The sequence below is a fragment of the Lepidochelys olivacea genome (assembly GCF_965140295.1).
Source record: "Lepidochelys olivacea isolate rLepOli2 genome assembly, chromosome: 7".
Classification (NCBI taxonomy): domain Eukaryota; kingdom Metazoa; phylum Chordata; order Testudines; family Cheloniidae; genus Lepidochelys; species Lepidochelys olivacea.
Window position 1 is genome coordinate 69,054,345 of NC_140417.1, and position 267,027 is coordinate 69,321,371.

Consider the following 267,027-nt stretch of genomic DNA (forward strand, 5'->3'; position numbering starts at 1 on the left):
TTGCAGCAGTATTCAGGAACTGCAGGGTGTAAAGGTGTCAGAATCTGGCCCTCTATTTGATCCACTTTAATTACTTCTAAGCAGGTAGCGCTGGAAAATAAATCACTGCCTATAGAAAGATGCTACTTAATAAGAGGGCTCATTCAGAATTTGGTCTAAGCAGAAAGAATCCAAAGAAAACCCACAATTATTAAACAAAACAAAAAACTGTGAAAAAAAGTTGTATTCACGGATTGTTACGGACATTACAAATACTGCCATGTGATGCCAAGATATAATATGCACCCTGGTGGACATATGTATAACAAGATCAACAGTTCATTTCAAACCAAGTGATCAGAATGGGAGTGAATGAAATAGCAAGTAGGTACTGTGTTTCTATTGGTGTGATAGGGAATTAATGGCTCAAATTATTAACCAGCATGTTAAGGGCCACAGTCTCGTGTTTTAGCTGTATTTCCCAATTACATATCAAGGCTGAGATTTTCAAAACTGAATAAGGGATAGGACATGGAGACACAGCTGCCATTAAAATTACACAAATATGCATCAATTCAGAATAAATTTATACACTGCAACACGGGAATCCAAACCTCTAAATACTTATTCACACAAATAGTTCCATTTACTTTTATGCGACTATTTACATAATTAAGGATAGCTGCATGAATCAAAGTTTGTAGGAATGCGTCCCAGACTATTGATGCTCTACTGTTGTGTTTTTATAGAAAAGTTCTTTCTAAAACAGGCAGATGCCAATAAACAGCATAAAACTATCAACATGCATGGGCAATAGTATAGTTTTGGGTTTTCAATATTTATTTGCCAACAGAAATCCAAGGCTATTTTACATATTTTTTACTTGTTGCTACAATGCAGCATTTTTAGCACTTTGCAAAGATGCATTTAACCTATCAGCCCTATGCCACTTTCCAGCATGAAATTAAAGCATGATTCAAAGTCACTGAGAATCTTTCTGTTGACTTTAAGGGATTGACCCAAAGACACTAATGCACTGAAGTGAGGAATCAATAGTAGAGAGTGCAGAAAGAGCAAAGATTTTCTTGGAGAATTTCATTATGAATCGATGGTGTTAAAAGCACAACATTTTGACACATTTCTGCTCAGTGGCAGCTTTGCCACATGAACAGAGCAAGTTAAACTAGGACAGGAAAGTATTTATTGCATGACTGACCTTTGCCTGTAGAGTCTACATATTTCCTAACTTATAAAGGGTAGAAGAAATCCTAGAACTAGCTTTAGCATAGATTAATTATCAAACTGCTAAGATATCCCAAAATCTCTCTTTCATCCCAAAACACAAAAATATCAATTAAAAAAAACATATACTGAATTTGTAATGGAGTAATATTTTATTATATATTATTGATCTTAACTGAATGTTGACTGCTCAACTAATATGTACTGCTACAAGACACTGAGGTGGAAAGAAACCTTTTTATTTTATAACCAAGAGTCATCCAGTTTCTGAATTCTGATGTCTTTTCCAGACAAGTGTCTATTTAGAGCAGGCAAGTTAACACTCTTGACAATCAGCAACAAAGCACCATCATTTCCTTGTTAAAAGTAATCTGATTAAGAACAGAAGAAGCCATTTGAATAAAACTTGAACAATCAATATCCAGCTCAAACTCAAAACAAATTTGGATTTTTTAAAGGTTTTATAGTTTGTGTTTTTTATAAATAGACATATCTGCTCTTCCTGGGTTCAATTTGGAACATACGTAATGAAATAAAGAAAAAAATACCGTAATTGTGGAATTTTTGCCCAGGAGAAAACCAGAGAATTTTGGAAATCTCACAAGAAAAAGGAAATCTCTTTGGTCAGGAAATCAGGCTAAATTCAGATATGATGATTATCTGATGCCTATTTGAAGTGAACTTCAAAACCTTTTGAGGTTTGCCCATTACTAACAAGAATTCATCAGATAACACCTTTCATTTGAAAGCATTTTGGACTCTATCCTGCAAGGTACTGAGCATTGTAGCCCACATACAGCAAAGCACTTAAGCATGTGTAAAATTTTCAATACATGAGTAATCCTATTGATCCTAGAGAACTCAGATCAAGACCTTTATTATAAACAGTGTACGTACAGGAATCACTTCTTCCACTAATGAAATGCAACTAGTTCTGGATGGAAGCGGTAACCGATCTAATAAATGAGAAGAGGAGAATTTTTGGACAATGACATCAGGATGAATCCCTAAGGTTACTTCTAGAGCTTTAATATTTAATATTCATGAAGGCCAGTCAGGATATTAGGATTTGGGATACTTCTCTGAAAGTACCTTATCTAGTGAACTACATGGAATTCAGTGTATCATCTTTAGAAGAGATTAATTGTCTCTCCTGGTTCCACTGAATCCAGGTACAGTATTTACAACCTGATGCACAGAACACTAATGAATTAGTAATCAGTAGCAAGTCAAATCAGTTTTTCCCAGAATTTGAATGATATTTATTTTTATGATATTTGCCTTAAATTAGCTGCCTTAAAACATTTTATCTAACTCTCAAACCCCCAGGTATCATTGATAAATTCATTCCATATATTAAATACACAATTACAGTAAGTCACTAAACTTCAGGAATCGACTTTTGTATCAGTTGGGTTTTCTTCCTCTGATTCAGCCGTGATATTCATTGCAGCCTAATAGCAAAAGAAAGAAAGAAAGAAAAAATTACTCACCAATATTAACAGAAATTGATAAAAAGTGCTACAAACCAAAGCAAACAGAAACAGTGTTTAGACAACCTTCAGCAAGACTATGCATTCTCCTATTCAGTGAAATAACACTTTAGTTTTTATTCACCTCTACCATCAACAAGACAGACTGTATAGAGACAATTATCCCAAGCTAACAAAGGGCACTGAAGGGTGCAAGTGTGTACAATACTGTAAGAATATTGATCTGGTCCCACAATTTTTAAGTAAACTCACTGACAATATCTTTCCAGAATGCAAAAAGAATGTGTCATCACCAGACTAATGCTTACACAACTGTGAACCTAATTTATATGCCTAACACTGGGTAATGACATAGGTATATGGCTACACATATAATTATTACTCATTTGTATATCTGATTACCCAGTGTGCATGTGCAAATGCAGTAATAACTACACACCAAATATGCCTGCAGTTGCATGCATACGATTACATGAGCTTAACTGTGAAAACCTGACTTCAAATGTATTCTTAGCTACATTAAAAATAAGAGCCACCTGTAAAACATTTGTAAAATAACAGGCTGTTATTACATGAAAAACATGTTAACAAAAATTCCTCATACAATGTAAAGTCAAAGCTGAAATTACATTACTGACAATAAAATAAGATGGGCAAGACAACTTAATGTAATTCAAAGAAAAAAAAATCTGGCAACAGCATACTGGAACTACAAACAGTCTTTACCAGTATCTTGACTTAAACAATCAATTAAAACAAAATATATTCGGTTACTTAAAGACTTCTTATTTCAAAAATGTTGAATTGAAAAGTGGGATCTAACACATTCTTTTGACCATCAAAAGACATATGTAACTGGATACATTTGACTACTAGTGGCTGGCCCAAGAGATATTGTTATTCACGCTGCGATGACTTGCACAAGTCAAAATTTGATTCATGTTCTCTCACTTCCCTGTAGTGACAGATGCAAGGAGTATTGTGAGAACCGTGTGCTTTAGCACACCAGGAAAAGAAAGAGCCTCTAATTACTCTCAAGATTCACCTCCAGCTGATTAAATTAGCACTTATCATAGCCATATGATCAGAGAGGCAAGGGGAGGCAGCTGCTCCCCTGGGAATATTGAAACTTTCATTTGGAAAAAAATGTTGAATGTACAAAGTTTGAAATTTAAGGATTTCCTTTACCACATTGGCTCCATCACCGTTTCCTCAACTGCTGAAACAGGGGCACAGCTGGGGGAAAATGAAGCAGGGCCAGAGAGTTCCTATAATCAACTCATCCTTGGCTGTGGGAATGGCCTGTGGGGGCCAGTGGCAGCCAACAACCAGAGAGCGTATTCCAAAGGCTGCTCTAACATGCACTGGGGATCAAGCTCTCTTCAGGAGGTCTGGAAAATACGGCCCAAATACTCTCTTTTAGGCCATAATGGAAGTACTGACACAGCCTTAACTGTATAGGCATCAGTGGGGACAGAAAAATCTCTATGCAGGGATTACTTAGACTTTTTTTTCCCCTGGTACTTACATCAGATTGCCCGCTCTCATCTATCTCCTCAACTCGGGTCAAATTAGGGGCTCCATATTTATCTGTAAGCTCAGCTAATGTCCTTGATTTATCCTCCAGTTCCTACAATTGAATTACAAAGCTTCCTGTGAGTCATTAGTAATTCTGTTAATTTTGTCACAAATGTATTTAAGAACTCTGAATATATGTCAAAGAACCTTAGTATGCATTAAACTAATGAAAATAAACAGATGCCATAGAGTAGAGATTTATGGAAACAAAGCCCTGGCATAAATAAATTAAGTGTGAAAAAGGCTTAGGAATTACTGTTAGGGCTAATATTATTATTAGAGGAGTTTAAACAATTTTAGGTTTTCATGTAGTATAAAGTTTGATATTTAGATAGTGATACATTGTCAATATTTTGACAAAATGATCTGAAAAAAGTGTTCTCCTTTAGATTGTGATGAACCCCATATACTAGAGGCTGGTCTATACTTAAAAGTTTTATCAGTATAGTCATGCCAGTTGGGGTGTGATTTTTTTTTATGACATACCTGTAAAAGCCGTATGTAGACAAAGGTATACCAACAGAAAGATCCCTTATGACGGTATAACTTATTTTGCTTCACAAACCAGAATAAGCTATATTGGTATAAACACTTTTATACTAGCATAAGTGTATTCAGAGTAGGAAGGTTTACTGTGTTAGGTACACAAAGCTAAAGCAACAAAACTGTTAGTGTAGACAAATCTTAGGTGTGTTTGCATTTACAAATAACATTCACTTGTGTTCCCATTTAAACAAAAACACTCTCATAACCATAACTAAGGAAGACTGCAGCACCACTAAGCAAACAAATGTATAATAAGCTGCACTCTGAAACCATTTATACTTGGTTACGAAAAATATACCGAAGAGACTGATAGTCCAGCCCAGTGTCTAACTCGGGAAGTTTGAAATGAAGCTGGAGGGCTAGACATGCATCCCAGAAATGTTCTTTCACAGACTTTGACAGTTTGGTCAAATGTCCATAGGCTAAAAGTAAACATACACAATTCCTGCACTGATCAGGGAGGATGTTTGACATCTAAGCATAGATCTTGGAAAAGCTAGTTGGTGATCTGTGACATTATCTAATTATTATTATTATTACTATTATTATTAACGGAAGTTTGTCAGACCTCTTCAGCTTTTTGCTGCAAGGACAGCTCTTCTGCTTTCTTTTTCTCTACCCTTTCTACTTCCAGCTGAGCCTCCTCACGTTCTTGTTCCAGCTGAGCCTGCAGTCATTTTATGGAAGCAATATAACATGGACAAATTGAGAAAAAAAGTCAAACTACAGTAGGATGACCTATGTTGGTGTTAAAGTTTACAAAGCAGAGGTTTTATATACAGTAACTCCTCGCTTAACGTTATAGTTATGTTCCTGAAAAATGAGACTTTAAGCAAAACGATGTTAAATTAATCCAATTTCTCCATACGAATAAATGTAAATGGGGGGGTTAGGTTCCAGGGAAATTTTTTTCACCAGACAAAAAACTATATTATGTGTGTGTATATATATATACACACACACACACGCACAGAGAGTATCAGTTTTAAACAAACAATTTAATACTGTACACAGCAATGATGATTGTGAAGCTTGATTGAGGTGGTGGAGTCAGAAGGTGGAAGAGGGTGTGATATTTCCCAGGGAATCCCTTACTGCTAAATGATGAACTAGCACTTGGCTGAGCCCTCAAAGGTTAACACATTGTTGTTAATGTAGCCTCACACTCAACAAGGCAGCACGAATGGAGGGAGGGAAGACAGCATGGGAGATAGAGACACACACCCTGTGTGTGGGAGAGAGAGAGAGATGCACATTGCCCCTTTAAGTATGCTGATGCCACTCTAAGTACACTGCCTATTTAAGTATATCAGGAAGTTGAGACAGCAGCTGCGGCCTCAAGCTCTCTCCCTCCTGAGCCCTGTCCTGTCCCCACCCTGCTCTATATGGAGAAGGGGTAAGCAGGAGGGGCAGGAGCAGGAGGACACCCTGACATTAGCCTCCCTCTTCCTCCCTCCCTGCACAGCAAGCAGGAGGCTCCCGGGAGCAGCTCCAAGGCAGAGGGCAGGAGCAGCATGTGGCAGTGGGGGGAGGGACAGCTGAACTGCTGGCAGTTGATAGCCTGCTGGGTGGCTGCGGCACAGGGAACTTAGGGGAGCGGGGAGCTGATGGGGGGTTGCTGGTCAACCTTAGTTCCAAGCCCCCACCAGCTAGCTGCAACGAGCTGCTCTTCCTGCAAGCAGTGGACAAAGCAGGCGGCTGCGAAACAACTCTATAAGGGAGCACTGCGTAATTGATCAGCAACACAATGAAACAACTTTAACCAGGATGACTTTAAGTGAGGAGTTTGTATGTACTTTTTTTCCGAGGGACAAGATGGATGAGGTAATATATTTTATTGGACCAACTTTTGTTGGTGAAAGAGACAAGCTTTCGAGCTTACACAGCTCTTCTTCAGGTCTGGGAATTACTCATAGTGTTACAACAAAATACAAGATGGAACAGATTGTTTAGCATAAGTAGTTAACATATTTCAAGGAAGCTTAAATTCATAACTTTACTAGACACTAAAAATCATGGATTGAATAGAGACACTAGATTTATGGCTTATTGCAACAATCACCCACTAGCAACCCCCCACGTTCATTTTCTCCCCATGGTTGGAGGGATGTTAACGGACCACTTTACCTTGAATGGTCCCTTGAAGTATGTGTTAACTACTTATGCTAAACAATCTGTCCCATCCTTACAGTCCTTCGTTTTCAGTTTTTATTTTATTTATTTTTTCCCGGGCATTTATCGGTGTTTATTACTGTAACAACAAAAACTGCTGAAAATCAGTGCAAAAACTTTTACTAATTTTTCTGGGTAAATAGTGGGATTTATTTTAGTGGACAGAAGGATAGGGAGGAAAAGCATTCAATAGATTAATGCGTTCATGAATGGAATTCAATGTGGTTTACTGCAGAACTAAAACAGAACTCAAAACACAATGCCACCTCTGAGTTCAAGAAAACAATATATCGCTAATCCCCAAATAAAGCTTTTCATAGGAATAAGCAGCTTACTGTTGTAGACTTAGAACAATTAGTCTATAAATATTTACATTTAGTAATTGGGCCCAATATTTTAAAATATTTATAAACACTCATTGTGAGGTCCTTCAGTGTAATTTCCAAAAGTCCTGCGTAGCATAGGCTTACAGCAATATTATTTTTAAGCAGTCTTTGCCCAGGCCCATTTTCCTACAGTCTTGGATGTAGCTGAATTTCAAAAATACTCTCTCTATATCAACCGAGACAGGTGGGACACTGAGGATGCGAGAGAGAGCACGGCTCAAAGTTGGACAGTCAGTGTGGTGGATTTCCCAGTATTCAAGAGGAATTCAACCATGATGGCATGGTTGTCTGGGGAAGGCATTGCCATATAGGCACAGAATTCACTTTCTAGTTTTGTACTTTCTTCTTTAGAAGCCACAAAAGGGGAGATTATACAAGCATACTCTTTAAATTTATCAGCTGAGGCCACCCTTTACGATGAGGGTCAAACAGCACAATGACTTTCCAGAATGATGAGTCTCTCTGAAAAGCTGTAGGGGACATATTGCGAGCATCAGTAGCTTCCCACTTCTTTGACAGCTCTTCATAAAAACTTTTGAAGGCTTTTGCAAGCTGGTCCTTCTCAGTGACTGGCAACACAGATATGAAAAAAAAATTTCTGGAATCTCCCCAGATGTGCTTTTGTGAGAAAGTTCTGCTGAGAGATTGTTAACCAGAATGCCAGACACCTCTGTATTAGAAAATGCAACATCTGTTAAAGAACTCGATTTCAATTTCTTCTGTGCTTCATGTAGTGGCTGAAGTGTTTCAATCAGGAATTTGAGTTTTGTACAAACGTGTCAAGGTTCCTCCCCCACTCTGAACTCTAGGGTACAGATGTGGGGACCTGCATGAAAAACCTCCTAAGCTTATCTTTACCAGCTTAGGTCAAAACTTCCCCAAGGTACAAAATATTCCACCCGTTGTCCTTGGACTGGCCGCTACCACCACCAAACTAATACTGGTTACTGGGGAAGAGCTGTTTGGACACGTCCTTCCCCCCAAAATACTTCCCAAAACCTTGCACCCCACTTCCTGGACAAGGTTTGGCAAAAAGCCTCACCAATTTGCCTAGGTGACTACAGACCCAGACCCTTGGATCTTAAGAACAATGAACAATCCTCCCAACACTTGCACCCCCCACTTTCCTGGGAAATGTTGGATAAAAAGCCTCACCAATTTGCATAGGTGACCACAGACCCAAACCCTTGGATCTGAGAACAATGAAAAAGCATTCAGTTTCTTACAAGAAGACTTTTAATAAAAATAGAAGTAAATAGAAATGAAGAAATCCCCCCTGTAAAATCAGGATGGTAGATATCTTGCAGGGTAATTAGATTCAAAAACATAGAGCACCCCTCTAGGCAAAACCTTAAGTTACCAAAAAGATACACAGACAGAAATAGTTATTCTATTCAGCACAATTCTTTTCTCAGCCATTTAAAGAAATCATAATCTAACACATACCTAGCTAGATTACTTACTAAAAGTTCTAAGACTCCATTCCTGGTCTATCCCCGACAAAGACAGACTATAGACAGACACACAGACCCTTTGTTTCTCTCCCTCCTCCCAGCTTTTGAAAGTATCTTGTCTCCTCATTGGTCATTTTGGTCAGGTGCCAGCAAGGTTACCTTTAGCTTCTTAACCCTTTACAGGTGAGAGGAGCTTTCCCCTGGCCAGGAGGGATTTCAAAGGGGTTTACCCTTCCCTTTATATTTATGACAAAAGGCTTTGCCTAATTTCTTACATAGTTGCTTGAGATTTCAGCTTTATGGCTTTTCCACTGTTGAACTCTTTGTGATGTAAAAGTTGCATTAATACACCTATTGCATTCTGAACACTCAGTGCAGCCAAATACAGACTAAACCATCTTGTTGGTACAACTTGAACTGAAATGCTGCATTCAAGTGCGATCTCTTTGCAAACATCATAGAAGATTTTTATTTGAATGCTTGAAAACTGCACCAGCATCTATTATGAAATTTTTTAAATCGGCCATTCTGGGAACCTCTGTTGCAAGAGAGATAGTAACATGCAGCAGGTGAGCTGGGTAAGACAAAGCAATTTAGGTTTTTCATTCAGCTTTACATCTTATGTGAACTTCGCACAGTAAGAAGCCGAGTCAGAATTCACTGTAGCTCAAATCCTTCCATAAAAGTGCATATTCATTTAAAGTTTTACTGACACAAGCTGCGACTGTTTGACTGCTGACTTTACAAACTCCATATCTGCCAAAATGAGTGTAGGCTTCTCCAAAACAAAATGAAAAATGAAAACAAAATCACCAGGATTGGGCGGTCGAGAACATCTGACGAGTCATCAAAAATCAAAGAACTAACTGTATTTCCAATCAACCTCTCTTTAATTTTGGTGGTCAGAGCAACATCATTCTCCTCCAAATATTTCTTCGTCATATTGATTGAATTTGGCAAAGATTTTGCTGTTGGACAGAAATTTCATATAAAATCCTCCAAAGGACCATCAGCAAGGCTTAGCGGCTGCACTGTAAAGCAGATGGCATGTATAAATTACTTATTAGATCATTTTGATCTCACTCTTGCCGTGCCCAGATGAATGCTGATTCCAATGTTTGCTTGTTTCTGTTTTCACCTTCTCGTTTTAGTCTTAAGTGTCATTTGCTCTCCAAATGTTCTTTAGTCCGGTTGGCCTGAGTGTCGGCTATGATGCCACACCATTTGCAGCACATACACTCAACTTCATCCTTTTCTCACGTTTTTGTTTTTTTTTAAACTTTTGAATACTTCCTTACATTATGAAACATATTCTCATTTTCATTTTTTTCCCATCTTTAAACCGTTATCTGCTAACAGCTTGAAATGTGTACACGGTGGATGTGAGATTCATCAGGACATTCAGATGTGCATGCACTTCAGAGCTTGCGTGCGTGCCTGTTTGTTTATTGTGTGTATTTTCTAGACTAATATATAGCCTTAGTTCAACAGGCAGCTTTCCGTATACACACAAACTAATGTATTATCATAATACATATATCTCATGCAATGTACTGTATTTTCCTAATAAAACACGGGTTTTTTTGTATGTTTGAATGATACAGAAAAAAAGAATACTACTTTTTGTAAAACCCGAGATTTTTTAAGTAAAAATCGGTTTAAATTGAAAATGAAGGGACTTATCCATCTTGTCACAGTATTTAGCTGTGACATTCTGGGTAAGTTTCCCAGACCTGAAGAGGAGCTCTATGTAAGCCAAAACCGTGTCTCTCTCACCACCATAAGTCAGTTCAGTGAAACATATTACCTCACCCATCCTCGTGTGCAACTGACACGGCTACAACAACACTGCATACTTTTTCTTCATCATTTACAATGTATTTTATGCTTGAAAACATAAACCTACAATAACTGAAATAATAATAAGTTTAGATTTGCTGAAATATCAGGTGACTCAACAATCTTATCAGTTGTGGACCAGAATGGAGAGCAAGGTCTTTTGATTGTCAAAGGGAAAACGGAATAGACAATTGAAGACCTTAACCTTCCATACATCCCTCACACACTCTCATTAAAGGTCAAATCTAATGTTCATTTGAAGACAACTAGAACTCATAAGAATTTAAGACCCAGATTTTAAAGGTGTTTTAGGTGCTACTGCATTCAGCGTTGCAATGTCTAACTGATTTAGGTGGCTAAATCTCATTTCAAAAGGGATTTAAGCACATAGGAGCCAAAATCTCATGGACAGTCTGTAGGGTTTAGGTTCCTAAATGCCTAATCTGTCTTGAAAATGAGATTTAGGCTCCTAAATCAGTTTGCTGTTGCAATGCTGAACACATGAACGTCTACATACCTTTAAAAATCTGGGCCTAAGGTCTTTGCTGCCATCATATATCAGAAATTGCATAATTTAAGTATATGTAATGTTTTATTCATTAACACTTATGGAGAATCAAATAGTACAGCAAAAACCTTGTTTTATTTGCTGTAATATTTTGTGAAAATATATTAACAAACATGACCACTAAGTCCAAAAGTAGCATTCAAATGCCTTTTGGCCATATGCATTCATACAGAGCACATGTATGTGCCCAGAGCTAGTCGTTCAAAACAGTGACCCACTCACAACCAGTCCCTTGAAAAATGTGAATTTACTGTGGCAGAGCTGAGGGGAAAATTCTTCAACAAATAACTTATTTAATTAATTTAGCCTTTTCTTTCTTTGTGAGCCACCTGCAGGTATAACATCATATTCTCATATGTATTAATTATTTGAAATGCTTCATGAAATTCTTCAGCAAATAATTCGGTTTTCAAACTGTTAAATTGAGAATTTAAAAGTATAAAAGAATATACAATATGCAACTCATGCTATAACTTATACAGCTAAACTAATGAGAGCAGCATGAGTTTAAAATTGTGTATTTGATTGTCATATGCTTAGATTACACTTTTATGGTTAATTATGTAAGAAATCCCAATCTGGGAATGGCAACAGTACCATGTGATATACAAACAGGGCCATTTCAGACACTGCTTGTTCACACAGGTGGCTTTGGGTCATGGGGGGCAGGGGTCTGCTCTACCAAGGCCAGCTAGCAATGTGGGTGTAGTCTTTACTTCTCATGTTTCAGTTCTATATAATGTCACATACAAATGGTTTTATGCTGAAATAACTCTACTGTGATGATAAATTGAGCCTCATGAAGAATCAGGACATATCCTTAGCCCATGCTATCCCAGACCACAGATTTTCCCTCCTTTTATTTAACAGGAAACCTCCATCCGCTAATCCCGACTTTTTCCACAAACACACAATTTCTGGATACATTCCCTATTACCTCCCCTTCCCATATGCAGTGTTAGAGCAGAGCAGTTGGGCCAAATAACATGGAGAAGGTTACACATTAAATTGCAGACATGCAAGTGGAGCCCAGTCAAATAATTGTGCAGTGGTTCCCTAGATTTGCTTGAAGCTGCCTTTATATGTAACTAACCAACACAGTATAAATTATGAAATTTATATTCAAATATACATCCGAAACATGCATTTTACAAATATTGAAACATTCACTTTGCATGATGAACACTCGTAACAGTAAGGCTCAAATGCTCACATAATTTTTGTTGAAAGCAAACATGACAAAAATGCATACATGATCAAATCAAAATTCAACGTCCAATTCAAACAAATATTTGCAAAAAAAAAAAAAAAAAATTTCTCAGCTCTAAACTCCACATAGGATACGAGGCTTAGTCACGGATCAGGGAACCACAGTGGATGTGTTCCATAACCATATAATGGCAACCACTTATAAAGTTGTATGTGTGTATAAATTACAGATCTGTTGATTGTCTGCCACTACACAGGGAGTAGTCCAGATCTACTGAGTACACCTAGCATGTGCATGGACAGTAGGGCTGTCAAGTGATTAAAACAATTAATTGTGATTAATCGCGGTGTTAGTAATAAAATACCATTTATTTAAATATTTTTGGATGTTTCCCACATTTTCAAATATATTGATTTTAATTACAACACAGAATACAATGTGTACAGTGCTCATTTTATATTTATTTTTTATTATAAATATTTGCTCTGTAAAAAACAAAAACATTTTATTTTTCAATTCACCTCATACAAGTACTGTACTGCAATCTCTTTATCACGAAAGTTGAACTTACCAATGTAGAATTACATACAAAAAATAACTGCACTCAAAAATAAGACAATGTAAAACTTCAGAGCCTGGAAAGTCCACTCAGTCCTACTTCTTGTTCAGCCAATCGCTCAGACAAACAAGTTTGATTACATTTGCAGGAGATAATTCCACCCGCTTCTTATTTACACTGTCACCTGAAGTGAGAACAGGCATTCACATGGCACTGTTGTACCCGGCGTCGCAAGATATTTACATTCCAGATGTGGGAAAGATTCATATGTCTCTTCATGCTTCGACCACCATTCCAAAGGACATGCATCCATGTTGATGTCGGCTTCTGCTCACTAATGATCCAAAGCAATGAGGACTGACGCATGTTCATTTTCATTGTCTGAGTCAGATGCCACCAGCAGAAGGTTAATTTTCTTTTTTGGTGGTTTGGGTTCTGTAGTTTCCGCATCGGAGTGCTGCTCTTTTAAGACTTCTGAAAGTGTCTTCCACACCTGGTCCCTGTCAGATCTGGGAAGGCACTTCAGATTCTTAAACCTTGGGTCAAGTGCTGTAGCTATCTTTAGATATCTCACATTGGTACCTTCTTTGCACTTTGTCAGATCTACAGTGAAAGTGCTCCTAAAACGAACATGTGCTGAGTCATCATCTGAGACTGCTATAACATGAAATATATGGCAGATTGTGGGTAAAACACAGAGCAGGAGACATACAATTCTCCCCCAAAGAATTCAGTCACAAATTTAATTAACTCACTATTTTTTTAACAAGAATCATCAGCATGGAAGTATGTCCTCTAGAATGGTGGCCAAAGCAAGAAGGGGCATACGAATGTTTAGCATATCTGGCACGTAAATACCTTGCAAATCTGGCTACAAAAGTGCCAGGCAAACGCTAGTTCTCACTTTCAGGTGACACTGTAAATAAGAAGCAGGCAGCAGCATCTCCTGTAAATGTAAACAAACTTGTTTGTCCTAGTGGTTGGCTGAAGAAGAAGTAGGACTGAGAGGACTTGTAGGCTCTAAAGTTTCACATAGCTTTGTTTTTGAGTGCAGTTATGTAAGAAAAAAAATCTACATTTGTAAGTTGCATGTTCATGATAAAGAGATTGCACTACAGTACTTGTATGAGGTGAACTGAAAAATACTATTTATTTTATCATTTTTACAGTGCAAATATTTGTAATAAAAAATAATATAAAATGAGCACTGTACACTTTGTATTCTTTGTTGTAATTGAAATCAATATATTTGAAAATGTAGAAAAACACCCAAAATATTTAATAAATTTCAATTGGTATTCTATTATTAACAGTGCAATTAAAATTGCGATTAATCATGTTTAATTTTTTTAATCACAATTAATATTTTTAGTTAGTTGTGTGAGTTAACTGCGATTGACAGCCTTAACTGACAGGCAACTATACATAATGAACTCCAGCACCCGACAGACTACTTGTAAGTTGCTGATGCTCAGAGAAGCCTTAAATTGGGTATTCTTTGCCTCTCGGTTCTGCATTATTTAAGGATATCATACTGCAAAGTCAGTTTCCCTACTTAACCACTTCCATGTTCTGGATGGTCATGTCACTTATTATTTGACACATAGACACTATGCATATCACATTATAGTGCTTTTATACTGCATTATTGTAACACCATTATATGGACATATGCAGTACGTCACCATAAAATACATACCTAGGTTGGTTCCAGTGTTATGAATAAGGCTGCGAGTCTGTCGTGGAGGTCACGGAAGTCACGGACTGTGTGACTTTCAGAGACCTCTGTGAATTCTGCAGAGGCTGGAGCGACTGGCCTGGGGGTCAGCCACACCGGCTGCTGCTGGAGCAGTCTCAGGTCACTACACTCCCCCACCCCCGAAACAGCAGGAGTTTGGGTGTGGGTGGGGCTCCAGGGCTGGCGTGCAGGAAGGGGTGAGGGCTCTGGGCAGCTCTTACCTCGGGGGACTCCCTGGAAGCAGCAACATGTCCCTCCCTCGGCTCCTTGGCGGAGGCGCGGCCAGGCAGGTCTACGCACTGCCTCTGCCTGCAGACACCACCCCCGCAGCTCCCACAGGCTGCAGTTCACAGCCAATGGGCGCTGCAGAGCCAGCACTCAGGATGCAGACAGTGTGCAGAGCCCCCTAGCCACGCTTCTGCCTAGGAGCCAAGGGACATGTCGCCGCTTTCAGGGAGCCACGCAGAACCAGGTAGGGAGCCTACCAGCCCCACCAAACCTCCTCCCCCATCCAGCACTAGCGAGGGTCCCGGACTGCACCCCATCCCAGAGCACCTGCGCTGCCCCTTGGGCCACCCCCCACCCCAGAGCCCCATGGAACTACTGGGCTACCCTCTTCCCCCCCCGCCCCCCCCCCACCCACCGAGCACCCAATATTTAGTCAGGGGTATATAGTACAAGTCATGGTCAGGTCACGGGACATGAATTTTTGTTTACTGTCCATGACTTTTACTAAAAATACCAGTGATTAAAACGTAGCCTTAGTTATGAGGCGTCAATGCCACAGTATTATCTGCTAGAAATTTTAATTACTTTTATTATTGACTATATTATGCCATACCTGCTGCTCCTCTGCAAGTTTCTGCTGGATCGTGAGTTCTTCCTCCTTCATTTTTTCTAACATTTCCAGTTCTTTCAGGGCCTCCTCACGTTCTTGCTCCAGTTCAGCCCTCTCCTGCTTCCTCTGTCATTGCATGATATTGACAAATCAGAAAAAAGATTAACTAATATTGGCTATATTGTCATTAAAGTTTGTGAAAGAGTAACAGTAATCATTTTAAATGCAGAGAGATCCACCTCTTGTTCTTCATCTAAATTTCTCCTGTATTTGTAAATCCAGTATGCCAGGTACTCTATTGGGTCTATGGGCCGATGCTCTACCACTTCTGCAAGTCCCTTTGCCAAGCATATTCCTAGGCATCTCTTGAGATATTCAGAGTCCATTCACAGCTCCTGAAAAATGTAAAGGAAAACAGACACTAAACAGTGATTCCTGATTTAAACTAAAAAATATTTTAAGAATTACTAACTAGACCATATCAAATAGTTTGTTGCAAATAGTTTAGCCAAGAAATTCAGCCTTTTTTTTTTTTTTTTGTGACTGCTCTGTGAAGAGGTTGTGCATTGTATTAAAGACAGTGTTATCTAGTTGACAAGGCACTAGGCTAGGAGTCAGGATTCACAGTTCTGCCACAACCTGCTAGATAACTTTGGAAAAGGTCATTTGTGTCCATTCCCTTCTCACCCCTTTGTCCATCTTGCCTATTTAGACTGCAAGCTCTTCAAGGCACAAACTTTCTCTCACTGTGTGAACAATGCCTAGAACCAGGGGTCCTAATCTGAGTTGGGGCCTATAGGCACTGCAGTATTACTAATAATAAATACTAATTTGCTCATTTTTTACAAGTGTTGAATACTTTGTGCATGAACATTGATCATAGAGTTTTTGAGCTGGTTTCAATGAATATTTACTATTCATACTTTATGAGCTAGTCACGTAAGTCACATGCTGTTGTGTCTGCTCCTTGATCAGATGGCCTAAGCTTTATCAACTGGAATTCCTTTTTCCGTTCACAAATTATCTGTGAATATTTGTAAGTATCAGACTAATGTGGGAGTAATTAAAACAGCTTTGCAAAATGGCCACAAGAGTAGTCCCAATAGAAATGCTCTCATAAACAGATTTTTATTCACACTAGGATTTGAAAGATTTTGCTTCCAGCAAGAATTCTTGTGAATAAAAGCTTGTTCTTCTGTGGCTAGGTGAATAGAAGTCATGAACACAATCAAAACAAATTGGTAGGTTATATCCATAAAAATCTTCGTTAATGCTGCCTGACTGACAAAGAGCATGCACACGTCTGATGTATTTTAATCAGAAAACGAAGTGGGCATGCACTTTCATGCACTAAATCATCAATATTATATGCCAGTATAGTATGATTTGAATAAAGCAAGAGAAATTGGAGGAATTGTCACAGATTGAAGTGTCATTAGATGAGGTTTTGGAATGAACTGATAAACTTAACAGTAACAAGTCACCGGGACCAGATGGCATTCACCTAAGAGTTCTGAAAGAACTCAAATATGAAATTGCAGAACTATTAGCTATGATTTGTAACCTGTCCTTTAAATCAGCTTCTATACCCAATGACTGGAAGATAGCTAATGTAATGCCAATATTTAAAAAGGGCTCTAGAGGTGATCCCATCAATTACGGATCAGTAAGTCTAACATCAGTACCGGGCAAATTAAAGTTGAAACAATAGTAAAGAATAAAATTGTCAGACACATAGAAAAACATAAATTGTTGGGCAAAAGTCAACATGGTTTCTGTAAAGGGAAATCATGTCTTACTAATCTATTAGAGTTCTTTGAAGGGGTCAACAAACATGTGGACAAGAGGGATTCAGTGGACATAATGTACTTAGATTTCCAGAAAGCCTTTGACAAGGTCCCTCACAAAAGGCTCTTATGTAAATTAAGTTGTCATTGGATAAGAGGGAAGATCCTTTCATGGACTGAGAACTGGTTAAAAGACACGGAACAAAGGGTAGGAATAAATGGTAAATTTTCAGAATGGAGAGGGTTAACTAGTGGTGTTCCCCAAGGGTCAGTCCTAGGACCAATCCTATTCAACTTATCCATAAATGATCTCCAGAAAGGGGAAAACAGTGAGGTGGCAAAGTTTGTAGATGATACTAAACTGCTCAAGATAGCTAAGACCAAAGCAGACTGTGAAGTATTTCAAAAAGATCTCACAAAACTAAGTGATTGGGCGACAAAATGGCAAATGAAATTTAATGTGGATAAATATAAAGTAATGCACATTGGGAAAAATAAACCCAACTATACATACAATATGATGGGGGCTAATTTAGCTACAGCTAATCAGGAAAGAGATCTTGGAGTCATTGTGGATAGTTCTCTGAACACCTCCACGCAGTGTGCAGCAGCAGTCAAAAAAGCAAACGGGATGTTCAGAATCATTAAAAACGGGATAGAGAATAAGACGGAGAATATCTTATTGCCCTTATGTAAATCTATGGTACGCCCACATCTTGAATACTGCGTACAGATGTGGTCTCTTAATCTCAAAAACGATATACTGGCATTAGAAAAGGTTCAGAGAAGGGCAACTAAGATGATTAGGTGTTTGGAACAGGTCCCATATGAGGAGAGATTAAAGAGGCTAGGACTTTTCAGCTTGGAAAAGAGGAGACTAAGGGAGGATATGGTAGAGGTATATAAAATCGTGAGTGGTGTGGAGAAAGTGAATAAGGAAAAGTTATTTTCTTGTTCCCATAATATAAGAACTAGGGGCCACCAAATGAAATTAATGGGCAGCAGGTTTAAAACAAATAAAAGGAAATTCTTCTTCACACAGCGCACAGTCAACCTGTGGAACTCCTTGCCTGAGGAGGTTGTGAAGGCTAGGACTATAGCAGGGTTTAAAAGAGAACTAGATGAATTCATGGAGGTTAAATCCATTAATGGCTATTAGCCAGAATGAGTAAGGAATGGTGTCCCTAGCCTCTGTTTGTCAGAGGGTGGAGATGGATGGCAGGAGAGAGATCACTTGATCATTACCTGTTAGGTTCACTCCCTCTGGGGCACCTGGCATTGGCCACTGTCGGCAGACAGGATACTGGACTGGATGGACCTTTGGTCTGACTCAGTATGGCCATTCTTATGTTTTTATTATCATTTCATTTGTTTTGAACATTTTTAACAATCTTTCTGACTAAATTACATTTAAGGAAACAACAAACTCTCTTAAACATGGCTCATTGTCGATTAGTTTTATAGAACTTCAGACGGAATGCAGAATTAGATATACATAACTTACCAGTTCAGAGAGAATTTATTAAAATATATACAGGGAAGCTGTACAAGGGACCACTCCTATTAGGTAAATACCTCTCTTACACCTGCCTGTATGTATCCAAAACACAGAGTATAATTCTGCTCCATTTGTTTCAAAATGTAATTTCCATGAAGCAGCAGTTGCTTAACATGGTTTAGCTGTAGGAAATATTCACTGATCTCCAGTTACAATAGTACATGATCACTACAGTTTTCCTTATAGTGCTAAATTCTATTAGTTCTTCTCAAATAGTCCCAATTAGCTATTTTCTGTCCTAAATACACACTTCACTGAATTCAATGTGGATTCTAGAAGCGACTTAGAATTTAAATAATTTCTGTGTATGATCCATTTAAGAAGAAGAAAACAGACCTTATCTAAAGGCAAGTCACACAAATGCAGGAAGGAAAACTCGTTTCTTGACACAAGGGAGATGAGAAACATCACAGACTATTCCTTCCTCCTAGTCTCTTGCACAGACGCCCCTTAGGTATGCTCCCTGTTAAGTTCAGATCTTACTTTCTGACACACTGGCATATATCAGTGTTTTGTCACAATGTACCTCCACAGAATGCACATCTGAACACACTTACCTCCTGAAAATTCTATACTTTCCTCTCACCTCAAAGGATTCTGCAACCCACTCTTCAAATATATTTAAATTCTTGGCATGGTTTGCACACTTTGGTTTTGGGATGCTTGATTCTTGTTTAAACCATTTCTTCAACAAAAGAACAGTTAGGTATGAGACAAGTACAGCATAAAGGGCTTCATTTATGGCCATATGTCTCATCTATGCCACTCATGAGATTAAAAATATATTGACTCAGAATGCACAGTTTTTGTTTTCCTACAGCCTCATGTCAGCTTTCTTTTTTTTTTATATATTTAAATATTCTAGTTTGAACTAACTAAACTAAGTTTTAAGCATGTATATAAGTTTTGTATGATCAGGATAAGATATATTACTACTATTACAATACTGTTATATGATATAATAATGATATGACTATAACGATCATAATCCTTGTTCTGGAATTTGTGTGTGAACATTGACCAAATATTGCTTATTGTAGGTACAGTTCTGAAATCACCGTCTGTTTAGTATATGATTCCCAACGCTTTGGAAGGAATAAAAGGTCGCAGAAAAAAATAATAGTTTGAACACACTTTCATTTTAGAACTCAAAATACATTTAGCTTTTTGCTACCATCTGCAAAATATCAGGTTTTTCTAAATCTTTTAGTAAGCCCTGGCCCTTTAGATCCAGTTGAAATTGAGGGTCAAATTGGAAAGCAAAAAAATATCAAGTGTAAAGAATATTTGTTACGTAGATACAAGGATAATAGCTGCCTTCCAAATACTTAAGCATCATAACAATGTAAAAGACCTTGTGAACGTTTTATTCAGGCCAAGAGTGTTCACAGTGCAATCTGTGGTGTGTTAAAAGGTAATTTAGGATTGTTCTCTTCCTATAAATAAAGAATGAAGGTAAAAATGATCATCTGTCAGTTTTTAATACTTGTGAATGGAGACAAAAAGCAACTCTTTCCAGGAAGATGCAAATGCAAGCAAAACTATGGTTGTGTGTATTTGTGTTTTGATTTTCAACAGATGTAGCACTATCCAGCTTGGGCACCCTGGGTTTAGATCAATGGTTTTCAATCTGTGGACCCCGCGGGGGGGGAGGGGGGCAGGGAAGGAAAGAGGTGTCCACAGACTATGCCTAACATTTCCAAAGGGGTCCACTCCTCTATTTGAAATGTTTTAGGGGTCTACAAAGGACATAGGGTTGGAAACCGCTGGTTGATCTGATTTGTTATGAACCAGCATGATGACCCTGGAGGGTGGGGGGCGGCTGCTGGGAGACAGGTGACCAGTGACTGCGGCTGGTGCATTGTTGCTGTGAACGGACTGGAGGCGGTTTGGGGAACAGGAGTTTGCTGAGAAGGCCCCGCAGACGCGCATCGGCAGGGCAGAGCCACCCGCCCAGGGCCCCTGGCCGCTCCCCCGCGCACACGACCCTCCGGGCCCCCTTCACGAGGGCGAAGCCGATTGGAAAGGTTCCCACGTTGCGGCGCCGCGCACAGACCAGATTCACTGGAGCGGAGCCCCGCCGGGGAAGACAAGGCCCGAGCCCATGTCCCCACCCTGCTTTCCCAGGAGGGGGGTGGGGGGGCACGACCCCCTGCTGCGGCCTGGGAGCCCTACCGGGTGCGTTCGCCAGCTGGCAATAGAGCGCGCGCCAGCGAACCTCCACGACCGCGGCGCGCGTGATGAGTAGACGGGTCTGGGCGGGCGAACGAGCGTCCAGCGTGGGAAGGGGCCGCCGGCCGTTGCTCCGACGCTTCGAGAGGCGCGCAGCCGCAGAGAGCACCCCCCAGCGCGCGCGGAGTGGGAGGGGCGGGCTCGGGAGCGTCCCGTCGCTAGGCAGCCGCCCGGTGACCCAGGCGGTAGGATTGGTGGTGGGGCTGGTGTTGGGGGCTGTCACGTGAGTACGGTGGCGGGGTTAACCCCGTCGGGGCTGGGCGTTGGCAGAACATCGGCTTGGCCTGGGGGCAGTTCGCCTTGGAGAGCCGGACACGGTGGGATCCCGGCGTGTGCGCCGGAGCGGGGGCGCAGGGTCCTGCCCCTCTCGGCGAAGACTGCGGCCCCGGCGCGCTGAGGGATGCGGGGAGTAGTGCCCGGCTCTGCGGGACGCGACCGCGCTCCGCCCACCCCTGGGCGGCGGCGGCATCGCAGCGGGCGTCTGGTGGGGTCAGCCCCGGGCACGCAGCCTGGGGCGGGAGTGATAGTGGGGCTCCAGCGTGCAGCCCGGCTCGGGAGCCTGTCACCCTGCGGTCAAAGGACTGTCCCGTCCCCTACACCTGGGGGTGAGTGACTGATCTTTACACAAGAGAAACCTCTGCTACTCTCACTCGTGTAATACCAGCAGCGTGCCACCTCCCTGGCTGCTCATTGCGGTAGCTACCCATGGGGAAGGTAAAGAGCCCCTGGTCTGTTCCTGGAGAGGACAGAATAACCCCAGTAACCTGGACAGGAGGGGCTCTCACTCAAGCAGACTCCGGTGTACAAGACTTACTCCTGGTGGAATTCTACAACAAAAAATTAAAAAGTCTGTGCACAGTGTTTTAAAATTCTGCATATTTTATTTGTCAAAATAACACCATATAATCACACCAGTTTCAATTAGTTTAGGTCATTTATTTCAAAATAGCTGTCAGCAGGTATGTCTGTAACAATACAGACATGAAAAAAGATTCAGGAAATGTTTTTTTGACAAATAGATTCCTTACTAGGTGTATTAATACAGATCTCTGTGTAATAATTCATTTAAACTACAATACAGAACAATATTTCCTGCACCCTTCAAAAGCAAAAGCTTGGGGGAGTCAGGGGTAATGGAGGAGCTGAGGGAGAGGGAAGTGAATTGCTGGGAAGGAGCCTGGGTGTGAACTTGGAGGGTTGTGGGAATGGGTGGGAAATGAGGGTATGGGTAGGAAAAGTATGGAATAGGTTTTTTGTGGGACGGGAAGGATTGTTAGGGAGCTACCCCCCTCCAGACCCTGGTTGACCTCTAGCATCTCTCATTCAGTCAGGCACTTCTGCCCCGTCCCAATGTGTTCCTGCACTCCCAGTCCACATGAGTCCCTCCTGTAGAAGTGCAATACAGGGACTTTCACCTCTAGAGAACCAAGCTGGTAGTAACCGAAAGTGTTTACCAGCAGATGTCTTTTCAATAGGTTATGTGAAGTGAGTTGCTGGTATCAGTATAGTGTTGTTCATCTCACAAAACCAACAGCTCAGTTGCCACCTTTCTTAGCTGTGACATCCAAGAATGTATTGGCCATTAAGGCTGAATTACTCCTTTACTACCAGAAATTGTTCCCCATGTCAAGGTTGAGATGTATCACCAAGGAGAGATTTGCATGACCACCAATGTCTCTAAGGTGCCACAAGTCCTCCTTTTCTTTTTATGAAACCTTTTGTTAGTGCACATGTTCTCACTCAATAATGTCTGAAACATTTCAGTTAATATACTGGTGCAGCGCTTGGTAGAAGATAAGAATGGATACAGAGTACCTCAAGAAATGCATAGGAAAATGCTTAACTGAAGGACTTGCAGAGGTGGCAGAGCATCGGCCAGCAGACCCAATTAATTATCTGGCATACTGGCTTTACAAATACAAGAAAAATTTAAATAAAGAAGAAGAGGTGAATTTCCTTCCATTTTAAAAAAATCTTTTTTGACATTTAATCCCAATATGGCTGATTTTAGTTTCCATATTTTGTCATTGGTCAATGTCATAATTTTTCTGCAACACTAGAGGAAGGTAGAGAGGGCCCAGCTGATAAAAGATCATGCAAAGGCCCTGATAGAACTGGAAGTGGTACAAAAACTGAAAGCAGAAGAGCTCCTGATCAAGCAGAAAACTGAAGCACATTATCAGGTCTGGCAGAATTTAATCTTGTGTACTACATTTTAAAACTGAAATCTTATTATCTTTACATGCTTTTGAAAATTGAATATTAATAAAATTATTTTATATTTTAATCTAATAATGCAATAGTTTTAATCTAAAATGAGGTTTTTTACATTAAAAAATTAATCCTCACAATACTCCTGTAATTAGAATAGATAGGTAAATCATTTGTATCCCCATATTACAGATAAAAGAAAAGGAATTCTCACAGTGTCTCCAACTACCTGGCTAAATGGGAAATTTAGATTATAATCCAACAACTCATGAAAAAAACACACCCCTGACCGACATAAATTTCACCAACAAAAGCACTGATGTGAACAGCATAGAGGGGCTACATGAGAGGCCTTATAGCGGCATAGCCACAGCAGTACAGCTGTACCGCTGTAAGGTCTGTAGTGTAGACATAGCCTGAGCGGTGACTTGGTGACGGTATTAGAGAGACAAGGTGGGTGAAGTAATATCTATTATTAGACCATCTTCTGTTGGTGAGAGAGACAAGCTTTCGAGCTTACACAGAGCTCTTCTTCAGGTCTCTTGATTACAGTATGTAAGCACCTTCGCAGGGAGAAGGGTACTAAAGGACTCTTTGATCTAGTGGAGACAGGCATAACAAGAACCAGTGGCTGGAAACTGAACCCAAATGAAAAATTAGGCACACATTTTTAACAATGAAGATGATTCACCACTGAAACAACCTACAGGGAGATAATGGATTTTCCATTTCTTGATGTCTTCAGATCAAGATTGGATGCCTTTCTGGAAGGTATACTGTAGTCAAACACAAGTTACTGGGTTCAATACAGGAACAACTGGGTGAAATTTAATGGCCAGTGATACACAGGAGATCAGACTAGATGATCTAATGGTCCCTTCTGGCCTCCAAGTGTTATGAATATGACTTAAGAGGTCTAACCAAAACTGCTTTAATTGCTGGCAGCAGCCTTTGGTTAGTCTTCTCTAGGGCAGTGCTTATCAACCTTTTTTGGGCTCAGGACCCGTTTGTAACTGTTTATGGCTGGGATCTCAAACTCAAATCACCATGAGGGCCACGTGAGGACTAGTACATTGGCCAGACGGCCACATCACTGAAACCTTTTCATACAACAATACAAAAGTATAGTCAAAAATGAAAAAATGAAGAGTAATATAGCATGCTATTAAAAGTCAATGTATTAACTTTTTTTAAATCCTGAATCTTTTTTTTTTAAATCCTGAATCTCAGGATTTTATATATGGTCAATATTTAAAAAAAAAACATCATAAAACAACAACTGGAAGACCTTTATAGCCTATAGGATTTCTATTTAAGTATGTACAATAAAGTACCTGAATTTGAAGGTATCTTATTTAACATGCTGAAGTTAAGCCAATGAATAAATTTAAGTTCAATTAATAAAAATCTTAGTATGTTTGCAGACAATTCACAAAGAGGAAGAAGGCTGTAATGACTGAATAGTTCACCCAACTCTGCTGTCAAACAAGCACCTTCTCCTGTTATAATGGTAGCATAAATGTTGCTCCCTCTACCCCGGCCCTGCCCTCACTCCACCCCTTCCATAAGGCCTCGCCCCTGCCCCACCTCTTCCCACCCTTCCCCACCCCCATTCCAACCCCTTCCCCAAAGTTCCTACCCCAACTCCGTCCCCTTCCTGCCCCTATTCCAACCTCTTCCCCAAATCCCTGCCCCAACCCCACCTCTTCTCCGCCTCCTACCCTGAGCGCGGCATCCCCACTCCTCCCTCATCCCTCCTGGAAAGTTCTAAGTGCTGCCAAACAGTTGTTTGGCAGCAGGAAGTGCTGGGAGGTTGGCGGAGGAGCAGGGATGCAGCACGCTGGGGGGAGGGAGGAGGCGGGGGAGGGGAGCTTGGTTGCCGGTGGGTGCAGAGCATCCACTAATTTTTCCCCCTGGGTGCTCCAGCCCTGGAGCACCCAGGGAGTTCGCACCTATGATGGGCCGCAGGAAATAACTCCGCGGCCGCTGCATGTTTGAGACCCCTGGTTTATGGCCTGTCACAACCTAGGAAATAGTCTGGGGGTGGAGGCCCTGGGGTAGTTTTGGTTGGGTTCTGCCCCCTTGGGGCGGGGTAGAGTGGTCCTGCCAGCACTCACCCCACAGTGGCAGCTCCTGCAGCTCCTGTGCTGTGGGGCTGGCTAGGCTTGGCTTTTGGCTCTGGCCATTGCAACGTCCAGGATTGTAGCACTGCTCTGGTTTGGCTTCGCCCACCTGACTAGACCAAATTTGTGTGAGTTGTGAACTGGCCCATGGGTTTGCAGTGCCACTCGCTCAAATTTGACCTACCCAGACTCCCGTCATCATGACGGCTGAGCCAAGCCTGAGTTGCACTGGGACCCCGGAGGTTGCAGTGCTTGCAGCAGAGAGACAAGCCCAGCCAGCCGCATGGGCCAGGAGCCACGGGAAGCGCCACACTACCCTCTGCAACATTCTGGTGACCCAATTTTAGGTCCTGATCCACGGGTTGAGAAACCCTGCTCTGGGGCAGTGTGATAGGGTCTGCGGAGGGCCAGGTGATCTAGTGGGTGTGAGATAACCAGGATACAATCTAAACGAACGAGTAGATGTGTCACCCCTGCCCTCTAACCTGGGGAGCCCTTTACAGGGCATTGCTGCTATGGCTTCCAGTCAAGACTGCTCACAAACACCCTCTAGCATGTAAGTTAATCTGAGCTATCTCTAAAAAAGAACAGGAGGACTTGTGGCACCTTAGAGACTAACCAATTTATTTGAGCATAAGCTTCCGTGAGCTACAGCTCACTGCTACTCTGAAACCTGAGCTATCTCTGTGTGCACCTGAATTATACTGCAGGGTGACCCTCTCCCACTCCCAGATTTTTCCCCAGAAAGGTAGGGTCTTGTACTGCCCAGCTCTATCCTGGACAAAACAAGCTCGTATATAAAGTCTGTCATTTTATTAATAGAACTGATATGCACTAATCTTGTTATCTCAAATGGAGTTACAAGAAAAATACAGATAAAACACAACTATTGCCTAACTTAGCAAGCCACGTTAAATTCAAAGCAAAGTTTTTCTCACCACATGTTCTCAAAAGTCTTACTGGCCAAACTCCTTAGACCAGGATCCCTTGTTCCATGTAATGACTGCTTCCATTGTTCCTACTCATACTGTGAATCGACTGGGGAGAGGGAGCAAGAGAGAGAGAGAAGGAGGAGAAAGGGAGCCTGGGGGTGTCAGTCCAGTTCCTTACCTGTGTGTATGGGCTTAGCTTTGCCTCAGGGTTTCAGTGTCCTTGCCCTCTTTTTACAGGGAGTGAAGGCGGTGGAGAATGAGGCTTATACACTCCTGCAGCAGGGGCACTTGATAAGGGAGCCCAGGTCCTTCAATTCCACCAGGCTCTGACTCAGTCAGTGTCTGGCCCTCGGAGTTACCAGCTGGGTCACTTCCTACCATCTGTCTCTCCCCATCGTTCCAAGTACAATATAAGATAACAAAAGGGAAAAAAAGACCTTCAACCCCAACGAGGCTCTGTCCCCTTCCTCCCCGGGAGACTTCTTCAAGACCCTTGTTCAGGAGCCCCCAGGAAAGGTCTGACTTCCTCCCCAATCTAAGTTGGGTTGCTCCCTTTTAAGCTTCCTCCCCAGCCAGGACATGCTGGTCTGGAGAAATGGGGCTACCTAGGCCCAGTATTGTCCTTTAACCCCCTTTGAGCCCAGTGTGGGGTTTGTGCATCCCATCAGAGGCTCCCAAAGTCATGACGATTGGTGGAGTTGAACCAGAGTTAGCCATGGCAGGAAATTCCCCAATGCAGATGAGACTCCAGGGGCTGGCTCTCCATGACTTGCGTGGCATCTCACAACCAGCAACATGAGTGAAGTTGGACATTGCAGAAATGAAGAAAAGAAGTGTGAGCTACTGGGAGATAATGTGCTGAATGTCCTACTTAGCCTGCCAGTTTGAAGTTCTCAGCACTAAGGGCTGGTCTACACTACACAGTTAGGTCGACAGAAGGGAGCCTTATGTCGACCTAATTATGTCAGTGTCTACACTACAGCCTTTCTCCTACCAATGTAAGTGCCCTACTGCACCGACATAATAACTCCACCTCCACGAGAGGCGTAAGGCTTATGGTGGTGTAGTTAGAGTGACACAGCATCTGTGTAGACAGTGTCCCTCACATCGGCTGTCTTGTCAATTTTGCGGCTTCTGCCATGAAATTGACAAGAAAGCCAGGCAGCTAGATCCCAGCTACCCCCTCCCGGTCCCTGCTGGGAGCCGGGGCGAGAAGGGAAGCCAGCTTCAGACTCCACTCCCATATGTGAGCCAAGGTGAGAAGACTGAGCTCCTCTTCCCCGCCCCACCCAGCCTCCCCCTGGTGAGGATATGCACCACTGACCCAAGGAGAGTGGTGTGGACATGCATCACCACAGTAATTACTGTGGTGGCTGTAAGTCAACCTAATATAGGTCGACTTAGATTTGTAATGGAGACATACCCTTACTGTTAAAGAATTTAGAAAAATATTCTGTATAGGGCTAATCCTGCTCCCACTGCAGTCAATGGCAAAACCTCATTGGGAAAGAGATGAGGCATGTAGTCTGTCTGTTTCTCTTTTTGTTTGTTTGAATCAAATGTAACTTTTATCATAGAAGATCATTATTGAACAGTATCCAAGAAAGATGACAGCAGAACTGATCAACAAGTCTGGAACCCCTAATTTGGCAACGGTTGCAGAGGTTGATGAGACTGTTATTTAGAGTAAGTATTATACCTAACAATACAAATAATGTCTAAACAGTTTTTCTCACCACATGTTCTCAACAGTCTTACTGGCTCCATTCATAGGTACTACAGTTAATGTTCCTTAGTACTTTGCCTCCTTTAGTCCATGATTACGTGACACACTTTGAAAAAGTGGGTTGACATACACCACTAGACAAGCACCAATCTTTAATCAAATATAAGAATGACTTCAGCAACCTCTTTTTTATGTAGATAATTTTGTGTTTTAGATATAACATGATTTGTCCGTAAAAATGTTTTTCTATAAAACAAGAAAACGTATGGCTACAAACAAGTAAAAAGACAGTCAACTTTTAATCTGCCTGGGAAACAATATGCTGGAAATGTGCTGCTTTTTTCAGTTTAGTTAAGGAATAGAATGTATCATAGTTTTGTTATTTGTGGGACTTACATTATGAGCCAGTTTAAAGAATGAAAATGTTCCTGGAAGAATTTTAATGTAAGAAAACCCAGCTAAACTTGAGTAAAAGCCATGTATTTAACAAAAAAAATCACAAAGGTAATTTAAGTTTTGCAGCCAAATGTCTGAGTGTCTTTTTAAGTAATGTTGTGCCATAGCCTGATTAAAGCTAGAAATTTCCAAAGTAAGGTAGTCTGACTCTATTTCCTTGTCTGGGGTGGCCAACCTGTGGCTCCGGAGCCACATGCGGCTCTTCAGAAGTTAATGTGTGGCTCCTTGTCTAGGCACCGACTCTGGGGCTGGAACTACAGGCGCCAACTTTCCAATGTGCCAAGGGGTGCCCACTGCTCAACCCCTGGCTCTGCCACAGGCCCTGCCCCCACTCCACCCCTTCCCGTCCCCTCCCCTGAGCCGGCCTTGCTCTCGCTCCTCCCTGCCAAACAGCCTCCTGCATGCCACGAAACAGCTGATCGGGAGGTGCGGGGAGGGAGGAGGCGGTGCTGATTGGTGGGGCTGCCAGTGGGTGGGAGGCACTGGGAGCAGGGGGTTGGGAGCGGAATTGGGGCTGCTGACTTATTACTGTGGCTCTTTGGCAATGTACATTGGTAAATTCTAGCTCCTTCTCAGGCTCAAATTGACCACCCCTGTCCTTATCTATTAATTCCCTAGCTCACATTCATACACACACCTGAACCTTGTCACTGCAGTGCAGGCTCTTTGTGAACATCAATAGTTCTGTTGCAGGTGGAGGGCTGATGATATGCCTTTTTAAACAGGAGCGATACCTTATGAGTGTAACAAAATTGTAGTTTGAAGCAGACACCCTAGCATGAAACATATAGCAAAAATCATCAACACCTGGGACCGTGGACTAATCTCTTAAGTCACTGTCATGGATGGTATCTACACTCACAGATATATGTCTCTAGTTGGTGGTGGGAAGAAGTTAGGGGAGGGAAAACCTGACCTTAAATAGAATCGGTACACCTTCATCCAAAAAAAGGGAATATGCATTCAAAAAGCACACAGCCATACAAGAGTGGGAAAACATGGGATTAAAATCAAATTCTATATTGCCAAATGAAGAATAGTCATGGTTTTTGATTGCGTGGACAATATTATATGAATAGAAAAGAAACTGGGTAAATATACTGCATACTGACAGAATAAACTCATGTACACTGATTGGCTGTGAACTAGAGTTCCTTGTGCAACAAAATTTACCTGTTGGGGTCATGAAGATACCTCTCCAGAGTGTATCAGAAATTAAGGAAGCAAATAAGATGCTTGGTGTGTTTTTAAAAAGCAACAAACTGTTCTAGCTTAATGTTAACCTCTGCAATTCACTGTCACAAGAAGTTCCTACTCCTATCTAGTCAGAGAAGCTGCTTGAGTCCCATTAGCCTGCTGACATCAGAAGCATTTCCTGTTTCCATCTTTAAAGGGAGATGGATAGTTACAATGAAAATAAGTGGAGAAAATCTTGGATTTAAAAGAGAATTGTGCAAAATTCATTCTTTTCCTCCTCTCTGAAAACAAAAGCGACCTAGTTATTCTTTGGGTTTTTCTTTTTCTTTGCTGTCTCACTCTGAAATATTTACAGGAGCATTACATATATGTTATGTTTAAATCGTAAACTCATTAAGTTTTAATTTCAGCACATGAATGAAAACTTTATTTTAAAAAGTTTAAAGGAAAGTGCTGAGAATAACAAATTTCTTGTTATACTTGTTATGAAACAATAAGTTGTAGTATTAGATAAAAGCCTAGAAGATGAAGGCAAAAGGATGGTAATATTGGTGCCCTGGGAAACGGGTATATGGCTAGTGGGTGAAATCACTTGTCATTGGCTATTGAAGAGAGATCAGTGGGTGAAGTTATAAACTATTAGGTAGAGGGGGACTTGGTTTGCTAAAATTCAGAAATGTCAGATGTCCTGTCCACATTTTAAAAACATGGCTAAACAAAGCTATCTGGCTAGCTCAACTTTCTTTGTCTTCACAATGTTGAATTCATGAGGTAATTCTTTCTCTTGTTAACTGGAAAATGGAATAGCTGATATTTAATACTGTAAATGAGTGATTTACGTTTATTGATTTCCAAACATCATTTATCTGACTCAACATACCTAATATGAAAGAAAGACAAGGTGTGTGAGGTAATATCTTTTATTGGACCAATAGTTGGTGAGAGAGACATGCTTTCGAGCCACAGAGAAGTCTTCTTCAGGTCTGGGGGCAGGTGTACATTTAAAGCACTGCACTGGCGCAGCTGCAGTGTTTATTACTAAATGAAGATGCTCCTATGCTGACAGGAGAGTGAGTCAGCATAGTTAATCCATTTCCACAAGAGGAGATGGCTATGTTGATGGGAGAAGCCCTCCTGCTGACACAGTGCTGTGTACAACAGGGGACAGGTCGGTATAACTACATTGCTCAGGAGTGTGGATTTTTCACCCCCCAGAGCGACGTAGTTATACCAGTATAAGTGTGTAGTGTAAACATGGCTTGGCAAAGGTACTCTCAGCAGGCAAGTCTACACTACAAAATTAAGTCGACCTAAGTTAGGTCAATGTACAGCCACTGCCATAATTAAATTGCTTTTGCATGTCCACACTACACTCCTTCTTACAGCGGTGCGCATTCTCACCAGAAGCCCTTATACCTACTTAACTGTCAGCATGGGGCACTGTGGGACAGCTTCTGAAAGGCAGCAACAGTTGATGTAAGCAACAGTGTCTACACTGACACAGGATTGACCTGTCGACCTAAGCGTTATGTCTGTTAGGGAGGTGGAGTTAAGTCAGTGTAGTAGGTGAGTTACATCAGTGGGAGCTACATTTTAATGTAGATGCTTACAGAGATAGGTTGACCTAACTCTATAGTGTAAACCAGGCCAGAGTCACAGCACAATTGCAAGGTGGAATAGATAGTTTATCGTAGGTAGTTAGCACATAATGTACGGGACCATTCTAGAGTGGCCAATTAACACCTCTGCAGTCATAGGATAAAAAGAGGGGTTTAATGGGTTACAGATTGTTGTACTAAGCCATAGATCCAGTGTCTCTATTCAGACCATGATTTTTAGTGTCTCGCAGAGTTATGAATTTAAGCTTCCTGCCTTATCTTTTGAAAGTGTTGTGCAGGTTTCCTTTGAGGACTGATAGGTCAGAAAGAGAGAGATCGCTTTGTGAAAAGTGTTTACCCACAGGTGATAGGGTGTTTTTTCTTATAATTTTCCTTTGTGAGTTCATTTGAGAGCATAGTGTTTTTCTGGTTTCACCCACATAGTTGCTATTGGGGCATTCTGTGCACTGGATGAGGTTTACCATGTTGTGATAGGCATATGTAGAATCCATGGATCTTCAAAGGCGTGTTGTGTCGGGTGTTGACCATTGTAGCAGTGGAGATATGTCCACAGGTTTTGCATCCGTTGTGCTGGCAGGGTCTGGTGCCACTTTGAGTTGGTGTGTTCTTGTCTCTGGGGAGCTAGCTCCTGATAAGCTTGAAGAGCTTGGGGGTTGTTTGGAAGCCAGAAGTGGAGGCTCAGAAAAGATTTCTTTCAGGATGGGTTGTAGCTGTTTGAGGTTACCCCAGTATGGATTCCAGTGTGGTTTGACAGGTGACAACTAGATGTGTGGTCAGAGGGGGTTTTATTTCTGTATTGAAGCATGTTTTCTTGGGGTATTTTGGTGGCCTGTTACATAATGTGATCTTTGTTTGGTGATGGCAGGTTTAAATGTGTTAAGGTGTATATTCTGGACTTACTCCTCACAGGTATCTGAATGCCTGGCTGCAGGTAACAGATTTCTTGATGCATATAATATGAAAGAAGTAGTTAGAAAAATAAAGACACAATGGACTGAGGAAATAAACAAATAATTGTTACAAAGTTAAATATAAGCATTATCAAGAGTTAAGTAAGTTAAGTTACTTAAGCATTATCAAGAGTTAAGTAAGTCCAAGAGTTAAGGACTGCTAAAAATCACTGAAAAAGGAGAATCAATGAATAAACAGCAATCCTGCCTTTTTGATATTATACATCATTCTTTATTTGTGGAAATAAATATTACAAAACAGATAATAATATGATTTGATTATTTTGCCAAAAGTGTATTTGTTTTTGATTGTACACAAAAATTCATTCTTTTCATACATAGAAAGAAAGAAAGGAGAAGGTTGTCGACATTTTGGCAGATGGTAAAGCTGTGGAAACAAACCAGGAACCATCAAAGGACAAACCTGACAGGAAAGACGGCTCAGTACATGAATGAGAATGAGCTGAATGAATCACTAACAGGACATCTCATGAGGGAGCTTCAAATGAGAACACTGCAAGCAAAGATCCCATAAAGCTTTCTGAAATGTCTGGTAGAACACAGCAAACCTAGGAATGAATAAGACATGAAAACCAAAGACATAGTAGTTTCACATGACAAGTATGAATCCAGTGAAGAACTGAAATTAATATAAAGACAAAAAATAAGGTATATGAATTGACTAAATTATCTTCCTCTTGTGTACAGTACTCTGGAAATTAGTAGGAAAGAGTCTTCCTTTCTGTTCATGATGGTCCACAGATACTAAGGCCCTGATCCTGAAATGTAATATGTGTGTGCAGACTGGTGTCTGTATTTGCATGGGAAAGTAAAATAAAGCAGTGCACGATAAAAGACTTTGGAGCACTTTTTTCTTTAAACTTTCTGTACCTCTTACATCCTTGCATTCTACACCACCTATTATATTGATTTTTAAAAATATGTCCTGGCAAATATAATGACACTACTAATTTTGTACTCATATTTAATGGATCCAATTTGATTACTGTATATGTAATTGCTAATTTTGGAAATAGTGCACCCTTTAGAACAGTTCTTAAAGTGGTAGACTTTACTAAATCTCAGTCACAAAGCAAATGAAACTGGCATCTTTACATTTTGCCTGTGAAACAGTATCCTGGATTTCTAGTTAAATAATTGCATAAAATATCTTCTGAATAATTCTACTGTGCACCTGCTAAATTTAGAATTTGTTTTAACTGCTTCAAAGTTTTTAATAAGGTTTTAGCACAGCTCCTATGGCCAATCATATTTTAAAATCTAGGTTATTAAAAGCTATTTTATCCTGTATGTTCAGTTGTCTATAGGTTTTTTATGATTATGCATACTTTGGATCCAATTTGAATGAGGGAAGTGTCAAAAATCATGTTTTCTTGTATGTATTCAGGAGGCCATCAAAATAATTTGGATCAAAAGTTGTTGGAGTTTTTCCTCAATAAAAATGTACCATTTAAAAGTTTCATAACACACTTATGCACATGACTTTAGACTAGAGAGATGGAATGGAAGAGCCTCAGTCACAATCTCCAAATAGGCTTTTCACATTGTAAGAAATTCCAGATGGGGTAAGGGAGAGGAGAGGAAGAGAAGGATAATTTATAGCTGATCGTACTTCTCTAGAAGGGCATTCACCATTAATCTATTTTACAGCCCTCATTTGCATGTAACTTCCACTGAAGTCAGCTGGAATTCTGTGAAGCAAGCCCTAAATCTACAATTAGCAAACAAAACCTAAATACAATGACAGTTAAGGTAGTAAGTGGCAGGACACAATCCGTCCACCCCTAACGTTAGAATCATGGAAATAAGAGGAAAAACTTGTGTCCTTTCCACCTTCATATTACATACAACTACAACACATGATAGCACAGGGGTTCTCAAACGGCAGGTCGTGACCCCTCAGGGGGTCACAAGGTTGTTACATGGGGGTCACAGCAGCGTCACCAGGCTCTCGCCTCTTCCCGCAGCTCCCATTGGCCGGGAACGGCAAACCGCGGCCACTGGGAGCTGCGGGCGGACATGCAAATGTAAACAAATGGTCTGGCGGTCCATCAGTGGCTTGCCCTGATGGGCTGCATGCGGGCTGCAGGTTGCCCACCACAGGTCCATACTGATTACAGGTTCTGCTGAATAACGATCCAAAGGAGAGCAGACCAAAGCATGTTCATTTTCATCATCTGAGTCAGATACCACCAGCAGAAGGCTGATTTTATTTTCTGGTGGTTCAGGTTCTGTAGTTTCTGCATCAGAGTGTTGCTCTTTTAAGACTTCTGAAAGCATGCGCCACACCTCGTCCCTTTCAGATTTTGGACGGCACTTTCAATTCTTAAACTTTGGGTCGAGTGCTGTAGCTACCCTTCGAAATCTCACATTGGCACCTTCTTTGCATTTTGTCAAATCTGTGAAAGAATTCTTAAAAAGAACATGTGCTTGGTCATCATCGGAGACCGCTATAACACGAAATATATGGCAGAATGCGGGTAAAACAAAAGAGGAGACATACCATTCTCCCCCAAAGAGTTCAGTCACAAATTTAATTAATGCATTGTTTTTTTAACAAGCATCATCAGCATGGAAGCATGTCCTCTGGAATGGTGGCCAACGCATGAAGGGGCATATGAACGTTTAGCATATCTGGCACGTAAATACCTTGCAAGGCCAGCTACAAAAGCGCCATGCGAATGCCTGTTCTCACTTTCAGGTGACATTGTAAATAAGAAGCAGGCAGCAGTATCTCTCATAAATATAAACAAACTTGTTTGCTTATCGATTGGCTGAACAAGAAGTAGAACTGTGTGGATTTATAGGCTCTAAAGTTTTACATAGTTTTGTTTTTGAGTGCCTTTATATAACAACAACAAAAATCTACATTTGTAAGTTGCACTTTCACAATAAAGAGATTGCATTACAGTACTTGTATGAGGTGAACTGAAAAATACTTTCTTTATCATTTTTACAGTGCAAATATTTGTAATCAAATATAATATAAAGTGAGCACTGTACACTTTGTATTCTGTGTTGCAACAGAAATAAATCTATTTGAAAATGTAGAAAAACAACCAAAAATATTTAATAAATTTCAATTGGTATTCTTTTAACAGTGTGATTAATCACAATTAATTTTTTTAATCAAAATTATTTTTTTGAGTTAATTGCATGAGTTACCTGTGATTAATCAACAGCTCTACTTATACGTAAGGAAATATTCAGGCCAGTTTAAACTCAAAATGAGGCAGAGAGTTTGTCATTAAAAAGGACTGCACTAAAAGACCAGTAAAATCTTACCAAATGAATACATCATAGTAGAAGTTCAAAAATATATAGACGAGTTCATACCGATGGGACAATTTACACTTTTTATTTTGAACTAGTAGATTTCCTCATAGGTAAGGAATGAGTATATTCCATACAAAATTTTAGAAACTTGAGTTCCTCTAATTAAGTTATAACAAATGTACATACAGATCATATCCCCTACAGCTAACCCCTGAACAGCCTTCTTGCAACTCTTATCATAGAGGGCTTGTGAAGTGGCTTTTCATGGTTGTAGGACTAACTCCACCTCCATCCCCTTCCTGGTCTCTCTTAATGCACCCCATTAGATGTCAGGCCTCATGCCCTTGCCTCTCCTGGGATGGAATTCCACAAATCTCCCACTCTTATACCACGGCCTGGGCTACAGTATCCTATGTCAGGTTTCAGAGTAGCAGCTGTGTTAGTCTGTAGCCGCAAAAAGAAAAGGAGTGCTTGTGGCACCTTAGAGACTAACAAATGTATTTGAGCATAAGCTTTTGTGAGCTACAGCTCACTTCATCGGACATCACTTCACAAGTACTCCTTTTTTTTTAGTATCCTATGTATTAACTGTATTTACCCAGGAGATGTGACAGAATTTGGCACCTGTGGTTCTTCCTTCTGGGAGTCTGTGATTAGTGTGAAATTTAGTGATCAGACAACCTTTTCAAAATCAGAGCACTGTTTAATACTAGGAACAAAGCATTTAGAGAAAAAGGATTTTGAAACAGTCAACCAACATGCATATCCATCTTAGTTAAATCCTACAAACCCAGCTTCTTCAGATATCCCAGGAGGTGCCTGTGTCAGTCTGGTTTCTCCCAACAATTCCCCAACAACTATCTGTTATACCTGTTTAACCTGTTATAGTCCTTTTTGATCCCAGGCCTTGGCCCTGCTTCTCAAAGCCAGTTCTGTAAGATGGATGGAATCAGGAGGTAAAATATTAAAAGTTAATAGTTTGGGCATTGTCTCTCAACAACACAAGTGTTTTTTCAAGGGATGGCTTATCTTCATCCATTCCATTTTCTTTCTGCTTGTTTTTCTTATAGCACGCTATTACACTAAACCAATGTACAGTATTCATACAGTAAACTTCCCAATAACATGGTCAACATAGCATACAACATTCATAAATTATCACAGAACTGCTCCACAACTCCCTTTGGTGTGAGGGGTGCAGGTAGGAATGTGGGGTGGAGGGCGTAGGAGTTCCCGTTTGGTGCTCAGGGTGGGGGTGAGAATGTGGGGGGTGCAAGAATCAGGGCATGGTGTGTGGGGGCGCTGGGTATGTGTGGGGAGTGCAGGAGTCAGGGCAGGGGGTGTGTGAGGAGGGTGCAGGAGTCAGGGCAGAGGGCTGGGTATGTGTGGGGGGTGCGGGAGTCAGGGCTGGGGCCGTGGGGGGGTGCAGGGGTCAGGGCAGGAGGCTGAGGTGTGAGGGGGTGCAGGGGTCAAGGCAGAGGGCTGGGAGTGTGTGTGGGGGGGTGCAGGGGTCAGGGCAGAGGGCTGAGTGTGTGTGGGGGGATGTAGGGGTCAGGGCAGAGTGCTGAGGGTGTGGGCTAGGGTCGTGGGGGTGCTCCCAGCCTCCTTCCCAGAGCGGCTCACGGCAGGGGCTGGAGGGGATATGCCCTGATTCCACTCCCCTTCCTCAAGGCCCCGTCCCCACCTCTTCTCTGCCTCCTCCCCAGAGCAGTGAGCATGCTGCGGCTCCACTTCTCTGGGCAGGAACCCAGCACATTGGGGGAACAGGTGGGGGAGGGGGGACCTTGCCTGCCTTGCAGCAGCAGCTGGCAGGCCCAAGCTTCTTCACCCTGCCTCTGCAGGGGGGCGGAAAAGAGAGGGCCAGGGCAAACAAGATTTTTAATGGCACACTGCTGCCTGTCAGGGTCCTGGCCTGGGTTCGGCAGCGGGCTGAGTGGGGCTGGTGGCTGGGACCTGGCAGGCAGCAGCGTGCCATTAAAAATCGGCTCGCGTGCCGTCTTTGGCACACGTGCCATAGGTTGCCGACCCCTGGTCTAGGTTTAGCGAGCCAGCCAATTGATGAGTCAGATAATGCCAACTCATCACAAATATTGTCAAATATCCTAGCAAGAATGATCTGATGTCAGTGGCAGCCTACATTTTTGATTGCATCACTGTGCCAGTCTTTCATTTTTTAGAAGTGAATTTCAAGGTGTTTCACATTTTTCCTGAATTAGAATAACTCGGTGGTTAAGTAACCTGCTTTTTGTAGTTAGGCATATCTATCTAAGACAGAGGTTCTCAATCAGTGGGGCATGCCCAACTTTCTAGGGGAGTACTAAATTTGAGTGAGTCGCATTGTGAGCCACCTAAGGTCACAATGCCCCTAAATTTGGCCGGGCTGCCCCTCCTTCAAGATGCCAGGATGCAGGAGCTCCTTCAAGAGGGAGAGGTAGACCAGCCAACTTTTTAGCCACATTTTAAAAAATGCCAACTTGGGATGTGATTAAAACAAGATTGAGAACCTGATTTAAGGCTAAGTCTATTGGAGTTTATAAAGTCTGTTTTGTTACTGCTCTAATAAATTAGAGCTTTAAAATATGAGATTAAATAAAATATGAGATTATTTAAAATATGAGATTATATTTAACCAATCAAATGCCCAACCTTTGCAGTCATAATCAGTGGCAAAAAACTTCTGGCCTGTGCTCCCCTTCTGGGGGGCCAGAAAGGAGAGGCATGTGCATAATCATATACGGCTCCAAAGAGTTGGCTCATTATTTATTTTACCAGACAACCTTACACGATGACCATGTAACACAAGGAAAATAAATCATTGCAACTTAGTCAATCAACTCACAATCCCATCGAGTACCACTAAAACCCAGCAGTTAGGGAAGAAAAATATATTTCCTTAATGGCTACCTACATTTCCCAGAATGAAAGATTGCATTACACTATAATGTATGATATTTTAAAATCATCTTTCTCCATTTTAATGCATCAGTAGTCATAAGTAATGGCTGCCACGTGTTGATTTTAAACAAACAAATACATTTGTCACGTGTAGAGTGGTAAATCTGTAAAATTTATTAGTGTAACTGCATTGCAGCAGTTAATGAGGAAACTGGAGGTTTTAGCAGTAAGGAAGGGACACTTTGATAGAGCACATGGTACTGGGGAAGGAGCAGCAGGCGGTCTGAGTTTTTAGCAGTTGGCTAAGGTTCTATCATAGCCAAACTCACCAATCCAATGGTGGGGTTTTCTCTGTTCTGCAACTGGAAGCAAGACAAGATTTAAAAGATTTGCTGTTACATCTTGTTATTTTTTTCAATAGTCTGCATGTTCGTGTTACATTTTTGATAAATAAACTCTTAGGATTCTTTTTATTTAAGATCATGGTAGAAGGGTTGGTTTGTTTTTTTTAAAAAAGTTGTGAAAAACTGATCTTTATTTTCCAGAAATATACAAACTTATTCTCTCATTTCTCCATCTTCTTCTTCTACTCCTCTGATGTATAGGACATTGTTACATTTTATCAACGCTTCACCAAGGTGTCCTGACAATGCACCATCTATGTATTCTTCTGTGTTTGCAAGCTGCATGTTCATGTAGCCATTGACAGAGGCCAGGTAGCCCTTCAGAGTAGCAGCTGTGTTAGTCTGTATCTGCAAAAAGAAAAGGAGTACTTGTGGCACCTTAGAAACTAACCAATTTATTTGAGCGTAAGCTTTCGAGAGCTACAGCTCACTTCATGGGATGCATGCTGTGGAAAATCTCCCCACTGTATTTTCCACTGCATGCATCCCATGAAGTGAGAGCTACAAAGCTTATGTTCAAATAAATTGGTTAGTCTCTAAGGTGCCACAAGTCCTCCTTTTCTTTTTGCAGTTACCCTTGTACTCCATCCCCCACTTCAACTTCCCCATCACCAGCTTCCCCCTCGGCCTGTTCAGGAAGGGCTTGGGGTTCAGGGGCAAGCTCATGGTAACGCGGCCTGGCACAACGCGGCGGTAAAAACAAAAATTCATCGCAGGGCCGCACATGGGCCCGCTGGAGTTTAAGAGACAGGCAGGAAGGATAGGTGAATTTCTAAGTCAATTTGACGTGGTATTACTATAATCAACCCCCAAGTATTTTTTTTGGCCAGGTGATGTCGCCACTAGTTAACAATCCAGTGGCAGATCAGTCTTCTGTTCGTTTTCTCATTATAACTCCAGCTTTCTAGTTTAGAAGTTCGTATATATGTACACGAGTGAATGATTAAAATATTAGAGAAGAAAATGGGTTGTGTACATTTCAAACAGAACCAGTCAACCGTAACGAGTAAGCGGATTGGGTTACCTACGAAGTTACTGCGGGCGTACAGGGGCTGGTCCCGCAATGTGCTGCACAGGGGCAGACCGCCCCACCTCCGACCGCACCGTTTCAGCGTGAAGTCCGGCGGCGGCGGGGGAGTTAGGCGGAGATGGAGGCTGACTTTACAGGCTTAGTAGCCAGCTAGGGCCACGCTACGGCCCTTTGTTCATGCCTGGCACCACAAGTGTGACACAGGGGCAGGCCCTTCAGCTGCACCAGCCCAACGCCCCCCGCCTGCGGGCCCCCCTGGCACCGGAGCTGACACCCGCCGCCATGGCAGGAGCCGCAGCGAGCCCAGCCGAGGCCCGGTCACCGCCGCTCCTTTCTCCCCGTCAGCATAACTGCGCCGCCGCCGCCGCCGATCCCGCAGCAACCTACGCCCAGGCAGCGACTAAGAGTGCGCGTGCGCGCGGATGTGACGCACTCCGCCCCGCCGCCATCTTTCTGTGCTTTCTGCGCACGCGTCACCTTGTCGCGCACGCGCGCTAGGCCCGGGCAAGCTGGCCGGCCCGACGAAGGGGCTGACCCTGACCATGGCGGCGGCAGAGGCTGGGGCCCTGCCCGCTGAGCAGCGCGTGGGGCAGGTGGTGCTGCCGGGGGACGTGCTGCTGCTGCCCGCCCACCCCGAGGCGGATGGGGAGCGGCTGTGGCTGGGCCCGGGCGCCGCTCTGCCGGGCCGGTTGGTGTGCGGGCCGGGCCTGAGGAGCTGCGGGGCCGGGCTGCTGGTCACCAAGTGCGGGCTGCTGCGCCACCGCCAGGCGGGCGGGGCCGGAGGCGGCTCCGGCGGGGCCTACTGGGTGGACTCCCAGCAGAAGCGGGTGAGAGCGCCGGAGCTGGCGGGGCGGGGCCAAGGAATGAGGGGCGGGTGGCGCTGCAGAGCGGGGGCTGGCCGCAGTGGTGAGCTGGAGCCGGTTCGCTGGAACCGGGTGTTACATTTAGAAGCCCTTTTAGAACCGGTGGAGGGACAACCGGTTCTAAAAGGGCTTCAAAATTTAACAGCTGGCCAAAAGTGGCACCTTAGGCGCAGACTCCATGGGTGGTTCGGGGCTGGAGCACCCATGGGGAAAATTTGATGGGTGCAGAGCACCCACCGGCAGCTCCCTGCGCTGTGCTTGGCCCCAGCTCACCTCCGCTCCGCCCCTGAACGCACCCTCTTGCTCTGCTTCTCCATCCCTCCCCCCCAGGATTCCTGCAAATCAGCTGTTCGCGCTGGAAGCCTGGGAGGGCTGAGAAGCAAGCAGAGGCTTTGAGCTGGGGCGGGGAGCGGTTCCCTTGTGTGACCCCCGGGTTACCTGCTGTGGCGCGGGCAACCCTCCTCGTGCCCCAGCTTACCTCTGCTGTGCCTCCCTGGGCCTGAGCGCGAAGCCGCAGCTTGCTTCTCAGTCCTCCCAGGCTTCCCCCGCGAACAGCTGATTCGCAGGTGGGGGGGGGGCAAAGCGGGGCAGCGTGTTCAGAGGAGGAGGTGGCGGAGCGGAGGTGAGCTGGGGCTGGGCGGGGGGTGGGGAGCTGCTGGTGGGGGCTGAGCACCCAGGGAGTCGGTGCCTAAGGCGCCACTTTTGATATGATCAGTGGGTGAATGGCCGCTCCCTCTGTTCCCCCCCAACTACGCTACCCTGCTCCTAAGAGCCAGAGGGACCTGCTTGATGCTTCCTGGGAGCTGCCCCAGGTAAGCACCGGCGGGACTCTCCACCTTGCCCGCAGCAGGTCCCTCTGGCTCTTAGGGGCAGGGCGGGGTGGGCACCCACTACGGTGGCCCACGAGACCCTCTTGCCCAGTTCTGGAGGCAGTCAGGGGAGGGGGGTGGATGGGGCAGGGGTCCCGCGAGGGGGAGCATCAAGGAACACAGGGGGTTGGTTGGGGCAGGAGTCCCAGGGGCAGGGGCTGGCCATGACCCCCTGGTGGGGTGAGGAGGGTTGTTAAGATTTTGGCAGCTCGACACTGGCTGTACGTGCCTTTCCCCTGGTGGGCTTCGTGTGGCTCTGCGGCCGGAGCGCCTTGGCAGAAGCCCAGGTAAGCTGGCTCTGAAGCTCACCTTTGCTGCCGCGGTCCCTCTCTCCCTTCCCCTCGCCCCATGTTCTCACTCTCCAGGAGCTGCAGCTGGCTTCCTCTTTAAAGCTCAGTGTGGCACCCTTCATTCAGAGCTTCAAAGTGGCAGAACCGGAGTGGAAACCCCTTCCATTGCTTTCCTTGGGAATTGTGGGGCTGCAGCCAACATCTGGTGTCCATTTATTCCCGTCCACACACAAATTACTACTATAGTGTGCCACAATGGCACGATTGACTAAAATCTGTTTACGATGCTGCTTATAATCCCCAACTTGAAGGCTAATGTGGCACAGGGATCAGTCCTTGTAAGGAGTGGTGCACGCTGTTGTTTTGTTACGTGGAGGTCATCCACAACTGTGTTCTTGTAATAACTAACCCTTCCATAACACTGTACAGTTGTATATCCAACGGTGTACATAAGTTGCTGCTCTAGGGCCACATAAGTACCAGGCTTCGAGCGGTAATTTACTACTGATGTGGTTGTGAAAGTGGGAGTGCTACCCTATACAGGGTTTTTCTGCCCTTTGCTGCATGCAACAAACCAGCTAGATATGTTCCTTGTTCCGTTGAGTGTTGCAACTGGTAGATGAGGTCGCTAGAGGTATCACTGGTAAAAATGCACTGCTGCTGGTAACAATGGGAGATTTTTTCCTCCCCTTTGTGCCAAGTGTGGGAATCCTCTCCAGCATCTAAATTTACTCAGAAGACTTAACTGTAATCTCATGTGGAAAGAAGGGGGCTGAGGAGGTACTAAAATAACCTCACTTGATGCAGGCTGCAGCAACTGGTGGGATATGGGATAGTTGGCCAAAATTTCTCATAATAAACTTCTGTTAGGTAGAGTTGCTAGTTACAGAAATAGAAACATGGCCGTAATGGCTGAAAAGTTGCTATGTGGCTGTAAACTGTTATTGGTGAAGCGGACTGTGACCCTATTTGGTTGCAAACTCTCAATTCTAGCAGTAATGTGGAGAAGGGGCCTCCTAAAAGAGAAACCATCCAAATATTAATTAATGTAATGTTTTTGCTCATTCTGCTGCCATACTGAAATAATATCTTTCTGATGTGTAAATTGTTGTCATAACCTTAATGGAGAGTTAATGCTGAAATTTAAAGAAGATTTAAATGGCACTACTGATTATTTCGCTAGTCATCATGTTAACGGAAATTTGTAGATACAATAGAAGTTAAAAATGAAGACTGTTATTTCTAATGTATCCCCTGTTACTCTAGGATTAGGGTTGTCCCTTGTGAATTTGCTGTCGCTTCCCCTGAAAGAGAGACGCAATCAGGATGTCTTTCTGCAATTTTTTGTTACAGTCCAAATTTTATAGTGTTAATCTAAGGGCTTGTCTTCACTGTACTCAAAGCTAGGTTAGTTCCAGTGAGAGTGACCACCACACTGGAAAACAACACTGGAGTTACACAGAGTAATTGGATTTGCTGCTGGTGAGACTCTTGTAATTTGAGCTGTTGCATTCACACAGCATTACTAGATTCAGAATCACTCAAGCATCAACCCACCCACTCCCTCAAAGGGTCAGCTAGCTTGAGCTTAAAGCAACAATTAACTTGAGCTAGAGATTTGTGTGTGGATGGAAGTCAAGCTAGATAAACTTGACCTAACTGCTGTGAAGACACATCGTTAGGGTATGTCTTTATTACAGCTGGAATGTGCTTCCCAGTGGAGGTAGATAGGTGTGCTCGCTCAAGCTAATGCACTAAAAATAGAAGTGTGCCAGCAGCTAGTCTCCTGAGTACATACCCACAGTGTCTGGTATTATAGTACTGTGCCTTCTAAAAATAGAAGTTCATTTTGGTACTGTAGCAAGATTTTTTTTTCAGCAACTTATTTTGCAAATAAGTTTGGTCACTCAGCTTCTTTGTACACAATGCTTGTGTGTGTATGTATGTGTATATACATGTAAAAAGATATATTCATTTCTCGTATATGTCTTTTGTTTTCATTTTCAGTATGTCCCAGTCAAGGGAGATCATGTGATAGGCATAGTGACTATCAAGGCAGGTGACGTATTCAAAGTGGATGTCGGTGGAAGTGAGCAAGCTTCTTTGTCCTACTTGGCATTTGAAGGTGCAACCAAAAGAAACAGACCAAATGTGCAGGTAATGTTCTTGTTATATATATTGGCAGTATTGAAACCTTTAAAGTATTTTGTTTTCACTTTCTTGCAAAGTAACTATTTAAAATTTACTCAAATATTTGTCTGTATTCCTTAGTCATAAGATGTTCTGATATATGATAGATTTTCCATGACATGCACAAAGTTTTCTGTAGTAGCTTTGTTCCCTTCCCTTTTTCCTTGGCCTTTTTGTTGGGCTCTGGCAGAGGTCGTCAGTTAGAGATCCGGGATTTTCTTCTTTTGATCGCTGATCGTCATAGCAATATGTGCCAGACTTTGCCATTTGTTGTACAGAGGATGTATCTTCTCATAATATCACAGGCAGAAGATGGCAGTTCTGTGGTAGAACAGCCCTTCAAAGAGACAGTCTGAGATCAGTTTACGCCTAAAATTCATGTTTTATAAAACAGGCTCTTACAAAATGTGATTGTCACGCTGTCTGGAGTAGCGCCCGACTGGGAGTGTCTACTTCAGGGCAGACTGTCAAACAGGGTAGGACCCCCCCTTGTCCCCCCCAACCTGGTGATGTGTTCTATAATTAGCTTTCACCAAGCCAGTAACAAATGTAAACTCCAGGATCACTGCAACAGTCTTACCAGGGAATCACAGACATTGGCACTGACTCCGTGGGTGCTGTGGGGCTGGAGCACCCATGGGGAAAAATTAGCAGGTGTGCCACTCCCACGGTCAGCCAAGCTCCCCCTACGCCTACTCTCTCTTCATCCCCCGAGCGTGGTGTCGTCCCTGCTCCTCCCCCTCCCAATGCTTCCCACCTGTCGCCTAACAGCTGTTCGGCAGCGCTTAGGACCTTCCGGGAGGGAGGGAGAGGATTGGGGACATGGCGCACTCGGGGGAGGAGGCGGTAAATAGGCAGGGGAGGGGTTGAGGGGAGGGGGAGGGTGGTGCAGGGGTGGACAGGGGCGGGTGGGAGTTGAGCACCCATGGAGCAGAGGGGAAGTCGGTGCCTATGATCACAAACATTCCCCTTAGAGTCTCCAGCCTATTTTGCCACTCAGACAAGCTGGACTAACAGTCAAAAGTCAATCCACGTTCAAGTTGCTTTCAGTCCAAGAGACGTTTACCGAAGATAATTTGGTACCCTAGATCTTATACCTAAGACAATGCCTGTAGCCAATCCTGTAATAAACTATCTAAAGATTTGTTAACTAGGAAAAAGAAATAAGAGAGTTACTTACAGGTTAAAGCAAGCAAGTGTGTACATATAAATGAGTTATAACCTAAATCCTAAGAGCATGAGAGTTTTAATGATCTGTCACTGAAAGTGTCCTTCGGGGCAGACCCAGGGGTAAGCCCTGGGGATCTCTGCCTCAAGACTTTGGCCCTGTCAGTTCAAAGCTAACAGCAAAGAGGGAAACAGAACATTTTCCTGTGACTTTATTTCCTTCATTCAGCTTCCAAGTCCGCAGGATGAGCTTCCTTGCACATTGCATTTCCAAGATGGGATAGGGCCAGTGATGAGCTGCCAAAATCTTAACAACTGGTTCCCTCCTCACCCCACGAGGGGGCCAGGCCCGCCCCTGGGACTCCTGCCCCATCCACCTCTGTCCCCTGACTGCCTCCAGAACCGGGCAGGAGGATCTCGTGGGCCACTGTAGTGGGTGCCCACCCCGCCCTGCCCCTAAGAGCCAGAGGGACCTGCCAGGGGCAAGGTGGGGAGTCCCACTGGTGCTTACCTGGGGCAGCTCCCAGGAAGCATCCGGCAGGTCCCTCTGGCTCCTAGGGGCGGGGTAGCGTAATTAGGGGGGGAACAGGAGGAGCGGCCATTCACCCACTGATCACATCAAAAGTGGCACCTTAGGCACCGACTCCCTGGGTGCTCTGCACCCACCAGCAGCTCCCCACCCGGCCCCAGCTCACCTCCGCTCCGTCGCCTCCTCTGAACACGCTGCCCCGCTTTGCTTCTTCCCCGAATCAGCTGTTCGCGCGGGAAGCCTGGGAGGGCTGAGAAGCAAGCGGCGGCTTCGCGCTCAGGCCCAGGGAGGCGGAGCGGAGGTGAGCTGGGGCACGAGGAGGGCTGCCCGCACCGCAGCATGTAACCCATGGGGGCGCACAGGGGAACCGCTCCCCGCCCCAGCTCACCTCCACCTCCCTGGGCCTGAGCGCAGAGCCGCTGCTTGCTTCTCAGCCTCCCCCAGGATTCCCGCGAATCAGCTGTTCGCGCGGGAAGCCTGGGGGAGTGGAGAAGCAGAGCGGGGCGGCGCGTTCAGGGGCGGAGCGGAGGTGAGCTGGGGCCAAGCGCGGGGCAGGGAGCTGCCGGTGGGTGCTCTGCACCTACCAAATTTTCCCCGTGGGTGCTCCAGCCCCGAAGCACCCATGGAGTCAGCGCCTAAGGCGCCACTTCTGGCCAGTTGCTAAATTTAGAAGCCCTTCTAGAACTGGTTGTCCCTCCACCGATTCTAAAAGGGCTTCTAAATTTAACTGGTTCCAGTGAACCGGTGTGAATCGGCTCCAGCTCACCACTGGATAGGGCCATTAATTAGTTCAGAAGTTCAGTGCAAACATTTTCAAGGTTATTAAGAAAAATGTAGATATTTTCTTATAGCATAGAACAGGGTTTCTCAAACTTCATTGCACCACGACCCCCTTCTGACAACAAAAATTACTACATGACATACTACATTTGTCAGGGGGGACTGAAGCTTGAGCCTGCCTGAGCCTCATCACCCTGGGTGGAGGGGGCTGGGGGCCTGTAACCTGAGCCCTGCAACTCACGCCTGGAGCCCTTGGGCTTCAGCTTCAGCCCCAGGCAGTGGAGCTTGGGCTTTGGCCACATGTGGTGGGGCTTGGGTTTCGGCTTCAGCCCCAGACCCCAGCAAGTCTAACAGCAGCCCTATCAACCCCATTAAAACAGGGTTTTCCAGCATCACAGTGACATCAATAGAAATGTTTCTGTCTTTAATATTTAAATAGAAACTATTTTCTTTAGTATATGTATCCCAGTATTGCTGCATCCTGTAATATTCCATAACCAGAAAGTAAAACTGAAAAGCAAAGAGAAAAGAAGACTAACCTATTTTCATTATCCAAGCTGAGTGAAATGAAAAAGTAAACTATTTAAATTATGAAAGTAAGTTATGTTTAAAAGCCTTCTGTTTTAAATCTAAAAAGGAGTGAAAAGATGAGGAAACTGGTTTATTTTTAAAAATACCATATATGAGGTTTGTGGTGAGTGTTGCTTTAAAGGAAAGTCTCTGCTACATACACGCAGAGTTCCTTTTGCAACTGTTGAGACGGCAACCCTATATAACTGAGCCAAGGAGTATGTAGATAATACGAGTTAACACCTGTAGCATCCACAAGACATGACTGCACTGGAAGAATGGATAAATGTTGAAAAATAAACTGCTTATATATCTCGATCTACTGTTGCATAACTGTGTATTTTTGTAAAGAACCTAGGGACGAGTTTAACCAAAAAGATATACAGACATGATACAGTTTCTCTGAACATTTCCCATCGCTTGTTTTAGGTGGGAGATCTTATTTATGGTCAATTCATTGTAGCCAATAAAGACATGGAACCAGAGATGGTCTGTATAGACAGCAGTGGAAGAGCGAATGGAATGGGAGTAATTGGACACGAAGGCCTGTTGTTTAAGGTTTCTTTAGGTCTAATAAGAAAGTAAGTATTACAATTTTTAACTTTCCAGGAATGAGAGAGAAGCTGAATTTTGTCAATTTTTTGAGCTGTGACAGATGAGTGAAACTCTTCATCTTGATGAAAACTGGTATGCACCCTAATATTTAATGCTTTAGCATTGGATGTCCATAACCAGCAGGTCTGAACAGTATAACATGTGGAGTAACAGATGTGTATTATATTGTTCTTAGGGCACATATTGTCAACATTATTGCCTGACAAAGTTGTTCTTTGTGGTCCTAAGTTTGTAATCAGCATACAAATATAATATAATATAAACAAGGGGAAACGAACAATAAAATACAATAAGTAGAAACCAACAGATGTCACAAAACTAAAAATGCTCCTCTCTGTTCCTCAATTACAAACTGGCATTTTAAATTAATAAGCCTCTGGTATGTTTGCTGTTTCCTTGAGAAAGTTGTACTCTAACCATATTCTACTATAGACTTTACCTTTTACTTTATTACGTGGTAATGTATTGAAGTGGAATTTCTTTTCTACTTGATCTTCTTGCTACATTATTTAGAAAATATTGTGAACCCAATCCATCAGAAACTTGCTTTTGTCACCTATGGAGGCTAATCTGTGGCTCACGAAAGCTTATGCTCTAATAAATTGGTTAGTCTCTAAGGTGCCACAAGTCCTCCTTTTCTTTTAGTGGTGAAGTAGAATCTGTATATAGCAATTGGTTTGAGAATGACATCAGTTCCTTGAACACAGTCTTCACCCAGCCTTCAGTGGCATTCTCAAGCATCCTTAGAAGTCTCTCTTCCAAAGAGTACCAAGAAAAGGACTGTGAAGAAACAAAAAAAGAATTCCGTTTCCTCCCTCCAAAAGCTATGCAGGGGATGAGAGAAGGAAGGGGCAATAGCAAAAAATACCCTCTATTGTTCAAAGATTTTTAATTAGCACCTCTTCCTCATACAGTCTGGATGAACTGTTACAGGTTAGAATAAATCCTATTTTCTGCTCAGTCGCAAATGAGGAGCTAAAAATCAACTTAATTAAGTCTGGTTCACAAACACTAGACTATCTTCATTATGATTGTTGCATGGTGTCACTGCAGGATACATTTTGGGGGGATTTTAAAATTTAATCTTAACTCTTAATTTCCTCTTGGTTTTGGAATTTTTTAAAATTAAACTCATACATGAGCACTAAACAAGAAGTTCAAAATGTTACTATGTTATATTATAATAAAGTTTGAATCCATGTTTTCAGCTCGGTTCAGCCTTAACTATTGAAGTTGCTACAGATGCCTTCATACTACTAGTGGTATTAGCAGTAGTCCTGTCATTGACTAGCAACACTGAAATGTATTTGTTACACAATAATTTCTTCTTCTGCCATCCCTTTTACTTTGTTTTCAGGCTTTTAGCTCCCAATTGTGAAATCGTTCAGGAATTGGGACAACTCTACCCTTTTGAGATAGTGTTTGGAATGAATGGAAGAATATGGGCAAAGGCAAAAACAATTCAACAGACTTTAATTGTGGCAAATATCTTGGAAGCCTGTGAGCATATGACAGCAGAACAAAGAACACAAGCATTTGCCAAACTATCAGAGAGATGATGTAAAGAAAACATCTTGGGTTCTTTTCAGTCTTTGCAATGATTGTAATATTTTTGTATTCAGATGTATATTAATAACTCATTTTTAAACTTTGTGTGTCTCCTATTTAATTTTTCCCCTCTTTCCCGATCCTTCAGTCTGTTTAGTCTTCTGTATTCAAGCATTCTTTTCACTTTCTTAGCAGCAGTGTTTGATTATTATGAAACACAAAGATGTAATTTTTAAAGTCTCTCACAATAGTGTCACTGGAGAGCATGCTTATTTTTGCAACACAGAATTTAGTAGCAACACTAATTCTTCCATCACATGAGAGCAGAAAACGCAGTTGATCGCCTACATGCATTTGGTGTTCCTTCCACTAAGAGGTTCTGTATATAATTTTTTTTCTGGTTCTTCAAGCTCATCATGTTTTAGGCCTTAATATATTAACTTTTAAAGAGCCAGTTCTGCCTTTTTTTGACAAAAGATCTGGATGGGACAGGCCAAATGCTAAAATAGAATGTGAGAAAGACAAGAGGATGGAAGTTCATGTTCCTTTAATAAGCTACGTGGGAGGTAAGGCACTAGAAATGACATACTGAACAAAAACCCTGTTGATCCAGAATTACATGATGGTTCAAACATCCTTTAAAGAAAAAGCCAAGCAAATTGCTGCATACTCCTAGAAATATGTGGCTAGCAATAGTTGAGAGAAAAGATTACAATGTAAAATACATCATCTTATGCCACAGTGATTAGTAAGTGTTCAAAATTGATGCGATTATAGTGCTACATAGCCCTCCATGGGGAACACTTTATTCCCTGAGGCATATTTGATTTACCCTTATTTTAGCAGACACAGCTGCAAATACTGTTGGCCATAAAATTATTCAGCTCTGTTTGAATTCTTTCCACAGGCATGACTCAGACTTCTATGGAAGTAAATTCCACAGGTTGGATATACCAGTGCTGTGTGATGTATTTGTTCTAAACTTGTTTGCCACTGACTGAGTGACTGTCTTGTTATCAGACTGCATAACCAAAGGACCATCAATTTTCATTACAACCTGCTGTTGTCTCTTGTCTTGCACTTAGAGTGTATGTTCTTTGGAGCAGGGATGATCTTTTTGTTCTGTTTGTACAGTGCCTGGCACAATGGGGTCTGTGTCCCTAATTGGGGCTGCTGTGCATTAGGATAATACTACTAATAATCTTAAATAGCCCTGAATAACTCATGGTGGGACATCAGGACCTTGTTCAGACTTCTACAGTTGTCCCTCATCCTGTGAGTTTCTGTTAGTTAAAGCTTACTAATTCACAATCACTGATTCCATTGCATACCAATCTGGTGGTGTATAAGCCTCAGTCAATTTTATCCTACAGTAATATGTTCAGAAGCATGCTGAGTCAGTCATGCTGCATACATGAATCCCTCTCTGGCTTCCAAAAGATAGGGATTTAGAAAACGCCCTTCTTTGGCTCTTGACAATAGGGTTTTAACCTTTGCCTTCCAATCCTGGTTGAGAGATGAGACCTACTCATTCTTTTGCAAGATTGTGAGGGGATCTCAGTGGCTTCTTTGCCTGGCATTTTGTTGAGAGGGCAAAGATATCCTAGAAATTCCTCCTCTATCTTTTCATGAGGGGGATACGGTTCTTGCTGGCGCTTCCTATGACCCACCACAGAGGTGGAATTGATGCGAAAACACCAGTTGATCTTTGGGTTGAGCATGGCCAGTGGTGCTTATCTCCTTATCTCCCTTGTTCGTGGAGGGAGCTGAAGAGTGACCTTTTTAGCCAGTGCTAAGGCTGAAGGCTCGGAGGCATAATTTTCTATTCCCATACCAAAGGTGATGGATTCTTTGGAGTCCAGTGCTCAGTCTTCCTAAATTTGGAAGCCCCTCTCCAAACAAAGGACCTGGATTCTGCGTTAGAGTGCCATTTTGTGCTGTTTGCATGCTTGACTTCTGGCTTTCCTTCTTTGTGATTAAAAAGGGGGAAAAAAAGATTGTTTAATCAGCTTCTTTAAGCAAAGCACTTTCTCCAAAGCATGATATGTAATAGCAGGACTAATCAAGAAATGGAAATAATAACATAACATGAAAGGCCTCGGGATGCTGTACACTCATTGCAGGTTTCTATCATAACATTGGGAGTGTTGTCCTTTTAGTATTGATGATGTGTATCTGTTACAAATCTTAGTGATGAGCTATGCAATGGCAATTTAAGGAAAAACTGAGCAAGTGCTACATGGAAAGTTTTCAGAAAGACATTCTTCAAATGCAGTCAAGCATGCTGCTGTGGCTACAGATTATGCAGAACAAAGGAAAATAAGGCAGGCTGGGTTTTATTTTTATTAGAATTATTAAAAGCTCTGACAGGAAAAATACTGTTTGTTCTTTAATGTTGGTATCTGCCTGGTCTGTGCAGTGTTTTCTCAGCACATTTCATGCAGAATTGTTATTATCTAACACAATTTTTAATGAAAAACTATTGTGTAGGGTTTGAGGGGTTGTAGTGGAAAACTAAATTATCACTGATCACAAGGAGCCTCTGGCACTGAGATAATGAACACAGCAGGGGTGCAGTTAAAAAAATTAATTTAAAAAAAAATGTGTTTTCCAGGCATCTTTCCTGCAGTGACCTAGATGCCTTTCTACCATCATATAGGAAGTAAGGCAGTAGGAGCCCAAAGAGGGCCAAAATAACTTCTGGAATAAGATAGTGAAATTCCTCTAACTGCAGAGGAGCTGAACCCTTTCCCCAGTGGAGAATGTGGCCTAGAGCCCTTGTGATGAGGGGGTCTGTTAGCCATGGTGTTTCTAGTCTTTTGGCTCTAACATTTACATTATGCCACTGGGCCCTTTTTATTATCCTGGATCTACCACTGAACTAATAGTTTGAAGTTTTCTCTTTGCAGTGTAAAATTAAGAAAACTGCCTTACTTGAACTCAAAATACATTGGCTCACTTTTTTTCCCCTGATGTAAGTCACATGAACTCAATTAAGTTGCACTGGGGACTAATTTTGTTTAATTTATGCCCCACCTCTCTGCAAAAAAGTTTAATTAGGAAATGTGTGAAAAGCTCTGGATAATAGATTTCTACAGTAAGTAAAACTCAAAGAACAAAAAAGCTGAAACTACCTATTAAGAGATGCTCATTGCTTCTGAGGAATAAAACTGTCAACTCGATCTGAAGGGCTTAACTCTTTAGTAACCAGTCTTGTAACTTTTGTAGTCTTCTCCAGATACGGAATTTTAATACAAAAAGGTCGGTCTTGGTTTGTTTTGTTGCCTTCCTAAGGCAGTATAATCTAATGATTAAAATGAAGGCTGCAGCTGCAGGAGCCCAGGGTTTTGCCTTTTGACAAACAACAGGGTCAGCCTCTTCTAATGCTGTACTATGATAGTTCTCAGGGTACCCAGCAATGAGAGTTGCTTGTTGCTGCCCTGCCTCCAGGAGCAGAGAGACTTGTTTGTGCTTAAGTGGGTGCCAGCTCCCTGACACCACCAGCCTGTTAGTCTCCCAAGCACTGTCCTCTGGCAGACATTATTTTGCTCTACAGGCACTGTTCCCTCTAAGCTGTGCATGTGTGTGCATGCACACAGATCCTAAACCCTGTGCACACAGTGAAACACCGCACGCACAAAAATTTGCCCAGAAGAAATTTTTTGTGCCTACGGCCTGTCAAAAATTAGAGGGAACATTATCTGCAGGCTAACAATAAGTGCACTCTAGACCGAGAGTCCCTTTGAAGTCTTCCCCTGTAGTGTCCAGTAGAACCCTGTGTGGCACTTCTTTTAATCCCACTCCAGGTATTATGCAGCAGCTCCTGCAGGACCCATGGGATCCCAGTCCCACTGCAGGGTTCTACACTCGTCCCGTACAGGGCTCTAGGTTCCAGTCCTTTATCTACTCACTACAGAAATCCTAGGTTGGCTGTCTCCAAGGGAAAAGCTTGTATGAGTCAGTGCAGGATCAGCACCTTGCTTAATACCACAGCAGTGAGATATAGTTGTGGTAAAACAAATTTTATTAGCAAAGAGGCAAGAGACCCTGAGTAAGGATAACGGAAACAAAAGGTTACATATAAAACAAAGTCATAACGTGCTTTCTAGAGATTAAACTAACAGGTTTATCCCCCTTTCTAAAGAAGTTTATCTTATCCTTAACGTCCCATGCAGCATTGCAACACAGACTGGTTTTGGTTTTGATTTCTTTTTCATGAATGTAAACATGCTGCCCGTTTACTTCCTAGGTTGGGGAGGACAGGGTGTCTTCTTTGTTGCCCAAACAAAGCTTTGGGGTGCATGTTAAAATAAGGTTCTCTTTCCCCTCTGTGTACCTATACATGTTAAGTCAACAGAAACATCTAACAGGTAAGCATGCCTCCCTCCAGGTAGCTTACAATGCTTAATTTACATGCCGACAGAGAGACAGGAGAATAAACATCCAATGTCTGACAGAAAGCCTGTCTGTTAACTCTGCCTTGATACAGACTTTAAAACATATTTGCAGCATATAACTTCTTACATAGTATCTGTGCATACATTTCACAACTATATTCGTGACCAGTATGACCCTGGCTGTCATTTAAACCTCCCATGACATTCTTTGATGAACTAGAATGTACATAGTGTGGTGATCCCCTCTGGTGTTGTCTGGACCAGTGATCTGCTAGGCCACTCCACTCCTTGACTCTGGGAACGAGCCTTACACTGTTCTGCTGTGAGAAGCCCCACTCCTGGGCTGTTCACACACAGCCTCTGCCATGTAAGCTGCTCCCAGCTACTTGCAAGCGAATGACGCTAACCAGCATCTCCAGTCCCAGACGCAGCCCTAGGAACCTCTGTACTGCAGTGTCCAGTAATGCCCGCTGGACGCTGCAAGCTTATGTAAGTTTGTCAATTTAACAAAGAAATTTATATGCCCCAGGCTTGTTATCCCAAGGGAAGTCTGACACACTTCAAACCAAACACATTGCTTCAGGTAGAACAAACAAATGGATTTATTAACTATAAAGACAGATTAAGGGATTATAAATCAAAGCATAAGTCAGATTTGGTTAAATAAAAGCAAAACGCATTCTAAGCTGATCTTAACACTTTGAATGTCCTTAAAACTTAGATGCTTCTCACCACAGGCTGGCTGGTTACTTTTCAGTCAGGCTCTCCCCTTCCATCAGCGTTTTAGTTGCTTGGTGGTGGTGATGTCTGTAGATGTAGGTGGAAGAAAGAGAGCATGGCAAAATGTCTCTCCCTTTTATCATGTTCTTTCTTTCCTCTTGGCTTTACCCCCACCCCTTCAGAGTCAAGTGAGTATTACCTCATCGCAGTCCCAAACTGCCCAAAGGAAGTGGGTGACTCCCTCAAGGGTCTAACAGATTCTTTTGCTGCTTCCTAAGCCAGTATCCATTGTTCCTGTGAGGCTGGGCTGGGTTTGTCCCATCCATGCCCTGACGAGGTGTGAACTGAGTTCTTGGAGAGTTTTTGCATGGGCTTGCTTAAGCCATGAGGATACATTTTGAGCCTCCTAACTATATACATGAAATTATAACCTATAACATTACTGTAACAATTACTATAACATCACAATAACAACCATGCTCAGTGCATTATAAGCCTTTCAAAGATACCCAACATGACAAACTTTGCATGGGATACCACACAACCATTTTATAAAGATGAACATGGGGGTGTACAGTGTTCCCCCGAGGGACAGGTCACACATTCTATACCAGAATCAGGATATTCTTGTACTCTGCCCCCCCTTGCCAGTTGAAATTGAGGGGTTCTTGAGTCACAAATACCTACATGTGGGATCATTCAAATAGCAAATAATTTGCTTTTTATGCTGTTTGTTTACTCTTTAAATCCTCTTAGTTTGGATACCCTGGCTGTCCTATTTAGTTTCACTCCTTGTTTATCATCACTTTCTGATTCTTCTACATTGGTTATCCAAGTGGAACTGCTTCTGGCATAAAGCAAAAACAAGCGGTGGTCTCCAAGCAGTGACACTTCCTGGGAATTGCAACTTAGTCCAGAACACATTCAGACTTTCCAGAGATTATTTTTCTGCAGACTGAAAAAAAAAAAAAACACACTCAAGTACCTCTGTCCACCCTGCATGGCTGCTTTGTATTTTTTTAAAATGTACCGTAGATTGAACTTGCCATTAAATTTGTACATAGCAGCAAAACAGGAGGGGTAATAAACATATAAGAGTACAAAACTAGAATCAGAAGAGATTAGAGAACTTGTGTCTCTGACACTGTGGGAAGATCTAATGCAAGTAAAGTTCTACAATCAGAGAGAAAATAAACAGAAAAAATATAGACTGGGGGGCCAGGGCCAAGCAGTCACATCCATCAGTTTAAAACTGCTTTATTTTCATTTTGTTTCTTTAATTCTGTGTAGTTAAGTGGCCCAGTTGTTGTAGGGAAGCTATGGAACTGAGGCTGGAAGGGGAGTTGGACCATGCAAATCAGAATTTGAGAACGGGTGCACTAACAGCTCATCAGTAGATCTCAAAGAACTTTACAAAGGAGGCAAATATTATTTTCTGCATTTTATAGATGAGGAAACAGGCATAGAGGTGAAGTGACTTGCCCAAGACCAACCAGCAGTCTGGTGGTAGAGTTGGGAATAGCAGCCAAGTCTCCTGAGTCCCACTCCAGTGTTCTGTTCTCTGGGCAACCACTAGTACAATGCCTGTTGGGTCAGAATTTTCTGCACTGCAAGGAAACCTAAATCATTCCAACAAAAATTGTGTTCATTGAAATTGAAAAAAAAAAATCACGAAAGCATTTATTAGGTAGTCTTAAATGTCATTTGCTCCCTCCACTCCCAAACATGCTTTTCCTTTTTTTTTTTTTTTTTCCTTCTTTTCTTTTAACGAAACTTGCATTTTAGGCCAAACAGATTTCATACCTCCTTTAAGACCAGCTTACCTTTGTTGAGTTTCCTTGTATAATTGGTTTCATTCAGAGCTGCATAATACTGAAGTGTAGTATCTGCATTACTCCTTGAAGGGCTACTGTGGTAAAAAAAAAAAAAAAAAAAAAAAATTAGTGTTTGAAATTTGCTGATAGTTATTTATAAAATTTGTTTTCCTTAGTGTACTTACACCCAGAGCACCGAGACATATTATTAAATGTGTGCAATTGGTGTAAGTCTGGAAAACTCCACTGTAAACTCAGTGCAGCAGACCATGCAGGAATTAACTAGCTCTTGTATAATCCAAAAATTAGGTATAAACTGCATAAGAATGGATGTTGTATTTTCTAATATGGGCAATGATGAACACAGAATCAGAATCTCATCTATCGTAAATAAGCTACACACTAAAAGGGTATTTTTAGTAATCATACAGGTTACGAATAATGAAATATTTATAATTAAGCTAGGCTCCTTGGCTTTCCTACTTTGCACAGATTTATTCCAGCTCTAAAAAGCTACACTTATTTAGAGTATAGTAGTTTTAAAGTAGGTTTTTATCATGCAATTTGTTCTTAAATCCTTTTTTGATCTGTGAAAACAGGATTTCATGCTTATACCTGTTTGGATAACTGCCCTCAGGTTTGACAGTTAGCATTTAAAGAACCCAGCCCTGAGACGAAGGAAACAAACATGCTATTAGGGATGGGCCAGTGCTGTTGGTGAAAAGTCAAAAAGCTAAGTAAAGAAGCAAGGAATGCTGACAACCTGCAGAAGCCAAGATTTTAACGTACGATGACAGGCATAATTTATGGCAGTCATGTTATCACTATATTGTAATTATGTTACTGCACAGATTGCTAAAGTACAGTGAGGTGGGGAGGAGAGAATCTCTTTTGTTTACAATTTGTCTTCAAGACAGTGAGAAAGGCACTAGGCTGTATTATGCTCAGTGGTTTAAAGAGAGCATTCTTGCACTGGGTGGGGTCTTAACTAGGGAATTATATCTTCTTAACTCTCACCAACCTGTCTCCTATCACAAACGCTAAATCCTGGGACTGCCTTGGTTAAAAAAGGTTTCAGAGTAACAGCCGTGTTAGTCTGTATTCGCAAAAAGAAAAGGAGTACTTGTGGCACCTTAGAGACTAACCAATTTATTTGAGCATGAGCTTTCGTGAGCTACATGTGATGCATCCGATGAAGTGAGCTTTAGCTCACGAAAGCTCATGCTCAAATAAATTGGTTAGTCTCTAAGGTGCCACAAGTACTCCTTTTCTTTTTGGTTAAAAAAAATCTCTCTTCTACGTGTTCTTATAAATGTTGAATTTAGCTTGGTTATTCAGTACCAACATGGCTTCCTGATTATTTTCTATCCACTGCCTTCCCCTGGGGCAATTAGGGTACATTTTCAAAGGCAGTTGTAACAAATTCATGGCTTCATAGACTTCATAGTACTCATGTATATTCTGCACACCATGGTCACATGTGCTTTATGGCTGTCATTGGGCATAGGATTCAGTTAACAAAACAACAAAATACACTTGACCTAAAGAAGCATCTAAATTGGCTGCAGGAGTCTTAAGGCACATAGCCACAATAAGATGCAGCCCATAGAAGAAACAATCATACAAACTTAAGGTCAGACATTCTATCAAGCAGACAGTAATGGTGCACATGCCTAGTGACTAGCCCCTATATATTATTAGAAGGGGCATAGGTTGTACTATATATGCATGGAGCCCCACCATTGAAACATTATGCTGTGTGATGTGTTAAAAATATAATTTGGAGGAATACTATGGCGGACACATGTTTCTGATTTGGGTGTGTGTTTCTATAGTATGTAAAATGTGATAATCACGCACATCCCTGATGTGTAATCCACCTAATTTTGGGCCTGACCCTCAAAGTATTTTTATCCGTAGATGTACTAGCCTCATGAATAGTCTGAGTCTCACAATATGACAAACTTTTATATTTGAACATCCATACATTTTTGGGGAACTGCCCTGTATGATTGTTCCAAACATTTGCTAAAACGATGTAAAAGCCTGTGTTGTTTTTTTTTCCTTGATGATTGCATATGGTCTTAAAGAAAGCAGTATTGTGTAGCTATGTGAATCCTGGTATGGTCATATTTTTAAAGCCAGTTTAGTTTTCCTGCTACAGTAATTCTCAATCAGTAGAATAAAAAGGAAGTAAACTCACTTTCAACTTTCATACATTACTGCAGTGAAGATATCTATTGACTGTCTTTTAGTTCTCAGTTGTTGTGGGCATAGGTAGAGGAGTAGAGTTAAGGTAGTTTGAGTGATCTTAGCTGTGTATTTTCACACATAGAATCATAGTGGAGGGGACCTTGAGAAGTCATTCTCAAACAGGGTTTTGTCTTAGCTTGTTTTTAAAAAACCTCCAGTGACGATAAAAACCTCCACAGCCTTCCTTGGAAGCCTATTCCAGTGCTTAACTACCCTTACAGTTAGAAAGTTTTTCCTGAAAAACAATGATATTTCCTAATATCTAACCTGAATCTCCCTTACTGCAGATTAATCCCATTTCTTCTTGTCTTACCTTCAGTGGACATGATCACCATCTTCTTTATAACAGCCCTTAACATATTTGAAGACTATCAGGTTCCCTCCTCACAGTCTTCAGTTGTCAAGATTAAACATGCCCAGGTTTTTTAACCTTTCCTCATAGGTCAGGTTTTCTAAACCTTTTATTATTTTTGTTGTTCTCTTCTGGACTCTCTCCAATTTGTCCACATCCTGCCTAAAGTGTAGCACACAGAATGGGACATAGTACTTCAACTAACTAAGGCCTCACTAGTGCTGATTGGAGTGGGATAATTACCTCCCATGTCTTACATACAATACCTCTTTTTAATACACCCCAGAACAAGATCAGCCTTTTTCATAGTTGCATCACATTGTTTATATTGAATTTGTGATCCACTATAATCCCCAGATCCTTGTCAGCACTTAGCCAATTATTCCCCATTTTTAGTTGTGCGTTTGATTTTTTTCTTCTTAAATTTAGTACTTTTCACTTGTCTTTGTTGAATTTCATCTTGTTGAATTCAGATCAATTCTCCAATTTGTCAAAGTAATTTTGAATTCTAATCCTGTCCTCCAGAGTGCTAGCAACCTTTCCAAGCTCAGTGCCATCTCCAGATTTTATAAGCATGCTCCCCACTCCATTATCCAAAGCATTAATGATAATATTGAATAATACCAGACCTAGGACTGACGCCTGCAGGACCCCACTCGATACCCCCCTCCCAGTTTAACAGTGAACCATTGATAACTACTCTTCAAGTATAGTCTTTCAACCAGTTGTGCATCCATCTTATAGTTATTTCATCTAAACCACATTTCCCTAGTTTGCTTAAGAGAATTTCATATGGGACTGTGTCAAAAGGCTTACTAAAATCAAGATATGTCACATTGACTGCTTCCCCCAATTCCCTAGGCCAATAACGCCGCCAAACAACATTGTAACGTCTATACATAAGATCAAACTTGAATTTCCAAGATTTCTAATATTTGTAGTTTTCTCAAAAAAAATACAGTCAGGGCTGTCCCTAGCCATTCTGGGACCCTACGCAGCCCCCCTGCAGGGTGTGTGTGGGGGGGCCCAGGCCTCCGCGGTGGGGTGGGGGCTGGCTTGGGGGGCAGGAGGGAACCACCCCCCAGCACTCACCGGTGGTGCAGCTGGGGCCAGGTCGCTGCACTTCCCGCCGCCGGTGAGTGCAGGCCCAACCTGAGGAAATGGGGGGCGGAGCAAGGGTGGGAAGAGGCGGGGCTGGAATGGAGCAGGGGCTGGAGCAGCAGGCAGCTGTGTAGGGAACCAGGAAATTTGGTGCTCCAAATTTCCTGGTGCCCTACGCAGCTGCGTACTTTGCGTATGGGTAGGGACGGCCCTGACTACAGTGTTCTCAAATGTTATTCTCCCATAGTTTATTGCATTATTTATGCATTCTTCCAACTTTACTCCAGGTTAACTTAGTTTTTGCCTTGGAGTTTCTGTGGATTTTGAACATATTTGGTGAGACTGCCTGTGCTAGTTTGGTGTCAATTACAGTCCATTACATTTCTAAAAGGTGTATTTATTGGTTATTGCTTCAGTTAACTGATAAACTTTAAAAACAAAACAACATGAGTAACAGCACTGTAGCATCATGTTTAAAATACAAAAGTTTTATTATGAAAAGTCTGCTCCAGACATCATAAGGCATACATGGCCTAGCAGCAAAGACACGAGCCTTAGAAAGGCCAAAACCATGACATTGCTGCCATCATGGCAAAATCCCCTAAACAATTACACTGCAGATTTGTGGCTTGTCAAAATGCAGTTCAGTAAAGTTCTACTGCAGTACTTTCCAATTTATAGTCATAATATAATGTCCTGTAGAATATTTAATAGTCATGTGTTCATATGCTTTTAGGGATTTATTGTGATGCTAAGGCATACTTTGGAGAAATGTTTCACAATGCCTCTTGAAACCTAAAACTGTGGACTTTTCTAGCCTTGCAGCAGAAACCCACCATGGCGTACCTTGGTGCCAGCCTCCAGCTTGTTGACAACATACTGGGAATATGCTGGGGGGGAAGATTCTCAGAAAATGGAGCTCTGTACAAGCAATGAGAGCAGTTGGTGGTACTTGAAGTTGCAAGCAACTAGGTGGAAGAGCGCTGAGCAGGCCTATTTGCAAGGTAGATGACGAGAGCCCTGCATGGACACAAAATTTGTATGCACACACCCAATCCACAAAAGTGGTCCACAGATATAAAGCAGATATCTGCAGATTTGCAAGGCACTATAGGTGACTTCAGGCAGGAACAGGGAATGTGTAGATGTCAAGAAAAGGTCACAGGGAAGAGGGTTCCTGGGAAGGCACTGGAGGACTAAAAGCTCTCCGTTGTTGCTTTGTGGCACTAGTGAACACACTACAGATAGCTTGAGTTAGCAGCTCTCAAGGAAAACTTACTCAAGGTCTGGCCTCTATATTTTTTTTTTTTTTGAAGCAGAAAAAAATTTATTTGTGTAACACACTTACACAAATCACCAAAGAAGATAAAACAAACAAAACAAAAGCAAATGCAATGTATAACACAGCACCCTTCAGGGGAGAGAAGTGTTCAGGCTTGCCTGGGCCCAGAGCGAGGGGGCTTCCTCGACACTCATGGTCTTCCTCCCTCCTGAGTTACCTAGTGCCACGCCCAGTGTCACCAACTATTCCTCTCCTGAGAGTGCCCAACAAGATGGACAAGGCTGCAGGGTGGGCAGTTTGGGGGGGGGGCATGCACCCACGTGTGAAAGGGCCCCTCCTAGGTGGTGGTGATAATGATATCCACAGCGGTAATGGCTGGGGCTGGAGTCTCTCGCTCTTCCCGTCAATCAAAGAGTCAGACAGAGGGAACCAGATAGGGTCACTGAGCAGAGAACCTCGGACAGTGCCCACTGCTCCTCAAAGGTGTCAAGGGAGTCGGTGTACGCCGCCCAGAGGAACTCCGCACGGATACGTGAATGTACTGAGGATCGGAAAACGGCCCTAAAGTTGCAGGAAGCTTCATCGGCCAACCTCCTCTCTCTGGTTTTATAGATGGCTGTTTTAGCTAGGGCTAGGAGGAGGTTAACCAGGAGATCCTGCGACTTTGTGGGGCCACGGATGGGGAGTGTATAAATGAAAGGGAAAAGTGCAGCCAAAAGCATAATATTTGTGAGGAGCCGAAAAAGGGGCTGCAGCCTGGCACACTCTAAATATACGTGTGCCAGGGCCCAATCACGCCAACTTGTGTAAATACAACTGCACATGACTGATGCATTTGTGTTCAAGTTCATGAGAACTCTCAAACTGTACATCATATTAACTCACTAGTGAGGAGAAGTAGAGCCCTGTAAATCTGCGGATATCCGCTTTATATCTGCTGACCATGTTTGCAGATCACATACGGATACAAATTTTGTATCCACACAGGGCTCTAAGGATAAGTACTTGGTCCAGCTATGGGTGATGCCTAATAACCACAAGCAATTGGTAGTCTCTGTTCCTGAAGGACTTCAGTGTTTATTAAACATTGTGATACATTACTGGCTGATTAATGTGAGGAAGTATATTCTATTGAATCTACCTGTAAGCATTTCAGAAGCAACGATAATTGTATTTACTAGACTAATGAATACCGGAACACACCGCCTTTGGCTTTAAACCAGTGCTTTCACTCTTTCCACTTTTAATAAGCTGAAATTCACCCGTGAAAAAAAATCTTAAAATAAGTCTTGCCCTCCACTACCATTCTGCCTCACCAACAGCTAATGTAGCCCTGCTGAAGAGAGAAAAAGCTTGTTTAATTAAAAAACTCTATGAAGGGCATTTATTCATTTTGCCTTCTTAAATATGAGATAATCTTACTTATCAAAAGAGCTTTCTGTAATTCCAGTGTAGTAGTGGTATATTTATTATGCAAAGAGTTGATTAGGTACAAACTACTAGTGTTAAACAGCATAAGGAAGAATGTATCAACATGCAAGATTTTCATTCACTGGGTTGAAAATGAGAGAGTCAAGAATGCATGTATGCCTGCTCCATGCCCATCCCTTTCACCAAAGCACAGGCTTAACTGTAAATTGAGGCTTAATGGGACTCCAACAGCTCAGTAAATGCTTGGCTGAATGTGGATGGATTTAAGGCTGGTTCTCTGGTTTCACATGTTTTATTGGGATCCATGCCCACCCACTGCTAAAGGATCCCCCCCTCCCAGCCTAAGGAGGGGGTCCACAGGACCTGGAAAACCAAATACTTATGGGGGACAACGAATGAACAACAGGGACAGGAGTGCGGTCAAAGGGTCAAACGAAGGGAACCTGATGGGGATACCGAGCAGAGAAGCCCGGACAGCGCCCACTGCTCATCAAAGGCGTCAAGGGAGTCAGTGAACGCCGCCCAGAGGAACTCTGCCTGGAGGCGTGAACGGACGGAGGATAGGAAATAGGCCCCACAGTCACAGGAGACTCCATCGGCCAACCTCCTCACCCTGGTTTTATAGATGGCCACTTTAGCCAGGGCCAGGAGGAGGTTGACCAGGAGGTCCCGCGACTTAATGGGGCCACAGACAGGGAGTGCATAGATTAGGAGGTGAAGGAAAAAGTGCAACCAAAATCTTAACAAAATATTCGTGAGGAGCCGGAATAGGGGCTGCAGCCTGGCGCACTCCAGGTAGACGTGCGCCAGGGTTTCCCTCACGCCGCAAAAGGGGCAGGTGTCCGGGATTGGGGTGAACCGCACCAAGTACACGCCCGTGCTCACGGCCCCGTGAAGGAGCCGCCAACTGATATCCCCGGCGGGCCTCAGGACTAAGGTGGAATATAGGCTGGCCCACCGGGGTTCCGCACCCTCTAGAGGTGGCAGGAGGTCCCGCCACTTTGTGTCAGGGCGGGACGCGAGGGTGAGGACATGAAGGGTGTGGAGCACAAGCGTGTAGAGATGTTTCCTTGGTGCGGTCTGGAACCGGACCAGCTGCAGCTCGCGTAGCCGGCTCACTGTGAAGGGGCAGAGGGGGTCGGTTGGGTCCACGGGGCAGGGGCCCGATGAAAAGGTCCGGAGGGCCTGGGGTGGAGGGTGGGCAGGGCATGCCCTCTTTTAGGACCCGGTCGAGGTAAACCCGAGCAGCAGGCGGCAAAGCGGCCCTCACCTCCTGAAGTATGCGCAGGGGAGTACGAGGTCTGGAGAGCCCCATGCGCTGAGCGAGCGTTAGGGGATCCAGCCAGTCTCCCCGGTCATAATCCAGGAGGTCTCCAACTCTGGTAACTTCTGCCAGGACCAACCTCTGGTGCATCGAGGGAGACTCCGCCACCTGTACATGCAGCTGGGGGTTGTATAGCAGGGGCTCCGCGAGGAGATCTTCCCCCATGGAGGCCGCCACGGACCTGGTCGCTGTGAACAGTTTCCAGGTCCGGAGGAGGTCCTGGTAGAAGACCAGCAGCCCGGAGAGGTCTCGCGGAAGACCTCTCGGATGGAGGTAAAGGAGCTGCCGGTCATATCGGAGCCCTCGGAAGCAGCGCAGGAAAGCGTGTGCCAGTACACTCCACGCCGGACTACCTGCACCATAAAGGAGCCTCTGCAGGGCCTGGAGGCGGAAGACATGGACCTGAGTGCAGAGACCTGCCCTCCCTCCTCCAGGGGTAGATGGAGAACCCCTGCAGAGACCCAGTGCAGTCCTGACCAGAAGAACTCCAGAATCAACGTCCGGAGGTTGGCCAGGAAATCCGGGGCCGGGACCAGGGTGTTGAGCCGGTACCAGAGCCTGGACAGGACTAGTTGATTAAGCACCAGTGCCCTCCCTTGAAGGGGGAAGACACCGGAGTAGTCCTGTCCATCTCCGGAGCCACTCTACCACCCTGCCCTCTAAACCCTGCCAGTTCTCCGGCAGGGACGGATGCGTGGCAGAAAGGTAAACGCTCAGAGAGAGCAGCGGACCCGCGCTCCACCGGATGGCCTGAAGCGCGGGGGGCAGGAGCTCGCCAGCCGTCAGTCCCCTACCACCAAGCCAGAGCTCTTGACCCAGTTGACCCTGGCAGAGGAGGCTGCCCAGTAAACGGCCTGGTTTCACGTGTTGCAGGCATTGATTCTCCTTGGTTCGGCTGAGCCACGTTCCTGAGGCGCCACAAATAAAGGCATTCATGCTCCTGGGTTTTAAATCCCTTCTCTTGCTGAGTCACGCGCGCGCACACAGCCCGGCACCCCGCGGCGGCGCGCTGCAACGGGACTCTCCCGCCCTGGGAATCGGGGCACGTGGTGTTGATTAACTCACCTGCAGGGCGGCTGGGAGCGAGCTGTAGCCAGACTTGCCGAGGCGGGGGCCCGGCTCGCAGGTGCTGGGGAGGAGGCGCCGGCGGGGTCCCTGCACACGCGTGCTGCCAGAATGCGGCTCCAGTGTGAGTACCGGCGGCCTCTCCCCACCCCGGGGCTGGCGGGCCCAGCGATCGCTGATGTGCCGGGGGGGCTGCAGCCTGACGGCCGCAGCTAAACAGCCCCAGTCCCTGCCGGGGAGAGCGGGTTGGCGGATACGGCTGCAGAAAGTGCAAGGAAGCGGCTGGCTCTCCTGACTCCGTCCCTTGCACCCCGCATGGCAGGTTGGAGGGGAGCTGAAGCACGGTCCTGCAGAGCTGTATAAAGCATAAAGGGGACCGAGTTAAAAATTGTAGGTCGGTGTCGGGAACGATCTCGCCTTGTAGTGCCTCCCCGCGGGAAGCCGGGACCCTCCTTGGCTGACTCCTAGGCGGGGCTTTTAACGGTCTAATTAGCGTGGGGCCAGATGATCGGATTGGAAAATCTGCTTGACGGTGGTTGATTTAATTCTGTATCCTCGCACAGGGGCTCATCATCGGCTAGCAGATGTATTGCCGCAGGAAGCTGCCATGTTTATCAGCTGAGCGATTGAGGAAACAGGGTTAGAGATTGGGAGGAGGGAGCAGCAGAGCTGTGCAGTAGATAAACCCTTGGTGACTTGAATTGTGATGGCAGGCTGGACTTGTGTAAACGTATACTGTGTAAGGGGAGGTACGTTAGTAGCAATCTCTGCCTCGCCCTAGAGTCTACAACATTGCTAAGCTTCATCTTTCCCACGTGGGACCAAGGCCATTTTGATAACACAATATGCACACAAGCATCTGCGGCTAGATTTCACAATCTAAACATACAAGACAGATAATAGGTAGGAGCAAGGAGATATTGCTAGTCCCAATTGACAGATAGGGAGGTCAAACTCAGAGATCAAATGATCTTGCCTTGGGTCATATGGGGGAGGGATAGCTCAGTGGCTTGAGCATTGGCCTGCTAAACCCAGGGTTGTGAGTTCAATCCTTGAGGGGGCTGTTTAGGGATCTGGGGCAAAAATTGGGGATTGGTCCTGCTTTGAGCAGGGGGTTGACTAGATGACCTCCTGAGGTCCCTTCCAACCCTGATATTCTAAGGAATCTGTAGTAGAAGTGGGATTAGACTCAGATCTCCTTGGCTTCTACACAAGATCTCTCAGCTGGGAAGAGAGAAACACTAGCATCATGTGGTGTACCTGTGTCTTGGAGTAATTTGGGCTTCTGGTGTAGTAAATTTTGTAACTTTCATGTATTTGAAAACCAGACCAGATTGCTTAATTTAATTTTTCACCAATGAAATTGTGCATGTATTGAAATGGATTGTTGGTTGCCAAGTGCTGAGTCTGGAAGAAAGCATCTTGACTTGCCCTTGAAACATTGGCATCTGCGACAGCTTCAAAGCTCAAGCTCTTTGCTTCACAGTTTTTCCTGGAGGGGCGTGGGGGTGATTCAGAGGGGTGATTGAATGATCAAAGTAAGGAGCTATCACTCTCCAATAAAACTGGATTTGGAATTGTCTTCTAAAAAGGTTTATACCTGTTGGCTTGAGAAATAAAGAGGTGGAGGTAAAACTTGTTGTTTTCTTTTTGTTACTGACTGACAGAAATCTTTCAGCACTGCACTGACCTTGGAGTCCTGTATCAAGGAGCAAAGGACTTGAACCTTGATGACTAATAAAAACTTGTGTAGTTCCTCAAATGCCTACGGAACTTTGTGCAACATACAAAAGACACAGTCCCCACTCTGAAGGACGTGCTTCTGTTCCTCAAAGTGTTACTGAGGGCAGAATTTGTCCCTTTATCACCGCTTTTGTATGATTGTAAAACTGATCTCCATTCTAGATGTGTTAGTGGTCCATTATATAAAATGAATTTGTAGGGGCAAGGTTGCGGAAGATTGGTGAGGAGCTAAATAGGACTGAGTATGTGACTGAATGTAAGCAGAGGATGCAGGCAGTTTCAATGAATTTTGTCCGACAGACCCTGTCAAAAGATATTGTAGCATAGCTCAGCATATTTTTGCCTGTAAACAAGTTAGTTTATGTAATAAGCATAAATCATACATATAAGAATGTAACCAGCTGTTGGCCCCATGTAATCCGGAGATAAGCGCGGAGAATATAGCGCCTCAGAGGACTATTCCCCCCCCCCCTTTCCCCCCGGCAGAGTCCTGCCTGGTCAGCTGTCCCGAATGGCCAGAGTTCCCTGCAGCCCCTCCGTGCATCCTAGGGGTTCCCCGTGCTGATTGGAGCGTAAGTTCTTCCTTCAATAAAGCATAGTTCACTATTCTTAGGCCTGAGTGTCCGCCTTTCGCTGGTATCTCCCTCCCGCCCTGGCCCTTGCGGGCACAGAATTCAAGTCATTTGTGTGATTGGCTGAACTACTTCTGATGCTATAATCCTTTCACCAAACAGTCTACTCATCTCACAGTGGCCTTGAAATCGAACAGCTACTTCTACAGGCTGCTTTTATTGTGATGACTTATTCTCTCTTTTATTAGACAATATATATGCTGAATAACAAAATTAATAAAAAGAAAGCAGGGGGATTATCGGCGTTGTTAAAGAGTAGTTCATACTGTGTTAGGATCTGAGATACTACATACGTTTGATGTAAACTCTAACAGGGCCTCATCAGGACCCTTTAGTGTCAGTGCAAGGTCCCTAAGACCTTCTTATGACATCACTATGTCAGTTTGTGCACATTACTATTACCCCATCCTTCCTATTGCTATTTGTCCATGTCGTCATCTGTTGCTTGTCACGACCTCGATTGTGAGGGACTATCTCTTTACAGCATGTCTGTACAGAGCCTAGAACAATGAGGCCTTACTTGGTGCATCATAAACAATGATAATAGAAATGGTGCAACAATAATTAACAGAGCTTTCTTCCCTCTTACAAAAGAAACGGTTGCTAGTGCCCTAGGTTTGGAGACTGTGACAGACACTAAAGCTAAAATCCTAAACGCAGAGCCAAGCTCACAAAGGTCAAAAGGCACAGGGCAAAAGAAGGAAATTCTCAATTTGAACTTGCATTCGTGGCAGCTACTATGGGATTTAAGTAGGAGAAGAGAGCCCTGAGGGTGCCTTATGGGAACAGTGTTTCTGCACAGTTTACAGTTCTGTTGGCTATGCTCCTGTGTATCCACCACTTCCACAGAGAACTCCTACAGCCCCTGTTGGAGTTTGGGGAGCTCAACTCTTCTGAAAATCAAGCCCATAGAATCCCACAAGATGGACACTCTGCCAGTTCTCCCCTTTTCACATCCACCTGTCCACTTAGGAGCAATGAGGATTTTTCCACTTCGTGGCTGAGCAGGGCTCTGCATTCACCCTAGCACAGTATCTAACTCATATCATTCACTTTTTGAATACCACATGTGGGGGTTGGAAACTTCGGATAAGTGAGAGGGGTAGAGGGCCATGCTAGATCTGCTGTTGCTGATGTTTTTCCTGGAGGGGACTGGGAAGCCAAGGAGCAGGGATTTTGTTAACATAAGTTTTTATAAAGAGAGAGAGTGTTTTTAGTTAGATCATGTGATCTGGCCTCAAACTCCCTTTCTTTGAAAGAACGGTGGAACATAGCATTGCTTGTTTGACACAATGGAGTTCTTTTGGACTAGATGCTATGCTGATGAATGCTGTATAAAAACCTAGCCGACCAGAATGCTTGATACAGGAAATGACCTGCTAAAAGGAGAAAGTTCTTAAACAATAATGAATAAAAATCTTCTCCATGGTGGGAGAACCACTTATGTTCACACTTCAACGGTTTATTAAAAGATTATCTTCAGTTGTCTCATTTGTTTTTATGTTGTACCTCTGAATGCTTACTGTAGAAAGAGCGACAGTCCATAATAGATCTGGTAATGTGCAGCAAGAGTTTATTTGATAAGACTTCTAGAAAGCTGAATAGCCTACATGCTGATTGTAGGTAGGCAGAAATTAACGTGTGTTTGTAGCCCATGCTAAGTGTGGCTTTGTCCCTCTCTAGTGGCTATGCCACATGTAAAGGCTTGTGAAAATGCTGCTACCTCCTTGCGTGTGTATGGGATGATTTACTACAGCTCTCTTGTAGGTTTTTTCTTGTTGGTAGGCATGTGTTGCTAGCACTGGGTAACTGCCCTGGTGCTACCAGTGGTGAGATTTTCAGAATAACCTAACTGTAAACCAGACCAGTGTATACGTGGAACTGTTGCCATTTTTGGTTTGCTCCGATTGACGCGTTGAGTGATACTGTTCTGCATGTGCGTTTGTGAAGGTTAGTGACTCATGCTCTGGTGTGGTCATCTCACCTGCAGATGCCATGGATACACTACAAAAGTAATTGTTTAAAGATGGCTGTGATATTTGATAACAATTAAATTCCTCTTCTGTTGATATGGGAAAGTTGTTTTTTTGTTTGTTTTTATCTTTCGTTTTTTAAAGTTAGAGAACCATGTGTTAGCCTGGTTTCTTCACACATAGAAGCACATACACAAAAAGGCTTATTCACAACTAAATTATAAAGCATTAGCTGGCATTTTAACCAGGAAGTTAGCTGAACCTGCTCTGGTCTGAGCACAAGCATGTTCAAAGATGGCTAATTGCATACTGTAAACAAAACTTAAAATATATGGCTGCAGCATCAGGAGCCATGCGAGAGCCCAACAAAGGGGGGGGGGGAGTTATTGATTGAATGTACTTTTTAAAGAAAACTGCCTCTGTCATACAGATCATATGTCTTGTCATTCAATCCATAAAATGGCACCGACAATATCTGTGAACTAACTCTGTGCTGAATGGAAGCTTCGGGCAAAACTGGTAACCTGATGTGTACACAGCAGGGTTAATTGTGTGATTTTAGGCAGCCAGTTCTGAAAACTGTGGTCTTGTATGTTGTTGAACTTCCTTCCAATAGTGCTGCTTTGTTTCCAGAGTCACAGGATTGCTTTATCAGTCATGGAGGAGGGGAGATTAAAAGTAGAATTGAACAAAACCTGAGGAGTTGGGGGAAAAATATTTACCATTAAAAATCCTCAATAACAATTCTGCATGAAGCCCCCTTCATTATAGTACAGAACCCTCTCCTCAATGCTATGGTGTTCCCTTGGGCTGCCTATGACCCCTCCAGAGTAACATTATAACTTAGATGACTTCAAACTTCTTAGCATCTTAAACGGAATACCTTTTAAGCAGTCTCATCTCTTGAGGGACAGCTGTTACCTTGTAATCCACCCACATTTGAATGTGATGAGTGTTGCTCAAAAATGTTCTGATTTACGCACTGTCAGTAACATAAGGGTTTCCTTGCTGGAATCCTGCCTGGTCCTGCCCACCTAATCTGCCTTCTTTAGGAGGAAGAGCCTAAGGAACCTCCTCAGGACCAGCAGTAGCACACAGTAGCTGTCTGTCTTCTCCCGTGGACCATTCCCGTTTCTCTCCTGATTCAAATGGAGTTCAAGTGTTAAAGTTGGTGAGGTATATGTGCACACTGGCCACATGGGTTCTGGTGAGTGTATTATTCTAAAATGTTAACAGTCTGCTATAATGGGATGCTTTGGGTTTTTTACATGTAAAACTCTTCATGGCTTTGAATCAAAAAGCATTAATATTGTGGAGCTTCGGATCACTTTGAGAGGCATTACAAGAGCTGAAACTGATCTGTGGAAGTAGAAAAAGCAATGCTACAGCATATGGGCAGTGAGACTAAAGAGAACTCTCTCTAACTTGCTAGGCAGTAGAAAAGATGTTTCAGGGCTCAAGCTCTTCTCTCTGCTACTGTTTTATTGATCATGGTAGTTGCTGCTGGAAGTATGCATTATTTAATATACTTCACTGTTTGTTGATTGCCATTGAGCTGAGCAGAAGCAGGAGTTTCATGTTATTGTGGAGCGAGCTGTTTCTTCCATGACCCTGTTTACTTGATCGGTAGGTTTGCTCTTAGTTTCTCTAGAACAGCCTTTCTGTTATCCAAGAAAGAAACATCAAAATGAACCCAGTATAGCTGAAAAAGTTTTGTCTCTTGGTCCAGGCTAATGCTGTCCTTTCTACTGGAACGAAAACCAACTCCTTATAGAACTGTAAACTACAGGCCAGATTTGAAGTGTATATAAATCAGCATGGCTCCATCTATACCTGCTGCGGATCTGACTGTGGCTTTTTAAAGAGGGGGTGACATGATAGGGGATAGTGGTTTGTGGTGAAATCTTTCAAGAACAAATGTAATTTAAAAAATAATCTGTCCCAGCCACTGGCAGTAATCATCTGAGGAATCAAGAATTGTGCAATACTGCTCCTGTCTGGCAAGATAGGAGTTGGTGGGTGTTAACCTCCGCTTTTACCATCCACCACCCACAAACAGGTAATAATTGCACAGGACCAGACAAGACTCAGACCTAAAGAGCAGACCTCTTAATTTATTATAAGAAGGACAGGCTGAGTGGAGCAGAGTTATGGATCAGTGGGGATACCAACGGAATTTTATCTCTCAAGGGACCTCTCAATACTTTTTGCAATATTAGGTTACATTATACAAACAAGCTCTGGCAGTTTGTATCCTAAGTTTGTCTCTGACTCAGTTAATTTTTTTTCAGAGTTTTACAGAGCATTTCTAAAATGGCATTAGTAAACTTCATTCACTGGCCGACCAGTTTCAACAGGTGATCACTAATTTAAAAATCACTGTCATGATTGTCCTTATGTTGAAAAGCCACTGCATCTAAAAACGCACGTAGGGGAAATCAGGGTTAACATCAAGTGAAGACTTCTACATTGAAAAGAAGAGATGCAACTGGCTAGACCTTGTTCTTTTATCTGCACTACATTTGTGTAAACCGGCCTTGTCCTCCATTCAGTGTCCTGAAATACAAGATATGTAAGAGGCTGAGACTGAATGCAGCACAAGAAGAATAAAGCAATGATTAAATTCTTCTAAATTCCTTCAACAGTTTTGCAGCAAATACTAGCAATTCTGGAATTAGGATTTTTATGACTTCTAACTTAGACTCTAACTGAGAGTCTAGCTTTAAAGGGGTAGCGGGGAGATGGTGTCAGGGAATCTCCATCCTCAAAGCACTTTGATGCATAACAGACAAAATCCAAACAATCTTTCTTCTGTACCATTTTTAGTTCATTGGTTGGATTCCACTATTCCCTTCAATAGCAACGGGCTTATATTTGCTTCTGTACAAAGTTCATAACTGCTGCTCTCTCGCTGAAACAGTGCTGCCAGGAGCGGTAGCCTGGGCAGACTCTTTGAACGTTGGCAGAAGTAAAAATGAGGCATTCGGGGCCCTTCAGGGAGGATATGTCTAGCCTTTAATAAAAACAATTTGAGCTACAAGAGAGAGTGGCACCAACGTTTTGATGAGGTGCAGATATGTTCATAACATCCACTGGCTGCCTCTGGGATAGTCGGCACAGTTTGTTTCCATTTCAGCTTTATCTATTTCAACCAGCCAGGTTAAGGTTAAGTTGTTTGTTCCTGACATGTCTGCATGAACTGATAAATGGAATCTAGTTATCAAGGCTAAATTGCAGAGGCCTTAACGGGCAGTAGGTGCTGTCTGGAGTGTATTTGTAAGGTTGGGTCATATACTGTGATCTGAATTATGTCAAAGGCGTAGATGTTTCTGCATCAGTGCTCTGAACTGACAGATCTGCTCTGTCTCACTCTGCAGCTTCAGTTTAGGGTTGACTCAGAGACAGCCAATTGTGCTGAACTGTATCTTGCCGTTCTGTAGTTCTTTCTCTCATAGATGCACTGTAGCATATTTGCAAAATCCACTGAACTTTTTTTAAATATCGAGACCAAAAAAGGCAGGACCCATGGTAGCCCTACCGACATTCCTTTGGTTTAAACTATCTGCTGTGTTTTACAGTAATGGCTTAACATGCATTGCTGAGTAATCCTAATGTCCTCTTTTGTTACTGTAGTTAGGGAATCCCTTTTCTAACAATCATTCTACCCAGCAGAATGCCATAATAGCTGAATGCCTGGCAGTCTGTATTTATTCTCCATACCCCCTGTGAGGCAGGGAAGTAGTAATACCCCATTTTACTGATGAGGAGGTCTGGGTTAGAGCTTGAATTGAATGTAGGTCTCCTTAACCATCAGACAATCCTTTTACTTATGCCAAAAGGTGTTATCCAGGGGTCCCCAACCTATGGCCCACGGGCTGTACGTGGCCTGCCAGAGTATTTCATAAGGCCCGCAGCTTGCTTCAACACAATATACTAATGGCCAATTCATTAGTGTTTTGTTGTCATGTTTACGTCATTTTAGTTTACACAGGTATGTAAATAGACAATACTGTACATAGAAACAACCTATCTAAATACATACAAAACAAGCTGAACTTAAGATATAAGTCAATACAGGTGATTTTAAATCTTATTAAAATATGTAGAATCAGTTTGGCCAGACAAGGTTGTGCTTAGGTGTAATAAGGTTGGGCACCACTGGCTGACTTCTTCTTCTTCTTCTTCAACTCTCCTACCTATCCCTCCCTCCCCTCCCCTTGGAATCTCTACAGCAGCTGGAATAATCCTTTCTTCCTCCTCTTATTTCCAGAAATGTCTTCCCTGCCAGACTTGGAGCTCTTCACCATGGGGATGTGGTCTATCGGCCTTGGGGCTATTGGCGTAGCTGTGACAGGGATTCTTCTTGCTAACACCGACTTGTTTCTCTCCAAACCGGAGGTAGCCTCGTTGGAGTTTTTAGAGACGGCCGAGCTAAAATCTCTGGGAGAAGGTAAGAATTGGATTCCTCTGGAAAACTGAGCTCACATTCTACGGTGATGGAGTTTATAAAAGTACCTAGGTAGAGCTAATCTTACCGTTTAAGGCCAGGGTTGAAAACAAAGGTTCCTAGGACAAGGGAGTGTGTTTGGAAGAGAGAGTTGTCCCTGGCTAGACCGTATGTATTAGCAATTCAGGGAGGGCACCAAACCACTCTTGTCTTTCCCTGCTTCAGCAAATGGTGTGGGAAATAGCTGACTCTTCTTGAGAAGGGAAGGATGGTGTTGAAGTGAAAAAATAAGATGCATCTAATTTTGAGTGAATGGCTGCCAGATGAATGATGATAATACCCAGCTCTTATTTAGCACTCTTCATCCATATGTCTCCAAGCACTTTACAAAGGAGGTCAGTATTATTATCCCCATTTTACAGATAGGGAAATTGAGGCACAGAGAGGTGACGTAACTTGCCCAGGTCCACTACCAGGTCAGTGGCAGAGCCGGGAATAGAACCAGATCACTTGAATCCAATCCTGTGCTCTCGCCACTAGGCCATGTGGCCTCCTCTACAGTTCCATGGTTCTGTGTCATCTTTTGCAGATTTCTCTACTTTCTGATCATTTTTCATGTTAGCTAGATAATTTTTTTGCCTAACAGATACAAAACTTTTTTTCCCTGTTGATTTGTTACTTATTTGACAAAGAGCATGTTTTTCCAGCCTGCCCAAACCATCACATGCCTGATGATAGGCGCTAAAGGGTGAAAACAGACTCAGAGTAAACATAAACAAAAAATTAAAAACCCTTCCCCAAGGTGCTGTGCAGTTTAATTCTATTACAAAAGCCCAAAACAAGGCAGAGAATTATTCAGGTGTGCAAGGTCACATGCAGGAGTCAATATAGGTTAAAACAGAGAATGCTTTTTAGAGTTTTCACTGGCTAATTGCCTATTACTGCAGGGTGGGGGGAAAAATTCAAGTGAACACATTGACATCTAATTCACAGATGTACGCAGGGGGACTGAAAGAGGATGTTTTGTGCTTGAGTGGGAAGTAACTTATACACCATAATGCTATGTCTAGACATAAGGCCTGATTCTGCATTGCTTACGTTTGACTTTTGAGTTCAGTAGAGTTCTACTTGCACAAAACTTGTCTAACACAGTGGAATATTTAAAATCTCAACATGAGAGGGGTTTCATTCTATGGCACAAACTGATGGGCCACTGTTTGGGACAGTAGCTCTTGTTTCCAAACATAACCAATTTTATTCAAAACATGCACCACTAATGCACCACAATCGGAGGCAAACAAGCAGGGGACAGAAAGTTAGGATGTTTAGCAGAGCTGGGAGCTGACTCCCATGTGCAAAACTAGAGATGACAATTCATACCTGTCTTTGAAAAGTGCTATAAATTCAGGGATCTTGATCAAACTGATACTTTAAAATGGACTTTTTTTAATTCATTTAATTGGAATTTAAATACACTTTGAAAATCTCCCCCTCTGTCTTGATTAGAATATAAACCCACATGGAATACTGAACTGGGAATCTTTCACCATGCTTAGTGTTCTTCATCAGAAGTTGTAGTTATGTAAATAGATGCCATAATTTATGCTATTTCTCCTTTCTAAGCAGAAGAGAGAACATTCAAGGCAGGTGAGCTATGGAAGAAGAATGGTGCAGTGATCATGGCTGTGCGGAGACCTGGATGCTTTTTGTGCAGAGAGGTATTGTGACGGGCTTAGGGGTTAATTCAGAGAGTTTTGCTCTAGTTATGTGTCTTTGTGTTAGATGTGGCCAGGGAGGCAGTCAGCTAAAGCACAAGTTTTGCATATCTGAAAATCTTGTTTCCAATCCCAGATTTGCTCCCACGTGAAAATGAGCGTTGTTTATCTCTGTTATGGGCTAAATTCTCAGCTGGTGTAAATCAGCATACATCCATTGACTGTGATGGGGTTATGCTGATTAACATGGGATGAGAATCTGGCCCCGCAGATCCAAAATAAATGGCTAGATAGGTGGTCTGTGGTCAAGAGAAGCCCAGAAATGGACTAGCAGGAATCTTGGAGGTACGGTTTACTGACACAGCAGCGTTGCGTGGGATTGGGAAATGTCTGTCACCAACTTACTCCAGTCAGTGTTTCATTTCCTGGAGATTAAAGTCATTCTTTCAAAAGGAGGAAGGAAAAGCCTGCTGTTCACACATTTGCTGTTCACGATCCGTTCGGTAGTCTGCTGAATGTAAAACCTGCCTTATATTTTGGTCACTTATTAGGATATTTCCACCATAGCAATTATGTTATTACTCACCAGTTAATAAAACCGAGCAATTAGTCTAGCAACCACTTAATTGTAGGGTCTAATTAGTCCCTATACCGCATAATATTAGAAAGCATTGTATGCTTCAGTGAATTTAGTTCTCATGGAAAGAGACAGATTGAAATACTGTGATCATGGAACAGGCCCTTACTGCAGTGGGGATTCTGCAGGACGGTGTGCCTGCCGAAAATGCCCCCACCCCAGATTTCCTGTTTCCCTGCAGAAAATGGCAGGGAAGCAAAGGGAAACCGTGGGGTGAGTCGGGTGGGCAACCATGGGTGCAGTTTTTTTCGGGGGGGGGGTGTTGCCCGCTCCAAACAGAGGCAAGGCATGGGGGGCACATGGAGTTACATGGGATGAGCCAGTGACCTAGAAGGGAAAAGCTCTGTATACCATCATGTAGCTCCTAAACCGTCCAGTCCCCTGACGGTAAGCACTCTTCACTGTCCTAAAATGTACTTCTTTTAACCAAGTTTTAATATGCATCTTAAAAATATCTATGTAAACGTGAGGGAGCAGGTTGCCAACTTACGAGGAAAAGTTGGTGATCTGAGACTAACTCACTGTCAGTCTCTTGTTGCTCTTTCTACTTTGTGATTCTGACCAGGGGCACTGGGCAGGGGCTTGCCCTTGAAATGGACTTGGAAGAGAAAACTACTGTTTAACCATTGGTTTTGCTGATGATTATACTGTGATTTAAGTGGGCAAAAAGGCCAGAGGTATGCTGAATGCCATAGGCTATGCTGCAAATGTTCACTGTGTCCCGAGTAAGGGGTGAGGTGTAGCTGCTGCAACACCCCATGAGCAGACCAGGGAGGGAACTGTCCCAGACTGACTCTTCTTGCTGGCCACCCCTTGCTTGCTGTGGGTGGATGGGGGAGGAAATAATCTGTTTCTGGTGTAAACCTGGTTTGCTAGCTGGCCGGGAAAGGCAGAGCCAGGTTCTCCACCCCGCATGGGAATTGCCGCTGTTCAGTCTGCTCTCCCTCTCATTTAGACCGACCAGGTGCATACCCTGCCCAAGGGAGTGGTTTGTTCTTTTGTGTGGGCACATGTTGCTAAGCTCAGCGCACAGCTGTATTATCCTCTTTGATGGGAGTTAAAAAAGTCAAGCAGACGCTGACTTCTTTCTCTGCCTCTGTTCTCCCAACTATGTGCTAGGGCTTCTGACCCCAGGGGTACATGGGTTCCTGATCGTGAGGGAGCTTTTTGTTGTTATAAGCAAAACTACAGTAATGGACTGCAGCATCATGTTTCAGAATTTTAGACAGCTATCATGGAATAGAGAGGTGCCTTTGTTTAAAGTGAGTACTGCATGGTGGATGGTGCATGCTGAGTTGTCTTGGAGTTTTGCTGAATTATTATAGAAAGAGAGTCCAAGCGTTTGGTTTAGGGAAAACAGCAAAGAATTAACAGAACTTTGCAAACAGATGGGATGGAGGGGCTACTGGTGGAGTGAGTGCAATGAGCCTTTGCTACATTCCCTGAAGGATATATTCAAAAATGGGAGTATTAAGTATGCCTCCCATTCCCTACTCACTGACTGTCATAAGGCTGATTCATGCTTATTCATTTCCTCTCTTTATCTCCTCTGAGCTTTCTGTGTGGGGATTGGCAGTAGCAGATTGGAGCTCTGTCCTGACCCTTACACAGACTCACTCTGGCCTGTTGACATCTGCCTTGTAATGTCTGTGAATTCTGCCATCTGCCTTCCCCTGAGCATTCTACTTGGAACACTTGATATCTTCCCTAAATTACGGCAACACTTCGAGTCAAGGAAATTCAGTCGCTTCTCATAAACTGGTTGTATGCAGATTGTGCCCTTAAAGCAGTAGTGTCGGAGTTATTTTGCATAGCAAAGGCCATATTCTCCCTTAAAAGGCACAAAACCCCCTCAGCCACTGTCTCATCTTTTCCATATTGGAACTGACACTGGAAGCTAGGAGATGCTGGAGAAAAAATTTCCCCCTCCACAAACTGCTTTTGCCGTGTGGAAAACCCATAGATGGGTTGGTGTTGCTGCTGCTATCACTACTCCTGGGGGAATTCTGTGCCAAAAAATGAAAAATTCTGCAACAAAAAATGAAAAATTCTGTGCACCGTATTTTAAAATTCTGCATATTTTATTTGTCAGATTAACACAATATAATCATACCAGTTTCAATTATTTTTGGTCACTTATTTCAAAATACCTCTCAGCAAATATGTTTGTAACAATACAGACAACAAAAAAGATTCAGGAAATGTTTTTTGACACAGAGGTTCCACGGTGGATTTGATTTAAATCACTAGTCATGAAGCCTCGATTTAATCATGGTTTTCTACATAAAAGTGCATTGTTGTTGGTTGTTATAACCTTAATACTTAATAATTCTTTACAACTCAGAGATAGATGTAGGTTTCATTTTTTAAAAGGTACACACTATACATTTTTAAACAGTGATTTATTTTGAAAACTTTTCAGATTAGTTTTACAGCTATATCAGAAAATGAATGTGTGTTTGGTTATTTCATTTACCAAAGGTAATTGAAGCAGATATTTATGAAGTCATTGGGAGGTGAACTATCTCCAATTCAACATCTTAATCATTAATATTTGGTGGATTTTCTTGCCATGCTGCATTAGGAGGAGAACATCACCAGGCAGACATTTTAAATTTTTTTATTTAACTAAAACAACAACATTAAATATTCTGGGTTTTTTTTCTTCAACAGCAAACATATAATATTTTAACAAAATAAGCATATGTCCCTCGCTTCTCATATTTATCTCCAGACTTCTTCTTGTTGTCCAGATCTATTCCCCCCCCAACAATCTTCTATTCACTGAACTTTTTGAAACTTTGCACTTTTAGAGAGAGGTAAGGGATTGACTCCATGTCAAATTTGCAGAGGGACAATAGAGTTGAGGTTTGTTATTTCTCACCTCTATATAGTATTTATTTATTTAAAAGCATTTTTGCTGTTAACGAGCATGTTACCTCTGGGAGACACATCCATGGTTCGAGAATTGCAAAACTAAGCATGTCTGATGGAATCTTCTAGACTGAGCACTGAGTCCCATCGGGTGGATAGAAAGATTAACCTAAATAATCTATACAGAAGCCCCTGGAACCTCATTGGGTCTCTAATCCATGAACTACTGGAACTCATTTACAAAACTTTTCTTAAACATTACATGACTATATTGTCTCATACTATAGAATTAGAATTTATAATCCCCATTCCTTGATGAGATATCTTTGAGCTATAATGTATCTTAATTAAAAATATCTTTCGATAGGTGTTTTTTCCTCAAAGTATTGTATCAAAAAATCCAATTTTTAAATAAAAAAAAATCCAATTTTTTGTGTGTGTGGGAGTGTTTGTGTGTATGTATGTATATATTTTAAATAATTGATTTTTATCCACCCTGATAGAGTCCTTACTAGGCACATTAATACAGAACTCTGAGTAATAATTCACTTAAACTATAATACAGAACCATATTTACCACACCCCTCAGAAGCAATGCAAAGGTTTGGGGGAGTCAAGGGTAACAGAGGAGCTGAGGGAGAGGGAAGTTAATTTGCAGGAAGGAGCCTGGTTGTGAACGTGGAGGGTTGTTGGATATGGGTGGGAAAAGTATAGAACAGATTTCTTTGTGGGGCAGGGAGGTATTATCAGGGAGCTTCCCCCATGTAGACCCTGGCTGACCCCTAGCCTCTCCCATTCAGTCAGGCACATCTGCCCCTGCACCCCCATGTGTTCTTGCACCCCCTGTCCATATGTGTCCATGTGGCCCTGCACCCCTCCCCCTTCTCCATGTGTGTCTGTGCCCCCACCCAGCCACTCCCCTGTTCCTGTCTAGCTCTGCATCCCCTACCCCATCACCATGTGACCCTGCACCTCCCTCTCCCCTGTGGCCCTGTGCCTCCACTCCCATTCAGCCCCTGCCCCAGTCTGTCCTCCCCCCTAGCCCTTATGAACCCCTGTCTGACCTCCCTCAGCACCCCACTCTGTCTGTCTCCTCATAGCCCCTGTCTCTTGACATGGCCTGACAGGCGCTGCAAAGAAGGCAGGCTGTTTCTCTTCCCTAGCTGGCTGGTAGCTGCTGCTGTGTTCTATTGCCACTGCACCCTGTGGTAGGCAAAAGGCAGAACCTGCAGCAACATTTTGACATAAGCTTTTTTCTGCACAAAAAATTAAAAATATTCATGGCTCATTAATTATGCACATGCGCAGTAGCACAGAATTCCCCCAGGAGTATATCACATTGCATGGGACACATAAAGCAGCATAACTTCTGGTATCCTGAAGGTGCATGCAGAAGAAACACAGTTTCACTGTATGTGCTAAAAAAAACCTCATTTTTTCCTCTCCCCTTGTGTAATAAGAGCTGCATATCACTCTTTGATCTGCAGCATGAAAAGGGTACATTGATGCCTATTCACCATTTTGCAGGTGGAAAAACTGAGGCACAGAGAGACTAATTGACTTGCACACAGTGCCTATATCTTCACTAGGAAAGAATGTGTGTGTTTAACAAATGCTAAAATCCTAGAATGGACAAGGCAAGTTGTAGCCTTAATTAAGACTTTCGCTTTACCCTTTGCTAGGATTTTAGCAAATACATACTTAAAACTATCCCCCTTTCCTAGTGAAGTCAGCCCTAGTAAGGGTACTGTGAATGAAGGAGTGATTGCAGAGAGGTAAGCATACCTACACTAGCTTTAATCTACCTAGCATGGGTAACAATAGCAGTGAATATGCAGTAGCATGGATCTCTGCACAGGCCAGCAACCTGAATACATACCTACTGTAAGCTGCACCATCTAGATTAAAGTTAGTGTGCATATACCTGCCCACACTGCAATCACACCTTCATCTCTGGTGAAGATGTCTCTATGCCAATAGAAGGCTTAGGAATAGAACTCACTCATATGCCCTGTTTATTACACTTCATTGCATCCAGTTTGCACCTCTGGCTACCATCCACCGAAGTGGCTACGTGCCAAATGTTGAGTCTTTCAGACTTCCATCCAGTGGCTAAATCTGGCATCACGCTCATTGTCTTTTAGGAGGCTTCTGAGCTTTCCTCTCTGAAACCTCAGCTTGACCAACTTGGCATCCCCCTCTATGCTGTTGTGAAAGAAAAGATTGGGACTGAAGTGGAGGATTTCCAGCATTATTTCAAAGGGGAAATATTTCTGGATGAAAAGGTATGTTTGTATTGCGCTGTTTGTTTTAAGCAAGACTTACGCAAGACTCTTAGCTTGAGTCAGCATCTGTATCCACCAAGCCTTTTCAAGCAATCTGCATAGTGTGGCCTGAATGAAACTTAGGTATCTGGAAATTGATTTAATAGCCTTTTGTAGCTTAAGAAGTTAATTAGCTTAGATTTTTCTCTACATAAGGTTGCTCAGTTTACAAGCTCAGCTGTCTTTCTGCTGTGTACTGTTGACATGTTCTTGCATGATTTCCCCCCCCCCCCCCACACACCTACGCAAACAGTGAGATCATGCCAAATATTTTTCTCTTTTCTTGCACTGGGCTGCACTATCTGCTAATTAGCCTGGTATTAAAGCCAAGGACTAACAATAAAATAGAAGGGTGTGATAAGTTCATTAGCTGCAGCACAACATTCTAAGAAAAACAAATGGTAGGAATAGAACTGCTTGTTGCTATGTTTACTGAAAACTTACGCTGTTGCCAAACACAAGAATTCAGAAATCGTGCATCACGCCCTCAAAATCTTGAGGTGAGTTTAGAAATCATGATATATGTTTCTTTTATTTGCCTTCTGTTGTTTTTGGATCTTTCGGGGTCATGTTTCCCAACTTATCTCTCCAACACTTGAGGTCTAGGAACAGTGTCTTGGGTGAACACTCAGGTCTCTCAATTGCATGATCCCAAAAGCTGGGACTTTAGGAAAAACAATATAATGAGACCGGTAATAAAATGGTGGGAGGTGGCAACCCTGTCCCTTTTCTCCAGCACATGAAACAAGACCGGCTATTCTAGAGGGAGTTCTGCCCAGTAGTTCAAAACAAATCTGTTAATTGAAAAACACGCTCCTGCTATCACCAGTCAAGATATCCAGGAAGCAACTGTAGTAGGCTGATCAGTTCCATAAATCTGGAATGGCAGCAGTGACAAAAACAACTGGATGTTGCTGATTGTGTGGAAAGTAGGTGACCTCTTACTGTTTTAAAGGAACTTCTGTCCTGATAAGATTATAAAAGGCATCATTCAGTTTGGTATACCCAAATATTACTTGTTAGAAACTGTTCTGAATGCAGAGGCTGGCTGGCTGCCTTGGTTACAGTTAGGGAAGTCTCCTCTGTCACTGTTGTTTCTTGTTTATTGCATTTTCTTTCTGTCCTCCTACAGAAAAAGTTCTATGGTCCTCACAAGCGAAAAATGCTGTTGATGGGTTTTATCCGCCTAGGAGTCTGGCAGAACTTCCTTCGCGCTTGGAAGAATGGGTACAGTGGTAACCTGGAAGGAGAAGGGTTCATCCTGGGAGGAGTTTACGTGATTGGTGCTGGGAAGCAGGTACTGCATGGCTTTCGGGAGGTTTTTTTTTTTCTTCTTCTTCTTCCTCCGCTCTTCCCTTCAGTTTCCTTCATGCCCCTATGAGAGCCCAAAGGCCTCCTGCTTTAGCCACTTACTCTTAGAATATGACAAGGCCACAGTTGCTAATTTCTGCCCTGCACTGTGTTCTAGTTGTGGGCTTGGAGCATCTCTTGTCTTGTGCAGTGACGTTCACAGAACATCTTCCAATGCTTGACACAAACTTCAGTCAGCTTGCTGCCCTTGAAAACAAAATCTCTCATAATCACTTCCAAATGTTCTGACACTTACCCATTAAGGAGATTTTCCATCTGCTGCTCTCCACTGATGAGCTCTCATTCTCTTAAAAATTACAATTGACAGTTCAATTGACAGTTTCTGCTCAGCTGGTGGATGTGCCCCTGGTAATGACATCTCATTTTTAATTTAAAATTTTGGGGTAACTTTGCACCAAATAAGTGATCTCCCATTACTGGTTATGAAGTGTGTGAGGGTGGGAAACCTCAGTTCTAAATATCGTTGCTATTCGTTCATGTTCTTAAACAAACAAAGATTTCATGATAACGTTGACTCAAATCAAACACTGTGTGGAACAAATGATCGATATATGTTTTTGATAACCATCCTCAGTTTGTTTACAAAACATTGTATAATATACCTGAAAGATGGGCTTGAACTAGAAATCTGGATTTAACTACCATCAAATTTTGGGAAAAATCATCTCTAGATCCAACTTGGGGTCCATCTTTAAATATAACATCCTAAAGACTTACTGTATAGTATTATCAAATGGTTTTGTAAACTTTAAGAGTATGGAGATAAATATGTAGCAGACTTGATAAATTGTGATTTAAAACAACAAAAAACTTGGGCTTAAATTTCCAAAGGTGGCAGGCCAACACCTTCTAAAAAATCAGGCCCCTTTTAAATTGTCTCAAGTTGGGCACCCAAAAAATCACTAGTCATCTTTGGAAATTTATTCCCGGGTAATTGATGTTGCCAAGAAACATTTGCTTGTTCAGTAATCGCACAGATCGTCAAAGCAAGATTTAGAATAGGGATGTCTATCTGTCTCGAAAGTTCCAAAGAGTGGGGACTACCAGGGTATAAATAAATTTATATAAAGTATGCAACAAATGTCATGTATACACAGTCTACTGAAAATCTATTTTTGCTATATCTGTGTGTTATGGGAACTTGCTGTTTTGGTTAAATGTGCTCAGAGCCTAATGGTTAGGGCCCTACCAAATTCAGGGTCCATTTTGGGCAATTTCAGTCATAGGATTTTAAAAATTGTAAATTTCATGATTTCAGCTAATTAAATCTGAAATTTCAGTGTTGTAATTTTAGGGGTCCTGACCCATGAAGGAGTTTGGGGGGGTGTCACAAGATTATGTGGGGGGGTTGCAGTACTGCTACCCTTACTTCTGCTCTGCTGCTGACCGTAGCGCTGCCTTCAGAGCTGGGCAGCTCGAGAGCGGGGGCTGCTGGCCGGGAGCTGAGCTCTGAAGGCAGAGCTCCAACCAGCAGCAACACAGAAGTAAGGATGGCATGGCATGGTATTGCCACCCTTACTTCTGCACTGCTGCTGGCAGGGCATTGCCTTCAGAGCTGCATGCCCGGCTAACAGCTGCTGCTCCGCATCCGCCCAGATCTGAAGGCAGCGCATAAGTAAGGGTGGCATGTGACCCCCCTTTAAAATAATCTTGTGGCCTGCCCCCCACCTCAACTCCCTTTTGGGTCAGGACCCCCAATTTGAGAAATGCTGGTCTCCCGTGTGAAATCTTTATAGTATAGGCTAAAAGTATAGAAAAGACCAGCTTTTAAGGGGGGAGACCAGATTTCATAGTCTGTGACACATTTTTCTTGGCCATGAATTTGGTAGGGTCTTCCTAATGGTGTTTCCATGGCCTTGAGCAGGTTACTTGAAATTTGTATTTGCACTAATCTTCCTGAGATAGAAGCATGAATGTACTGTAAGAAGAGTTTATCTAGTTTATAGGAAAATGCCACAACATGTATCCTTGCGTAACATGTGCCTTAACATAAGTAATATGAGGGAAAACTCATGTATTTCTTTGGTTGACTTGATTAAACCTGTATCTGAGAAGTTGGATCATATCTTCTTTCACTCCTTGTTTCTCAGTCAGATAGAAAGTGAAAAGCAACGTTTTTAAGTTCCTAAATGCTGCATTCTATTTAAATGTATCCCCATACAAAAAGGAATCACTGCACATTTTTCCTTTCCCTCTCACTAGGGTGTTCTCTTGGAGCATCGAGAGAGAGAATTTGGAGACAAAGTGATCCTTCAGTCTGTCCTTGAAGCTGCTGAGAAGATAAAACCACAAGCTGCAGACACCGAATAATAATTACACATGTTTAGTCTTGGCTTGAAAATGTAGAACATGTCTGTATGTGAACATGCAGTGTAATTGCTTTCTTAGACTATTCAGTAATAGCTCAGCTGGAGGATTTTCTCTGAAATTAGTCAACAAATGAACAACCTCTTTGATGGTAGCTGACTTGTTTGTGCTTTGTAGCCCCTCAGGTGCCCACTGTTTCTACTAGTTTTTGTCTCTTACTGCATTAATGAAGGGCTAGTCCCAAAATCTTAAGGCATAACCTAGATAGGTCCAGTTAGAGCCAGGAAAATAAGAGAATATCTGTGTGCCTGGGGAGTAGGACATTGCTAAGGCAGGAGTAAGTGAGGTTGAAAGATAATAAAAATTATGTAAATGAAATGTCTTGATTTTCAGATTTCTAATTTTATTAAAATATTTAGAAGCCTCTGTGTTGATGGGAGACCAAAACTTGTCCAGCCTTTCTGCTTGTGCTGAGAATCTTAGAAACATGTCTGATTTTACACGTGGGGTCCAATCCTGCTCCCTTTGAATTCAGTGGTAGTTCTGCCATTGGCTTTGTTTGAAGGAAGATGGTGCCTTATGTGTTTCATATTCTGATTTGTAAGGTAAATTAAAAGTCAGCATTGGACATATTGAAAAGGCGGTGATAATGACCACAAGGTGGGACGTGCCCAATATTATGTGAAATAAGGATTCTAAATGCAGCAGAGAATAATAAGTGCATATCAGGTAGCAAGAGTGAAACATGTCAACACAGTGACAAGGCTGCTGGCATGCTCTCCTGTAATATTGGGAGGTGGGCCTGCCATTATGCATTCAGATCATGTGAGATACAATAGCAGGTACAGCCAAATACCTCGATCTAGCTGTATGTTGTTAAAAGGCCTAATCTGGGGGGAAGGAATTAATTTCCTTTGGGGAAATGAAGGGCTTGAGTTTTTCAGAGGTACTGATCGCTCAAAGTGGAAAACTTTAACAGGGAGGGCAATTAATAATTGGAACAGATTAGCAAGGGATGTGACAGATTATCCATCACTTGAAGTCTTTTGAATTAAGACTAGGCCTCTCTCTACAAGAAATGCTGTAGCCCAGCCACAAGTTATTGGGCTGATGCAAAAATTACTGAGCGCAGTTCTATGTCTTGGGTTTATGGCATAAGGTTGGACTAGATCAGTGGTTCTCAAACTTTTGTACTGGTGAGCCCTTTCATATAGCAAGCCTCTGAGTGCAACCGCCCCTCCCCCACCCCCAGTAAATTAAAAACACTTTTAAAATATATTTAACACAGTTATAAATGCTGGAGGCAAAACGGGGTTTGGGGTGGAGGCTGACAGCTCATGACCCCCCAGGTAAATAACCTAGTGACCTTCCTCCACCCCACCCCCCCCCGGGGTCCCAATCCCAGTTTGAGAACCCCTAGACTAGATAATCATAATGATCCTTTCTGGCCTTAAAATCTGTGAATCCTAACTCCATTGACTTTAATGGAGGAGTGGATACTTAACAGCTCTGAAAACAGAGCCTTAAGTTTGACTGTGGCACATGTCACTCTTGCTACCTTTGTGTCAGTGTTTCTTCAGTTACTGTATTCTCAACTCAGTGGAGAGAGATCTCTTCTTGTCTATTCGTGGCAGCTAAAAAAGGCAATTTCAAAGAAATCTGAAATTTCCCAACCACTGCAGACTAATATTAGCACATCTAGGTTATTTAAAACTCTCACAGTGTTTAAATGACACTCTTCAGGACTCTTTTTATTTTTTTAAATACTTCCTCCCAGAAGGAGAACTATTTTGACTAAACCTCTGTCTGTACCCACCTTTTTGTTCTTCCTTTGTGAAGAGGATGTACATGAGCCTATGGCATCTAAAATTTGGTACCCACATGTTTACTAAGACATTTGATTTGAAAGCCATACTTGAGCCCATCTCTTGCTTACTGCCATTATTTTGAAATTTGTTTTTTCTATCCTTAGTGAGGGGTCCAAATGCAGCACAGCTTCTACATCAGCTAGTCATTTCATTTGACCTTACTCTGTGTAACCCTGTCTGACATGTGAGGTCATTAATAGAGGTTGGGATGTACTTTTTGCACACAGTTCCCAATTTAAAAAGACAGTGTGGATGCTTAAGACGGAGGCAGTGATATTGTTAGAACAGCAGCCCACCTCTGATTCGGGTCTATTAAAATGTCATGTAAACATCTGTCCACAAGCAGTTTACTCTTAGCCCTAGTCAGCCTCCTGCAGAATGAGCAAATTGTTTTTGCCCATGTCTCTGCCTTTCTTCAGGAAATTGCCCTAGACTGTCCTATATCTTAGGTTGGTCTTCACTCAGTTTATGTACAGATTTAACTCTTTCAGTTTGTGTGTGTGTGTCTATTACTGAAATAGTTAAACCAGTTCAGCCTCCAGTGGGGGTGCAGTTAGATCAGCATAAAGGTGCCTTATGGGACAAAGATATAGCAGTATAATTTACAGAGATAAATTATGTTGGTATAAGTACCTTCATACCACTATAATGAAGTCCATACTGGGAAGGTTGTACCATTTTAATATATTGATATAGTTAAAAAGGTTACATTTTGTGTATGTAGATAAACTGTTGTTGTGGGGTGCCGAAAAACTCCAGTGCTTTTCTATCCCATCCTGCCAGAACATGGGCTTATGTCCCTCTCTAGTGGCCATACCATGTAAGAGGTTGCATCCGATGAAGTTAGCTGTAGCTCACGAAAGCTTATGCTCAAAATAAATTGGTTAGTCTCTAAGGTGCCACAAGTACTCCTTTTCTTCATGTAAGAGGTGGTAAGTCTGCTGTTGACTCCAACATAATGGACCTTCTTCTAGCCCTCTTGGCAGAGGGATCATGCTTTTAGATCCAGAGCTTTCAGGTTCAACCCCTGCATGACACATCCAAGTCACGGTTACACTTTCATCCATTTCTTTCACCATCCAGTGGAGTTAAGGAAACTGAGGCAGGAAGCCAGCTTTCATCCCGTCCCACTTCAGGCTTAAAATGCTTAGCCGTTGCTTAAAGGGCATTATATGTATCCCTTTACCCTGTTCAGCCAGGCTGACCTATGACTACGCCTCTCAAAAGGTCCTGTGCAATGCTTTATCAAGGACTGGAATCACCCCTAGGGGCTGTCAGGCCCTCTTGCACTCAGGTCAGGCACAGCACATGGACTATTCAGGTGATGCCTCTGGCCAGAGAAGGGAGAGAATGTTAGAATCAGAATGTTCCGTGGCAGTTGGACATGAGCCGTGACTGGGCAGTGCTACCAGCTCCAGTGAGATGTGGTGGTTTGCTTGAAGCCTGAAACTCCCGAGTCCTGTGGCGGTATCAGCATCTCAGGTTTTTTGGTCTTTTAAAATGTAAGTTTCTAGTTTCTCCTGGTTGCAGAGAAGACCCCAAAGCTGTAAACCCTAAACGTTCAAAAGGCAAAGAAACTCCAAATGTAGTATTTTTTTTTTTTAAAAAGTCGTAAAATCCCATGATTTTTAAACCAATCGTGAGACTTTTGGGGGCCTGACCTGTCTTTTTTTGAACATGCGGCAATAGTGAAGAGAGAGGGGACTGAAACAAATCTAGTGAGAGCTCCAGGACAGACAGAAACAGGGAATAGGTTGGGAAAGTTAAGAGAAATTTGGATAAAGCGTGTGAAGCGGACAGTCTCTAGGAGATAATGCACAAGTGATCTTGAGAATGCAAAGGAAAAACAAAATCTACTTGGAATGATAACAGAGCATCTGGTGAAGCTGCCTCACTGCAGTGTGTGGGCAGGGGAGGAGTCGTCTGAATAGCTGCTTTATCGCAATATTCTCTACTTGAATGTAAAAAAAAATTCAATGTATTTTTGCTCATTGCGAATAGCCTCTGTGTTGATGGTTGCTGTGCAGCATCAGTGGCCCCTGCCGGCTCAGCTTCTTACATTTATTTAATTTGTTCTGCTTGCTTTTTTAATAAATAGGTACACAAAATCTGAGTGACTCCTTTAAAGAGACATCCTCAACTTTTAAATCACTTTGGTCTGGAAATTGTTTGCCTACTTTAGTTACAAGTAAGATTATGGTAAAATGACTATAACTAGAAGAGATCAGAAAGCAAACTCTAGTTTTTCAGTTGGTTTACTCTGTGTTTGTGAAAGAAAGCAATTTGTGTAAGGTCTGTTTCACTGTGGCCTATTTCCCTTTGTCTGGGATGGGGGTAGGTTGTTTTTGTTGGTTTTTTTTTTCTTTTTTTCCCCACACAAATATGAGAACACCCTTTTAAACAGGATACTGTTGTGAAATCACCAAATTAGCAGGAAGACTTGGGCAGATGTTAGTAGCTTAAAATGCTTTTAACTCATTCTTTTAAAAATGTTGATGTAGATCTCAGGTTTACAGTGTCCCTTTAAGTCATCTGGTAAACTCTCTACATGACAGGGTCTTTTCTGTTTGTTTTCTATGCTGTGTTTTTTGTTTCACTTTGTCAGTAATATATTCTTGTTGCTGTGAGACCACCTGAAGTTGATGCCATTTACAAGCTTGTGTAAAAAGAAGAGAATTCCAAGGAATCCTCCCTGCATTTTTCAGATTTATTTCCTACAAAACAAAGAGAGAATTTAAGGCAGACATACAAGGAAATCTACTCTGTATAGTTTCACCACTGGATGTCACTGCTTCTCCAGGTGTAATGAAGGTCAGGGATAAAGGGGTACTGCAAAGAATTAGCAAAGTAAATAAATGTGCCAGAAATTGAACACCATGGATTCCTACTGGGCTAGAAGAAACCTGTTAGAAAAGACAACAGAAGCAGCTGAAAGACAAATATTCTTGTGCCCTTTTTCCTGTTATGTACATTCTACTTTCCTAATATAGGAGATTTGGGATGGGACTAATGGGGAGGGGCAGAATGGTACAGTCTGGCCATTTTATAAATACACCATACATATGCATTTATAAAAATGGGCTTGGGAGGAAATTACTAATTTAATAGAACTACAGTGAAAACACTTGATAAAACATTAGTTGGAATGACAGTGGTTCACTGCAGGTGGATTGAGGATAATAGACTCTCTGTCATTCCCACACTATTGCTTTATCGAACTTCTTGGATAGCGAGAATGAACGTTCCTCAATTACTTTCCGTAGTAGATGGTCTGTTACAGCTGAGACTAATTTAGTGGATGAGCCAGTACATGCACCACCCAATTGGAAATGCTAGAGGGAGATGAGGTGGAAACGTTTTGTGATGGTCACAGGAAACGGTGTTGATGAGCTATGTGTAAACATGACAGTTTGCATCTCTATCAGTCTTGTTTTCCACTTCAGCCTCTTCATTCTAGTGAGAAAATTGAAGCCTTGGCCAAGCAAAGCTTTACAGACTTTACAAGTTTGCCTTTGGGGTTACAATTACTGCAATAGAGGGGATACTATTTAAACTTTATAACAAGGAGCTATTGTGAATATAGAGGGAAGGTTGGTTGGTTAGTGGCAAAGGCAACTAAAACATTAAGAGTGACCACTGTGGTAATCCCCACTCTTAAAGATGAAAATATACCCCACTGTAATGTTCCCTGCATACAGTATAACAGCAACCCTTTCACAAGCCTGTCACAAAGGATGTGGAATCTGTTTAAAATGTTGATTGCTGCAATCTCCATGGCTAGTGGCCTACCAGTACTAAAGCCTCCTAGACTCTCTCTCCCCCACCCCCACCCCCACCCCGGTTGATCAGATCATTTCAAATGAAAGTCTGGGATGTTGATGGCAGGGGAGATGGGCGTCCACAGGCAAAGGGCATGGACAGAGATTAGACAAGTTGCTGACGTACACCAGTACAGAGAGGAGTGGTGTGAGTGTGACAGTGTATTTCCCACCCAACTTTCTACACTGTTAAAGAGGAAGAGGGCATCTTGGAGAGAAGAAGGCACCAATGGCCAGCACTGCATCCTGCAATGCTCAGGCAGTGGTTCTCAACCTGCGGCCTGCTTGCGGCCCAATCAGCACAGAGCTGCAGCCCATGTGACATCCTCAGGGCCATACAGGTAGTACTGGATGCAGCCCACAATGGTAAATGGGTTGAGAACCCCTGGATCTCTTCTCCTCGTTGCAAAACCACTCAACAGGACCGCACCAAGACATAGACACCATAAGGCCTGTACCTCAGGCTCCAGCTCAAGGAGGCATTGAAATACATCAGACTTTTTTTTTTTTTTTAAGTTTGCAGCCCTCAGGTTGTGAAGAAATGCTTGAAAAAATGAACTGAGCATAACTGAAGCAGTGCTGTCTGCTTCAGGCTGCAGACAGTCTGAAACAATAGCTCTGAGGGGTGGGAACTGCCTCATATATCTGTGTGGTGTGTTAATTCTAAGAGCCATTGTGCTGGGGATACCTGCTAATATCACCCAGCAGAGACTCTGTGGGTCAGGAGGGTCCAGCCTACTATTCACCCAAGAGAGCCATGTTATTGGCGCTCCCTGAATAGCTGAGCGGTAACTGTCAGGAAGCAGCTGTTCCCGGTGACCAGCAGAGACATTGATGTGCAGGAGCTCAGCACAGCAATCTAATGATAGCCAGGGGCAGCATGTGAAGGTGGTCTGAGCAATCTAATGATAACCAGGTTCAGGGACTGGTAGGAACAGGGATCTGTTTTTCATAAACACAATCAGAAGACTGGGGAAATCTCCTTACTTGGAGGTGTTCCCATAAAACCAGACTATATGATTACTCTCACCTCTCTGAACATTATTGCCAATTGCAAGTGTTCAAAACCCATGAATTAGTCCATCCCCCACAAGCAGGAGATTGATTTAAAAATCACAAGACACATTTTTTAAAATGTGTTCTTGGATTCTTTTTCTTTGCTTGCTGGTTGCTGAGCCTTTAGTGTGTTCTCAGTTAAATGTTTTCAAGCTTTTCTCCACCACGGCGTAGCTACACTAGAACCTCAGAGTTACAAACAGCTTGGGAATGGGGGTTGTTTGTAACTCTGAACAAAACCTTATGGTTCTTTCAAAAATTTACAACTGAACATTGACTTAATACAGCTTTGAAAATTTACTATGCAGAAGAAAAATGCTGTTTTTAACCATCTTAATTTAAATGAGTTTTCTTACCTTGTCAAATCTTTTTTTTATTTCCCTTTCCCTTTATTTTTTTAGTAGTTTACATTTAACGCAGCACTGTAAAGTACTTGCTTTGTGGGAGGGGGGCGTCTCTGCTGCTGCCTGATTGTGTACTTTGCTTCCAAATGAGGAGTGTGATTGAACAGTCAGTTACTAACTCTGGTGTTCATAACTCTGAGGTACCACTGTATAATGGTGCAGTTGAACTCAATCCCCCAAGAAGCTTAGGGAATGGAATGACATTCTGGCACTTCACCTGGCACACACAGGGTTGCAAAACCACTCACTCAAAGTTGGTCCTGCTACCCACCCCGATCATTGCAGAGGAGGCAGCTGGGCCAAATGTGAGCGAGTGGCATTGCAACTTGACACATGGGGTTGTAGTGCCACTCAGGTTTGGCCCAGCCTCCCTTGCACCATGATGGAGGGGCAGCTGGGCCAAACCTGAGTGGAGCTTTGACTCCATGTGCCAGGTTGCGATGCCACTCATCAAATTTGGCTGGTATTGTGACAGGGTGGGTCAGGTGATGGGAGCAGCTGCCTGTAGGCTGGGATGGGGCAGAACACTGACCTGGGGGAAGGAGGGGTGAGTGACTAACAAATTTCCATTGGCAGTGGGTGAGGGGCAGGGTGCTGGTGGGCTATGGATTGGTGGGGGTGAGGGAGTGGAGGATGTTGGTGGGTTGTGGTGCAAATGGGGATATTGGGGGCAAGCAAAATTTTAGATTTCAGAATTGGGAAGGGGGCCCCTAACCTATTCTTACACCAGGGCCCACTGAGGCATTAATACACTATTGTTGTCATGCCCATGAGGATTAGACATTTAGCTTTTGCTTAAAAAAACAAATAAAGTGAGATTCCCACCTAGTCACAGGACTCCAGGAGCTGGGGGGTTGAAGGCAAACAGCAAATAATGCAAGACTTGTGATTAAAAATGAGGATTGTAGCAATGCTCTATATAATACTTTAATTTTAAATCAGTTTTTAATCTAAAACAAGAGACAGAGGGGGGCCAGGTCTGGAAGTGGGCTAATTATAACCTCTCAGGAAGGCTGTGTGCCTTAATTAATCTCCTGGTGTGTATGAAGTACAGCTGAGCCACTGTCAGCCTGATGAGCGTTACAAATATTTGTAAAGCCCTTTGAGTCTGCAGGATGGCAAGTATTATGAATAGTGGAGGGGGAGGGGGAGGAATCATATTAAAAGGAATACAAAAATTAACTGGTGGGAGTGTCTAAAATGCACGTGACTGGAATTAGTGGGTGTTTCTCTTAGCTAAATTTAGGCCAGTATATGAACTTCCCCCCTACAAACCATTACAGACACTGGTTGAAAAAAAAAAAAAAAAAAAAAAAAAAAAAGCTAGCTGATGTGCATGGAGAGGTCAGGGTAGACTTGTATCCAGAAGGAGAGGCAAACTCAGGCAACTGCTCCCTGGAAGTTCTCCTTTGTGTAAAATGACCCTATCTGTGTGCGCGTCCTGTTGCGAAAGAGAGGCGGGGCCTGATAGACACGATTAGTACATTTCCTGTGCTGCCAAGGAGTACAGCAGCTGCACACCACTGGAGAGCTTGGCAGGGAAAATAGGCTCTGCAGAATCGGTGTCATTATTTACTGAGCGCGGGGGACTTCCTTTTCACGTGTGATCCGCTTTCATGGACTAACCGAGGCAGGAACCAACCGAGGAACGCCTGTGTTTTTAGCAGCACCAAGTTGGTGAAACTTACTAGGCAGGCTCCAGGGCTGCTCCTGGGTGAGTCTCGTTTCCTGTGCTGCTCTCGGCTGTGCACCGATCTTCCTTGTGTGCTGCCGTCATTGTGTCACTCTCTCTTAGGTGCTGTTGTTTCCTGGTCTTCGGCTCTTTACCGGCGTGGCTCTTTACAGTCGTTCTCACCAGCTAATTTCTCCCTGGGCTTTTTCTAAGAGTGATTCTCGTTCGTAGACCGGAGCAGGAGCAGCCCGATTGTTAACGCTACACCCAGCCTTCTGGTTGTAAGTCTTTCCTTCCTCTCTCTTGGGGATTTAGACAATGAATGAGAATGTTCTCTCTCGTTAGTCTGCAGAGCCTGTCGGGACTCAGTCCTATTGGGTTCCGGGAAGGGGGCGGGCACTCACACGGTTCATGTGGCCTCAAATTTTGTAGTTGATCATGTTCGCTGGGGTGGGTTCGAAGAGCCCACGTGGAATTTATTTGTCACATAGTGAGAGAGTGTGTGCATGAGTCTGTCTTAGTTTATACCTTCACCTAAATAGGCGAGAGAAGAGATCTGCATAAAACTTCTAAAATGCTGAGCAGATTGAGGCTCAAGAGAAAAGAAGCTCAAGACGACAACCTTGAGAGGCTTCTCTGGGAGTTAAAGTTGTAGCAGGGCTTGCCTATGGTGGTTGAGATGCAATTAGTTCAACATGGGAGAAAGGTTTCAGACTAGCAGCCCTGTTAGTCTGTATTCACAAAAAGAAAAGGAGTACTAGTGGCACCTTAGAGCCTAAACAATTTATGGGAGAAAGTTTCCTGTAATCGTACCGTCGTTATTTAAGAAACAGGTCTGCCTGCACTGTGAATACCCTTTAAACCATCCACGTTGAATTCTACAAGTCGTTTAATAATGATTTATTGAACTGACGGGGATGCTCTCACAACAATTTCTTTTAGTGTCTCTTCCCCCCTCCTTTCCACACGCACACAATTTTCTCAAAGCTCATAACAATGCAATTAAAGGGCATTGGTATATTGTATTATCTCATGGCTTCAATTGCAGCCTTCCCAGATGAGTAAAGCTCTGATCCTGCAACAGACTCCTGATGGAGCTCAATCGAAATCACCAGCCTATTTTGGCTTCTGTTAACAGTAATTAAAATGTGTCTGGGATTCCTATATCACCCAACTGCAAAGTTGTTAGATCTGATATTGCTAATCAGGATCCAACTGAGCCAGTACTTGAATGAGGAAGATAAGATGCTGCAGGAGGTGGTGGCATCGGTACACAGTTAACACTCTTCCCTCTGGTTCAATAACAAAATACTGCCAAGATGAGTTTGGATGAACTATCTTCCAGATGAATCAGAAAGTGGAGGTCCTGTCCACTTGAGGCCATTAAAAGGGCATCTTGCAGCAGTAGAATTAACATGTTCAGGTCCAATTGCAGTTTAATCAATTGCATTCTAACTAGCCCTTCCCCCTGCAATTTCAACTGAATATGCTATTACAGAGCACTGTTTAACAGTTGCTTTGTTCCACCTGGAGAGGTGAGTTGAGTAATACTCCTTCTTTAGACCTTGGTTACATGGGAAAGGGCCTTTTGGTATAACCAAAGGGTGTAAATGTAAACCTCTGTAGTTATGTTGGAATAACCTCTCTCTCTCCCATTATAGTATGAGTGCCCGCCCCCCTTTTATTTTTTTTAGTCTTCATTAAGGAAGGGAGAACATAGAATCATCATAGAATATCAGGGTTGGAAGGGACCTCAGGAGGTCATCTAGTCCAACCCCCTGCTCAAAAGCAGGACCCATCCCCAATTAAATCATCCCAGCTAGGGCTTTGTCAAGCCTGACCTTAAAAACTTCTAAGGAAGGAGATTCCACCACCTCCCTAGGCAACGCATTCCAGTGTTTCACCACCCTCCTAGTGAAAAAGTTTTTCCTAATATCCAACCTAAACCTCCCCCACTGCAACTTGAGACCATAACTCCTTGTCCTGTCCTCTTCTACCACTGAGAATAGTCTAGAACCATCCTCTCTGGAACCACCTCTCAGGTAGTTGAAAGCAGCTATCAAATCCCCCCTCATTCTTCTCTTCCGCAGACTAAACAATCCCAGTTCCCTCAGCCTCTCCTCATAAGTCATGTGTTCCAGACCCCTAATCATTTTTGTTGTCCTTCGCTGGACTCTTTCCAATTTATCCACATCCTTCTTGTAGTGTGGGGCCCAAAACTGGACACAGTACTCCAGATGAGGCCTCACCAACGTCGAATAAAGGGGGACGATCATGTCCCTCGATCTGCTGGCTATGCCCCTACTTATACATCCCAAAACGCCATTGGCCTTCTTGGCAACCAGGGCACACTGCTGACTCAGGAGTACTTGTGGCACCTCAGAGACTAACAAATTTATTAGAAAAGCTTTTGTGGGCTACAGCCCACTTCATCGGATGCACAGAATGGAACATATAGTAAGAAGATATATACACACATACATATAAGTTGAAAGTTACCATACAAACTGTGAGAGGCTAATTAGTTAAGATGAGCTATTATCAGCAGGCAAAAAAAAATTTTGTAGTGATAATCAAGATGGCACATTTCGACAGTTGACAAGAAGGTGTGAGGATACTTAACTTAGGGAAATAGATTCAATAAGTGTAATGACCCAGCCATTCCCACTCTCTATTCAAACCCAAGTTAATGGTATCTAGTTTGCATATTAATTCAAGCTCAGCAGTTTCTCCTTGGGGTCTGTTTCTGAAGCTTTTCAGTTGCAAAATTGCCACCCTTAAATCTTTTACTGAGTGGCTAGACAGGTTGAAGTGTTCTCCTACTGGTTTTTAAACGTTATGATTCCTGATGTCGTCTTTTGCGTAGAGACTGTCTGGTTTGGCCAATATACTTGGCAGAGGGGCATTGCTGGCACATGATGGCACATATCACATTAGTAGATGTGCAGGTGAACGAGCCTCTGATGGCATGACTAATGTGATGAGGTCCTATGATGGTGTCACTTGAATAAATATGTGGACAGAGTTGGCATTGGGCTTTGTTGGAAGGATAGGTTCCTGGGTTAGTGTTTTTGTTGGGTGGTGTGTGGTTGCTGGAGAGTATTTCTTTCAGGTCGGGCGGGGGGCGGTCTGTAAACAAGGAGTGTCCTGTCTCCCAAGATCTCTGAGAGTGAGGGATCATTTTTCAGGATAGGTTGTAAATCTTTGATGATGGAGAGGTTTTAGTTGGGGGGCCGAAGGTGACAGCTAGTGGCGTTCTGTTACTTTCTTTGTTGGGCCTGTCCTGTAGTAGGTGACTTCGGGGTACTTTTCTGGCTCTGTCAATCTGTTTGTTTTTTTTTCATTTCAGCAGGTGGGTATTGTAGTTTTAAGAACGCTTGATAGAGATCTTGTAGGTGTTTGTCTCTGTCTGAGGGATTGGAGCAAATGCGGTTGTATTTTAGAGCTTGGCTGTAGACAATGAACCATGTGGTGTGTCCTGGATGGAAGCTGGAGGTATGTAGGTAAGTATAGCGGTCAGTAGGTTTCCGGTTTAAGATAAACTCAGTAAAGTAACTCATACCATAAGTGCCCACATGAGAGCCATTCTAGTGTAACTGCAGAATTGGTGTAACTGGTAAAACTTTCCTATGTAGACAAGGAGTAGTAGAACTTTACTATCTTCAAAGTGCTGTGTGAACATGCCTAATCTAAGATTAAAGTTAAGCACATATTTAAGCACCTTGTTGATTCAATTGACTCCATTTGGAATCCTTCATGATGCTTATTTATTATTTTTATTACTATAGCACAGGGGTGGGCAAACTACAGCCTGGGGGCTGTATCTGGCCCTTCAGACGTGGGGGGCTTGCCCCACTCCACGCGTGCCATGGCCGCATGCAGCTCCTGGAAGCAGCGGCACGTCCCTGCTCTGGCCCCAAGCACCACTCTCGCTGTTTCCATTGGCCAGGAACCATGGGCAATGGGAGCTGCAGGGGTGGTACCTGCCGACAGGACAGCGCACAGAACCACCTGGCCACGCCTCCACGTAGGAGACTGGGACATGCTGCTGCTTCCGGGAGGTGCTTGAAGTAAGAGCTGCCTGGAGTCTACCCCTAACCCCCTCCCATGCCCCTCACTCTCTGCCCCAGCCCTGATCCCCCTCTGAACTCCTCGGTCCTAGCCTGGAGCACCCTCCTGCACCCCCAGCCCCTCATCCCCACCCCAGAGCCCACACCCTCAGCCGGAGCCCTTGCCCTCCCCCAACCCTCTGCCCCAGCCCAGAGCCCCTTCCTGCACCCTGAACTCCTCATTTCCAGCCCCACCCCAGATCCTGCACCCCCAGCTGGCAGCCTCACCCACTCCCACATCCCAAACCTATTTCGTGAGCATTCATGGCCCTCCATACAATTTCCCTACCCAGATGTGGTCCTCGGGCCAAAACATTTGCCCACCCCTGCTATAGCAACTAGGAGCCTCAGGCATGGACCAGGACCCCAGTGTGCTAGGTGCTGTACAGAAACAACCAAAAAGGCTGTCCATGTTGCAAAGAAGAAAAAATACTGTAAATAAAAGCTTGCACTCTGGTGGTGGGGGTGGGTAGGAGGGAGGGGATGGACAGTCAGGCCTTAGTGTCTCATGGGAGGGAAAAATTGATTCAGCACTGTAACATCTAGGCACTCTGCAACTCTTGTTTAAGTGATTAAAACTGGCAGTGCCTTAAAGCGATGAATATCTAAGAAAAATAATGAAAGCACAGAGTGTTTCTTGGAGATACAAAGTCACTCCTAAGCATTTATTTAGAGATGCAGCCTTTGGCTATCAGCACCAACCACTTGTGAATCCCCAGGCCAGGTCCAGTATTGATAGTGTGATCGTTACTAGTTCTAAGTAGCTAAGCATACAGACTAGCTTCAAGCGCTTGTGCATGGATGAGTGTGTGTGTCATTCTTGCTGTTTGTGTGAAGTTGGAGTTCTGTGTGGGGGAATTGTGGGAAAGCGTGGGCTGGGAATTTTAATCCATTCTGGGCCTCCTAATTGGGATAAAATGTGGCTGACCTTGTGGGGAGGAAGAGTGCTGCTGTTTTGTATTTTAACTCCTCTCTGTTGTCTTTAAAAACACATATCCAGGGCCCTTGCTGTCTCAGATTGGTGTTCTGTGATGTAGGGTTATCAACTCTGAAGAGAGTGTCTCGTGGGTGTGGTGTGTCAACCTAGTAATGGTATTAAAAGAAGCTCAGTTATTTTCATCTTGAGCAAACTATGCTGAAAACAACAGCAATGCTTTCCTAAGAAAATAGGAACACAACTTATTTTTTATTGAAACAGCATTTTCTTCTAAAGAACGGAACTTGTGTTTTAAAAATCTGGAAACAAATGTTTATAGCAGCATTGTTGTGGTGGTTCAGTGAGTAGTTTGAAGTACTTTATAAGTTTTCATTTTTTAAAACTAAGCCTGGAAACTTCCTGCGGGGTAGACATTGTATTATCTCATCTTAGGGTATGTCTGCACTACCCGCCGGATCACCAGGCGGCAATCCATCCAGCGGGGATTGATTTATCGCGACTAGACTAGACACGATAAATCGACCCCCGAGCGCTCTCCCCTTGACTCTTGGACTCCAGCACTGCAAGAGGTGCAGGCAGAGTCGATGGGGGAGCAGCAGCAGTCGACTCACCATGGTGAAGACACCACGGTAAGTTGATCCAAGTATGTTGACTTCAGCTACGTTATTCACGTAGCTGAAGTTGTGTAACTTAGATTGATTTTCTCCCCCCACCCCTGTGTAGACCAGGGCTTACAGAGGAGGTGGCAGAAGCTCCTGGTGCCTGAATGCTGTACTCAAGATTCTGCAGCAAGTCAGTGGTGGAAATGTGAATCGAATCCAGGGGCCTGATTCTAGGTTACTCCCTGCTAGGGTTGCCAACCCTCCAGGATTGCCCTGGAGTCTCCAGGAATTAAGATTAATCTTTAATTAAAGATCATATCATGTAATGAAATCTCGAGGAATACATCCAACCAAAATTGGCAACCCTATTCCCTGCCTTTGCTTGAGGCAGGAATGAGAGTGGGCAAAGGTGGCTTAAAGTCACCTTTGAGCTCTTTATACTCTGGGGCTATGCAGTTGTCTGCCAAGCCCCTAATGAAAGTCAGAGCAAACTTGATACTGCTCTGTTCATGCTCTGCTTCCCATGGCCCCTGAAAAACTCAGAATAACTCCCCCCAGTTTAGGGTAGATTGGGATGGGAACAAGGTCATAAATCAGTACTGTCAAGGGGTCCGTTTGTGTGGGAGGTGACCACTCTAAGGCATCTTTCTGTGGCCAAAGAAGCATAATGCTAGACCAGACATCAATTTAGAGCATCTTCTCTGGGACTGAAGATTACAACTTTGCTGTGTTTTAATATAAGTCTGTAGCACAGGTATTTGGGATGCAGGAAGTTAAATAGCACACTTGCAGTGAATGAGCAATTGGGCAGCTACTCTTTTTAAGCAGTAGCTCAGTATGTAGTGATGTTGACGTGTTCCTTTAAGGGTGGTTAAATGTGGTCCATGGAGCCTTGAAAGGGGAGCAGTAGCCATCCTTTTTTCTGCAATCGCAGGGTAAAGATGACAAGGATTTTATTGCTTGGAGCCTTGACCACAGCAAACCTTTCCTATTCATCTATCAGGTTTTGCCTGAACAGCCTCAGGTGTTGCAAAGTTTGAGAACCCTTAGTTAGAACAGGTTGACTTTGTGTATGGTTCTGTGTTGTCTGGTTTTTGTCTTCAGTGTGAACTCTGCATGGTTTGAATGTTGGTCTCTGTTAGATCCTCTACTTTGTAACTGAACTCTTCTGCCACCAAACCACAGTTGGCGGGGGGGTAGATCAAAATGTGTGGTTTGTATACTTCTGGAACAACTAAGCTTTTTTTGCTCAGAGCCAAGAATGTGTCTACCCACAAGCTTATTTTCATGCCATCCTTCTGTGCATTGTAGGTTTTCTGGGCCAATACGTCTCAAAAAAAGGAGACTATGGTACCGTGCTCTCTGCTGGCATAAATTATGTGTTTAAGAGTACTTAACAGTGTATAATTCATTGATGCTGTGTTTACCTCTTTGTGACAAGTTGTTTCTGTGGAACCACTTTAGTGTGAGTTGTGTATATTCTTATCTATTGCTTCAGTTTTTATTATGAGGGGACACCTACTGGCCCTCTGACCTTCCGATCAGAACAAATAGACATACGCATGTGTTTTTTTGCTCTCTCAGCCCATAAAGGTAGAACAAGAGGCCTCCCTTGGAAAGCATCTGCCTCCATCAGTGCAGGCTCGATATTCTTCCACGTCCTCGTTTGCTATTGCTAGAACAGAACTGTTGGCAGATAAGTTGCTACGGATCATCCCAGGTTTTATAAGCCCACCTGGGTACGTTGAGTACTGCTGGATTTCAACAATTAGGGATAGCTGTGCTGTATGGGCAGGATGCCAAGGGATGACTGCTCCTCTCCTGCTCTTCATCAGCTGCTCCTGCTGAGGATGAGTCAAATGGAGGGAGCGTAGCAGCATGTGAGCTCTTCAGGTCATTTGATCTGGCCAAAGTGAGGATTTATCCGTCTCAAAGCTGGAAGCTCTCATCAGAGGGAACTTCAGGAGATGAGACTATTTTCTAGGAGTTTCAGTTATCAGTGTATTTATTACTCAAACTCTTTTGGCTCTTATCGACCTGACCTTATTTACAGCATCACCACTCGGAAAAAGCTCCAAATGGCTGCTCTGTGTAGGGGGAAAACAAGCCTCATTCTGCTTGATTGACTCATCATTTCAGCATTGCACCTGCATCTCACTGTCCAAATATACAACATATAGTTGGAAAATGAAGTTCAGATACAGCCCCAAGATGAAATGGCTCCAACACCTGTGCTTCCAGCAGGAAATGGAAACAAATAGCACTCCCTGTGTTTCCTATGCATTCGGAAGGCCCATGGTAGAACCCAGCTAGCAAGGTCTTCTTTTTCTTTTGGTTTCCTGCCCGCAGCCCTCCCTCTTTATCTTCCTCTTTCAGAAGCAAATAAGTGCTCTGTGCTGGGAATGAAGCTCATGCTGCCAAAAAACTGTGAATTCCCCCTTCTGATCAGCCTCTCCACAACCAAACATTGTTTCTGCTTGGAGAACAGCTTCTGTCCATCCTCATCCTTGAAGTGTCAAGGGCTGGAGCTTTTGGCAAAGCAGTGACTATTAGGTCGTCCTCGCCGTTTAATTACGGACTGAAAAGCCAGAGGCAAAGGTTTAAAGGTTCTATGTCTGATTCCTCTCATTGTTAACAGTAGGCATCTTGGAACTATTCCTCCAGTCACTCCAGGCATATTATTATTTGACTAAATGTCTCTGTCTTGCCTGTCTGATTTTGTGACTGAGAATATAAGTAAATAACGAATAATGGTAAAAATCTCTTTTGGTAAGAGCCTGATCCAAAGACCATTAAAGTTGGTTGGCAGTTTTGCTTCAACAATCATGGGCTTTGGCTCAGGCCCTAGCTGAGTCTAATTAAAAAATGGATTGATGGTGGACTGAATAGGGATTGGTACCATGGTCCTTTTAGTAGTTCATGTAGGGCTGCCAGCTTTCCAATTTTTCAAAACCAGACACTACAGATCCTGTTGCCTGCTCCACACTCCCCCGGGACTCGCCTGCAGAGAGGAGCTGGGAGGAACTGACGCGGCGCTTACCTGCCCAATTGGGGCACGGCAGGGTGGAGAGGGGGGTGTCAGTCTCAAAGTGAGGGGCCGGGGCAGTCGTGGCATGGCAGGGGTGAGGAACTGGGGCAATCAGGGTGGAGGGGGGTCTGTTTCCGGAGTGAAGGGCGGGAGAGAGCTGGGGTTTCAGGAAGTTGAGAAGACGGTACCTACCTCCTCTGCGGGAGCCGGTTCCGAAGCTTCTCTCCAGTCCAGCAGTAGCTGCTCTTCCTAACCTCCTGTGGTAAACAGACTTTTGATGTCTAGTCAGCAGTACTGACCAGAAACTGCCTGGGTCCCGTTTGGACCAGACTTTCTGGTTGAAAACTGGACAACACTAAGTTCATGCCTTTTCAAATGTGCAGTTTTCTGTGCCAGATTAAATACTTAATATCCTGTTTTTCCTAAATAATAGATGGGGTTTTATAGGTGTGGTGGGGTGTTTTTTGTTTTTGCTTTTTCTTTTTTAAAGTAACTTCTAAAGCAATAGGAAGTAGAATGAAGCACTACAGCTCTTCCCATTGGGGCAGCTGAATGCTGTGAATTATAGGAGAAGCACAATTATTTTTAATTATTTTTTTGGTCTGCTCTTGTCTTGATGCATATAATTAATTCTAAAAGCCAAAGCCTGACACCAGAAGCACCTGCGAGAGAAACTGGAAAATGGCATCACTTTGCCCAAGGTGCTGAACTTTGCATCTGAAGAAATGGAGTTTTTACCCATGAAAGCTTATGTTCAAATAAATCTGTTAGTCTTAAAGGTGCCACCGGACTCCTTGTTGTTTTTGTGGATACAGACTAACACGGCTTCTCCCCCCCCCCCCCCCCGATACTTGCTGTGTGACAGTGTTTTTGCTGCTTGCCAAGGCATGTAGCTGATCTTCTTCATGCCCACTTTCTGTCTCTGACACCTGGCTGTTAAATTGTATTAGAGGAAGCAGTTAACCTCCAGGCAGGTCAGAGAATAGCCATGAAATCTTCACACAGACAGCATAATGATACTTACAGCTAGTGAATGGAAAAACAATAGCATAGAGTGGAAGTAGGATTACTGAAGGAACTGTCTAATTTGGAGCTACCACTTGGAAGTCTCATGTCGCAAGAGTAGGGTTAGACATTATACAGTATCAGTGAAATGCAGCTAGCTCTTAGAGGTCCCAGTTAGATGCTCTCCTCTGCCCATGAGGTACTGCTCAACAATGAGGGAAAGGGACTCTTGGGACTGGGGGTGGGGGGAAAAGGAGCCCTTGTCTTTCCAAAAGTCAGGACTTCAATTTTTAAGATCTCTTAAGACAGAAATGCTCTGCCTCTCATGCTTTCACAACTGGGCTGTACTTCCTTTGTCACCAGATATATCACCAGCCTGTCAGGACAGTAGTTTCAGCTGTCACTTCTCACTTTAAGGATGCTTGAAAAAAGAATTACCTCTCTGTTACAGGTACTGACTAGAAAGTTTTTATGTTGTAATTCATCCTTTGTGCCTTTCAAATGATTACAGATATGGGAGCGTCTCTCTTCTCACAATGGGTGACAAATATATAAGGCAAAATCTGCGTTTAAAGGAGCTCTGACATTCTTATCGAAATTGCTTTCCTGCCTTCATCAGTAGGAGGTAGGCTGTTGTTTCTTGGCATACTTCACAAGAGGTGGAAAGCTTGTCCTGATTCCCTGGGGAGAATAGGGAGTCCTAGTGAAACAATTGACAAAGTTTCTCATGACCCCGTCCCCACCCTTTGTGTGTGTTTGGGGGAGGGGGAGAAGAGCGAGACTGTCTGTCTGCCAGCTGTATCAGACTAGAGCAGCTTGTTTTTTGTCTTGCAGTGATGGGCCCTGAATAAACCTGGTCACCACACACATCTCCTCAAACTTGTGTGTCTTTCACAGTGCACGCTGGCTCACTTTATCTTGCCATTGGGGATATCCTGCATGACCAGCCAAAATTTTGCTCTTAGCTCAGCTGCGTGAGTTGTTCAGAAGCTGAGAATATGCCTTTTGGTCACTCTTTCTCATGGTCTCCACTGCTTTGTGTTTCAGGGCTCTCCTTGCTAGTTCTCTTTCAAAAGTCTTTCAAGCCCATCTCTTTATCAGAAAGGCTCAGTTGATAGGCAGAATAATTACCACATAGAGTTGTTGAGCTGTCTAAATGGCCACAAAGAGCCATTTTCTTTGTGATCCATGTGCTTAACTCTCATGAATTGCACGTAAAACAAGGTCCTTTCTGAGTGAGTTTTGAGTGCAACTCGGGACATACATTCCTTTGCAACCAGCTCTGAAATTTAAGCTTTGAATGGGCCAGAAACCTTATATGATTTGCTGAAATGGAAAGATCTTTGTCTTACAAGACAAAAATAAAATCAAACTCTTTCAGTGATGGAGCCCCACATGTCCCAGTAATATGGACATTACCTGGCAGATTATACTAAACAAATCACAAATGTAGCTGGCATTACATAGAAAAATGCATCCGTTTCTTGTCACAAGGTAGCTGATATTGGAAGAGGTTTTCTTTCTTAAATTTTGAAATTAACAGTATCCTGTTAACTTGTTACAATAGTAGGTTAAAAAACTTCTCAGTTTGAAGCACAATCCTTGGCCTGCCAAGGGCACAGTGTGTGACACAGACCCAAAATGAGAAATGTTTAAATAAATTAAAAAACAAAATCAGCAAACTTCAATGCTGCAAGATTCATTCCTTCTGTGTAAATAACAGTATTGAAAGTTGCATGTAAATAACCATAAATTGTAAAAGACAAGAGGATGCCAGTTAGTGTGGCATGTAGGTAACTTGGAGACTAAAATGAGTGGCATCCATTGACAAGGACAGTGAGGTATGGTTAACAGTGTTGGGCTTTTTAAAATTGGTGTTCCTTTAAAATTGGCAAAGAAAACTGCTCACTTCCTTCCTTGACTCCTTTAAAATACGAGACTTTATTGTACAATTCAACTAAAATCTTTAATATATTAAACAAAGAACCCCATCTCCTTCTTCCTGAAACTGAGACAGTCGGAAAAACTGGGCTCCCTCAACTGCCAAGTGCACATGGCTTTCTTGTTTATGGTCTTAACCTTCCTGTTTTCTTGTGCTGAAAGTTCAGTATCTGAATAAACAATATGTGATTCAGTGCAATGTGCAGACGCCTACCTTCCAGTGATTTACCACCATCCCTCTCATTTAACAGCCAGAAGGGTGTGGCTTTTAACCTAGCATCTGATAGTTCAGGCTGCCTTTTTATATAAGAACCTTGAGTTCTCTGAGAGCGTTGTCAGTGCTCAAAAGTACGAATAAAAAGTCACTTACAGCATGGCCGGGCACTGTCCTTTGGCCACACAGCTCAGTCAGTGCAACTCTGGACAAATCGCCATTGTTCTTCCAGGCCTGAGGATAGAGATACAGAAATACTTAATTTGGCTGACCTTTTTGTTACATATTAAAGGTTTGGAGCCAAATTCTGTTCTCATTATAGTGTAAATTGAGGGTATCACAGACTTTAAATGACCATACACTTGTGCAAATCTGGCATACCTGAGAACAGAACTTGGTGCCTGATGTTTCCCTTGCTTCTCACCTACTCTGGACTTAAACTCACTTCTTCTCCATTCTTCTGAGATGTGCCGCTATCTTGGACATCCTGTGTTTTCAGTCACACTTTCTATTAAGAGTATTGCCAACTCCAAACATGGAAGAATCATGGGACTAACTTAAAAATAGCAAGACTTAAAAATATTTTGGGATGGCTTTTATTTGCCTTTTGGCTTCTGATCCTTTCTGGCTCATGATTTTCAAGATTTTCTCCACAGCTACAAATTCTAGAAACTTTTTTTTCTTTAAACAAAACTGAGATCCTTTGCTTAAAGCCCCGGTTCCTGCCAAATATTGTGTGACTTGCAATTAAAATGGACCACAGAGAATGTATTGGAAGATTCATCTGGAGGGAAGGAAAAGGGATCTCCACTGGACATGCCTGAGCTCAGCCCAATCCTTGAGAACATCAAACCGATCCAGAGAAGAGGCACGCAATCCCTGCAGTGGGGACTCATTGTTAGAGAATGGACAATACATTCTGCAGGTGACAAAAGAACAGCAGGACTCTGTGCAGTCTCTTAAAGGTTGGATGGGATTTTGAAGACTTCAATCAAGGATCCATTTGGCTATACATATTATTACAAAAGGTGTTGCCTCAGAAGACACTTCAGGGGTCTTGTAAGAGAGTTGAAGGAGGGGGAAATACAGATGATCTTCTCAAAGTTTCTTCCTGTTACAAGAGCAAGAGAAGACAGGCAACAGAAGATATTGGAGATAAGCATTGTAGAATAGAGGGTTTCTGTTTTGTGGAATATGGGGCCACCTTCTATATGGAGAAGATGATTTATGCTTGGACTGTGTGGGTTTGAAAGGTGTAGCTTTAACTCGTCAGATGCCAAGTAACCTTTGTTTTAAAAATATTTAGTTTGGAGAAAGAAGAAATGCTAGGCCAGCTCTTCTTAGCTGTTGCCAACTTAAGAGTGGCTTCCACTATTTAATCACAAGCTTTCTTTTACCTACTTTAGGGGACACCAAAATCAAGACCAAGCAAAATAATCACAATTAGTAACCAGGGCTATTTTATTAAAGAAAGGAAAAGGAAACATTTAAAAACACATGAGACACTAGTTACTTTGGTTTTTGTTTATGAAGAGGAGTGCACACCTCAGAGGTGCTCACTCTCAAGGGTGTAACCTCTGTTAAAAACTCTCCACAGACCCGCATACAGAAGAGATTGTAACCAAAGTATATTGTTTCCCAAAATTATTGTGAATCCATTCTTTAGTATATCCTTAGATACCGAGGAATGTTTATATGGGCAACAGAACTTCATTTCAGGGTAGATGGACCTGTTTGGTCATTAATGTCTAACCACTCAGCTTAAAGTTGGCAAAGTAAGCAATCTTAATTACATCAACCAAAGTGAATACTTAAATCAGTTGCTTAGAAGCCTTTTAAGGAGCTGTCTTGGGACAGGCAAATTAGCCAGTATTAGGAATCATACATCCGATTAAATTCCATTATTCCTCCGCTCTACTCACTTTTCCACGAATACATTATCTAACCACTTGGTGATTAACAGGAGTAACTGTCTTTTTAAGTTACAACAGCATTTCAAAATTCCAACAGTTACCACAGGAGTTTTAAATCTAATCTACTGGCAGTGCCTTAAGTAACTTCCTCTCCCCAATCCATGTTGAAAGTGTGTGTGTTTTTTTTTTTTTTTTTTGTGTGTGTGTGTGTGTGTGTGTGTGTGTAGTTTTTTTTTTTTTTGGGTTGGTTTTGTCTTGAGTGTTCTGTTTTTCTTGTCTGTGGCAACTTGCCTGTAGAAATGGACAGGATGTTCTGTGAAGTGCTTCCTGTTACTGTGCTTAGACAGCATATGAGTGTAGGATGCTCACTTCAGAGTCTTTTTATATATATAATAATATATAAAATACCTTTTTCTTATTTTAATGAAATTATAGGAAAACCTATCTGTTTCATGCTCGTTTAGATTCAAATTGATTGCTGTCACTCTGTTTGCTTAGGTGACACTTTCAGCTCCTGAATATACAATCTGTTTAATGCAGTGGTTCTTAACCTTTACTGCAGCCTGCATCCCTTTGGTTCTCAAAATATGTTCTCGCACCCCTTATCAAAAATTGTTGAAGTAGGTCAGTTCTTTAAACCTAGATATATTTTTGTTTGTATATTACAGTAATAGTTAAAAATGTATAATGTTAATAAATACATAGGTTTGATTAAACAAAGGAGTTGTACTTATGTGCGGGTGCTTAATTTGTGTTTTCGATGATTTACCTTCTAAAAAAATCTGGCGTATCTCACACCCCGATAGGGTGCGTGCACCCCAGGTTACAAACCACTGGTTTAATGAATATGCAACGTTTCTTTAATTGCTTCCATTCTTCTTGTGGCAGGAAAGCTTTTTTTTTAATCCAGTACACTTTCCGACTTTTATTTTATTTTTTTATTAGAGTTTGACAGGAAATTCTGGTTTTGAAAGATCCAGAGATTCCTGTTTTTCTGCATGAGGCCAACTGAGCTGACTGCCTCAGGTGCCAGACTGTGGGGGGGACACCACTAGGACCCAGAGTGTAGAAAATTGTCTTCTGCTGGTGCATATGTATTCTCTCTGCTTTAGATATACAGAGATGGTGGAGTGCTGTGCTGGAGGAAGGAGGGCACAAGAGACTTAACAGGCAGGCAGGAGAAAAGGTTAGAGGGAATAACACAAAGCACCAGGAGCTGCAGGGGGAGAGAGGAGAAGGAGCCTCTTATGTACCTCTCTAGCACCCCAGGAGCCTGGACGATTAGCACCAGCTTTTCAGGGAGCTTCCTGTTTCCTGCTGTTTCCCTGAACCCACCTGAGGAGAACAGGCAGTCAGCTGAAGTAGTAAGAACAAATTAGGCCCTTAAGACGCTGATCTCTTCCCTCACTCAGGCCCTGCTACCAGCCTGCTTATTTTTCCCCTTCAATTGCATGTTGAGAGCCACTCTAGCTGGCCCAGAACAGCAGTCATGAGTGAAAAAAGAAAATGCCCCTCTGGGGCAGCATTAAGAAAAAGAAAGCAAGCAAAGGAAGCTTTCCTATCCAAGCAGGAAGGAGCTCTCCTGAGATACATAGCCACAAATGTTCACGGTGAGCCTTCCAGCCCTGGTGAGGAGATGCCAGATCTTCCAGTTAGTCAGAGTGCAGGTGACCTGGCAGCTACTGCAGCATCCATATCTCCATCTCAAATGGATGTAACCATGCACATTCCTGAAGAAAAGTGTAGATCAGAGAAGAGTGTGGTGGAGGCACAAGAAACAGCTGCTGCTGAGTTTAGTTCCTTAAGTGTAGATGATCCAGGACTTTGGACCCACTTGAGCAGGAGCCTGAGGGACTTCCTTGTACTGCATAGGACACAGCAAGTGAAAAGCTTCATGTTCCCCAAAGACAATGAAAATAGACATTTCCATCCAACACATTACTGGTGTGAAATCCCCAATGGTGACAAAGTGGAGAGGCCATGGCTTATGTACTCAAAAACCCAGAATGCCGCATAGTGTTTTTGTTGCAAACTCTTCCAGTTTAATGTTCCAGCCACATTGGGTTCTACAGGAACAAAGGACTGGAAAAATCTGGCTAGAAATCTGGCATGCCATGAGAAGGCAGCAAATCACCAGAGAGCATTCCATAGGTGGAAAGAGCTCGAGATGAGACTAAGGTTAAAGGCCACCATAAATGATCAGCATCAAGAGAAGATTGCATCAGAGTCTCTTTATTGGCAAAATGTTCTGACAAGGCTCATTGCCATTGTGAGAATGCTTGCTACCCAAAACCTAGCACTGCATGGCACTTCAGATCAGCTGTATGTGCCAAACAATGCAAACATCCTTAAAATTGTGGTGCTGATGGCTGAGTTTGATGCTGTACTCCAGGAGCATTTAAGAAGAGTCACCACCCAAGAAATGTACACACACCACTACGTTGGAAAAACAATTCAAAATGAGAACCTACAGTTACTAGCAACAAAAGTCAAACAGAAGACTGTGGAAGATCTGAAGTCAGCAAGATGTTGTTCTGGACTGCACACCTGACATCAGCCATATGGAACAAATGACTCTAATGGTGCATTTTGTAACAACAACAGAACTAGTGAAAATGTCCCTGCAATGGTGCCTGTCAGAGAGCATTTTGTAGAATTTATTGACATTGATGATCCTACAGGAACTGATATGACAAATGTGCTTCTTAAAAAGCTTGAAGATATGGGAATTGCGATAGCTGACATGAGAGGTCAGGGCTATAATAATGGTGTCAACATGAGAGGAAAGAACAGAGGAGTGCAGACATTGATCTGAGAGTTAAACCCTCAAGCTTTTTTGTCCCATGCCGTTCTCATTCATTGAACTTGGTGGTCAGTGATGCAGCATCACCTTCTAGTGAGGCTGCTGAATTTTTTAATGTAATCCAAAGCATCTGTGTATTTTTCTCTGCATCAACTCATCGATGGCAAATTTTGAAGCGACATCTGGGAACATCCTCTCTGACATGGAAACCACTGAGTGGCACACGACGGGAAAGTCGAGTAGAGGCAATAAAGCCTATCAAACACCAAACTGGGAAGAGAGATGATGCCATAGTTGCCATTATGGAGGATAATGCTAGGAGAGGAACTGTTCGTAGGAGAACAGTGGCAGAGGGAAATAGAATCACCAGAAACATACATAACTTCAAATTTCTGTGTGGCTTAGGGTTGTGGCATGACATAAATGTTGTAAGCAAGAGACTCCAAGGTGTTCACCTTGATATATCTGGAGCAATGGAACAACTGGACAAAGCAAAGTCTTATCTACAGTCTTACCGGTCAGATGAGGGATTTCAAAACATTCTGAAGAGTGCACAGAAGTTGGCAGAGGAACTTCACACTGAAGCTATTTTCCCACCCATTCAAGAATACAAGAGTCAGAGGAGGAGAAGAAGAAGAAATTTTGATTACAAGGCACGGGATAATCCCATAAGAGACCCCAAACAACAATTCAAAGTTGAATTCTTTAACCAGGTGCTAGATTGTGCAATACAGTCAGTTGAACATATCATGCAGCTCAAGGAACACAGCAGTGTATTTGGGGTGCTGTATGATGATCCAAAACTCCTCACTATACCTAAAGAAGACCTACCCCAGCAATGCAGGGCACTAGAGACAGTGTTAACACAAACATGCGCAATATTGATGCGAGCGATTTAGGTGATGACTTGAAAACCCTTACAAGATGCATTTCAGCAGGATCAACCCCAAAGACTGTTCTGGAATATATATGCACAAATAAGATGACCACACTCTTTCCAAGTGCTTTTGTTGCTCTGCACATACTTTGAACACTTCCTGTAACAGTTGCCAGTGGAGAACGCAGCTTCTCCAAGCTGAAGTTAATAAAAACACATCTACGCTCCACGATGACACAGGAGAGGCTGGTCGGCCTTGCAACCTTCTCAATAGAACATGAGCTGGCCCAGACTGTGGACCTTCAGCAGGAAGCAGTTCAAATCTTTGCAGCCAAGAAGGCACGGAAAGCACCGCTTTGATTGATCAAAACGCTAAAAATGCCAGTATTTACTATGCAAAACAGAAAAGTTACATTTGCTGTTCAGGCGTTTGAAAGTTAAGTGTTACTTAAAATTTTTGAACAAGGCATTTTACGTTGTCAGTTCTCCTCTATTGGGGTAGGTAGCAGAGCAGTACCATGAGAGGAGTAGAACAGGAAGAAGGCAGAATTGAGATCTTTCAAAGTTTTGGCCCAAGCAAGGGGGAATGGGGGTGTCATTTGAGCTCCTGCCTCCGGTGCCAAAATGTTGTGGGCTGGCCCTGGTATGAGTGTTTTATTCTCAAAGCAGTCTTCTAAAATTAAATAACTCTTGGAAAGCCTTTAGCCTGAGTTGTTGACTCCACATGACAAGAAAATCATCATTTCAACAATTGTCATCTTACATTGGGTAAGGATTTGCTCAGGCATCATCAGTGATTGATTAATTTCCCATTAATATAAGTGCTGTTTACATTAGTAATTAGCCTAGCACCAAATGATTTTTCTGTATTTGTACATAAAACCTCTTACTAGTCATATAACAAAATCAGGCAGTTATGTGAAGGCTTGCATTTAGATACAAAATACTTGCAAATATACACATTAAAAGAATCTTATGCCATCATAAGCATTTGAGAACAAAGATTTTCTCCTTTAAGTGGAAAAATGAGTTGAACATAACCAGTATCTTCTATATATCACTTACCACCATAAATGTTCTCCAAGTTTAAAGAATGAAGAAGACTTTGGTGTGTGTATAGAAGAAATCAATGTCAATAAAGATGTTTCTAGAATACTTTGTGGGTTTAAGCTCAAGTTTTATTTTGGAGAAAAAAGGTGGTGGAGGAGGATTTGTTATAGACCTGCTTTTCCTCTGGGTTTATTATTCTGATACCACAACATTGCATTCTTTTCACAGGCAGATTTCTTCCAAATGTTTGTGATTTGTAGGCTTGATGTTTGCTTAGTCTAGAGAGAGAGAAAAGTATAAACCTGGAATTTCTCTGATTTTAGCTTTAAAGTTTTGTAACATAATAAGCTAACTATGTATATTGTCATATTTCCAAACATCCTGGCTATAACGTTCTTATGGCTGCATCTTGATATTTAGTGAAGGTAAATTTGTAACAACTTAATTTTTTTTAAGTTAAATTTTATTTTTGCATCAATATTAGGTCTTAGCCCCACAACTGCCACCATCTTGGTAGAAGGGGAGCTAAGCTTCTAGATAGTAAACTAGACATAAGCCATGTCTACACTACCCACCGGATCGGCAGGTAGGGATCGATCTATCGGGGATCGATTTATTGCGTCTAGTATAGACGCGATAAATTGATCCCCGATCACTCTGCCGTTGACTCCGGAACTCCTCCACGGCGAGAGGTGGAAGTGGAGTCAACGGGGGAGCAACCGCTGTCGATCCCACGCCGCGAGGACGCGAAGTAAGTGATTCTAAGTCTATCTAAGATACGTCTACTTCAGCTACGCTGTTCTTGTAGCTGAAGTTGCGTATCTTAAATCGATTTCCCCCCCCTCCCCCGCCCAGCGTAGACCAGGCCTGAGAGTAGTCATGAGGGCTTTAAATTAGCATCAGAAGGGGAGGGTGAGGAGGAAGAGGATAAACACAGGACATATGGTCAAATATAACTCTGGCAACAAATGAAGGGATGTAAAGAGAATAAATTCTTCAGTTGCCTATACACCAAAGCTAGAAGTCTGGGTGGTGAATAAGAATTAGAAATATTCATTTATGAAAAGAAATTTGATATGGTTGGTAGTACTGACTTGGTGGGGTGATTCACGTGATTAGAATGTTATAATAGGGTGACTCTAGTGGAAGACAGAGTGGGCTGAAGAGAAGGTGGGGTGGCACTCTATGGTATAGATACCTTTTAGCTGCTTTTGGGTTGCTCACAAACCTTCTATTGATAGGACATGTAATGCATATAGGTGGATTGGTTGTACTAATTCAGCTGAGGGGATAGGATATGCCTGTCATAAAATATCTATCTATGTTGCATTATCATAGGGGATTTCAATCTGGGGGACTTGACGAGGTCTCTTGCTGCCACTAGTAAAACTTCTTGGAGTGTCTCAAACTGATAATTGCAAATGGTACAAATTTATCATCTAACTTGAGCAATTCTATTATGAGACCTCATTCTGTCAAAGAAATGTGGACTGAAAACTGGTGGTTGCCTAGGTACAAATGATGCCAGTGTAACTTCATTTGCTGCATGCAGAGTGTAGTCCCAGCCAGTTACATAACCACCTCCCCCCCCCGTCCCCTTGGTGATTTTTAAAAAGCCAGTTTTCCAAAGCTGGAAATAATTATGAGCATAATTCAGTCGGAGGAGATATTGAATGATTGGAAATTAGTTAAGAATGCATTATGTCCCCCCACCCACAAATATATCCTCACTAAAAGGGGAGGTGATGACAGCAATCTAAATATAAGTAAATTGAAAAATGGCAAAGCTGATAGCAATGAATATAAATCAGCAGTTTAGGTGAAATATCTTTTAGCTTTCCTTATCAATTTTATGCATCAATGAAAAACTGTGGCTCGTAGGGTTAAGGACAATCAGGAGTACTTTAAATATATCAGGAACAAACTAAATCCTAGCAATGATATAGGTCCTATACTATAAAAGGATGGTAAAAATGTCAATTGTGATGGAGAAAAATATCTGTTCCGTATTTGGAAATCAAAAGGATGATGTATTCATCACTTACAGAGATCATATACTTTCCTTGGACTGTAACAAAGGAGGATGTTTCAATAGTAACCATTAAAGAGTTAAACACTTATAAAATATGTATGACTGAATAACTTGCACTGAAGGATTTTTTTTTTTTTTTTTAAATTGGCTCTGGAGCTCTCTGAACTGTGGGTGGTTGTGTTTAAACAAATCTTGAAACACTAGAAGGGCTCCAGAGGAATGGGGGAAGGGGGAAGTTTAACATTGTTCCCGTATTTAAGAGACCTGAGAAATTAACTATAAAACAGCTTTTATGACTCACATCTTAGGTAAAACCATGGAAAAACGGATATAGGACACAATTATAGAATCATAGAAATGTAGTGCTGCAAGGGACCCTGAGAAGTCCTCTAATGTCCTGTCCTGTCATGTTTCTCCTCTTTCTCCTTCCCTCCCCCACTCCCACTGAGCCAGGATTAAGTTAAAGCTAGACAAACTGGGGACTCTTTGGCCTATGTTATGCAGCAGGTCAGACTAGATGATTGTAATGGTCCCTTCCAGCCTTAAAATGTATGAATCTGTAAGTTGGTAACATGTATTAAGATTCTAATTATAAAGACCTAATAAACTATTAATGGATTGTGAGAATTACAACCCTCAAAGTACTTGAGGTTTTTATTACTGTCCACAGCTGTCTTCTGTTTGCCTTAGGTCAGTTACTAATTTTCCAAGTTTAGTTGTTTCCCTTTGCTGCTTCCAGCAGTTTTGTGTCGCGGAGTTAATGAACCCATGGTCAAAAATGATTTGTAGAACCTCTAAACAATGCACAATATTTAAACTTACTAAAAAGTAAATAGCAAATCTCTCGTGTGTGTGGTGGTTTTTTACAGGACTCTAAGTAATTTTCTAAATATGCACTAATTCCAAGAAGGTGAAATCCCATTGTAAACTACTAAGTCTTGCAAAGATCCTGCACATGTATTTTCCATTCCCAAAGGTGCCGTGAGTGTCCACTTTGCTATTTTAATGATAGGACCTAATTCCAGTCTCGTAGATCCACTGATTTTGAGTATCAGGAGTGACTTTGGTAGTATCCGAGCAGATTAAGGTCTGTATTTTATACTTAGTTCTGAACTTTTCACCTGCAGATCACAAAATGCATTACAAAGATGAGTAATGTTGGAAAGTTCACAACTATTTTCTTCTTTTTGAAAGTCAGTACTTACTGGTTTAGGCTCAAATTCCTTTTTGGACTCATTTCCTTTATGACCTTTCCTTCAGTTTATTTTCTAGGCATTCTTCTCCTCCTGCCCCAGGTGGACTCACAGAAATTTTTAATTGTTATGGTCGCTTCTGCTTCCAAACTCTCCCCCACTCTACCTCTGCAATTGTATTTTTGTGTTACCCGAAACTAGGTCAGAGATTCCGGCCTTTTTCGTTTGTGTATTATGTAAGGAAGCCTTTATGTATGTAGTACAGAAACCGATTGCTCCATTTACTCCTTTTATGCTTTAATGGAGTTGCAGCACCGTGGAACACAGTGAAGAATTAGGCCCCGTGCATCCAAGATGTACCCAGGTGGCAGATTTTGTTCCCATTTTCACCAGCTTGTTCTTCTTTTATTTTAATGTTGTTTGTACTGGATTTGTAACTTTTGCTCATTAATGTTACAGAAGTTCTAAAATGTTTAAGTGAATGTATAGGGTCAGTAAGTGGACAGTGTAAATATAACCTTTCAAAACTCTCACACTGTGAGCACCAGAGCACTCTTGTCCATAAGGTGTTATCTGTAACTTTGATCTGCAATGATTCCACCCACATTATTGTCCCACCTGAAATTTCTGCAGCACAGCTGGTATTTTTTAGTTTAAGGCATTTGCCTGTAAAGCCAAATTATCAATACAAAGTGAAGCAAGCTGCTATCTGCTGGCTTCCTTCCCTGATGCTCCATTTGGAAACTGGATTGATACGCCTGCTGCTGGCTTTCCTCCAGGAATCCCAAAACCTTTGGAATGCTAGGGATCCAATCCTTGACTTTCCTACTTCCAGTTTTGCCTCTGCTTCTCAAGTCTGTCTTCTCCCTCTTGCACCAATTCAGGAAGTTGAATGGGACTAATAACATGATTAAAGTTAGGCACATACTTAAATGCTTGGCTGAATCAGGGTCTTGTGATGTATATAGCTTGAGCTTAGTCCGCTAGATAAGCGTTGAGTAGTTCCAAAGACACACCAATGGGATGACTCTCCTGGATAAAGATACTCCTTGTGCATAAGTGTCTGCAGGACTGGTCCCTTAATCACTACTTTAGGAGTCCACTGAAACTTCACTGGAGGAGAATGATCTTATTTTAAAAACAAATGTACTCTTCTCTGTGCTCAAACCTTTAAGAATAATTAATAATAAAAAATACACAAACTTAAGCTGAGATCCCACAAGTATTTAAGCATGTCACTTTACTTTAATGGAACTGCTCCACGTGAGTACAGTTACTCATCTTTTAAATGTTTGCAAGATCAGTTCCTTTAAAATCCTTCAAGACCTAAATTTCTTCCCTGTGCAGAGATCTGTGGCATGAGTGTGAGAGAGAAAAGCATACAACCGAATGCCTTTCTTTAGACATTGTGTCTACAGACTCTGAAAGAAAACACATTAATTACTGGAGAGAGGAAAATTTACCAGTGCAAACTTGCTGGGAAAATGATTGGCTTCCAAATGCAGGACATTGCTATTTATTATGTAGGGAAATAAATCCATGTAAACATTAATTTAAAAAAAGTTCAAAGCTCAATAATTTTGGTCATGATGCATCTCCTTTAAAAAGCCTGGCAATATAAAAAATATTTGGAATGGGATTTCTTGGGGGGTCCTTATCAGAGCTGTAGAGAGTGCCTGGCTTGACAAGCCTTCCTCCTTGAAGGCCCTCAGTGTATCCACCTGCCAAGGAGGATGGATTGGAATTCCACTGGAAGCTTGTCACTGCTGCTCTGTAATCAACCATTGACGATTGCTGTTGAGGAGTCTGTTACTGGCTACATACAATTTACTTTCTGTGATGCCTGATGCTTGGTTCCTGACACCGAAAGAAATGAGATACATGCCTGCAGTTTCTAAGTCTCTCTTGACTACACTGTAAACAATTAGTCAGAACTCGAGTTAATCATTATTGTTAATGACTTCATCCTGACTGATGTGATTCATTTTTGTTGCAAGTTGCTGAGACTCTAGGAAGCATATTACTCTTTATTGCAGTATGTGGGTGTAACTTCAGTTGGAAAATCTTCTTGGTGTATGGGAGGTTCCAAAGACTCCCCCTGGAGGTCTTTGTCAAATTAAGCTCCACATGGAGAACTTGAATTCCTGATCTCTCCTGAACTTTCTGTACCCCAGTACTGTCACTGTTGAAGATTACATTGTCATCCCTATACATAATGGGTATTAGCTTTGACTTCCTTGCAGCCAGCCTGTGCCCATACCCTGCTGCTGCTTCCTCCACAATATTTCTAAGATTCAACTTTTTTCTCTTTCAAGGCAGTTAAAATTCCTCATCCAGTACTTCATCATCTACTGGCTTGACTTCTTTGTGAATTGTGCCTTTCTGAATACCTGTATTGGGTCCCCCTTCTCCACTACACGAACTCGTGTGCTCCTTTTAAAGTCTCTGCATAACTTTGTCCCTCCTGCTCCGTGACCATCTGTTGGTTTATGTGAAAGAGTTTGGTTTCTGTCTAGTTCCTAGAGGAGAGAGGTCCCTGTCATAGAATATTCCATGAGACCTGGTTGTAAGAGGCACTGTAGTTGGTCTCAGTAAATAGTATAGTCATGGAGCTTGAATTCCCCTCTATCCAGTATGATGGGCTCACTGGTGATGTCTGGGAGACTGCACTGCTACTGCTCATGTTGAACTTGTTCTGTGGAAAAATGGAGGACCCAGACCTTCAGAACGGCACTGATGATCAAAACAAAAATTCCAGAAGTCACTTAGCAAAGATATTGTCTGTCATTTCCACTAACTTCAGGAATCCTAGAACAATTCTCAGCCCCTATTTTCTAGTCAAGCCACCATGTTAGAAATGGTTGTACATTGCATGACTATAGAATTATAGTTTGAAGTTGCCTGTCCCACTGCATTCTCAGGTTCCGTGATCCAGATCTCCCTTTCTTGTAGCTTACTCAACACTAAATGCTTCATCTGTCTCTCAGAAGTGAGCAGAACTTCCTCCACACTGTCACATCACAGCTGAAGTAAATGCATGTCCATAAGGAAAGAATCCTTGAGCCATTTCACTCCAGCATCAGCCAGAGCTCTTGGGAAAGTGACTGTTCAGTGACTCATAGGTGCATGTCCTCAGATTTACCTGATACTGTACTTGATGATTCACACTCTCTTCTATTGAAAGAATCAACAGCTCTTAGATTTTCCCTTTACCTCACAGTAAGAGGGGTTATGGTGTTTGTTGCAGCCTTGGGAGGGTCCCTCAGGTTTTTCTTTTCTTTGTACAGCTCATCAGCTATCTCCATTGGATCTGGGTGCTGCACACAACAGCTCGTAGAACCATCACTGCACCTGGTCTGCCCGATGGAATATTTGGAGGATACTAATGGGGAGGAGAGAAATATCAGTGAACTGGTGTCCTTCTTTGTAGAGAGAACTGGCAAAAAGTGCTATGAAATGTAATACTGGGAGCAAGGTGAATAACACCTAAATAAATAAACCATTAACCAAAATAATCAATCTTTTATATTGGATTTTTTTATTTTGCTTAAATGTCTTTCCAAAAATCTTTTTTTAAAATCTGAACTTAACATTTACACCTTAGCATATTTTGTCACAAAATATTTCAATAAATAAGCATGCTGCATCCATGCATGTGTCAAAAACTTTGAGTTTGAAAGCTGCTTCTTTAGATAAAGAGAAAATCGGAAGGGCGGGGGAAGGACCATTTAACTTGAGATTAACCCTTTTAAATATGGCACAATAAGTCATGTACTGTGCTACGGGCTTCTTTTGTTTAATACAAATACATTTTATATACTGTTTTGTGTGTTAATTAAATTCTAATTACCACCCTAATGCAGCTTGCCACAAATCATGAGCAGAAAGTTAATTATCTAGTGAATAAGTGATGTCCTTCACCATTTTCTAATATACTAAAAATGTACAATTCGCTTAATCTTTTGAGATTCTGATGTAATTGCTTAAATGTGTATAGTTATGGAGTACCCTCATAAGTAGCAAAAAGATGTATCCCGTCTAGTATTATGGCTCTATTTAGTTCTAATGGTTATATCAACCAGTGAGAGTGCACTTTTCCATTTGTACTTCAGTTATTTTCTAAAGAAAAGTTGATTTGAATTCAGTGATTTTTAAATGGAGACTTTCCACTTGGTGTTTTAAATTGCCTTGATTTTAATGTACCCTGACAAGATAAGAAAAGGGTAATTCTGTATTGGGATAGTTTGCTTTCACAAAAGCTTACCATAGTTGGCACCTCTAAATAGACATTAACCTGTCAGCTTCAAGCCTTCAGCTGGACAGGTGGTAAATCACATGCTGCCAGATCAAAAAAAAAAAAAATTAGCTTGTTATACTGTAAAAAATAACAAGCTAGAACAATACAGTGTGGATGAAATTATGGAAGTAACTAGCATGCCAAAAGATTTGACAGGATGTTTTTCACTCCCAATAGTTCAATGTTTTGTTACCAACAGCCTTGTAACCTTCTTGAAACACTGCTCTGCTCTCTGATTGTTTTGATTTTACAAAAACAATGAGGAGTCCGCTGGCATCTTAAAGACCAACAGATTTATTTGGGCATAAGTTTTCATGGGTAAAAAACCCCACTTTTTAGCTACATGTGAAGAAATATGCCCAAATAAATCTGTTAGCCTTTAAGGTGCCACCGGACTCCTCGTTGTTTTTGTGGATTCAGACTAAAACGGCTACCCCTCTGATACTTGATTTTACGGTTTGTTGCTTTACTAGCTAGCTTTGTGGACCTGCTAACACATGTCTAACGCTTGACCTAATGTATTAGTTTACTAGGTGGAGCCTTCGTTTCCCCACCCCAGCCCCCCATTTCCATATCTGCTCTGGTTTTTACCTGCGTTTGTGCTGGGATCGTTTTAAAAACACTGGATCAGATCTGCAGCTGATGTACGTTGACTTAAATCTGCCTTGCTCCATTAACACTAGCTGAGGCTCTGGTCCATTCTTTTCAATGCTTTTGCAGAAAAATTGCAGTCTTTTTGGAAATCTGTAACATTTCCATTCCCTTTCTCTGTTTTTAAAGCCATTTCATAGGTAATAGATATGGGAAAGGCCTGTCCAGTTTAGAAACAACAAGGAGTCCGGTGGTCCCTTAAAGATTAACAGATTTATTTGGGCATAAGCTTTTGTGGGTAAAAAAACACTACTTCAGTGGTTTTTTACCCATGAAAGCTTATGCCCAAATAAAATCTGTTAATCTTTAAGGTGCCACCGGACTCCTTGTTGTTTTTGTGGATTCAGACTAAAACGGCTATCCCTCTGATACTTGTCCTGTTTGCTTTGCATGTGCTGCAAGGGTTAAAAATCTATGGGCAGTGAATAATATCACAATTATAAAAACTTTAGGATCCTTGCACTTTGTAGATAACCGTGTAATCTGTGGGTTTGGAACTGTCTGACTGGAAACTGCAGCAGTCTTTTGCTGAATGGTTATATCTTTCATCAGTGCAGCTGTGAGCTGAAATGATATGTCTTTAAAAAGCTAGCAGTATCCCTCTGTATTAGTTCTCTGAAAGAAATTCCCATTGCTATAAGTGGGAAATAACTGTTGGCTGAGTGAGTCCGTGTAACTCCATATAGAAGAATAAGATATACTGCAGGGAAAGCTGATGATTACCACCTAGATATCATTTTATATCTCTTCAAAGCACTTCACAATACTAATTAGCTAATCAATGAAACCTATGAGGTAAGCTAATATTACTAACCACGTGTCTTATTTGTAGTCTGGCAACTGACACTTCTGAGCATCTCCTACACTAAGAAACATACCAAGGGGAAGAGACTAAGTGACCTGTTCAAGTGCATGTAGCCAGTCCTTTTGCAGAATTAGGAATAAAGTTTGGGATGGGAGTTGGACGTGCTTTAAAGTGGCTTGTGTAGTCGAGGCACAGGGCTGGGAGAGCTCTTAAAACCCACAAACCAAACCCACCACAATGTGAGGCATAGCTACTAGCGCTGGGAGCACAGTTTACACTGGTGCTTTACAGCGCTGAAATTTGCAGCGCTTGGGGGTGTTTTTTCACACCCCGAGCGAAAAAGTTGCAGCGCTGTAAATTGCTGGTGTAGACAAGCCCTCAGTTGCCTAGAACATGTTGCCTCTCCATACAGCATTGCTGCTATAACAGCAGTGTGTATCTCAATGGAAAGAACCAAGATACCATCTCTGTCACTTTTTCCTCCCCTTCCCCCTCTCAAAAAAGTGGTAATAGGCCAAATCCTGACCTTAATTTAGGTGGGAGTAAGGGGCACAGAAGCCCTTTACCTCTCTATTTTCAGGACTCCAGCTCTGAAGATAGGTCCCACATTTCTGCTAAAGAGGATGGAGAACTCCAAAGAACTCCATTCTGTTGTCCTTTCTCCTTTCAGGAAGTTGTCATTCAGTTTTGCAGTAATTCTTGCACAGCTGTCTGCTCCCACATGCTTCCCTACCCCTTCCTGGAAGTCATCCCTGTGGAGGAGGGAATTTTTTGGGGGTGCAGGGTGTGCTGCCCTTCCTGCTCCCTAGCCACCTATGTGGGAGGACAAGGTGGGTGAGAAAATTTTGTTTCTTGGACCAACTTCTGTTGGTGAAAGAGATGAGCTTTTGAGCCACACAGAGTTCTTCAGGTCTGGGAAAGGCATTCAGTGCATCACCACTGAATAAAAGGTGGAACAGATTGTTCAGCAATGTGGAAGGAGACATTCATCCTGGCTGACAGCTCAGAAGGGGAACTGTGTGTGTTTCTGCTATGGTGCCCCTTTTAAGGATCTCCATTGCAGGCACATTGTCTTGGAGATCCACTCTACCTCCTGAAGAGGGGAGATGGCTTGTAGTAGTGTGGCTTGATCAAGTGTGAATCCCCTGGCATCATGTGATACTGTAGCATTCCTCATTACCTACACAGCGACACTCCTCCAGGGCAGGCAGTTGGTTCGTCATGGCTGGGCAGCTGACCAATGGAAGGGGAAGTAGGGAGAAGTGTGTTACCAGTCCTAGAGAGGTCAAGATGATTAGGCAGTTGGGACCCCTGCTTGTCAGTAAGGATGTGGGAGAAGCTGATATTCCTGTAGTGGGCTTTTCACTGAAGTTAAGGCCTGAACAATCAACGTAGGTCTGAGAAACAGTGAGGGGAGGAAGCCAGGCAGAAAATAAGATCTCGAACTGGGGGGACGGGGCAGACTCCTTCAATGGCTTGGCTATCTTTTTTTTTTTTTTTGTTTCAATTGCGTTTTAGGACTGTTAACTTGCTGGGGTTTTTTGTTTTTGTTTCCCCCCCCCCCCGGATTCTCCTGGTCTACTAGCTCAGAGGCAAGATACCCTGGTTATATAACTGTCTATTTGCAGCTTGATACTTAATATAATTCCTCAAGGATCGGTTTTGAGACCTATCTTATTTAATCTTTTTATTACTAACCTCGGCACAAAAAGTGGGGGTGCGCTAATAAAGTTTGCGGATGATACAAAGTTGGGAGGTATTGCCAATTTAGAGGAGGACAGGGCTATCCTACAGGAGGATCTGGATGACCTTGTAAACTGGAGTAATAATAATAGGATGAAATTTAATAGTGAGAAGTGTAAGGTCATGCATTTAGGGATTAATAACAAGAATTTTAGTTATAAACTGGGGGCGCATCAATTAGAAGTAACGGAGGAGGAGAAGGACCTTGGAGTATTGGTTGATCATAGGATGACTATGAGCCGCCAATGTGATATGGCTGTGAAAAAAGCCAATGTGGTCTTGGGATGCATCAAGTGAGATATTTCCAGTAGAGACAAGGAGGTTTTAGTACCGTTATACAAGGCACTGGTGAGACCTCACCTGGAATACTGTATGCAGTTCTGGTCTCCCATGTTTAAGAAGGACGAATTCAAACTGGAACAGGTACAGAGAAGGGCTACTAGGATGATCCGAGGAATGGATAACTTGCCTTATGAAAGGAGACTCAAGGAGCTTGGCTTGTTTGGCCTAACTAAAAGAAGGTTGAGGGGAGATATGATTGCTCTCTGTAAATATATCAGAGGGATAAATACCGGAGAGGGAGAGGAATCATTTAAGCTCAGTACCAATGTGGACACAAGAACAAATGGGTATAAATTGGTCATTGGGAAGTTTAGACTTGAAATTAGACGAAGGTTTCTAACCATCAGAGGAGTGAAGTTTTGGAATAGCCTTCCAAGGGAAGCAGTGGAGGCAAAAGATCTATCTGGCTTTAAGATTAAACTTGATAAGTTTATGGAGGAGATGGTATGATGGGATAACATGGTTTTGGTAATTGAATATTCACGGTAAATAGGCCCAATGGCCTGTGATAGGATGTTAGATGGGGTGGAATCTGAGTTACTCAGGAAAGAATTTTCTGTTAGTATCTGGCAGGTGAATCTTGCCCATATGCTCAGGGTTTAGCTGATCGCCATATTTTGGGGTCAGGAAGGAATTTTCCTCCAGGGCAGATTGGAAGAGGCCCTGGAGATTTTTCGCCTTCCTCTGTAGCACGGGGCACGGGTCACTTGCTGGAGGATTCTCTGCTCCTTGAAATCTTTAAACCACGATTTGAGGACTTCAAAAGCTCAAACATAGGGGTGAGGTTTTTTGAGGAGTGGTGGGTGAAATTCTGTGGCCTGCATTGTGCAGGCGGTCAGACTAGATGATCATTATGGTCCCTTCTGACCTAAATATCTATGAATAATTAATTGAAATACTCTGCGACCACACACACCCCACATGAACCAGGGAGACTCTCACCCTTGTTTCTTTGTGTGCATCAGCTTAGTTATGTCTAAACTACAGACCTTACAGCCGTACCACTGCAGTTGTAAGCTCTTGTGTGTAGCTGCTCTATGCTGGCTGGAGAGAGCTCTCCTGCCAGCATAATTAAGCCACCCCCAGTGAGCGGCTGTAGCTATGTCGCTGGGAGAGCCTCTCCCACTGACATAGCGCTGTCCACACCAGCACTTCTGTTGGTCCAGGATGTGGTGTGTGTTTTTTTTTGTTTTTTGACACCCGTGACCGACAGAAGTGCTAATCTTGGGCCACCCTTTTTTTTGCGCTTTGTGGACATGTCTGTCTGCTCAGTTTCCATTTGGGCTTTGCTGTTTCTGGTAAACAGTCTCTTGCAGGTCCTGTGATAGGGTGTGGCTGTGAGCTTTCCCCCAGAATACATCATGGAAAATCATGTTGCAATGCTAGAGCATGAGAAGGGGAACCCGATTCTAACAAGGTACAAGGACGTGGAGAAACAGGCCCAGGAACTGCAACTAACAAGTAGCAAAACACTGAAGCTGATGCTGCAGAACGTAAACTGAAAGAGTGTGGGTGGGCCGGACAGCCCTGTAATCCTGCTTAGCAGCCTTAGATCCTACTTTTAGCTCTAATAGGAATAATACTGTCAGATGGTGTTGGGTCTTCTCAAGCTGATGGGGTCTGTCATAGTTAGAGATAGCTGCTGCTTTTTCACCCCTCTCTGTCCTCTCAGAGTGCACCCTTCTAAGATTTTGCACTTCTTGACTGTACTACTCAGCTGCAAGTCTTCCGTTCAGGAGGCATGACCAGGCAGCTTTCTAAAAGTATTGTTTTAATGATAGAAACACAGCCCAGTATGGGTAAGAGATTTGCCCACAGACTGTTTTAAAGTCTTCTCTCTCACCCTATTTTTACCATCCTTCTTGGAAGGTTAAGGAGGCTCACTGGCTTCAGGGCCTGTGTCTCTGTGCTTGCTGACAACTCTCACCCCTCTCTAGGGTTAAAGTATTTCAGTCCCTTTCAGTCCGGCCTGCTCTGTATCTGGGCAAATCAAGCTTTATAATTTCAGCTGGTACCTGTAAGTATCATCTTCGCCGTTTAACAGCACAGACATTGTTTCCTAACCTTCTGCCTTGTTTACCAGGAAGCGTTTGTAGCTGGAGCTGTTGTTACCTGCCAGCTATTATCCTGAACCTCCAGGTGCCCACAGTAAACCCTTCAGTATATGTATACAATAAACATTTCCCATGGGTTGCTCACTTACAGTCAGGGGCGTGTGCAGGAATTTAAATGTGATCACTTTTGTAGGGGGCACATTCTGTGCCTCTGCCGCAGCCCTGGGGTTGAAGGAGCTCACTCTCCCCACTGCAGCCCTGGGCCAGAAGAGTTCTGCCCCTACCCATTACTGGGGAGCCCATGCCCCTACTTGCCCCCCCACCTTGTGCAGGCTCCTGCTTACAGTATTTGTAAATTAATACAGATCAGTCCTTCAGTGGCCATTGAAAAGGTTTGTATTCACATCAGAGTGGAGACCACTGAGTTCAGTAGTTAGTAAATAACTTCTAAAAACAGAGGATCTATCTCATTAATCTATAAAGCCTTATATGGCCACACAATACTGAGGAATGTGTGGTGGTAGTTGTTTTTTTTATTTAGGGGGGCGGGGCAGACTCCTGCAGCCAAGAATGTACTGGAATTATTCTTTCATTTGCTAAAATGTGTGCTCTCTTTCTTTGTGTCAAGGGGAATTATCATAAAGTTGTGCTGAGGGTCCGATCTATTGCGAAAAGGGAAATTGAAATGTACTTTCATTCATGTGCCTTTGACCTTGGAGGCCTGAATTAGGTGCTACCGCTCTCTATATTTTTAAAAGAATAAAGGTCATTCACCCATTTCTGAGCACAAGTGAACACATTGTCATGCAATACAAGAACCAGAGATGTCTTTTATTTTAAACCAAAAAAAAAAACCCCACCGCATTTGGACAATTCTTTTGTCATAGCTACTGGTATTGTGTAGCAACAGTATCCCATTCTCTCTCTCTCTCTCATTTTTCTTGTTTTAACATTTTTATAGTGCCTAAGGGCTAACCAGCAGTGGGGCTCCATTGTGTTAGGAAATGTCAGAGTAGCAGACTGTTCATTCCTGAAGTGCTTAAAATCTAAATGGACAAGACAGTCACAGGTGCAGGAAGGGGTAGAACGCACTAGCAGAATGAACAGTATGATAAGAGGGGATCAGCTAAAGGGGAAAGGAAGTTAGGCCGATATGGAGTGAAGAGACTCTGAGGGAGGGCTGCAGCAAACAGCCAGTCAAAGAAAGTTCAATCAAAACCGATCCTTTGCATTTGGAGAACAGTTTACCAAGGTCCCTGCTTTGGCTGCTTCTACCCTCTACTGCCTGGAGTCCCTGGCTTGCTCCTATCTGTAATTTTGACACTACCTGGTGTCCCCAGTTTGTGAGTTGGGGGGTCTCCCCAGCACACTGCTGGGGGAAGGGGTGGTCCCAGATGGGCCCCACTTTACCACTTTCCCCCCACACTGCAGTATTCCCAGCTTTGGCTGTTTCCTCCCTGCTGTCAGTCCCATACGTCGAGGTGGGAGTTGATAAGCACTCAGTGGAATAGATTTTCAAAAGCCCTCTACAGTGGCCTAATTCTCTGCTCACATTGAAGTCCAGTAAAAATCCCACTGACTTCAAAAGCAGAGGAGTTAGCCTAATAAAGAACCGTTTTGCAAAGCCCAACCAGTATATTTTGAGTGAATTGATCCCTGGAGAAGGAAAGACCTGATTATCAATAATGAGATTTGTCCACTGTTCATAAATGAAATGACCAGAGTCCATATCTCATCATTTTACCTTCTAGTTTCCATTATGAGCTTCTGCTGATAAGTGAAAGGGCATGCTGGCTGGAATAACTTAATGAGAAAAGGGGGGAATTGGTCCAACAGCATGGAGGTTGATTTTGGCTCTCTTATGCCTTCTCTCTCTCCAAAATAAACCTCCCAAGGTCCTCAGCAATATGAACTTAATTTTGAGTTCAATGTTTTGATGTTAAGAGATGCTTCTCTGGATGAAATAATGTTAGTTAGCAGTACCTGTACTTGCTGCCCGGCTATTTAGAGTTCTAGGTATAGCCCGATATAAGTAAATCTTATTTCCCATAATCCTGAGGTAGATAATGAATCTCCTAATTAGGATTTGTGTTTGAATTAATGGAAATTTCCCAAAAGCTGTGAGAGGAACATCACAAAGGGATGCTGGATGCGGAATATGTCAGTGAGTAAGCATGGGATGAGAATCTTTGATCTGTTTTCTAAATAGGCAGAAACCACCAAACGCAGCTGGTTGTCAGGAAAACCGCAGAGGCCCAAAAGTGACTACCAGGTGATGTCTGGGGAAGTCAAGACCAGATCTGAGACCACTTAATTTCCTTCCGAGAGACATGCATCTTGGATACTCCACACATGGAACCCCATGGGCAAAGCATAATCCTATCTTCTCCCTAGGGGCTTGGTTTGGAATTACTCTCCTTTTTGCAGCCAAAAGTTTGTGCTTGGTGCTGAGTTTCAAGTTCATGGCAACTTGATATGAGCCAGGGTTTGGTTAGGAATCTTAAAAACAGACTTGGTGGCAGTATTCCATCATGCTGCTGGAAACTTTTAGCAATGCCGTTTTGAAAACTAAAAGAGGTAGTCTTATGTAAAATGAGAGATTCTTCAAAATAGATAATAGTTGGGTTTTTTGGGTGGGGGTGTCAAGGGGTGGAATGATTTTTATAGTGAATCTGTATGACAAACCTATCCATCATCCTACTGAATTTCTTGTTACAACCAAGAATACAAGACAACTTTGTGCTAGACCATTCTGTGATGCCGCAGTGAGATACCAAAGCGTAATTATTAGAGAAGTGCTTAATTAAGTATGAGGGCCCTATTCACCCACTTGTCGTGCACAGCTTGTGACCCCAGCCACAGCATAGGGGATGGAAGATCAGTAGCTGCTCACCCTGAATTCCCCCCCTGCAAAGAAGTGAGCAGATGGGTTGGGGGTTAGAAGTAGCTCAGGAGCTGTCCTTTCTCTACACCTCCTTCCAGATGGCCAGCTGACATGCAGGAGTATGCTCTGCTGTAAAAAGAGTTGAAATAACTTGCTTGCTCTCCAGCTCAAAAGGGGAGGAATTGTGGTTGAATCTGCTTCTGGGACTACAGCGCTATGTGCCCCCGCCTTATTCTATAAAGTTACAGTCTAGCCCTATCAGGCTGGTGCTGTGGATGTCTGTTTCCCCCCACCTTCCCTTTTTGCATCCAGTGAAGTGAGCTGTAGCTCACTAAAGCTTTTGCTCAAGTAAATTGGTTAGTCTCTAAGGTGCCACGAGTACTCCTTTTCTTTTTACACCGTTTAATGTAATTTCACAACAAACATCTTGTCTCATTTCCTTATTTGGGGTAGAACCATTTGAAAAATCTTATTATGCTCTATTAAAATTTTATTGCTAAGCTTCTACTAAAATCCCCTGGGAGGGAAACCCTTGATTTAAAGGCATGATTAGAGGGTTGAATTGTGGGAATGGTGTTAACCCCTCTCCTGCCCAGTTCTCAGAGTGACAGACCAACTGGTATTAGCTGGTGGGCCTTTCCCACACACTGGCCTCTTCGGGACTTCTTCAGCATAACAGCTTTCAGCTGGGAGGTTTGTGGGTTTGGTTTTCTATATGGGGCATTCTGCTGCATTCCTGTAGAGAGATGGGTTTGGCATAATGCCCTGGAAGGCTTCAGTTTTTTGAAACATTGAGCAACTCCAGTGGCTGATGCTTACCTTCTTCAAATATGAGAAGCACAGAAAGCAGAACTCTGCAATGCCCATCAGATCAAAGCTTTTGTAACTGCATGACTTGTGATCTAAATAAAACCAATTATGCAAATTTGATGCAGTATAGGAAGATTAAAAATATCACAGTGCTACAATCTGTCACAGCCTAACAGAAGCTCCCACTGCACCATTCTTTCTCAGTTACTTAAAGCTGTGTCTTCTCCATCTCACTGCGTACCACCACATTTACCATCACACCTTAAGTCCAACAGGCATGGTGGTAAAAGGACAAGCAGCCTGTTTGCAAAGTCCAAGTCCCTGCATGTGCATGGAGTGTCTTGGGCCAAGGGGGGCACAAAAGGGGTTGTCTGTTTAATGTAGAGCCTGAATGCATCAATGTACGTCTTCTGGGTTTAACTCTAACTGTATAGTCAGTTTTGTGTATCTCTCTCAGATGGCAACAGGCAGAGAGAGAACTAGTTAAAAACTAGAAAATATTGTAAAGCCACAAGAATTGGCAGCGGGACTTGGTGTCAGGTGTGGTTTTTGAAATTTCACTGAATATCTTTTTGAAATTGACTAGATTTCAAGTTACAGTAATTCTTTTAATATAAACTTTTGGAATAGCGACTTTACTTTTTCTGAAGTAGAAGAAAGCTCACATTAAACGTCTGAATTTTTAGACTGAACTTTTTTTTCCTCTCTCTCTTCTTCCTCCTCTGCAGATATTGCTCTATAGAAGATGCACTATTACCGATACTCTAACCCGGAAATCAGCTGTTGGTATAAATATCTGCTTTTCAGCTACAACATCATCTTCTGGGTGAGTACAAGGCCAAAACTCTCCTTCTGTATTATGAGGTCCTCAGCCTGGGACTTGTCTCCCTGAAATTATGTCCTTCAGCACGTGCATAATACTCACAGAGAAAGTGAACGTCATGGACTTGGATGGAGGCTTTTGTGATATGTCCAAGCATGACTGAAACCTTCAAACTCATTTCATTTCCAACTTAAATTGGAGGCAGGCAAATGTCCAGATGTTTGGATTTGTCTTGTTGGTTGCAGCATGTCTGTAGGCTCAATCCGGTACAATAATAAAGAAAAATGTGGTCCTTGCTCCAGTGAGTTGACAGTTTACGTTAGAAAAACAATGTAGATGCACAATATAGAAGTTGATCGTCTAGTCTCAGAAGCTTGGATGTCCATGTGAATTATGGATGGCTCCTGGCAGAGACATCCAGGTATATGGACTGATTCAGATGCCTCTCCAGTCGGAATCTTTTGGGTATGGAAATAGCCTTTCCTGGGCACTGTATCTCTTCTGTCCTGCTTCAGGCTGGAACCAGGAAGCACTGGGTGTGTGTGTGTGTGTTTGTTTGAAGAATAGTTTCGCGGGAAGTTATCCAAGATCTTCTGAACATCAAAAAAGTTAATTTTCCTTTGCGTAGTATCACTTTGGACGCTCCATTTCAGATGTGCGTGCACCTCTCGAGCCCTGTGGGGATGCTGGTCGGGCATCACCTAAAATGGAGCACCCATAGGGACACTACTCGAAGAAGAAGTTGTTACTCACCTTGTGCAGTAACTCTCTCTGGTTCTTTTGAGATGTGTTCCTATGGGTGCTCCACTACTGCCCTCCTTCCCCTCTCCTTCAGACTGTGTTCTTTCTTTAGACATTCAGATAAAGAAGGAACTGTCCGCACAGCTCTGTATCCCCTCTGTGTGTGACATGAGATTGTAAAGAGTACATGCACAGGGCAAATGGATAGCAATGGAAAAATCTCTGATCGAGGGCTCGAGAGGCATACGCGTAACCCACACACCTCCTGGGTGTGGTGTTCTGTCCCATCTAGTGGCATCGAGACCTCTTAGAGAGAAAAAATGAGTCTGCTCTACAGTCTTAGGTAACAGCCAGTTGGCTTTTAGCTCATGCTGTAGAGGCTCATGCACTAAGCTCCAGAGGTCCCGGGTTCAATTCCGCCCACCAACAATGCGAGTCTGTCGGCATTACATATGCACACCTGAAGTGGAGCTCCCATAGGGACACCCCTCTCAAAGAACCACCATTACTGCACAGGCAAATAACCTCTGGTTATCTTGGTCTGAGCTGGTTCTTATGACTTCTGAACTATTGGCCTGACCCTAACTTAAACAGGATCAGTAAAAGGGGTACAGAAAATGGTATCCACCCATTCTTGTTACTTTATACTATGTGCATATTAAATTAGGCTTATGTTCATTAACTATCTTGGCCTTTCAACATCTGTGCATGCAAGGTGAGGAGATGCTTTCTGAACCAGAAGTTTAATAAAGACCTCAAAATGGCCATGATGCTAAACTGTGCGATGTCTGATGTGTATTGCTGTCCTTCAGACAATGCAATCGGAATACTGGCATAAACAATGCAAGTGTCACTTATCCTTCTCATAGACAGCTTGGGCCAAAATGACCACTAATGAAAACAGGTGCAAAGTGGAGCTGCCCCTTTGCTAATATCATTTACAGTGATACATGCAGCTGGTCTAATATGTTGACTCTGCAGTGTAGCTAATCAAAACTTTACTGGAGCAAACTTAAGGGCTGGAGTTTTCAGGGGAAGACATGAAAGTGACTTTTTTTTCCCCCTTCATAAAACTTGATACCACGATACCAAGAATATAAATTGACATTTCTGTTAAAGCCAGTGGTGCCATATTGACTTACACAAGCTGGGGATCTGGCTATAAAGGAAGCTGCTCTCACTGGTGACCATCCTTGTTTAGTACGCCGTATCCTTAGCCGAAGGCAAGTTGTTTTAATGAAAACCGGGACCTCTAAACTGAGATACTGTAGATGATAGCTCACAATGAAGCAAGTAATGTGGAAAAAGGAGATGGAAATATCCCCTGCTGGAGAATCAGTTTTCCTTTATAGCATTATGATATTCCTAACCTTCTGTAGTAGGCTTGTCAAATCCTTTTGTTTTTGTAACTTGACAGTAAGAATATACAGCACTTGGAAAGGGTCAGAAGTCCCTGATGTTTCCGCAAGACTATCAAAGATCTAGAACTGGTCTTTTATAGCCACTCAGTTTTCCCTCTCATTCTACGATGTTCCATCCTTTTTTATCACTTTTTTTTTTCTTCATAAAGGATAGAATGACCTTTTTTCTTTATCCCTCTGTTCCCAACCTTTCTAAAAACTGATAGTGATCTTAACTGTTCCTTTTTCTTACCTCTTGGCTTTCAGTTTGCCTTGTTGCTCACTGGAATGAGAGCTGATTCTGAGAGAAGAAAGAGCAAAAATTTTGCAAAGGCTCTTTGCTAAAGAGTGATAAAGGGGCAGAGAACTTGAGTATTATGGTTTTGAGCTACAGCTTTTTCCCTCCCCCCTCCGGATCGCTGTTTAATGTTTCCAGTACTGAATTTAATCATAGGGTTGTAATTTTGAAGAGATATTAGATGAGTCTTTGCACCTTTCCAATTTAATGTTTTGGGACTTGCATTAAAAACTGTGTCCAGAGTGTGCTGGTAAACGATTGTACCTGGGGCTCAGACCTCCTTGATAAGATACAATAGGGGGACCTATCTGCTGCATAAGAGGCTATTTAAATTGGGGGTGCGTGCACACACCCACCCACCCCTTGGAAGTACCTCTCTCCGCTGACCTGGCAGTCTGTTGCATGAGGTCAGGAGTAAAGTGGTTGGTTGGGAGGGTCAGGCTGTACTTTGACAGTGACTTCAGGACTTTGCTTCCCTCTGTGGAGGAAGGCTGGAATTGGAGAAAAGTATAGGCACTTTCACAAGCCTATCTCAGCCATTTACAGTACTGTGTTACAGTGATCATGGAAGGAGCTTGTCTCTGTCTTGCGTAATACTGCACACACCCACAGCATTTTTCTTGAAGTATCTCAAAGGAAAAGGTTGCAAGGTATATCTGAAAGGTTCTTAACAACATATCTGAATGGGGTAATAACTTCTTTAGTTAGTCCTGAGATTCCTTCCTACATACTCACCCTTTGTTAGTACACTACATGTCTAGAGGGAGGGGTAAGATCGAAGACACTCTCTACTGCAAAATATAAAATGTACAGGAGAATAATAGGCCAAATTATACCTGTCCCTGCACAATATTGCTATAGGGGAAAGGCCCTGAAAGCACAGATGCAGAGGGCAACCGTAATCTCTCTGAGCATAAATGCAATGGGGAAAAGGGGTTTACCAGTGTTGCCATGAGAGTTGAACATCCTCCAGGCTCCTATCTAGGCAGGGCCGGCTCCAGACACCAGCTTTCCAAGCAGGTGCCTGAGGCAGCATTCCCAATGGGGTGGCAGTCCGTGTCCCATGGCGGCTTTTGGGCGGCACCTCCGCCGCTCTTCTGGGCGCGGTGGCAATTCGGCGGCGACTGCTTGGGACAGCAAAATTGGCAGAGCTGCCCCTGAATCTGGGTGGGGGCAAGTTCAGGACCCTGACTCTCGTGTCCACTAGTTAGTGCTGGTAAGCAGCACTGGGATATAGCACAAGCCACACTTTACACAGGTGTAGAAACTGGTTAAGATAAGCACACTCCTCCAGCACACACAGGGTGTCCAACTTTCTAAGTCCAGAAAACCAAACACGCTTGCCCCGCCCCATCCCCCGCTCACTGCATCCCCCACTCCCTTCATTGCTTGCTCTCCCCCACCCCCTCTCACATGCTCATTTTCACTGCAAGGTCCAAACGTATATATTTATTGTTTTGACAGATGTATCTTTGCTAAGTTCCAGTTTTATTTGTTACTGGATGCTAGAGCTGGCAGCAAAATAGTCAAAAAGGGTCATTTTTAAAAAAAAATTTCAAAGGTTTTCATGATTCCCCCCCCCCTTTCAATTTTCTTTTGCAACGAACTCCATGGTTTTTGTTCACTAAAGTTGTTGTAATTTGTGTGTAGAATTAGGACCACACGTGATCATAGCGGCAATGGGTCCATTACAGGCCCAATCCTGAAGCCCAGACCCAAATCCATAGACTACAACCACAGAAATGCATACCAGTCCAGATAATGATATAAATAAATCTGTAGCAACTGACTCCCACATCTACACGTAGGTACACATGTATATTCATGTGTACACATCTAGCATGCATGAACACATTTACTTCCACATTTTTTAATATTACAATTGTTGTTTAGTGCCTAGAGACCCCTACTAAGATCAGGGCTCCAGGGCGGCAAGCTAGACGTACTGGCCAAACTGGACAGTATCTACGTAAAAGAATAAATGGACACAAATCAGACATCAAGCATTATAACATTCAAAAACCAGTCAGAGAACACTTCAATCTCTTTGGTCACTCGATTACAGACCTAAAAGTGGCAATTCTTCAACAACAAAACTTCAAAACCAGACTCCAATGAGAGACTGCTGAATTGGAATTAATTTGCCAACTAGATACAATTAATTTAGCTTGAATAAAGACTGGGAGTGGATGGGTCATTACACAAAGTAAAAACTATTTTCCCTTGTTTATTACCGCCCCCCCCCCCCCGCCCACACACACACTGTTCCTCACATGTTCTTGTGAACTGCTGGCAATGGCCCACCTTGATTATCACTATAAAAGGGTTTTTTCTCTCTCTCCTGCTGGTAATAGCTCACCTTACCTGATCACTCTCCTTACCATGTGTATGGTAACACCCATTGTTTCATGTTCTCTGTGTATATAAATCTTCCCACTGTATTTTCCACTGCCTGCATCCGATGAAGCGAGGTGTAGCTCACGAAAGCTTATGCTCAAATAAATTGGTTAGTCTCTAAGGTGCCACAAGTACTCCTTTTCTTTTTGCGGATACAGACTAACACGGCTGCTACTCTGAACCATAAAAAAAAGTCTGCAACAAAGTTTATAATGTAGCTAGACAAAGATGGGGAGAAACGTATGATACATTGGCTCTTCTGCAATTACTAGTCAACAACAGTCACTTTTTAAGAACCCTTTTTTTTAAAAACTTGTTATGAAATGAATACACATCTATTTTATGTCATCAATTTTGTTTTGTGCGGAAGCCAACAAAAAGACGAAAAGTCAGGCTGCAAATTTTATTCACACAGGTGTAAACACATGCGGCAATACACACATCTCCCTACTCCGACACAGTCTCTTACACACATACAATGCATGCACACACTTGCACACACTTGCCTACACAGAGACACTTTTTCATACGCTTTTCCAGGGGCTGCCTAAATCACCCAGCTGGGAAAGGAGGCGGGTGAGCTGAAGGGGAAAAGATGAGGGTGGTGGAGGAGAGAGGATGGGGAGGGAAAGAGGCCAAGGATGAGAGCAGGATGGGGGTGAGAGGGGGCAGTGAAGAAGAGAGGAGGGGTGTGGAGGTGGGTGGGGATGCAGGGGGAGGCAGAAGGCTACAGGAGCATGAGGATGTGGGGGAAACGGGTGTATAGGGACATAATGGGAGTGCAGCAGTGTTTGGAGGTGAATGGGATGCAGGGCTGTGGGGGGTGAGGGACATGTGGCGAGGATGGGTGGGAGAGCACTGCAAGGGGTATGGGGCTGGGATGGGTAGGTGTGGGGGGCAGGACAGGATGGGACAGTGGAGGGATGCAGTGATGGGGATAGCAGTGTGGGGGGGTTAGGGAGGGGTGCGGGTGCAACCCCATTCCCAGCACTTGGAGACCGGGGTACACGTACCTCAAACTCCTGGGTGCTGGTGATGGGGCAACAGACAGACCGACCGCAGTTCGCCGCATGGCACGCACTGCAGCTCAAGCCTAGCCACGTGAGGAGAGTGAGGAGAAGAGGGCTGGGCAGCAGTGGGAGAGGCACGTGCTGCCTGCTGAGCACTTGTGAGTCGTGCTCATGCTAGTTCCTCCCCTGCCCTGACCTGAACCAGCCAATGGAAACTACACTAGGGGAGGGACAGCACGAAGACCCCCCTGGCTGCCCCTAAGGCTAGGAGCCGGACATGCCAGCTGCTTCCCAACCTGGGAGCCGCATAGTGCAGCGGCTAGCAGGGAGCCTGCCAGCCCCCCTGCACAGTGTGGCAGCACTGCCAACTGGACAGTCAACAGCCCGGTCAGCAGTGCTGACCGGAGCCACCGGGGTCCCCTTTTGACTGGGTGTTCTAGTCCAAAACAGGACACCTGGCCACCCTAAGCACATAAAGAACATTATGCCTGTTCGTGCACCTTTCAGACCTAGCCTTACAGCTATCACAACCCCACATTGCCTTCAGTTGCCACCAGGAAACAGATTTTTCTGTACACTCTTGACTGCATGTACATAAAATAAAAGTGGTGGCACAGACAAACTCGCAATATTATAATGGACTCCTGCATCGATGGGGACCCTTTCATCCAAGGATCTCAAAAGGCCTTGTGAGCATGAGGAGCCGCAGTAAAGCCTGGGCTACACTTAAAAATTAGATCAACCTAACTACATTGCTCAGGCTGTGAAAAATGTCATGCCCTGAATGCCGTAGTTAAGTCGACCTAACCCCCTGCGTAGATATAGCTAGGGTTCTTCTGACAACCCAGTTCCCACCTCTCAGAGAAATGTCATAACGGTATCACTGTAGCATAGGCATTCCCTAAGCTAGGTATAGAGTTCATTTCACCCACTACTAAAAAAGCCAGCCATCTGTGGACTAGAATTGCATGAGCTGTTGAGGAGTGTTGCTGTGAGTTGTTAGACAGCTCAGACCAGGAAATGGAGAAGTAGGAAGGAAAAACGAAATATATTAAGTAAGATTTGGTCGGGACTCTGTGCTTAAAACATACTAAGCTCCAAACTGTATTTATGTTGTATCCATAAAGTCTGTTAGCAACAGAGTTCCCCAGTGCCAAGATAGGATATTGGTTCAATACAGATTTGGAAGGAAGAGTTCCACCTACTGAATCTCCAGTGCCATTTCCTGTATCACATACCCTGCTGTCTATATAACAGTTTTGGTGTTGCAGCCACCTTTTCAATCCCCTGACATACCTCCATATGCAAGCTTGTGGTGTAGACAATGCCTGAAGTGCTACTTGGTGATCCCTATCCAAATACTCACCTGACTCAGCCTGACCTTCCCTAGCTTGTGAGATCCAATGGCACTGGATTAGCTAAAAATAGGATAGTGTTGAATCTAGGTATTGTTAAAATATTTATTTGCAATATTTCAAATTAACTATAGGTAAATAATCAGCCTTGCAAGATTCTGCTTGTTTAGGGCGAAGTAAAATCTCTAGGTTTTTCATTGTCCTCACTCATCATGGGAGAGAGCAGGCAAGTAGCTCTTGTGCCTGGACAAATAGATATTCATGAAGGCTGAATAAAACCATACAGCTTAAATAAACATAACTCTTTTTTTAGGAAATTTGGTATTTTTTTCCTTTTTGCAAATAGCTATTTTCAGAGACATCTATTTCCTTGGGGGGAAAAAAATTATATTCAAAACTTGCTTCCTTTCAGGAAACAGTCATGGCCTTCTACATTAAATCTCTTGAGTGCCTGAGATGGTCTCTGTCTGTTATGGCACTACATTAATTTGTGGTCCCTTTTTTTTTTCCCCCTTCCATCTCACACCAGAAGCAGTCAGGTTGTGACCTATAGATTTGCTGAGACAGACTTTCGATTTCCCTGAAATAGATATAAATATATTTTTCTTTTCTTTCGTCCTTATTGAAGATTCCACATTGTGACCATTTCCTGCTGTTGATTTGCCTGATGTCTGCTGTTTAAACTATGAAGTTTAACCTAGTGTTCACTATACTTTCATTTTTCTCATGTGTCTAGCTGATCAGGCCCAAAATTTAACTAGGCTCTAGAAAAATTATCCATGCTTATAAAACCTTTGTTGTTCAGATCAAGGGTTGTAAGCAAGAAGTTATTGATATCTCATTTTCTGATGAGAAATATGGGTCTCTTGGTATCTATGGTGTATTGGAAGCTGTGTAAACATTACCAGCATCACTGTAAATCCTAAGGGTTTTTCTGGTCCTGTTTGCAGGCCAAGGGGCTCTGCGGGAAAGCTTGCAATCAGTCAGTTCTGCAGAGAGCCAGCCTCGAGAGAGATGAGTTGAGTTGTATCTCTCTGTTTTAGAGAGGTTGTGCTCTCTGTCTCTCTTGTTTTTAGTTCTTGCATGTTAAGGGTTGTGTATTTTAAGAAACAGTATTATGTTGCAACCTTCCAGTAATAGTTAAAAACATAGAATTCTAACTTCTCCATGTGTATGCCTGAACATAACAGTACAATCAGTTGTGAACATGTGCAAATGATTCAGCCCACACAGTAAGTCATCTCTTTGCATTGTCCATCCTTTCTTGTAAGCAGAGGGAGTATAGAATTAGTAAGAGTCCTGTTCTCCTACCATGGTCCTCGGGGTGGAAGGTTCCTGTGCTTTTCAATACATTGTCTTAATAAACATTTTAGAGGTACTGCTGCTTTAAGTCTGGTAAAGCCAAGAACTTTCTCACAGCTGAACATGAGCCTTCACAATATACTAGTTCTTTGCCTCATTAGGTGGGCAGATCTTTCATTACCTTGGGAGTTCTTCACACCGGATGTCTTCCATACTATATATAGTGTAGTTGTAGCCATGTCAGTCCCAGGATATTGGATATTAGCGAGACAAGGTGGGTGAGGTAACAGAAACTGGTCTCATAAAAGAAGTTACCTCCGCTACCTCGTCTTCCTCCACTCTAGCATGACTAGGGCTGAATCTCCCATTGAGATTTCCCTGTGTTCTAAAACCACTTCGGGGCGAACACAGCATTATTGTGCTGCATCGTGAATGACAGCTTCACGGGATAAGGTGATAATTCTGTGCTTCTAAGGGCCAGATTCTGACACCCTTATGTGGAGTAGTACCTTTCTCTGAGAGAGAGATGTCAGTGGGACTGTGGAGAAGTAGGACACTAGTCCGAATGCATACGTCTACACTGCAATTAAAAACCTGTGGCTGGTCCATGCTAGCTGACTTGAGCTTGTGGGTCTTGGGCTGCAGGGCTGTTTTATTGCAGTGTAGACTTCTGGGTGTGGGACCCTCCAACCTTGCAGGGTCCTAGAGCCCGGGCTCCAGCCCAAGCTCTGAAGTATACACTACAATCAAACAGCCCCACAGCCCGAGCTCGAGTCAGCTGGCACAGGCTAAACATGGGTTCTTAATTGCAGTGTAGACATGCCCAATGAACCAAAGCTGTGGCTCTAACCCTGTGTTTTTTGGCTGTAGAGCAGTGCTCCAAAATGCCTACCCTTCACCTTGAAAACTCATTGGAGGGCAGGAGGGATACCCCAATAATGCTTTTGTTCTGAACTGCTTGCACTCTTGAGATCCAGTCCAGGAATCATGGAGCGAAAGGGGGAAGGATTGAGCATTCCAGAATTCTCCTTATCCTTACTCACATCTCGACAGGAAGAGCAGAATGCAGTTCATTGTGATGTACCTTGAGTTACTTCCTAATTCTGCTCCTGGCCGTTAGCAATTGGGATTTCAGATGTTTAGAAAAAAATACAGTAATAGGTGGGAAACCATAGGATGATGCAAGCCCAGTATCTTTGCTCTGAACAAGATAACGCTACAGTCATCTCAGGTCAACTTTAGTATAAAATTTACGGTTTATAAAAATAAAATGATCTTTTAAATCTAAGACTAATATCAACATTTTCATGATGTTAATGGAAAAGATTTCTTGGGATTTTTAAATTGCAGCTCCTCTTTTTGCTCAGCTGTGCAGTGGAGCGAGGAAGGAATCCACAGTGTCTTGTACAGCTCTGAAAGGACATCTAGAACAGCAGCCCCTGTGCTTGAAGGAGAAAAGCAGCTGTTACCAAGTTGTTTATTGACCCCAAGAGCAACTTTCTAGAAAGGGGACAGGGAGAGAAAGAGAGGGGAGTATATTGAGCCATGGCTCCACTCATGTTATATGCTGGTGGTTTAAGTTCACAGCATAAACATGGGGAATTTAGATAAACATAAGTACTTTTGCTGGAAGGTTGTAGCGTGACACTACTTTCGAACCCAGAATAACACCTAAAAACCCTGCCACGGAGAGAGACTTAAACAGGCTGCTGTCTGAGGCAGAACTCACCCCACTTTACTCTAAGCAGTCTGGCTGCAGGCTGACTGATCCCATGCTTCCCTACAGGGAGGCCTGGCTTCAAGCAGGGCCAGGAAAACATCAGAGTATTTAAAGTGATGGTTTACAATTTTAACAGTTTTTTTCAATACACCACACTTGTCAGCAAAGCAGGTTTTGTCACATGGGCGACAGAATGTGTACACCCATTGAAGGAGAGTAGCAAATTACTCTTATCTTCCCAATGCAACTGGTGACCTGCAAAAAGCATTGTGCCTCCTAGTCAGTAGGAATGTTTCCATGCAGTTTTGGATCAGGCCCCGAGATGGAATACCTCTGAAGCAATTTTTCTGTATGCCTTCCCCATTGCAGGATGGTGACTAAATAAATACCCCAATTTAGCCCTATGTGAGGAGAGGCAAATTGGATTTTAGGTCTTTGTTTTTTAATAGTTAAAGGTGTTGCTGCTGACATAGATGAGGGGATTCAGAGAGGGTGTGAGACTGATTTTAAAAGTAAGTTTGAGCATTACTGTCTCCTTTCAGAGTGCAGTTGTTCTATATAACAATGAATAATTCAGACAATCCTACAAAATAAGAGGGCATTTCTCTCTGAACAGAATATAAAAAGAAAACCCAACATTTCAAAGTTGTCGTGGATCTATAAACCCCAGGGCAGGAAGGGCGCAGCTGCTGTGGCTCATTTGAACTTCCTGTTCGCAGAGGTGTGGTGGATTTGTTGTGTATGTTTCCATCCAACCTCTTTCATGGTGCATGTGGGTTTACTGATTGTAAAGTGTAGAGGCCAATCTGGATGATCCAAGATGACATTCTTGTTTTAAAACATGTTGTTTGAGTCCATGTAAAAGGCGGATGCCTAAAACAGAAACTTCTGTAACATTCCAAGGCTCACTAATTTGCAGCATGACACACTCACTCTGGGTTAACTTTTAAGGTCATTTGTCACTACAGAATATCATTACAGATTTTTTCAGCAGTTATCAATGAGGCATTTAAAGTCTCACATGGAATTTAAAAACAAGGAACTCACTCATTTAAATATTTGCACTTTGGCAGCCATGTGAATCTGCTCCATCATTCCACTTCTATAAATTCACTGATAGATATAGAGTTCTGTGACCTATTTCAGCAGATGATTTCAAATGCAGTGCATCTGGGGCCTGATCCTGCTCCTATTTGAGGTTGAGGTGGTTCAACATCTTGGACGATTAGGCACATACACCAAGGGGAGTACCACCTCTGATGGTGAGTCACCTCACTACCACCATGGTTGGATCAACTCCCAGCCCATGTGGATAGTAACCAAAACTTGTAAAAATAGGATGGTTGTCTGATGACCCATTTAATGATGGGTTTGCTCTCTGTCCATTGCTTCTGGACTGGTATCCACTTCACAAAAACAGCACTACAATTAGATTCATTTGTAGTTCTTGTTGGCAGTTCTTTGGTCTGACCTCTCACCAAAGACCAAATGAGCATGGAGACTGAGAGGCCCTCCAGCTCTGAGAGGTGGTCCTTGTAGCTCACGTTAGAGCCACATAGGCTGGGAAATAGATCTGGGAGAATAGTGTGGAATGAAAATCACAGTGAATTCTAAATTTGGGTGTGCTCACACACAGCTCCTTCAGCACTCACTTGTGTAAGATTTTGTTCTCATGGATATCTGGCGCATTTAGGAGGTGAGGGTGGAAGCTCATGCCTGGAAAAACATGCTGGTTCACTGTGTGATCATGCTAGAAGGTGTATTCATTTCAGAAGTGCTTGCAAGGTCATCAATTTATATTGCTGAATTTGGATGTAAGGCTCTTAGTCAATTGGGAATGCACAGTAACTTGTGATAGGCCTCCACAAATTGTGACTACTGACAGCAATACTCCAAGGGCCAGATTGTGATACCCTTACCTAAAGGCTATGTAGTAAGGGTGTCACAATTTGGCCCATAGTGCACCATTGACAATTCATAAGCTAACATGCATTCATCCAAAACATTTTTTCAAATGAATCTGAACAGGGAAACAGCTCTTTTCTACTGGGTAGCTTGCACTGCGGCTGTTCTTGGTGAAATAAGCTTCTACATCTCTTAGTTCTCGCGAGTCAAATGGCTAAGAAGGAGTGAGCCTGCTACTGTTTCCGTTGTTGATTCTCAGTGCATAATTGACTGAGATTCAACAGTGAGGCTGCAAAGTTGTTGAGGGTATGATCTGGCCTACAAAATAGCTGGCTGGTAATGCACAAGAAGGAAAGAATGCAGCTGACTTTCAGAGCACAACCTGAGAGCTTGTGGTGACAGAAAAATATATCCTCTTAATTGTAAACTGAGAATATGCGGCTTGGAAGGTGCTGGAGGTGATTAACATGGAAACCCAAAGTGCTGTTTTTAGTCACTTTTCAGAGTAGACCTACACTTCGAAAGAAATACAAGTTTGCCTCATTTCTATTACTGTAACAGACAAGTCAGTCAACTCTCTGAGTGACAGTAACATAACAAGGAAGTGGGAAAAAGTGGAATGTACATAGCAAATCAATTTTAATTTTTCTGTGCTATGTCCAAAGGCCCCTGTGATCCTTCATCTAGAGTTAAAACATTGTTATACCAAAGAGATGAACATGTTTTTTTATTATCCCCAGATTGGGAGCAACAAAGACACGTGGAACTGTAGAGAGAAATCAAAAGACACTATCTTCCCCTTTCCTTCCAGGACCAATGGGACAGAGTGTCTTTTCTGCTGAATCTTAATAAGAGGAAGCAGTTTTCCTGTCAGTCTCTGAAAAATTCTCCATAGCCTCTTGCAGTACAGTAATAAATAATCAGAAGCAACACGCAGCTGTTTTAATTGTTGGGTGTCCAGTCCCACTGCCCAACAACTCCTATCTAGGCAGGGTAAAATATGCTGCCTAATGGAAACCAAAATAAATGCTTCTCAATTAAGAAATCGATTTTTTTTTAAAAAAAAAATTAGGATGGGAACAAAACAGGAAGGCTGTAATCCGTTCAAACACAACAAACATGAAGGCGTTAAATAGCTCGCTATGTGAATAGCGGCATGGTCCTCTCTTCTTTTTGTGTGTATCAGCTAGTCCCATTCCATTAATTTTCTAGAAATCTTCCTCAAGTTCCAGTTAACCCTTTACCTACTGCCAAGATTAACCCATGCTGTGGCAACTTGCTACCTTGTCTCCTGCACCCTACACCAGCCTCTTCTTCTCTTGCCTTCTGGTATCATTGTGGCGCATGAGTAGGAAATATTAGATGAATGTCTTTAAAAAGAGCTGGTTGAAACTCAGAATTCCCTTTCCACTGGATATGCCTTTGCTTTGAAAAGAAAATTTTCTCACTAGAACAAAACCTAGACATTTTCAAAATTTTCCTTAAGAGAAAAAAAATCAATTTTTCCCCAATATGGAAAAAAATTGAAGTATTTCAATTTGTTCCCTTCGCCTTCTCTACTCTTTGCCCCCCTCCCCCCCGAGTTCCTGCACTGCCTCCTGGAGTTGTGGGAGCCTAGAAGGCATGAGAGCCCCAGTTCAAGCCAGGACGTCCAGTTCCACAGCAGGGACCCTGGAAGTCCTGGACTTCCCAGTCAGGCTAAATGGCAGGGCTGTCCTGGAAGCTTGACTCTGGAGGCTCAGGATCCTCAGCAGCCCACCAGGCAGGAAACTACACAGTCTTCTGTTAAAAGTTTGTTGAAACCAAAATGTTTCCATAGATCAGCAGTTTCTGATGCAAATCGGTACTGGAAAATTTCCTAACTAGCTCTAGCTTTGAACTTTTGTACAATAGAAAATCCACAATGAAACACTTCTATTCCCTACCTGAAAAAGTCACTGCTTAGAGACTTAGGTGTGGTCTAGGTCACTACTACTTTTGACACATCCATATGTTTTTCAAAGCTTATTAAAATGAGGGAGGTTTTGTTAACACTCAAGGTGTGTACTTGCTTCATCATGACCAAGTTGCATGTTCACTGTATGCTATTGCTCATCTAACCTTGAAATGGAAGTTTAACTAGCATCACTTTGTCCACCCATGGCTGTTTCATGCGTAATTGTTTTGCATCACTTTCTGTGTGCTTGTCCTACTATGTGATACTGAGCTCTTGCAGAATCATCTGACACTCTTTTGAGTAACTAGGTATAAAATGGCTTATACATCACCCTTAGCATTTTTAGCCACAGAGCAAACTAGGAATTTCTCCCACTCTGATCACTGCTATGCCTGTGGCAATAGAAGCTGTGACACTTCAAAATCCTGACATCTGCCTAATGTGTAATGATAAAAAAGCTCTGTGCTTTCCCCCCACCTTGACTCCATCATGTGGAATTAGCTGTAGTGTTCAGCTCACAGAAGGTGGTTGTTCCAGATATGGCTGCTTTTGCTAGAAAAAGGTTATTTTTTTTAAGATATTGCACTCTACTTCTCAGCAGGCATGTATTGTCAAGCCTAGAGGGGAATAGCAGATCACAGACTCAAGAGAAATGAAGTCCTCCATAGTGGTAATAGTAGAAGTACTGGTTCTGAGATAGTGGAAGTGTCAGACAAGAACACCATTTAATATGATCTCAAGGGGAGAAATCAGGCTTACTACAAAAGAGCAGAAGACACGTTTTGGTGAGCCCAAAATTGGATTGAAAATTATATATGTAATGTCTGCAGTCAGTTCTTCATATTAATTAAAAAGAACTATGGCCAGCTGCCTAGCACTCACAAATAGTAATAAAAGTGCTTCTGTAAAGTGAATGAAGGGGGTGAGAATATAGCACAAGCAAACAAACAATTTCAGACCTGGGAAGAATTGCTGTAAGTAATAAGGAAATTGTCTGAGAAATTAAGAAAAATCCTTTATAATCTGGAACACAGTTAAGCCACCCCATAAAAAGCAGCGGGGGGACACCTAGCAAGTGATGGTTGGGTTCCTTGTTGCTAAGCACCTTAGAAAAGCCAGTGTTGGCTGTCTAGAGTCTGGTTATGGCCTGTCAGCAAGGGGGAGGGGAGCAGCGTTCATACCGCACTCCCCATCAGTGCCCAGGCTGGGGAAGCTAATGATCCAACCAGCGGACCAAATACTTTGATGAATCCTGGTCACGTGCCACCTGAGGCATGTTGCACATATGCTAAGAAGAATCAAGAATGCACAAAGTATAAATCATGGCAAAGAGCTGACTTCAGTTTAAAAACCAGTGGTCTTCTAGCACAATGCAGCTCTTGCCAACGGAAACTCCTGAAAGTTGGTTATGATCCCAGGCTTTGCATACTTGAGTTAGCGTTCCTACTGCACTTCCTTTTGGCTGAGAGAAAGCAAGTATGGTGTCAGTCTAATGTTGGATTCAGCCTGTTTCTGGGGAACTGTACCCTCCGTGCCAAGGGCAAGGTAGAGTTTTTTCCCATCTCTAACTACTCTACACCCAGAAGGCAGCATTCCCAAAGCTGGTTAGGTATCGGTAAACTAGGCAGCTGCCGAAGATGGCAGGTTTGGCCTGTTCACCCCTCTGTCATGAAGGTGGGACAGCCTGGCTAAATCTGCCACTCAAGGCCTAGGAGGAAGAGGGTGGCATGTTGACATGTTGATTGTTTTGAGTGGCCTCTGGGTGGGTGTCTCCTCTCCTTCATCTGAAACTGTTTATGCATAGGTTTCTGAGATGTCTCCAAGCTTTTGGGTAAATGGTTTCTATTATAGACTTAGAGAAGTGAGAATGAGACCTCATTTACTCTCAAACTGTGGAAAAGCTTTTGCTATAGCAGCATATTATTAACCTACAAGGTCAGCAGGTATGCTCTAGGGGAGCAGATAAAGAGCTGGTTAGCTCAGACATTGGGAGTGGAAAATTTCATCTTTGTTTGGATACTGATACTGGGTGTTAAGACAGAGGCTGCCTGTGACTACAAAGTGTTGAGGTCAGAGCAAGGATCAATTTTTGCTTCACATGAAAGAGTTGAGTTAATGGGGGTTATAGAATGTTTAAGTCAGTGCAAAATCTGGGTTAGTTTCTCAAACTTGATGCTTTCTGAAAAGGAAGGAGTTGGAGACCATCCTTACCACCTAATTCAAAGTGGCTTAAAGTTAGGAGCAGGAAGCAAAGAAATGGCTTATCTAATTGAATGGGAAGGGGGTTAGGTAATGAGTCTTGACATAGAGAAATCATAAAAAAAGGGAATACAGGAGCACTCAGTCTAGTGCTGCCATGTAAAATTACTAAACAGGGGAATGAGCTGTGTGAAGTAGTGCATGAAATTCTCTGAAATCATCACCAGAGCGCAGATAAGCAGTTTTAAAAAATGGGCCATGGGATAATAGAATGATCCCTTAAGGAGGCAGCATGCACTTTTTTAATAAACAGTTTTTAAAAGGAGTTAATTTTTTATTTGTAGGAGGAAAAAATGCAGTGGGCTAAAACCAAGCCCTGAAAAGGCTTGTTTTATGAGGAGACATTAAAAAGAATGAGGCTGGTCATCTTAGAAAAGAGGTGACTGAGGTGGGCTATGATAGGGGTCTCTAAAATCATGAATGGTGTGGAGGAAATGATAAACAACACTTCTGTATTCCCTTCACATAACACAAGAACCAGGGGTTTAAAACAAACGTACGGAAGTACTTTACACAACACAGTCAACTTGTGGAACTTGTTGCCAAGGGATGTTGTGAATTCCAAAAGTATAACTGGGTTCAAAAAAGAATTAGATAAGTTCATGGAGGATACATCCATCAATGGCTATTAACCAAGACAGTCAGGGAAACAGCCCCATGCTCTTGGTGTCCCTAAACCTTGGACTGCTAGAAGCTGAGACTGGATGACAGGGAGTGGCTCATTCAATAACTGCCCTGTTCTGTTCATTCCCCTGAAGTATCTGGCACCAGCCACTGTCAGAAGACAGGATACTGGGCCAGGTGGACCATTGGTCTGACCCAGTATGGCCATTCTTATGTTTGTAATCCTGCTTATTCAAAGGTCATACTTCTGGGTGGGTGTCTTCTGCCCTGGTTCCACGCAGTTCCTGGAAGTGGCTGGCATTTTTCTCCAGCTCCTAGGCAAAGAAAGGCTTGGCCACAGGGGCTCTGCATGCTGCCTCGCCTCAAGTGCCGGCTCGGACAGTGTAGTGGGAACAGCGGCCAATGGGAGCTGCAGGGGTGGCACGAGTGGCCGGGGGCAGCGTGCAGAGCCGCCTGGCCGTGCCTCCACCTAGGAGCTGGAAAGAAATGCCACCCGCTTCCGGGAACCACCTGAGGTATGCGCTACCTGGAGCCTGCACCACCTCCTATGCCCCAGTCCTGAGCCGCCTCCTGCACCCAAACTCCCTCCCAGAACCCGCACTCCCTCCTGCACCCCAAACCCCTTGTCCCTGCCCCCACATCAGAGCCTGCACCCCTAGCTGGTGCCCTCACTCCCCCCACACTTCAACCCTCTGCTCCAGCCCAGAGGTCCCACCCCATCCAAAACTCTCATTTCTGGCCCCACCCCAGAGCCTGCACTCCTAGCCAGAGCCCTCACCCTCTCCTGCATCCCAGCCCCTGTCCAGCCTAGTGAAATTGAGTGAGTGAGCAAGGGTGGGGGAGAATGAGTGATGAAAGGAGGGGGGATGGAGTGAGCAGGGGGCGGGCCCTTGGATAGGGGGTGGGGCAGAGGGCAAGGGTGTTCAGTTTCTGCAATTGGAAAGTTGGCAACCCTACTGTAATTCCTGGGGCTCTGATCTATGATTGAGGCTAGTAGTGCACTAGGAGCCGTACGAACCAGAATAAAAAGATCCTTGCCCCACAGAGTTTACAAGCTAATATGGATACTGACAGACTGACTGAGGGAATACAAGGAAACAATGAGACAATATTGGTCAGCATGACAGGCTGCTGGTGTGCTGAGACCACTGCCTAACTGTAGTCAAGTTTTTTGTAGGCATGACAGCAAATGATTAATTTGAAGGAGGATAATGAGGTAGGTTTGTGGACGTTTATGGGGATCTCCTCTCAAACATGAAGGGAGGCGCATGGGAGGAAAGCGTGAAGGTGCTTGTTTGAAAATACAATAATTACATGATGGAGGCTACGCTTATTGACCTGTCAGGCATGGAAATTGACACTGAATGAAACATTATGGCTACAGTGAGGATAAGCTGTAAAGGGCCTTGAGAGTGACAATAAGCGGCTTATGTTTTTGATGTGGTAGAGGCGGAAGCTAGTGGAGGGATGCAAAGAGGAAGGTGATGTGGTCAAAGCAAAGGGCTACGAGTGACTTTTTTTTTAAAATCAGCCTTGTGAATGGGTATAGGTGGAGCAAGATTGTATTTGTCAAGGCCAGAGAGAAGGATGTTGCAGTAATTGAGATGCAAGATAATGAGAGCCTGGGTGAGCATTTTAGCTGCATTGATTGATAGGAAAGGTGGTATTTTAGAGAGATTTATTTCTGCATAACCTGCAAGATTTAGGTATATGTAGCCCAAGGTCCAGTGTGCTTCAACAGCAGCCCCAGAAACTACAAGTTGTGGACTACAAACTGAGGCATGCTGGGAGAACTTGCTAGTTCCTGCCAGGATGTACCCTCTGTTCCGCCAGCAGGAGGTCTCAGCATTGACTGAGCTGGGAGCACGTAGCAGGCAAGCAGAGAGGAGGCTACTGGACTGTAATCCTGTTCTATGTTCTTTACAGAATAAAGCCTTGTTCCTGGTGGTTTGTCTGAGTGGGTCTGGTCTGAGGTGAACACACACTGACACACAATGCAGAGCACATAAAGGAGCCTCAGGCCCAGTTTCCCAAAGTTGTGTAAAAAGTCGCAAGGCAGGCTTACCCTATCTTGAACAACCTCATACTGGACCAGTGAACAGGAGAAGAGACTACATATAGCCTGGATGTGGCAACGTAGAAAGAGGTTTGAGTCAAAGATGTCCAGATTACATGTCTGTGTTGTGATGGTGTCCATTGTAATCACGAGAGGACGTGGGAGGACTTGAGTTGATGTCTAGGCATCCACAAGGAGACGTCGGGGAGAGAGTGGGAGGTGCTGAGATTTTGGTTTGGACAGAAAGAGACAAGCCTGGAGTAGATAGGTAGATCTGCGCGTCATCAGCATGTGGAGATGGTAGCTGAATTTGTGTTTTGCAGATGAGATTACTTAGAAAAAGAAGAGAAGGAGACCAAGGACAAAGCCATCATAACCCCTGCAGAAAGCTGGGGGAGGAGGAGTATCCTCTAAAGGAATGATTAGAGTGACAGGAGAACCAGCATAGTACAGAGTCACAGAACCCAAGGGAGAGCAAGATTTAAAGAAGGCGATAGGGTGACCAGATAGCAAGTGTGGAAAATCGGGATGGGGGTGGAGGGTAATAGGAGCCTATGTGAGAAAAAGCCCGAAATATTGGGACTGTTCCTATACAATCAGGACATCTGGTCCTCCTAGGAGAGCATGGTCAACTGTCCTCAAGGAGGATGAGGATGGAGTACTGGTTCTGAGTTTTGGCTAGGAAGAGGACATTAGAGATTGTTTCTCTACTGCAAAATGGGGATATGATACTAACCATCTCAAAGTACTCTAAGATTTAAAGAGGCAAAACACTAGAATTATTACTTTAGGCCCAGATCTTGCAAACATTTATTCACATCCTTTTCTTTATTCAAATGAGTATTCCCCTTGAAATCAATGGGATTATTTATATGCATAAGTATTTCAATATCTGGGCCTTAAATCCAATGTACATTCTTTTCAAGCACATCTGTTGCTCTCTGCCTTTTATTGTTGTAAACTCTTTGTATCAGCATTCCAGAATCACAAGTCTGAGAGTCTGGGGTTGAGATGGCTCAGACCCATTCATCATTAGAGTACCTAGTACTAGCCACAGCTGATGGTCAGGCCTGATCCTGTGAGATGCTTAGAGTTTCTTCAGAGGTATTCACAGAGGACTGAGTAGATTCATCATATCTCTGGGAGATGTTTCCCCTAGGACAAGCTTAAGACACACATGTGGAATGGCAGAGGGAACATGCACTGCCACTGCCGAGCCATGTGCCTAGTCAGAGAATCTCATTCTCTAGTTGTGCTATAGATCTGGTATCCTTTGCCAGTACTAAATTTGCTTAACATTAATGAAAACTGTAGGTGATGCTTCCTGAATTCAAGACTTTTTTTCCTATGTTCCTCAATCATTGTTAGTCTTTGTCCTATGTTTTTGTTTCTTCAGTATGGATACAATGGTTGACCTCACATGAGGGGACCACACTTTTATACAGGTTTCAGAGTAACAGCCGTGTTGGTCTGTATTCGCAAAAAGAAAAGGAGTACTTGTGGCACCTTACAAGTAGCTCACGAAAGCTTATGCTCAAATAAATTGGTTAGTCTCTAAGGTGTTACAAGTACTCCTTTACTTTTATACAGGTTTCAGAGTAGCAGCCCCATGTTAGATTGTATCCGCAAAAAGAAAAGGAGGACTTTTGGCACCTTAGAGACTAACAAATTTATTTGAGCATAAGCTTTCATGAGCTACAGCTCACTTCATCACTTTTATACAGAATTCTAGAGTCCTAACAAGCCCTTCTGTTCCTACAGGAAGTGTTAACTTAATTAGGAAACCTCTCCTATCAGATGATTTTTATGTTATGCTGTAACAGTTTTTTCTGAGAAAAGGACTGCTGTTCTATGTAAGCCTATATGCATACAGAGACTCATAAATACATTCTCCTATTTGCTTTGTTATATGTATTTATGGTGATTATTTCTAAGGAGGGTGAGGGGAGCATATTATTTCACATTGGGAAGTCTTGTTTTCATTCCTGATTAGTGTACTAATCAAATTTTTCTTTTCTGTAGCTAGCTGGAGTTGCTTTCCTAGCAGCCGGGCTTTGGGCATGGAGTGAAAAGGTAAGATTATGAAGGATTGTTGATGTTGCATTAACCAATTTCTTAAGTGTGTTTTAGCTTCCCATCCTCAAGAAACAATAGGAGTTAAAAACATCTGAGCTAAATTCTTAAGGAAAAAATAATTTACTACTTTATAAAGTCCTAGTTTTTGCCCTTCATAGGGATGGTTGTGTCTGTAGGGCCTATGTACAGTAGGCAGCACAGGTATAATATCCCTCTTATATTTTGCTAGATTAACCTATTCTCCCCTTCAAAGTCCTGTGGTAGTCACCCCAGCATCACTCTGTTATTTTTCCATTTGCCATGAGGAATGAGCTGGATTAAATATGTACAGGTATACAATTCGATCTACCAAGTGTGATAGCTGGAACCATCCATTATGATGATAATGGTACCCTTTAGTCATATGTGTCTGACCTTTTTTTTCTTAAAATTTCTTTTTGTTGCTACCAGCATTGTTGTGACTTGCTTGTGATTAGAATTAAACAACAGGGTTTTGGAACTGCAAGTGCCTGTGTATGTATTGTTGAGTTGCTGTAATTGGTAGTGGAGGTGGGATGTTTGTAGGGGGAAAAAAGGTCTGAGCCCTAATGTCACAACTTCTGTTAACAAACTTTTTATTTTAGAATCTATTGTAGAGATGCAATACATCTATTAGGTCATCTAGTCCAATTCCCTGTCAGTAAATCACCTTATTGTAGACCTACTAGAGTTTTATCTACTCAAATTTTAAATGAGCTGAGATTTCCCCCACTTGGTATGACAGATTATTCCAAAGGCTAGTAGATCATAGTTTGGAAGCTTTCCTGATATTCAACCAAAATTTTCCCTTTCTTAGGCCTTGTCTACACTATGGGGGTAAGTCGACCTAAGTTACGCAACTCCAGCTACGTAGCTTAGGTCGACTTACTGCGGTGTTTGCAACCGCACTGGGTCAACAGGAGACAATCTCCCATCGACTTACTTTATGCTTCTCTTTCCGGTGGAGTACCGGAGTCGAGGGGAGAGTGATCTGTGGTCGATTTAGCGGGTCTTCACTAAAATTTGACTAGATAACTCTCCATTAGACCCGCTGAATCGACTCCCAGTGCATCGATCCCTGCAGCATCGATCCCCGGTAAGTTTATACATTCCCTTAATTTTTTTCCCATTACTCCTTAGGTGTGGTAGATAACTGAGATATCTCTTCCCCATCTCACTTCATGTGCTGTTGAGGAACTGCTAAATGGATTTGAGAGCAAGGGCTGGAATTGGCAAAATATAAACAGTATTGGGAGAAAAAGCACTTATTGGAATTTCAGTTACCGATTTGACCAACAACCAAAGTGAATTAGATCGGAGAAGGATGAGGCAAAAAAAGCTTTTTCTTTTAATTGGTTAAAGAAAGACATGCCAAACATGCATATCTAAGAGCTTTTCTGTCAGTTTTCTTAATCAGCCTGTCTTCTCATATACAGTAGGCCAGGGTGACATTACTTAGAATCATGAAATGTAGGGCTGGAAGGGACCTTGGGAGGTGATTTATAGGGCCCGGGGCTCAGGCTGCTGGCGCGGTAGCGACGGTGGTAGCCGGGAGTCCCGGGCCCTTTAAGTTGCTGCTGGAGCCCCAGGGTAGCGGTGGCAGCAGCTGGGAGCCATGGAGCTCTGGCAGTGATTTAAAGGGCCAGTGGCTCTGGCTGCTGCTGGGAGCCCCGGGCCCTTTTAAATTGCCGGGCCCCAAGGAACCTGCCCCTTTTGCCCCCCCGCATTGGCGGCCCTGCCGGTATGGTCGTCTGTGTACTGGCTCTTACAGGTATGCTGTACCAGACCATACCGACTTACTTTCACCTCTGGTTAATACACCCCAGAATGATAGTCACCTTTTTCACAAGTGCCTCACATTGTTGGCTTACACTCAATGTGTGATCTACTATAACTCCCAGAAACTTTTCTGCAAGTACAACTACCTAGTCAGTTATTCTCCATTTTTGTATTTGTGTATTTGATTTTTGCCAGCCTTTTTCCTGGTTTTGTTAAGAAGTTTTCGTTTCGTTGGTGTTGGACAGACATGCTCTCTAAGCAGCTACCTTGCTCAGTAGGTGCATGTTAAATACAGACAAGTATGCAATGTTTGCTTCCCTTATTAGAAATCCATCTGAGCATTTTCAGGGGTCCAGCAGAAGCCATGTATGTAATGGGGCCTATTCGTCCTTCATTGTTTTGGAAAATGGAGAAAGTTTGAGCTAATCGTATTATAACATACAAGGTTTTCCACTGTCAAAAAAATGCAAACCATGAATTTCTTTTGAATTTCTCCCTATTCTGGTAGGACTGCAGTATGAAACCTAGTTCAGTGTATGAGACCATGCTACTTCCTGTTGCACATTTCCTATTCATTCTGTGAACATTGTAAAGCTAAACAATTAACCTAAATGGTTTCTTACCTAAATTCCCTTTTCTCTGAATTTTATGAGAGATTTTAACATAATTAACACTTTTCTGTTTATAAAACACAAACAGATCTTGAAGAATCTGCCTTCTCTTCTTAAATTTAATTAAGCTCTTCCTGTGCTGTCCACAGTTTAAAAGAGGTGCCTAGTATTGTAATTACAGAAATGGCTAACGCATGACCATCTCCATCTGCCTGGTGGATTATGCAACACACTGGATTTGTTTAAGAGGAAACTTTTGCTAAATGTATCTTCGTATACTGTAAATTGTTAGATCTCTTTAACAGTTCTGTAATTTTTGCGCACGGCATTCTGCCTTCCCACCAGTTAGCTCTTGCTGTTGATGCTCCCAAACCTTGACAATGAGCAGTATGATACCGAAGGTCTGTGGCTTAAAGACCCGTAAACTGTGCATGTACTTAGCTACAGATAAGATAAAACAATCAGTGAGAAAAACTAGTGTCTAAATCCCTTGATGTTACTGATATTCTTCAGCTCTCCTGCAGATGACGTGTGGATCTGTCCTGTTTACTTGCCTGTGCAGATGGAACTCTGAATGTACAGTAAAGAAACAACTCCATGAGCTATGATGCTGCAATAAAACGGGGAGATGAATTTATTTATAAAGCAAAACAAAGTTCACCAATGATGGAGGTGGATGTGGGAAGAGCCAAGGAGAAGTTCTGAACTCTTCCCCGGTGCAAACTGTTAATCTCATCCAAACGTATCTGGCACTTACATAATTCTGAATTCCTCACATTTTTCCCCTCCAGTCAGAATTAATTCAGCTTGATTCTCCAGCAGGGTTTTTTTTTTTTTTTATTAGACATTCATAATCATGAGAGAGTCTACATATTCTCAGTGATTTTGGAATGGAGAATGCCCAGGCTATGATAATTGGTCAGAGTGAAGTGTGCAACAGCTCCTCTCTAGTTCTTGTACTTTTTGACAAATGCTGATTAAAAGTAAAGTTCTGTTAGCATGTTACTGCTGCCAACCTGGCAGCTCTAATGAGAGCCCACTCTGGCAGTTTGTTTTAAATTATAGAGGAAGGTGTAATAATTCTTAAATATCATTGGGGTGCTATCCCTATCCAAAGAGCAGCAATCACGAAATTTCCCAAAAGCAATATCCTTGCCTTATATTTACATGCTTATTAGAGGATAGTATTGAGTCTCTAAAATCCCCCTTTTGTGATGTGTATTTTTAGTTATTCCAGCGCTGGTGTCTCTGTTGAATAGCAAGATGGCAATATACAATGCTTTGAGAGAAGTAGGCTGCTTCTGTGAATTATATTTCTGAATTCTCTGACCTCTCTTTTTGCTATTAGATTTAGTTTGGTTGAGAGAACCACACATCTTCATTTCATGGCGTAATTGCCAGCACTGCTTTGTAAATGGCACTCTATAACCTGTTGATCTTTACCCATTTTTTATTACAGAGTGAAAGACCGAGGTCTTCCTCAGTTTAGAATACGTCTTGTATTCATATTGCTGGTAACTTGTTGGAAACCTTCATGCTTTCACAAAGTTGGCAGCCACATGGATATCACCAAAGATCGGTCTTGCACTCCCCACTTTTTCTTTATCCTGTCTCTATCAACAAAACAATACTAAACCTTAGTTTGTCCCATGCTCTATTACTATATTAAATATTATTGCAATTATACTCTCATTTACTTTCATCCGTCTGGAAAGATCATCTTTGTCGTGTACGTTTATAACTGGTTGTACACTTACATTTTGTATGTAATTTTTAGTAATTTCCATTATGCTAGTGTTAAGAACTCAGTCAGCACGAATCAGGGCTTCATCATACTAGGTCCTATGCAAACACATAACAGAAAGATACTCATAGAACTCATGTTCTAAGATTAGGCAAACTACAATAAGCAAAGAGGAGGTGGATGAACAAGTATATAATAAAGACAGGTGCATATGCATAAGCTAGTCATAATGGTCAATGAAAGCCAAAACAATGTTGTATTTTGGTGTTGGAAGGTAAGTGTTGCTAAATAACCATAATGTGTTCATGTCATCATGTGGTCTCAAGGAACTATTAATTTGTCTTGATGTAGGTTCCCCTGTAACACTGGCAGAAGTTTGTTTGTTTGTACATTGCTTTCCCTCGGTTTGCAGAAAGATGTCCAAGGAGACCCCCAAAGCGTGGTAGTAGTTAAGATTAATTGAATTCAAGAGTACAGCAAAATGTCTTGAGGGGAAAAAACCCATGTCTCTCAAGACAAAAACATCCCCTACAGACCCATCATCTGTAACTGGTTCCTTAGCAGCTGTGACATTGTTTAGGGCTTTAAGGTGGGAAAAGATGGTTCTGAGGCTTGAAAGCTCCCTATCTGATTGCCACACTCCACATGCTAATTGTTTTGCTGTGGCCCTAGTTCAGATCCTCAGGCTTGACGCTAGGTGGAAATGATGTGATGGTTCCAGGCTTTTAGCACCATCTTGTGGTAGCCTGTTTAGTTGAAATCTCCGTGAAGATTGAAATCTCCATGAAGATTGATTTTTCTGCAAAGCTAGTGCTAGGTTATGAGTTCTTCTTTCACCTTTCTTACTGCAGCTCTGCTTCAACTAATTTGCTGTGCTGGATGAAGAAATGGTGTGATTGATCAAACACCTATTTATAAACAATTTTCCAGGAAAACCTCCTTGTGGTGTGCAAGCTTTCCCTAGGCCTAGAGGGTCACATGCAAAAGGTGTTCCTGGGGCTTGTGAAACCCACACACCTTCTGTGTGTAGTGTTCTGTCCCAGCTAATGGCACCGAGACCACTTAGAGAGCAATTAATGAGTCTGCTCTACAGCTTTAACTAATAGCCAGTTGGCTTTTAGCTCATGCGGTAGAAGCTCATGCTTTAAGCTGCAGAGGTTCCAGGTTCGATCCCATCTGCTGACAAGCAGGGGCTGTCAGCGTTACAAGTAGGAACTCTTCTGGGATTTCAACTGGAAAGACTCTGATGCGCGAGACGTGCTTCCTCAGCTAGGGGAAGTATATAACCCACACACCTCCTGGGTGTGGTGTTCTGTCCCTTCTAGTGACACCAAGACCACTTAAAGCAGATGTGGGCAAACTACGGCCAGCGGGCCACATCTGGCCCATGGGATTGCCCTGCCCCTGAGCTCCTGGCCCCAGAGGCTAGCCCCTGGCTCGTTCCCCCCCCCGCCGCCTCTGTGCAGCAGGGCTGCACGCTCATGCAGGGCAGCGTGGCAGTGTATATGGCTCCAGACATGCTGCTCTGAGTGGTATGGTAAGGGGGCCGGGGGGTTGGATAAGGGGCTGGGGGTCCCGGGGGACAGTCAGGGGAGGGGAACAGGGGGTGGTTGGATAGGGCAGAGGTTCTGGGGGGTGGAAAAAGGGGGGGGTTGGGTAGGGGATGGGGTCCCAGGGGGCGGCTGAGGGTGCAGGGTCCCGGGAGGGGGCAGTCAGAGCACAAGCAGCAGAGGGAGTTGCATGGGTTGGGAGTTCTGAGGGGGCAGATAGGGGGCGGGGGCCAGGCTGTTTGGGGAGGCACAGCCTTCCCTACCCAGCCCGCCATACAGTTTTGCACCCCAGCGTGGGCCTCGGCCAAAAAGTTTGCCCACCCCTGACTTAAAGAGAAAGATAAAATGAGTCCACTCTACAGCTTAGCTAAGAGCCAGTTGGCTTTTAGCTCATGTGATAGAGGTTCATGCACTAAGCTCCAGAGGTCCCCGGTTCAATCCTGCCCGCCGACAACCGTGGTCTGTCGGTGTTACAAGTGGGACAGAACACCACAGCCAGGAGGTGTGTGGGTTACAGTTGCATGTAGCCTTTTGTCTATGCACCTTTTACTCCTGTTCCAGAATTTCCTCTAAAACATCAATGTAGCATTAGTGGCTTCTCCATGCTTAATTTCTGTTTTCTTTTTAAGTGCCTTTGCATTCCCTTTACTGAAAGCCTGTCCTAGCTCTTATTTAGCATAAGACAATAACAAAATAAACTAGACTTTTTTAAAAATTTGAAACTCTTCTCTCCCATATAGTTTCAGCAGCCCTGCCTACACAAGGGTAAAAGAAAGCTTTCATTTGTGGAAAGTTGACATAAATGTGCACAGCTGCAGATTACCATGAATCAGAGTATTTTTTTTTTCTTCCTAGCTTTCTGTGTTTCCAGGTGTGAAATGGGAGAGGGGAGGATTGGGCTCTGCTATGTCTTCCTGGGGTAATCTCACTGTCTCATTCCCTCTGGGGCAGAAAGGCATCACACTGCTCACACCGCTGAGCTTCCCATCTCTCTTCCCTCTCACTCTGTCCCTTCTTTTTTTTTCTGGTTTGTTGGGTGATCTGTGGGGAGGCAGGTCAGGAAGCTGGAGAAGCTGAAGGTTAGGGAGGCCTGGTGCTTGGACGGCTTGACCCTTGTGGGACATATCTGTAGGTATAATACACAAATTGGCATGTGGAAGATTGCACATTAAAATTTTTCCAGAGAGTATTTCTGTGTTATGGTAGCTATTTGCACATACATTGAATTGATAAGCAAGTATGAATGCAGGAGGATACAGAAGTAGAGCTGTGGGGGAATAAAATACGACTCCTGATCATGAAAAACGTGCTCCTTTTGTTTACCTGTTTTCCCTTGTGATTATTCTCTTTAGGGTGTATTATCTGATCTCACGAAGGTAACCCGTCTCCATGGCTTTGACCCGGTGGTACTTGTCTTGGTGGTTGGAGGAGTGATGTTTGTTCTGGGATTCGCTGGTTGTGTAGGAGCACTGAGGGAAAACATCTGCCTTCTGAAGTTCGTAAGTAACTTGGTGGTGCTGTCGGGTGGCTCAGTGCTCAGGGAAGAGAAAGGATAGTGTCCCAGTTAAAGAAGAACTGTTAAGTGAAACCAGACATTTGAATTAAGCACAGAAGTGTGTGGTAAATGTTCCTGTTGATGTGGCTGGGGGTGGTATCCACAACAGTAGTACGTTTAGACGTACCTCTTTCTTTCTCTTACATTCTGGAATAGGTTCTGATACCAGAAATCTAACTGCAACCCATAGCACTCCTAATGTCACAAAATTAGGCATTCTAGGATAGACTTCAAAAAAACAAAAAATGTTGAGAGGATTTTGTGGAAAATTTTTATAAACTATTTTTTCCTTAAGTTAAAATGCATTTCTCTTCTGAATGGTTGGTAGGTGGAACTGTGGGACCCCAGCACAGAAATTAATGCTTAACTCAGTTTTAATTCTAATGTTACACTGGATCCAGAAGCTAACAGCTTAATTGAGAAAAGAATTGAAATAAAAATCCAAGTAGCTACCTTTGTCAGGACCATTATTTTCATGTGTTGCCATCTCTGACTGGCTTATTCGTTTTTCATTATCTCTATATTACAATGGACTATGACACAGTGTCTATGTTCACTGCAGACTTTAAGATGACCAAATAAGAAGATAACTCCACCTATTGTATTTTGTTTCCCACTGTGTTTAATTTTAATTTGCCTTGTGTCTTGATCAGATTTGTACTTTGTGAGCATTTTACTGAAGTCCTTGTATCTACTTTTAATTGAGTTGAGATGTGGTTGTATTTGAAATAAGAGTTTTGTAATCTGTGCTCTGTGACTTTATTTTGCAGTTCTGTGGAGCAATTGTACTTATATTTACGTTGGAGTTGGCTGTAGCAGTGCTGGCTTTCTTGTTCCAGGACTGGGTGAGGGACCGGTTCAAGGAATTCTTTGAGAATAACATTAAATCCTACCGAGATGACATCGACCTACAGAACCTTATTGACTCACTGCAGAAAATTGTAAGTCATCCTTTAACGTGTCACATTTTCTGCCTCTCTTTTTCACCCTAAGAACAATCTTAGTCTTTGAGGTTTTCCAGTTGGGATAGCATTTAAAAAAAAAAAATGCTCTCTCAGGAGATTTAAAAAAAAAAATAAAAAAATTACTTTAAGTTCTGCCTTCTTTGGACTGCCCTGATTTTACTTAATGGTGTCAATAGATGTGTCCCTCCAGCAAAATGAAGATAACTCTCAGTACCCTAAAATAATTCTGCAACCAAGCAAACTGCATAGCTGTTGACTTAATCATCACATCGCGTTTACATGGACTTCACTGTCCATGTACACGGACACAGTGCAGGACATTTCTGTTTCAGAAGCCTAGACCTCTACCACTTGAGCCAAAGGAGACTATCTTAAGTATAGAGGTATTGGGTCTTATCCTCAATGGGCCAGTCTCAAAGGGTACTTCTTCAGTACAGTAAGCGTGGGTGATCGACGCCCAGGTTAGCTTAGCACAGGGGTGAGCAGCCATACTCAAAGCCCTACCTGAGTTACTGTGCACTCACCTGCATGTATTACAAGGATTTCTGTGGGGCATGTCCCATAGGCTCTTGTGCTTCAGTAAGCTGAGCTGCTTTCTGGTTCTTTCAAAATGATTTGTTGGAGAACTTCTCTGCCCTTCTGGGTACGTGGGAAGGCGTTGCAGGCCTATCAGCACTCAAGTGATTTAGCTTGTGTCCTGCAAAGTTGGCAAGTTACCAGCCTGACTGAAAGCAGAACCTGGGCTCTAACCCTGGGCCAGCTAGCCCAGATTGAAAGTACCACTACACTCAGATGAGAGGTCTGTGTGTGTGGAGAGGAGGGGAGTTAAGAGCAACACCTTGTGCAATGAAGGCCTTTCCTAAAGAGTAAGACAAGTCTACTAATGGGAGTGGTGCTAACATTCCATTCATTAGAGGACAATGGCATGCATGCACACACCAGGATATTACAAGTCCTACAGTAATAATTGAGTGGTGGTTTTCAGATCAGTTGGCCAACAGCTTCGTACCATAATATAAGTATGCAAGGCAAAGCACACCTCTAATGCTACCCATGTGCTCAGTAAGCACTTCATCAGGGACAAACTTTGGCCCTTCAAAGAATAACCATTGTGTATGTGAGCTCACACAGGCTGTGGTGAAGGGGGTTAACTTCCTCTGTTCAGTGTTTTTCCCCCCATGGCACACAAGATTTTTATAGGCAATTTCTTTCCATCCTTTACAGGCTAAGAACCAGAAATCAGTCTCTTTGCTAAGGATTCAGAAACTGTTAACAATGCTATTTTGCACTTGCATTCCACTTGGATGGTTGATGCAAGCAGTGCCCCAATGCTCTTTTTGTCCATTCATCCAGGTGTTAACCACTAGATGTAGAAGTGGTTAAGCACTAGCAGAAAGACTGACTCAGATAGTCATATAGATTCTTGGAGATGTTCTAATTCTCAGATTTCTACACTGGCAGATGCCATAGGCAATTTGTGCAATGTGTTGCTCTTTAATAGATCCGATTAGGTCACCACAGCTCATTCTTACCTGTTCGCAATGAGTTCTCAGCATCAGTAAATGTCTCAGCTCAGCATACTATTTTCATGCTTCCTGGTGTTGCTATTGATCCAGGTTTAATACAATGAGACAGGCTAATGTGCTAAGCTGATTTACAGGTGAACCCTTATTAAATGCTCTCAATAAAAATAAAAGGCTAAATTTCCCCAAAAGAGAGTTCCACAGCTAGATTATCAGGTTAAGAAATGTGGAAATAAAGCCAGAAAATCTCTGAATAAGCCCGTCACTCACCCACAGTGGGGAACACGGTTAGGCAACAGGGAAACAACTTGACAACCATCACTAAATGTAGCTCTGTAAGATTGAGGAGACCCTTCAAGAAGGTACTGCCATATTCTTTCAGTGCCATGTTGAAATCCATCTTCTAACTAGGCACGGGCTGACTTGCAGTGCCTTCAATATGTGACTCTGGGCTAGTGAAGAGCTTTTTGTATACAGCTCATTGCATTGACTAATGCAAAGTCATATTACCTTGTGGCTTACATTTGAGCAGGGCTTCTCCTTTATAGCCTTACTTTACTTACGCAGACTGATTGGCATTTTTAGTAGGAGCATGGCTTCTAGCAGTGATTTTTTTGGGTGAGTGGAGCAGGGGAGAGTGGGAAGGGAGAAGGGGTGGATGAAAAGGCCGAAACCCACTTGCTGCTGTCTCCAAGTTTTTATGTACAACCTCTGAAACATATTGATTTAAAGAAGTAGAGGGAAGGTATTGACACAGAATTATTTTTAGCAGTTTTTCCCCCCTCCTTCTAGCCACTACTGCAAACCTTTTTTCCTCCAAAGTTAATGCATTTTTTCTGAATCACCCAAACTATTGTGACACTGTCCATTCTGAAACAAACTTATTTTCCAGTGTTGTCTGTTGGATGTTGCTGTTCCTGAAGTTACTGTTGATTAGTTTTTTCTTTCTAATGGAACACATTATATTTGGTCCACACTTCCCATAATATTTTAAAATTATAATGGAGACTTTTGAAAATGTCTTGTTTCATTAATCAGGCTATTTTCTCTGGATCAGTAAATTTGTTTGTTTGATTCTTTGTCTTGTTAGCTCAAATCATGTATATATCTTTTTGGTGAAAAAGTTTCAGGAATGTATTTCTGATTAAGCTTTGTAAATTTCATGGGTTTTGTATACAAATTTCACAGTAAAATGGGGATGGGAAAATCCTACTTTGTAGTGGAGATTTCAGGTGTTTAATTACAGTTTCATAAAACACTGACATTTTAGGAAAGTTCAAGCTCTGTAACATTTTTCTGTATTTGCTTATGGCAAATGTTTGTGTAACTGGTCTGTGGAGGGTGGGACAAAGTTGTACCCCTATAATTGTTCAAAATTTGCTAGTTGTAGTTTTGCTTTGCTTAACAGTACCTCGTCTAAAGTATAAAAACACATACATCGCTTGATTAATATGAGAATCAAGTCTGCTTTATATAAAATGGGTACAGTGTGGGTGGACAGTGGAAGTGCATGGTTTCCATAATGTATCTACCCGAACCCAATGGGATCAACTCATAGAAGTGAAGTGATATTTCATTTTCTGAGGCCAAGTCTGTCCATGGCCTTTCTTCTGATACTACCATTTAGAGTGCCAGTTGTGATGACATTTCTTGTCATGTTAATGTCTGTCCCCAGGAACTGGACGGAAGTTACAATTTTAACAGATACCCTGGTATAGAGCAATGGTTTTCAAGCTGCGGATCTGCAACCCAATAGTGGGTCGCGGAATGTAAGGCACTGGGTCATAGCAGCTCCGGTCAGCACTGCTGACCGGGCTGTTAAAAGTCCCATCGGTGGTGCTGCCCAGCTAAGGCAGGCTAGTCCTACCTGTTCTGACACTGCACTGCACCCCGGAAACGGCCAGCAGGAGATCTGGCTCCTAGGTGGGGGCGGGGAAACGGGGCTCTGTGCGCTGCCCCCACCCCAAGCACTGGCTCTGCAGTCCCATTGGCTGGTTTCCGACCAATGGGAGCTGGGGGGGGGAGCCATGCAAAGCTGCTTGAATGTCTCTGCCTAAGAGCCAGACCTGCTGCTGGCCGCTTCTGGGGTGCAGCGCGGTCTGCGGTGCTAGGACAGGCAGGAAGCCTGCGTTAGCACCCCTGCTGCATCGCTTACTGGGAGCCACTCGAGGTAAGCCTGTACCCCAATACCCTGCCCTGACCCTGAGCCCGCGCCCCAACACGGATCCCCTTCCTGCAATCCAAACCCCTCCTCCCTGGCCCCACCGCAGAGCCCGCACCCCCAGCCCAAAGCCCTAAGCCCCTCCCAAACCCCTCATCCCCAACTCCTTTGGGTCGTGGGCATCAACATTTTCTTCAACTGGGTCACCTGAAAAAAAGTTTGAAAACCACTGGTCTAGGGTAAGCAACATGGAGCTGGATACTAGGGTCTTCAGAATTCTACTTCTTGCTTGGCCATTGATTCACCGGGTGGCCTTCGACAAGTCACTTTACCTCTCCATCTCGGTTTCTCTGTCTGTTAAACTGAACTGATAACACTTGTCTATCTCACAGAGCTATTATGAGGACAATTCTCTTTATACAGCACTTCTAAGTTTTTCTTCATCTGTTGCAGAACCATTGCTGTGGTGCTCAGGGGCCAGATGACTGGGATCTTAACATTTACTTCAACTGCAGCACTGAAAGCAAAAGTCGTGAGAAGTGTGGGGTTCCCTTTTCCTGCTGTGTACCTGATCCTGCTGTGAGTTGTTTCCTGGCTTTGTATTTCTATATTATTACTGGAGAATTTTGAAAGGATGTGCTTCCTGAATATGCTGTAATGTCTAGGGTTTTAAGAAGAAGGGAAATAAAGATTGGGAGGAAGAGAAAATATGCTGGAAATAAACTCTCTCTCTTTTTCTTTGTGTTTGGGGGTGGGGAGAGTATGAAAAGACTTAAAGAAAAAGAACAGGAAGAGTAAATGAAGATGATGGAGGGGAGAGCCTCTGAGAATAGATGCTACACTTGCTCCTATCTTGCTGGAAAATCTGTCTCACTGTACATTGCTATTCCAAATTCCTCAGAGATCCAAAGAAACCTTATAGTCTATTGCTGAAAAACACTGGTGTCGGAACTAGAGAAACTATTTTTGTATCCCTGAAGCCCATGGATGTTGGATATTGTTTTGTTAGAAATCCATTGTTTCCTTGAGTTCCTGGTCTCTTGTTCCCAAAGCTGATGGGACCTGGGAGCTCTGTCTGAGCAGTGTGCTCAGTCCCTAGGGTGAAGGGGGTATCTTAAAACTGTTCTATACCCACCCCTGTGATAGATAAAATAGCACGGGCTCACTGGCTCTGCTGATAAAATGAGTAATCATATTGGCCTCAGTGGGATTTATGCGCCTTAGTGCTTTGCTGGATTCGGGCCCAAAAGCAGTCTGTCTGGCTTGCTTGCCTGGCTGCGACATGAACCTTGAGTTGGACATGAGGACTGTAGTATCTCAGTGCTTCAGAAGAGATTTGAAGGACACCCCTTTCTCAGGGTTTGATTATTCTTTATTTTTTTTAATAGCAGTCTGAATTAGTCGCACTCAGTTTGATTTAATCACAAACTTGTTGTTTCTGGCATTCAGTACTGTGAAACACCTCTTTGCACAAAATGTTATTTTTGGCATTTAATTCCTATAACTGCAAATTATGGTAAATTGACAACTATAATTATGAAGCAAATAGGTTTTCATTTTTATTTTATTTTAATTTTTTTGCTTTCCTCTTAACAAAACTGTGGTCTTGAAATGAATCTCAATATTACTCACACACACAAGTGTCTCTGTATCCATTGAAGCCACAAGTAATTTCAGTGATCTTTGTGCTCTGTAAGGCTTAGAGTTCAGTACGCTTCAATGTCAGGTCCTATTTTCAGGGTTTGTTAGAATTTTAGAGTCTGATTACTTGGTAGACTTTTGAACTAAATGCACTAAAAATAATCTAAGTCAAATAGCTTGTGATCTTGTAGGAGTCCAGCTGTTAGCTGATCAAAATCACAAACATGCCACCAAAAGGGGAAAGGAGGGGAGCACGACTGGCTTACAAAAATCCCCTGCACTCTTGTGTAAATAAATAGGCTGTTTTTGTTTTGTTTTGTTTTTTAATCCCGTCTCCAAAACGTTCAACTGTTGTTGCGTGGGACTTCAGCCACGCAACTCCGTAAAGCTGGTTGAAGTTAGTTGGCTGAAGTGACAGAAGTCTTTGAAGGTGTAGGTATTGGATCGTTAGTATTTCAAGAAATAGGTGTTAGAGATGTCTGCAGAGTAGTGATACAGCTGAGCGAGCTGTAATTTATGATGTTGGGTTGGCCTTGGTGATGAAAATTGAGGGTGGAAGAAACAAGATTGTAAGGATGTGTGGGGCCTATAAAGTAATGGGATAACATATCCATATACTTCAGCATGTCTCATGGTCTTATAAAAAGATAAGCTTTTTTTAAAAAAAAAAAATGCAATAGTGGAGCATGAACAGAAGATAGAATAGTTCCCTCAGTTGGTGTTGGTTGTAGTTTGATCACGAGTCTTCTAACAGATAAACAATGTCCTGTGAACTCAAGCTGGTAGGATTGTATTAATATTTCTAACTTTTTCCCCCTTCCCAGCAAAAGGTTGTGAATACACAGTGTGGATATGACATCAGAGCACAGGTGAGTATCTGCTACCTAAAGTGTTGGTGTTTCTAGCTGGTGGTGGTTCAGATGTGTGATCTAACACACTGATAAATTAGATTGGGTCACTCTTTTCGAAAAACTTAAATATTTTGGCCTATCTTTTTAAATTTGAGAAACTAAGAGTAATAGTCAATGTTTATGCAGGAGCGATAAAATAGAGCAGCAAGGGAAAACTATAAGAACAAATAACTGAATGCTGGACTATACCATCACCTGCATGGAAGCTGCCCTGGGGATTTTCTGTAGCCAGTGAGAGGGTCTGCCTGTACTAGGGACAGGTGGAGAGAGACAGTGGATACGTTTAATTGGTGGGAGGTGGTGAGGTAGCGCTGTTATCATTGAAAGAAGAGACTCAAAGTTCAAGTGTATTCCAAATAAGTTCCTACAATTCTGGTTATTTATCAGAACTTTTGAAGGGTGTTCCTAATTAATAGTCAATTTGCAGCAAGAAATATGTACTGATTCATGAAGCTCAAGACAATCTGAGTTACAAGTCTCTAGTTCTTGTACTTCTGGATTCCTTTTAAAAATACTAGTTCTGTCAACTACAGACCCATACAAAGAAATGTTGCCTGCATAGTTCTAGTAAATATAAACGAAAAAGTAACATGCTTCCCCCTTCTCCCCCCCCCCCCGTCTACCCAGAAGAAAAACCGATGGGACAACTTAATTTTCACGAAGGGTTGTATCCCTGCTCTTGAAGCTTGGCTACCCCGAAACATCTACATTGTTGCAGGAGCCTTCATAGCTATCTCATTGCTGCAGGTCAGTGGTTTCATTCTTCTACTGCCACAGTAAAAGCTTCAGCCTCACATCTTCTGTCTACTATAAGGTAGTTGAAGGGAGGAAAACAATACAGTAACGCCTCACTTAAAGTCGTCCCAGTTAACGTTGCTCAGTTGTTACGTTGCTGATCAATTAGGGAACATGCTCATTTAAAGTTGCAAAATGCTCCCTTATAACGTCTTTGGCAGTCACCTGCTTTGTCCACTGCTTGCAGGAAGAGCAGCCCGTTGCAGCTAGCTGGTGGGGGCTTGGAACCAAGGTGGACCAACAGCCCCCCTATCAGCTTCCCCGCTCCCCTAAGTTCCCTGTGCAGCAGCCGCCCAGCAGGCTATCAATTGCTGACAGTTCAGCTGTCCCTCCCCCCACTGCCGTGCAGCTCCTGCCCTTTGCCTTGAAGCTGCTCCCCGAGCCTCCTGCTTGCTGTGCAGGGGCAGGGACCAGAGAGGGGCTAATGTCAGGGTGTCCCCCTCCCTCCTGCTCCTGCACCCCGCTTACCCCATCTTCCGTAGAGCAGCGGGGACACACGAGAGGTTTCAGCACGGAGGGAGCTTCCTGGCAGCAGCTGGTCTCTCAGCTTGCTGATCTACTTAATAAGGCAGTGCCTTTAAGAGTGGGGTCAGCATACTTAAAGGGGAAATGCGCCCCTCTCTCTCTCTCTCTCTCTCTCTCTAAAACACACACACGGTTTGTGTCTCTGTCTCTGTCTGCCATGCTGTCTCCCCTCCCTCCATTGGTGCTGCCTTGTAGAGTGTGAGGCTACATTAAAAACAATGAGTTAACCCTTGAGGGCTCAGGCAGTTGCTAGCTCATCATTTAGCAGTAAGGCATTCCCTGGGAAATATCCCACCCTCTGACTTCACCACCTCAACCAAGCTTCACAATCATCATCGCTCTGAACAGTATTAAATTGTTTAAAACTTATACTCTGTGTGTGTGTGTGTGTATGTATGTATGTATAATATAGTCTTTTTTTGGTCTGGCAAAAAAAAAAATCTCTGGAACCTAACCCCCCTATTTACATTAATTCTTATGGATTCGCTTAATATCGTTTTGCTTAAAGTTGCATTTTTCAGGAACATAACTACAACATTAAGTGAGGAGTTACTGTATTTTAGAAACTTTGAAATCCTTGCGTTTTGCAAAGTATGGCAAAAAATTTAACACTGTGTTTTTGAAGGATGAAAGTATGTGGTTTTATTTTAATTTCTTAGCTTTGTGAAATATTAAGTCTCTCTTTAAGGAAAAAAAATGCATGGCTTTTAGGTTTTTTTAAAATTGCTAGTAAGGACAAGGCTGCAAAGTGCGGAGGTGTTGTTGTGACCTCTCATTTCCATAGACCTATGTTCAAGCTTGCCTTTGTCACAAGTTAACATGGATTTGCTGGTCTCGTTGCACTTTCATGCCCCTTTTCATCAATATCCTAAAATCACCACATGGTCTGGTACCAATGAACCTATTTGGTAATCTGTGCTCAGGAGAAGCCCAGGACTAGAATAGTGGCGATGTCTGATCTTTAACTGGCTCGTCTTCAAGATCATAGAAGTCTTCAGTGACTAGATCTTCTCCTTAAATCAGTAAATTATTTTACATTGCATGATGGACCCACAATGAAATGTAATCTGAGAAAATTGAACTTCCTCTTAAATTTTCAAAAATGGCCCAATTTTTTGTGAAAAATATGAAAGTTTTACCGATTTTTGAACACGTGCACACCCACAACCTTTTTCCAAAATTTATTTTCAACCCAAACCAGTTTTCATTGAAACATTGCAAAACTTTGAATGTTGGGGGCGGAGGGGTTAATTTGAAAAAAGGCCATTTTTGGTGAAAGGCTCAAAATGATATGATGACATTTTTCACACTAAGGTTTGTGGTAAATGTTTCATTCCTTTGGCACAGTTAAATGTGAATTAAATGTACAAAAAGCTTTCAAAGTGTAATATTGACTGAAAGAGAGAGATAGGGTCAGGCTATATGATATCAGAGGGATGGAATGCAAGCCATATGAGCAAAGACTGAAAGAATTGGGTATACTTAGTCTGGAAAAGAGGAAATTAAGGGGTGGGGGGGATGTATGTGGTTTTCAAATACTTGAAAGGTTCCCCTAAAAAAAGATGGAGAAAAGTATTTTTCTGTCTTGTCACAGAGGGCAGGGTAAAGGACAATGTGTTCAAACTACTGCATAGCAGATTTAGATTAAATTCTCAGGAAAAACTTCCTAACTGTAAGAACAGTAGGACAATGGAACAGACTGCCTAGGGAGGTTGTGGAAGCTCCTACTCCGGAGGTTTTCAAAGGGAAGTTGGACAGCCGTCTGTCTTGGATGGTTTAGACACAACAAATCCTGCATTTTGGCAGCGGGTTAGACTGAGTAGATGACCCTTGCAGTCCCTTCTAACTCTCTGATTTTATAAATCTTCAAGTTGGATCACTGAACTGGGCAGAAAAATGGAAATGCCTGAAATGTTTAAAAGTAATTGAAATGATGGGAGAGTGTTAGACCTAAAGGAACCTCGCTGAACCTGGCTTCCCACTCTGACACACAGAAGTCATATGATTGTTCCCAGTAGAAGTGTTACATGAAAGCATCTTTTTTTTTTTTTTTTTTTAATCACCAGCTTTTTGTTTTATGGGCCAGATTATGCCACCCTTACCCTCATTGGGTAGTGTGTAGCTATTTGGGTGAGAAGTCCCCGAGTCTGCAAATATCTTAAGCATAACTTCACTCACATGAGTAGTTTCATTAACTTTAATGGGAATACTCATTTGAGAAGAGTTTTATACATGTGCTTAAGTGTTTGCAGAATTGGAGCCTGACTAAGGGTAGCAGAATCTGTCCCTTTACTCAGAGCAACCTCACAACTTGGTAATCTCCAGAATGTGCATTTTCCCTCTGAGACTGCTTACAGGTTTTGTGTCTTTTTGTGTTTGTCTTTAGATTTTTGGGATTTTCCTGGCCAGGTCACTGATTTCAGATATTGAAGTTGTAAAGGCAAGTCATCTTTTCTGAAGATGAAAGCAGACACCAGCTGTGAAGACAAATACATTTCACTGCTATTGATTTGACATCAAGGTGAAAAGACATTGAGAGACACACGGGCCTTGGAGTGCTCCAGGTTTTAAAAGCCTTATTTTTGTATCAGCCAGATGTTACTCTGCTTCTGCTTTTGCTGCAGGCTGGTGCAGAAAGAAGACACTGCTTCCTCCTCCTAACCCTCTTCTCCCCAACGCAACCTGTTTCTTTTTCCAAGAGGAAGACTAGATTTAAACCTCTTTTGGTGTGGAAGACATTTCTCTAAACCTATGAGGGATGGACTGAAAGACTTCAGTAAGCAGAAATGGAAACTGCTGTAAACCAGTCCCTTACCTTGAAGAACTTGCTGCTGTAAGGCCTGTTTTGTCTTGGCTCCCAGCTACCATCACTGGAGGTTGCAAATGTTGCGTTCGTTATGTGGATCATAGCTGCATCTGTTGTGGTGTTTGTCATGGTCTTAGAGGAGAGTGTCCTAAAGATCGACAATGACCCCATTGATGGAATAGGCAAAGGAGGTTACTTAACGTCTATTCTCAAAACGTTGTAGTCTGTTCTCGAAACACCAAGCATTTCATTGCATCCTATGTAAGTGGAAGGCCCAGGCAGTTATGTCATTTGATTATTGGGAGTCATGATAGTCTTGGTATTAGAGACTGTAAAGAAATGTCATTAAGTCTCCAGTTGTCAGATGGAACCTCAGCTGAGCAGAAGTAGGGAATGTCCCTATATGAGCTAATGTAGATATTTCAGTAGGGACTCAAATGCTTGAGTAACAGAAGCCACTTATTTTGAAAGTTCTTGCCAACATAAGTTTCTCAAGAGAGAGTAATTTAATTATATATTGATAGCATAGTTGGAAATCTTTTCATGAGGATAGGTGGATTCTCTGATGCTATTACTCCTGTTTAGATGTTTGTAAATAGTTTTAATTTATCAAGGAGAAAATCTCACCGTTTGCTTACACTGTTTTGTAGAGCAATTACTTCTAAAAAGAGTGATATCTGCTGGGCTGAAGGCATTTAACAATTCTGCTTGGTACAAGAGATCACTGAATATGCGATTGTATCTGTCAAGAGCTCTCTAGTCTGCCATCTGTTCTCTTTCACACCTGTCCACTACACTGTTGTTTATCATCTTCTTTGACTGTTGATTGCTATAGTAGGACTAAAAAGACATTCAAGGACAAGCTAAACTCTGTCAGACCTTTGATTCAGGATTTTCCAGGCTAGTCAAAAGCTAATATAATATACATAAGAGTCTAGTGGAGCACTGGAGTTACTAGCATTAATTTATTTTAAGAAATTGTTTGAATGCATTGTTGTTTCCTGTTCCATTTGTCCTTTGCTGCTCAGCCTTTCCTGCAAAAATGCCAGATCCAGTCATGTTGAAGAAATGCTCAGAGCTGTGCCTCCAGAATAATGCTTTAGGCCCTGGCCCAAAGTGAGTGCAACTCCCATTGAAGTAAAACGGGTATGGCTCCTGTTTACACCAGGGATGAAATTAAGTCCTTATGACATTTCCTGCAAACTGGTGTGCTTAAGACCTGATCCAAAGTCTATGGAGGCCGATGGAAAGACTCCCATTGACTTCAGTGGGCTTTGGATCTGGCCTGTAGTGCTAGTCCAAACCGCTCTTCTGATCTTCTGTGAAATCAAAAATCAGAGTACAACTAACTGTAACAACTGAAATGTGTGATACATAATAAGGAACGCTTTTAAATAGCTGTTGCAGTGTCAATTTTACTATGGGCTATTTACTAACAAAACTGTTCACTGCTTGTAATGGCACCCTATTTTTCAGGGATAGCAATTATTTGCAGTGCCTAATGTTGTGTAAATTCTAGTAAAGTATATATTTTTGTAATTATATTTTACTATATTGATGCTTGTTTCCAAAGTGTTATGCTTTCTTAGAATGCCAAACTTCTGATTACATCTTTTTATGTACATGTGTTTAACCTTGTGTGTGTTATCTAAGTATTAATGAGCAATTCACTGGAAGAAAGGTGGTACCAGTAGGGATCTGTACCAGCCTTTCTTGCATGAAAGCTAGAAGAAGGCTGCTTTGACATTCTGTGAAACATTTCATGGACAATGCTGTATTTTGTATGTGGCTTTCAGCTGAGCTTTCATGTTTCTTTTTCTGACCAATGACTGAGATGGAACGGGAAAAGGAAGCCTGTCTAAGAATGGCTGATTTCCTCAGAGACCGACACAGAATACAGTGTCTATTGTATCCTTCTACATGACCTGAAGGTAAAATCTCCAGCCATATACTGTGATTTTTTTCTTTGATCTTCAACAAGAAGAAAAACAGTAAGTAGGAGAAGCTGGAAAGAGGGCAAAAGAAGCTGCTTCTACAGAGCCCTGAAACTGAAATCTGTGCCACGTTTGCTGGATCTATTGCAGCGGTAACAGACTTAAACTCTCTGCTGATATTTGCATTTAGTAGGTAGCACAGCAATGTCTATAATTATTGCTTCAAGTTCTTCCACTAAGAACATCGGTTTGCAGCGCCAGACAACCCGAGGCTTAAAGCCACATCAACCAATTTATGCTTGTGACCTGTGACAATACAGTAATCCATTTAGTTTGAAAACACTACATTCGGTTTGTGAAATGTAGCCACCTGCATTGCAGCTAGGGAATAGATTTCACTATTCTCTGAACTTGTGAAGAGGTAGCGCTTTCCTGAAAGACCAATAAAACCAGCAGGCCATTTCTTTAGCTGGGGAAAATCAACACAGGTCCACTAGCTTCGTTGGACCTACCCCAACACCAGCTGAGGATCTGGGCAGGTGTAAGATCTCTCCGTCGTTCTCTGTATCATCAGGTTTCTTCTGCTTGCTTGATGGCAAATTAGTGTCTAACTCCTCTTGTCTTATCAATCGTGTCTTCTGTGCAAAACAAAATTAATCTGAAGTGTAGCTTTTCACAATTAGGTGCTTATTCCTGTTGCTTTTACTACTGTTAACACTTAAAGTTAATAGCAGCTATTTACAACACTCTTGTAAATAATGCTTAATGCCTCACGAAAGCAGAGAAAAGGGTTTTATTATCATTTTTCACTTCTTTCTGCTTCTGAATTTTCAAAAGTGCCTAAATCCCACATACAAAAGTGACTCGGGGATTTAGAAGCCTAAGTGTATTTAAAAGTGACTTTCAATGTGGGACTTTGGCTCCTAAGTCACTTAGGTACTTCTGGAAATTTTGTTCCCAGCCATTTTAAAGAGCAGTTCTGCTGGCAGTGGCAAATATAGTTCGCAAAAACTAGATCCCTGAATTGATATGAAAGATGAACATTTGCCCGTTGCTTACTAAACACACCTTTAAATAGAACATCCTTTATGAACCTGCAGTGCCTTAATTGCTAGAGATATGTAGGTTCTGATTGCCTGAGTCCTGCAAAGCTTAACCAGTTAACTGCTTCTGCTGCCTCTAAGGCTCCTAATGAGGAGCAACTCAAATCATTCCACCGCCAAACTTCATAAATGCTTGAAGTTGAGATCTCAACGGTAGCATTCAGACCAAGTCCACCACACTACAATAGAAACAAGTTCTTTTTTTGTTTTTTGTTTTTTTAATGAAGATATCAGATGTGAACTTTAACTTATATGACCTGAACTTGAGAGACAAAAGCAGAACTAATGGACTGGGCTATGAGACGACATTTAATTTCTAGGAAGTGAGTGCTTTTATTTCTGGGATACTTTATCTTTATTTAGTTTTTCACCGTTATGAGTGACAGTGATAATGGGCTTTGGTCTCCGCATAGTGCACCTTGATTCAGACACACAACTGCTTATGGATCAAGATGAGAATAGATTCTTTTGTGAGCCCCAGACTGAGCAAAGCACACAGAAGTGTATCCCCTTCCCAAAGGAGCACCCCTCTCCTGGGAATCTGAACAATTCACCCCATGTTGCAATGACCTTTTGTACAGCACAAGAAGGCTGGAGTGTGCTCCCATCAGAGTCTGTCAAGGCTGCTCCACAACTCAGCCTGAGCTGTGTGTCAAGCTGCTCCCCTCTTTTCCAGAAGCTAGACATGTAGCTTTAACAGTGTTTCTAGTCCACAAAGGGATGGATCAAACTCTGCTCCCCAGTTGGTTTCCCTGGGGTTTGGTTTCTTTTTCTTCCAATACCTTTGTCTTCTAAGCCTTAAAATAAATTGACTTAATATATCAAACCTCATGTCTTTCCTCACTGGACCTGTGTTTTCTTTTCAGCTCTGAGACTTGTTGGATCCAACCATTTGTAAATTGAGTGGTTTTTATTGCTGAGGTTTAAATTCTCTATTGATGCTTTTGATGACCAGCACAAACAAAGGAGACGGTGTGCCTTTAGCATATGTGCTTTTGTTATGTTTTTACATCGAGACCTTTTTAATTCATTCTTACGTAGCACTCCCAGCTGCCAAATGTTGCTTATGATTTATTGCACAGATGCTTTGTATGGTCTGCCAATGTCAAAGATTGTAATTGAGTGTTGAAAGCCAGTGTAAAAGTGTTTCAAGGAGAACTGTAAAATGCATTGTAGAGAAACAGTGGCTAAATTTGCAGTCCCTAAAATTTGTATAAATAAAGTTAATTTTCATTACATGTATCACTCTTTTTAATTTTATTTTTTTTAAGAAAGGACTTAACGCCTCTCTGCCATGACATTTACTTCAGGTCTGTTAATTTCAGAACTTCATGATATTGCACTTTGCTAGGCTTCTGAGACGAGCTACATGGACAATTTAAAAATATATATAGCTAATTTGAAAAATGTCTTTTATACTAGGAATTATTTTTTAGACATGCTTTAAATTTTTCAATAAATCTTTCACCAGGAGGTGCAAGGAGGGATAAAAATGAAGATATCTGAAATGAGACAATATTTTGTATTTCAGCCCTTGCTGAAAGGTCAGTTGCACAAGTGTGTTACATGTATGCACAAATCTGTATTCATTCCTTTTGTGTGTAATTAGTCTTCTATGACACTATTGCACCTTGGTTTCTATAGACATTCCATTCATTTTAAGTGTCTTCCTTTACTTAATGACTAGCTTTTCTGATGTCACACATGACTGACATTTAAATATTTTGTACAAGAGTATTCATGCAGCCATGTAAGATTGCTGTGATAGAACATTGACTGAATATTCCCCTCATGTAGAGAGTGAATATTTGAAATCATTCCAAACTAAACTTTTCTGGCCCTGATTCTCCTTTTCGAATACATCTAGACTGGAGTTTAGAGCCCTACTGTAATCCGAGTTGAGAGACTGCTAATTAGCTGGAGTAGACTAACACCTTTGTGAAGGTTTAATCTAAATATTCCACAAATGTTTGTTGTGGGTTACAAATGTTTGATTTACCCTGAGGGATGCTCCAATATACAACAGTTTCTTGCGGGCTGTCCATGAACTGCTCCAGAATTTTCGTAATGATGTGGACTATGGAGATTCCCCCTCTCACCCTGGATGTGTCCCCTGTACCAGGGATTCAGAGAGGGCCAGGGTAGGTCTGTTCATGGCAGCCCTATGGTGTGCAGAAGCTGAGTTCTTCCCCAGCCTCTTTTGCTTCTAGTCTGGCAAGTGTGGGGGGGCACAATCTGTCCCATGTCACCTTATAAAGTCTGACATGTTGGAGTGTCCCTTGGAGTGTCTAATGCAGCTGTAGATGCTTGGTCCCTCTCAGTTGGTGCAGACAGTAATGTAGTGAAGTATACTGCAAGGAGTGTGGTGTGGGGTCCTTTCCCCAGGAACAATACGCATAACCAGGGAAGAGTTAAAACAAAACACAATCTAGTATATCCATGCAGTTACTGAAATTTATTCCTTAAAAAGACATTTGGTCATGCATTGTGATCAAGAAAGCAGCTGAAATTAGGGAGGAAAACAGAATCTGAGATCTTCAGAGCTGCTCTGGTGCTGAAATGGAGCCTTTAAAGAAATGTAAATACAACTTACTCCCACTTTAGGGCTACTTTATTCTGCCAGACCAGCATAAAGGGATCTTTAGTTTAAAATGAGAATCATTCTAATGAGTCATGTAATGACTCAGCAGACATTCTGAAAGCCAGGGGAGTAGGAGCTGCTCCATCCATCTCTCACAGTGTCCATCTCAAGCTCTGAGGCCTCCTGCCAACATTGCCTCAGCAGAGGACTCTGCATGTTGGGAAATAAAAATTGCAGTGTGCCTGGCCCACTTCCCAAACAGATTACCACAGCAGCCAGGGTGTCAGGCTGGGGGGGGGGGGAGAGACACCCCCGCCTGCTGCACCTGTCTCTCCAGGGGGCTGAAGGGCACATCTTGCCACTAGTGCTAGGCCTGGGGAGAAAGAGAGGGCAGGAGAAGAAGGATCTTTATTTACAGTTTCTATGGAGGAAGGAGGCAGCTCCTTGCCCCTGTCCCTGCCACAGGGGGTGTCCCTGCTGTTGTGTAGCTAGGGCCCCGGATTGCCTGTAGGTACATGCAGCTGCAGTAACACAGTGTGGGTGCAAACTAGAAGTACAAATGGATATAAGTGTTGCATGTACAGTTTTGAAAATGAGGCCCAACATGTCAATGAGAGCTGTAGCCTGCACTATGTTTAATAGCATTTAGTGGACATCAGCGTGATAAATATGGTGGCTGTTGGCAAAAGATAACGTTTTATTGGAATACCCCAGCTGCCAGAGAAAGCAGCACCAACAGCTATGGAGAAACAAAGCCGGTGTTTTGACTCTCATCTCTCAGTATCTGGAGGGTCATCACAGCCTGCTTGACCACATTTGCATTGCTATGGCTACAAAGTTTTTCCAAGGTTTCTTTAATGTTGTTCTCTTCTACTTCTTGTTTCAAATCACCTGAAGGGAGATCAAACACAGACTTCAATGACATGCATTAGTCCAGACTCTGAAGGAGATACTACAATGTAAGGATGTATTACAGCCGCAGGTTAACTCCGCTGTGTTTTATTTAAATACAAACTTATTTAGAGTCTCACTTGGGATGATGATTTTTGGAAAGAAGTTAACTTATTTGCAAGTGTTAACTAATTGCCCTGTATAAATACCTTTTCTTTTATTACTTCACCCTTCCCAGAAGACCTAGTTGTAAAATAATAATTTTTCAGAATGTATTACAACAGCCATGCTCCTGCCTCTACCTCGTGCTTTATATTTTGCTTCAGCATTTCATACCAGGAAGATTTGACACTCAGCATCAAAATTAAAAGATGTCTGTCGCGTGCTAATGAAATAGACCACTGAGAAAATCTTTACGGGTCAGATCCCCAGCTGCTGTAAAAACCAGCACAGCTCCACTGAAATCAATAGAGCTTTGTTGATTTATACCAGCTGAGGATCTGACCTACCTGGTTTATGGTTCAGCAGTCTGGGTCCATGGGGTGGTATGAGGACTGTTGGGATATAATAAATGGGAAAAAGTCTGCCCAGACAATAGATTTTTAAACTTAGAAATTCTTGGGTTTTCAAAAAATATTTAAAAATCTGGAACCCACTTTCAGGTTTCCCCTGAACCATTCTAGAAAAATGTGGATAAAAAAAATCAGAACTATTTGGGCAGACTCTCTATTGACACATAGCAGACTTAGAGCCAGCTTAATCAGGCAGCTGGGGATTCCTCCCAGGAGAGGAATTTCTAGGCAGCATGGTGCCAGCATGGCAGTTGTTTGTCCACACCCCTCCCTAGCCTCTACATGGCTAGGAGATGGGGGGTGGGGTCAGCAAGCCAGTATATCTTGAGCTAATTGGTTGCAAGGCTGTCGTACGCATTTTGCTCTGGGTATGAGAGCTGGTGCATGCTAGCCCCAAAACTGAGGAAGCATGAAGGTGTCTGTGTTACTTTGCTCCCTCCTCTAGACTTTTGACTCTTGACTCCATCACAGGTAGTTCCAATGACCTCAGTGGACTTCTCACAGGGAAAGGTGGTATCCCATGAGAGGAAGAATGGCTGTCTGGTCCTTACCTGGCAGAAAGAAATAAACCTCTGAGTCTTGCTGCTGCTACTTTGTTGTTTGGATGCAACCTCGCACCTGGTTGAAAATACTTAGTGACACAGTTCTTGTAATGTCACAGTAACAGACATGGACAGGTGTTTAGTGCCAAAGTGAAATTACCTGAATTAAGAAGGCTGCACAGTAGGCCCATTGAATTATATTTCACCTCGGGACCTGTGCTCTCATCTTGTAGAAGCTTATGTAAGCTTCGAACTAGTCTCGACTCCTTAAGTGACTCTTCGATGACTTCTGAAAATAAAATTAGAATTATTTCCATGACATCTTATGTTTTCAATGAAAAATTCTTGGGTAACTTGCATATGAAAAATGAAGGTCTGTCAAACAAGATAGAAAACGGCTGACTTGCCTTAATGCAGATATAAGGCCTGGTCCAGTGAAGTGCTGAGCACCCCCAGCACCTCGCAGTATCAGGCCCATAAAACAGATCAGCTGTAGGTAGTAAATTTTCTACATCATGGCTTAATTCATATGTATCAATCTTTACTAGCCTTCCCTCACATTCTCATAGTTGTGGGTAGCTGACTTAATCTTCTGTATATAGATCTTTTTCTGACTTGACCAATGCTGGCAGCACTGATCCATGTCTAAGAGTACATTCCTTTCTGGCTTTAGTCCATGATGGAGCTTAGCATTAATATTGGCTTCTTGTAGTTGGGTCTTAAATGCAATCGTTGTTGTTCTTCTGATTAGACTGTAAGATCTTCAGGATAGTGTCTTTTATGTCCTATATATGCAGCACCAATCTTAATAAATATCAAGCCCCATTTTTTCAAAGGTGCTGAGCAACCGCAAATCCAGTTGAAGCTGACGGGAGCTGTGAGTGCTCCATGCTACTAGGAATCCAACCTATTAATTGTAACTGTGAAGAGGAGGGTATTTCTTTCATTCAGAGCTTTTGCAGGATCCTTTAGCCTATTTTGTTATTTATACTTTCTCAAGTCTATCCAAAATGCCTCTGCTACAGTCCTCTTCCTATCTACCCTGACACTACTTTATCCTTGAATCATCTTGCCTGTCATTTAAGAATGAAGGCCCAAACTAATTTTGACTCCACTAACATCTCTACACTCCTTTCCCCTATTAAAATTCTTGCTTCCTCTCTACTCTTCCTGATTCTCCCTTTGTCATGATCTTGGTTTCATGCTCTCTAACACACTGCCCAACAGGTATCCAATAACTTCTTGTCCCTATCTACCAAGCATCCTCGATTCTTCAAATCCCTCCCCAAAACCAACCGCTTCAAGAAATCCCTTGTTCCTGCTTCTTACTGGTAATCCCCAGTCCCTCTGCTTCTGTCCTGTTGACAGTAAAATAGACCATAATCTTTTCAAGGCTAGGAATATACCTTACATAAATTCTGTAAATCACTGTGCAAATTAACAGGGCTATAAAACACTTGTATAAATAACAAGAACGACATCTTAAATGATTACTCAGGCCAATGTTCTGGGGGAGGGAAGATACCTAAATTAATTGCAGATGCTATGGCCAGTGCAATCAGAGCTTCATTCTGCATGATAACATGTTCACTTGTTGTCATGGAAACCAGGTGCTTCACTCCTTGTGCCTGCTGGATGGCTTTGACTACTTCCTGTTGTCAGTCAAACAAAAGAAATGTGTCAGGTGAAAGGATCACAAATCAAAAGCTGAGGCACAAATAACACTGAGGTTACAAAAGGAAATCACGGTTCACCCCTGAAAGTCTCTGAATCGATTGGAAATGGTTCCCCTGCCATCACTGAAGCGCTATTCTGGATACATTCATTGTATTTTGCCTGCACTGCCAAAGAGAGATTTTTTTGTCAGCATTAGTCATTCACCTGAGCTTGAAAGCCACCTTGCGTTCCTTTAGCTGAAATAGCAATGTTTAGAGGTACTTCCCTTTTCTTTTACTCTTGTGGTTCCTCATGGTCAAGCTTTTAATTATTAAAGCTTCTAAATTAGTAGTGACTCATTTTTACTTTATTCCACTTTATGCAAAGTACAGCGCCATTTTATATCCTCTGTATAATCAATCAGAATAGCCTTAACATAAGCAACAAAGCCTTTGCTAACATATCAACAGCATATTGTCATCAGAAAACCTGCATTCATCCCTCCCTGAAGCAAGGACTAGGCAGCCTCCGTGAACTCTTTAGAATTTCTGAAAGAGATTTTGGTATATGACACAGGTGGGTTTTTTCAGCTGTTTGGGTTTTGTTTTTTTAATATTGGTTTCATGTTTGAACATGGTAAAATCTTTATGAAAAAGAAGATTGTACCTAGGATGCTTGATGGAGGAGTCAGGAACTGGTATTCAGTTAGGGTGTTTTTCTCCTCTAGGCTGCTGGTTCAAATCCAGCCCAGCTTGCTGAGTGACTGAAAGTTATTACCAGCTGATGTCTGAAATTAATGTGAATTAAGTCCATTCCCATTGACAGGTGTCCATATCACAGAGCAGCTACCACGCATGCACTAGGTGACTCCCTTATGGGTAGTTTCAGCAAAAAGGACTGTGTGGTTATGAGGGGTGATCGCTCTCCTACTCCAGAAAGGAGTCCGTCCATCTGAGGCATGTTGGAGGGGTGGTATGGAAAAGCTTGTACTGATTCTGTGTGTGCTGTCAGCAAGCACACAGCAACAAGGATGCCAGCCTGGCAGTAAGCACTCTTGACAATTAAAAAAAAAATTTTACCACTAATTTCATACTTGGGATCTGCTGTGCCGCAAGAGCGATGCCAGCAATCGGTTTGCTTCTCCACGAACACCAGCGTGCTCCTGGGCATCACACCATTGCACAAGTCTGTTGATCAGCAGGGGGTCCTGTCCTAGCATCTCTGCACTGTCAGCTGAAAAGAGAAGAATGGCATGTCCAGGTGTTTACTCAGAGCCTGTAGCACAGAGGATGCAGTCTAAAAGAGAATCCTTGCGGATGTCTAATTCTGCTGATGACCTCACTTGCCCTACTGAAGGACACTGCTGTTTGGTTTGCAGGGTACCACACTCTACAAACAAGCTGTTTGGGACTATAGTACACTTGTGAGTCAGACATAAGATGTTCTAAGAAATTAAAAAGTTGCTGAATGTTAAAACGGGCGAATGGGAGTCAGGCTTCCTGGCACTTGGACAAAATCCCAGTTGTTATAAAACTGGCTTGCTCCATTGAAGTCAATGAGGCTACACTGATTTATGGCAGCTAGGCTTCTGGCCTAGCCACTGACTTACTGTGCAACCCTGGGCTAGTTACTTAAGATATCCATGCAGGAATACCAGAATGGGGGGCAGGGGTCATGGCCCCATCACTTTAAAAAGTGGGAGGCCCTCCCACTTCTTGCTGGCTATAAGGTTGAGCGACAGGAGGGAAAGGGCAGAGACGAGCAAGCGGGGCGCGAGGTCTATATTCCAATGCCTCTAGCACAATCTTTATTTGTATTGTGGTAGTGCCTAGAAGTCCTAGTCATGGACCAGAACTACTCTGTGCTTGGCGCTGTACAAATGAAAAGATGGTCTGTGCCCTAAAGAGCTTATAATATAACTAGGACCGTATCCAGAATATGACTTTTGGGTGTTGCCATAATGCACCCAAGAAGAAAGGAGGGCTGTCTGGAAAACAATTCCATCTTGTGCAAAATTTTGAGGTTTTGAAATTTTGTTTTTGTTCAGCATTGGCACAAAATAGAGACCCTATGAATTGTTTGCAAAAAAAGCAGAGCTACACACAGACAGAGCTAGGGTTACCAACCCTTCAGGATTGTCTAGGGCAACATCTCTCAAACTGGGGTCTGTGGACCCCTGGGGGTCCGTGAGGGCACTCCAGGGGGTCTGTGGGCCCTGCTGATCAACTTCTCCCTCTCCCTCCTAGCTCCTCCTACACACCAGGGAACAGCTGTTCAGCGGTGTGCAGAAGGTGCTGGGACAGGGCATACTAGGGGGAGGCAGCAGAAAGAGGTGGGTACGAGGAGGGGTGGGGCCTTGGGGAAAGGGGGGGCTTGGAGGTCCACGAAAAAATTTAAATCAAAATGGGGGTCCTTGGGTTGCTGAAGTTTGAGAACCACTGGTCTCGGAGACTCCAGGAATTAAAGATTCATCTTTAATTAAAAATTATGTTGTGAATCAACCTCCAGGAATATGTCCAACCAAAACTGGCAACCCTAGCCAGAGCCCAGAATAACCAATAACTGGTGATTAGGGCACACCTATGGGATGTGGAAAACCCAATTCAAGACCCTGCTCCAAATCAGGCAAGAGTAGGAACCTGAACCTGGGTGACATCCAAGGTGAAACTCTTAACCACTGGGCTATTGGCTTTTCTGGGGGTGGCGGGGGGTGTCTTTTGTCTATAACCATCCATCCAGGACGTAAGAAAACTTCTGGATGAAATTTTCATCAAAACTTATGCTTTTGCAAAAAAAGTTTAGGTTTTGACAAATCAGCACCTGGGGGGCATTGTCCAAAAATTCAGCACCAGTTCTACCTAAAACTTCAGAAAAACCTCTCCAGTGCATCATCAAGGATCTACAACCTATCCTGAAGGACGACCCATCACTCTCACAGATCTTGGGAGACAGGCCAGTCCTTGCTTACTGACAGCCCCCCAACCTGAAGCAAATACTCACCAGCAAACACACACCACACAACAGAAACACTAACTCAGGAACCTATCCTTGCAACAAAGCCCGTTGCCAACTGTGTCCACATATCTATTCAGGGGACACCATCATCGGGTCTAATCACATCAGCCACACTATCAGAGGCTCGTTCACCTGCACATCTACCAATGTGATATGTGCCAGCAATGCCCCTCTGCCATGTACATTGGTCAAACTGGACAGTCTCTACGTAAAAGAATAAATGGACACACATCAGACATCAAGAATGATAAAATTCAAAAACCAGTTGGAGAACACTTCAATCTCTTTGGTCACTCGATTACAGACCTAAAAGTTGCAATTCTTCAACAAAACAACTTCAAAAACAGATTCCAATGAGAGACTGCTGAATTGGAATTAATTTGCAAACTGGATACAATTAACTTAGGCTTGAATAGATACTGGGAGTGGATGGGTCATTACACAAAGTAAAACTATTTCTCCTTGTTTATTCCCCACCCCTCACCGTTCCTCAGATGTTCTTGTCAACTGTTGGAAATGGCCCACCTTGATTATCACTACAAAAGGTTCCCCATCCCCCGCCCGCCGCCACCCCGGCTCTCCTGCTGGTAATAGCTCACCTTAAGTGATCACTCTCATTACAGTGTGTATGGTAACACCCATTGTTTCATGTTCTCCATGTATATAAAGCTCCCCACTGTATTTTCCACTGAATGCATCCAATAAAGTGAGCTGTAGCTCACAAAAGCTTATGCTCAAATAAATTGCTTAGTCTCTAAGGTGCCACAAGTACTCCTTTTCTTTTTGCGAATACAGACTAACAGGGCTGCTACTCTGAAACCTGGAAATTCAAAGTTACTCAGGAGAAAAATTAAATAAACTTTCTCAAACCTCAGAAGAACACTTTTTTCTTTGTCAGACTTAATTCAAATTTTGAACAATGTTTGCAGAAGGTTCTTATTTGGTCTGAACCTATTCACCCATCCGTCCTTATCAGACCAGAGTCTTCTCATGAGATACCAAGATGTCAGGAATTCTAATCTTTGTGGGTGTCACGCAGAAACAACTCACTTGATAATCCTCTTTATAACCAAATGAGCCTCTAATTGTCTGCAGTAACTCATGAAGCCTTGTGCTTCTGAAGAAAATAGCTGCTACAACCCTTAAAAATTCCGACAACAGCAAAAGAGAGATTATGCATGATCCTGATGAACTCCTTTGATATCCATATAGTTTAACACACACAGTTCCACTGGAACATTATTGCAATTTAACTTAATTAAAGCCACATTGTTACACAGTGCTACTGATTAAAAATGGTTAGAAGCTGGAAAGTGCTACTCAGTGCAAAAAAAAAGTGCTTGCAAAAGGGGTACTGAGGCATATAAAGTCTTTTGTTCTAACTAAATATAATGCTGTCTAGGGATCCACTCCTGTGAAGGTCTGAGCGCCACCAGGCAAACATTTAGTGCCTCAGTCCCCATTGCCCGCAATAGAAGTGGAGGGCATTCAGTACTTTTGTAGGATCAAGTCTTAGAATTCCACACAAAAAAACACCAGAGATAAACCTGGAGGTGTCTTTTCAATGTATACTTTTAGGAGATGAGGTAGGAGCAAAAGATGAGATGCAACTTGCTTCACCTCTCCTAAGCCTCAATGTAAAAGTAGAGTGCCCATCCACGTGGTCACAGAAACATTTAGTGCAGTAATTAATAGTTGGGGAGGGGTGCACAATCCCTTGTGCCCCATAGCCACAGGATATAGCTACCCAACCTCCCTTAACACTCCCTCAGCTCCTCTCTACACACCAGCCAGAGTGGTCATAGAACAGACCTGTCCTTTCTATTGTGTTTAAGCTTTAGGTCTAGCTTGTAGTTTGAGATTCAGTTGACTTTAAAGATTGATTTATTTATTTTAGCTTTTCAGGAGTGAGGGCAGTGTTGGTTGACTTCTTTGGTTGCCATGGGGCCATGATGTACACACCTAAGAAATCCAGGATTAAGAGGTGTTGCTTCTTGCCCTGCAATATTCCCTGCTTCATCTGGGCATGAAATGTGACTTTTATGTCTTGACTAGAGTGCATTTGGTACAGGCTGTTTGCCAGGTCTACTCAAAAAGTGTCCAATAGGAGGGCATTTTATATTTTTCTTCCATTTTCTCTCAGCCCCAGAATACTGAGGAAGGGTGGACAGGACAAAGTCAGAGTGGCAGCATAAGCATGGCAGAACTGGTTCTCAGAGCTTCTGGACCTGTCCAAAGATCACCCCCATTCACTTCTTCTGCATGAGGATCTCTTCACCCAGCAGAATGACAGAGACTTTTCACTCACTACCGTAAGTCACCTCCCGTGAGAGAATGGCAGTGGTTTCAAGGCCAGAACTGTTTGTATTTGTTTCAAGAGATCAGAGCAGTCCAGTTAGAGGCCAGACAGCTTTCTTCTAAGAGGTGCCATGTTGGCAAATAAAACCAGTTTAAAAGGCTTGCTCAAGGCAGAGGCCCTGACCCAGTTTCTTATCCAGTTGGACTTTCTGTTGACTCTGCTGGCAATAAAGCACTCTAAGCCCAAGTCTAATTAGACACCATTTAGAAGGCGAGACTCTTTATATCTTCAATTTATGGAATGTGGGGCTTGTGTAAATCGTGCCCACTTCCTAACATCCAGCTATTGCTTAAAAAGCTACTGTGGCCATGGGGCTAGGTGCATAAATCTGTCAGTGTGGCTCCATCAGCAATACATTGGGGGAACGAGTTACTGTTGGGAAGTACCTCCTTTTGGTGGTGTGATGCTGACAGTGATAAGCACAAAGGCATCCAACTTGCTATAATTAGAGAGAAACATGCCTTTCTCAATTCTGTGAGCATCAGCATGCCCAGCAATTGTCAGAGTAATGAATTTACAATAGATAATGCAATTAACTAATTTAGTAGGGACTTGTTACACATTTCATGAGAGTGTTTCATGCGGTGTTAATTAAGGTCAATGTTGGCTCATGGGTAAACAGAACATAAGGCAATTAAAGACGGGCAGCTTCTGCACTTACTACCATGGAAGGATAAAACTTAAGTAGCATTTTAGATTTTCCCTACTCTACACTAGAATATGCTACATTATTTCAAAATCAGAAGAGGATTCTTGTTTCAGCTATTGCTGTCTCATTGGGGCCAATTTCTGATTTCACTTATACCAATGTAAATCTAAAATAATTGAACTGAAGTCACTGGAATCTTATAGGCGTACAACCAGTGTGAGCAAGAGCAGAAGCTGCCTCTTAGTGTTTTGTAATTCAGGGCCTATCCTAATGTTACTTAATTTCCTAAAAGTATCCTCTGATGCCTGTCATCTCAACTCTGAAGTTGTCACCTTTAACATTCTTCAAATAATCATAATAGACTGAATATTTTAGTAACTCTCTCCAAAGCATGAGAAGAAAAAATAGTTTTATTATGCTAAATTTCCTTGTAGTTTGTAATGTCATCCATCTACTGTGGTCAGATGCAAATGGAAACTTTCTATTGAATTAAAGATTTTTGTACTGATCACACAGATTCTAGGCCTGATTCTCCATTGCCTTGTACCTGGTGTATTCATTTGCAAATTGCTGACAAACCAACTGTGGTAATTTTATATGAGGCGGTAGAGAATCAGCTCTTTGTTTTCCCCACATAGCTGATGAATCCATGTGAGTAAAGACCTTACTTTGCGTGTGCCAGCAATCCGTGACAGTTCTGAAATGGGAACCCATCACTCAGTTTTCTGGATTTTTTTCCCTTGTTCTGGTCCTTAAACCTAATGCACAAGTCTGTGAGGAATATTGGTCTAGGTTATCTGCTCATGTGCACTGAAATAACTAAGATATCTCAAAAGCACGGGGTTTGCTTTCCCATGCCATGATATTCTGGTAGGACATTGTCTGGTTTGTGTCAGGATGAATCACCATATGATGGTAAATGGAGAGCACAAATTTCAAACTTGGATGCCTAAGCTGAGCGCCCATTCCTGCATCTTGGTTCTCAGAATGGCAATTAGATACATAAAATGAGTTTGTCATACTTTATACCCATCTGTGTAGCCAACTGTAGGCTTTGGGCTTCCAAACATGGAATTGAAGCACACGGTATCATCCTGTTACAATGCCCAAAAGAGATTCCGGTCTTTTGAAGATATGCAGCCAGACTTGCAGGATGTAGGATAAATCTGTAAGAATCAGGACTGTACAGAAATGTTTTAGAGTGCTAGAAACCTTCCCCCCCACACAAATCTTCTCGATCCTTTATATTCCTCAATTCTACTGTTCACTCACTTTAAACTGTCAGATTATAAAGCTTTGGCCCAATTATACTAATTTTATGCTGGCGTAACTCCATTAAAAATCTCTTGTTCAGGCCTTAGTTATTTCTCACTTAAATTTTTGCAACTTATTATTTCAGGCCTCTCCATATCTTATCTATTGCTGTCAAGATGTTTGAGTTTTTTGCTCAAGTGGACTTGACACACCGGACAAAATTCTCTGCTGTTTTAACTCTGCTGGTTTAGTGGAGTTATCTGCCGAGCATTTGGCCCATTGACTTTCCACATTTCCAAAGTGTATTTTCCCTTTCATTTGTAGCTTGCAAAACATTTCAAGGTGACATTAGTCTGTGCTCAGCAATTCTCTACCTTGACCATCTATTAACATTCGCAGTGTTCCAAGAAGTTTAAACTGCACAGGAGCCATCTCTGATCTCAAAAGCATCTGGATCCGCTCTGCTACGCCTTCCTCCAGCATCTGGACCTTGTTAGCAACTAGAAAGTGGAACCAGAAAGAGAGAACTTGATCATTTTGGAGAACGTGAACTTGTAGCTCAAATACTACAATGATGAAGACCATACAAGTTAGATATATTCAACTGACAGTTGCTTTTCCTGTGGTTACTAAACATCGACAAGTGGTAAGCCTTGGTTCAAATAAAGGTCAGAATTGTCTAAACCTTTTGGTCTTATACTGAGCTACACATATCACAGGAACAGTGTTCTTGTGAAAACACATTCACTCACTCACTGCTTTTTCAAACCTGTTGGAATGCGAGGCCAGGGTTCAGAAAATTGTGCTCTCTGTTTGTTCATCCCTATCTAAGAGGAGATGCAGTAAAAAGAATTTGCGTTAGTTTGGAGGGTGAAGTGCCTTTGTATTTAAGATACCTGATGCTTTTGTTGCTGATACCATTGCTTCTCTGCTCTCCTTCCCTTACTAATCCCGTTTCTCTGCACCACTCTTTAGTGCAATAATTCCTGGTAATGATCAGAAGCTTCTCTGGAAAAAACCTGAACGCGGCTTAACTCCGCTACCAAAGTCTTTCTACAAAGTAATGTTCTCCTCCCCTTCTGCATGTTTTTGTCTTTCCTGGGGCAACTGCATCAGGCAAGAATCCTTCTGTCCTTTCCCTTACCGACCTTGCATGCAGGCCAAGAAACAGACACTAACTGTTAATTACCTTGTTTGTAATTTCCTTTGGTTCCAGTAGCAGAAGCTCAAACCCCAGTCTCTTGATTGTAGTAGAATTCACCAGGAAACCCCTCTCTGTATTACTCAGTTTGAATCAATTAAAAAGACACCTCTTGTGCCCATCCGTAAGTTTTAGAACGTATCTAATTGATTTCCATCTTATGTTCTGTTTGACTTCCCTTGCAGTTTTATCTTATGCCCCGTTAAAGGTGTAGCCTGTGTAGTATTAATGCTGAGGAGGAGTATGTCCTCAGTATGGGGGCTCTGCTGATAATTTCCATATTTTGAGGCTTGCTTTAATGGCGATGGCTAGCAAAGACCTGGGATGAGAATAGGATTTCATAGGATTTCACAGAATTTATAAGTGCTGTGTTCCATACATTACTGCTCCTTTTAAGTAAATCACAGTGTGTGGATTTTCTTTCTTTCAACATTCTCCAGTTGCTTTCATTAGTTCCTTTCATGCAGCCTCTGGCAACTGATAGGTTTCTTTAGTTAGCCTCCATCTATGATTTTTTTCCTTTTCATGTTCTGATGCACAGCTTTTTAGTTTCCCAGAAGAAACTCACACTTCAAAAGATCATGATTTGTTTGTAATAGACATGTGAACAATGAAGATTACCAAAATTAAATTAGACTCTAAATCAATGCACAAATATCTGATAACACATAGTTCAGCACATTAAAGTACAACCGCACAAGCCATTAAGATTGGCTGGCATTTGGTCTGTCCTAGCAAGGAAGGATACAGGAGGAATTAAACTGCAGCTTGATACACCCTATAAACTGTACAAGGTCTGGGTCATTCGTGGCTTGGTTAAGAAACCTCCAAGGAACATTTAGGTCCTATACTACAGAAAGTGGGACTGGGGATTCACTGAAGGGGGTTCTTCCTCTTGAGTCCATATCATACCAATGTCCCAGACTGCTGTTTAGGAGAATTGAGCACTGGAAGAGCTATCTTTCAGATGAGAGATTGATCAATGTCCTCGCTACTTGTAATCATTAAAGATCCCACAGGACATAGTACAAGAATAAAATCAATGAGAGTTTTTGAAGTTTTGAAAATCTCACCCTACAGTCTAATGTAGGTAATTACATCATGCCTACCTAAATTACCCTCACTGTTTCAGCTGGATAAGGTATTATTTCTCCCTTCCCGGCTTAAAGTGTTGTGTAGTATTCCTCTGCACTGTTAAACAGCTGTTAAATTTCCTCCCAGAGACTGCAGCACCAGTGTTTGTATTCCAAGGTCAGACTGTTTGTAAAGAGTCTGCCTTGTGCTACTGTGCGTAGTGCAGCATTGAGGGAAGGTGCCACAAGAGCCTAGGAAGGAGCTTTTTTAAAAGCAGATGCAGAATAAGTACTGTCATTGCCAAGCCAGAGCCTGTGCACATAATCCTAAGGCTTAGCCACTGAAGGGGACAGGTTCCTGGCTAAAGTCAAGCAGAGAGACAGTGGAAGGTCAGTACTAAGGAGTCCGGAATTGGAGAGCAGAAACTTTAGGTTAGTTCACGTGCAAAGGCACAGTCAGATGATCAGCAGAATGTGATGTCTGTAGAATAACTTATTAATTTTTGCTATATAATTATATAATTTTTGCATGGGTATTATCTCAGCATTTCTGTGCTAGAAGGCTTCCCTGAAATGGGAAGTAGTGCTCAACCATCTGTTACTTCCAGGTTATGACTAATAAAGCACCTTTCTTTGCTTTAATCATTTGTCCTTCTCTGTGCTCCCTCACCACAATGTAAGAGCTTCCGTGTAGGAGGGTAGGTATATGACTTGTCTGGGATTTATATGCCTGCATAGCATGGACATCTTGTGCACTTGACCCTGTTACACGCTTGTAACTAAAGCTACTTTGCAGTAAAGCCATGTATGTCATGCAATGCCAGATTGTTCTTAAATGAAAGAAATATGGTTTAGCTATAGAGCTGGGTAGGAACTGGATTTTTAATTTTGTGGGAAATTCCATTATTTAAAAAAAATTCTGTTCTAAAATGGATCAAAAGCAAATAATGAAATTTCCCAAAACATTAAATGTTTTGATTAAAAAATAATTTGGATTTTTGATCCTTTAAAACTTGTAAAAACTTGTTTTGGAAAGTTGTTTCAAAAACTGAAACAGTGAGTTCCAAGAATGTCAAAATGGGACGTTTCGACAGTATTGAAAAGCTTCATTTTATTTTTTTTCTGAACAAAATTGTCAGAAACATTTTTAAACACTTTGATTTTGATTAAAAACAGCTCTAGTTAAATATCCCATAAAAATTGTTGTACACTTTTAGCACCAAGAAACACCTGTATGTTGGGCTGTGTCGACTAACGTGTCCACACACACACACTAAATATATATATATGCATGCACTGGTTTATGCAAGATGTTACATTAGGAAATTTTAGAAAATTTATCCTCTTCACCTTTCAAATGAATATCACCAGTTTAGAACAATTGACCAGGCCTGTGCTATGAAGTACATTGCATTAAAAAAACCCCACAAAAATACACACACACACACACACATTATGGCCAACTTTATCACTCTAGTTTGATCAACATACAGGCCCCATGCTGTTCACCAGGGTACCTAACTTTAAACATGAGTATTGAGAGAAATAAATGAACTTCTGAAATGAAACTCATATTTTCTTCAGAGAGAAACCATTTACCAAATATTAAAAGGAGGCAGTGGAGAAGAGGCACAAGATCTAGCTAGTAATCAATAGAAGGATACAAATATATTCCATGGCATTAATTTTGATTTATTTTGACAAAGTCTTGGACATTTTTATCATATAAAGTCAGCATTTTGTGCTCAGACAAGTTAAACAACCTGGTCAGTTTAGTATTGAAGAGGGGACCTCCAAGAACACCCTGTTGCTGCAGATAAGAGTAGAGTATTGGTGGCTCTGTAGTTGGCACTCTTTCCTCTGAGCCAGTGCTAAATCAGTGCCCCACCATCATTTTGGGTGGCACTGTTCTGTTAGAAGTGTTCAGACAAATTAATTCCTGCTCTCAATTGCACTCCCGGACAGCAGAGCTGCATTGGACATGAGATGAGGTGTAGAACCAATGTCCTGATTTATTTATTAATGATCCCAAGAGCAGAAACTCTACACTGCAACATATAGGTCAAATTTTAACTCATTCTAAATTAGTATTGGTTTCAAAGAAGGAGAGGAGCGGTTTTGTAAAATCCCTTGAAGATATAATGTGATATAATTCCTTCCTGCTCCCTACGCTGCTTAAAGTGTATCTACTGTTCTTCATTTCCTGTCCTGTTATATAGTGTTTGTGCGACTATATGTTAAGCCATTTCAGTGGTGACTAATAAGATCCCCGTGGATAATTTGAAGCTCCTTAACTTTCTGCACATAGAATCATAGAATATCAGGGTTGGAAGGGACCTCAGGAGGTCATCTAGTCCAACCCCCTGCTCAAAGCAGGACCCATCCCCAATTAAATCATCCCAGCCAGGGCTTTGTCAAGCCTGACCTTAAAAACGTCTAAGGAAGGAGATTCCACCACCTCCCTAGGCAACGCATTCCAGTGTTTCACCACCCTCCTAGTGAAAAAGTTTTTCCTAATATCCAACCTGAACCTCCCCCACTGCAACTTGAGACCATTACTCCTTGTCCTGTCCTCTTCCACCACTGAGAATAGTCTAGAACCATCCTCTCTGGAACTAGCTCTCAGGTAGTTGAAAGCAGCTATCAAATACATGAGTAGTCCTAGTGAGTTAGTCACATGCATGAGTTATTTTGCAGGAAAAAAAGCTCAGGTACCTGTCAGAATCTGAAAATGCACCAGAATCTGTGACTTCAGTGGATCTACACTAGGTATTGACCTGTCCCTCCATGGGCACCAGTTGTTTATGAATAGGAGATTGTCTACCAGCTCTGTACCTGGGATTGCAAGGTTTCGAAGGGCACTGAGTGCAGCATGTTGAACAGAAACGTCCCCATTCTCCATATGTTGCTCTAAAAGGTCCAAAAGCTGAAGTACCACTCCCAGCTGCACCATCCGTACACAGTTGCCATCTTAAGAAAGAGGGGAAAAAAAAAAACATTCAGAAGGAGAGATGAGACACAGTGATAGTTGTTATGCCCAGCAGTGTTCCACTGGGGAACGCCAGGAACTATTGGCCTGGATTTTTTGTCGTTCAACAGGGATCATGCTTTAGCAAGAGCAATGGCAATCCTTAGCTGCACAGAACTTGCCCTCATGCTCAGCAAAGGTGACCTTAAGCTACCTTTACACCTGCCCTGAGCTTGCTTCCAGCGCAAGTTAACTTATGCCAGCTAAAATGGTCTGCTAGGGCTTTGGACTCGCTGTCTGTAGGCCCCAGTTTACCCTCCAACAAGCCCCAATTCCATGATGGTAGAATCCTTTGCTTCCTCATTAGGGCAGCTTTAATGTCATTCAGTGCCACTTTAGAGGCACCAAGAGATCTTAGGAGCACTGAGGATCTAGCCCATCAAGTGTGATTCTGATCTCACACTGATTTTACACTGCTATAACTCCACCAACTTCAGTGGAATTACTGCTGATTAACAGGTGTGAGAAGAGAATTGGGTCCATAGTTACTTTAGCCTCTTCGGTGTAAGGGACCGAATTCTGATCTTGCATTTATTACACTGGTGAAATTCCCATTGACTTAATGAGTTACCTGTTTAACACTGGTGAGAGTCAGAGCAAAATAATCAGTCCCAAGAAATCCCTGCTTTGTATTGCACTTTCTCCAAATACCCTCCTTAGTGATGTACTTATCTTGAAACTCTTATGCCTTTGTTTTCTGTATATTACACTGTGATGGGATGTACCAACTATGCACTGGCCCAGCAAGGGTTAACCACACACACTTTGCACCTGGGAGGCAATGCCCCCTTGCCCTTGCTTGGCATGCTCCCGGTGGAGGGAGCATATAAAAGGAAGTAGCTCAGCTCACTCTGGGCTGACTGAGGAGGAGAGCAGATGTGTGCTACAGGCTCCTGCCAGAGTCCCAGCCTGAAGGGGCCAAAGATGCTGAATCCACTGTGGCACCCTGGCTGACCACGTAGGATGAGGGAGACAGGAAGCCACTACCTTTTGAGGGACTACAGGATTTGGAGCCAAGGGTAGGCAGTGGCCCAGGGAATACGTTTACCGATATGAGAACCTGAAACCAGGAAGGCTGGTTCCACATGGCTCTGGGTTGGGACCCCCTGGAGTAGGGCAGGCTCATGTCCCCTACCCTAACCCCCCTTTGGCCTGAAACCCTGCTACATATACCTTTTATTTCTAAGAACCCTTTGTCATCAGAGCTGCTGCAGCCTCCTACAGAAGAGACATATGAAGTTGTGCTCTCAGGGAAACTTTCCTTTAGGTCCTTCTTGTTCTAATTTTTCTTAATCCCTGTCTTCCCTTAATTCCTGTGTGTCCAGGAAATCCTTCCCCAAGAAAGTGTTGAGTTACATGCCCTTTGGTGCAGTAGGGTGCCTATACTGCTAAAGAACAAATTTTTGCTAGTATAATTATTGGCCCAGAAGAAAAAAGTCATTTCTGGTATTAGTTGAACTTTGCTATAGTCAGGGCAATGCTTCCTACCCCTACCCCCTCTTAATGTAAACTCTGGTAAAATATAGGAAAGAAAACTGAGTACTGCATACCACAAGCTGGTATAAATCTGTGAAGTTCCATTCACTTCAATGGAGCTATACCAGATGAGGATCTGGCTCTAAAACAGGGCTTAAATCAGGGGTGGGGAAACTTTTTGGCCCGAGGGCCACATCTTGGTATGAAAATTGCATGGTGGGCCATGAATGTTCATGGAGTTGGGGTGCAGGAGGTAGTGAGGGCTCTGGCTGGGGGTGTGGGCTCTGGGGTGGGGGCAGAAACGAGGAGTTCAGGGTGTGGGAGGAGGCTCTGGGCTGGGGGTTGAGGTGCATGGGGAGGGGAAAGGCTCCACCTGGAGGTGCAGGCTCTGGAGTCAGGCTAGGGATGAGGGATTTGGGATCTAGGAGGGTGCTCCAAGCTGGGACCAAGAGGTTCAGAGGGTGGGAGGGGGATTGGGGCTCGGGCATGAGAGGGGGTCAGGGGTGGAGGCTCTGGGCGGCGTTTACCTGAAACAGTGGCATGTCCCCACTCCAGCTCCTATATGGAGATGTGGCCAGGCTTTGCATGCTGCCCTGTCCTCCGGTATCGCCCCTGCAGCTCCTATTAGCCGCAGTTCCAGGCCAATGGGCATTGCGGGGGTGGCACTTGGGGTGGGGGCAGTGCACACAGCCCCCTGGCTGCCCCTAAGCATAGGAGCTGGCGGGGGGATATGCCGCTGCTTCCAGGAGCCTTGGCATGCACGCACAGCACGACTGCGGATCCCGCTCCCCAGCTGGAGCGCAGCAGCAGGGCAAGCCCCAGACCATGCTCCCCAACAGGAGCTCAAGGGTCGGTTTAAACCAGCTGGAGGGCCGGATGTGGCCCCTGGACCATAGTTTGCCCACCCCTAGTTTAAATCCATTATACAGTCAACAAAATTATTTCAAGTGATTTTTTTTCTTCAGAATTTCTCTCCCTGCAACTGATTGACCTTATTTAACTTCTTCTAAACTATAGGATTGTTCAATGCCTTTTCCACTGCAATATCTATCTCTTCCTGATCTGTGCTGAGGGATGCAAGGTTCTTTTCGACATGCGTGTCTCTAGCATCATTACCACCATTGCATTTCAGCTAAACTATGGTTTTTCCTTTGTTACATATCTCAGTTGAAACTTGTCAAATACGTGTGACGTTTAAAAGTGTACTTGTGTGAAAACCAACATTCCTTGTGATTTTGCGGATTTTATTCAAGAAAAATCTTTTAATTTCCATTCATGAATGCAGCTTTTAATGGTGACATGTTGTCTGTGATTTCTCGGAGATGCTCCCCTGCAAGATCCTGGGTATTTTGAGATCAGAGGCCTGAGAAAATTCACAAGTCTCTGGGTAGCCATGTATTCTTTCTGGAAAGAAGTTAAGGATTTTGTTTGACAGAATGTTACAGGTAAAATATGTAGTGTGAGGTTTTTTAATACTTTCAAGTCTATACTGAAATAGTCTCACTTCCACTGCACTTTAAAAAAAAAAATATACAAGCTCGAGAGAGAAATGGGAATACCCTTCCTCCTCTAGTAATATGCAAACAGCCACAATTCCTTTAGTGGCCATCTTTCTTTGACTGTTGCAAAGCTCCCAAGAGGCTTTTTTTCTATGGATTTTTACCTGTATGGTGTAAGCCTTGCATGCACCTTCAATTTAATGGCTCACAGTTAAAACTGGCTAGGAACTATTATTTTCTCAGCTGCAAAAGCGGTCATCTTTTCACTGCCTCATCAGAGGTCCCTTAGCACTGCAATCAAATAGCCACAGGGATTATTTACTTAGATTAAAGGCTGTGCATACATCAGCAGCACAGACTGAGGCCAGATAGGGATTATTCTTATTCTTCTACCCAGAATGTCTAATGTTGGGGGTGGAGGGGATGGCAGAGGGGGTCAAGGAATAAAGTCAGTCAAACGTATTAAATCAGTTAACAAGTTTTTTAAAGGCATAGAGGACATTTCCAGTGAGCAATCATGTACAATGTTCACTGCTAGGTAAAATACAATGAAGAACTCAAGCCTGTGTGTGTGTGTGTGAGAACAGAAAGAGTTAGGGATGAGGCTATGTCATTTGTTAATGATGCGTCTCAACCATGTCCTTTGAATGTAAGTGCAGTTCATTTCCTCTCCTATAGGCAATGCCACTTCTTTATGTACCTCTGCTTATGGTCCTTAGCAATCACTGTTGCTTTCTTTACACTGAGGGTACTTAGTGTGACAAAATGGTCTCCCTTGAAATTTCATCCCTAATTTCAAGCCACTCAGTTTTTCTTCTGAAATGACTGTGGGTAAAAATGTTCCAGAGCACATAAGTGTCTTTTGGAAATGGGATTTATACACTTAGGAACCTGTGTCACTTGGTGATTTTGGAAGTTTTATCCTACATCAGAATGAAGGGGAAGCAGGGTACACATACAGCTCCTGGCATCAGGGGAATAGGGGGCACCCAGAATCCCTGGCAGGGGAGGAGAGAGTGGGTGGAATGCATGGAGTCCCTAAAATAAGAGTGGGAGGGGAGGGTTGCCTGGAGCCTCTAGTACAGGGGTCAGCAACCTTTCAGAAGTGGTGTGCTGGGTCTTCATTTATTCACTTTAAGGTTTTGTGTGCCAGTAATGCACTTAATGTTTTTAGAAGGTCTCTCTCGAGGTCTATATAACTAAACTATTGTAAAGTAAACAAGGTTTTCAAAATGTTTAAGAAGCTTCATTTAAAATTAAATTAAAATGCTGATCTTACGCCGTCGGCCCTCTCAGCCTGTTGCCGGCCTGTGGTTCCATTCACCTAGGCTGGCAGTGGGCTGAGCGGGGCCGGTGGCCAGGACCCCAGACTGGCAGTGGGCTGAGCAGCTCAACCCACTGCCACTCAGGCCGCTGCTGGTCTGGGGTTCCGTCCGCCGGCTCCTGCCAGCCAGGGTCCTGGCTGTCAGCCCCGCTCAGCCCGCTGCCAGTCTGGGATCCTGGCCCTGCCTACAGAGTGGGTACCTACCTTCTCCCCTGGTTCTAGCCCATTCTCTTCCTCTCTCTCTGCACTGAGCTGAGGGTGGGAGTGCACTGAGCACAGGGCTGGGGGTGAAGGAGCAGGTTGGGGCAGGGTCTGGCCAGGAGCTACAATGAGGGAGGGGGCTCAGTTTGGGTGTGGAGTACTTACCTGGGCAGCTCCCATTTGGTGTGAGGGGTGCAGGTGGGAATGTGGGGAGGGAGGTGCAGGAGCTCCTGTTCAGGGCTCAGGGTGGGGGTAGGAATGTGGGGGGTGCAAGAGTCAGGGCATGGAGTGGGGGGCTGTGAGGAGGGTGCAGGGCAGAGGGCTGTGTGTGTGGGGGGGTGTAGGGGTCAGGGCAGAGGGCTGGGGGTGTGGGCAAGAGTGGTTGGGGTGCTCCCAGCCCCCTGCCCAGAGTAGCTCATGGCAGGGGGCTGGAGGGGATATGCCCGGAGGGGATATGCCCTGATTCCACCCCCCTTCCCCAAGGCCTCAACCCCACCTCTTCTCCGCCTCCTTGCCGGAGCGGCGAGCTCGCTGCGGCTCCACTTCTCCCCCTCCTCACAAGGGCCATCAGTGGATCGGTGGCAGGGAGGGAGGAGGAGGAGGGGCAGGAACCCAGCATGCTCGGGAAGAGGCAGGGGAGGGGGGAGCTTGCCTGCCCTGCAGCAGCAGCTGCAGACCAAGCTTCTTCACCGTGCTCCCCCAGGGAGGGGGCGCAGGGGGCAGAGAAGAGTGGGTCGGGGCAGGAAGGATTTTTAACGGGATACTGCTGCCTGCTGGGGTCTCGGCCTGGTTTCGGCAGCAGGCTGAGTGGGGCCTGCGGCGAGGACCCGGCAGGCAGCAGCATGCCATTAAAAATCGGCTCACATGCCATCTTTGGCATGCGTGCCGTAGGTTGCCAACCCCTGGTCTAGTATGTGTAATGACCTTGACCAACAGAAGCAAAGTGTTCAACCCTCTAGTAACAGCAAGTGACTGAGTGAAATGAGGCCTAATAGTCCACTCAATGGCATTTTGCAATAACTTTCCAAGACTACTCCTGTTTCATTTCTAGTTTCAGGGAAAGTTCCAGCTATTAGTGGGAAGAAGTCTATCAGTTTTGGTGACAATTGGAAAAGTGGAACTCTAGAAAAGCCTGTTTTCCTCACAGGGTCCATTTGGTGCTGCAGGCTGAGGAGCATTGTGACAGCAGAGGTAATTCAGTCAGTCAGCACTTCCTCCCTCCCATTCATTTGCATAGTTCATTTCCATTGATTGAAGAGAGTCAGCAAATGAAACTGCAGGTCAGGACTGAGGTGCTTTGACATTTGTGGGGGTGGAGGGGTTCAGGACTGGACTAGTGGAGGCTGCTTTAGAACAGGAGCTATATTAACCGAGTAGGAGTGAGGCTGGAGACTTGCCCACATAATGACCTTAAAATGATTAGCATCCATAATTAAGATACACACACACTTTTGTTTTCCTATATTATGGTGGTGTGTGAGAGAGAGAGCCATGAAATCTAATATTATTGCACTCTCTAATAAGAAACAAACAATACTAGCTATCTTGGTCACTTTGATGGGTAATGAATAAGCAATCTTACCATTCCTGGCAAAGTTGGCAACAGCCAGTGCTCCTGTCAGCTGCAGCTGGGGGTGATTGGATGCAAGCCAGGTACCAACCTTCTGGTAGATAATGCCACAGCCATTAGCAAACATCTTCTGCATGGATTCATCTGTGGTACAATAAATGAAGAGAAGCCTAAAAATACATCTAAGCTCTACTTTGCATCTATTATGGAATCATACTGCTCAAGGTTTCAGAAGTTTGTAGACTATTGTTTCCTCTAACAGAACATCAGAATTGGCAGGAGGCTGTGATTCTGTGAAGTGAAGGCTATAAAGTTGATCATTCTAGATGTCTTACACTAATCCATGCACTCAATATATGGCTAGTAGCCTTATGCAAGGTTCCCCATACTACTTTTAGCTATATGCTCCAGTCTTGCATGAAAGGACCATCTCCTTCAGAAGATGTGAAGTTATTCAGTCTTGTGGTAGTCTGCTAGCAGGTTTCTCCCAAGTAGAGGCATAATACAATAGCAGTTGTATATGACTATTTGGAGGAACAGAGCTGTTCACTCTGCTGAACTAATGCCTGTATAAATCTGTCCTGCAGAGTGCTAAGTGCCTTCATCTTCTCATGAAATCAGTACCTTGCAGGATGGAATCTTAAGTGGCAAGGTGATCACAGCTCAGATAAAGACTAGATCATGTAAAAGGGTGTGCGTGTGTGGGTGTACACGCACCCATAATCAATGCATGGAAATCTCCTAGGATTTACAAGTGGGGATTGAGGGAACAGTATGTATCTCCTGTGTTTCCAAGTGTTCAGTGTCAGTAGGTTACTCATTGAGATCTGCATAGGCTAAACGCAATCTTAAGAATGAAAGCCACAGATTTGTGATTAGTAATCTAGAACTAGTTCTTTATACTGAAATCCGAATATACTACAGTGTTTAACTCAAATGTTTGCCACAGCTTTGACCTTTAAGTTTAATTAAATTGTAAGTTACCTTGAGATTTTGGCAAAGGATGCAATGTAAATGCATAATTATGTGCAATTCTTTAATTCATGTAGCCCCAAATCCTGCAAAACTGTCACCCATACAAAGCCATCTGAACCAAATTACAATTAAGATCAGCAGAGATAGCTAACATTTTTCTGCTATACCCGATGGTTGAGCATAGATTCTATGCGTCTCACACGTCAAAAGCAGCATCTCAGATGCCTTCTATGGCATTTTATGCTCAGTTTTCAAAACCTGCTGCTGTACTCTGTCCCTTCTCACAGTGCAGCGGTGTGACTGAGGAAATGAAAGGTCTGGGGCAGCAAAATGTATACTCTGAAAGGTCAGTTTTCAGAGTGGTAGCCATGTTAATCTGTATCAGCAAAAATAATGAGGAGTCCTTATGGCACCTTAAAGATGAACAAATTTACTTGGGCATAAGCTTTCATGGGTTAGAAACCACTTCACCAGATGCATGGAGTGAAAAAATACAGGAACAGGTATAAATATATGAAAAGATGGGGGTTGCTTTACCAAGTGTGAGGTCAGTCTAACGAGATAAATCAATTAACAGCAGGATACCAAGGGAGGAAAAATCTCTTTTGAAGTGGTAAGAGTGACCCATTACAGACAGCTCACAAGAAGGTGTGAGTAACAGTAGGGAGAAATTAGTATTGGGTCATTACAAAACGTAAACTTAATTTCCCCAACCACTCCCAGTATCGATTCAGGCCTAATCTGATGGTATCCAGTTTGCAAATTACAGTTCTGCAGCTTCACATTGGAGTCTGTTTTTGTCAGTTTTCTGTTGAAGAATTGCCACTTTTAGGTCTGTTGAGTGACCAGAGAGATTGAAGTGCTCTCCTACTGGTTTTTGAATGTTATGATTCCTGATGTCAGATTTGTGTCCATTTATTCTTTTGCGTAGGGACTGTCTGGTTTGGCCAATGTACATGGCAAAGGGGCATTGCTGGCACATGATGGCATATCACAGTGGTAGATGTGCAGGTGAACAAGCCCCTGATGGTATGGCTGATGTGATTAGGTCCTATGATGGTGTCCCTTGAATAGATGTGGACAGAGTAGGCAATGGGGTTTGTAGCAGGGTTTGGTTCCTGGGTTGGAGTTTCTTGTTGTGTAGTTGCTGGTGAGTATTTGCTTCAGGTCGGGGGCTGTCTGTAAGCAAGGACTGGCCTGTCTCCCAAGCCATGAAAGCTTATGCTCAAATAAATTTGTTATTCTCTAAGGTGCCACAAGGACTTTTTTTTGTTTTTAGAAGGTCCGTGTTCTCCATTTTCAGTACATAGAAACATGTAATACTAAGTAATTTTAAATTCTTATGTTTCCTTCCTTCATTAATCCAGATGGCTCAAACACTTGCTCCATTTTTGAAGAATGAATGAAGAATGTATGCAATGAATATATTTAAATGGGTATTTAAATGTACTGAATGAGTTAAGGTGTATTGAAGGGAAAAAAATTGAGAACACCAGTCTGAGATTTCCATGTCAGAAGCCAGTTTACTTGAAAGGACCCCCTGTACTGTGAAATGCCTCCATGAGAAAGGGGGCAGACAGAGGGTGGTCATATAGACCTTCGTTATTCAGCTGCAGAGCTTAGTCTGTAGAGACTTATGTAGGCACTGTCTGTGCTATAACACTAGTATTCTTAGTCCCTCTCTTCACATTATGGGCCAGATTGTGGAGCGACACTGGTTTACAGCAGCTAAGGATCTGGTCCTTTAAAATTGAGGTTAACTCAAGAAGTATATCTGGTCCTATATCTGAGCTTTCCTTTCTTTTGGGGAGGCTTGCATATTTCAGCGGCTACCCAGAGGAGCCAGGTTATCAGAAAGTTGGAGAAACCCAGTTCTAGATGGACTGGACTGACACACAAAGCCACAATTAAGAAGGCAGTACACTGTTCTAGGCAGAGGCTAGAAATGCAATAGGAGCAGGCATAGTGGCATTAAATGCCTGAGGCAAAAGGTGTATATGCTTGGAGGAAAATTGTGGCAACATGAGCATTACAATCATAGTGTAAGTGGGGGAGAAAAGAATGGCTGTTGAGGAGAATTCCCCCAAGGAATCTTGAAACAGGCTGCAGATGTGTCTGAAGAAAGGAAATAAAAGCACAGGAGCATATGGCAATCCCTGCTGCTAATGGGGCTTTCTGCTGCTTCTCCATGCATCTTACCTCCAAGGAGCAGAGACACAATGAGATCTGATGCAGCCTTCACACTGCACATATCTTCTGCTTGCGAACTGCCCTGGAGCCTCAGCAGGATCTCTGACAGTGCCTCATGCACACCTGCCTCTACCATTTGCACTTTCAAAGCATCTGCAGAGGTCAGGAGAACATGCATATTAATGGCTTCTCTTTGGGTCACTGCATAAAAAAAATGAATGCAAGGAGGCTAAATCCCCGATAAATTTTAGATGTTTCCAGGTGCAGTAATTTGTGGGACTCTTGTTCAGAAACAGGGATGTTGCCATTGGAATACACCTTTTAGATAGATCATTGTAATTTTTTGCATGGGTGGTGTGGGGGGAAGGCAACTGGGGAATTTCTATTGCAATTTATAATGTTTTGTGCTTTTAAAAATTACATTCCAGATCTCTTGTCACATAAAAGATATCACCCTTCTTATAAAGTAAGAACTGCAAAATACTAACAGGTGTATTGGTGTTGCCAAGTTGCAATTTGGCAGCACCATGGCTATATTTCTCAGAGTGGGGGATTTTTCTCCAGTGGTGTTAATATTGAGTTTGAACAAAACAAACAGCTTTGATAACATCTCTAGCTATTACTCTTCACTCCAGTGTGGGGAATGCTGTTTGACCACTCATTCCACTAGACTTGTTGCTGATAAACCCTGAACAAATTGTGTGATATAGCAATGTCTTGAACAAACCTAAATAAAACCCCACAAACATTGTGATGGAGGAAATGAAAAACTGGGCCATTTCAGGCATCCCAAAGAAGTTCCTTAGACATCATCTGAAAACGGGACTGTCCCTGTGAAACCCAGATGTACGATCTCTTTAATTATAAATAAATACACAAAAGTATTGTGCTAGAAATATATTTATGGAAATACCCTTTTCATGAAATTGTTGATTTAGCATTAACTATAATTTGATTCACTGAAGTAGACTGGCCTCGTTAGTCAACCATGGCTGATTGATTTTAGTAAAGGGGCTCTTTATCTCCATTTATACCCATTATAAAGTATCTTTTAAGATCAGTTCCCAGTAAATTTTCTAAGGTCCCAGTAATCTTCTGCATTCTCATACAGTATGGAGGCTGTGTGTATCATACACAAAATTATCAAATGGTTCATTTCGTACCATTCCCTCACCATATATTTTATTCAGGAATTTTTCCATTGACCTCAATCTGGCCAGGATTTCACCCATTGTTTCTATGAGGAGGGCTTATGACCTTGCCTCCAGTAATGGAATTCCACTGAAAACCCTGGAGTGTTCGTTGTAGCCACTATGCTAGTATCCTCCATACTAAGGAGCCTAGTCGTCAAGATAAGAGACCCCTTACCATTCTCCGCTAGCATCTGTAGAACCTCAATGATGGTTTCTATCCTCTGATGGTTCTCTGCCCTTCTCAGCTGCTTCACTAGATGTTCAGCAACCTTTGTCTTGCTTAGAGCTTCTTTAGCTATCTCTGTGTGGATAATATGATTTTGTATGTTTTAAAAAAACTCCTAGAGAGAAATGACTGGATGCTACTTTGAATCTAGTTGCCTTGCTAATTTGTTTGTTTAATACACGTAACATCTAATCATTGTTTTTTCCCTTTAAATCCCCTCAATCTGCCTCATTTTTCTTCTGCTTTCTAATCCAGTTGTCATTCCAGTTGCTATGCCTTTTTAATAATAGTCAAATCAACTGCTGTCCTAACTCCATTGCATTTAATGGCTTTATACCAGTGATGAATTGGTCTTGTGGTATGACAGCATGTACCACTTTACCAGAACATTTTCTCTGCAAAAAAGTATCCCAGCAAGAATCTAACCAATTTGTTCAGGATGGGCAGTCAAACTTTCCACACAAGCTCTTTCAAAAGCTTAACATATCTGTGCCATAATGCCATGAAATATAGAAGAAAAAATGTATAAAGGACATGGCTGAAATAGAATATGTCCAGAATGCAGTATTGCCAACATTCTGAGTTCAGAAACAGTCAGCCCTTCCTCAAAAATCATGAGATTGGCTTAAAAATCATGAATTTTAAAAAAAGCCACTGAGTTTTGTCTTCTGTTGTGAGAGCCTTTAGGGTTTTTGTTAAGTTTTTTTTTATCAGCAACCATGAGGGCTAGAGACTCCTCCCCAAAAAAACCCAAATTTGGGGTTCTCACAATCATAACACAGAATTTCCATAGAAAGAGAAATGAGAGACTTTACACCTGATTCTTCTCTCACTAATGCTTGTATGAATCAGGAGCAACTCCTTTAAGTCAATGGAGCTACACCATTTTTAAACCAGTGTAAGTGAGAAGAGAATCAAGCCATTTTATTAAGACATAAATGAATGGTAGAGAGAGAAGGTGCATCAAAAATTCCTAGTGTCCCTGGTCCTGTATGAGATACATGAAAAAAAGATACTTAATGAAATTAAATTGCAATACATTTTAAAAAAAAAGTACTATCATACACTGAAGTCGGAGCTACATCAGTTTACACCAGCTAAGGACACAACCCATTCATTTTCCCTGGGAAGAGGCTAGGAGGACATGTATTGAATCTTAATTATTTGTGTGTGTGGCTGGTCAGCAACTGCTACAGGTTCTGGTGTTTAGTTATGAACGGTTAGAGAGTCTATCTAGGTTGGCCACAAGGGGGCATATAGCAAGGAGATAAGCCCCTGCGTAACAAGAAATAAAGACAGTCTTGCATTTATCCCAACCACAGGTATCTAATCTCTATGCAGTGACTTTGCCTGATAGCAGGACAAACATTTGCCTACTATGGCCAACCCTACTTGTGGAAACACTGCCTAAGAACAAGCCAGTGGTAGCATGAGAAATGAAACCAACACAGTTGCAAATCTGGGAATGTTTTAATACCCACCTAGGCTTGCAAGGTTGCATAAAGCCAACAGGTTGACACGGACAAGTGGCTCACTGTCTGGGTAATCAGTTAATATCCTGACCAGTGATGTGATCACTCCTGCCTTCACCAGCTGCTCCTGAAGGTCACCTGGAAATCAAACGCATAGAAATGAAAGGCAACAGAAATTTCATCTTGGATTAATCCATTGTTATACTAACTAGGGCATGGAGGAGGCATCCCTAAAGTAAGAGTTAAAACAAAACGTTGCTACAAGATACAGACTAGAAATAAGGTACAAATTTTAACTGAGGGTAGTTAACCATAGATTATCCACCACAACCCAAATTGTTCCTATCACTGGAAATAATAAATTTAAGATTTTAATTATTTTTAAATGCTCTAGTTAAACAGGAATTAATTCAGGGAGATCAAACTTTGATCACACTAGTCCATCCATTCTGGCCTTCTATCACATGATCTTGACTCCATTATCCTTCCAAACTAAGTTTTACCTTGCAAATTCAGGTTAATATAGATCCAAATAGAAGTTCTGGATGTGGATGGAACAAAGAATTGGGGTCAAGAATCCTGCTGTGAAATTACAAGACCAAAAATAATAGGAGTACTTGTGGAGTACTCCTGTTCTTTTTGCAGATACAGATTAACACGGCTGCTACTCTAAAGACCAAACCTGCATCCCTAAACTCTACCCTCATGGTAAAACTGTTTTTTGGGAGCTGAACAGGTAAGCCATTATACAAGAGGTGTTAAGGCAATTGTAGTGGGAGTGAGCATGTCAGAGATGATACAACAGCCTAACATAGGAGACGACTAAAATGAGGTTTTGCAGTGCTTTAAGGATATCATTAAATTGAATGCTTACCTCATTGCAGGTAGTGTCAATAGCCCTAAAGTGTGGTGCAGGTAGGGAAGTCTGTAGCAGCACAAGATTCAGAACAAACTCCTCCAGACCATTATAGATTGTCTGAGCTTCTGTATAACACAGGCTGTAGAACGTCCTCAAAATAATTCCTAGAGCATCTTGTAGCAAAACATCCAATCTTCAATTTAAAATGGTCAGTGCTGTAGAATCCACCACAACTCTCGTGTGATGGGGTATCTGCCCCACATTGGCATGTAGGGAGGCTGCACAGGGAAGCAGCCAATAAGAGGTTGTGAGGAGCAGCCAATATAAGAAAAGCTGCAGGGCAGCGCAGAGTTAGTAGCTGCCTAGAGCTCAAGGAGGGAAGTTTGTGCTCCTAGCAAGAGGAAGGCTAGTACTTTGGATAGAGAGCAGTGTCTGAAGGCCCTGAGGTGAGGTGCTGGGGCACTAAGGGAAAGAGGCTGAAGGAAGCATAGCAATCATAGGGGAGTTAAGGAGACACACAATGTGGCTATCATCAACAGGGTACCTAGGCTGGGACCTGGAGTAGTGGGTAGGCCTGGGTCCTTGCACTGGAAATGGCTGGACAGTTGGACTGCAGTACTAACCCACAAAAGCGGGGAGCACAGATGGTTTCATGACACAGCCCTCTGGCCATATCATGAAGAGGATGCCACAGTACCTGGAGAGACATGGGTCAGAGAGCAGATGTGACTGTGGGCAAGGCACCCTAGGGAGAGGGTGTACTGCCCTAAAGAGCTCATCTCCAAGACTGCAAGAAGGCAGCACTGTCATGGTGAGTCACACCCCATCATACCTTGGTAAATTGTCCTAACGGTTAATTACCTGCACTGTTAAAAATGTATGCCTGGCCCTCATGTAGGTATATGGGAGGGGGAATAGGCAGAATCTTAGGTAGATCCCTTAGTGTCTCAGTCAGTAAAAATGACCTGGAGCATCAGGTGTAGAGGTGGTGCAGTTTACTTTACCCACTGGAGCAGGATGAGAACTAGCAACCATACTGTGACTGATTCATAGTCTAGATCCAGGTGTGCTCCTGGGGCAGTGCAACCCTGTATCTTACGTGCAGTTTGTGACTCTGCCAAAACTTAGCTCTTTGCATTCTAGAATAATTGTGGTTGTTTCTGAGAAGATGTCTTTATGGAAAGATAAAGGTTCTAAACATGTACCATTACAGTATGTTCTATAGAAGGAAGACCACATTATGCTTTCATATTGCTTTAACAGCTGTTATCTTTCAGATAGAGAGGTAATCTGTGTTGTTCCAGTGCCAAAGAGTCTCAGAACATATAACAGCACTTTAGCACCTAGCTTGGTACAGCGTTTTTAGGTCTTAGAAGCCAGATCCTTAGCTGGTATATGTCAGCATAGCTCCACTGAAGTCAATGGAGCGGCATCAGTTTACAAGAGGTGGGAATCTGGTTCTAAATATACACAGTTTATTTTCCCTCTTATTTATGGGATTTTTGACAGACTCAGATAATTGTAGCTATTCTACACCTGAAGCACCCAATCTGCCTTATCACCTACAATATTTTAATTCCCAACATGTTGCATTCTGATTTGGGTTTCATCAAAATAAACCCCTGATGCCACAATATATGCCCAGATTTTTCCCTATGGCAAATTTTCCTAACAGTGAAAGACCACTGCTTTTATAAACTGTTTTACCATGAAAGGCAGTGCAGCACAGTAGGCAAAGCAATGGACTGGGAATCAGAAGACCTGAGTTCTCGCTACTGATTTCCTGTGCGATCTATATCAAGTCAGTTATCTCAGTTTCCCTTCTTCCCTTTGTCTTGTCTATTTGTCTAACCTCTTTGGGGCAGGAAGTGTCTCTTGTTTACATATACAATGCTTAGCAGAATGGGGCCCTGATCTCAGTTGGGGTCTCTAGGCACTATTGTAATACAAATTGCAATTTAGTAAGAAGCAGTTTAATAAAGCATGCTGTTCTTAAGTGAAAGCTATTTAAATGATTTGGCTGGGGGGTTGGTATTAACTTATTGTAATTACAATGAATAAAAGTTATTCAAAAGTGAATCTAACCCCTTATAGTCTCCTTGTTGTCAAAACCATGCTGCGTTTGCTGGTATGGCTATTGTAGAAGCAATTGGAAACTGAACTAGCACCAAGGGTGATAGCACTACATATAAAGAACGTTAACCTCAGTCTAAGTAGAAAGCCCATGTGTTTTTTTTAAAAGACACCCTTACTACTGTAGCCAGAATGTACAGCACTCCTTCAGCAAATTGAGTACTTACTGTTTTCATAGCAGATGCGGCCAATGGCCCTCCCAGCATGAAGCAATGTCTCTTGGTCCGTGCTCTCCAGCAGAGGTACCAAAGCTAGAACCAAACCTGCTTCGATACATGGCTTCTTCATTTCCTCTACACAGACAGAGGAGAGAAGCTGCTAGGACCTTGCCTTATTGAAATAAAACCAATACATCAACTGCAAGGCCAATAATTAGCATCCATAGAACAGATAAGTGGATTGAAAGTAAACAGGAATAATGGATTTAACATTTATAGGAACACTTTACGTACCATTCTTTGCTATCTCTGCAATCACCTGGGCTGCCTTTACTGCACAGCTTGGATTGCCTTTGAGAATTTGAGCTAAAGTTGGGAAAATCCCACTGTTTGTGAGTAGGCTGGAGGATCTTTGCTCTGCAATGATAGAGAGTGTTAACAGTAATGGCAATGAATTTGCTTTATTCACTGTATCTGCCTTCATGGTTTCTGCAGAGGTCTAGGCAGTGTTGGAATCAAGGTCCTGATTCAGCAAGGTACTTAAGCGCCTGCCTAACTTTAAGCATACGCAGTCACTGGGACTACTAATTTGTTCAAAGTCAGGTAAGTGCTTAAGAACCTTGCTGAAGGGGCCCTGTGTGTCAGACCTTAGAGGGAAACATTTCCATCTTCGCCGACTGAGAAATGAACTGTGGATGGTATCTGGCCTGTCATCCAGCAGCTGCTCCTAGCAATTAGGACTGTCATCATACAGCTACCCCACAATAGGAATTCCTGCTGTCTCATCAAGTCTAATTGTCATCAGGCCACTGAGTCTTCTGAAGGATGGATATATAAACAAACACCGGCTGGCGGCTGGCGTCAGCTGGGAGAGTGGTGGGAGGGGGAAGGCTGGTCTTTTGAAAAAGAGCTGTAAGAAATGCTACTCTTTCCTGCTTGAGTACTGGCTGATAGTCTTTTTATGCTTTGACACTGGCTGAAGGAGGCTAAAACTTCAATAGGAAAAAGTGGGACTCCACCTGGTCATAATTTTTCCTAGTGTAATAGGTTGCCTTATTCTGTAGTCGGTCACACATACCTTCCATCATGAAAAGACAACTTCCTTCATATGCTATCCTGGAATAATTCCATGCTGTACGTAGATTTTTTTTTAAGTTTATTTATTACTACCTGCTTTTACAAACAAAAACCCCAACCCAGGTAAATAGGCCATTATCATACACAAGTGACATTTAAAGACTGAAATCATGCTAGGCATTTTTAAACATATTACTTTGCTTGAACTACAACAATGTAACACAGCTGCTCTTAGCTCTGTGATGACAGGCATATCACTATCATGGTGTTTGTGATTCACCTCTTTTACTCTTAAGAGACTTCCTACTGTTGCTCTAAAAATCTAAAATGATTTACTTGTTTCTGGATACTGAGGAAAGGAAACATGTAATCTGAGGGTTTTTTTGGATATGTTTTCTAAAAACACAATTTCTTCTAATGAAACTCAGTAACTAACTACATACACTATAATAAGTAAAACCAACATGTTTGTAAAAAGTTGCAAATAACAAGCTAAATATTACTGCAAACACAGCTAACAAGATTTCCTTCTTAGATTAAGAATAAGATTACAAGAGGTTTGTGTACAAAACTCAGCACAACTTTAAATATTGAGCTGCAATCAGCATTTGCATAATATTTTTGATTGAGGAATTTGGTGCCAAAGTACATGCCTGTGCTGACAGGTGCAAGCTTCCCCAGCAATACTGTTCTAATATACTGAATCCTTAAGTATGACATTCTATTTTTTCCAGTCCTGTGCCCCAGTGTGCAGAAAATACCACCTGTGCCAGATTATGCAAATCTTTGTTATGCAGAAAAATCACCGAGAAAATCTCTCGTGCATTTTTAACAGCGATGAGCCCAGTCCTGCAACCTTTTACTTGTGGACAAGTAAGGAAGATGTCTGGCAGTACTGGGCAAGATCCACTCCAGGACAGAGGGATCCTTGCATGCCACCGAGTAGGCATAAGAGCTCTTATGTCATCCCCTCTGCAGGTGGGGGAGAGGGTACAAGAATAGTTGAAATCTACTTGAAACATTTATTCTTGAGGTTCCTCAGGGGTCAATGTCTGAAATAAATTAAATGAGGAGGTAGGATAAAGTTCTGAAAATATGATTAGTGGGTTTCTTTCTAGGGCTGTCAAATGCAACTGTATTGCACAGAGCCTAACCTTCAAATGCAGGCCACATTGCCATGGCAACTGAATAAATCCCCGAGCTCTGAAGGAGAGGCAATAGTGCCGAGCAAATGCTGACAGGTAAAACCAACCCACCACCACCTCAGCAAAAAGTAAGTGAAGCTGCAAGTAATAAGAAATTAGGCCCCAGACAGGCCTATTTACTGAATCTTCAAAGGTGCATGGTTTTATTTTATTTTTGCAAGCAACATACTTGGGAGAAGCAAAGGGCTCTGGGGATAGGTTGGGACTGCCAGACCTTTCTACACAGCATCCTCTGGAAACACTAATAGGCTGACAATGCTTCAGAGAATGGAAAGCCAGATCTAGCCTGTATGGTACAGATGACTGTCACTGTCTGCAGCTTTAATATTTAAACCCATGGTGAATGAGTGTGAGCTGACCCCTTGATAATAATGAAAGAACAGCATTTCCCTGATGTCCAGTAGAAAGGCAGCTTGAAATTAGGTTGGCTTTTGTAACATTCCTCCTATCTGCAACAGCCTAGTGTTTTCATCTTTTCTGTCTCCTCCTCTTTTCTTGAGGGGTGGGGGGGAGCCTGGAAAGTGGGGGTGAGTAGATGGTGTGATTTGCAAATTGTTTGTGAATAAAAGTGGCATGTTTGATTTGTAGACCTCAAAGATAAACACCTTGAATGGCAATGGTTCATAACCCTGAAATGTTCACAACTCTGAACAAAACATTACAACTGAACATGGACTTAAATACAGCTTTGAAACTTTGCTATCCAGAAGAAAAAGTGCTTTTTTTTAGTAATTTACATTTAACACAGTACTGTATGTTGGGGCGGGGGGGAATTTGGTCTTTGCTGCTGCCTGATTGTGTTCTTCCAGTTCCAAATGAGGTTTGTGACTGACTGGTTAGTTCATAACTCCAGTGTATGTAACTCTGAAGTTCTACTGTAATATTCATTTTGTGATGATTTGGATAAGCATGGTTTATTCCTGAAGATGGTCACAAATCCAAACTATTTCTGGAATTTTAGCACATGTTTATTCATATGAAAATTCCTAGCAGAAATTTGTTCATTTTCCTGTTTAAGTGAATTCACAAATCCAATCAGGGAGCAAAAATAACTTGACAAATGACCAGCCACATACCATGGACAATGAGGAACAGAATGGAAGTGTACAATGTGATCAAACTGTAGACTGAAGTTTGTTACAGTAGTAACAGAACTTCCAACTTTGTAAAGTTGAATGCAGTGCTTCCTAAGTGAAAAGTAGATACTATGTCACTATTAGTGTATCAGCTTTTAGAAGAAGAAATTTGTATGACTTCTTTATTAAAATAAGTCCCAATGAGTGTAGACTTCAGATTTATTAAGGCTGCAGTTAGTTTTCTAGCCATAAACCTTTAATCACAGTCCAGTATTTTAATTCCTCTCTAAATGTATAACTTAGACCAGTACTTTATCATATGTTAGTTGTAATCTATTGGGGAAAGTCACCAAAAGATGATTTTAGGATTCAGGCATATTTTAGGTAAGAAATTAAACCTGGAGTTTCTTTGCCCCTTCAGATTTTTTTGAACAGTATATTTGTCTGCTCAGTCAGACTTGGAGACTCCCAGAGTTTTACATTGCTCAAATGATTGATTTAAATGGAACAGGGAATGGGCCAGCAGCTTCAATACAAGTCTCTTCATATCATCTTAACTACACTGTAGCTAATGGCTATAGTTTGGAATCGGCAGATATAATTCCCTTTTGTAAATCTCAGCCTAGGAGGGAATGTAGTTTGTTTTAAGGCTATCCCAATTATTTCTCTTCTGCTTAAACCCTCCCAGCTCTGATTTACTCTTAAGGTTCTACAGTAGTCAGTCTTCCAATAAAGAACTTCAGTTCAAGCAACTGGCTTGCAATTCATTAGTCTCAAGTACCTTTTGAGGACTAATAGGAAATTTCCACTGAAGCTAAATAATCAAGGCTGGATCATCCCCTCCATTGACAGATCTCAGCAGCAGCCCTCAAATATCTCCCCACACAATGCCCTTGGAACCCCCTAGAAACCCATCTGCTGGAGCTCCACAGGGTTATGCTGGTGTAGAAACCAGTGAAGGGTTAGGAATTTATGGGCCCATTAGCTAGGAGCTGGATATTGTTTTTAATATTGCTGCCTTAAAGCACTCGCCTGGTAGAGTAGGACAAATTAATTAATCAGTTAGCCTGTTTGCAACAGAAACTTCCCACTCCCCAAAACAGCAGCAAACAGGGATTTTAGGAGTGATCTCTTTATCTAATAGATATAGTCATGATAGGTAACAAGTCCTCAGGAAGTCTGCTGGTGTGGCTAGGCAATGAAAAATGGTTCGGATTGATACTTAACTGTCTTCGGCCAGAGCCAGAAGAATCCCATTTAAACTTTCAAGGATCTGACCTTCAGTTTCATCTCCAAAGATTTTGAGACATTCCAGGTGTTGATTTAGGGACTCTGTTTAAAGAGGAAACAGATTTTAACAGATCTCCATGACGCCATTTCATGAAGGATCTAGGCACTCTTAAGCACAGTCACAAGACAACATATTGCATCGAAAAGAGTGGCCCAAATCTATCTTTGTTCCAGATCTCAGATAACGGAATTGCTATGAAATGTCTGAGGTGGAAAGGCACTCTAGGTAGTGTAGGCATAGATCTTGCTGGGCATTAGTAAGCTTGCCTAACCTTTGAAGGTAAGGTTAGACTGTAAACAAGAGTGTGACAAGCTGTGTGCTGAAGAGAATATTTCTGGGCTCGCCAAGATAAGCCAGAACACACTGAACTGATAAGTGAAGTGTAGATAAGGTGAGAACATAAGTGATGGAGCATGTAAGGACCAATACAGTGTTCAAACCAATTACATTCAAGTAGTATAGATGTTAGTAGGTAGGAAAAGTGTACATAAACTGTGTAGTCTGTGATATGATTTGGAATTGTAGTATCAACTATACCTAAATCCCCAGTGTCTGGGCCTGCCAAGTGTGGGCATAGAGCTGTTACTTGGCTAACTTGCAAACTGGACACAATTAACTTAGGCTTGAAAAAAGACTGTGTAATGACACATCCACTCCCAAAGTAAAACTATTTCCCCATATTTATTCTCTTCCCCCTCCCCCACTGTTCTTCACATGTTTTTGTGAACTGCTGGCAATGGCCCACCTTGATTATCACTACAAAAGGTTTTTTCCTCTCTCCTGCTGGTAATAGCTTACCTTACCTGCTCTCTCTCATTGCAGTGTGTGTATGGTAACACCCATTGTTTCATGTTCTCTGTGTATATACAATCTCCCCATTGTATTTTCTACTGCATGCATCCGATGAAGTGAGCTGTAGCTCACAAAAGCTGATGCTCAAACACATTTGTTAGTCTAAGGTGCCACAGGTCCTCCTTTTCTTTTGGCTAATCAAGTAACCTGAGCGATGAGCTGGAACTGAACTGAGTTGTTGGATCCCAGAGAACTGGCGACATGTTCTGGATCAGTTGAGTGGAAAAGGTCTGAGGGAATCCCAACTGGTATTACAGACATTAATTACTGAGCTCATTTTGTCTTACTTGAGTTCAGAATTCCCGTATCAGCTAGGGCCACAACTAGCAGTTGCACAGGAGTACAGTTTACCAAGGTCAAGTATACAAGAAAATACTGCTTTGCATAGATATGCAACTAAATATATATATATACACACACACACACACACACACACATTATACACACACACAAATTTGCCCCACTGTACTGTTTTTTTTTTTTTTAACTAAAAAGTACTTTGAAAAGTGCTGAGAAAGAAAAATGACTAGACAGAGGGGCAAAACATCAGAACTGTTTTTCCCCCCCAAGCACCTCTTCCTCCTCTGCAGACATGACCTTTGGTAGTAGAATAAAATGAGACCCTGACCAATTCACTCATGGTTTCAGTTTAATAAAACGTTCATGCATCTGAGGAAATTTGGCAGAACCAATAACAAGTAGCTCAGGTGTTGCCCATTCCTAGAAGGGATTAAAGAGGATGCACACATTTTTAGACTTTTTTGGGGGGGGGGGGGGGAGGAGTATGTTATATTTGGTTTTGGATGAACAGTGATGGGGAAGAGAAGATTTTGAAACAAGGATCTGTACTTTTAAGAAAATCATTCAAGCTTCTTTAAGTGTGAGTGATTACTCTGATCTATATTTCCAGAAACCCACAACGAATGTATGCCACTCCCAGTCATGTTGGTGTGGTGTTTGATGATTTATGGCCTGAGTTCGTGGGATGTAGACTACAGAAATTACATTGAAGTGTGCTGAGCCTTTGTTATCGCAGCTGCAATAAAACAATTTTTACTCCACAAACTGGTCACTAAGAAGTTTGTTTTTCCATAAAAACACTTGCAAAGACTCACCCCAGAAAATTTTTTGCATTTTCCTAGTAGTGATAATTCATCATTCCCATTTTTGGTGTTGTAGTGACGCTCATGACATTTTTTGCCCTCACTGCTTTCCTTGGAAGGCTGTTCCAGAACTCCATTCCTCTGATGGTTAGAAACCTTCATCTAATTTCAAGATATTTAGGCTAACAAGTGAAGCTCCTTGAGTCTCCTCGCAGAAGGCAGATTTTCCATTCCTCTGATCATCCAAGTACCTGCACCTGTTCCAGTTTGAATTAACCTTTCTTAACATGAGGGTTCAGAATAGCACACAGTATACCAGATAAACACTCACCAGTGCCTTGTGTAACGTCAATAACATTTCCCTATTTCTACTGGAAATTCCTCACTTGATGCATTTTAGGATTTCATTAACCTTTTTCACAGCTGCATCACAGTGGCAATTCATGGTCAACCTGTGATCAGCCAATACACCCAGGTCTTTCTCCTCCTCTGTCACTTCCAGTTGCTTATAGCAAAAATTCTTATGCACTTAGGGACTAACCACCACTTTGCACTATTAAATTTCATCCCATTTTTAATTACTCCAGTTTTCTAGGTCCTCCAGATCTTCCTGTATGATATTCCTGTCCTACTGTATTGGCAATACTCCCAACTTTCAGAGGGGTAGCTGTCTTAGTCTGTATCCACAAAAACAATGAGGAGTCCGGTGGCACCTTAAAGGCTAACGTTTATTTGGACATAAGCTTTTGTGGGTAAAAAACCCACTTCTTCAGATGCACGGAGAGAAAATTACAGATGCAAACATTATTATACTGACACTTGAAGAAAAGGGAGTTACCTTACAAATGGAGAACCAGTGCTGACAGGGCCAATTCAAATCAGGTTGGATGTGGTTCCCCTCCCAATAATTGAGGAGGAGGTGTCAATACCAAGAGAGGGAAAGTTGCTTTTGTAGTGAGCCAGCCACTCCCAGTCCCTATTAAAGACCAAATTAATGGTGTTAATTTGCAAATGAATGTTAGTTCTGCAGTTCTTTGAAGTATGTTTTTGAAGGTTTTTTTGGTTGTAGTATGGCTACTTTTAAATCTGTTATAGAATGTCCAGGGAGATTGAAGTGTTCTCCTACTGGCTTTTGTATGTTACTGTTCCCGATTTGTGTCCATTTAAAGTAGACATACTACAACAAAAAGGCAATGACTTAAATTGCAGCAAGGGAGGTTTAGGTTAGACATTAGGAAAAGCTTCCTAACTGTCAGGGTAGTTCAGCATTGAAACAAATTGCTATGGATGTCCCTTCCAGGCCTACGATTCTATGAATTAATTTCCCTTTTAACCAGTTTCTTATCCACCTTTTTAATTCTCCTATGAATCACCATCTTCTCCAATTTAACTAATAAATTCCCATGTGGAAATGTATCAAATGCCTTACTGAAACCCAGGTAGATTTGATCTACTGCATTTCCTATTTAATTAATAAGATAACTGTTTTTTTTTTTTTTTAAAGTGATCATGTTGGTCTGGCACCTTTGTACAATGTTGTATTTTATCTCAATTACCATTTGCCTCTATGTCCTTAACTAGTTTCCCTTTCAAAATTTCTTCCAAGACCTTGAATACAATTGAGGTCAAACTAATGGGCCTGTAGTTTCCTGGATTGTTTTTTTCCCCTCTCTTAAAAATAGGTACTACATTAGAAATTCTCCCATTACTTTACAGATTAAAAATCCTTGCTATGGGACTTGCAATTGTGTGTGCCAGTTCATTTAATATTCTTGGATGATTATCCAGGCCCCCTGATTTGGTCCATTAAGCTGTTTGGGTTTGACTTCCACCTCGGATGTAGTAATTTGTACTTCCATATCCTTGTCTCCTTGCATTGGTGTATAGGCATTTAAGTTGTTTGTGCTTGGCCTCACCTCAATTCCTTGCCTGATTTGGTACAGTCATTCCACTGCCAGTACTGCTTGCCTGGCTGTTAGTATCATTGGTGCTGGCGCTACCTTTCCTCTTGACATCAATTCTCCTACCTTCTATTCCACTCACTTGATTTCCCTTCCCCTCAACATTAGACTCGGGCATGGAAATTGGTGGAGATGGTTGGGAGACTTGCAGATTTCTAGTTTAAAGCTCTTTTAAATCAGTTGTGCCAATTTCCCTCCCTATTCAGGTAGGGTCCATCCCATGACAACAGTCCTCTCCCGTGAATGCTTTCCAGTGGTCTAACATCACAAAGCCCTCCTTCTAGTGCCATTGCCTGAGCCATCTGTTGATCATAATAATCTGTCTAGCCTTCGTTGTCCTCCTCTAGGGACAAGTAGATTCCCACTGAAGATCACCTCGGCCTCTATTTTTTTAAGCGTCTTCCCCAGCTTTGCATAGTCTCCCTTGATGTAATACAGGAGAATCTAGCAGTATCATGAAGGAACATCAGTGGACTCTTTCCAGCTCCTATTGGGGTCCTTTTCAGCCTCAGGTCCACATCCTGTATCTTAGCTCCTGGTAAACAGCACTCCCTTCTGTTCTCTGGATCTGCTCCGATGACAGGCCTTAGTAGGGAGTCCCCAGTCACGAGAATCTGCCTCTTTCTGGTGTTGGTGCAATTCTCAGCCTTCCCCGGTCTGTTTTTTGGCTGCAAGCCATCTTGTCTTTTGTTCTCATCTACAATCTCCATTGATTTTCTGTCTCTTCTTGTAGGACTAGCTGCTCTTCTCTTCTTCCTTGCTCTCCCACCTTCCGTTATTGCCTGCGATTCATTTTCCAACTCAGCAAACCTGTTCCTGAGCTCTCCTTCACTAGCTCGTCCTTTCTTCTGGCTAGTTCTCAGTCTCATGCTTCCACTTTCCTTATCCAGCAGTCTCCCCTCCCAGTTCTCCAGTCCAGCTTGCATCTGCACATCTTGAGTTTTCCATTCAATCACTTCTTGCCATGCCTCCATCATCTGCTCGAATCCCTTCAAAACTCAACCATAGTTTCTATCTACATCTCCAAACCTTAGATCTTCTCTTCCATCAGATCTATCAGGCAGCATTTCATACAAATGAAGCACTTCTCAGATACCTGCTCCAAGATAATGTACATGCCACCTTCCACATCTGAAGATCTTCATTGTCTTCTCCATTCCCTGGGTCACTACTGTGACATTGCACTCCATATGATTTTATGAAAATATGCTAATAAGTGTGAATATAATGTAACTGGAATATGCTTCATGCAAAAGGTCTCTTGTAAGGTATCATTACAAAGCTTATAATTTGAGTGTGTTCATCCTATTTGTATAAATGTATCTGAAACTAGAAGTATAAAAATATAACTGAGGTACTATTGTAATTATGCCAAGGGTGGGCCATTAATGGTGGTTTAGAATCTTGATGGCTCCCATCAACTAGGACAATTGACTGAAGGTGGTTCTGTTTACTTGCAAGCCATCCTGTGAGTCAGGCTGGGAAGAATGAAGGTTTGGGGTCTCACAGGACATGTGACTGTCACCTGGTACTGGAATCCATCTTTAACCTGGTTTAACATTTAGAAAGAGGGGTGGGGACCTAGAGAGAAAAGATTCCTCCCTTGTGCCAAAGCCATATAAGGGGAACAAAGGAGGCTGCAGTCATGAGAAATCCCCCAGCTACCACCTGAGCAGAACAGGACTGTACCAGGGAAAGGATTGGGCCCAGACTGGGAAGGAGTTTAGTCTGTGCAAGAAGCTTATTGGAACATCTCTGAGGGTGAGAGTTAGCTGCATTTAGTTTCCTACTGTGTTAGGCTTTGACTTGTATGTTTTTGTTTTATTTTGCTTGGTAATTTACTTTGTTCTGTCTATTACTTGGAACCACTTAAATCCTACTTGTTATACTTAATAAAATCATTTTGCTTATTAATTAACCCAGAGCAAGTAATTAATACTTGGGGTAGCAAACAGCTGTACATCTCTCTCTCTGTGTTATAGAGGGCAAGCAATTTATGAGTTTACCCTGTGTAAGCTTTATACAGAGCAAAACGGATTTATTTGGGGTTTGGACCCCACTGGGAATTGGGTATCCTGGTGCTGGAGACAGAAGCACTTCTTAAGCTGTTTTCAGTTAAGCCTGCAGCTTTTGTGGGATGTGGTTCAGACCTGGGTCTGTGTTTGCAGCAGGCTAGTGTGTCTGGCTCAACAAGACAGGGTACTGAAGCCCCAAGCTGCCAGAAAAAAAGGGCTCAGAGGTAGTCTCAGCAAATCAGGTGGCAGTTCCAAGGGGCTTTCTGTGACCCAACCTGTCACAACTACCACTGCTGTCTATGTAGCAGTCATAACCTTCCCTCCTGTCAAAGAGAAGGCACACATGCACTCCCTCCTGCAAACTCCCCTTAGAAACTCCTACTAAAACTCCCCTGCTTCCAGCTCTGTGCCATTGGCTGGCTGCCTTTATAGGCTCCCTAAGCAGGGATCTACGTGATCAAATGCTCTGCTTCTCTCAGCATGCTGCCCCTACCAGCCCCTGCACATCTCTCCCCCCCCCCCCACTGGCAGGTTTGGCTGTGAAAATATTATACTTTGGTGTTTTATAGTAATTGCTGTGCTATTAAAAAGGGCCAGATTCCCAAAAGGATTTATTTGATCAATTTCTTTCTGTTCAATGTCCTTATTTATCCTGAGTAACACACTGTAGGCATCGATCTGTATTGGAGAGGTTTTATAATTAAAAGACCTATTGTGCTTTTGTCTGAGCACTTAACTTTCCCCAAAACCACATGCAAAGGACAACACAGACAGGGGAACCAACAGGGGAAGTGTCAAAGCAAAGCAACTTGTGAAATTATAGCACTGCTTAGTGGTGCAAATACAGCAAGAACCCCTGGAATAGGGAAGTGGATAAGAAGAACCATTTCTTCTAACTTACTGAAAGAACTTAGTGAAGCTATCTCCCTTTCTGTAGGGCTATGCACATGAAAGTAACAGAATTATATATTTTAAAGGGATTTCATTTGAGTTAAAGGATTCCAGAATGCAGCTTTAAGAAATGCCACAACAACCACCCTGATAGTTGTGCAGTCTTTAGGTTACGTTTCTTAAAATGTAGCTAACAGGCAGGGTTATAATGCTGACAAAAATATTGAGGCAGATTGGGGTCAGAGTGAATGGTCTGGTGCCTCCTAGGATTCTCCCTTTTAAAGATTCCCAACCCCATAAGACAATCTGTTTCATCTCTAATCATGGCAATGATATCTTAGCTATCTTAAGAAATTCCAAACTAAATCTCTAATATTTGAAAGTGAAAAGGCAGAAAACTCAAAGGAGGTTGTTTTAAAACTAGCATGCAACAGAATCAGCATTATCCTGGGCTATTCATGTAGCCTGGTAATTAAAAATCCAGGTGCTCTGTTATTCCTCTAGGGACTAGATCAGTCAAAGTAACACCATATGGACAATGACACTCAGTCCTTGAAAATATTCCATTTGGTTAAAATCCATTGTGTTATAGCGGTTATTTTAATTCCATAAGAGAATAAGAAGTGGTAGAATAAAAGCTATGTTCAAGAAAGACTGACTTGAAGAAAAAAAATTCAAATATCTGTTTTTTTTTAAATGCTCCTTTAGATGCTGCTATCCATCTTCCCCCGACCCCCAAATTGTTTGCTATTTACTAGAGCTTGAGTGTAATCAGTGTAGGACTGATCCTACTCATCTTCCTTTGTTTGAGCCTAAACTGGAGTTATGTGGCCAAAGAAAAAAAAGTCACCTCAACCCTTTCATTGAGAGCAGATCACAATGGCACAAATACAGGTTATTCCTTAAGCTGTATGGTAAAAGGAAGTTCCACATTGCAATCCAAGGTCGACATTGCAGAATTTCTGGCAAAACAGGGCAATCTGTTTCGGTGCCTAGGCTATTAGTGAGCTGCCAGGAAAGCAGGCTGGTTAGACAGCCCGCCTGGCTTCTGTCAAAGGTTGGATGGAATCAGTGCATTCCTACGGAATGTTTCAGTCCAGATAGCGTTTATCAACGGAAATCTGTTCTGTCAGTTCAGCTGTGACTGAGCTGGGGCAGGGTGCGTGAAATGGGCTGTGAGGGAGAAAGCTGATGACCCACCCAGGGGCATGGTTAATCTGCAGGGAGTGGACTTTGGATGTCCGGGCGTGAAAGCCTGTGACTAAGCTAAAGGGTCACAACCATCAGTACAAGTGCAGTAGCAGGCTCACCCCTGTGGGGTCTAACCAGTAGAACAGGTACAAGGAGCTACACAATGTTAGTGTGTGTTATGTGGTGCTTCACGATCATCTGAGTGGTGGCAGCAGCTGCACTGCAAGGAACACAGGGGGGGGAAAAAAATGATGGCTGTAGATTAATAAATTTGAATGTCAGACATGACCATTATCGTCACAGAATCTAGCCTCCTGCATAACAAAGGCCATAGAGTTAAATCAAGTTGGTTCCTGCATCAAGCCCATAGGTTCGGTCTTAGCTGTAATGTTTCTTTTAGAAAGGCATCAAAATCTTGCTTTAAAGACTTCGGTTGAGGGAGAATCCACCACATCACTAAGTAAGTTGTTCCAATGGTTAATTACCCTCATCAAAATGTGCCTGATTTCTAATCTGAATTAGTCTAGCTTTAGCTTCATCCAATGATCTCAAATTCTAGCAGAGGAAACAGAACCTAGTTCTTAAATGTTGGGAGATACAGGAAATCATTTCTTGCTCTGTTATTTGCCTTTTTTTAAATCTGGCAGATCTTCAGCTGGTGTAAATCAGCATAGCCCCATTCATGTCAATGGACGACCCCAATTTAGGTCTAGTTTTTTTTTAAACCTGATCCTTTCCCTCTTCCTCAGCAATTTTATACACTAAACCAGCGGTGGGCAAACTTTTTGGGTTGAGGGCCACATCTGGGTGGGGAAAATTGTATTCAGGGCCAGGGCAGGGGGTTGGGGTGCAGCAGGGGGCTCAGGGCAGGGAGTTGGGGTGCAGGAGGGGTTCAGGCTCTAGCCTGGCACTACTTACCTAAAAAAGAGGCTCTGGGGCGGCGGCAGCATACACCGGGGCCAGGGCAGGCTCCCTGCCTGCCTGCCCTGGCCCCACGCTGCACTGCTCCGGGAAGCAACCGGCACCACATCCCTCCGCAGCTGCTGGGGGAGGGAGGGCACAGGGCTCCGCGTGCTGCCCTTGCCAAGCCTCCAGGTACCTCCCCCGAAGCTCCCATTGGCTGTGGTTCCCCATTCCTGGCCAATGGGAGCTGCGGGAGGTGGTGCCTGGAGGCAAGGGCAATGCAGGGAGCCCTCCCCTCCTCCCCCCCCCCCGGGCTGCAGGGACATGGTACTGGCCACTTCTGAGAGTGGCAATCCCGTAGGCTGGATCCAAAGCCCCGAGGGGCTGGATGTGGGATGTAGTTTGTGCACCCCTGCACTTAACTAAACCCTTCATCTGCTAATCTTTAATTTTTGAGAAGAGTTTTCTAAAACCAGGAATATGAATGCTCTCTAGGTAATCTAAAGAGCATAGTGTATAGTAGATGGGAGTCTATGCTCATGCTATGCTAGAAATTCTGCTTCAGGTTAAGAAAGCACATGGTAAGTTCATAATGCTGGAAAAATAGCTGTAGGGTCTTTCTGTGGGCACAATCAAAAACAATTTGACAAGTCTTGTTTTAGTCTCGTATACATCTTCAAAAGCCATGCAGCTTGTTATAAGCTTTTGTTTTCTCATAGTATTTTTCCCTCTTCAACTCTCATGAGTAACTCTACAACAAACCTGCCTGCATACTCAGTGGAAGAAATGTAAGGCTCCAGTCCTCCTCCCCTAGGAGAAAGATCAGGTATTTGTTTGGTAATGAAACAGAGGGATAAAAATCAGATATGAACAAATATTGGTGACTGGCATGTGTCAATAACTAACTAAAACACGAGGCCAAATAGCCTAACCTTGCACATGAGAAATAATGTATTACTCTGAACAGTCTAACTGAAATCAAGGATTGCAGAATCTGCGCCATTGACTGCAGGGAGACTACTTGTGGCATAAGGTGCTACATAACATGCATAAAGGTATTAGGAGCTAGCCTTTAGTGAATGATTGATTATAGTTCATCTTTGCAAAGGCATGACAATGTCTCAGGATTGGCTGACTTATGTTGTTTCCAGTATAAGTGTCTTACCTTGGAGCATAAAATACAGTAAAGGAGGAACAGATTTGCCATCTCTTTCAGACTTTTAAGCCCGTAACCGGAAAATTGTCTCAAGTCAGATAAACCATTATCTCAGTCTCTGTGAAAAGCCACTTACATCCATGTTAGACTATATGTCTTGTGCTGTCGTTGAACTCAAGGGTAACGAGAATTCTAAAACTGTATCAGCAGATTAAAAAGCACTTTGGAAGGGATTTAAAGCTAGTATCCAAAAGTTTACAGGGACATAATTAACAATTTCTCAGCAGACCTTACTTTTTTGTAGTTTCTTTGGACAGTGTTGTAGGTTACTCCTGCCTAGCCTGTAGCCATAAAGAATTTCAAATAGAAGTAAATATTCAGGATTGTACCAACCAAGCAAATTCTTGCTACTCCCTGCATTACCCATGTTAACAAATAGATGTGGGAGAAGGTTATTTGTTTTTCTGAAGAGTGACTATTGTTTCTGTGTGGAAGGCATTTAAAAGAATGACTGTGCTCTCCCTTTCACTCCCATAAACATGGAGGCTAGTTAACTTTTTAAAAATGCCTTGCAAAAAATGCACAATTTATTGTGCTATCTTGGAGAGAGGGATCCCTAATTTGCAGCCTTGTGGCCAAATGAGCCCTGCAAGGTTTTGGGTATGACCTGTGTACATGTGTATAGGATGAAAGATGCATCTAGGCTACTTTTCCACTCACCAGATCCTCTGCCTGACTGGGGCTGCTCTAAATTACTCCAGCTAGAGCAGTCCCCTACAGACCAATCTGTTTTGCTGGGAATCACTAGGATACACTGAGTTCTCTTTGAATTCTCCCATCTCCCCGCCCCAAGAGAGCAGTTGACTAGAGACAACTAAGCTAAGGAATTGGAGCAAGGATGCCTGCCCTAAAACTTGCTCTCTGCCTGTAATTGTAAGCGGGGGGGGGGGGGGATCCAAGCTGACTAATTGCAGTTTTGTTTTTATTTGCGGGTGAAGTCAAACAAGCAGCTTCTGACAATCTGTCAAGGAAGGTACAAGTACAAGCAATTAACTTCTGATGTTTAGATGAGGTTTGACTATTGGGTGTTTGGAGATTTGAGGGTGACTGGTAGAGTCACAAAATTTGACCGCTCCATACCGAATTGTTAAAGACACTATTGAACTTTTTCCCCCCCCAAACCTGAGCTATTTAGAAATGCTTGAAGTCTAATGGCCCAAAGGCCTAAAGAGTCTAAAATGTTCTTTTAAACATCTCATGTGTTGATAACTAAAATATAGGAAAATCCCAAATTTCTTTAGGGTCCACAAAAATAGTATTTCACTGGTTCTGCCTCCAGCCTGGACAGATGTGAGCCACCCAACCTTCTCCCTAAAGAAACCGACTACAGTACAGTACAAAACGGAACTTTCCTGTAGTTTTTAAACTCAGATTCAGATCCAAATCCAGATCTAAACTTTGTGACCCAGACCTCCCTGTTCAGTGGGTTTATCTGAACATTTAGTGTCAGTGCCCAAAACTGAGGGAGTTAATTTTGAGACTCTGGCCCTTCTCTGTAAGTGAGATAAATGATACAGCTAAACATCTATGACGGATGATGGTACTGCCCTTCTCAGAGAGTGTCTTTTGACTGATGATTTGTGTACTGTTTTGGCATTACACATCAACTCAACTGCCTGCCCTGCTGACTGATACATATTAGAGAGAAGAAACAAGGACTAAATTAAAATGACTGAAAATGCTTTTGCCTGCTGGGACAGGTCTTTCGGTTTCTCTGTTTCCCTAACAAAAATTAAGACTTCTAACTAGGGAGAAAACTACATTCCTTACACTTTCTTCAGGTCAAGGTGGTTTCCATTTTATGTGAACAAAGCAGATCAGATAATTGGGGGTTGGGGAATGGAGTGGCAAAGGTTCTGCTTTGACCCATACCCTCCCTCAGTGCTCTGATATGGCATTATTCACCTTTCCTTTTGTCTGAGTGTTTGGACAAGGTCCATTTCTGTATGTCTTACTGACAGTGCCTCCAAAACCTGACTGTGAACAAGTCCTACACTGGTAAACTGATGGTAGGACAGGATAATCTACTAGCCTTTCTACATCTGTGATTTCTCTAGCTGTTAGAGCCTGGAGACAGACTAATAGGAATCTCTACAAAAGGGCTGTCTTTAAGCTCATACAATACTGTGAGAAATTCAACTGTCTGGCCTTCTTTGTTTCTACAGGATATTGGGTATTTTTGGTCTACATTTTTTTCCTTTTTTAAAATCATAAACACAGGCATTTTTTAAAAATATTGAAGTGACTCAAGAATGATAAAATAGTTTAGGTAGAATATGAAACTTCAGGTATGCAAAATATTTATTTCCATTAACAGGTCAAACAAAGGAGTATCGGAGAGATTCTCTGACATTGCCGGAAATGCAGCTCTTACAGTGAAATACCTTCCCTTTTCAGATGTGGGCTACCTCTTCTGACAGTAGTGGATATTTACTCCTAGGATGGTTACATTTTAAATTACTTGTGTGGGTCCCTGTGACACTCTCCTTAGGGAGCCCAGAACCATAAGCCATGGTGTTACCTGTCTGCCTCCACAAGAGTGCTTTGCTGGAGCTTAAGCTGTGTGACAGCTCCCTGCCACACCAGTCTGTCTCACCAGCAAATGCCTTAGATTGGCAGAATCTTAAACCTTGCCGCTAACATTCAGTGAATCCCAAGTTCCCCAGAGGCTTCTATCTCTCTGCAGTGTCCAGTCCCTCCCACTGTGACGCTCACAGAAAATTAACCAAGCGTGCATTGTCTCTTTGGAGGCAGCAGACACCACCTTGTGGGCCCTCACTCACTCAAACATTTTACTTTAATACTCAGCACGGAGATAATTTATAGTAAAACTAAGCACAAGTTTATTTTAAAAGGACATAGATTTAAGTAATACTAAGTGATACTTAGAAGAGAAAGACAGGAATGATTACAAACAAACCAAAAATAACATGCTTTCTAGAGTCTAAAACTTAACTTCAGCGAGCCATAATCTTTGGTTAAGCACCTTCCTCACTAACATCAAGTCATCAGCATCTCCAGCCCCTCAGTTAGGAGGATCCACTTCTCCCAGAATCAAAGAGAGCTGTTCCCTTTGTCCCCTAAGAAACAGATAACGGAGTCCCCTTTCTTCCTTTTTTATAGCCCTTCATCCTCAGGTCAATTTGCTTTCTCAATTTGGCTTGATCTCTTTATCAACCTTAGATACAAATGTACTTCTGTTTTCCTTAGCCACCCATTAGCTTGATCCATGCAGACAGGTAAAGCTACATTTCTTTGTCTGGGGCAGGCTTGTTTATCAATTGCCTCCATAACCTATTTCCAGCATAACTCTTTATACGTAACCTGTATATATAATTACACAATGATACTCATGACCAGCGTGTCACCAGTTTGCATATGATAGCTTACAAGGCACTGTTTTGCTAATATTGTGACAAGAGAGAGGGGGTGTTTCCTTTGCCATTTGGCATAAAGGGGCACTTAGTATAATACAGGAAAGGGACTGTGACCCTATTATAATCAGACACCTTTCCTAAACAGTTGTGTTTCTGACTGCTGTAAAAGTCATATAATCACTCACATTTCCATGGTTGACAAAAGGATTCTGCTCTGTATGTGGTTTGTAAAGTATTTTGAGATCCATCTAGATGAGAACCATGCTGCTAAATTCTGCTCTTATTTACACCAATGTAAAGCCAGAGGAACTATGAATAGGCATCCACTGTAGACAGAGTTGACAGTCCACTTTTTGACATGTGAAGATATTTTATTGTAATATCTGCATTTCTGGGCAGGTCCAGGGTACCAGGAAGATGCTGTCTTTGTTCAAATGAATGGAGTGTCTTCAGGTTTACATCAGTAATAAGCAGGAGTAGGATTTGACCCAATGTATTTTCAATCCAAATATAATAGTGATTGGGGCCATTCTACATTTGCTCTTCTAGCAAAGCACTGAAATCAATGGGACTGCCCACATGGTTAAAGTTAGGCACATGCTTATGATTTTGCTGGACTGCATTCTGGATGAATGGATTCTTATGTATTATTAAAGGGTCTAAATAAATATAGAACATGTGTCTTGGACATTAGGGTATCTAAGCAGAAAAGTGGTAATGCAACATAAAAGTATCTTAAAAACATTGTTTTAATCACTATTGAGTAAGCCACAGGAACTATATTTAAAGAAGATGAAGACAACTTTGATCAGCACAGAAAAGAGTCGGTCAATCAAGTTCTATCCGTGAATACGAAGAAAGAAAAATAACCCAGTTAAAAAAAATAAATCATATGATGACCAGCAGATTGAGGGGCTGCTGGCCCTGGGTCCTTGTCAAGTTTTAGTTACACAAACCTTAGGGCTTGTCTAAATGGGGACATGTAGGACAGCTGAGGTGAATCAACTAAAAGGTGTTAAGTCAATGAAAATAATTTAAAGTACATTAACCAACTAGATGTGGATGCTGTCACTCAAGAGTAAAGTGGCCTAAATTCCCTGTAACTTAATCTGGCCCTGGGTCCTGCAAGGTGCTGAGCACCCTCACATTCAATTGGAATTGAGGATGCTCAGGGTCACTCAAAACCACACGTTTGAATCCAATTGGCCAGATTCTCAGCTACTGTAAGTCAGTGTAACTTTATTGACTTCAGGGGAGCGGACATTCCCTCAGGCACAGGCAACAACAAGCTTTGCTGACTCCAATCTATAAAGCACATCTGACCCTCTCTCCCTCCCCTCCAAATCTCTGAAAAAAGCTCGAATCAAAGGCAGCAGCTTTGGGATTTCCCTGTAGTACTGGTGTGTTAGTGTAATGCTGTTGAAGAAGTAACCAGTATATGGTCAGATACTGTGAAAACTGAGAGCCACACATGTAAAGAATTGCCAGCATCTAGATTAGTTTGCAATATTGCTGAAAAATATGAGTATGAAACTGTTTCAAATGAATGAATTTTTTTTTTGAAAGAAACAGTCACAAATCTATACCTGAAGTGGGGTGTTCTTTTCCATTTGCTATTCTGCTGTTCAAAGTTTCATTAATCTAACCAGGGACCAGAAATAATGTCATGTGACCTATTTCACACTGATTAGCAGTTACAAAAGAGCAGAAGTGAACACTTTGCCAGCAACCCATAATCTGTAGCTTATTCTTTTGAAATATTCACTGAATACAGAAAATGGGACTGATTGATGACGAATGCATAAATAAAAAAAAGCTCTAATTCAACCATCTCTAGCATTTACCCTTTAGGCTAGAGCCAAGTGCAAAGAAGCTTGTATTATAGTGGTTTACCCTACATAGGATAGAATAATAATACATAATAAATATATCTGGCTCTTATACGGTTTAATTGTATTTTAATGTGTGTGCGCGCAATGCTCTGAATGCTACAGGGGAAGAGCTTGTACTTTATTTTTAAATTACTTTGTTCTATTATTTATTTATTAAGGTAATTGTTCCACACAGCTGCTCAGTTGTCATAAGCCATTTAGGGACAGCTTCTTTCACATTTACTCATGTTTACTCGGAGATTAGTCCCAGTGATGTCATTAAGTTTAATTGAAAAGTAAGTTACTATAATCTGATTTAGGGTGACAGAAATCTTGCCTTTAATATTTGATTTGCCCTTGCTGGTATTTTTTGGTGATCATTCAAAGAGCAGAATTTAAATCTCAAATATGTTTTAACTCTACTATAAATGTGACCCTTTTCACAAAATAGGGCAATTCAAAGTTAGGCTTTACCCTCCTCCTTTACCTAGCCAGTTGCTGAAACCTGTTAACCCACACTTAAGACCAAACCATTTAAATTCAGCACTTCCCTCTCTCCCCCTGGGTGGCATCTAGATCCATAAATATACAAGCTACAATGTATCTAGTCCTGTGCATCCAATGGGCAATGAAACAATTAACCTCCCTTCTCAAACTGCTGTGCTGCATTTTATTTTGTTCTTACAAATTGGTGTGAATTGGTGGGTCTGTATGAAATTAGAATTTGATGCTTTCTTGCAGCTTGTTAATATTCAAATACACCTTATTGTTTGCATTCTTTTGGGACTGTTTTTATTCTCAGACTGTTTGATATGTGACACAAAAGATTTCAGGTCACTTTAGTAATGCATGTACCAGAATATCAACCTCCATAATTAAATGATCCCAAGGCAATCTTATATTTATAAGAAATCCCAAACATTTTTGCAATACCTATGTGAAGAAGAAAATTAAACATCATGTATTAAATATAATTTCTATCTATATTTAGCATAAGCTTTACTCACCCATAAAAACCACAGCTCTCCAAACTGGGATAAAAAAGAATAGCCGATCTGTAGCGTGAAGCTCTGTCCTTTATAGCTTCCAAGCTGAGGATAAGGAGAATATTTTATAGCTGTCAGGCAGACAAGCAGCCCACAGTTTTCTGTCTCTCCTCTTTTTCTATGACCCTGATCTTCAAATGCATCTAATACTCCCTAATTACTTAATCCCCCACCGCTGCTTGTGTTTCCAGTTCTTAGATGTCATTAACAGAAATGGAAACACAGTAATTACTATGCCAGCAGAGAACCTTTAGGAACTTAAATTTCTGTTGAATCTGCTTCTGCTCTCATTTAGGGGTGTGACAATTGAGCTAAATAAGGGCCAGGTTTTCAAAAGAGCCCAGATCCCATCTGGTACCTTAACACTGACAGTTTTAAAAAGTGCTCAGCACCCAGAAGTTACTCAGTATTGAGCATTCTTGAAAATCTGGCGAGTTTATTTAGAGCCATTGTGTGCTGTGTTCTTTCAAAAGCCTGGTCCTAAGTGTTTGAACTCAGTTGATCATAGTTTACTCTTCATATTCATCCTACAAAAAGTTGTATATTTTTTCACAAACATCTTGTCAAAACCTGAAACTGCCCTGTTCAAACTGTGGTTTTTTTTGTTTGTTTTTGTTTTTGCTAGTACATTTTCTGAATTGTTTTGCAAGAAAAAATGTTGCTATTTTTCAACTAAGAGTTTCAAAAATTCACTTTTATTCTGCATTTTTCAACCAGTCCTATTCTATTTTGTGCGTCAAGTATCTAACAGCTGAACAAATGAACTGAAATTTGGCTCACTGGGGACAGTTATAACCAATTACAAACCCTGCGCTGTGGCTTAGTATGCATTTAAGGGAAAAACTCTATGGCTGTCATAAATATAAAGGGAAGGGTAAACCCCTTTGAAATCCCTCCTGGCCAGGGGAAAGCTCCTCTCACCTGTAAAGGGTTAAGAAGCTAAAGGTAACCTCGCTGGCACCTGACCAAAATGACCAATGAGGAGACAAGATACTTTCAAAAGCTGGGAGGAGGGAGAGAAACAAAGGGTCTGTGTGTCTGTCTATATGCTGGTCTTTACTGGGGATAGACCAGGAATGGAGTCTTAGAACTTTTAGTAAGTAATCTAGCTAGGTATGTGTTAGATTACGATTTCTTTAAATGGCTGAGAAAAGAAGTGTGCTGAATAGAATAACTATTTCTGTCTGTGTATCTTTTTTGTAACTTAAGGTTTTGCCTAGAGGGGTTCTCTGTTTTTGAATCTAATTACCCTGTAAGATATCTACCATCCTGATTTTACAGGGGGGATTTCTTTATTTCTATTTACTTCTATTTTTATTAAAAGTCGTCTTGTAAGAAAACTGAATGCTTTTTCATTGTTCTCAGATCCAAGGGTTTGGGTCTGTGGTCACCTATGCAAATTGGTGAGGCTTTTTACCAAACCTTGTCCAGGAAGTGGGGTGCAAGGTTTTGGGAAGTATTTTGGGGGGAAGGACGCGTCCAAACAGCTCTTCCCCAGTAACCAGTATTAGTTTGGTGGTGGTAGCAGCGGCCAGTCCAAGGACAACGGGTGGAATATTTTGTACCTTGGGGAAGTTTTGACCTAAGCTGGTAAAGATAAGCTTAGGAGGTTTTTCATGCAGGTCCCCACATCTGTACCCTAGAGTTCAGAGTGGGGGAGGAACCTTGACAATGGCTATTAATACTCTAAAGATTATACCAGAAAGTAGATTGAGCTGCCATGTGTGGTACCACCCAGCAGGCATTAAATGGTAGTGTTGGTTATAGCAGGACAATGCTCAATAAAGTTTGTTACTGATACTTAAGGCTGCGAGTCTGTCACATAGGTCACGGAAGTCATGGATTCCATGACTTTCCGGGATCTCTGTGACTTCTGCAGCAGCCAGTGCAGCTGACCCCAGTGCTGCCCAAGCAGCTGGGGCGGCCCTGGAGCCAGCTGCACAGGACAGCTGCTTGGGTGCCCCTGCCCCCAAGCAGTAGCAGCATCCCAGGCCCCCAGAGGAGCAGCAGTGGCACCCAGGAGCCCCACAGCCTACCTAAGATTTAGTCATGGGTATTTATAGTACAAGTCATAGATGGGTCACGGCTGTGAATTTTAGCTTATTGCCTGTGACCTGTCCATGAGTGACTAAATCTTAGCCTTACTGATGCTTTATGTTGAATCATGGTAGGATCACTGAGTTGTGTTTATTGTATTTAAATCACTAAATCCTACAGACAATGGGTATTATTTTAACCAGCTTCAAGCTTGGAAATCCAGTAAAGGAATGGAAAATCTAGACTTGTTAGAATGTCTATTGATAAGCTTAAAAAAAAGGTTAAAATGGATGTTCTCCACTCCACATGAGCCAGGAGGGCAAGCTGACTGGTAAATGGATATTTTTTTCAGTCACAATGGGATATGTATGAAGTTGTAAGTGTACTGGAAAATAAAGGTCCTAAGCTCCATTACATTCAATAATGGGGAAAGCTGCTTACATATTTATCAGCATGTCATGCTGGCAGATGCAGAAAAACAGCATGTTCCATAGGCATTAGTGTACTGGAGAAATGTTTCCAGGCACTCAGAATATTACAGAGATGCATGACATGTTAAGAGACCAAGAACTGCCAGTGCTGTAGATGAGTATGTCACAAAATACAGAGAGCCTGCTGCCGTGTGTAAATGTGGAAGTGTGCATAATGAATTGACACATAACTGCATGCTGCTGGGCATCAAAGATCTGGATATTGGGTTTAGGATGTTGACAAAATCCAAACTAGAATTGCCACATGCTGTAAACATGTGCAGAGGTAGTAGAATTTCAGAATAAATGCAAGCAAGAGGGATAAATACTGGCATTTCAGAGGCAGACACAGGAAACTATATAGACCAAAGAGTGACAAAATTCAAGTGCAAAACCAGCACAGAGGCTCAGTCCAATGAAGAGAGTCACAGGTGGTGGTTTTATAGCATTGAACGTGCCAGTAGTATCCAGCCTACATGGGGGCCACATCCACCATCCAGTGGGAATCTTACCATGGATTTCAACAAGCATTGGGTCAGGCCCAGAGATAGCTGTAGAAAGTAGGAATAGTTTTTCTTTGCAAAAGGCTATACACAACAAAAGCAGCAAAATAAAGTATATGGTTATCTGGCTGAAGCAAAGAGGAAAGTACATCTGCTGATCTCATCTTCAGTATCACACCAAGATGCAGTGAATATCAGTGGGACAACAGAGGTTTATTGCACAAAGCACTCAAGCAGCCAGGTCTGGAAATCCTATGACAAATTAACTGTGGTTCTAGGTGCAAACTAATCAGCTACAAAGATTACTGCAAAATAAGACAGGATGGGAATCCAGATTGGCAGAACAAGCCAATCTAAAATTCTATTACAATTCTAATATTGCTCTCTCTCACACACTGAAGTGAACATACTGTATAATAACTATATGATAATAGCACCTAACAACCCCAAAGGAGATTGGGGCCCCATTGTGCTAGGGGCTGAACAAATACATAGTGAGAAACAGTCCCTGCTCTTGAAAAGCTTACAATCTAAATTGCCAAGACAGACAAAGGATGGGAGAGGAAACAGAAGCACAGAGGTGAAGTGAATTGGCCATGTAACTGTTAGAAATATCTATAATATTTTGTGCTCAATGCGTATTAATATGTGGTGTGATTAACACATTGATAATGGAATTGATATATATCACCCCAGCATAAATTTGTCAACAAATGCATTTGGATTTTTCTAGAGGGAGAAAAAAGTGATGCATTCTATTATATAATTGTAAGTAAAACAGCCTCATTTCAGATAAAATTGGACACCTGTTTTGATATGAAAAGGGAAAACTAGGAATCAAAGAGAATGTTATCAAAGGCCTCCTCTATGCTGGGTACCATACAGTCAGTAACTCCTTTGAATTATATCAGATTTCTTCTTCTTTGAATACCAATGAAAGGACACTCTAATCTGTTCATGGCTCCAACAGATGCAATTATTTGGGGTTTCAGAGTAACAGCCGTGTTAGTCTGTATTCACAAAAAGAAAAGGAGTACTTGTGGCACCTTAGAGACTAACCAATTTATTTGAGCATAAGCTTTCGTGAGCTACAGCTCACATCCGATGAAGTGAGCTGTAGCTCACGAAAGCTTATGCTCAAATAAATTGGTTAGTCTCTAAGGTGCCACAAGTACTCCTTTTCTTTATGCGAATTATTTGGGGGGCAATTGAATATTTTAAGACAAGAAACCATCACTTGCAAAGCATGCCATTTCTGTAACTGAGTTTAAAATAAATCAAAGTAAAACAGAAGGGAAAGCGGAGGTGTTAGAACAGAGGGTGAGAATGGTAGACGCTAGAAGTAGGGTTCAGGATCATGCTTTAACACACTTACTTACAAGGGAATTTGAATTAAGACGTGATGCTCTAGAAAACTAGAGGTGAAATCCTGGCCTCACTGAAGTCAATGCTAAAATTCCCACTGACTTCAGTTAGGGTTAGAATTTCACCCGAAGGATTTTATAGGGCCCACTTGTGCCTGAAAAGCACAGCAGTGTGCTGGAGGTGGTGCAGAGATGTACTACCCCATGTGGAGCTCTGGGAGGGATTGTGCATCTGATATGCACAATCCTCCCACACCTCCACAGGACACAGGAAAACAAGCCAACTGCATTAGCCCTTAGAACATTCTCTTAAGGAAATTGCTTATTAATAAATGACTTTCCTGCCTGCAACTGGCAATCAGTTTATCCCCTGAAGCATGAAAATGAAGAGTCCAGATAAATGCTCATAAGTGCTTAGAGATCCTTTTCAGAAACAGGCTGTGTAAATGAAAATGAGATCACTCTTACTTAAAACTATGTATAACTAGAGATGCTATTCATTTGTGTAAATAACTCACAAAAGCACATTCAGTAATATAAGGAGCCCACCATCGGCTTGTCTACATGATATTTTTGCACTGTTTGAACTGTAGCTGTGATTCTAAACTGATCTGGTACAAAAGGCTGTGCAAACACTCTTATTTCAGTTGAAGAGGGGCTTCTTTTGGTTTAACTAAAGTCAATTAGTCATGAATGCTAAACCAAAAGAAGCCATCTTAAACTGAAATAAGAGGGTACACAGGTGTGTGCTTTGGTTTAAATAAATCACTTTACAAAATGATTTATGGCAAACTGTTAGGATTTTCTAGTGTAAATAACAAGGCTATTCATCTACTGAAGATGATGTCCTAAACTACAAGTCTTATCTACAGTTTAGAAGTACATTGTTGGGTTTTTTTGTTTTTTTTGTTTTTTTTTAAACCATGCACTATATTAAACAATCTTTACCCTAGGGCCAAATCCAGGAATTTTTACTCTGGCAAATCTCCTGTTTGTAAGTGTATAGTACATATCTTTCTCTGGAACAATATTTTCCTGTAGTGTGCAGTAGATCATTTTGAGCAATACGGTTCCCGTACATTCCATTTTTATTTCTTGCTTTGTAAACGGCAGGCTTTCTGCACAAAGCACCACATTGGATTTGGTTTATGTTTTTCTTTTGTACCTGTTTATGTCCTGATCCAGCATAGCTCTTAAACCCATGTGTAACTTTAAGCAAGTGAGTAATTGCATTGACTTTAATATGTCAGGAATCAGGGCATGCAGCACAGCCAGTCTGGAAGCAGGGCATGTTCAGTCTCTAGGCCACCTTACAAGCAAATCAGGCCTGTAATAGGCTGCCTGATTGACTCTTCTCATCAGGGGCTGTAGCCAATAGAGAGAATCTTAAGTCCAGCAATAGCAGCAGTTCAGCAGCTACTCAAAGCATTTGCCCATGATGGTAATGGTGCCCGTGCCTGCTTGCTCCCAGCCCTGCTCCAGCCTTGTTCAAGTCCCCTCTAGCCCTGCCCTCGCCTTGCCCCTGCCTTGCTTCATTCCAGGTAACCTGGTCCTAAGCCTGAGCTCCGATTCCTGATTTCTGCTCTAACCACTGGGCATGACTTCCCCAGTCCCTGTCACTGACACAATGAGACCAGGCATGTACTTAGTGTAAACTGGATTGGAACCTTAGAGAACATCTCTAAGCAGAATGTCCCTCGTGAGAATCGAATTGCTCAGATAATATGTTCATGGATATCCCATGAGAAAAGTAAGGGCTGACTTCTTATACTTTTAAAACTTTTGTTAGTCTGATGGAGAGGAAACTGATTAATCAAGGAAGTGTTGGGAATGCACTACAAATAAAAGCATGCCAACTAGAGACACGGGGAAAAATATTTCTGCTGGCTGATTTCCCTCCCCCTTCTCATCCTTCTTCCCCCACTCCCCCCACTTCCCCCGTAGATCCATTTTCGGTAGGTCTGAGCCATGTGGAAACGTCTACTTACATTTAAAAAAGAAAAGAAAAACAAAGATAGGCAGGGCTCATAGTTTGGCATTCCAACCCTTTAAGCTATGCGGCTGTGTGGCACTGGATTGGCACTGGATTCTATTCCTGCCTCTGCCACTCACCTGCTGTGCGACCTCACCTCTTTTGTTTCTGTGTTCCTCTGCCATACTTTGTCTTGTCTGTTTAGAATATAAGATGTTAGCAGCAAGGACTATCTCTTGCTAAGCATTGCTACAGTGCCTAGCACCTTTGGGCCTCGGTCTTGACTGTAATAGTACTACGAATGGATAATGATCGTCAAGTGCCCTTGTTTTCTGACGGTTTGTCTTTCCTCCATCTCCCTTACTGCAACGCTTTAACTAGCTCATTTTACATCCAGTTTAGTTTTTGTGTGAATTTAGTGTGCTGCTGCTATAATAAAAATATATACGCACTGATTTTTATGCTCTTTAGTACAGAATAAAAGTGCCTGGCTACAATGGAAAAGCAGTGCATACCCCTTTCCAGTCAGCCTGCTATCTTACTTCCACAACTTTAAAAAGAACTGTTATCCTCTCTTTTCCTCCCCTCATGCTTTTTATGAGCTGACGGAGAAATTTATAAGGTGCTTATCTGCAGTTCTAAGATGACAAGCAAAGGCCTGGAGGAGCTGAAGTTATGCTTTTTGGGGCCAATAAGAAACTCCCTTTCTGAGAAGACGCAGATGAAGAGCACTCACCATGCTGCTAAGAAAGAGGGTACTCCTGGAGGGCGAACAAGTGACTAACAGGAATGTGCATAATAGCATGTGATCTGGGTTGAATTTAGCTCTAGTTAGGAAGCTTGTACATAAGGATTCAAGCCAGTGGTATCTGTGTTATGCTACCGTTTTTCTTTTCCTGCATGAATCATTTTCACAAGGCCCACATGCTAACATTTCTCAGACTTGTCAAAACGTTATTTTTAGCCTCCTTTGATTGGGTCTGCGGAAGTGTCCCTGGAGGAGCTCAGAGCAGCTTTCTCAAAGCCATAAGCATCATTAGTCTCAGCATGTTGGCCAGATTCCTATGCCAATACAGGGACTACATTGCCCTTGCTATGGATCTGGACAATTATTCTTCCCTTCCCTAAAACCTTGTTTTGGAGTGCAGCTGGGGCAGAATGACTGCTCTGATTCTAGCCCTCAGGAGGCTGCATTCCAGCACTAGGGAAAGGGATCCTTGAAGTAGAGACAGAAGATCACTCTCTCTATTAATCCCAGGTGAAATTCCCATTGACTTCTACAGAGTTTTTGTTCTTCATGCAAAGGCCATACATGTATGGCCCTCAAGCTGTAAAGTATTTTATGACAATGAAAGGGACTATATAATTCTAAGGTGATGTGAGCCTCTACTGTGCTTTATCATAAATTCTCTGGTGGTTTCTTAAAGTAGCTGAGAATATATGCCTTCAAGCTTATACCAAGAATATTCACTACATGGATTCTATTCGCAGCTGTGCTTCTGACTTGCAGTGTGGCATTGGAAAACCTTGGGAGCCTCTCTCTATTTCAGTTTTTCCAACTTTAAAATAGGGACACTACTTGCCTACCTTAGTGGAGCATTGTAAGGTCTAACTGATTAGTATCTGTGGATCAGTTTGAAGCCCTCAGATGCTATAGAAGTGCAAAATACAGAATTCTGATGAACTGGGAAGATGGGTGTATACTGCACACCCCTGCTATCTACTGAATGGAATAAGAGCTGCTCATCTATATGTCATATGCCTTATATTGCTAACAGTTAATGGAGATTTTTCTTTACTTGAAGTAGTAGAGCACTTTGTTATGGAGCAGCAGGATCAAATTTCTCTTCCCTACTGCCACTGTAAAGTTTTGAATGTCATAATGTGCAGCACACAGACAGCTGTGAAGTGCTAGATTACCATGGATCTTTTACAATATTCTATTTATTACTCAAAGCAAGAGGGAGGCTCCTTTCCACCATTGGTCCCTGAGCTCTGTGGAGTGGGGAGACATCACCTCCTGACAAATCTATGGTCTCCAAACCCTTCCTACATAAGTGGATGCTTCCCAGAAAACTCCCCAAGAGAAGCTCCTGCAGTTTTCTACCTTCCTTCCACTGAGTTTTCTGTGGAAGAAATATTTGGTAACTGCAGTTAGTGACGATCCTGAAGGATATTGACCAGCCCCTTAAGCAAAAGAAGTGTTACTCTGTGGTGTGTACTGTAAAGACCTCTGCATGTGGTATGGATATAAAATTCCCAGGTCAGATTTTTTCATACATATTGTTTTGATATTTACTCGGTTCAATAAAAGGACAGTGTAGCAGGGTGGTCTGCCCCTTTAAGTGCTGGGGGAAGGAAAGGAAGGGGAAGACGGGGCCACCTGGCCACTGCACCTGGATTGGATGTTGGTTTTATGAGGAAGGAAACCCAGCAACAAAGAGTTGGATAGAGGGAGAACACAAGGCAGTGAGTAGTCAGAGGAGAGTGCAAGGCAGGTAAAGGTGTGTGGAAGACTCGAAGACAGATCCCTTGGGAAGGAGAGGCTGGTCCAGTTTGAGACTCTGCCAGATACTCTGTTTGTTTTGGACTTGGGTTCCTGGGAAGGGGTGGACATTTGTCCCTCCAGCTAACTCATTGACCAGACACTGCAACAAGTCACCTTTATTGTGGGAGTAGGCTGAAGATTGTTATGGGGAAACTGAGGCAGGCTGCTGGGTCTTGCTGTGAGATGGTGAATCTTGCTACATATACCTTTCTAGATGCCAGGTATCGCTATCAGAGCTGAATGGAGGATGACATTTCTGTTTTGCAGCAACTTTTGAGTTTTGAAATTTGTTTTTTTGTTTTGCATTGGAATTAAACCAAAATATCAATTTTTGTATTGAAATCTGAACTTCTTAAGATGAAAATGTGCATATTCTGCTGTAGCCTGGTGTGTAGGGCACTGTCTTGCTTGAGTTGGAGCAACTTTTTAAAAATCCGATCACCCTGAATCAGGCAGTGCAGACACTTGAAGTGGGGTCGTCTAAAAACAGGGTTAGTGCCATAACCATCAGACTTTAGAAAGTCACTCTTGCTCCTATTCCCCCTCAGCAAAAACCTCATCAAAAGCAATACATCTCCCTGTACCGTGTTGGCTTTGACAAAATTTAATTTAATCAAATGTTCCAACTAGCTCTAATATCATTCCTGTGTGGAGCAGCATGTACTCCACGGAAAATAAGGTCATTCTGCTTCTTACAATTAGTACTTATCACTCAAGGGAAAGGTTTAGAAAAGAGCTTCAGATTCAATTGTTTTCAATTAATCTCATTCATGTTCTAAGATTCCAAACTCTTGAACATTAGATGCAATTTATTACATTGTTACTTGAAAAGTACTAGTGAGAGATTGTCGTGTATGTAATTTATTCCTTACATTTAAAAAATCTCGTCTCTGTTTTCTTCCCCCCCTTCTTTTGTATGCCCCATTCATGTTCTCAAATGGTGTCATAAATATAAAGGGAAGGGTAAACCCCTTTGAAATCCGTCCTGGCCAGGGGAAAGCTCCTCTCATCTGTAAAGGGTTAAGAAGCTAAAGGTAACCTCGCTGGCACCTGACCAAAATGACCAATGAGGAGACGAGATACTTTCAAAAGCTGGGAGGAGGGAGAGAAACAAAGGGTCTGTGTGTCTGTCTTATGCTGGTTTCTGCTGGGGATAGACCAGGAATGGAGTCTTAGAACTTTTAGTAAGTAATCTAGCTAGGTATGTGTTAGATTATGATTTCTTTAAATGGCTGAGAAAAGAATTGTGCTGAATAGAATAACTATTTCTGTCTGTGTATCTTTTTTGTAACTTAAGGTTTTGCCTTGAGGGGTTCTCTATGTTTTTGAATCTAATTACCCTGTAAGATATCTACCATCCTGATTTTACAGGGGGGATTTCTTTATTTCTGTTTACTTCTATTTTTATTAAAAGTCTTCTTGTAAGAAAACTGAATGCTTTTTCATGGTTCTCAGATCCAAGGGTTTGGGTCTGTGGTCACCTATGCAAATTGGTGAGGCTTTTTATCCAACATTTCCCAGGAAAGGGGGGGGGTGCAAGTGTTGGGAGGATTGTTCATTGTTCTTAAGATCCAAGGGTCTGGGTCTGTAGTCATCTAGGCAAATTGGTGAGGCTTTTTACCAAACCTTGTCCAGGAAGTGGGGTGCAAGATTTTGGGAAGTATTTTGGGGGGAAAGACGCGTCCAAACAGCTCTTCCCCAGTAACCAGTATTAGTTTGGTGGTGGTAGCGGCCAATCCAAGGACAACGGGTGGAATATTTTGTACCTTGGGGAAGTTTTGACCTAAGCTGGTAAAGATAAGCTTAAGAGGTTTTTCATGCAGGTCCCCACATCTGTACCCTAGAGTTCAGAGTGGGGGAGGAACCTTGACAAATGGCGATCAATAGGGTTTTTTCATTACTAAGGTTACATTTTGGTGACCTCTCCTGTTCTTCAGCCCCCTATCAATACGGTGGCTTTCCGTCTTTGTTTTTATTGTATGTTGTATTATTCACTTTTGATTGTTAATATCAAGGGTCCAAGGGGCTAATGCAATGCCCATTTGAAATAAATGGAGAATCCCATTGACTTCAGTGGCCTTTAGATTAGGACCAATTGCTGGCTGGCTGCCCCCCATAGGAGGAAAACAGGTGGAGTTTGCAGTTCAGCCAGGTCCAAAGTGGCTAAGGTCGGGTTGCAGTCCCTGATATAAGAAGTGTCAGAGATGGTGGGTGAGGGTCCAAACTGACACACAAAGAAGTTCCTTAAGTGTAGTTGCCCCATGGTTAAGTACTCTTTGTTAGAAGAAGTAGTATTCTGACTTGGTTAATAAAAAAGAAAAAAAAATATATATAGCATACTTGATGCTGTTCTGTACCACAAAAGAATCAAATTACTACTTAGTGGAAAATTTTAGTTGCATTCTGATTACAATACTCTAAACCTGTGTGAGGATTAAAAATTCACATGAATACCCCATTTCCTTTTTCTTGGAAAGAACACCTGTGAAAAGGTAGATGATGCCCAAACCTCAGACTTCTAAAGGGTTGTGCAATGTGTTTCACAGCCAGAAAAAAGATTTATTATTCCTGCCACATTTGACACATCTTGACCTCAGTTTGCAAAGCCATAATGCTGTAGGAACTTTATCTGCCCTTTGTCTCTTCCCCACTCCTTCCCCCCAAAATATGCAGTGTAGATGCAGGTAACTGTCAATGCTCAATAGAATGGGGCTTTTTTCTGAGCTCTCTTATGGGCCTTATTGATCACGATCCATCCTTAGATGTCTGTAGAAATATTTGACTTAATGGGGACTGACATCTTTGCACCTTATTCCTGAACAAACACATCTTGTCTATCAGTGTGCAGTCTGCAAGTAGAGATTGGCTTTCTAGTAAAATATGTCTGAACACAATCTGTTCAAGAGCCCCCTTCTCCTCAGCTGTTTTTGTGCCAGAGGATGAAGCGAGAAGTTTGTTCTGAGTTTTATGTGCTAAGGAGAAGGGCACTCTGTTTCCATGCGAAGCAGACAGAGCTAATGGCAGAAGATCACATAAATATCAAGTGCAGTAATGAATTTCAATTCAAATAGTAACTGTACACTTCCATTGTATTAATGAGAGTTATGGGCATGCATTGACAGATGAAAATACCGGTGTGCATTAGGCAAGACTAAGCACAAGATACAAAAACCTCAAAGACTGGGGTCCTGATCACCATAGATATTTAGGTGCCTAACTCCCACTGACTTCTGTGCCTAAATACCTTTAAGCATCTAAGCCTGTCTGTCTAGTAGAAGTAAACATTGATAATCCTCTGAAGTTGAAGTGGAGCATTAAGAACCATTATTTACAGTGACAGGGGAAACGTTTCCAGACTCATTAACATACTGGTAGCATGCCAAAATGTTCAACTTTGTTGAATTGGGATAGATTCAGTTTCCTTCCTTTTGTTTTAGTTTTAAACACAAAATCCAGCACTGACATTTCTCTCCTTCTCCTCCCTTTTTTCTAATTTGTCCATTTAAAAAAAAACACCACAGCTCTGAATTTAAGAGGGCTACTTATCAACCCTCTGCATTTTCCTGCAGCTTAATACTTTCTCAGGCTACAGTCTATTTAATCTCTGTTCTACATACTGTATGTTTGTGGTGCCTCGCCTGAGAAATGCAAACATAATTCACTTGCTGTGCAACAGATTTTCTTTTCAGAAAATAAAAGGTTATGTAGCATTTTTGGAACAGAACGATAATAGCCAAATAAATATAGTTCTCCGAATATTTATATGGACTTGATGGCGAAAGAAACAAAGAAGGGGGAAAAGAAAAGCTAAAATTATTTAGCTACGTTTAGGACCAGATCTGGCTAAGCCATGCTTAATGCAGATTGGAGTGATCGGGGAAGCACTTTATGCTTCCTTTCTGACTTCTCAACCCTGGGGCTTGCTTGGGCCAGTTCAAACCCCAGTGTAACTCAGAGAAACATCAGGGTTGCTGTAAGTTTTATGCCTGGGTGCCCTCTGCCCCAAGGGTCTGAGGTGCTACCCAGAGCACAACGGGGACTCCAGCCATATAGTCTGTTTTCTCCATCCAGGCCTCCTATGCTGGGGAAGGCTACCCAGGGAGTATAGAGCTATTGCACTGGCTTTACATCATCTAGGAATTCCTCCTCTGTAGTGGGGGAATCCTCAGGCTTAGGATCTGACCCATATATATATATATATATATATATATATATATATTTTTGTGGAGTGTGAAATGTACAGCCCTGATCTTGCAATGACTTAAACTCATGCTTAACTATATGTAGCATGAGTTATCCCATTGACTTCAATTGTGTCACTCAGAATGTGAACAGTTAAACACATGCCTAAATCTTTCCAGGATTGAGGCCTATGTTTCTCTACTTTCAGCAGGACCGACAAAGAAAGACGTAATTGAAGATTTTAAATCTGCAAGCAAATCCAATAAATCCTAGAGAAGGATAAGAAGTGCTTAGTTTTCAGTTCTCTAACAGTTATTAAAGTTATAAGGATTATTATTTTTTGTGATCAAAGTACAGACTAAATAAAATTACCAGATTAAGACCGTTGCATTATCCCGATGCCTGCTGGCAGTTACGTGTAAGTGCTGATTTCGGCGTACTGTTCAGTGAAATCTCCATTTGGAAACAGTCTCTCACTCCTTGGGGAGTTCATGTTACAGATTCATAGACGTTAAGGCCAGAAAGGACCATTAGATCTTCTAGTCTGACCACCGGCATAACAGAGACCATTAAACTTGGCTAGTCCCATTGACTTCGGTGGGATTCACATATTCCAAGGCCAGAAGGAACCACTGTGATCATCCAGTCTGACCTTCTGTACAACACAGGCCTTAGAACTCTCCCCAGAATAATCTCTAGAGCATACAGTTTAGAAAAAACCCAGTCTTTATTTAAAAATTGCCAGTGAGAGAGAATCCATCACAACCCTTTGTAAATTTTTCCAGTGGTTAATTTACACCTTATTTTCAGTCCGTATTAGTCTAGCTTCGACCTCCAGCCATTGGATCGTGTTTTATCTTTCTCTGTTAGATTATCAAATATTTATTCCCTGTGTAGGTACATGGACTGTAAACAAGTCACTCCTTAATCTTCACTTTGTTAAGCTTAAAGTTACTCATAAGAATAATTCTTTGCATGCAGGGGCCCTATATAGTAACAGAAAATGAGGGAAGAAAAAAAATCCATGGAGACATGTTATGGAAGCACAATTTGTTTTTAAATAACATATTTTCAAACAGACAATGGCTCTTTAACAGCTCTAACAAGGGCCTTGTTTGGCAAACCACTTAATCATATGCTTAAATCCCTTTGAAGTCAGCGCAGTTAAGCATATGCTTAATGGTTTTGCTGAATCGGGGCTCAAAAGAACATAGTTGCTCAGAACAATTACCCATGAACAGATATATGTTAGAGGGCTTATTCCTTCACCCTCCCACATCCCTGGTCCTTCTTGCGTGAACAGAGAGCAACAATACCCAAAGTCCGAAGGTGAAAACAATTCAATGTTTATTGGGGTGAACTTCCAGCAAGCTTAAATCCAAGTTCTTTTTTCCTTGTTTTCGAATCCCAACTTACTTCCTGTTTTCCCCTAATTTATATAGTAATATTCTCAGCTATACCTTAACCAGTGTTTTTACAGAAATTTACCTAACCAATCCTAACATATTGTATTATGATTAGCTAACCAATTATATCCCACCATCTTAATTAGTTTACACCCAGCAAAATTAATTATACAATAGACAGAAACAATCACAGAACCAAACAGAGACCATGCAAATAAACAATAGCAAAGTGAGAACTATAATGACAAAACAATACAGAAGTGAGGATTTCACAACTACATCTATAAAGACATAAGGGTTTCCCAACTATATCTACTGATAAGTGAGTTCTTACCAAACAGAAAACTATCAAACTAAATTTCCTTTTACATCTTCTAGGCTCTTCTCTTTAGCTGGAGGTGATAGATCGGATCACCTTTCTAATAGCTCAGACTGCCTTATTTCAATATGACTGGTTTGAAATGTGTGAGGACGTGACCATATGCTTTCCAGCTTATGGCTGCTTAGCCAAAGGCCTTAGCTTAAGAACAGGGCCTCAGACTGTCACAGTGAGAGAAGGCACTTACACAGGCAGACAGTGATTTTGATTCTTTCTTTTATACCTCTATAACTAGCTAAATGATAAACATATACCCAAATTCTTAAAATATAGGCCTTTACAGACAGGCCTAAATATCTATATCCTAACATTATATTTGAGAACTTTTCTGCTGAACCAAGTGCTGGGTGAGTAGAAGTGGAAACTTATAGAAGCATTCAGGAAATGCTAAACTTGATACTCAACCAGGTTTCTGGAAGGAAATAGTTTGTATAGAAAAGTTAATACGTAGAAATGGACAGTACTAATGAAAATGTAAATACTGTGTATATATACCTTAGATTGGACAGTATTGGCTTAATTTACCCCTTAAAAATTGGTTGACTCTTAATTGTCTAATGTCTGTTTTCTAAACACCACACTGAAACTCTACTAAGGTATATCAAACAAAAACAAAAAACTAATAGTGTGTTCAAGGGTGAATGAATGGTGGTTACACTGTATATACGGTATACTTTCCCAATGAATATTATATGGTTAAAATGATGTATTCAATATATGCTGGTAATTAAAATGTCATACAAAGTACCAATTTGCTATACATATTAATTAGGGTGATTTTAACAATGCACAAAACAATGTATTCATATTTTTCGCTAGTTATGATTTAACCATAAACTCAAGGAAACATTAACCTTAAGTGACAATGCATTGTGTTTAGACTTCAGCCACTGAGATACTGAGGCTTGTGTAACCCTTCAATTCTGATTGAGCTAGAGCAGGGATCAGCAACCTTTGGCACGCAGTCCACCAGGGTAAGTCCCTGGTGGGCCGGGTAGGTTTGTTTACCTGCAGCATCCACAGGGTCGGCCAATCGCAGCTCCCACTGGCCATGGTTCGTTGCTCCAGGCCAATGGGGGCTGTGGGAAGCAGCGGCCAGCACATCCCTCAGCTCAGGCTGCTGCGGGAAACGGCGGCCAGCACATCCCTCAGCCCAGGCCACTTCCCACAGCCCCCATTGGCCTGGAACAGCGATCGGCCAAACCTCCGGACATGGCAGGTAAACAAACCGGCCTGGCCCACCAGGGGGCTTACCCTGGTGGGCCGCATGCCAAAGGTTGCCAATCCCTGAGCTCGAGCATATCTTTTAGAAAGATAACAATCTTGATTCAAACTTTTCCTGTGGCACATGTGCACACAAAATACTTATGATACATTTACTGGTCTGGATGCTCAACTAGTGGTAATCAGATGAGCTCCTAGGTGATCATTGGCCTTATGCTGATTTACATCAGCTGAGAATCTGGCCCACTGTAAATCTGTAAGTTATTTTAATCATGCTGTAATTAACTCTCCAGTCATATGGGTCTTTTTAAGTGAGGTTGGTTTGTGAAAACTTAACTCTGATCCTTTAGTCACACCTACTGCCCACATTTCCTAGGGTGTGATAGGAGCCATATCAGGTGGCTACCAATATGTGGGGTTGGATCAGGTAGATTGGGTACTCTGAATTGTAACAGGATAAAGACTGAGACACAGGGTCTGTCTATAGTGCAATGTAAGGGACGCGAGTCCGTGGACCCTGGGTTTGAATGCCCACAGCTTGAGCATCCACACTGATTGGCCACCCTACTTTAAGAATTTTTGAGCCTGGGCCCTACACCCAGGCTCTGGTATGCACACCTGAGTCCAACTCACCATATCCCAGACTTCCTAGAGCCCTCATGACATGTGGCCACTCTAACCTTTTTGGTTCATGGTACAGTGTGGGGGAAAAAACTCTCCATCCCACACGTCACGGTAAATTGTTGCAAACCTCCAACACATTTTAATCTGCTCATTCCCAGCAAGGGTGACAAGCACCATTTCAAGAGCTTCTCTTGCTTTCCTGAGGCTGGAGTGAAAGTGAAACAGGCAGCACTTCTATCTGGCACACTGAAATCCCCCGATGATGGCGGAGGAGGATGACAATACAGACATGACAGACTTGAATTGGCAGATGCGGTTCATGACTCTTGGTATAGCCGCTGATGACTCCTATGTAGACTTGCACTTGTGGAGCAGGACCATAAGCACAGACAGGAGGGATCACATCATCATGCAGACCTGAGATGACAAGGAGTGGGTCCAGAACTTTTGCAACAAGAAAGCTATATATCTGGAGCTTTGTGAGCAGCTTGCCCCGCCCAGTGTCACAACACATGTACGAGGATGGCCATATTGGTCTAGAAGCAGGTTGCTATCGTCGTCTGGAAGCTGGCTACTCCAGACTGCTGCAGGTCCATTGTTCACAACTTTGGTGTTGCAAAGTGAGCTGTGGGTGAAGTAGTGGTACGGGTTTCTGAGACAATCAGGCGTGTGATTTACCCAAGGTGGTGGGCATAAACAATATCGCTGATGTAATTGCCGGTTGTGAAACTGCACCAGGACCATAGATGGGACTCATGTGCCCATAGTTTCCCCTCCTCAAGGAGCACGAACGAATACCTAAACCTCAAAGGATACTACTCCATTATTATGCAAGCATTTTTGGACCACAGAGGCTGATTTATGGATGGCAGTGTGGGCTGCATTGGAAAAGTTCATGATGCCATGGTTTTCCAGTGATAGTGAGTCTACGTTCATGGACAAGCTGGGACGCTATTCCCACCAAATGATATTGTCAGAAATGGAGTTACTATCCCCACTGTTATTCTGGGGGACATTGTGTACACTCTTTTTGGCCTTGGCTTATGAAACCATAGCCTGATCTCAGAGTGCCTGGCAAAAGAAGGTTCAATTACACTCCCAGCAGGTGGGTGAATGTACATTTGGCAGCCTGAACCCCTGCTGGCGCTGTTTACAGACACATTTAGATGCCTGTGTCATCAGTGCTGACTCCATTATTGTGGCTTGCTGTGCTCATTATTACCTCTGTGAAGCCAAAGGTGAGCCATTTGCCCCTGAATACAGCTAAGACAGTAATGGATTGCTGAACTGCCCGTAGGCAACAGAACTCAGGGATATTCTGTGGTCCCTCACTATGGCACCTACTTGGGCCAACGAAAGAGGGATAATAGCAAGTTCCTGAATGTTTTTGTACAGTAATACTTACAATATATGAAGAAGTCACATCACTCAATGTACTGATTGATTTTATTTAGTGTTTGCATATTCGCCGACCCAAGCAATGGCATTCTCGGTGGCAAAGTGGAGCTCTTGGAGCCAGCTGCTGAATTTTGTTAGCGGGCACGCCTCAACAATGTGTATCATTGTTTGATCTGCGCTGCAGTTGCAGCTTGGATTGTCTTGAAGACCCCAGCGCTGCTTGTTGACTGCACAAAGGCTGTGCCCAGTCCCGAATCGATTAAGAGGGTTCACAGATGACGTGGCGTGTCACTTGAAATTCACATTGTGTGATGTGATGTAGTGATAGCAGTAAAACTTTCTGCATTAAATAAAAGCCTTTATTTGTGAATAGAGATGTACTACAAAAAAATTGTTAGAGCATTGCCAGGCAGGCCAGCTGCCATTAGAATGCCAAAACAATACTCATAAACTAATACCAAAACCAGAAATAAATCAAAGTGCATAAACCAAGCACTAACCAGTGCAAACAATGAAACCAGTGCTGTCACAGAGTGCTTCTTCAGCTACCCAGTGAGCAGCACTGCTTCGCCTGTGTTCGTGGTCTCTCAGTAACAAAGACACAGTCTATACTCTTTCCCACCCCGTGCACCTTTAATCCTCTGTTTTCAAACAGGTTAGGACATAGCACAGGCATATACAGCAGGAGGAGCCTTCTAAACGGCTTTCCAGCTCCCTCCTTTCCTTCCTGTTCCTCCCCTTACTAAGCCAATTACCTCACTAGCCATCAAGTGTCAGTAATCCTCCCCACCAGTAACAGGCTGATTGATTCCAATTAGGCCTGCAGCCTTCTCTGGGCTGCAGCGACTGCAGTGAGCAGGGTGCAACTTGCACTCTGCCACAAGTCAAGTGCCATCAAAACAATCCCTTAATTTTGTGTGTCCTCTGGCCTGTTCTCTGCTCCCTTTTGTAATGGAATGCTACAATGAATTATACTGCTCAGCCTCTAGTCGGACCTGTGTATAACAGACCTTATTTATGCTAACATCAGCCATATGGGCAGGGCATTAAAGGATCTTACACTGAACCCAGCTGGTGTGTATGTGGCTCAGAAGGAAGCTCTGGAGCCAGTCCATATCTAGTACAGGAGCATGACACCATTCGTGTGCATTGAGCACATGCTTGGTGCTGCTGCATAGGTGCGGAGGTCTTCAGTGGGGTGGGGGCCTGAACAGGGGTAGAAAACTGCAGGAGGTTGATTTGCCTTATCCAACTGCTGCTAAGTCCTGGTTGTATGAGCCACCCACCCATGGAACTGTCCAAAGTGTTCGCTGGTGGCTCTGTGCAGTACCCAGAGCTGCAGTTCTTATTCCTAGCTTTGATAATCAGTCTTGTGTCACACAGTCCTCTCCCTGCACTGGTCATCGGTCCAGTGAATCCCCAACACTGCCAGCTTCTTTGCTATTTGCTGGTGTGAATGGTCATTCCTGGAACTCTTGCTAATATCAAACTTTTTGCTAGCTTTGCCCTGGAGATTCACCAAAGTGTGGTTATGCTCCTGTGACCTGGAAGCACAGAGCTTGTCAAAGGACTGCTTTTGTCTAGTGGCCATTGCAAATGCAGGAGAAGATTTAACGTGTTTGCAGCTCATGAGTGAGGATGAAATGGAAGGGTTAAAGGCCGAGCTAACATACTTGAACAAGGGGGGTTGCTTCCATTTCCTGAGAGCTGACTTGCTACGCTTGGGATAGAGAGACAAAGACCACCAGCCCATGGGATTGTGGGACAGCAGTGGTGGACTCTCAGGGGACAAGTCCAGGGGGTCTGGGCCTGAGTTGCATCTATACTGCAGAATGATGGAGTTTGGGCCTAAGCTCCTGCTAGACCAAGGCTCATACCTTCCACTCTTGTGAGGCCCTAGGTCCAAGTCAGGCAGAATTGTGTGTACATGGAAGGGTGGTTTGGGCTTGAGCCTGAGTCTGAGCCCAGGCTTACATTGCAGCATAGATATCCCCACAGTCATTTCTATGGAAGCAAGTGAAATGGAGTTTTTTAAAGGAGGTGGAAATGGAGAAGGCTCTGTGTTGAGCCTGTGGAACCCTAAAAGTAAAAGTCTCTATGGCAGACAAGCTCTTAAATTAACGGATTGCCAGTTAGCATCTTTGTAAAGGCTTGTCTGGACACACCCCACTCACTTGTTCCAGGGCCCAAGCATTTGCAGTTTACTCTTGGAGCATGAAACCAAGACTTCCTTTGCTCCTTGCCTATTTCCGCACAGCGTATCGCATGAGTTGCATCTGCTCTCCTTATGACAACCAAACTCACACTCTAAACAGGGCCAAGCGGGGGGTGCTTTACTCCTTGTTCTGCTCAACCAAATAAGGACTGTGATGATGTAATCCAAAACTGGGAGAAGCAAAATGTACCCTAACAACCTGCTGCTAACTGGGGCTCACAGCATCCCTGGAACCAGCCCAACCCAGTGTAGGACCCTGCCTCACTTTCTCCACATATGCAAGCTGGCAGGCCAACTCACTAGTAGTGCATCAACCGAATCTCTCACCGGTGTCAGTATTTCAGTCTCTTTTCCAAGGGGTGCCTGTACTGTTCAAATACAGTGAATCAAAACAGGAACACCAAAACCTGCCATCTGGCCCCTCCTAAGGCCTCTGCTTCAGAGGGCTGCTGCTGCAACCTACGCTGTAGATATCCCCAGCCAATTTCTTCACCTAGCTGCCTGTCACACTGTCATAAATATAAAGGGAAGGGTAAACCCCTTTGAAATCCCTCCTAGCCAGGGGAAAGCTCCTCTCACCTGTAAAGGGTTAAGAAGCTAAAGGTAACCTCGCTGGCACCTGACCAAAATGACCAACGAGGAGACAAGATACTTTCAAAAGCTGGGAGGAGGGAGAGAAACAAAGGGTCTGTGTGTCTGTCTATATGCTGGTTTCTGCCGGGGATAGACCAGGAATGGAGTCTTAGAACTTTTAATAAGTAATCTAGCTAGGTATGTGTTAGATTACGATTTCTTTAAATGGTTGAGAAAAGAATTGTGCTGAATAGAATAACTATTTCTGTCTGTGTATCTTTTTTGTAACTTAAGGTTTTGCCTTGAGGGGTTCTCTATGTTTTTGAATCTAATTACCCTGTAAGATATTTACCATCCTGATTTTACAGGGGGGATTTCTTTATTTCTGTTTACTTCTATTTTTATTAAAAGTCTTCTTGTAAGAAAACTGAATGCTTTTTCATTGTTTTCAGATCCAAGGGTTTGGGTCTGTGGTCACCTATGCAAATTGGTGAGGCTTTTTATCCAACATTTCCCAGGAAAGGGGGGGTGCAAGTGTTGGGAGGATTGTTCAGTGTTCTTAAGATCCAAGGGTCTGGGTCTGTAGTCATCTAGGCAAATTGGTGAGGCTTTTTACCAAACCTTGTCCAGGAAGTGGGGTGCAAGGTTTTGGGAAGTATTTTGGGGGGAAAGACGCGTCCAAACAGCTCTTCCCCAGTAACCAGTATTAGTTTGGTGGTAGCGGCCAATCCAAGGACAACGGGTGGAATATTTTGTACCTTGGGGAAGTTTTGACCTAAGCTGGTAAAGATAAGCTTAGGAGGTTTTTCATGCAGGTCCCCACATCTGTACCCTAGAGTTCAGAGTGGGGGAGGAACCTTGAGAAGATAAAGGCTCAGCAGAATATACCAACAAACCCTAGCAATCCTTCTCCAGGTACCACTTCCCATCCCAGAAAGTTCCCCCCCTACAAGGCAGGTGATGATACTGAGGCCTTCTTAGAAAACTTCGAAAGGGCCTGCCTTGGGTACAGCATCTCTACTGACCAATACATGGTAGAGCTGAGGCCACAGCTCAGTGGACCCTTAGCTGAGGTGGCGGCTGAAATGCCTAGAGAACACATGAACGAGCATGAACTGTTTAAATCCAAGGCGAGAGTCAGAATGGGGATAACACCCGAGCATTCTCATCGGAGGTTCAGAGCCCTAAGGTGGAAACCAGACGTGTCATTTACCCGACATGCCTACCACATTGTGAAACATTGGGATGCCTGGATATCAGGAGCAAGTGTTGAATCTCCAGTAGATGTGTCCTTCCTAATGCAAATGGAACAATTCTTAGAGGGTGTTCCTGAGGAAATAGAAAGATACATCCTAGATGGGAAACCCAAAACTGTAATTGAGGCAGGAGAGATTGGAGCCAGATGGATGGAGGTGGCAGAGAAGAAGAAAACTGGTCGCAGTTGGAGCGGAGACCAGAAGGGACAACCCCAGACCCCACCCTATTACCGGGGGCCGCCCAAAGCCCCACCTACCTCCCAAAGAACCCTCCAGACCCCTTATCGTCCCACCACCCCGTTCTCCAGCAACCCTCCTCGCCCCAGTGACCCGTCAGCTGGACGATGTTTTAAATGTAACGAGCTGGGGCATGTAAAGGCCAACTGCCCCAAGAACCCCAACAGATTACAGTTCATGGCACCGGAATCACACCAGAGGTCCACAGGCCCAGACACCTCCCAGATACCCTTGGAGCGGAGGGAAACTGTGAGTGTGGGCGGGAAGAAGGTCACCGCGTGGAGGGACACCGGAGCACAAGTGTCAGCTATCCATGCTTCCTTAGTGGACCCCAATTTAATCAACCCAGAGATCCAAGTGACGATTCAACCCTTCAAGTCCAACTCTTTCAATTTGCCTACAGCCAAGTTGCCTGTCCAGTACAAGGGCTGGTCAGGAATGTGGACTTTTGCAGTCTATGATGATTATCCCATCCCCATGCTGTTGGGGGAAGACTTGGCCAATCATGTGAAGCAGGCCAAGAGGGTGGGAACGGTCACCCGCAGCCAGGCTAAACAAGCCGTGAGGCCTAGCTCTGTTCCGGAAACTTCTATCAGGACCCGGTCAGAGGTGATGGACCCGGACCCCAGGCCACTGTCTGCAACAGCAGTAGTGGATCCAGTCCCAGAGACCCAGACGCAACCAGAACCAGCCGAACAACCAACACCAGACCCCGTGTCAGCACTGAATCCAGTACTTGCAACCTCAACACCAGAGGGCCCCACCGACCCTGAACTGGCAGCAGCCGATAACCCAACACAAGAGGCTCAGCCGGAGCCTGAATCCCAACATAGTGCACCAGCGGAGAGCAGTTCACAGTCAACAGAAACAGCTCCATCCCCTATATTGCTTCCAGAGGAACCAAGCCTAGGTCCACAATCCAATGAGGAACTGATGTCTCCAGCATCAAGGGAACAGTTCCAGACTGAACAGGAAGCAGATGAAAGCCTCCAGAGAGCTTGGACGGCGGCACGGAGCAACCCACCGCCTCTCAGCTCTTCTAATTGATCCAGGTTTGTTGTAGAAAGAGGACTTTTATACAAGGAAACTCTTTCTTGTGGACACCAGGAAGACTGGCATCCTCAGAGACAGTTGGTAGTTCCAACTAAATACCGGGCCAAGCTCTTGAGCTTAGCCCACGATCACCCTAGTGGCCATGCTGGGGTGAACAGGACCAAAGACCGTTTGGGGGGGTCATTCCACTGGGAGGGAATGGGCAAGGATGTTTCTACCTATGTCCAGTCTTGTGAGGTGTGCCAAAGAGTGGGAAAGCCCCAAGACCAGGTCAAAGCCCCTTTCCAGCCACTCCATCATTGAAGTTCCATTTCAGCGAGTAGCTGTGGATATTCTGGGTCCTTTTCCGAAAAAGACAGCCAGAGGAAAGCAGTACATACTGACTTTCATGGATTTTGGCACCCGATGGCCGGAAGCAGTAGCTCTAAGCAACACCAGGGCTAAAAGTGTGTGCCAGGTACTAGCAGACATTTTTGCCAGGGTAGGTTGGCCCTCCGACATCCTCACAGATGCAGGGACTAATTTCCTGGCAGGAAATATGGAAAACCTTTGGGAAGCTCATGGGGTAAATCACTTGGTTGCCACTCCTTACCACCATCAAACAAATGGCATGGTGAAGAAGTTTAATGGAACTTTGGGGGCCATGATACGTAAATTCGTAAATGAGCACTCCAATGATTGGGACCTAGTGTTGCAGCAGTTGCTCTTTGCCTACAGAGCTGTACCACATCCCAGTTTAGGGTTTTCCCCATTTGAACTTGTATATGGCCGTGAGGTTAAGGGGCCATTGCAGTTGGTGAAGCAGCAATGGGAGGGATTTACACCTTCTCTAGGAACTAACATTCTGGACTTTGTAACCAACCTACAAAACACCCTCCGAACCTCTTTAGCCCTTGCTAAAGAAAACTTACAGGATGAGCAAAAAGAGCAAAAAGCCTGGTATGATAAACATGCCAGAGAGCGTTCCTTCAAGGTAGGGGACCAGGTCATGGTTTTAAAGGCGCTCCAGGCCCATAAAATGGAAGCATCGTGGGAAGGGCCATTCACGGTCCAGGAGTGCCTGGGAGCTGTTAATTATCTCATAGCATTCCCCACCTCCAACCGAAAGCCTAAGGTGTACCATATTAATTCTCTAAAGCCCTTTTATTCCAGAGAATTAAAGGTTTGTCAGTTTACAGCCCAGGGAGGAGACGACGCTGAGTGGCCCGAAGGTGTCTACTACGAAGGGAAATGTGGTGGTGGTGGTGTGGAAGAGGTGAACCTCTCCGTGACCCTTGGGCATACGCAGCGACAGCAGATCAAGGAGCTGTGCACTAGCCACGTGCCAACGTTCTCAGCCACCCCAGGACTGACTGAACGGGCATACCACTCCATTGACACAGGTAATGCTCACCCAATTAGAGTCCAACCTTACCGGGTGTCTCCTCAAGCTAAAACTGCTATAGAACGGGAGATCCAGGATATGTTACAGATGGGTGTAATCCGCCCCTCTGAAAGTGCATGGACATCTCCAGTTGTTCTAGTTCCCAAACCAGATGGGGAAATACGTTTTTGCATGGACTACCGTAAGCTAAATGCTGTAACTCGCCCAGACAACTATCCCATGCCACGCACAGATGAGCTATTAGAGAAACTGGGACGGGCCCAGTTCATCTCTACCTTGGACTTAACCAAGGGGTACTGGCAGGTACCACTAGATGAATCTGCCAAGGAAAGGTCAGCCTTCACCACACATCTCGGGCTGTATGAATTTAATGTACTCCCTTTCGGGCTGCGAAATGCACCCTCCACTTTCCAAAGACTTGTAGATGGTCTCCTAGCGGGATTAGGAGAATATGCAGTCGCCTACCTTGACGATGTGGCCATATTTTCGGATTCCTGGGCAGACCACCTGGAACATCTACAAAAAGTCCTTGAGCTCATAAGGGAGGCAGGACTAACTGTTAAGGCTAAGAAGTGTCAAATAGGCCTAAACAGAGTGACTTACCTTGGACACCAGGTGGGTCAAGGAACTATCAGCCCCCTACAGGCCAAAGTGGATGCTATCCAAAAGTGGCCTGTCCCAAAGTCAAAGAAACAGGTTCAATCCTTCTTAGGCTTGGCCGGTTATTACAGACGATTTGTACCGCACTACAGCCAAATCACCACCCCACTGACAGACCTAACCAAAAAGAAACAGCCAAATGCTGTTCAGTGGACCGACAAGTGTCAGAAGGCCTTTAACAAGCTTAAAGCGACACTCATGTCTGACCCTGTACTAAGGGCCCCAGACTTTGACAAACCGTTCCTAGTAACCACAGATGCGTCTGAGCTTGGTGTGGGAGCAGTTTTAATGCAGAAAGGACCTGATCAAGACTTCCACCCTGTAGTGTTTCTCAGGAAAAAACTGTCTGAGAGGGAAAGCAACTGGTCAGTCACTGAAAAAGAATGTTACGCCATTGTCTACGCTCTGGAAAAACTACGCCCATATGTTTGGGGACGGCATTTCCACCTGCAAACTGACCATGCTGCACTGAAGTGGCTTCACACCGTCAAGGAAACTAACAAAAAACTTCTTCGGTGGAGTTTAGCTCTCCAAGATTTTGATTTCGACATCCAACACCTCTCAGGAGCTTCTAACAAAGTGGCTGATGCACTCTCCTGTGAAAGTTTCCCAGAATCAACTGGTTAAAATCGTCCTTGAGATGTGGAAAATATTGTTAGTCTTTATGTACTTGGTAGTATATTTAGAGATGCATGTGTCTTATTCACTCTGTTTTTCCTAGAGCTCCAGGAAGAAATCCCAGCCAGTGTTTCACCCTAGCTGAGATTTGGGGGGCGTGTCATAAATATAAAGGGAAGGGTAAACCCCTTTGAAATCCCTCCTGACCAGGGGAAAGCTCCTCTCACCTGTAAAGGGTTAAGAAGCTAAAGGTAACCTCGCTGGCACCTGACCAAAATGACCAACGAGGAGACAAGATACTTTCAAAAGCTGGGAGGAGGGAGAGAAACAAAGGGTCTGTGTGTCTGTCTATATGCTGGTTTCTGCCAGGGATAGACCAGGAATGGAGTCTTAGAACTTTTAGTAAGTAATCTAGCTAGGTATGTGTTAGATTATGATTTCTTTAAATGGTTGAGAAAAGAATTGTGCTGAATAGAATAACTATTTCTGTCTGTGTATCTTTTTTGTAACTTAAGGTTTTGCCTTGAGGGGTTCTCTATGTTTTTGAATCTAATTATCCTGTAAGATATCTACCATCCTGATTTTACAGGGGGGATTTCTTTATTTCTATTTACTTCTATTTTTATTAAAAGTCTTCTTGTAAGAAAACTGAATGCTTTTTCATTGTTCTCAGATCCAAGGGTTTGGGTACACTCTTTATGTATCCTTTCCCTGATGCATGGACTCCTGCAGAAGTCAGTCTACTCCTGCTGCTCTCACTATCAGCTCAGCTACATGCTGATTTTCATGAGGACAAGGCTTTCTTCAAGCTATGACCGGGCTTGAAGCTATTAGCTATCACCTGATCTCTGGCTTCACAGCTCAGCTGAGAGGCTGCTCATTAATCACAGTTGGGGGGCTGTATCCAACTCCCCTTAAAAGCCCAACCCCTCTTTACACCAATCTTATTCTCTCAATTTAGAGAAAGGAGTTGTAGACAAGGAAACCTGGATTGTCCAGAGTGAAGCTAGACTCCAGGTTATCCTCTATTAATTAACCTGGGTTATAAGCAATGCATTGCTCTCCACAAATAGATGTTTTAATAAATTATAAACACTTTATCCAATATATCTGCACCCTTAATGGATCAAGTGACCAGGAATTCTTTGGACTAAGTTGTGCTGTTTAGACATAGTCAGGGCTCAGGGTAGGGTTGTGTCATCCTGCCCCAGTGGGAGGGCAGGGTAAGGCTGTTCCTTGGGGCCTGCAGGAATGAGAAGGCTGCTCTGTCCAGGGGTGATTGGAGTGCTTAATAGGCCAGCATGGAAGGAAGAGGGATTGGACTCCACCTCCTATGAGACACGGATGTACAGAAGGTGTAATCTATGCGCTCCCCAGAGGACAAAGAATGCTGTTATTCCTGGTCCCTGCACAGTATGTGCAAAGGAAGGGAGAGGGCCAGGGACAATCTGTTTTTTTGTGAGAGGGTAAAACACATACAGAGACAACTGGAAAGCATCCTTTTGCTGCAATTCAAGATAGCAACTGGCAGCATCTACTATGTGATCGGCCCAGTCCCGCAGATGATGGCAGCTCTATAGTCAAGGGGAATATCATGCAATGTGCCCAAAGGATTATGCTCTGCCTCTTGTAAAACATGCAGGGTTTCATTCCCCAGTAAGGTGATGGGGAGGGTTGGCTTAGATGAGCAAAATCTCATGCATTGCTACAAAATCTGTCTCATGATGTGACTAATCCAGGAATTATTTTTGCATAAAACTGCTTAACAATTTTTTTATCGATGGCCTTCAGTTACACCACTGATTAATTTAGCTGTTATAATGCAGGGTGAAATATGATGTGACATTAATATATTGTGACTGCTGTTTTGTATCAGGAACTGTATTAAAGAAAACTAGCACTCACATGGTACATTTGGTGCATTTACAGTAAGATGAGAGGTAAAGGGTGAATTTACTAAGCATCTTGTTAAATTAATATATGTCTGAGAAAGGAAGCACATGTAACCTGTAACAAGACATTTCTTTGGGAGCTTATTGTAGTGAAGTTCATTGAAAATGAACTTGATCCTGAAGGAATGAGTTCCAGTGGCAATTGGCTCCTGGACTCCACAGATACCCCTATTAACTCTTCTAAAGGAGACACACTTCATCTTCTAGAGCTGCAGAATTCTGAATTATTTCCCAGTGGCAGAAAGCCTGTGATTATGCTGGCAATGGGGGTCCTGGAAGTGGAAGTGGAGGAATTCAGTGAGCCTGATGTGAAGTGCTAAAGCAAGCTGGGGCTAGCAACCTGCATGTACAGCTCTCTTCTTGGCTGACATCTCTATTCTAGAAGTCACATGGGGAGGAGCAAAGAAGAGGTTCAATCAGTCTTAAAACTGAAAAATCCTAGCAGTTGGGCAGCCAGAGTCAATTCATTCCATTTCAGAGCCCCACATCAGTTGGGGGAAGGAATCAGCCTACCCCTACGCTACCGGGACCTCTCTACTTCTGGGAAGAGGGACTATTGTATTTTGTACCAGTTGGTGCTAAGGGTGCTTCAGTCCTAAATATAAAGTATAAAATTAACCCTGAGGGGATCACATATGCCTGGATTGCCATGGCCGACCTACGTCTATGGAGAGTAGCTTTCTGGTCTGTTATAGGGAGTGGGGCACAGGTGCACTGTGCTCTGGGTATCCTTAGGTGGCAGGTTAGAGCAGCTCGCAGGCTTTTATAACCACTGTCAAAGCCAGGTCAGAGGCATGCAGAAACTCAGGAAGCCATAATTATCTTCCTGATAGATTGCATTCTTTAACGCACTGAGCAGATTTCCTCCTTAACAGAGGATCTGGCCCAAAGAGCTTGATTACTCCTGTGTAAATAGGGAATAACACCACATTGGTACACAGTACAAATGACAGAAGAATGTGGCCCAAATGTTTTTATGCAAAACATGGCAGGGCCCTCTGGTGCTAGGTAGGTATGTATTAGTCATCTGTAACCCTTTTTCTGCCCTCTGAACTGTGCCTTTAAATTTCTAGGAGTCTGCTGAAGTCTGCTGCGATTTTGTGTACAGTTCAGACGTAGCCTGAGGGGGCCACTTGTGCTCTGTCTTATGGAGCCTCTATTTTTGTTCTTTCTTGTTTCCTTTAATCTACCATAAAAGTCATCCAGGGTCAAGGTGCAAGTTCCTCTCCAGGTGTGGAAAAATGTCACAGGACCTTCTAAGTGTTTCACACACTCACCTATTTTCAGCTGAGTTTATCTAACGGCACTGCATAGATATTAATATTCAGGTTGAATCCATATAGAGTACTGTGAAGGGAGGGAAATCACAAAAACTCTGTAAACTATCAGTAGGGAAGTTCACAGAGTTGTATTAACCTCGGCCCTTTGTAATGTAGGTCAGAATTTCAAAGGCCCACAACCAATTGGAACAAAAATTGAAGTGCTGCCCTTTCTGAACCAATTTGTCAAAGCTTTGAGGAATTTTGCTGAACTACGCAGACTTGCACAGGCCCCAGAGTAATCAGATGTAGAACAGTGGTGGCAGGGGACACAATGGGACAGATCTAAAGTCATCTTCTGTGGTGGAACTGCTGCTAGGCAAAACTAATGCTGAGCTGACTTTTACTAAGGACAAGCAGTGTTACAAAGCACTGAATTCACCTAAAACCTCTCTCTGTGTTAGAAGAATGATTAGATCTTTGAAATCCTGTACTGCAAATAAAGTTTTCTTTGTATTAATTCCTATAACTTTTTTTTCTTGATATCCAGAATCTGTCCTTTTAGGAAGTCTTAAACTTACTCTGGGAATGTCCCATTTTTGAGATGAGAAGCCCATCTCTCCTACCTCTGCCATCTAGAGGCCTCTCCCCTGCAGATTCGCTTGCACTCCCTTTGTAGGTTAAAAATAAGGGCTGAAGCTTTGGGTGTGCTTCTGTCTTCCACACTGCAAAAAGGCATGCATCTGTATTCTATACCACACTTCCTCTGTTAAGTGGTTGGAAGAGGTGACTGGATGACTGACTGGTCCTTGAGCCTATTTCCAAGTCTGTAACAGAGTTGTCATCAGACATGGGGGGAAGTCTCTTCACGTATGTGTCCTTTTGCTCATCTGTAGCATGAGCATAACAAAACACACTTTCCACGTGTATTGGGAGTCTTTTAAATTTCAGTGCTTGGAAATGCTCAGAAGAAAGCACCTAGAGAATTGCCAAGTATTCATACTGAAAAGGGGTATATAACTGTCAATGAATTTTAAAGCTCTTTATTGGCTTTGCTGATGTGCATGCTGGACCGATTATTAGGGCTCTTCTATAATAGCTACACCCACCCAGGAGCTAGGTCTCAAGAGCTAATGAATGTTGCAGTGGTGCAAAGCCTTAAACAGGTTTAAGCCTTAAACAGGATGCCAGAAGTGTTTCATAGGGCTCCTATATATACAAATATAGATTCTCTTCTCACTTACACCTATGTAACTTTGTTGGCTCCACTCTTTGGTTGGTGTAAACTGTCCTTATTCTGTTTAAAATCATGGTCTTCAGGCCATCACTCCTGACTTACAGCAATGTAATTGAGAGGAGAATCAGGCCCCTACCATCCCTATTTATTAATTTGTTTGATATTGTACTGCATTTTATCTCTGTAGGATATAAGTCTTTTCCAAATAGGTCACACAGCATCCATTTTCTTCAGAGCTTGCTATATAAAGCTCTATTTTTTAATTTTTATTTTTTATTGTTATTATTTTATTATTTTTTAAATTTTGGTAATACCTGATGTCATGATCCCTGCCCCCAAAGAGCTGGCAATCTAGCTAGTGTCTGCAGTCCCACTCAGAAATATGGAAAAATAAAGCCACAGTAAAATAAATGTACCTTCATACCATTTCAATGTGCTATTCTCAGCTGGTCACTTAACAATCACTTCTCTAGATGAAGGATCTTTTTAGTTGCTTCAGTATTCTAGACTACATGGTATATAGTCTTTGCAACCCAGCAGGGGATGGAAAGCATTACATAGCCAAGCAGTTACAGCAGAGGACTGAAAGATGCTTTCTTAAGTGCCTTTTGCTAATGAGCTCCTGTGGAGCTAATGCAAGAAACAGAGGTACTCCTGAAATGTTGACCCATAGTTGCCAGGCTCCAATCTTAAGTAGTTGAATTAAGTACATAGTCCTGAACAAATTAATAAAATAAAACCTTTAAGGGAAGTAACTGCAGAATCAGTGAATTCTTCAAGCACATGCAGTGACAGGAATCTGGAATTCTTTTTTGCTACATACCATGAATGTCCTTTGGACAACAGACGGGTTTGCTGTCCCCAGTTTACAAGAGCAACCACTATGTGCATGTACTAGCCATTGTGGAACAAAAAAACCTCAAGGCTTCTTCCTTTAAGATTAGCAACTTGCATAACCTATGCCTGAAGAAAAAAATCATGACACAAGTTCTAAATTGAATTGTTTGCTTTTTCTTCTTCATTTTGTGTGTGTGTGCACATTTAAAATTCTGATTCTTTCTGCAGTATGCTGTTAAGCAACACACCTGCCCTGGCTGCCTTCCTGCACCTTTGAAGCACAGCTGACTTTAGCCCTTAGAGGGAGCCACAGACTTGACTATGGCTGTTTGAAGTAAAAATAGGGTTGAGCAACCAGTCTATCCATAATTAAGGAGGAAAAAAATGTTCAGGACTGTCTCTTTCCATTTTTCTAATTGACAGTGATGTCTGTGCACATCAGACACAGCGATGGTTTGTTTTGGCGAGAGCTCTCATCTGTTTGCTTCTCTTGATGAGTCTTTTGTGAAGAAGGCCTCAAACACAGTGTGAATTTTATCTTTTCTTTCACATTTTCACCGCCCTCCCATCAGGCCCCCCAAAATCATTTTATTCCAGATTCTACTGTAATTGCTCTGATGCTGACAAGCAGTTACACTCCAGGACTTGCCAAATTAAAAACACTGTACAGATCACTGCCCTCCCCCCCCCCCCCAGCTTTAAAAAAAACAAATAAAAAACCTCCCTGGGGTTAGGCTGACGAGTTCACTGCACAGAAATGCACCTCCATGCACCTCCATGAGTGCCTGGTTTTATGTTTTGCTCTGTCATTCTTTTCTCTGACCCCTATTGCAAGGGGAAGGGTTATTTGCTATCTTGATTTACCATCTGTGGATTATAACTGAACACTTATGCGAATTACATAGCTGAGATAGGTTTATATGGTATGTCATAAAAACTGACTGGCAATCCTATTCTGCTGCATCAGCACTTGTCCTATCAGCTCTGGGACTGGGACGGTGCACACTTCATAAAGAAAATGGATGAGGAAACAAGCATGACTTAGCCAGTTAAACGCATTCTAAAACCCCCATCCTAAACCAGCTTTGTGTCAATTTAGTACTCTCAAAAGGTGCTGAAGTGACAGTGCCATGGACTCACGTCCTCTGTTTAGCCGCACGACATCTACAGCTTAAGGAGGCAGTAGCAGCCTGACCCTTCCCTGCTGCCACGCAGAGGGACACCTTTAGGGATAAAAGGGTACTTCAGTCTCCAATCAGCCCCAGTTGTGGGACTGCCAATTAGGATGCCAGTTGTGGGTGGCAGTTTCTGTGATGAAAACAGCTGTCTGCTAGACACCGGTATAATAGTGTTCGCTCTGCATAGGCCACGATCTAGGAGTCTGATGGCAATGACTTTCAGCCATGACTCTAGCTCGATTTGAACTGGTGAACTAAGTGTAAGTCTACACTGCAATAAAACACCGGCCCAGGTCCACTGACTTGGGCTGCAGGGCTATACAATTGCAGTGTAAATGTTCAGGTTCAAGCAGGAGCCTCGTCAGGTCTCAGAGCCTGGGCTCCAGCCTGAGCTCAAATGTCTACATTCAACATCCCTCTTCTCTCCTAGTCCTGGCTTCGAGGGGGAGCGCCTCTGTACAAAGGAAGGAGAGCCGTGCTTGCCCATGGTCCCCTGTTTCTCTTCTGAATTATTCTCCTACTCAGTAGATGTTCTATTCCAGCGTAGGGATGTGGCTGGAATCCAGTACTGGCAAACACAAGTGTTCAAAAATCATGACTTAGGCCCTAAAAATCATATTTTAAAAAATAATAATTTGGAGTTATTGTTATTTGCCTTCTGGATTTTGAACCTTTTTGGGTCACGTTTTCAAGCTTTTCTCCACAACGATTAGGATTAGAAACTTACTAAAAAAAAACAACAAAAAAACCCCCCAAACACCGAAAGCGCAGATTCTGTTGTAGTTGCATGATGCCAGGACCTAGGGTACTAAGAAAAACCTCAAATATTGTGATGACAAAATTGCAAGAACTGGCAACACTGAGAATCTGTTTTAGGGAGGCTGATATCTTGTCAGAGATCTGCTTGGACAGCATTGGGAGCACTTTACGTACTGCCAAAGAATCACTTTGATGGCATAGCTAAGAGATATGCAATACTTCTGTCTCCTTGTCAATGTCACATCCTCAGTGATGTCAGCCCATGTTCTATTAGGTTGGTCCTCTTATCACAGCATAAACAAGGGAACCCTCCTAATGCCACTGCTGGAGAAAGCGGCTGACCAGCTAAGTCTAGTTAGGAACAATTCTCAGTTATGCAAGGAAGTCAGTTATTTCTCTTCATTCATTGTGACTTAAAGCATTATGGGGTTAGATCAGTTTCATTAGCTTCTCTGAACATTTGGCTGCTAGTTGTCGCTTTCACCTCAGTATCTGTCAATTCTTTTCTGAATTTGTTATATAGTCTTTATAGAAGACTGTATGCTTGTGGCCCAATGAAGGGAGAGGACAGTGTGTATATTATATATAAACACATCTCTATTGGCACAACAGAGGAGGGATAGCTCAGTGGTTTGAGCATTGGCTTGCTAAACCCAGGGTTGTGAGCTCAATCCTTGAGGAGGCCATTGAGGGATCTGGGCCAAAAATTGGGGATTGGCCCTGCTTTGAGCAGGGGGTTGGACTAGATGACCTTCTGAGGTCCCTTCCAACCCTGATATTCTATGATTCTAACTTCATTATAGAATGAGTCACTGTAGCTAAGCTAACGCTTTTCTGATGCTACATTCTGCATTCATGGCTTAAACATACAAGTAAAACTAAATATCAAGCGTGAGAGAGGCATTATTATCCAAAAGGATGTGTCCTATGAAGAGACAGAAGCAATGTGTGAAGCCTAGTACTTTTTTTTTTTTTTTAATTATCCTCCTCAGGCTGAACAAAGAGTTACAACTATGCAGGGACATTTTGGCATTTGACCCGCCAACTGAGGAAATCGGTGTCTGAGGAAAGTGCATCTGAGATGGTAGCAAAGTAAAAGGGGAAGCTTTGTGTGAACTGGCCTGGCAAAGAGAGCTGGCATACAGAGGTGAAGGGAAAACTTTCCCACCCTCCAGCTTCCATATGATGCTTATTACTACATGATAGAACGATTAAAATCTAATTGTCAGATCTCCTTGTCCTTGCTGGAAAAATTAGCAGTGGAGGAACTGGATCATTCCTGAGGGAGCAGTGCGGGTCAAATTCTCTTTCAAAAAGAGTGGAAGTGATTCTGAAAGGGCTTGTGACAGCTATAATAAAAATGTGACACCCTGGAGCACTGGTAAGAGATTGAACTTCACTGCCTGGCCTGAGTCACGTGTCCTGACTCAAGGTTACAAACGTTTATACTCCTGCCACATGACCAGTCAGTGGCTAATGTTATATCACCCATTCCTTAACACTGCTAGTTTGGTGTGGGGAAGGAAGCTGCTCTCTTTCATTCCTAGTAATACAAGCCACTCTTCCTGCAATACTTCCTGGAAGAGGAGGATGGGTCCCGTCAACGCCTATGGAAGCCAATAGGGTTTGGAGAACTGAGTTGCCCTCAGGAGGTACTAAGGTTCGGATCCACAAAATGTCATTGGGCTAGAGAGAGAATGAGAATGACTTGGTAGTCTGGTCGTTAGGGCGCCCACATGGAGACTCAGGGTCCAGTACCGTGCTCCAATTACTCTGGTTATCCACAGTGGAACAGCTTCAACAGGAAAGATTGAGGGAGCCCCACCCCAGAATACCCCATAGCTCAGGGGTTAGTGCGCTCTTGTGAGTGGTGGAAGATCCCCTATTCAATTTTTTCCTCTTCCTATGCCTGAGGGGGAGGGATTGAACGTGGGTCTTTCACTTCCTGGGAGAGTGCTCTAACCACTAGGCAAAAAATCATAATGTGGGCAGCAAACAACCCCCTCCCCCAATTCTGAATGGAACCCAATCTGGTAGGCGGCCTTTGCACTTGCCCGCCGGATCTACCCTGCGTGTTGGTTAGGTGGCTGAACACCTATCTTCCCTCGACTCATGGATCACTTGAAGGCTCAGGTGGGAGATAAGTGCCTGCATGCCTACAGCAAGGCAGCAGTGCATGTACTCAGAGGTAGAAACTTAAGCACCGAGAGAATTTCTACCCTGAAAATTTAGTCACTGAGTGAGGTTAGGTGCTTACAGGCTATGGTGGGAGTTTTGGGAATTGCATTGGAGCCTAAAACTGGGACTTAAATACTTCACAGGCCCATATTCTTCAAAGGTTCTGTGTTTCTGGGAGTTGCAGCCAAATCCAAACCCTTGCTGGTAGGTTGGGCTTTATCAGGATATCCAGAAGCACTTCCACTGTTACCCAAAAGAATAGAAAATTTCAGTCACATAGGTATCCTGGATCCTACTACTAGGTGGGGGGGCGGGGCGGAGAAATTGTCAATGGTATGTCACAGAACAACAGAAAGCTAAGGCTGGTGAAAGCAACTTCTACCTCCTACTAGTCCGTCTGGGTTACCCTGTGCCATCCCTTCCATGAACAAACATGCAACCCCGGAGAACAAACCAACCGGTTCCCATGTTCCAGCTGGCAGTAAAAGCATATGAGAGAGTTGGAAAGTTGAAAACAATACATCAAGAGGGAGCTGGAAGAACTACTACTTAAAGTACGCTGTCATTACCTGGACAAGAAAACCAATGACAAGTTTTATACTGTCTCATTACTTTTGTCAGATGCTGTTGTTTGGCTTATACTCAGGAGGACTGTTGTTCTCTCCCATCCCTCCCATTTTTTAAGGTGTTGTATGCTTCAAATCTTAAGACGGGGCAGCTAAAAGAGAGCCGATCAAACACTTTGTTGTGAATAGTATTTGTTACAAATGTAGTCTTTTGCCCTCTTCTCCCCCGCCAAACCCCCCCCCCCCGCACTCCAAACAACAAACCATTCTTGATTCATCATTTGTTTCTCAAATAGTTTGGATGAATGATTTTCATGCTATGAACTATTTGTTTCAACTCTTCACTACTCAATTTTCTTACTGTGTGACTGGTCACTCAAGAGACCTGGCATTTTCAGGAATACTCAGTGGTTGTCTCAATACTTGTGTATATATTGCCTTGTACTTCAGTTCATCTTCCTGCAAAATACCTGGAGCTTTTCCAGCAGTTGGATGTATTATACAACTCAGGGATGCCTCTCTCTCCTTATCACACTTAAATGCACATACTCCTTGATGCAAAGTTTGTTTTTCACATTGTGGTAGCTTGTGATAAGGATTTGAAGTCAAATAAAATCAAATAAAAAAGATGAAGAATGGGTACAGCAGCAAAATCACCTGCCCTGAAGCCTTTGCAAGGGTGAGTCTCTTTCAGTTAGTGCCAAAATGTGAAGCCATAATTGTAATATAATTGAGTAAAAACAGAGAAACTAAGGCCAAATCTCCCAGGGCTTCTCCTTCAATACACGAACAAGTAACAGAGGAGAAAGAAGTGCCAATATATTCCTCTTTCCCTCTAGGTGCTTCCTTGCCAAACTGCATTTTTCTTTCTCCCCACTCCTTCCCCCAAAAAACATTGTTTTATGAGGCAAAATTCCTACACTGCAACATAAGAGAGGCTCTGAACTGCAATTCATGCGGGTGGTTCTAAACTTCTGCAAAGCTCCGGTCCTTTGGGACTTGGGGTTTTGGTTTGATCCGGAGAGAGGTAGCTATAGACACTAAAGTTCAGATACAAATCTGTATCCAGATCCAAACTTCCATCTGTTTGAGATAGTCTGTTTGGATTCTGGGTTTTGTTCAGGCTCATCTCTAAAAATGAGGGTACAGATGTGGTTTTCTGTTTAATTACAAGCTATTAGACACCCAGAAGCAATAGATTCCTTTTAAATTGAAGAGTGTGTGTTTATGCTTTTATATGAAGGAGGGCTGGTCCCTGTGAGTAGGGTTCTAGCCTGAGACTTGAGAAACCAGATTAAACTCACTCACTCTGTCTCTGGGCCTCAGTTTCTCATACCTCAGTTCCGTCTGTAAAATGGGGATAATAGCACTTTCCTACTTCAGAGGGGTTTTTTGCGGGTAAATATACCTTAAAATGTTCAGATACGATGATAATGGTGAGCCATATCAGTACCTACACTATGTCCTTCAAGGCCGGAGTTCCGTGGAAAAAACAGTACGTGGCTACGTAATTGAAGACTTCATCATAATACCAAAGGACAATGGGGCAGAATTAACGTTGGACAGGCAATTATACATCTGGAATTTCCTAACTTTCAAGTGCTTGACTTTGCAACCTAACCAATGTTCTTTTAACAAAGTTTTTTGTATTTAATTAATTCCCTAGATCCTTTTTTAAAGGAAAAAAGTGAAGAAAATTCTATTAGGTGCAGTAACAGCCTCCCCCTCCCCAATCATGCATCACCAGCTGGGGCTGAACCTTGAGCATTGTAGCTCAATGTTAGCAGTCCATGATACAGAACTAACTCAATCAGCAGGCACTAGGAGAAAACTAAAGGAGTACCTGTGGCACCTTAGAGACTAACAAATTTATTTGAGCATAAGCTTTTGTGAGCTACAGCTCACTTCATCGGATGCATTCAGTGGAAAATACAGTGGAGAGATTTATATACATAGAGAACATGAAACAATGGGTGTTACCATACACACTGTAACAAGAGAGTGATCACTTAAGGTGACCAGCAGGAGAGCGGGGTCGGGGCGGGGGGGACCTTTTGTAGTGATAATCAAGGTGGACCTTTCCAGCAGTTGCCAAGAACATCTGAGGAACAGTGGGGGATGGAGGGGGGGAATAAACAAGGGGAAATAGTTTTATTTTGTGTAATGACCCATCCACTCCCAGTCTCTATTCAAACCTAAGTTAATTGTATCCAGTTTGCAAATTAATTCCAATTCAGCAGTCTCTCGTTGGAGTCTGGTTTTGAAGTTTTTTTTGTTGAAGAATTGCAACTTTTAGGTCTGTAATCGAGTGACCAAAGAGATTGAAGTGTTCTCCGACTGGTTTTTGAATGTTATAATTCTTGACGTCTGATTTGTGTTCATTTATTCTTTTAGGTAGAGACTGTCCAGTTTGACCAATGTACATGGCAGAGGGGCATTGTTGGCACATGATGGCATATATCACATTGGTTGATGTGCAGGTGAACGAGCCTCTGATAGTGTGGCTGATGTGATTAGGTCCTATGATGGTGTCCCCTGAATAGATATGTGGACAGAGTTGGCAACGGGCTTTGTTGCAAGGATAGATTCCAGGGTTAGTGGTTCTGTTGTGTGGTGTGTGGTTGCTGGTGAGTATTTGCTTCAGGTTGGGGGGCTGTCTGTAAGCAAGGACTGGCCTGTCTCCCAAGATCTGTGAGAGTGATGGGCCATCCTTCAGGATAGGTTGTAGATCCTATTATCTTGGAAGTGGGGGTGAGCCTCTGAAGCAGAGTCTGTGTGATTGGGGAACTTGGCCAAGGGCTCCCTCTCTGTCTCTCACAGAAAGTGGAAGAACCACACGGTCCTGAGAGGGAGGAGGACTATCAATGCAGCCCAGCTCTCTGGGGGAGGGAGGGAATGTTAGAGGGGAAGGAGAGAGACAGTCAGTGGGGGGAGCTCCAGTCCCATGTGGTGG

General features: G+C 42.8%; 6 protein-coding genes and 1 long non-coding RNA gene across 13 annotated transcripts; 4 read left to right on the forward strand and 3 right to left on the reverse strand.

Annotated features, from left to right (window-relative positions):
* Positions 1-208: 208 nt before the first annotated feature.
* On the reverse strand, positions 209-21,273 carry LOC311524289 (DPY30 domain-containing protein 1-like). Of its 2 annotated transcripts, XM_084635232.1 has the most exons (6): positions 21,123-21,272; positions 15,842-15,997; positions 15,606-15,728; positions 5,407-5,505; positions 4,243-4,344; positions 209-2,675 (listed from the first exon to the last, which is right to left on the reverse strand). In XM_084635232.1, exons 2-6 carry the CDS (start codon positions 15,986-15,988, stop codon positions 2,610-2,612), a joined length of 537 nt encoding a protein of 178 aa, XP_084491358.1. In that variant the 5' UTR covers positions 15,989-15,997; positions 21,123-21,272; the 3' UTR covers positions 209-2,609. The 2 variants fall into 2 exon arrangements, with proteins under 2 accessions (XP_084491358.1, XP_084491359.1); XM_084635233.1 differs by lacking the exon at positions 4,243-4,344 and having other exon boundaries at positions 21,123-21,273.
* A 107-nt stretch (positions 21,274-21,380) lies between these two features.
* Positions 21,381-32,748, forward strand: LOC311524290 (DPY30 domain-containing protein 1-like). 2 transcript variants are annotated; one of them, XM_084635234.1, is made up of 4 exons: positions 21,381-21,784; positions 22,944-23,126; positions 23,240-23,362; positions 28,023-28,131. In XM_084635234.1, the coding sequence occupies exons 2-4, from the start codon at positions 22,980-22,982 to the stop codon at positions 28,128-28,130; spliced, it is 378 nt and encodes a 125-aa protein (XP_084491360.1). In that variant the 5' UTR covers positions 21,381-21,784; positions 22,944-22,979; the 3' UTR covers position 28,131. The 2 variants fall into 2 exon arrangements, 1 of the variants encoding a protein (XP_084491360.1); XR_014712518.1 differs by lacking the exons at positions 22,944-23,126; positions 23,240-23,362 and adding an exon at positions 32,736-32,748.
* A 7,745-nt stretch (positions 32,749-40,493) lies between these two features.
* EXOSC3 (exosome component 3) lies at positions 40,494-49,543 on the forward strand. The gene is made up of 4 exons (XM_084633255.1): positions 40,494-40,846; positions 44,049-44,198; positions 47,707-47,858; positions 49,250-49,543. Exons 1-4 carry the CDS (start codon positions 40,562-40,564, stop codon positions 49,449-49,451), a joined length of 789 nt encoding a protein of 262 aa, XP_084489381.1. The 5' UTR covers positions 40,494-40,561; the 3' UTR covers positions 49,452-49,543.
* A 4,037-nt stretch (positions 49,544-53,580) lies between these two features.
* Positions 53,581-65,316, reverse strand: LOC311523434. The gene is made up of 3 exons (XR_014712336.1): positions 65,180-65,316; positions 56,381-56,466; positions 53,581-55,512 (listed from the first exon to the last, which is right to left on the reverse strand). It is a non-coding gene; the product is annotated as an uncharacterized lncRNA (long non-coding RNA).
* Positions 65,118-85,580, forward strand: PRXL2A (peroxiredoxin like 2A). Of its 3 annotated transcripts, none has more exons than XM_084633404.1 (7): positions 65,118-65,303; positions 70,580-70,734; positions 73,798-73,977; positions 75,598-75,692; positions 81,345-81,485; positions 82,657-82,821; positions 85,098-85,580. In XM_084633404.1, exons 2-7 carry the CDS (start codon positions 70,725-70,727, stop codon positions 85,203-85,205), a joined length of 699 nt encoding a protein of 232 aa, XP_084489530.1. In that variant the 5' UTR covers positions 65,118-65,303; positions 70,580-70,724; the 3' UTR covers positions 85,206-85,580. The 3 variants fall into 3 exon arrangements, with proteins under 3 accessions (XP_084489530.1, XP_084489532.1, XP_084489531.1); XM_084633405.1 differs by having other exon boundaries at positions 65,120-65,303; positions 75,601-75,692; XM_084633406.1 differs by lacking the exon at positions 70,580-70,734 and having other exon boundaries at positions 65,119-65,303.
* Positions 85,581-93,728: 8,148 nt separating this feature from the next.
* Positions 93,729-174,055, forward strand: TSPAN14 (tetraspanin 14). Of its 3 annotated transcripts, none has more exons than XM_084633401.1 (10): positions 93,730-94,062; positions 94,144-94,301; positions 130,039-130,136; positions 151,159-151,209; positions 158,267-158,413; positions 159,240-159,410; positions 163,572-163,697; positions 165,584-165,628; positions 166,298-166,417; positions 169,377-174,055. In XM_084633401.1, the coding sequence occupies exons 3-10, from the start codon at positions 130,056-130,058 to the stop codon at positions 169,446-169,448; spliced, it is 813 nt and encodes a 270-aa protein (XP_084489527.1). In that variant the 5' UTR covers positions 93,730-94,062; positions 94,144-94,301; positions 130,039-130,055; the 3' UTR covers positions 169,449-174,055. The 3 variants fall into 3 exon arrangements, with proteins under 3 accessions (XP_084489529.1, XP_084489527.1, XP_084489528.1); XM_084633402.1 differs by having other exon boundaries at positions 94,194-94,301; XM_084633403.1 differs by lacking the exon at positions 94,144-94,301 and having other exon boundaries at positions 93,729-94,062.
* A 1,222-nt stretch (positions 174,056-175,277) lies between these two features.
* LOC311523935 (rap1 GTPase-GDP dissociation stimulator 1-like) lies at positions 175,278-228,074 on the reverse strand. Its single transcript, XM_084634504.1, has 14 exons — positions 227,967-228,074; positions 211,516-211,620; positions 207,225-207,347; positions 206,940-207,065; positions 203,790-203,918; positions 202,258-202,383; positions 200,899-201,042; positions 197,737-197,868; positions 191,462-191,596; positions 186,727-186,852; positions 180,169-180,308; positions 178,945-179,071; positions 177,580-177,708; positions 175,278-176,305 (listed from the first exon to the last, which is right to left on the reverse strand). Exons 1-14 carry the CDS (start codon positions 227,968-227,970, stop codon positions 176,154-176,156), a joined length of 1,698 nt encoding a protein of 565 aa, XP_084490630.1. The 5' UTR covers positions 227,971-228,074; the 3' UTR covers positions 175,278-176,153.
* Positions 228,075-267,027: the final 38,953 nt, after the last annotated feature.

Bases quoted from the DNA above. Each gene is read 5' to 3' on its own strand.
- LOC311524290 (XM_084635234.1), top strand. From the start codon at position 22,980: ATGGATACAGAGTACCTCAAGAAATGCATAGGAAAATGCTTAACTGAA. The intron at 23,127-23,239 runs GTGAATTTCCTT...CTGCAACACTAG, and splicing joins ATTTAAATAAAGAAGAAGAG to AGGAAGGTAGAGAGGGCCCA. The intron at 23,363-28,022 runs GTCTGGCAGAAT...CTTTTATCATAG, and splicing joins AAACTGAAGCACATTATCAG to AAGATCATTATTGAACAGTA.
- EXOSC3 (XM_084633255.1), top strand. From the start codon at position 40,562: ATGGCGGCGGCAGAGGCTGGGGCCCTGCCCGCTGAGCAGCGCGTGGGG. The intron at 40,847-44,048 runs GTGAGAGCGCCG...TTTCATTTTCAG, and splicing joins TGGACTCCCAGCAGAAGCGG to TATGTCCCAGTCAAGGGAGA. The intron at 47,859-49,249 runs GTAAGTATTACA...CTTTGTTTTCAG, and splicing joins TCTTTAGGTCTAATAAGAAA to GCTTTTAGCTCCCAATTGTG.
- TSPAN14 (XM_084633403.1), top strand. From the start codon at position 130,056: ATGCACTATTACCGATACTCTAACCCGGAAATCAGCTGTTGGTATAAA. The intron at 158,414-159,239 runs GTAAGTAACTTG...TTTATTTTGCAG, and splicing joins ACATCTGCCTTCTGAAGTTC to TTCTGTGGAGCAATTGTACT. The intron at 159,411-163,571 runs GTAAGTCATCCT...CATCTGTTGCAG, and splicing joins TTGACTCACTGCAGAAAATT to AACCATTGCTGTGGTGCTCA.
- LOC311524289 (XM_084635232.1), bottom strand. From the start codon at position 15,988: ATGGACTCTGAATATCTCAAGAGATGCCTAGGAATATGCTTGGCAAAG. The intron at 4,345-5,406 runs GTCTGACAAACT...ATTCAATTGTAG, and splicing joins TGCAGCAAAAAGCTGAAGAG to GAACTGGAGGATAAATCAAG. The intron at 2,676-4,242 runs GTAAGTACCAGG...TTTTGCTATTAG, and splicing joins ATGAGAGCGGGCAATCTGAT to GCTGCAATGAATATCACGGC.
- PRXL2A (XM_084633404.1), top strand. The intron at 73,978-75,597 runs GTAAGAATTGGA...CTCCTTTCTAAG, and splicing joins GCTAAAATCTCTGGGAGAAG to CAGAAGAGAGAACATTCAAG. The intron at 81,486-82,656 runs GTATGTTTGTAT...GTCCTCCTACAG, and splicing joins AAATATTTCTGGATGAAAAG to AAAAAGTTCTATGGTCCTCA.
- LOC311523935 (XM_084634504.1), bottom strand. The intron at 191,597-197,736 runs GTAAGATTGCTT...CTCTTTCTTAAG, and splicing joins TGCCAACTTTGCCAGGAATG to ATGGCAACTGTGTACGGATG. The intron at 186,853-191,461 runs GTACAGAGCTGG...TCCACTTTCTAG, and splicing joins TCGAAACCTTGCAATCCCAG to TTGCTAACAAGGTCCAGATG.